General features: G+C 43.3%; 6 protein-coding genes across 17 annotated transcripts; 2 read left to right on the plus strand and 4 right to left on the minus strand.

The window, feature by feature from the left end:
* Positions 1–17,407: 17,407 nt before the first annotated feature.
* TIRAP (TIR domain containing adaptor protein) lies at positions 17,408–56,195 on the minus strand. Of its 3 annotated transcripts, none has more exons than XM_089652106.1 (3): positions 55,911–56,195; positions 26,278–26,816; positions 17,408–25,121 (listed from the first exon to the last, which is right to left on the minus strand). In XM_089652106.1, exons 1-3 carry the CDS (start codon positions 55,955–55,957, stop codon positions 23,227–23,229), a joined length of 2,481 nt encoding a protein of 826 aa, XP_089508232.1. In that variant the 5' UTR covers positions 55,958–56,195; the 3' UTR covers positions 17,408–23,226. The 3 variants fall into 3 exon arrangements, with proteins under 3 accessions (XP_089508232.1, XP_089508234.1, XP_089508233.1); XM_089652108.1 differs by lacking the exon at positions 55,911–56,195 and adding an exon at positions 51,265–51,817; XM_089652107.1 differs by lacking the exon at positions 55,911–56,195 and adding an exon at positions 36,259–36,391.
* An 8,398-nt stretch (positions 56,196–64,593) lies between these two features.
* Positions 64,594–90,541, plus strand: LOC149447756 (cryptochrome-1-like). Of its 2 annotated transcripts, XM_089652109.1 has the most exons (11): positions 64,595–64,735; positions 68,342–68,573; positions 69,763–69,957; positions 73,728–73,846; positions 74,536–74,690; positions 78,653–78,793; positions 81,262–81,429; positions 82,792–82,932; positions 85,210–85,361; positions 86,724–86,953; positions 89,169–90,541. In XM_089652109.1, exons 2-11 carry the CDS (start codon positions 68,359–68,361, stop codon positions 89,222–89,224), a joined length of 1,572 nt encoding a protein of 523 aa, XP_089508235.1. In that variant the 5' UTR covers positions 64,595–64,735; positions 68,342–68,358; the 3' UTR covers positions 89,225–90,541. The 2 variants fall into 2 exon arrangements, with proteins under 2 accessions (XP_089508236.1, XP_089508235.1); XM_089652110.1 differs by lacking the exon at positions 81,262–81,429 and having other exon boundaries at positions 64,594–64,735.
* FOXRED1 (FAD dependent oxidoreductase domain containing 1) lies at positions 89,377–125,121 on the minus strand. The gene is made up of 12 exons (XM_089652112.1): positions 124,941–125,121; positions 121,447–121,673; positions 119,219–119,329; positions 118,562–118,680; positions 115,516–115,610; positions 111,173–111,274; positions 111,016–111,092; positions 107,015–107,175; positions 104,259–104,388; positions 101,115–101,219; positions 94,866–95,121; positions 89,377–90,970 (listed from the first exon to the last, which is right to left on the minus strand). Exons 1-11 carry the CDS (start codon positions 125,074–125,076, stop codon positions 94,867–94,869), a joined length of 1,518 nt encoding a protein of 505 aa, XP_089508238.1. The 5' UTR covers positions 125,077–125,121; the 3' UTR covers positions 89,377–90,970; position 94,866.
* Positions 125,122–125,342: 221 nt separating this feature from the next.
* Positions 125,343–159,487, plus strand: SRPRA (SRP receptor subunit alpha). The gene is made up of 14 exons (XM_089652113.1): positions 125,343–125,542; positions 128,030–128,113; positions 131,225–131,388; positions 137,712–137,866; positions 138,933–139,089; positions 139,430–139,592; positions 141,238–141,356; positions 141,436–141,554; positions 144,908–144,994; positions 147,540–147,712; positions 147,856–148,069; positions 151,329–151,492; positions 154,209–154,307; positions 156,701–159,487. Exons 1-14 carry the CDS (start codon positions 125,426–125,428, stop codon positions 156,827–156,829), a joined length of 1,944 nt encoding a protein of 647 aa, XP_089508239.1. The 5' UTR covers positions 125,343–125,425; the 3' UTR covers positions 156,830–159,487.
* An 11,577-nt stretch (positions 159,488–171,064) lies between these two features.
* Positions 171,065–233,220, minus strand: SIRAL1 (SIR2 antiphage like 1). 8 transcript variants are annotated; one of them, XM_089652116.1, is made up of 11 exons: positions 233,136–233,220; positions 220,465–220,603; positions 217,093–217,140; positions 198,162–198,218; positions 197,026–197,115; positions 187,822–188,095; positions 187,310–187,537; positions 185,878–186,006; positions 183,070–183,355; positions 176,604–176,663; positions 171,065–171,940 (listed from the first exon to the last, which is right to left on the minus strand). In XM_089652116.1, exons 5-11 carry the CDS (start codon positions 197,100–197,102, stop codon positions 171,192–171,194), a joined length of 1,803 nt encoding a protein of 600 aa, XP_089508242.1. In that variant the 5' UTR covers positions 197,103–197,115; positions 198,162–198,218; positions 217,093–217,140; positions 220,465–220,603; positions 233,136–233,220; the 3' UTR covers positions 171,065–171,191. The 8 variants fall into 8 exon arrangements, with proteins under 8 accessions (XP_089508242.1, XP_089508241.1, XP_089508246.1 ...); XM_089652115.1 differs by lacking the exon at positions 217,093–217,140; XM_089652120.1 differs by lacking the exon at positions 217,093–217,140 and having other exon boundaries at positions 187,822–188,074; positions 198,162–198,221.
* Positions 233,221–246,851: 13,631 nt separating this feature from the next.
* LOC149447760 (surfactant protein C-like) lies at positions 246,852–268,212 on the minus strand. Of its 2 annotated transcripts, none has more exons than XM_089652083.1 (6): positions 268,103–268,212; positions 256,432–256,569; positions 252,934–253,071; positions 249,742–249,858; positions 247,852–247,974; positions 246,852–247,429 (listed from the first exon to the last, which is right to left on the minus strand). In XM_089652083.1, the coding sequence occupies exons 1-6, from the start codon at positions 268,112–268,114 to the stop codon at positions 247,346–247,348; spliced, it is 612 nt and encodes a 203-aa protein (XP_089508209.1). In that variant the 5' UTR covers positions 268,115–268,212; the 3' UTR covers positions 246,852–247,345. The 2 variants fall into 2 exon arrangements, with proteins under 2 accessions (XP_089508209.1, XP_089508208.1); XM_089652082.1 differs by having other exon boundaries at positions 268,002–268,124.
* Positions 268,213–287,745: the final 19,533 nt, after the last annotated feature.

A 287,745-nucleotide genomic window follows, 5' to 3' on the forward strand; every position in this document is an offset into this window, starting at 1 on the left:
TGACTTTACATAGCTACTGCTACCAGTATTATTAAAATGCCCGTGTGCATGGAGCCTAATAATGCTTATTATGATGATTACCGCTGTTAGGCCCCATTCACACCTGAGCATTTTGTAGCACAAAGCTTGAAGCCTCGAAATGCTCAGGGGGGGGGGAATCAATATTACTCCATGGAGATGGTTCATATCTCCACTCCAAGTCACCTAAAGCAGAACGCCTTTGGCGTTTATTTATTAATATAGAAAAGAATAGAAACGTGATTGGCATGTTTTGCGCAATTTTCTGCTCAAATAAAAAAAAATAATAATATATGAATAAATAAATGTAAAATAAATACACATATAAATAAACAAATCCCAATAAATCATAAATAAATAATAATTAACTCCTAACCTTAAAACAAATTAATAACGTATTATTATTAATATAATAATAAACACCCGAACAAAAAATACATTATTCATAATAATAAATTATTGGTATTATTATTTTATTACTTTTTTAGGTTTTAGGGGTTAAGGTTATGAGTTTATTATTTCAAGTATTTATGATTATTTTTATTTGTGTATTTAATTTACATTTATTTTCTATTATCACCCTAACCCCTAACAAAACAATAAATAAATAATAAGAAAATAATAAATAAAATACTATATATATATATATATATATATATATATATAAAATAAGAAAATACTAACCCCAACCCAAACCCCTAATTCTAACCCTAACCTTAACCTTTTCTCTAACCCCTTACCCTAAGAAAAACCAAAATAATAATAAATGAATAGTAATAAAAAAACCGAAGGCTGATGGAAAACTAAAAAAAACAGAAAAACCTAGCAACAAATGATGCAACAGATGATATTTTTCTCTATTGGCTAATAAAAAAACTGCAAACTCCAAAATGGATAAAAACTATATGAAAATGAGCAAAAATTGCTGTAAAATATGAGCAGAAAATCACACAAAAAATGCTATGTTCAGATGTGAATGGAGCGTAAAAGTGGTAGTAAACCGCAGGAAAGAAATAGAAAATCCCCTGCAAGGTAATGTCATAAAGTGTTAGTATGCATTGCAAACTAGCACATTATGTAAAACTTACCTTAAAATGAAGCCCTTTAGCGGCGCACTGTTACCGCTGCAGAGGCTTCCATCTTCACTCTGTCTTCCTTCTGGGTTCACGAGCTCCAAATGTGTGACAGGCCGGGCCACGATGACGTCGTAGTATGCTGTTCCTTTAGAGTGCATGCACCAGCTTAAAAAGCATATCTCCTAAACGGTGCAGGTTCAGGAGATCATCATTTTACCTACAGGTAAACTTTATTATAAGCTTACCTGTAGGTAAAATAAACAAAAAATAAAAAACAGTTTACTACTACATTAATATTTTTATTTTTTTATTTCAGGTACTTATATAGCGCCTTCAATTTACACAGCGCTTTACATATATATATTGTACATTCACATCAGTCCCTAACCCTCAAGGGGCGTACAATCTAAGGTCCCTAACTCACATTCATACATACACATACTAGGGCCAATTTAGACAGGAGCCAATTAACCTACCAGCATGTCTTTGGAGTGTGGGAGGAAACCTGAGTACCCAAAGGAAACCTACGCAGGCACAGGGAGAACATGCAAACTCCAGGCAGGTGGTGCCATGGTTGGGATTCGAACCAACAACCTGAATACTGCCAGGCGGAAGTGTTAAACATTTAGCCACTGTGCTGCCCACAATCATTATTATTTTTATTATTATTATTAATAATAATAAATAGATGTATAGGAGCCCCAAAAGTAGAGTTAAAGCCTAAACTTTTTATTATTTTTAATTTGGATAAAACATTTAGAAACAAAAATGATGGACATTTTTCAGGTGTTCCCATAATGAAAGTCTAAGGGGTCAACAGCGCATGATCCTGCGACATAGCTCCCATATGGCACATAGTCATAAAGTGGGCAGAGAAACAAGCAGGGAAATCACACAAAAATCCCTTGTAAAATCTCCTGAATACGATACACTCAGTGTAAATGTAGCTTTAGAAATGGTTGTGTATTTGTTCCTATAGAATTCAATGGGAACAACTGAAAATGTGCATTTTTCTTCTGGTAATTAGCTTTCCACTGGTGAAAACAAAAACACTTTAGTCTGAAAACACCCAATAAATGTGTACGGACATACGTAAACAACGCAACAAAAAAGCTCAAAGAATTCAGGCTGAATCTAGCCATAGTTTTGTGGAACTATTATGTTATACAGCAATTTTGAATGTAAATGTTATTTTTGCAGAAACACACTACAGTCCATTCAACATGGTTTCCTATGGAACATGTTCACATCCGTGCATTTTTGATCTGCGTTTTTGGAAAGGGTCAAGGACTTTTTTAAAAGCAAAAAGCAGCCTTTTTGCTACAATGCATGTCTTTTTGCTGAAATGCATGGTAGTGCGTTTTTGCCGCATTTTGCATTTTTATTCTGCCGAGCAACAAAAAAAATTCCACTTTAACAAAAAAAAAAAGCTGAAAAAAAAGCAAAATGCGATAAAAATGTGTCAAAAACGCATGTAGAAATAAGCAAAACAAACTGCAAAAAAGCACTAGAGGAAGCATCAAACGCAAATTGCTTAAATGTGAACCAAGCCTAAGGGAGATTTACCTTCTCTGTTTTTACCATTTTTACCATCATCGCTGAGAGTGAAAGTAAAAGAAAATCCATCATTTTGGTTTGTCACCAGCACAAAAATGCACGGAAAATCTTCCAGTGGGGGAGACCAGCTCTGGTGACCTGGATAAGGATCAGGGATTCCCTCACTTCTACCTATCTAATAGGATACAGATGGCAAATAAAACAACAATTACCAGAGGTTATAACCCTTGCTTACTCTAATCTAAAATTAAAAAAAAAGATTTTGCCTTTAGTGCTACTTAAAGCAGAGCTCTGCCCAAGGGGAAGTTTCGCTTTAAGTAATGGTACCCTGCTCCCCATGAGGAATTGGCACCTTTGGGGAGTGGGGAGGGAGCAGGTACCCGATTTTGACAGGCAGCCTAGGTGATTGGAAGCAGAAGTTGTCCCCCCTCCCTCCTCATAGTCTTTTGGGACACATGACGGGTCCAAGAAGACTATGGGACCACAGTCTTCACAAAGCGCAGTGCTACTCGTGCAATCGGCACCCGGCTGTGAAGCCGCAAGCTGTCACAGCCGGGTGCCTACACTTAAGATGCTGGTGCCGGGGAGCATGGGCGGCCTGTGAAACTGGCTGCAGTGAGTACACCTACTTCTAAAAAATCAAAAATATATATCCCAGCGCCAAAAAGAAAATACTAAGTGATTATGCAGCTGTGCAACAGTGAAAAACACCAATAATAAACAAAAAAAAAAACAGCGCAAAATCTACAAACAAAATTACAGAAGTGAACAAAAATAACAATAAGGGGTTTATTTACTAAACCTGGTTGACTCAGAATCTTGGGCACCTGTGCATGGTAGCCAATCAGCTTCTAACCTCAGCATGTTCAGTTAAGCTTCAGCAATAAAACCTGGAAGCTGATTGGTTTTTATGCAGAAGTGGACAAGATTCTGAGTCAACCAGGTTTAGTAAATAAACCCCTAAGTGTCCATGTGAAAATAAGTCCTTATTCCCATCAAAACCAATAGTAAATTATTCAAAATGTGCTTCCACCTGTCCACCACGTGAAAAATAATATTGACCGCACTCACCAGATAGAGGTGAGTAATGAGCCTTATAGGAAATAAGGGATCCTATAACCCCTCCAAAAGAGATCGTGGGACAGGAGAGTGTCTGCTTTTTAAAAGTTAGTAGCTGCTTACTTTGATTTTTTTTTTTTTACCTTTGGAGCTCCGCTTTAAGTTGGTCACATCCACTATTTGTAGTGGCGTACATTTCTCTACTCAGTGTGCCCAGAGGTCCTAAACTTTTACAATCCTAGCAGCATCTCTGAGCGTTACACTATGGACATAGTTACAAGAACAGGGCTGCTTCTTAACAATTTTACTTGGTGCAAATTCTTCCAGCTAGTAGAAAAAAGCCACTAGAGGAAGTAATGTCATCGCTGTCACTTTTTTTTTCTGTTCTTGATTTTGGTTGGTAAAATAAAAAGCTTAAAGTGTGAGTTTAGAGAAGTGGATTTCATTTTTACAGTCATATGACAAAACTTCCTCTCGAGCCGAGATTGTGAGGGCATGACTGGCCAACAGAGCTTGAAATAGAATCTGATCTTCAAAGAAGAAGAAAGTTGACCTATATTCAGACAGATATGACGTACATTCCCTAGTGTGTTTTATCCTGATTTGAAAGCTTTCTTTTGATATACAGCTCAGAATACAATAAAAGCCAGCGAACCTGTAATTGGCACCACCAGGAACACCCCACACTCCAAGGCCACATTCACACCAAAGCATCTTGCTTTTGTGCATTTTTCACACGTTTTGTGTTTAAGTGTGTTTGTGTGTCTTTTGTTACAGTGTATGAGCTTCATATCATATTCATATCAACTTAAAACCACACATAAATGTGTGACAAAATGTGCATCTTGTGTGTTTTTGTGCACACCAACACAATTCCTTGGGACTCAAACCAATCTGCCTAAATTGAGATACAAAAGAAGGTTCAAAACTTTTCTGAGCTTCAGGCATTTTGGAGAGGAGATGTGAACCACCACCATAGAGATGTATTGATTTTTGTTTTCTCACTGAGTGTGTTGGTGCTTGAAGCTTCACGCTACAAAATGCTCAGGTGCGAATAGGGCCTAATGTAGTTTTTTTTATTTTATATATAAATACACTGTATAATTTATTATATTGCTAGTATTTGTAATATGGCTAATGAGCGTTTTGTCTGTTGAAGTTTGAAAAGAAAGAAAAAAATGAGAGAGCATGTAAAGACCCCTCATCTAGGGGCCAGTAAACTGCAGTATATTAATTTTGTTTTCTTGGGTTTAGATCAAGTTTAAATTCATCAGGAAATGCTAAATATTGTCATAGTGGCCATTCCTGTTGAGGAGACCAGTCTCTTCTTTACCTCTGGGGGGAAGGGGAGTTGGGGAGACCAGTGGGACAACAGTCAAGCCCAGGGGCGGACTGACCATTTGGAAACTCGGGCACTGCCTGAGGGCCCGGGGTCAGTATGGGGCCCCATGAGATGCCCCTGGTACCTTTTTTCATAGGCTTTTTGAGTTTGGGCAAGGACACAGGGGCCCCATGATCCCCTATTGCCCGGGGGCCCCATGAGTTGTCAGTCCGCCCCTGGTCAAGCCTCATTGGTTCACAGTGTATTTGGGTTAGGGGGGAATGTTGTTAAATTCATTCATGCAGTGAGTCCCCAACCATGCCACACTCCCCCCAGCATTGCATAGGTTAAATGCTTGTTTCACAAGAGAGTAAAAGAGTAAGCACCAGTACTTACCTTGTTCCTTGCTCCCCCTGGGAGCAGGCGATCTCCACTGTCTTACGCCCGTCCATCACAGGCCTCCTACTAGTTCTCTATTGAACTAAATGATGGAGAGCTGCGTCCGGCTGTGGGCTTTTTGGGGTTTATTTACTAAAGCTGGTTCACTCAGAATTTTGTGCACTTGTACATTGTAGCCAATCAGCTTCTAACCTCAGCTTGTTCCCTGGTCTCCTCCTCCCATGCCCGCCTCCAGGACTTCTCCAGGGTGTCACCCATCCTCTGGAACTCCCTGCCCCAATCCATCAGATTATCACCTACTCTCCTCTCCTTTAGGCGCACCCTGAAAACCCACCTCTTCAGGGAAGCCTACCCCACCCCCTGCTAACTTGCCAACCTCCTCTACTCTTCCTACCACCCCATCCCCCACAGCTATCTCCTCCTGTGCCACCATCCCCTCCCTTCTAGATTGTAAGCTCGAAAGAGCAGGGCCCTCAATCCCCCCATGTTTTGCATTGTATTGTTGTTGTTCTGTCACATGTTCTGTCCCCCTCTGTAATGTACAGTGCTGAGCGAACTATTGGCGCTTTATAAATACTGTATAATAATAATAATTACGTTTTAGCAATAAAATCTGGAAGCTGATTGGTTCCCATGCAGAAGTGCACATGAGTCTGAGTGAACCAACTTTCGTAAATAAACCCCTGTGTGTTAGTGAGGAGCAATCTGGTTATTTTTAAAGGGAGCATATTTTTGTTTGGTACATACTTTATGTATTTATTATGATCAGGAAATAAATACATTTATCTTTCAGTTACATAAATATGAAATAGTGCATGTGAATATTCTTGCATCTAACCAGCAGGTGGCAATTTAGGCATCTTTTTTATATGTTGTACAGTTTCTTTTTTCTTAATTTCTTCCTTTTTAAATAACCTGTAAACCTTTTAGAGTGAAATTTTGGGATATAGCTAACTAATATTCAAACTGCTCCCAGCCCCCTTCTAACACTAATAACACAAATTACCTGGTATAAGAAAGATGTGTACACCCAGTTACAGACTCTGGATGTGTTAGACAAACCCAAAAAAGTGTCATCTTACACAGGGCATGTGTATTACATCCAGTCTTTCTGCTGGCTTCCAGGACCTACCCTATCACAGTACTCGGCCATTCAGCTCTGATTAATCAAAGCAGCATTGCCCAGTACACAGAGATTAACAAGTTCTGACATGTTCTTTATCAACAACATTGCTCAAAAGAAACAATGTTTCATTTTGTATCTGTTTATTCATCTACAAATCAAAGGGATGAACTTTAATCTGCAGCTGAAGTCAGTTTAAGCAGAACTCACTGAATATGTCCTCCATCTTCTGGTTCACTCAGTAGTTGCTCTGAATTAAGCCGATGATTTTCAAATAAAACCGTTAATCCCCCGTGGTTTTATGTTTGTAAGACCGGTGGCTGCTATTCCCCCAGCCATTGGTCTTGGCACAGCCCCTCTGTAGTTCTTCCTCCAGGAGGAAGTGATGTATTTCCTCCCTGCTCACTGTAGTGGGAGGAGTCAGACTCCTGGTCTGTACCTCCCACCCAGGCAGTGTTCTACGAATGACCGCTCAGGATGATCTGGGTCTGCCCCACCTCCCATAGCTTCAGCTGAGAGTCTCTGCAGCTCCTCCAATAGTAACAGTGTATATACTATACATACTAGGGACACACTCATATATCGGCTACCGAAAATAGTATTATATTACCGATAATGGCCACTGAAAACAGCATTTTACCCATGATTTTGCCACGTTTTTACCCCTGATTTTGCCCGCAATTTTGCCACACTTTTACCTGCGATTTTGCTGCGCTTTTACCACGTTTAGAGTGAGTTTTTCATAGGTCATGTGACTTTAAAAAAAAGCATCAAAAACGTAACACGTGGTGGGGCATGGCCGGATGTGAAGCAGCACAGACGTGTTTGGCAGAGGCTCCCATTATCCGGCGCTATTCTCCTGTTCCTGGGGAGCTTACCTTCTTCATCCTGCTCAGTAAACTTCTCCCTTCACCTGGGGGACTTACTCCCACCCTCCCCATGCCATCAAGGAAGTCCTCCAGGCAACTGGCTGGTCTCTAGTTCTCCGCCGGCTATGCGTAGTTCAGCCATCTTGTCTGCATATGCAGCCTCCGGAACATCTGTCATCTTTTCTGCACACACAGCCTCCGGAACATCTGTAGTAGTGCAGGTAGTGGAGTAGCTCAAGCCCACCATGGCTGTAACAGTTATCCTACTATCCTGTTGGCCATAGAGGCAAGTAAAACTTCCCTCATGTCTAAGATAGATTCTTTGGCCCTGGAGTGTGGTCTTATCCGGCAAGATCTGGATAAAATCCGGGGGCGCCTGGGGTCTGTGGAGTCCCACATTGCTGAAGTGGAGGATAGTACATCTAACCATGCTAGAACCCTATCTGAGCTCCAGCTCCAGATGAACCTCCTGATGTCACGCTCAGAGGATGCTGAGAATAGGCTGCACCGCAACAATGTGCGGGTAGTCGGCCTGCCTGAGGGGGCTGAGGGAGATGACCCTGCGGTGTTCGCTGTGTCCTTCTTTAAACAAGTCCTGAACCTTCAAAGAGTCTCACCAGCCTATCAGGTTGAACGGGCACATAGAGTCCCTACAGGCCCTAAAAAAACAGGTGCTCCTCCACGTTCCTTTTTGGTCCACCTCCTGAATTTCTGTGACCGAAACCTAATTCTAGCTAATTCTAGACCTGCGTTATGAAAACCCCATTCTGCATTTCTTTCCAGACTTCTCACCAGAACTACAAAAACGCAGGAGATCCTTTGTGGAGGTGTAAAAGAGGCTCAGTGAAAAAGTCTTCCAATACAGCATGCTATACCCTAGCAAATTGAGGGTTCAACATAATGGATCCACTCAATATTTGACACCCCCGTCTTAGCATCAGACTGGCTGGACTCCCTGCCTTGACCCAGAGGATGGACTTTCTGTCATATACCCTGGTTTATTGCCTTCCCTGGGTTTGGTGTGACATTCTCCTCTATTTTCCCCATGCTTACATTTAGCCTCTGCCAAATTGGATACAAAATACACGTCATCCAATAATGTTTGAGCGCTCAGTTTTTTTCTAGTTTTGGGCTGTTACTTTGGGTGTTTGTCTGTTGTTTGATCAGGGAAGCAGGGATGTTTATTGCTGGGGCCTTTATCCCCTATTTTCTTTCCCCCCTTTTTTTCTTTTTGTTTTTCATGGGTGTTACTTTATCCCTTTTTTGCCTGCCTGCAATGCCCATGATGGGACCTGTGGAACTGTCTTCGCACCAATCCATGCTTTTCTGCCTCCATATCACTATCTATTGGTATGGCGTCTACTTTAAGAATAGTCTCCTGGAATGTCAGAGGCCTGAACTCTAAGATCAAGAGGTCCTTGGTCCTGAAATACCTGAAGACGTACAATCCACACCTGATGCTCCTGCAGGAAACCCATTTGATGGGCAATGGGATTCTCTCCCTGAGAAAGAACTGGATTCAATGCTCCATTCATGCAACCTTTTCTACATATGCTTGGGGGTTGTTTCCATATTGTTGCATAAATGTCTTAGTTGCATTGTACATCATGTGTTTTCTGACCCTAATGGGAGGTATGTGGCTGTTGTCCTGGAAATCAATTCCCTCAAATTAGCCTTGATAAATGTTTATGTCTCCCCTCCGTTTCATAGCTCAATCGTATACACGGTTATAAGAAATTGGCCTCTCTTATGCTCCTGAAATGATGGGTGACTATAACAGCGTGTTGGACTACTCTCTGGATACCTCCAACCCATCCAGGGCGCCTAACCTAGACCTTTCTGTTTGGGCCGACTCCGCTGGGCTTAGTGAAATATGGAGATGGAAACATCCTGGTACTAAACAATTCTCCTACCTGTCGCATGTGTTTGGTACCTCCTCCAGATTGGACATGGCCTTTGCAAATGCTTCCCTTTTGCCTTGGGTTACTGAAGCCGCATACCTGGCAGGGGGAGTATCAGATCACACACCTCTACAAATTGTTCTGCAGCTGCCTACCACTCCGGGGTCTTGTGCCTGGCGTTTGCGCCCTGCTGGGTGGCGGAGTCCTCGGTTGAACCCCTGTTGGCAGCACATTTATCCGCCTTCTGGCCGATCAATGTAGACTCTACATAGCTCTACAGCAGGCGAGGAGGACGTTATTACTACATTATCATAATCTAACTCGGTGCGCAGGAGTGCTGAAGATATTTTTGAGATGGAGGATAAAAATGGAAAATTGCTTCCTCTACTGACGGCCTATTCTTACATGCCTACAGTAATACTGTGTGTTTACACCCAGGATGGATCCGTTCAGACCTCGGAACAGGGACGCAAGTAGCAATCCACTCATGCATATATTTTGGGATTGTCCAGCTATACAGGAGTTCTGGTCGGAAGTTATCCGGTGCATTCAAGATGTTACCACTATACCGCTCCACCCTTCTGTGAGACATTGCCTACTTACTCTGGCAGACTATTTAGCTCCCACTTCAGCTATACACATACTACTTACCCTACTCTTCTTCCATGCTAGGAAACTGATTGTTCTTTCATGGAATAAAACACATGCTCCTACTATGGGGGGCTTGGAAGTCCCAGGTTAATATGATATTACCCTTTGATAAGACTACGTATCTTAAAAGAGGAGCATTCCTCAAGTTTGGAATGGGTGGGTAGCATCTTCCCTTACGGTCTCTTATTGAGTAATATTCCACCAAGATTTTCTCTTATTGGAATTTCTCTGCAATGATACTTGCTGTGCATTGAAAACGCATCAAAAACACACGCATGCTGCGGTTTTGATGTCTTTTTTGAGACACAACCTATGAAAAACGCACCCTAAACATGGCAAAATTGCGGGTATAATCGCGGCAAACCCATAGGTAAAATTGCAGCACAATCATGGGTAAAATTGTGACAAAATCGTGGGTAAAATCATTGCAAAATCGCTGCAAAACTTTGGGTAAAATCGTGGCAAAATTCCGGGTACATTTGTGGCAAAGTCATGGGTAAAATCGTGGCAAAGTCATGGGTAAAAACATGGCAAAATCACAGTAACAAATGCCCCATATTTTCAGGTACCATTGAAATGAATGGCACCTGAACACGTGAGCGCGCATTTTCACATTTTCCAAGCATGTTTTCAAAGCAATTCTGACCGCGATTTCAAACGCCCTAATGTGAATGGAGCCTTATGTACCGGTGCTTTGTTTCTGTTGTGCTGTGGCCAAGGATGTGATCACATGGCAGCATACGTACAAGCAGTGGCGGATGTTGGAAAAATAGTGAGAAGAATTCTAGTATTTAATTCCAGCAGACAACAGTAGATAAACAATCTAATTCTGGGCATGTGGCCATATTTAATCTGGGATTAACACCAGGATCTCAGGGCAATTAGTTCCTATTGTGTTGTGACTCGAGGGTGAGTGATCACATGTGAGGATAGCAGGACAGCTGGGGAATGTGTGGGTGTGTTTTCTGTTGAAGTGGGCGAGTACACATTCAAATAGTGTACCAGCCCACATTCACTGCAATTTCCAAAGGTTGATGGGAAGTGTAGTTTCCTGAGAGGGGAGGCTATGATGTCATCTCGGATGTTACACCTCCTCCTTGGCAGAGCAGATGCTGTTATTTTTTTAATTACAGAGATGACTTCCTAAAAATTCAGTTAGACTTTTCTCTTCAGTGGTAAGGAATTTCACAAATGTATTTACTGTTTAGCGGTTTGTGTAGGGTGGTGTACTAATAGGTGATTTTTTTGCCTAACCCAAGTTCTTTAAAGTGGAACTTTCAATCTTAATTGACTATTATTAATCCTTATGCTGCTAGCATTCGTAACTAGATAGGAAAGTATATCATATTTACTTGTTTATATCATATTTACTTGTTTTAAACATTTTTTGGACATTTCTTCAGTTACTTCCTGGTTTCCATGCCTGAGCAAAATATGTCATACATCCCAAGAGTCTTCAGGAGGGGAGGGTTCTCAGCTCAGCCAATGCCTGAGCTAAGGCCAGATGGATTCCAGGAAGTAAATGCTACGTGAGTCATCTGCCCTTACTCAAGATGGCCACTGACAGGAATACCAGGGGCTGTTTTTCAAAATGAATTCTCAGGAAAATAAAGCATGAAGACATGAATGGATGGGGGAGTTTGCTTTGAATATTAGAAATGTATTAAATAGTATTTTTGGTTTGAGGTGCTCAGATGGAGTGCAGTTCCACTTTAAAGCAACCTGAGAAGTAAGATAAAAAAAGTTCCTCTGTTTAACCCTTAGTCTACTCTAATCAGCCCATGTTAACTAACAATATTTAATAACTTTTTTTTGTTTTTGTTCATTAATATTTTTACACCTTTAACATATATTTACAAATTTCACATTTAAAAAGAACGCCAAATAGAAAAAACCCACGTTGTTTCATTTGTAAATAACTTTGCAATGCTTTGTACCAGAATCATACTTTTAGTGTCATTTTAAACAGGACAAATTACAAAATAAAATTTGCACTTTTTTTGTGCAGTAACACTATTTTGAAAGTAACATTGCTCAAAAAAAAAAAAACAGTGCGTTTTGTTACGTTTGTTTAAGGATTGCAGGGAAAAAAAAAATCATTGTTGCAAGACAATATTCACAAAAAGAAAGCCTTGTTTGGCCTTAAAAAAAAATATGTATTCCATTTTTATCTTAAAGCGGACCTCAAAAGGGGAAGTTCCGCTTTAAGGCTTTGTCCCCCGCTCTCCATTAAGCATTGGCATCTTTGGGGAGCGGGTACCCGAATTTGACAGGTACCCGCTCCCACTTCTGGTGCGATTGCCTAAGGTGATTGGAAGAGGAAGTTATTGTCCTCCCCCCTCCCTCCCCGTGATCTTCTGGGACATGTGACAGGTCCCAGAAGACTACGGGACCATTCACAAAGGGCAGCGCTGCTCACGAATGCTCAGTGGGCACCCGGATGTGAAGCCACAAGCTGTCACATCTGGGTGCCCACACTGAAGATGCTGGCACGGGGGAGTGAAGACAGCCGGTGAAACCAGCCATGGTGAGGACATCGCTGGACAGAGGGACAGGTAAGTGACTGTATTTTAAAAGTCAGCAGCTACAATTTTTGTAGCTGCAGACTTTTATTTTTATTTTTTTAATTCACCTGGAACTCCGCTTTAAGTAATGACAAAGTTATCACCGAATAAAGAGGCCCATAGCAGAAATGTAAAAATTACTCTGGTCCATAAGGGGTGAACAGGTGTGAGAGACAAAGTTGATATTTACCTATTTTTTTAGGCTCTTCTGGCTCAGTCACATGATCTTCCTTGTATCAGCCAGCCCAGTGCCAGCTACAGGAGAGAGTGCTTTGACAATGTTGAGAATGTGTGAGCAGTGATGTCACCCATAGACTACTATGGGCCATCCGTTGTCGACACTCCCTCCTCTCCCCTGTTGCCAGCACTGGCAGACAAGCAAAGCCAATCACGTGACCAGACCAACCTGAAAATAGGTTCTAAAGGAACGTTTTCAAAGAAAAGGTTCTAAAGGATTTAGATAATATGCCTGTAAAACGGGCGTATGATAATCCCAGTGATAGGCTGGCCATAAAAACTCTCTTGGAGAAGAAAGATCTCGTGATCAGGCCAGCTGACAAGGGTGGTGGGGTGGTGGTTTGGAAGAAGGCCGATTATATGGGTGAGGTCAGCAAGTTGTTGTTGGATGATTCCACCTATAGACCACTCCCTAGCGATCCTCTCAGTGGCTATAAGAAGTCCCTTCTGGCCATCATTCAGAAAGGTTTTGTGGATGGAATTATAAGTAAGAAGGAGAAGGCTTTTCTGTGCCCTGTGGCTCCAAAACTTCCCATATTGTATATTCTCCCAAAAGTACATAAAGACCCGGTACATCCTCCAGGTCGACCGATAATCAGTGGGATAGGATCATTACTTTCCAGGATTGGGGAGTATATTGATTTCCACCTGCAACCATTGGTTACTGAAACTCCCTCATACCTTAGAGACACCAAGCAGGTCCTTAATGAAATTGACGCAATACGTATATCATCGGATATGTTTCTGGTTACAGCTGATGTCAGTTCTTTATATACCAGCATCAATCACATAGATGGCATGGAAGCTACCGACTTCTATCTAACCAATTGCAGTCGTTTATCGGGAATGCAGAGGCGCTTCATTCTGGACCTGTTACATTTCTCTATGTGTCATAATTATTTTTGGTATAATCAATCATATTATCTTCAGATCAAGGGTGTTGCGATGGGGGCGAAGTTTGCCCCTAGCCTAGCCAACCTCTTCATGTCCAGATGGGAGGAGGATGTCATTTATGCCAGAGATTGGCCGGAGCTTGTATTATATAAGCGATACATTGATGACATCCTCCTCCTCTGGAATGGAGAGGAAAGTGCCCTTAATAACTTCTTTACAACGTTGAATAATAACACCCTAAACATTCATCTGACATATACTTATAGTCAACACCAGATTGAGTTTTTGGACCTTACGCTGAAGAAAAATAATGGGAGGATAGTTACTGAGTCCTTTTTTAAGGGATCCGACCGTAACAGCTATATCCCTATAAGTAGCTGTCACCATCCAAATTGGCTGAGAAACATCCCGAAAGGCCAATTCACTCGGATAAGACGTAACTGCACAGATCTTGAGACCTACTGGTCCCAAGCAAATATCCTTAAAAATAGATTTCTTGAAAAAGGATATAAAGAACCCGAACTTGACGAGTCCTTGACTAAGGTTGCTGACCTGGATAGGAGAGGGATGCTTTTACATAAACCACATAAGAAAAATGAAAAGGTGTGTCCCTTTGTAACAACTTTTTCAATACAATATAAACAGGTGCGAAAACTTATAAAGAAGAATTGGGATATTTTGAGAATGGACCCTGTCCTTTCACAAATATTACCCAACAAGCCTGAAATTATGTTTAGGAGAGCTCCGGCTATGAGAAACCGCATTGCACCAAATGTTGTAAACCCCCCTTTGAAAATCTCTTTTTTTGGGGATTTAAAGGGATTCTATCCATGCAACAAATGCATCATATGCAGATGTGACAAATCCCGTTGGGTCTACGAATTGCGTACCCTTTACCCTCATGGACACAATGTGGAGGTAGACATAAACTGTTTCATTGCCAATAGCTAGGACATGAAGACTTTATAACGTAGTATAGCGCTGAGTTTTTATCGTATTTTATTGGTTTATTTTAGTTCGTTCTATATGTGGATGTTTATGATTGTTCAATAGCCCCATTCAAGGTTTTGAGTTATGACTCTGAACTATATGGAAAGTCGGAATTGGTGAGATTAGGTTGACATTGAACCACTCAACCTTTGCGCATTATCTGACTATTATCAATTAAGCCCCTTCAGAATGTGATTGCAATACTGTATGATTTTGGGGCGTTTAGAAGTTTTATAAGTACATAATTTTAGAGTTTAGTTTATCACCATTTCCATCTTTGTATGATGACATATAAGCCCCTATGCCATGGAGTTAGTGATTTTTGAGGGGGCGTTTGTGGCACTTATTTTGTGCACTTATTTTGTGCACTCCCCTATATATGTATATCCCATTTGAATTAATGACTCCAGGTTGGGCCTTTCTAATGTTTCCCTTAAGGGTGGGAAGGCATCCGTATCCATCTTCAGGATAAAAGAGCACCTGAGTATGGGGTTGCTTGCTTGTATCTTCAGCAGCAGCTATTCCTTGCTGCCTATGATCCATGGCAATATGGCGGCGATCGGGTGGCGCATGCGCAGTTTGATACTGCACAGCCGCGATCCACGGCAATATGGCCGCTATTCGCGCATGCGCAGTACCGCTTTTCACGATAGAGCGGGATTTTCGCGCATGCGCGAACGGCTTTTAAATGGAAGTCTGGCTGTCACAATGCTAGTGGCGTCCATCCTCTGAAGAAGTGCTTTTTGCACGAAAGGCCTCAGGAGGAGCCAAGTAGCAAGTGTGACTTCCAGACCACTAAGACCAAGAGGAGGTCTAGTGGTCTTTGTTTTTATGCCATTGCCGGGTTAGTACTATTTTCTTTTTCATACCTACCTGTCCGTTATTGGCTTATGGTGTATGGATATGTGTGTGCATATGACCCAGGCATTATTGCTCCAATAAAGTTTTGATAGTACCACACTATTGGCGTTCCCCTTTTTCTTTGACTCTCCTGTTGGAGGGTGCAGATATACATCTTCCATTCTTGGGGTGTCCGGAACCAAAAAAGGGGGATCTCTGTCTTTCTACCTTTGGATCTGGAGATATTGCTACACCCAAGGCGGATGAGAGTGTGGAAGAGGGAGGATTCGTGTGGTATCTGGAGCTGTATACCTGGCTGGTCTTTTGGAATATATCATACACAGGCGCATTTTAAATGTGCGGTCGGTGAGTGCGCAATCTTGTTATTTTCCAGTCACCTAATGAGGAGAAGACCTGCACATATTTGACTTTATTGTCATGAGAAAGACTTTCACATATATTTTATATTTCTTATTCTATTACATTTTCAGCGCTGCACTATATATATATAATGAAAATAGGTAAGTGTACATAGGCGTTAGAAGGAGGGTGGAAGCAGTTTTATTATTAGTTAGTTGTATCCCCAAATTTCACTTTAGGCTGGCCATACAATAGTAGAATTTCATGCAAAAGTTTAAAAGAAAATTCAGAAAAATAATTTGTTAAAGCATACAGGAGTGCCATTATGGACTAATTTTATACGAAAACCTTGAAAAATGTTGTCTGATTGTCTAATTTTATATTCTATGGTTGTCTTTGTGCAATATGTTCATTGCTATAAGTATGATTTTCTTGAATGAAAATCACATTCACAGTTAGAATTTTATTCATTCAAGAAGAATTTTCCATCCTCCTCCATCCATTTTCCTTTTCATGATGGTCGAAAATGTTTGCTGATTTGACCACAATAACTAATAGAAAATCAAGCAAATGTTCTGAAAACAATTTTTTTTAACAAAATTGTACTGGTGTATGGCTAGCTTTAAATACTTATGCGCATTATATTTTTATTTGTAAAAAAAAAGATTGTATGTTGTGTGTGTTTCATACATATGTTCGCCACTTCACACAGGAACACTTGCATGCATGTGATTCCTGCGCATTTCCATGCACTATGACTTTGCAGCACATTCAAATCGCACTAGAACATGCACTTCTTTTAAAAACACGCTGCAGCAAATTGCATGGTACTGTGATTTGGTGCCCGCACACATACTGGGGTTGATTTACTAAAACTGGAGTGTGCTAAATCTAGTGCAGCTGTGCATGGAAGCCAATCAGCTTCGAAATTCAGGTTATTCAGTTAAAGTTTGACAAAAGTAAAAAGCAAAAAACATTGAAGCTGATTTTGCTCTCTCCAGTTTTAGTAAATCTCCCTTTGCATTTGCAAGCTGCATTTAGGGTGCTGTTAGCATTAGATTGGCACCCACATGCAGATCACAAGAGCAGTGTGTTTAACCTTGGCGCCAGCCGCACACAAATGTGCGACCTCCCGGCGTCTGGTCCTTGACGCCGAGCAGCCGCACATTTACATGCAATTAAGAAAAACATAGGTGCTGAGAGCGTGCGCTCCCAGCATACATGTCCGGTACTCACGGAACGCTCCCGATGTCCTCTTGCAAATTGGTACCATTCCCGATCATGTGACCTCCGTGACAGCGAATTTACGGCGGTCACATGACCCTAAAACCCCTCCCCGCCTCCCGGTTTCTGAAACCCCTAAAGGGCCGGGAGGCGCCGGTGCCAAGGGGTTAAACACACACAGAATGTGACTTTCCCACACTGTGTTCTGGTGTGAACTTGCCATAAAAACATTTTTCGCTTTCTTTTAAAGGCCCTTTATAAACATTAGTCATTCTTTGTATTTACCTGAATTATGTCATGTTTGAAGGTAGAAAAAAAACATCATTTAAACCTTAAAATATTTATTTTAAAACATAAATAAACATAATACTGTAAGAGAACTGTGAATAACAAATTGGTTGGTCCTTCCCCTGACTGCTTTGTATGCTTTTTTTCCACAAAACTCAAATCAATGGTAGAAATCTTTGCACATTTGTAGTGTCTGATGAAAGATCAGATAACAGAGAACATTTATAATATAAACAGTAACCAGCCTGGGAGATTCCGCAGACATTCACACACGTCAGTGTTCAAACAAATGACATAATACTTTTCAACAAAGAACTTTTTAGTGACGTTCAGGCCTCACTTAGATCTTGACAGGCCATTGCAGTGCATTGCATTAAAGCGGAACTTACTTGCTCAGTCAACATTAACTATTTTTAATCCTTATGGAGCTAGTAATAGTAAATAGATAGGAAGGTATATTGTATTTACTGGATTTAAACTTTTTTTTGTTTTTACATTTCTTCAGTTTTTTCCTGGTTTGTTGCCTAGGCCAAAATTATTTCAAACTTCCCAGGAGTCTTCATGGACTTTGTTTTTTTTCCGTTCATCTGGAGGAGAGGTGGGGCTTTCTCAGCTATGCACACCCTCCTGTCTGCATGCCTTGGCTTAGGCTAGATTCACACCTATGCAGGTTGCGCTTTACCCGTTTCTGCATTGAGTTTTGTATTTTTGCACCTGCGTTTTTGACATGTTTTGCTTTTTTCCATTTTTCTTGTTGCTAGGCAGATTTAAAACACATCAAAAACGCAGCAAAAAAACGCAATACATGCTTTTCTACAGTGTTTCTATTGAAGTCTATAGAACCAAAAAAGCAACTTTTTGCATTCAAAAAAGTCCCTGACCCTTTTCAAAAAACACAGAGATGTGAACGTGTCCCCTAGGAAATCATGTTAAATGGAGTGTAGTGCAGTTCTGCAAAACGCTGCAGAAACCACTTAGGTGTGAACTTAGGTTAAGATGGATTCCAGAAAGTGCTACATGAATTGTCAGCCACTATTCAAGGTGGCTGCAGCTAGAAATGCTGGTGGGGGGGGTTTACAAATGGATTTCATAACAGGATAAAGCATGGAGACATGGATTGCTGGGTGAGTTTGCTTTCAATATTAAAAACTGAATAAATAGTATTTTCAGTGTGTGGTACTCAGATACAGTTTAATTCCGCTTTAAGGTAGCATAGCAATAAATTGACCAACGCACCCGAAAAGGTACATAACCATTTTTTAACACATGGCATGTGTGTTGTGGTGCAATGCAGTATGGGTATGTTGCCTACTACTGTGCATTAGGGTGCCATTCCAAATTAATGGCAATGAAACACATAAAATGTGTGTTAACATGTCACAATATATCACAGTATAAAAGTATTCTTTTTCATAAAAGCAGCACCTTTTATCATTAAGAAGCCATCCTTAAGCTCCAGCCAGTGGCCTTGCCTAGGATGAGATAATGTCATCTGTCTTCTGCAGGCAGGAGGAAACATTTCTGCAGTCTCCTCTCAACCTAGTGATCAGACTGTACATTGTAAAACTTGGTAGAAGGTGAAAGGCTGCAGCAGGAGCTGACCGGTGTCAGATATTTGTAACAAAAACTCCACAGGCACCATCATTTACATGACTGGGTCATCTGTGAGCTGGCATCCCAGTCTAGGAAATAGATGGTGACCATGGGATAATGCCTGAACTAAGATGGCGCTGTCCTTCTGAAGAAAAAACAGATGAAGAGGGAAGTACTATGATCTCTCTTGGAGGTATTAAAATACGTTACACTGACACATTACATGTAGAAACATATCTGATGTGCTGATTGTAAGAAAAAGCTACAGTTTAATATGTCATGGTTCACAATGTATCTGTCAGCAATATAGTGTCTTCGGGCAGTTTGTGTTGCTGGTTTCTGTTTAACACATTTAAATATTTGTAAAGCTGCACCAAACTTATCACAAATGTGATCTCAGTTATGTGTGCAGATCAGCTTGTAAACTTTGATCTCAGTCTCCCTTGAATTTGACCTCTTTTGAATCCTGCAAAATACAATGAGGATGGTTTACTAAAAGCAGTTAAACTTTATTGGGTATTTAAATAAATCCTGTCACCAGACCATTCTGTTTGCCATTAACCTGGAGTTGGGTTTTAACCACTTCAATACCGGGCAGGCACTTTCACCCTCTTCCTGCCAGGCAAAATTTTCATCTTTCAGCGCTGTCACACTTTGAATGACAACTGCACGGTCATGCAACATTGTACCCATATGAAATTTTTATCATTTTTTGAGACCAATGGAGCTTTCTTTTGGTGGTATTGTATCACAACTGTGGTTTTTAGTTTTGCTAAACAAATGAAAAAAACAAAACCTTTTCTTTGTTTTGGTCATAAAATTTTGCAAATAAGTAATTTTTCTCCTACACAGATGTGCGTTGATGAGGTTACACTGATGGGCAGCACTGATATACTGCACTGATGGGCATTGATATGCTGCTCTGAAGATCAGAGCCCTGATTATCTGTTTAAATGTCCCGTCACAGGAAAGCCAGTTATCGGCTTTCCTTTCCTCAGACAGTGACAATACTGAGGAAAGGAAATGCAGATAACCGGAATTTGTTTACATGTGACCAGCTGTGATTGGACACAGCTGATCACACAGTAAAGAATCAATGTCTATGGCTCTTTACCCTGATTGGTGATGCGCTGTGTCTGAAGGACACAGCTCACCACTGATTGTCATACTGCATACCCCCGGGGGCGCACATGCATGGCAAGAATAGGAGGGCATCATATGATGTCCTCACAGAACCAGAGCAGTCCCGCCCAGCCGTCATTGTATAATAGGCTGGGCGGTAATTGGTTAAACTATAACTAAGGGCAAAACTTTTTTTTTTTTTACTCTGAATGGTGATGCGTTGTAATTGAGGGACACAGCTTACCCTCGGGGGCCCGTACACACAGCAAGAATGAGAGGGCGTCATGATGTCCTCCCAGAATGAGAGCAGTCCTGCCTATTATACGATGACAGTCAGGTGGGGTTAAAGCATAACTAAGGACAAAACTTTTTTTTTTTTTTTAGTTGTGAATAGAGGGGAGAGGGATTAGAACCCCTATCAGTTTTTACTGCTGTCTGTGCCCGATAGGGAGATTCTCCCTCTCTATTTGTCCTGTCATTGAAAGTGAAAGTGAAAGAAAATCCTAAATTTGGTTTGTCCCCAGAAAAGTAATAGAGGGGAGATGTTCTAATGAGGACACTAGTTCTGGTGAGCTGGGGGTCCCCAAGGAATTCCCTTCATTTGCAGGGATTTCCTCTCACTTCCTGTTTTGGCTTTGGGACAGGAATTGAAGGGAAATCTCTGCAATGGGACACAGATGGTGAAAAAAAAATCTGACAGAGGTTAACACCCTTCCTTACTCTATCCCAAAAATAAAGTCCAATTCTGGAAATATTGTCTGCAAAGGTTAACAACTTGTTTTGTCTAGGGGACAGAATAAACAGTTTATTTACCTGATCCTCCATTCCAGCAGATGGCACACCCCCACACTCTGGCAGTGGACTGTCCACCGGTGTTCTCACAAACACTGCAGAGCTGTGGACCCTGCTTTGGTCTTGATGATGTCAGAACCCTAGACATGGGGAGAAGATGCCACAGGGACAGATCTAGCTGCAGGGAGCAGTGGAGAATCAAGTAAGTAAATCTTTTTTGTTCCCCCACTAGACCAAAACAAATAATTAACCCTTGCAGTGCAGGCACAGTCCCACTGCAAGGTATTAGTTTTTAGATGCTGTATTTTGTTCATGTTATTTACTGTAAAAGCCCTGAGACAGCTGCTGGGTGCTGCCAAATTGAATATGATGTCTGCCAGCCCCAACAGACTCAGAATGGTCACTAAGTGATACTCTATAGTATTTTCCTTTGCTCCTCCCTCAAGTAGCTGGGGAGGAGCTGGGTCAGCATAGACAGTAATTAGCCACTCCATGGACAGGATAGGGCTATAATGTAGAAGGAGGGAGTGGGCTGTGCTGGGGAATTGACTCTCATTGAGAAGTTAAATTTTCTAGAAAGTTCAAAGGCACATTGCAAATGAATAAAATGGAAAATAAAAATGCTGCAAATAATCCTTTAAATTGTATAATTTTTTCTGTGTTTTTTAACCTGCATTTTTTTTTAAGTTGGCAACAGGGTCTCTATAAAGCAAAACAGGCTCGCTGCACCAAGTGAACACTGCTCATTTAGTAAATCAACTAACAATATAGAGTACAGCAACTGTGCAGTTTCTGGGAAACTAAAAGTCTCATCATGTCATTGAGGCTTCTAGTTATCCTATTCATTTATATAGCTCCAAACAATCCAGCGAGATTAATGCTAGCCATATCTATTGGCTGAACAAGATAAATCTGATTCCTCCTTCACTAAATAGCTGTCAGCAATTGTATTCAAGAAACCATGACACCTGCAGCTGTCCAAATACCTGAACAGTGATTGCATCTTCAAGAGCTGGAGTTCAGATTTAATTACTTTTCCTAGCAGCAGATATAAATTGTAGTGTAAAGAGAATTGTATTTATTCTGTTTTCATTTGGGCAACAAAGCCAGCCCAGGTAATAAAATGACTATGGCTACTACTAGTATTACCACCGTTCCATATCCTTAGGACAGCCAAAGTTGACATCAAAGTTTAGGAATGAGCCATTCTTTGGGCAAGTCCCTGGTCACACAGGCTACTCTAGACCTACACATTATTTACTGTATAAGTCTTGGGAAGGGACCCTACTCTGACAAATATTTGAATAAAGAAATATCTCTGTTGCCCCTTAACCATACTTTTCCAGCATAGGGAAGCTTTTTTCAAACCTAATGAAATAGGCTGACTGTTATGCAGAGACACATCAATGATGACTGAGGCTGTGGGGTGATCAGCGTGAACAAGACTGCAGCACTTAAACATTGTCAGACCATGAAAAGGCATAATTATTCTGACAGCATAAGCTGCATTGTCCTCAGAGTGCATGTTACCCATGCGTCCCATTTTAAAGCCTAATCTTAGCTTTAAAAAAATGTAAAAATCAGCACAAGGGATAATACTTTTAGCCAATGTACTTACAGTCAATATAGCTGTAATCCTCTGGTGCAGCAGGGTTAATACACATATATTATGAGTGCCAAGTATGTGTGACCTTTCCATCCTCCTCCTCCATTCATAGAACTGTACTATAGCTTCTATCAATCAAAAGCCATCTAGGAAAGGAGGACAGATGAATGAATGAATGAATGAAAGGTCTGCCTCCTCCTTTTATAGATTTCTTTTAATTCAAGGAAGCTATAGTTTTATGAACGGGGGGGCGGGCATGCAAAAAGGGCAGGTATAGTTGGCACTCTTGGCAATTACCTGTGATAGGTCTGTCTTTTCGTATTAGTCCCGCAATTGTAATCTTCCGATTCCAGTGCTCCCCCTTAGAGGAAAGGGTCAGAGGAATTTGAATTTCAACTAAAACTGTAGCCAACAGCACAAGGGGCGCTTCACGTTAACTGTAAGTACAGCCCCTTGTGCTCATTTTTTCAAAAGAAAAGTTTTGATAGAGCTAATTAGGCTTTAATCCCATGTCCAGGACCCAATGGTCAAACTTAAATTACTGTGCACAGCTGCTCCAGATTCTGTCTGCTCTATTAATTCTGCAGCAAAACCATCACATATTAGACTGCTACTGATCTAATGTATAGTTTCTTGCATGTCTTTTTGTTCTAGCTTCAGATAATCCCAGATACATGCTGTGCATAGGGATTAAACCCTTTTACAGGGATGCAATGGTCAGATATAGCATGATGTTTAGACATCAGGTTTTATCTGCTGCATCACTGGCTGGCCTACTGCTATCATCTCTGTGTGTATGTATGACAGTACTGCAGTTCATGGAAATATTGCTGTTGTATACGCAGGAATCACTGCCAAAAGTCTTGGCACCAGTACAGCTGGCATATAAATTACTACTGGAATTGTCTGAATCCTTATCCTCTGCTTGGGTGACAGTACAATCTGTGCATGCATTGCTTTGTAGAACTGAAAAGTTTTGCTCAATGTTCTGAGCAGAGGTGCCACTTAAGTACAGGTCACTGCAGAGTGCCTGGAGGTTCTTTTTCACAATCTTCCTTCCATCTGAACTGGTGTATATATCACTCTGTAAGCTTTCAGAAATTTTGTTTGTTTGTAGCCCACCAATAATGTTAATTTCACCTTCAGGTTTTTGAGCATTCTTTAACTCTGCTTGTGTCCCCCTATAAATAGTATACAGATCACTCTGGAAGCTACCCGTAGTCTTTTTCTCTCTTTGATTTCCTTTGAAACTAGTGTACATATCATTTTGGACATTTTGCAAGTCCTTGGGTAGTTTCTCATCACAACTAGCGTATATATCACACAGATAGTCCTTATTCTCTGTCTGCATCCCACCACAACTAGCATATAAATCATCTGGGAGAATTTCAGAGTCTCCTTCCTTTGCTTCTGCCTCTCCACACGTAGTGAACCTGTCTTTCTGGAGGCTCTGGACATCTTTACCACTGACAGAACTAGTGTATATATTTCTTGGCTGGCTTAGAGTATCCCTCTTGCCTGCTTGCGATCCACTGTAAGTGCATACATCACTTTTTGTGTCCTTGTTCTCTGTCATGCTGCCAGAACAACTAGTATATATGTTGCTCTGTAAGCTTTGAAATGCCTTGTTGCCTGCTTTTGTCTTACAGCTAGTGTGTATATCTCTCTGAAGGCCTAGAGTGTCCTTCATTTCTGCATTCGGTCCACCACAACTTGTGTATATATCATCTTGGAGAATTTCTGCATCCCTGTTCATGTGGGCGCCACCACAACTAGTGGATATATTACTCTGGCTGGTAGAGTCTTTGGTCCTAGCAGAGATATTACTCTCAAAGCCATGATAATCCATATTAATGTTCTCTTCCTTCATGAAAGAACCATTGTCAGCTTTTTTTGAACTTGCATATTCTTGCAATTCAATCTCGGTAGAGATCCTTGTTGATATGCTGGAATCCATTGTTTTACGGTTTATAGCCAATGTGTTCCTGTAGGGCTTGGGTGACCAAGTTTTGCTAGTGGAGTCTTGTGTTACAGGGCTTCCCATAAATGTGTTACAGATGGACCCTTGTGTAACAGGGCTTGTCGTTGACATATTGCTGGTGAACCCTTGCGTGATGGAAGTTCTCGCTGACTTATTGTAGGTGAATTCCTGGTTCAGGGAACCTGTCCCTGAGGTATTGCTGGTGGATGCCTGTGTGTAGGTGCTTTTCAGTGGTGCCTTACTAATAGTCTCCTGGTTCACTGAGCTTTTCTCAGATATATTGCTGGTGGACATTTGTGTGATAAAGCTTCTCATGGACGTGTTGGTAGCTGACTTTGATGCATTGCTGGTGGGCTCTGGTTTGAGGGAGGTTTCTAATGATGTGTCTCTGGTGACCTCTTGATTTATGTCATTTCTCACTAATGTAATGTTGGTAGCCTCCTGTGTCATGGGGCTTCTTAATGGTGTATCACTAGTGGACCGTTGTGTCCCAGAGCTAATCACTGAGTTATCGCTGGTAGACTCTAGTGTCTGTGAGCTTGTGACTTGACTATTTATTCCAAGCAGGCTGCTGGATGGGCTCCATTCAGAAGTGTTGCTGTTTGTTTCTTCTCCTGAATCTTGAGGAGTTGTAACTGTTGGCAGTTCTGTAAGGTCTATAAAAAAACACTATTAGTAGGTTACCAATTTAAGATATTAAATTGAAGAAATAACTGGTTTGCAACTGGACTTTTTATAACCAAAATTAAAGGAAAATTGTAGATTTTCTACCTTCCAAAAATTATACTTTATAATATAAATAAATTGTATACACAAGATGGATTATATCCAGGAACGTGTTTGTTGTGAATACCTGAAGCCTTCAAGGCAGACCTCCCGCTATGTAGCCCCTGGGATTTCAAGCAGCATTTGCAAACCTTTGGTCGGTATCGCCTATTTGTTTTTATGTGTGCACTCCTCTACATTGTGGATAAGTACTACAATACACATACCATGCAGAGCCACAGCTATGGGTGATGGGACACCATAGCAAAACTAATACAGGATCACCCATTTATCTGTCAGCATCCTTAAAACAATTCATTTAGTCATGCATAATACCAATTGCTTTCACAGCACATATAGAGGTCCCCAAACTATACAATATATATTATTTGTATTCAAATGTATTTGCCAAAATTCTATTGTAAATGCATAAATCATTATGTAGCCAGATAGTTCTACCCCCCTTCTTGTGTTTCAGGGCCCAGTAGCAGTTGCCTGGTCTTCTGTGGCTACAGATTTGTCCTTGGCACCAATGTTTAGGAAACATGGTTTTAAAACTAATAAAATCAGCCTAGAGTGCGCATTGACATCAGAGGGTGGTCTAACACTGCATATTGGCCCTCAGCTTTCTTCATCTTCCAGCAGCTCCATATACATTATTATTATATGGGATTTATATAGCGCCAACAGTTTGCGCAGCGCTTTACCAAATGAAGGCAGACTTTATGGTTACAATACAGTTTTGTACGAAAGGAATCAAAATCAGAGGGTCCTGCTTGTGCACACTCAGCTGAGTTGGGAGTAGGTTTGTGTCATGGGAATGGAAAACAGAAGCAGCTGACAGACACCCATTTCTATAGCCTTTAGTAATAGTCTCTGAGGAATAACATCGCAATCATTTGTGTGTAAATATAAGGGGGCTCTGTAATGAAGGATAACATGCAAACTTTTATTGTGATTGACTTGGAACCCTTATATGATGCTATGATAGTTATCAGGAAGTTCAGGACCTAAAAAGAAGAAATATTCTTTGAATACCATACTTACATGTGACTATGGCTTTCCTTAGTAGTTCAAACACTTTCTGGTCACCTTGACAATCTTTGTAAGCAAACATATGCCTTAGTTCTTTTGGGTACTGTTGAAATGGCAGCTTTACCAAGATCGGAATCAAACGCCCATTGCCATGTGGAGCCAATGACAGAAACTGGTGCATTTGATATTGACACCATGGGTCTGAGATGGAGCTAGAGGTCAGCAGCATTATCCAGCAATGACTGTTTTCCGCACCGTCTGTTATCTCTGTAGGTATGGCTCCACCAGGATTCATGTCCCGCATAGGCAGGAAGCAGCGTAAACTTTCCGGCTGCTTCTGTAGGTACAAGAGCAATGCATTAGCATAAGAAATGTCCTTTTCACTGGAGCAAATGTATACATCATACAGCTTCTGCCAACGGGCACTGTTCTTGGGCCACACAGGGACTCTCTCAGGGGCTGGTATAGTACTTCGAGTTTTCACAGGTCTAGGCGGATTGTAGCTAGGGGTTGGTGTTGGCTTACTTTCATTACCACCCATTTTTAAAACCCTGCAAAAAAAGGAAATTTATGGTATCATAAAAATAAAGCAGTAGTGTATGACAGACTGTGCACATGACCCTATAATTGACCCTGGACCCATATTTCCTGCTTCTTTCCCCTTAATTGCACCAAAGGAGCACCATTGCAATTTTTATAAGCTATAAGATGCTTTTCTGCTCCCAAGTCATATTGGGAACCAAATACTTTTAGCTACACTTTTTAAATATATAACATTGGCAAAGTGCTCTTAAAATTCAATTTGAAAGGCAGTTCAAATAGCAATAGTATTCAGTAATCCTTGGTAACCACATTTTTTTTACATCTTCCCTTTTCCTAGCCTCTAGAGGAACAAACATGCAAGATTTTATTATCCAAATAAATATGTCTACCAGCAATAGTGTGCACAGGACCTGTACAGAGGCGATACACATAACAGATTGGGATGGGGGGGGGGGGTTGCTGTGATTTCTACAGATGCATGCAAAGTTAACAGAAAAAGGTGCCATGTAGCCCAAACATGGACATGCAGGGCACTGTGCTAGGATTCCTTGATTGTCTTGGCTACATTTCCTGATGGTGTGGTACGCCAGTGTTCTGTACATCCTACAATGTGCACAACGCCACTGTTTAAGCTGTGCATTCTATATTTCTATACTGTGAGTAAAGCCCACTACACACTGCATGGGTAATTTCACATGGGCGTTCTGTATGTCCATTTTTCATCTGTCCGTTTACGGATGAAAAACTGACAACCATGTATTCCTATGGACTAGCGGATGTAAACGGATGATCATCTGTTTACATCCGTTAATATCTGCATCCGTTAACATCTGTTTTTTTAATGGAAGAAAACCCTATTTTTCTTCCGTAAAAAAAACCCCGTAACGGACAAAAAAACGGATGTAAAACGGACATACGGTCCGTTTTTGCATTGGAGAAGGATGTAAAAAACGGATTAAAAAAAACTGATCCATTTTTTCTTCCAAAAAAAAATGACTGAACTGATGAAAAAAAATCGGAACGCCCATGTGAAGGACCCCAAGTCTTTTTCATTCAACCCAATGGGGGATGAAGCGGGGGAGCGATATTGATGCAGCAATCTGTCAGTTTATTTCCCCATTCAACCCACTTTACACCTATACTGTGTTAAAAGGGAAACTCAAAAAAGTAGTTTTCAAATAACTAGAATTTCCCAGCACAGAGAAATTGCTGTCTATTTTTATATTCAAATATTTTTTATTGAAAGATTTTAACAAACATATAAGGATATACGAGCATTAGCATAGGAAGGTTCACAGTTGGGAGGTACAGTGTAAGGAGAGAAGAAGAGGAGGGATCCCCACCAGTTGGCTGGGGAACCTGTATATTTATGTTACATTTACATGAGAGGTATACTCAGTGTGTTGTGAACCGTATTGGTAAAGTAGTATGGTGTAGATGGGGGGGGGGGGGGTGGGAGGGGGAGAGAAAGAGGGGAGGCACCAGTTCGATAAAGAAAGATCATACTGTGGCAGTATCCAATAGTAATCAGTTTATTGAGCAATTAGGGTTTCTTAACCATCAAGACCACTGCCACTGAATTTTAAATTTGTGGTAGGAGGAGTTGTGGAAGGCTGTCCTTTTTTCCATCTCACATTGAAGGTTAATGTCAGATATGAGACGTGATAGAGAGGGAGTGTTGATGGATCGCCATAGTTTAGTGATGTTAATTTTTGCGGCTGCTAAAATGTGAATAATAATGGTACGTGAATCTGTGGGAAATTTGTCTATTCCGATATGGAGGAGGGCCAAAGCGGGATTGGGGGTTACTGGTGTTCTTGTAATTGAAGAGATTATCTGGAAAACTTTGTTCAGTAGGATCTGAGGGACTGCTGTCTATTTTTAAACCCTTCGTTCACATTTCATGTGGATTGCAAATGCAACCGACCTGCTAATGACTTTAAAAACCTGTTACATCATCTTTGTGCCGGCTGATTTAAAACCACCAGTAAGGAGGAGTTCAGGAGACTGACTGCTTTATTTTTAGAACAATCATTCAGTCTCTCCAATTAGTCTATGATAAAATTTTAGGCCAATATCCCTACTAAACACAGATCTTAAAATATATGCCAAAATTTGTCTATTAAATATTACCCCTCTTCTCATTCAAGCTCACCAGGTGGGATTTGTAAAAGGCCGACAGGCAGTAGATGGTATCCGTAGGATACTCAACCTGATGCATTTGGTCGAGTCAAGGGGGCTTCAAGCGGTGTTCTTGGCACTGGATGCCGAGAAGGCGTTTGACAGGGTTCACTGGCAATACTTGGATGCTACCCTAACCAAATTTGGTATCAATGGCTTCATAAAGTCGGTCCTTTATGGCGTTTTATATAGTTCCCTCCGCTCAGGTATTCACGTCTAATGCCCTGTCAGCCCCTTTTAATATTACCAATGGTATGAGACAGGGTTGCCGTTTATCTCCCATCATCTTTTCATTGGTGATGGAACCCCTAGCAACCGAGATCAGAAATAATCCACGGATATCAGGCATCCAAGTAGCGTCCACTTCTCATAAAATTGGCCTCTTCGCGGGTGATGTTATTCTTACTGTTACTGATCCAACGAACTCTCTCACAGAAATTTCAGCTTCCTTGCAGTCTTTTAGTGAAGTATCTTGTTATAAACGCAACACCACAAAATCTTGTGCCCTTTGAATTGCAACAACGAAGGGTCCCCTGAGTTCCCTCAAGAATAAATTTCCCTACCAATGGACCAATAAGAAATTGGACTACCTTGTGTAGCAAGCGTACACACCGATGGACGCGGTTCAACCATTTTGCACCAACCCTCCATTTTGTTAAGAATTCTCCATGTTTTCTCATCATCCCCCCTCCCTCTCTGTTCATTCACAGTGACTTGGCCTGAGTGATGAGAAGTGTCACAGGCGGCCAAAGCACAGCAGGAAGCTCCAAGCTATAAAACCTCAGGAGCTGGGTGCCAAGCTGTCTAAGAAACTGTGCAATCTGGCACATCGTAAAAGTATAAACTGAGTCCCTCACTGAACTTCAAAAGACCTTCCAAGGGGTCATAAAAACAGACTTACTTTTAAAAATCACTTTTCATATAAGTTGATATCTTCACGTAGGACATAACTACCTAAACATTAAGCCTATATTCGGAGGGCTCAGTTTGAGGCCATTCTGCTGGTAAGTGACACCCCTTAGCTGTCATACCTAGGAAAGCAGAAAAGTATATCTCTTGAACCATTCAAGTGTATATTTCATATCTAACCGTTCCACAGATGCGTCTGCATATTAATCTACCCACGGGTGGACGGTTACACGTACCTTGGAAAAGTTATGTATCATAATAGCAGCTATGAGAGCTTCAAGTCATAACTTCGGGCTCCACCTACCCTTCCCTCCCCAAATAAGGCAATTGGTTGTAGGGAGACACCCTGCTGAGATTGTAGAAATGGGCTGTTGTGCTGAGAGTTGGGTGTGTGAGAGAAAGCAGAGTCTCCCTGTAACATCGAAACTGAATGAGAGACCAGAAATGATTCTTGAGCTCATAAGACTTGAAACTGCTTAACCCAAGGTTGATTGGCAAGTACTTTAACCCTTTAACCTCCTTTCTGTTATCTCTTTGCTGTGCTATTGATCTCTGTATATTTATATAAATATTGGCTACATTTCTTTTCTGTAAATATTTTTATTGCACCCTTTTGACCTTTTAGTAATAAATCTTACTTTCTGAAAGTGTTGAACTGTTTCTAAAGCTTTTTAATGCAACTTACGAATTCCTGCCGCTGAAGAGCGCTACTATGTGTGTTTAACCCTCTGTATAACCTGTCTGCGGTGACAGTGGTATACAGACGATTATCCAACCATCCTAGTGTATTGCTGATATTGCCGAGTTTCCTCTTTCTCTGTACAAAAAGGAGGTGGTGGCAGTGGGAAGGGTTAATTGCTTAATTAACCTGACCCAGTAACAATCTCGCTCAGGCTGCCGGTATATCAATTTGTGGTCCAGTGAGCTGCAAAATCGTTGTGCAGGGTGCGGCTGGGCGTGACATTGTTGCACACGTGACATTGCGGTTTTAGATTGGCTAGTCCTTTGGTCACGAGTTTGGTGGGAAGTCCAGGGGTCTGACGCCACAATCGTCACACTTTGGTATCTGTATATCTGCTGCATCCTCCCATACTTTCAAAAATAATTTTGAAAAATTGTACCAAGCCACTTTGTTGGAGATGCAACGGCTTGACAAATTTGAAACTTCATGGACAGGTAGATTAGCAGCATTTAAGATGTTAATCTTTCCCAAGATGTATTATTTCAGAACGATCCCAATTTTCATTCCTCGGGCCTATTTCCATAAACTAGAGGTGGCCATAAAATGATTTATCTGGAAAGGGAAAAAAACGTGGATTCCCTTACTAAACATAAATCGAAGGGAGGAATAGGTCTGCCTGTACTATGTATTATTACGCTACAATCTTAGACCAACTTCTGGCGTGGTTTGTCCCATCAGACAAATTATGGGTACAAATAGAACAGAATGTGATTCCTAATAAAGACTTACGGGTCCTACTTTTGGCTAGATTGGTTACACCTAAGATTTTAACTACAGTTCTACCGTCTATTACCACAACAATGGAAGCTTGGATAATAGGTTTAAATACACTACCTAATTCCTCTCCCAAACTTCAAATTTACAGTCAGGTCCATAAATATTGGGACATCGACACAATTCTAACATTTTTGGCTCTATACACCACCACAATGGATTTGAAATGAAATGAACAAGATGTGCTTTAACTGCAGACTGTCAGCTTTAATTTGAGGGTATTTACATAAAAATCAGGTGAACGGTGTAGGAATTGCAACAGTTTGCATATGTGCCTCCCACTTATTAAGGGACCAAAAGTAATGGGACAGAATATTAATCATAAATCAAACTTTCACTTTTTAATACTTGGTTGCAAATCCTTTGCAGTCAATTACAGCCTGAAGTCTGGAACGCATAGACATCACCAGATGCTGGGTTTCATCCCTGGTGATGCTCTGCCAGGCCTCTCCTGCAACTGTCTTCAGTTCCTGCTTGTTCTTGGGGCATTTTCCCTTCAGTTTTGTCTTCAGCAAGTGAAATGCATGCTCAAAGGGATTCAGATAAGGTGATTGACTTGGCCATTGCATAACATTCCACTTCTTTCCCTTAAAAAACTCTTTGGTTGCTTTTGCAGTATGCTTTGGGTCATTGTCCATCTGCACTGTGAAGCAGCGTCCAATGAGTTGTGAAGCAGTTGGCTGAATATGAGCAGATAATATTGCCCGAAACACTTCAGAATTCATCCTGCTGCTTTTGTCAGCAGTCACATCATTAATAAATTCAAGAGAACCAGTTCCATTGGCAGCCATACATGCCCACGCCATGACACTACCACCACCATGCTTCACTGATGAGGTGGTATGCTTAGGATCATGAGCAGTTCCTTTCCTTCTCCATATTCTTCTCTTTCCATCACTCTGGTACAAGTTGATGTTGGTCTCATCTGTCCATAGGATGTTGTTCCAGAACTGTGAAGGCTTTTTTAGATGTCGTTTGGCAAACTCTAATCTGGCCTTCCTGTTTTTGAGGCTCACCAATGGTTTACATCTTGTGGTGAACCCTCTGTATTCACTCTGGTGAAGTGTTCTCTTGATTGTTGACTTTGACACACATACACCTACCTCCTGGAGAGTGTTCTTGATCTGGCCAACTGTTGTGAAGGGTGTTTTTCTTCACCAGGGAAAGAATTCTTCAGTCATCCACCACAGTTGTTTTCCGTTGTCTTTCGGGTCTTTTGGTGTTGCTGAGCTCACCGGTGCGTTCGTTCTTTTTAAGAATGTTCCAAACAGTTGTTTTGGCCACGCCTAATGTTTTTGCTATCTCTCTGATGGGTTTGTTTTGTTTTTTCAGCCTAATGATAGCTTGCTTCACTGATAGTGACAGCTCTTTGGATCTCATCTTGAGAGTTGACAGCAACAGATTCCAAATGCAAATAGCACACTTGAAATGAACTCTGGACCTTTTATCTGCTCATTGTAATTGGGATAATGAGGGAATAACACACCTGGCCATGGAACAGTTGAGAAGCCAATTGTCCCATTACTTTTGGTCCCTTAATAAGTGGGAGGCACATATGCAAACTGTTGTAATTCCTACACCGTTCACCTGATTTGGATGTAAATACCCTCAAATTAAAGCTGACAGTCTGCAGTTAAAGCACATCTTGTTCGTTTCATTTCAAATCCATTGTGGTGGTGTATAGAGCCAAAAATGTTAGAATTGTGTCGATGTCCCAATATTTATGGACCTGACTGTATATCCCACTCTCTGCATATGAACACTTCATCCCAAATCTTAATACTAAACCATTAAGGGACCTTGGGTACAGTACATTTGTTGACATAGGAGAACCCGTCCCGAGTAAAGGTTTGCTTCCTTTCCTGCAGATTAGGGGATTTCATGGTACTATTCTGGAAACATGGCTGGAGATAGACTCTAAATCAGTGGTTCTCAACCTTTCTAATGCCGCGACCCCTTAATACAGTTCCTCATGTTGTGGTGACCCCCAACCATAAAATTATTTTCGTTGCTACTTCATAACTGTAATTTTGCAGTAGGAGGAATAGTGCCACGTCATTGGTGTCATTGGGAGGAATAGTGCCCCATCATTGGTATCAGTGGGAGGAATAGTGCCCCGTCATTGGTGTCAGTGGGAGGAATAGTGCCCCCTTCATTGGTGTCAGTGGGAGGAATAGTGCCCCCTTCATTGGTGTCAGTGGGAGGAATAGTGCCCCATCATTGGTGTCAGTGGGAGGAATAGTGCCCCGTCATTGGTGTCAGTGGGAGGAATAGTGCCCCGTCATTGGTGTCAGTGGGAGGAATAGTGCCCCGTCATTGGTGTCAGTGGGAGGAATAGTGCCCCCTTCATTGGTGTCAGTGGGAGGAATAGTGCCCCCTTCATTGGTGTCAGTGGGAGGAATAGTGCCCCATCATTGGTGTCAGTGGGAGGAATAGTGCCCCATCATTGGTGTCAGTGGGAGGAATAGTGCCCCGTCATTGGTGTCAGTGGGAGGAATAGTGCCCCGTCATTGGTGTCAGTGGGAGGAATAGTGCCCCGTCATTGGTGTCAGTGGGAGGAATAGTGCCCCGTCATTGGTGTCAGTGGGAGGAATAGTGCCCCGTCATTGGTGTCAGTGGGAGGAATAGTGCTTCGTCATTGGTGTCAGTGTGAGGAATAGTGCCCCGTCATTGGTATCAGTGGGAGGAATAGTGCCCCATCATTGGTGTCAGTGTGAGGAATAGTGCCCCATCATCGGTGTCAGTGGGAGGAATAGTGCCTCATCATTGGTATCAGTGGGAGGAATAGTGCCCCATCATTGGTGTCAGTGGGGGGGAATAGTGCCCCATCATTGGTATCAGTGGGAGGAATAGTGCCCCGTCATTGGTATCAGTGGGAAGAATAGTGCCCGTCATTGGTATCAGTGGGAGGAATAGTGCCCCGTCGTTGGTGTCAGTGGGAGGAATAGTGCCTCGTCATCGGTGTCAGTGGGAGGAATAGTGCCCCGTCATCGGTATCAGTGTGAGGAATAGTGCCCCGTCATTGGTATCAGTGGGAGGAATAGTGCCCCGTCATCGGTGTCAGTGGGAGGAATAGTGCCCCATCATCGGTGTCAGTGGGAGGAATAGTGCCCCATCATCGGTATCAGTGGGAGGAATAGTGCCCCATCGTTGGTGTCAGTGGGAGGAATAGTGTCCCATCGTTGGTGTCAGTGGGAGGAATAGTGCCCCATCATTGGTATTAGTGACACCAATGATGGGGCACTATTCCCACTGACACCAATGATACTTACCTTGCAGACCCCTGCTCCAGCCTGGGCTCACTCGCTCCCTCCCTCTCCCATGGTACCGACACTTACCTGTCAGATGTCTTCCTTCTCCGGCCGCTCTCCTCCTCTTCACTCGCTCGATCTTCGCGGTGCCGCTCGGCTCCTCCTCTCCAAGCTCCACCTCCTTGCCGGTGATTGGCCGCCTGTGTGCCTCTCCTGAGCTACAGTGCCGGCGGCCAATCACAGGCGAGGATTGATCTCGAGGTGTGTCCAGATGACAGGGGCGGCATGTCATCCCGCCCACACCTGGAGACGGCGGAGGCGGCGGCGGCGGCGAGGAGCGGTGTCTCGGTTCCTAAGACCATCGGAAATATGTGTTTTCCAATGGTCTTAGGCGACCCCTGTGGAAGCGTCGTTCGACCCCCAGGTTGAGAACCGCTGCTCTAAACTATGGCACACTATAACGAACCCTATTAGACTGAATAAAGGAATCTCCAAGTTTTATAAACTTTTACATTATGATCATGATCTCTCTACGTTAAACAGTGTGGGACGGTGGGAAAGGGATCTACAAAGATCCTTTACAAGAGATGAGTGGGAGACTGCCATGAGCAATATTATTATTATTATTATACAGTATTTATATAGCGCCAACCGTTTGCTCAGCACTGTACATTATAATGGGAGACCGTACACGAGACAGTACAGTAACAATACAAGTCAATACAGGAGGGGTTCGAGGGCCCTGCTCATTGGAGCTTACAATCTAGGAGGGAGGGGATAGTGGTACAGGAGGAAATAGCTGTGGGGGATGGAGTGGTAGGAAGAGTGGAGGAGTTCAGTAATCAGCCGAGGGCGGGGTAGGCTTAACTCCTAGTAGTTTTAGTATTACCAAATGTACCAACCATTGGGATTGTTCCCTGAAAATATTGCACTGTAGCTATCTTACCCCATACAAATGATCTAAAATGTACCCTAATATATCATCCCTATGTTGGAGGAACTGTGGCGGAGAGGGGAACATACTTCACATTTTGTGGAAGTGTCCTTGCTTGCAATTATTCTGGCAGGAAATCTTTGCACTTATTTCGATGGTGTCAGGTATAATATCTACTTCGGCACCATATTTGGCCTTACTCAATCTTACTTTAAACCTTTTCCCTGGAAAATATAGAACAATAATAGGCCATATCCTTATTGCTGCTAGACTGGCTATTACCAGTAGATGGAAATCAACAAATACTCCTTCCATTTCAGAAGTAATTCAAAGAGTACAGACACATTGGGGTTTATTTACTAAAGCTGGAGAGTCCAAAATCAGACTCCCTTCTGCATAGAAACCAATCAGCTTCCAGGTTTCATTGCCAAAGCTTCATTGAACAAGCTGAGGTTAGAAGCTGATTGGTTTCTAGGCAGAAGGGAGTCTGATTTTGGACTCTCCAGCTTTAGTAAATAAACCCCATTATGTTTGTGAGAGGGCCCTGGCGGTTAGTCATCAGTCTATGGAGAAATTTGAAGCGAATTCTACTGTATAGAATTGAGTGCGAGGTGGTCTTTAATAATAACATGAAAGCTCTGTTCTCTTCTTGCTCTTACGTTTGCTTTTTCTTTAATACTTCTTTTCTTCTTCTTTATCTTCCATTCTTCCTTGGTTTTGTTTCCTTCCTTCTTTTTCTCTTGTCCATTATGTGTATATTTTCTGGTGGTCGGGTTCAGGTGGGCCCGTATCTCTGGGTTTAATGTGAGTACAAATATTAAAGCACTATGCAAATACAGTATGTTTTATTTATAACCATTTGGATTGGAAACATAACCTATATCTGCTGCATTTTATAGATTATACATATATCTTTCATGGCCGATGGGCCAATTTTGTTTGTCATTGCAACTTTACGACTTTATGTATGTCGTGGTGCTAAGAAAAAAATGTATCTATTTTCTACTCTGAACCTGCATTGTTGTAATTGTTCACAAAAATTCGAATAAAAACGATTTGGAAAGAAAAACTGAAGGGGTCCATTTATAAATAAAATTCATGCAGCCATTCATCCAGGGAATTTAAATGTACATTCGGTTGCAACTGTTATTAGGCTATTTTCACTTTTATTATGGCCAGTAGTAAAATACTGCATTGTGGTCACTAGATGGAGCGAAGGAGCATAAAAATGCATACCTTTTGTAACAGGAGATGTTCTGTCCCACTTATATCTATTTTTCGGTTTTGTATTGAACTTCATTAGGTTATTATTGTTCTGCAGTATATTCACATCTGGTGGCGGTTTAGAGCCACTGCAATTTGTTTACTTTGTTATTTGGTTTCTCCCTCTGTCCTCTCCTCCTGTTCTATGCTAGTTAATTCAGCCCTATCTAGACCCTCCATGTTTTTTCCATGTTCACTGTTAGTACTTCACAGAGGTAGGGCAAAGGAAAATCACTGCCTTCTGTCAGCCTGGAAAAAAGTCTTCTGCAATTACGTATATAAACTAAAATTGGATTGGATTCAATTTCTGTTTCTTATTGAAGACTAGAGCTTTATGCGGATGGTGCAAAGTCCAGACCCCAAAGAAGCTTACAATCTAAAATCCCTATCTCAAATAAACACACTAGAACCAATTTAGGCTGGAGCCATTAACCTACCAGTCTTTAGCGGATGGAGGAAACCAGAGTACCTGATAGAAACCAACACAAGAAGGGGGAACATGCAAACTCCATGCAGATAGCATGTTGGCTAGGATGTGAATTGAAGACTCCAGTGCCACATATCAGAATTGCCAACTGCTAAGCCACTGTGCTCAAATAATAAATGTGTGAATTGTAAATTTGTTGCTTGGTCAGTGATCATCTGAAAAATTAGTCACAAATTACAAGTAAAGTAAAGTGGGTGGAGGTGGATTTGGTGGTTTTGTTAGTTTCCTTGTTCTTCTTTTCAGCTGGTCTATTGTGCTATTTGATCTGCTGGTCTCCTCTGTGTAGGAGATGGAGGGTGAGATGAATTGTAACCTAGAAAAGCAGTTAAGGTGTATGCCTGGGATATTAAAAAAAAAAAAAAAAAGTACTATTTGGTACATCTGTGTAATACAGGCACATTCTTCTTTTCCCCTTTAGGTAAAGAAGAATACATCCGCCCAGATCTTTTTGCTGGAATACAGAATACCCCCTCTCCTTATCTCCATAACATAAGGGGGAGGTGTAATTTAGTACAGAAGAGGAAAAATAGGTAAAGCAGCTTGTGATTAAAAGTATGACTAAAGGCAGAACCTTTTTCAAGTTTTGGATATAGTGGAGAGGGATTATTACTGTCTGTGTCCCCTTTAGGGAGATTCACCCTCTCTATTTGTCCTGTTTACTGTCAACAAAAATTAAACAAAAAATCCCAAATTTTAGGTTGTCACAGAACAGGTATAGAGGAGAAATCTTCCAATGGGGACAGCTAGGTATTCTCTCACTTTGGAGAGATTTCCTCTCACTTCCTGTTCTGACAATGGGACAGGACGTAAAAGCAAATCTCCCCAATGGGACACAGATGGCAAAAAAATACTGATAGGAGTTCTAACCCTCCATTAAGCAACCCATAAATTATGCAATTTTCTTTCCTTCCACCACGGGTAGAAGGATAGAAGATTGCTTGATACCCCACCAACAGAGTCAGTGTTGATGGGAGAATCCCTCGCACAGCGTTATTGTGTTCTGCCAGCGGAGAGAACAGGGATCCTTCCCCACCAGCAGAATGCAATGATCACTGATGGTTGGCTATAGCTGCCGGCAGTGATCACATGAAAAAAAATCTGCCAGGCTGGTTGGACTGAAGTCGTCGATGGATCGACTTCAGTACAATCAGCCTGCCCATATATGGAGTGAATCTCCCTGCTGAACCAGACGAGATTTGATCCACCTATGGTGGACTTAAAGAAAGTTTTTGGTTCTATACCTGTCAGTAGCTGTGTAACTGGTGATTTGAGCCTTTGGCCTAAAATATACCTCCAAAACATTGCAGCACTTCTTCTTGGACCTCCTTCTCAACGGTTTCCTAAACTTTGGGGTGAATTATTCCTTGATCTGCAGTACTTGCCCACCAGTTACAAAAACAAGAAAATATTTATTTTATAGAGCTACAATAAAAGTATATCCAAATAGAGGCAGAGATAGCCAAGTGTCATAAAAAGTGGTCCATCACTGACAGCATCCAATAGGATTCTTCTTCTTTTTTTTTCCCTTACACTGTGCTAGATTGTCACCCTGCAGACGTAGGCAGCAGAATTCTAGCTAGCACCTACAGGGTTAAAAGGTATTAATTACGCCTCATTATACATGCAAATAAGATCGGTGATGCGCTACCTCACGCACTGGCTCTCCCTCTCCTTATGACTCATGTGTTGCTCTAGTTTTTCACAAGCAGCACGCAGGTTCCATATGTAAAGAAGGGCTCCACTCCAAACACATTTCCAATTCTAAGAGCTGTTGGGATCTCACAGTATAACTTGGATTGAGTGGGGAGGGGTCAGAACCCCCATTAGGTCTTCATTACTGTCTGTGACCCTGCTGGGAGGATTCACCCTCTCTGTTTGTACTGGTGACATTGTCACCTGGGATTAAAATTGAAGGAAACCGCAAACGTTGTCAACAGAACAGGAATTAGGGGGGTGGTCTAAATGATGTGTAGCAGTACTATGAGCCTAGGACGACATGATGACACATGTCCTGCGCCAGATTCTTTTCATTTTTTTGGCTGCCAATAACTCAGCTATTATCAAAAAACATAATTGCCCAGAGGGGGCTATAAGCAGAAGGTGAAAATTACACTATTAGTTGCTGCTGTTTATTGTCCCAAGAGGAGAAAATTATTATTATTATACAGTATTTATATAGCGCCAACAGTTTGCTCAGCGCTGTACATTATTATGGGAGACAGTACATGAGACAGTACAGTAACAATACAATACAATACACGAGGGGTTCGAGGGCCCTGCTCCTTGGAGCTTACAATCTAGGAGGGAGGGGATAGTGGTACAGGAGGAAATAGCTGTGGGGGATGGAGTATTAGGAGGAGCGGAGGAGATCGGCTGTTAGGTGAGGGCGGGGTAGGCTTCCCTGAACAGATGGGTTTTCAGGGTGCGCCTAAAGGTGAGGAGGGTAGGTGACAGTCTGATGGTTTGGGGTAGTGATTTCCAGAGGATGGGGGAAGCCCTGGAGAAGTCCTGGAGACGGGCATGGGAGGAAGAGACCAGGGAACTAGAGAGTAGGAGGTCTTGTGAGGAGTGGAGAGTGCGTTTTGGGTGGTATATGGATAACAGGTCGGTGATGTAGTTTGGGGCAGTGTTATGGACAGCTTTGTACGTCAATGTTAGTAATTTGAATTTTATCCGTTGGGCAATCGGAAGCCAGCAGAGGGGGGTGGCGGATACGGAGTGGTTAGTAAGGTGGATGAGTCTGGCCGCAGAATTCAGGATAGACCGAAGTGGGGATAGCCTGTGATGAGGTAGGCCGGCGAGGAGGGAATTACAGTAGTCAAGTCGTGATATAATAAGGGAGTGAATGAGTTGCTTAGTAGTTTCCGGGGTTAGGAACGGACGTATTTTGGAGATGTTGCGGAGGTGAAGTCTACATGAATTTGTCAGCGATTGGACCTGGGGCTGGAAGGACAGATTGGAGTCTAGAATGACACCTAGGACTCTGGCTTGCTGGTTGGGACTGATGGAGGAAATAAAGGAAAGCTTATCAAAAACTTCAGCTTTAAAGCATGCACAGTTGGCACCCATCTGTGAAGCAGCAAGCTGTTACAGCCGGGTGCCCGCACTTAAGATGCCGGTGCCAGGGACTGCGGACGATCAGTGAACCTGGCTGTATTGAGCACACCGCTGGATCGAGGGACAAGTGAATGGCTGCTTTTGTAGCTGCTGACTTATTTTTTTAACAGGAGACTGGAGCTCCGCTTTAAGCACTTTTGTAAGTCATTTTCAGTATTTTCAAATCGGCAGCCTTATAATAAATAGTGATCCTGCCATGAAGATCTTTGTTCAGGCACTTCCTGTTGTAGGATGACAACCTGTCCCTGTCATCTACTTGTGCTTCTGTGTTGTCAACCTGTCATATGGGCTTCTGATGGAGAGTTCAAGGAGCTGTTTCAACAACCATCAGGAAACCTGCCCTGAGAAACGCCATGCAGCCATTGCAGGAATGCATGTACACAGGAAGTGGTTGCAAAGATGCACAGGTGATCAGCAGAACTATGGCCCATTCATTATCCATTTTTTTCATTCAATCTGTGGGTTGAACAAAAAAAAAAAGACCCCATTCCCTCATCCACACATTTGAGGTGGATGGGGGAATCAATCCCGCTGAGTTATTGTGTTCTGATGGCAGGGAAGTCGCTAGCAGCGCTGATCGTGCGAAAATTTTCCAACAGGCTGGTGGTACAAAATTGATCAGTAAATTGACTTCTGTACAAATAGCCTGTCCATACATGGATTGAAATTCGGCCGGTGCCTGCTAAATTGGCCAAATTTCAATCCATGTATGGCTGGCTTTAGATGCAGCAAAGCTGGTAAACAGGTTAAAACAATGAGTTTATTTAAAACAAAGTGGTGATACGCAGTACAGAGCTAACAAATGTAATCCGGTTAGGGTTTACTATTACTTAGGTCTTGTAGTGCTGAATGGAACTATATCCTATTTCACGGCTTTCAACGTGACCATGTAAACAAGTGATTATAAAAACTTCAATTTTGTTTTCTTTAAAATAACAAACATATCATACTTACCTTCTCTGTGCATTTGTTTTGCACAGAGCAGCCGCCATCCTCTTCTTCTCGAGTCCCCACTGGCGCTCCTGGCCCCTCCTTCCTGCTTGTGTATGCTTGCACCTGTGCTGGATCTGTGTGTTGACACACAGAGTGCTGCAGGGCCCTGCCCCTCTCGCTATCCTTCCTGGCTGTGATTGACAGTGACAGGAGCCAATGGCTCCCGCTGCTGTCTTTCTGTCCACTCAGGAGGGAGAGAGCTGAGAGCTGCTGCTCTTGTGCACAGTGCGGGATCAAGATCAGGCTCAGAGAAGTATTTAGGGGGGAGCTGCATACAGAAGGCTTTTTTACCTGAATTCAGAGAATTCAGGTATGAAAAAACCTTCTGTCTTGGGAAACACTTTAACATTTGTTACTGTTTGCATTTTTTTTTTAAATGGGGACATTTGTCATTCTATGAACTTTTACATTGTAGTCATAATTTAAATATAATATTAATTTCATTTTTTAAATATAAAACATTCAAGCTATAGTTATATGATGGATATGGGCTGAAAGTGCACACTCTCAAGTTTAATTTAAGGGTATCTACATTCAAATTGGAGGAAGGGTTTAGGAATTACATCTTATAAGAGTAGCCATCCCCCCTTTTTCAAGGGATCAAAAGTAATTGGACAATTGAATCAAAAGCTGTTTCATGGCCAGGTGTGGGCTACTCCTTCGTTATTTCTTCATCAATTAAGCAGGTAAAAGGTCTGGAGTTGATTCTAAGTGTGGTATTTGCATTTGGAATCTGTTGCTGTGAACCTACATGATGTGTTCAAAGGAACTGTCCATGCAAGTGAAACAGTCCATTGTAAGGCTTCAAAAACTAAACAAATCCATTAGAGAGATAGCAGCAACATTAGAAGTGGCCAAATCAACAGTCTGGTACATTCTGAGGAAAGAAGAACGCACTGGTGAGCTCAGCAACATAAAAACGGCATGGACGGCCACTACGGTGGTGGATGATCGCAGGATCCTCTCTATGGTAAAGAAAAACCCATTCACAACATCCAGACAAGTGAAGGACACTCTCCAGGAGGTCGGCGTATGATTGTCAAAGTCTACAATCGAGAGAAGACTTCACGAGAGCAAATACAGAGGGTTCACCACAAGGTGCAAACCATTCATAAGCCTGAAGAATAGAAAAGCCAGATTAGACTTTGTCAAAAAACATCTAAAAAGCCAGACCAGCTCTGGAAAAGCATTCTTTGGACAGATGAAACTAACATCAATCTGTACCAGAATGACGGGAAGAAAAAAGTGTGAAGAAGGCTTGGAACAGCTCATGATCCAAAGCACACAACATCATCTGTAAAACATGGTGGAGGCAGTGTGATGGCAATGGCATGCATAGCTTCCAGTGGCACTGGGTCATTGGTGTTTATGGATGATGTGACAGAAGACAGAAGCAGCCAGATGAATTCTGCAGTGTTTAGAGATATAGGGGTTTATTTACTAAAGCTGGAGAGTCCAAAATCAGACTCCCTTCTGCATAGAAACCAATCAGCTTCTAACCTCAGCTTGTTCAATGAAGCTTTGGCAATGAAACCTGGAAGCTGACTGGTTTCTATGCAGAAGGGAGTCTGATTTTGGACTCTCCAGCTTTAGTAAATAAACCCCATACTGTCAGCCCAGATTCAGCCAAATGCAGCAAAGTTGACTGGACGGCACTTCACAGACCAGATGAGCAATGATACAAAACACACTGCAAAAGCAACCCAGGAGCTTTTGAAGGAAAAGAAGTGGAATATTCTGCAATGGCCGAGTCAATCACCTGATCTCAACCCAATTGAGTATGCATTTCACTTGCTGAAGGCAAAACTAAAGGCAGAAAGACCCACAAACAAAGAACAACTGAAGGCAGCTGCAGTTAGAGCCTGGCAAAGCATCAGAAAGGAAGAAACCCAGTCTTTGGTAATGTCCATGGGTTCCAGACTTCAGGCAGTCATTGCCAGTAAAGGATTCTCATCAAAATATTAAAAATTAGCATTTTATTTATGATTATATTCAATTGTCCAATTACTTTTGGTCCCTTGAAAAAGGGGGGATGGCTACTCTTAAGAGCTGTAATTCCTACACCCTTCCTCCAATTTAGATGTACATACCCTCAAATTAAACCTGAGTGTGCACTTTCAGCCCATATCCATTATACAACTGTAGCTTGAATATATTTTGGTAAATACCTGAAAAAAAATAAAATTGTGCCTGTGTCCATACATATATGGACCTATCTGTACAGTATATAAAGAAAACTATAACAGTGAAAAAGTAAATGGTCTATAAAATTGTGTAAACAAAACTACCTACAAAACGCTGACTATTGTGTATGACACATGGTGCCAGAAAACTCATGTAGATTGACGTCATTAGTGAAGCTGGACCTATTGCACAATACTGAACATTATCTAACCATGTGAATCAACCAGTGTATATTGTATCCCACTTTCATATAGCACTTGGATATGGAATTTCTCTGTCTGATAGTACATGGTAAGATAGGGATTGAACTGCATTTATTGGACAGACTGGTTGTACAGATGGCAATCTTCTGTACAGCCACTGTCCCCATACATGGATTGAAATTTGCCTGCTCCATTCAGAACCAGCTAAATATCGATCCATATATGGCTGGCTTAACCTCCCTGGCAGTCTGAGTATGTCAATATTTTTGAATGTCAAAGCGGTACATTGTTTTGCATGGAAATGTGTTGTTTTATATTATAGGCCTGTAATTCTTAGGAATAACTCACTTAAATCTGTCCAAACAAGAGTCTAGTAAACATCCCGGGTATGATAAAGTTTGAAACATGAAATCATAAATTATAATAAATAATTCTAAAAAAAAATAATAATACATTTAATTCAATAATGTAATCAAACCAAAAACACTGAAATTTGAAATAGAGCACCAAGTTCGCACATCACTGAGCTCAGTCACGGAATCATCGCTGTCGTCACTTTCAGTGTCTGATGACTAATTTCCCCACGAATCCCTATTGCTCATTTCTGCAAGTGATTCTAATTTACTATCGCTGTTCTCTAGCTGGTATAAAACCGCTTTTGACCTAAAGGGACGCTTTTTGGATGCCATGGACGTTCTCAAGTTTCCAGGCAGAAAGGACAGTAAAAGTGCAGGCAGGGCACAGGACAAAGCACTCGGGACAAAACTGAGATGAAATGATTTGATACAGTAATGTAATACTAACAGATTATAATGTATTGTGTGTATATCATGTTATTACTTTTTTGAATCTCCCGCCGGTTCTGCCCCCTGCGTCGCGACGTTCGCAGGGAATGGAACCCGAAGACTGATGCAGGCATCTGCCGGAGGACACAGCGGGAGGACTTCGGGGATCGCAGGACAAGGTAAATTACACTACAGAGTAATCCCGAGTGTGGCTTGGGGTTACCACTTTTGGTACTGAAAATTAAGCCACACTCGGGATTACCACCAGGGAGGTTAAGGCCCCTTTTCACATGTTGGAGCATGTTGGTGCGGTGAGTCCATGCGGTAGAAAAAAGGGATGTTAGCTGCCTGTCGGAACCCAGCAATTGCAGCTAGATGACCCCATCAACATTGTTGCGGCCATGAGACTGTACTTTGCTGTGCAGTCAAAGAAAAAAAAAACCTAGGGTGTGTCATGTTTGATGATCCTATCTGCCAACCTGCTCAATAGAAGCGGATGTGGCTGCGCTGCAGCTGCATTTAATAGATGCTGTTGCAGGCAAGCTGAAGTGGGATATTAGTGTGAATCCCCTCTTCTAACAGGAGTGGGATGGCATATATTCTCCCGATTGTCTGCTAGCTGCCACACATAGTGAGATTCGGCTGGTTCATCAGGAACCAGCTGAAGCTTGCATAGTGTATGGCCAATTTTAGGAAAAAGGAGACATATACAGTGGTATAGAAAAAAAATCACGCCCCCTTTAAAATAATCTAATTTTGTTGGTTTGCAGCCTGAAATGAAGACAGACAGTTTTTGTTTTATCTAGCTGTATTTACTTAACTTATAATACCCAAGTGAAAGATAGAACACCAATATGTCAGAAAAAAAATCAAAAACAGAATCACTGAGTTAAAAAAAGGATCACCCCTCTCCCTAAAACGACTTGTAAACTCAGTCAGATGTAGCTAATCACCTTCTAAATGGCACACAAAGCTCATTATGAAAAAGAGCTTTCCTGGAGCATTTCAGTCCCTGGTAGTGCAACTGAAGCAAACAATCAACTATGGGTGGCAAGGCACTGTCAAAAGATCTCTGGGATAAAGTTGTGGAGAGGCACATGTCAGGAGATGGATAACAAAAATGTAAAGACTTTATCAATGCCTAGAAGCACAGTGAAGTCTATTATTAAGAAGTGGAAAGTATTTGGTACAACACAGACCCTCCCTGGATCAGGATGTCTCTCCAAACTGGATGAAAGAGAAAGGAGGAAACTGGTCAGATGGGCTACCAAGAGGTCTACATCAAGTCTTAAGCAGTTGCAGGAATTAGGAAAGAGTGGTTATTGTGTGCAACAATATCACAAAGTCACCACAAATGTGGCTTGTATGGGAGGGTTTCAAAAAATAAGCAAGTCCTGAAGAAAGGCCACATGCAGTCACCACTGAGCTTTGCCAAAACACACCTTGAAGGTTCTGAGGCTGCATGGAAAACTGTGTTCTGGTCAGATGAGTCTAAAATTGAATTATTTGGCCTCCATACTAAATATGTCTGGCAGAAATCCAATACAGCTCACCATCCAAATACCACCATTCCTACAGTAAAGCATGGAGGTGGTAATGTCCTGTTATGGGGGGGTTTCTCTGCAGCAAAGACTGGAGCACTTGTCAGGATAGAAGGAAAAATGGATGTTGCAAAATACCACAAAATTCTTGAGGAAAATCTTCTGCCCTCCTCCAGAAAGTTGTCAATGGGAAGAAGGCTTACCTTCCAACATGTCAATGACCCAAAGCAGACAGCAAAAATGACCACACAGTAGTTGGAGAAAAAGGTGAATGTCCTTGCATGGCCTAGTCAGAGCCCAGACTTAAACCCCATTGAAAATCTGTGGAGTGACTTGGAGATTGCAGGCCACAAACGGTCATCATCAAATGTAACTGAACTTTAGCAGTTCTGCAAAGAAGAGCGGGCAAATATTGCAAAGTCTAGATGTGCAAAGTTAGTAGAGACATATCCCAACCGACTACAGGCTGTAACTAAAGCAAAAGGTGATTCAACAAAATACTAACACAAGGGGGTGATCCTTTTTCCAACTTATTGATTCTGTTATTGAATTTTTTTTTTCTACCATGTTGCTGTTGTATCTTTCGCTTGGATGTTATACATTGAATAAAACAAAAACTGTGTCTGTCTTCATTTTAGGCTGCAAAGCAACAAAATGTAATTCATTTAAAGGGGGTGATTCTTTTTTATACCCACTGTAAGGAGAATAGAAAGAAATATTGGTAAAGTATAGTGTATTAATTGGAATAAAACTGACCAAAAGGAAGAGGTGGAAGATCAGAACAGAAGAGTAATATTAATGCCTATAGCAGTGATGCACAACCCCTATTATAGCCGACACTATCCGCTATTCCGCTATTACTGGAGTATAAGAAAAAATAACATTAAGTAATAAATATAAAAATAGTTTTAATGGTTGAAAATAAACATAGTTTATTATTCAGTGGTAAGATATGTCATGCCTTCTGCTAGAGAAGATAAATCCCAGTAGAGTGTATGATGAGAACATGCTGGTTTATCCCTGTGCCTGCAGTGGTACCCCCCACCCACTCCTAGTCACAGATGTGCAAATTCACCTGGTGCACACTTGCATGTTTGTACAACAATCATTCTCAAGAGTGATCATGCATGGAAGTTTGCTGAGTGTATCTTTGTTCTATGTAAACTCCACAGTCCCATTGCTTCCGCTTGCCTTTGTTTAGATTTTTTTCATTAGAAATATGTACAAAATATAAAAAAGTTACAGATAAATAAACATACAATCACGATTACAGCAATTAAAAAAAAAATACAAGGATACAGTCAAACCAAAAACATATTACAATACTTAAAGAAGAAAAATTCTGGTATAGTATAACACCCTAACTAAATAAATCTGAAATAAAAAATTAATAAACACCCAAACAAAAAAATACATTAATAAATTGTTATTTTTTACTTTTTTAGTTTTTAGGGGGTTAAGGTTATGGGTTAATTATTACAAGCATTTTATGATTATTTTATTTATTTTACATTTAATTTTGTTTTTTGTTCTGGTTTGTTTATTTTTCATAAATAATAATAATAAAAAATACATTTGTTTAATATATTTTTTAAGGGTTAAGGGGTTAAGGTTAATAATGTATTATTACATGGTATTTATTTATGATTATTTTTATTTACTTGTGCATTTATTTTACATTTATTCAATTATTATAATTATTATCACCCTTTACAAAAAAATAAATAATAAATAAAATAAATAGAATACTAACCCCAACCCAAACTCTAACCCCCAATCCTAACCTTAACTCTTACACCTTACCCTAACAAAAAACAAAATAATAATAAAAGAAATAAAAACTGATGGAAAAGGTGAAGCAGAAAAACCTAGTAACAAATGATGCAACAGATGATATCTTTCTCTATTGGTTAATAAAAAACCGCCAACGCTCAAAAATGGCTAAAAACGCTGTATGAAAAACGTGCAAAAATCATGGTAAAATATGCGCACAAAAATCACGCAAAAAATGCTATGCTCAGATGTGAAAGGAGCCTAATTGGCAATAACATTCAGGCTCCATGCATACTAGCGTTTTTTTTAAGCTCCTAGATTTGAATAGAAACCACCGCAAGGAATACATATCAGCATTTTCAGACTTGTTAGCAGGGGCGGACTGACCATTGGGGAACTCGGGCACTGCCCGAGGGCCCAGGTTCAGTAGGTGCCCCATGAGATGTCCCTGGTACCTTTCATAGGCTTTTTTGGGTGTGGTTTGAGTGTGGGCAAGGACACAGGGGCCCCATGATCCCCTATTGCCCGGGGGCCCCATGAGTTGTCAGTCCACCCCTGCTTGTTAGTACACACCATACCAGCATATTAAGCCTTAACCCTTGTCTCTCTGCTACAACAGGCACTGCATGGAAACAAGTCATTCACATACTATACAGGGTATCACATAGTCTGCCTGAAAAAAAAGCAAAAGTCCATCCAGTTCAACCATTAAAAAAAAAAAAAAGTTAGAAGCCTATACCCACAGTTAATCCAGAGGAAGGCAAAAAACCCAGCAAAGCATGATCCAATTTTCTCCTTTTTCTCATTATGATATATACTTCTTAAGGAAAAAAATTCCTTCCTGATCCCCCGAGAGGCAATCTGATATTCCCTGGATCAACTTTACCAATAAATGTTATATCCAGTTATATTCTGTGTATCCAAGAAATAATCCAGGACTTTTTAAAGCAATCCACTGAGCTGGCCAGAATCAACTCTTGAGGAAGTCTGTTCCACATTTTCACAGCTCTTACTGTGAAGAAACCTTTCCATGTTTGGAGATTAAATTTCTTTTCCCCCAGACGTAAAGAGTGCCCCCTTGTCCTCTGTGATGACCTCAGGGTGACTAGCTCTACAATGAGTTCACTATATGAACCACTGATGTACTTATACATGGTGATCATATCCCCCCTTATGTATTATACATGGAGATCATATCCCCCCTTATGTATTATACATGGAGATCATATCCCCCCTTATGTATTATACATGGTGATCATATCCCCCCTTATGTATTATACATGGAGATCATATCCCCCCTTATGTATTATACATGGTGATCATATCCCCCTTATGTATTATACATGGTGATCATATCCCCCCTTATGTATTATACATGGAGATCATATCCCCCCTTATGTATTATACATGGAGCTCATATCCCCCCTTATGTATTATACATGGTGATCATATCCCCCCTTATGTATTATACATGGAGCTCATATCCCCCTTATGTATTATACATGGAGATAATATCCCCCCCTTATGTATTATACATGGAGATCATATCCCTCCTTATGTATTATACATGGAGATCATATCCCCCCTTATGTATTATACATGATGATCATATCCCCCCTTATGTATTATACATGATGATCATATCCACCGTTATGTATTACACATGGTGATCATATCCCCCATTATGTATTACACATGGTGATCATATCCCCCCCTTATGTATTATACATGGAGATCATATCCCCCCTTATGTATTATACATGGTGATCATATCCCTCCTTATGTATTATACATGGAGATCACATCCCCCTTATTATACATGGTGATCATATCCTCCTTATGTATTATACATGGAGATCATATCCCCCTTATGTATTATACATGGTGATCATATCCCCCCTTATGTATTATACATGGTGATCATATCCCCCCTTATGTATTATACATGGTGATCATATCCCCCCTTATGTATTATACATGGAGATCATATCCCCCTTATGTATTATACATGGTGATCATATCTCCCCTTATGTATTATACATGGTGATCATATCCCCCCTTATGTATTACACATGGAGATCATATTCCCCCTTATGTATTATACATGGAGATCATATCCCCCTTATGTATTATACATGGTGATCATATCCCCCCTTATGTATTATACATGGTGATCATATCCCCCCTTATGTATTATACATGGAGATCATATCCCCTTATGTATTATACATGGTGATGATATCCCCCCTTATGTATTATACATGGTGATCATATCCCCCCTTATGTATTATACATGGTGATCATATCCCCCCTTATGTATTATACATGGAGATCATATCCCCCCTTATGTATTATACATGGTGATCATATCCCCCCTTATGTATTATACATGGTGATCATATCCCCCCTTATGTATTATACATGGAGATCATATCCCCCCTTATGTATTATACATGGAGATCATATCCCCCCTTATGTATTATACATGGAGATCATATCCGTCCTTATGTATTATACATGGTGATCATATCCCCCCTTATGTATTATACATGGAGATCATATCCCCCTTATGTATTATACATGGTGATCATATCCCCCCTTATGTATTATACATGGTGATCATATCCCCCATGATGTATTTATACAAGGTGATCATATCCGCCCTTATGTATTATACATGGTGATCATATCCCCCTTATGTATTATACATGGAGTTCATATCCCCCCTTATGTATTATACATGGAGATCATATCCCCCCCTTATGTATTATACATGGAGATCATATCCCCCCTTATGTATTATACATGGTGATCATATCCCCCTTATGTATTATACATGGAGATCATATCCCCCCTTATGTATTATACATGGAGATCATATCCCCCCCTTATGTATTATACATGGAGATCATATCCCCCCTTATGTATTATACATGGAGATCATATCCCCCCTTATGTATTATACATGGAGATCATATCCCCCCTTATGTATTATACATGGTGATCATATCCCCCCTTATGTATTATACATGGAGATCATATCCCCTCTTATGTATTATACATGGAGATCATATCCCCCCTTATGTATTATACATGGAGATCATATCCCCTCTTATGTATTATACATGGAGATTATATCCCCCCTTAATCTCCTCTTCTAATGAGAGAATAAATTCAGTTCCTCTAATCTTTCCTCATAGCTGAGCTCCTCCATGCCTCTTATCAGTTTGGTTTCCCTTCTCTGTACTTTCTCCAGTTCCCCAATGTTCTCACCTTGCAGCAAGTTTCTTTTACCCATTAGTAACAGCAACAGTCTTACCATTCCACTTCGCAGGTGTTGCAAGCTTCATTTGAGGGCGTTGTCTATTCTTGGCTGCGATCTCGCAAGCTAATGTTCCCACATGGCCATGGTGCAAGATTGCAACCTTTTTAAACTTTCTAACAACCCCTGCAGATGCTTTTTTGCACCAACACCATGGCAGGTGATCCTAGACTTTTGCTCCTCTGGATCATCAGGTGCAGCATCTCGAGACCTGGGACACTCGGCAACAGCATGCCCCATTCACGAAACCACGCTTGACACCATTCCTTGTCAGAACTCTCCATGTGGTAATTTCTTGTTCCTGAGACTTTCCCACCTGATCTCTTCTCTATGCACAATCTGCACCTTGTACTTGCCATAGTTATCCCAGCCTTGGCCCATCAAACTGTAAACCACCATGAACTCCATCTAGGCCAGGCCTGCCATGCAGCAACTCTCTCAAACTTAGTAAGAAAGTTTTTAATGTCTTCGGAAGGCAACATGGACTGGATTAAGTCTGCTTCTCCCGTTTCAGCATTGCTGCTACAGGTAACAGCAGCTGTCTCATTCTTTGGCAAACTCTGTTCAGGTATATATGGGGCTTGCCCTGGCGGTAACAACCCCTCCAGCCACAGAGTTCGATCTCATCTCCTGGAAGTACAGGTTTTTTTTTATTCTAAATTCCTCATCTTCATAGTCACTCCACTGCACAGCTACAGCATTCTTGCATAGTTCCCCTGGAGCACTGTCTTTTTATGGCCAAGACACACACAATGCTTTCCTTGAGCCCTGGTTTACACATGTGAGGTCGTGCAGGCCGCAATTTGCGTGGACACGAGCCCATTCATTTGAATGGACTCCAGTGCCCCGGGACTCGCAGGGAAGAAGTCCCTGCACTACCTTGGAAATCGCAGCCTGCACGAGAACTGAGGTTCCCAGTACGGTTGCGATTTCCAGTGCGGGCGGCGTTCCATTAGAATTAATGGCACCCACCTACCGGTCTCACATTCCTCTGTGTGGGTGATGCGGCTGCAGGTATTTGTGCGGGTCCCGCAGCTGCACCACCCGCACAGGTGTGAACCAGGGGAGATGCACACCACCTGCTGCAGACACTGCAGAGCACAACAGATTCTGGTGTTCGAGGATCTGGAACTCCACCACCTTGCCTGCATACGACCACCAATTGTGGTCTTGGGGAGACTAAACTCAAGCGGTAGGTGCATTTACAATGAGTTGGGCCAGTTCATAACTGTATTTTAGGGCATGGCAGCCTACTTCTATAAAAAAAAAGGACAATTCACATTAGATGCCTGCGCAGGGGTTTCTTCCACACAAAAATCGAAACAATGAAGATGCCAAGCCACCTAGCTCGCTTGTTGGCAGCACCGCTGCTCCTCTTACCAGTCCCTATGACTTTGTTGTCCAGCTGTCCTGGATACTTGGCTTTCTAGCCTTTAGTCACAGCGCCCTGCCTGCATGGCTCGCCTATGGATTAGGGATCTCCTGGAACAAGACCTTCTGGCTGGGGTACCTCTGACCCCCGGGTGAGACCCTCTTGTCCAATGGCTTCTGACAGTGGCCCCCCTGACCACTGGGTGAGACCTTCTGTCTCCCACCCTGGGAGCAGTCTCCCAACTAGAAGCTCTGAGCTTACATCCATGCACACCTGTGTCAGACAGTGTCAGACAGGTGGCAGGCATCTGATAAAATCTAGACACAGGATTGAAAGTTCTGACCCAGAACTACAGAATCCAGAAAAAGCCAAAAACACAGCTTTCTCTGGTCAGAAACAATCGTCTGGACCATCGTATTAACCCTTAATGCAAATCCTGTGTTACACTTTCCTATATTCTCACAATGACAGGGCCTCTCACTGTCACAATACTTGCCTATTTTAAGTCTGCGCCGAACTGGTCACATGATCCAAGTCCCCTGTGTCAGTCAGCGGCAGCTGCAGGGGAGGGGAGGGAGTGTTGACAAATGCTGGGACTTGTAAATACAAACCCATTCAGACTAACCCCTTCACGCCTAAGGGTAAAACAAATCTAAATGCCTAAGCACAGTTTTGCAAAGTTGACGTGTTAGTAAAACCGTCCATATCATCACAACTACTTTGTACATCCAGGTGAATTATATCTTGTTTTTTTCAGGACAAATTGGGCTTTCATTTGGTGGCAAATGGTAATGGATATCTCCTGATTTTTTTTTTATTATTAAAGGAAACCTGGCCCAAAATAGTAAAAAAAAATCTTTTTTTTTAATTTAGCTGTGTGTTTCTTGTTACCACCATAACCTACCACCAAAGAACAACCCAAAATAAATTCTCCAGCTCTTGATAATTGCAGTGATACCATATATGTGTATGTTATTTGTTGTTTGTACCCGTAGTACAGTCCAGAGACAATAGTGCACATTTTGTTTTCGTTTTAATTTTACCTAAAACACACTGAAACTAGCACCAATTTTTTTTTAATCCTAACCTTTGACCCTGACCTTTTGACCCTGACCTTTAACCCTGATCTTGATCTAAACACTAACCCTGGCACTGAACTAGATCAAACCTCGATCAAGGTATTTTTTCTTTATTTTTTATTTCATTTTTTAATATTTATTTATCTTCTTTTTTTTAACAAACATTTTTCCCCTCTATGCCAGGAGTTAGAGAGATACAATGTATCTCTCTCCCCCATTCATAGAAAGAAAAGAAAACAAGGGGGCCGGGCTGTACAGCGACTGATCACTGTCATAGCCAATCAGAGGCTATCCACAGCGATCATGTGACCCGGAATCGGGAGTCCCGGGTCCCGATCGTTAGAACGGGACCCGGTGCTCTCAGTGACACCACGGTCTTTGTGCTGGGAGAGCGCCATGTGGCGCACTCACAGCAGAAAGACAGGTACGCAAATATGCGGCCCCACGGAAAAAAGCCCAGTTCTGTGAGGTCGCATATTTGTGTTACACGGCGTCAAGGAGTTGAAATAGAGACAGAAGGTAAAACAGTGAATGGCTGTGCAGAGGGGCATGTCAGCACAACTCTGACCATTGGAGGACAGCTAGAATACTGATCATGCTGACATGGATGTACTGCCATGCTTGGCGCGGTCAGTTTGAAATAGGAAAGCAGGGAGAGTGGCAGGATCACCAGATATTTCACACAAAGGAAGAAGTACAAAGAGAACAGGATACGTTTAACACTTGTACATGGCACAACAGACACATATCAAGATTATGAAATGCTGGAGTAACATACACTTTAAAGCCCAACTCTGGCAAACTTGAAAATGATTCCTAGCAGTGTGGCTGCGCCTGCACTGCAAGGATTGATTATTCACCTAGCTCTAGGGGGCTTGTTAAAGTAGATTTACTTACGCAACGTTCCACTGCTGCACACTGCTAGAACGGTCCCTGCAATGCATGTGCTCCAGATGGCATCAAGACCAATGCAAGGTCCATAGGGCTACATTGGATGTGATGATGGTGAGGGAGAATTCATCGCCAGAGCACCGGGAGTGCCACCTGCTGGCTGGGCGGAGTAGCAAGTAAAAAGCTTACTCTCCCCTAGACTAATCAAGTAATTACCACTGCAGTTTGGGAGAGGCGGCTTTCAAATTTCCTAGAGTTGGGCTTTAAAGCTGAACTCCAGATAAATGTGCCAATGTAAATATGCCAATGCCGTACCTGGGGGGATTACTGTGTAAAGTGACAATACCTGTAAGCCGACCAGAGATGGATCAAATCTTGGATGGTTCAGCAGGGACTGGCTGTGATTCGATCCATCAACTTGGGTACAACGAGTCTGTTGGATTTTTAGCATGTGATTACTATAGCCGCTAGCAGTAATCATTGTGTTCTCCTGGGTGGGATAGGCTCCCCACACCCCTCAGTCAGCAGAACACTCAAGCTCAAGCAGGGGCAGACTGACAACTCATGGGGCCCCCGGGCAATAGGGGATCATGGGGCCCCTGTGTCCTTGCCCAAACTCAAAAAAGCCTATTAAAAAGGTACCAGGGGCATCTCATGGGGCCCCCTACTGACCCTGGCCCCTCGGGCAGTGCCCAAGTTTCCAAATGGTCAGTCCACCCCTGTGCTCAAGGCATTCTCCCATCAACTCTGACTGTGTTGATGGGGGAATCAAGGAATTTTATTTCCTTTCACCTGTGGTGGATGGAAAGAAAATCAATTTGTCTATGACTTGCCTAACAGACAATACTACTAGAGTGACCGTAGTTACAATCCGAGTCACCAGCTTATCAGCTGCTCTTCTGCATTGGGAACTAATTATTCCCTGATTGGACGAGGTGGAGAGGTGCAGAGGTAATATCTCATTGTCCAATCACAGAATGATTTGATGCATTGAGAAAAACGCAAGGCATCCTGTGTATGGTGCCCATGCTGAGCAAGCAACCCCCTGTGGTTACTATGCAGCAGGTAAACAGGCCGCAAAAGTCAGCGGAGATCTCTGCAGTAGTCACGGCTTTCACAGCGGTCTCATGGGTATGGGATTGTTCCACACTGGACCAATATAACTGCACAATAAAATCTATACCCGGAATTCAGCCTTAATCAAGTTAAAAGAAGACTGTAGCAGTACACAATCATAGCTAAATGAATGCTGGCTTTGCAGTAAAGGGAATCAAAATCTAAAGGAGACCCCGGGTACTGACCTCCTGCTCTGGGCTCCTCTGCCATCACAGATCGTTGTCCAGTTCATGTTTGCCGGTCAGAGTCATTTTTCTCCAGCAGCCATTATTCCAGCATCAGATGTCAGAGGCGGCCCAGGGCTGCCTTGGGCACTTCTGAGAGTTACTTTGCAGATGTTATCCTGTCCAGGCGACAGACGCAACGCTTTATCCCAAAATAAACACCTGAGCGTGAGCTACCGTTGTTCAGGCAGGTTGCAGTATGATGTAGTAGTAGGTAAGAGGCTCAGGAGGAGGAAGTCTGATGGGTATTCCTCCTCACTATGAAGGCCTGCCCACATTACAAGAGTCTTTCACTTCTCCATGACCCTCCCCTTCCAGTCCTGTGTCATCTATCATTACCAAACCCTCTGCTAGGCTCCGTGTGTTTAGGAAGGCAGATGATGGAAAAGTAATGCCAGGGGACAAGACAGAATCCCGCAACATTGAAACAAACATACATCTGAATTGTTTAGGATGTTTTGTGGCAGACTAATGGGCTCATTAACCACTTCCAGTCCGGACACCATTACCCCCTTCCAGTCCAGGCCAATTTTCAGCTTTCAGCGCTAACACACTTTCAATGACAATTGCGCGATCATGCAACACTGTACCCATATGAATTTTTTTGCATTCTTTTGAGACAGATAAAGCTTTATTTTTGTGGTATTTATTCACCACTGGGATTTTTATTTTTGTTGCTATGTAAATGAAAAAGTCCAAAAATTTTGAAAAAAAGTGTTTTTCTTATAAACTTTTGCAAATAAATAATATTTCATCATAAATCTTGGCCAAAATGTATTCCGTTATCTTATTAGTAAAAAAAAATAACCCATATTAGTTTATAACCAAAAATGATAATTTTTAAACATTTTTTTTTTACATTCTTATTTTATTTATTTTTTTATTTATAATTTTTTTTACATACTGTCACCCTAGCAGTATAGTGTCACCATGGTGACACTGTACTACTTGTGGGGGGTGATGACAATTTTTTTTTTTTTTTACACTGATTGCTTTTACACCCTTAAAGGCTGTAAAAGCAATAATTTCTCTTTCTCTCTGGCTGCATTCTTGCAGCCATTGAGAACTACTGTGTGAGCTGTGATTGGTCACAGCTTGTCACATGGTACAAGGCTGTTGTGAATAGCCTTGTACCATGTGACCTCTGTGATCATTCACAGATTTCACACGTAGTAAGCAATAATGTCAGAAGTGACATCTTGCTTACTACTCTGCATGTGATCACTGATTGGCCAATCAGTGATGTCATGATCAGGACCTCGCACAGAGGTCCCGTACGACAATCGGTGTTCCACTAAGTCCAGAGGACACAGCGGGCACCGGATTGCGGTGCTGCGTGCTCCCAGGGAGTGTGCACAAGCAGGGGGCGGGGAGGCCGTTTATAAACGGCCACCCCACCCTGCACTGCCACCGTCCGGCCATTTATAAATGGCTGATTTAGGTGCAAACTTAGCAGCAGTAATATCCTTGGGGTTACAGACAGCAATCAAAACTGACGGGTTCTAATCCTTCTTCGTTCTATTTAAAACTAAAAAAAAGTTTTTGCCTTTAAGCTATACGTTGAAGTAAACCTGTATTTTTCCTGGATGAAGCAAAGTTCATGTTCTCGTAATTGCATTCTTTTATTTTCTTATATTTGATTTTTCAATAGAAGGATGCCAAATGTCTCCTGATCTGTGTGCCGAACCTGTACCAATGCTCCTATCTTCCTCTTAGGTACCTGTACCAAAGCTCCTATCTTCCTCTTAGGTACCTGTACCAATGCTCCTATCTTCCTCTTAGGTACCTGTACCAATGCTCCTATCCTCCTCTTAGGTAACTGTACCAATGCTCCTATCCTCCTCTTAGGTACCTGTACCAATGCTCCTATCCTCCTCTTAGGTACCTGTACCAATGCTCCTATCCTCCTCTTAGGTAACTGTACCAATGCTCCTGTCCTCCTCTTAGGTACCTGTACCAATGCTCCTATCCTCCTCTTAGGTACCTGTACCAATGCTCCTATCCTCCTCTTAGGTACCTGTACCAATGCTCCTGTCCTCCTCTTAGGTACCTGTACCAATGCTCCTATCCTCCTCTTAGGTACCTGTACCAATGCTCCTGTCCTCCTCTTAGGTACCTGTACCAATGCTCCTATCCTCCTCTAAGGTACTTGTACCAATGCTCCTATCTTCCTCTTAGGTACCTGTACCAATGCTCCTATCTTCCTCTTAGGTACCTGTACCAATGCTCCTATCTTCCTCTTAGGTACCTGTACCAATGCTCCTATCCTCCTCTTAGGTACCTGTACCAATGCTCCTATCCTCCTCTTAGGTACCTGTACCAACGCTCCTATCCTCCTCTTAGGTACCTGTACCAATGCTCCTGTCCTCCTCTTAGGTACCTGTACCAACGCTCCTATCCTCCTCTTAGGTACCTGTACCAATGCTCCTATCCTCCTCTTAGGTACCTGTACCAATGCTCCTATCCTCCTCTTAGGTACCTGTACCAACGCTCCTATCCTCCTCTTAGGTACCTGTACCAATGCTCCTATCCTCCTCTTAGGTACCTGTACCAACGCTCCTATCCTCCTCTTAGGTACCTGTACCAATGCTCCTATCCTCCTCTTAGGTACCTGTACCAACGCTCCTATCCTCCTCTTAGGTACCTGTACCAATGCTCCTATCCTCCTCTTAGGTACCTGTACCAATGCTCCTATCCTCCTCTTAGGTACCTGTACCAACGCTCCTATCCTCCTCTTAGGTACCTGTACCAATGCTCCTATCCTCCTCTTAGGTACCTGTACCAATGCTCCTATCCTCCTCTTAGGTACCTGTACCAATGCTCCTATCCTCCTCTTAGGTTTTATAGAGTTGTTCAAGTCTTGCCCGTCCTGTCCAACTGGTTCACCTTTTAGTGTCAGGCTTAATTACAGCCTTCAGTGTTTCATCCAAACAGATGCCTTACCGTTCATGACAAACTTTCAGGCACACTGTCAGTGGCTGGCCCATAGCATACATAGTGACGTGTGTTTTGCCTCATCATCATCAAGTGAATAAATCACAGATACACCCTGGTCACATCGGGTGTGACGTGGCATGCGATTTGGATGCCAGACAATTTGCAAATCAAATGCTAAGTCACACCCTATTGTCACTCTTAGGGCGGTCCTATCGGTGCGGTTCTGACTTGGTTAGAGCTGCACAGATTTCTAAAGTATTCACTACTTTTGTTGTGATTTTCATAGACATCTGTGTGAGATGTCTTGCAAATCGCAACTGAAATCGGCAGGTCACCCGTATTTGAAATCGTGCGACTTCACTGTAAGTCGCATGATTTCAAAATTGGCTTTGATGTGACCGGGGGCTAAAGATGGCCACACATTATACAATGTCTGTACAATGTCCTTTAGCTCTACCAAGACTATGTAATATGAGAACAAACCTGAACATTACAATCAATTAGTACTGAATCAGGCAGGCCCTTGTACTACATAGTTGATGACAGGGCTAAAGAAGATTCAACTCAATACAATCAGATTGTAGAGTGTATAGCCAGCCTAGGGATACTGATCATACAATCTAAAGTGGGCCTTAGATAAATCGAATCTCCACTGGTTCAATAGGGACCGGCTAAGATTTGACCCATCTATGGGCAGGCTGATTGTACCCAAGTCAATCAATAGATCGACTTGGGTACAACCAGCCTGTCGGATGTTTAGAATTCGATTATTGCTATAGCTGCTAGCAATAATCAGTGTTCTCCTGGCAGGGACTGCTTCCAGTGCCCCCCTGCTGGCAGAACATAACAGCGCCATGGGAGGGATTCCCCCATCTACACTGACTGTGTTGATGGGGGAATCAGGGGATTCACGGGTTGCAGGAAAGAAAATCTCATAATCTATGGCCTGCCTTAGTACAATCAATTGTAGATGTACCAAAAAAAATCTAATATGAGGACCTACCTAATCTATCCAATCCATCTGTATCCAGTCAGACAGGATCATGCACTAGATAGTGGTTGGTGATCTAAAGGAGACTGCACAATAGGATTGTATGTGTGTGGCTGATTCAATACAAATTAAATGGATTCTTTAGGTTTGCCCTCATATGACACAGTTTTTTTAAAACTAAAGTAATCAGATTGTATAGTGTATGACCAGTTTTAGATGCAATCATGTGTGTACACTATACAATCTGATTGTATAATCTCTGTAGAATTTGCTTTAGATTTACCAAAACTGTGTAACATGAGCACGAGCCTAAACAATCTGTTCAGCATTGAATCAGGCCAGCCCTTCTCCTGCATAGTTGTTGGTGGATCTAAAGGAGATTGTACATTGAAACTGCATAGAGTGTGTTTAGTTTCTGTAAAAGAAAAAATTTTTGGTGGGTTAGAAGGGTCAGAGTCAGGATTCAATCACTGTCCTGTTATTCTCTGTCTATTTGATGGATGTCAGACAGAACAGGAAGGGGAAATCTCCCCAACGGGGACACAGATCATAAAACCCCACAGATGTTCTAAGTCACAGCTGTCAAACAAAAGACCCGCGGGCCGAATCCGACCCTCCAGGCCATTTCATGTGGCCCTTGCACCTCTCCTGCAGGCACCCTCTTGTCTTCACCCCCACCTTGTCTCAGCAGAGAGGAAGACAAAAATCCTCCACCAGATCCTGCACCACACAGTGCAGCTGCAGCACCCCCTTATCTCTGCCTCCCCTGGTCTCAGCATTCAGCAGACTATGGTAACTGACTCCACTCCTCCTCTGGTCCTCCTCCAGACCCTGCACTTTCTGCTTTCCAACTCTGCCCCCAAAGGGGGTGCATGGTGATGTTAGGGAGGGTGTGGGATTCTTGACATCTTATGTAATGGGGGGGGTGGGGTGCTCTGGATATCTAGTCTTACAAATACAACCAACCAGGGGCGGACTAACCATTTGGAAACTCGGGCACTGCCCAAGGGCTCGGGGTCAGTGGGGGCCCCATGAGATGTACCTTTTTCATAGGCTTTTTTGAGTTTGGGCAAGGACACAGGGGCCCCATGATCCCCTATTGCCCGGGGGCCCCATGAGTTGTCAGTCCGCCCCTGCAACCGGCCCTTTGAGGGCAACCATAATGCTGATACGGCCTGAGATGAAATGGAGTTTGACACCCCTGTTCTAAGCCATCCCCAATTTATCCACAGCTAAAAGAACAGTTTAGGCTGGAGTTGGGCTTGAAGATAAGTTGTAACAAATCACATCCCCTGGAGACCCTAATCATAGATAGTTTGTGTCTCTGCCCCTCCCACAGGTAAGATGGCCTTCTATTACAGCTAACAAATGGACTTTTGTTTATTGTGTATTGTGGAGAATTTGCTGGAGGAGGGTGACACCACCATGGGACTTTGTTACAGCTATAGCAGAGAATGTGGTGGGGCCTCTCCCCTTTTCACCACCGGGGGGCCCCAAGAGATAAAACATCTGTCAGCCTGCCAGTAACTGGAGAGAAATCCAAGTCTCCCAAATAAGGAGGGGGGCAGAATGAACTGATCTGCTGCAACTGATTGAAAGTGTCTTTGCTGTAAACTGAAAATTAAAGTTTATGTAACTCCTAACAACTTACTTATTGTATTTGTTCCCTTTTGGGCTCCTAAGTAATCCATTCAAAATGTTTTGTTATATCTGTTTGATAATGATAAAAATGACCTGTTCATCCTGTCAAACATCTTGTGGGCTGGCAACATCCTGTGCTTTCTGCCTGTCCATAGGTCGATTCACACTGTAGATACACAGGCCACATGTGTTCCTGATGCGTTTCTGTATGCGTGGTTTTGACATGTTTTTTGTGTGTTCCGTGCGCTTTTGACACGTTCCGGTGCATTTTTGATGCATCCTGTTTATTTTTTCCCCTCTCTTTTTCTACAATTCAAATAGGAACATGTGCATTCCAATGCGGTTGTGGTGTGTTCCAGTGCGTTTGTAATGCGTTTTACTGCGTTCCAGTACAGTTCTGTGCAGGAAAAATGCAGCCTGTTCTACTTTATTTTTTTCTGCACCTGGAACGCACTGAAACTGCAAGCACTGATGGGAACTATGACACTGACAACCATATAACCTACTTGTTGTGCGTTTTGGATGCGGAAAAAAAGCAACTGAAACGCTTGTAGTGTGAACTGGCTCTAAGGAGATAAGAAGGAGACAACGGGGGAACAGATGAGGAGAGATCTGTGCTGATTGTAATGTTTGAAGAACAGAAATGAAGTAGGCAGGGCTGACACCACGGGATTAGACATTCAGAGCAGTGTTGTCATGTCAGTGAGGAAGGTAGGAGCACTCTATGTTACTGACATCAACACTTATTTTTCTATACTTGCAGTATGTTTGAAATGTGAATGTACAGTATTCCAGAAATTTACGATTTTTTAATTTTTTTTTAATTTTGCCTTGACACCTTAATTTCTGCCTGACGCTACAGAGGTCAGTAAGGGGCCATACATGCTACAAGGTCCATTTAAGCTAGCCATACATAATACAATCTGATTGTACAATCTTAAAGTGGACCTAAAGTCCGCAGTATTGCAGTATTACGTCTCCTTCGACAGATTGAGGTCCCTTTCTGACATCTTCTACCCAACTTCTTCCTAGTGCCTTGATGTGGTCTTCATAGCCACCATGGAATGGCGTCACTTCTGCGCATGCATGGGGGGTGCAATCATCCAGGCACACATGATCTTTGCCGGAATATAAACTAAGCATCGCATTCACAGCTCAGAGTACAGTCTAAAGAAGACTGCAAGCAGGCAGGTATGTTTATTGTACTGCAGAATAGTCATTGCATGTCATGTAGTACAAGGGCCCACGTGACTTAATACTGATGCCATGAATTATTTAGGTTTGCCCACATATTACATAGTTTTGGTAAATTCAAAGGCGATTGTACAATCTGATTGTATAGTGTATTATTATTATACAGGATTTATATAGCGCCAACAGTTTGCTCAGCGCTTTACAATATAACATGAGACAATACAGCAACAATACAGTTCAATACAAGAGGGTTAGGAGGGCCCTGATCCTGGGAGCTTACAATCTAATGTATGACCATCTATATGTGTTATATTATTATTATACAGTATTTATAAAGCGCCAATAGTTTGCCCAGCGCTGTACATTACAAAGGGGGACAGAACATGTGACAGAACAATACCAATACAATGCAAAACATGAGGGGATTGAGGGCCCTGCTCTTTCGAGTTTACAATCTAGGAGGGAGTGGATGGTGGCACAGGAGGAGATAGCTGTGGGGGATGGGGTGGTAGGAAGAGTGGAGGAGGTCAGCAAGTTAGCAGGGGGTGGGGTAGGCTTCCCTGAAGAGATGGGTTTTCAGGGTGCGCCTAAAGGCGAGGAGAGTAGGTGATAATCTGATGGGTTGGGGCAGGGAGTTCCAGAGGATGGGTGACACCCTGGAGAAGTCATGGAGGCGGGCATGGGAGGAGGAGACCAGGGAACTAGAGAGAAGGAGGTCTTGTGAGGAGCGGAGTGTGCATGCTGGGCGGTACTTGGATATTAGGTCAATGATGTAGTTCGGGGCAGTATGGTGGACAGCTTTGTACGTCAACGTTAGGATTTTGAATTTGATCCGTTGCGCATTTGGAAGCCAGTGGAGGGATTGGCAGAGGGGGGTGGCGGAAACGGAGCTGTTGGAAAGGTGAATGAGTCTGGCAGCCGTATTCAGGATCGACTGAAGCGGGGATAGCCAGCAATCACCCAATCACAGTATGGAAGAAAACTGAGAAGCATTCATCTGGGTTGTCGCTCATGAACCCCCAGACCTCCCTAAAGCTTGCCATAGACTATACAAGCTGATTGATAGATTTGATAGAACGTTGATAGTGATTTGATAGAAATTGATTGGAATGTATAGGCTTGTTCTCATATTCCCTAGTTACCTGGTAAATTTAAATTAGATTGTACAGGAAATGTACAATCAGATTGTAGTATGTATGGCCAAACTAAGGCTAATTGCCCATTCCCTGAAAAGTGATCTGCAGTGAATCACTTTACAGAGTCTGGATAAGCAGCTGCTGTCAGGGGTTCACTGCTGCCTCCTGAATACCAAGTTAATTGTTTAGCCAAACGGTAATTTTATATGGGGCTAATGAACGGCAACTGCAAGCCAAGTGTATTGGCGCAGCCTCATTGACTTGAATTGAGGAGCTTGAGAGGCGATGCCTGCTATGCAGAGCATGGCAGCTGTGGCATGTGAACAGGGCCTCCGGCTGTATGGGTGGCATTAGGTGGGCACTTGGGGGGGGGGGGGGGGGCAACTCAATCGCCAGTTCCTGTGGTAAAGACTGGTAAACTGCAATATATTACATATGTGTCCTCGGGTTTAGACACGCCTTAACAATTCTATGTACATTATGATAGACAGGTTAAAAGTCAGAAAATGTTACTAATTCTATGTGTAGGTTTGTAAATCCTGACAATGTTATATTGTATAAAAGAACATTTCCATTAGTGTGTTTTGTTTATTGGACTTTTAGGCAATTGTTTTGCTGCGGCTGCAGATGCTGCGTGACCACGGATGATGACCCCGGATGACACCATTGTGGTCAGCCTTGTCTGCTTAGATACACACAGCATGACGGGAAAAGATTCTGGCTTCTGCCTCTTCGCCAGCGTGAAAGGGGTTAATGGGCTGGAGGTGTGACCAGCACGCTCTGCTCTCATTGGACAGCAGACAGGAAGCTGAATGTTGTGTAACTCTTTGTTGGTGATGTAACAAGTTTGTGTTCAGCTTTGAGTCTCTGAATCTCCATCATTGCCGGTAATACTCCTAATATTCCTATCATTCCACTCCGGGATCAGATTCCGCGACACCTCTGTGTGTGTCTGTCTTCATTTCTGAATGCTGCTGTCTTTGTTTTGTTCTACTCTAAACTTCATCCTCCAGCATGCCTCTCTTCCTTGGCTAGGTTTACAGTTGTGCATTGCAGGAGCGCACAAACAAACGCACAGAACTTTTTGCAGGCATGTGGTGGTCACACCTTGCTAACACACTGCAAAAAAAACATTGTAACAAAGTACCATTCATTTTGTTGCGGCAAAATTAAAAAAAAAATGAGGGTCATGCACTTTTTTTGTGCATTTGAAATGAATGGGCTGCTCTAAATTGTTATTATTATTATACAGGATGTATATAGCGCCAACAGTTTGCTCAGCGCTTTACAATATAACGGGAGACAATACAGCAACAATACAGATCAATACAAGAGGGTTAGGAGGGCCCTGATCCTGGGAGCTTACAATCTGAGAGGGAGGGGCTGGTGGTACAAAAGGTAGTAACTGTGGGGGATGAACTGGTAGAAGGAATAGAAGATTACAGCATTAGCTGAGGGCAGGATAGGCTTCCCTGAAGAGATATGATTTCAGAGATAGCCTAAAAGTGAGCAGAGTAGGCAATAGTCTGATAAATTGGGGTAGAGAGTTCCAAAGGATGGAGGAAGCTCTGGAGAAGTCCTGGAGTCGAGCATGGGAGGAGGAGACAAGGGAGCTAGAGAGCAGGTGGCCGTGCGAGGAGTGAAGAGTATGGTTTGGGTAATATTTGGAGACAAGATTGGTGATGTAATTTGGGGCAGAGTTATGAATGGCTTTATATGTTATTGTTAACGTTTTGAATTTTATCCGTTGGGCAATGGGAAGCCAGTGGAGGGATTGGCAGAGAGGGGGGGCAGATACAGAACGGTTAGTAAGGTGGATGATAAATGTAGTATGTGAAATCACCTGCATCAATCTGCCAATCAATTTGTGTTTTATACAAGTAGGAGCGATTGCAACAAGCAATTTATCATCATATCAATTGAAAATGCAAAAAAAAAAAAAAATTGATCTGTATAATGATCAGTTGTTTGAAACTCGTGAAGATAATAATTTGATTTATCAGAAACAGTGGAAGGAGGGGGAAGGGCAGGCCTTCCCCCTCTCTGTCTCTGAACATAGTTTCTTGATTCCCAGGTAGCAGAGGTATCACCTTGATTGGACATCCTATGATGTCTGGTCACTATAAGGAACCTGCCAGCTGCTATTTTAAAGCAAAACCCAAATCTCATATAAGCTTTAATGTGTTAAAAGATATGTTCACCTTTGGGAACATGTTACATGTTCCACCTGTTCTTAGGGTGGAACATGTAACATGTTCCCATAGCCGCCCCCCTCCCTCTGACAGATAGTATGGGGAAACCTCTTCCCATACTATCTGTCAGATTTGAAAACAGCACGACTGTGTGGTGATTGAACTGCAAGTCCTGGCAGCCTTAGAGGCTGTTGGCTTGTGATTTTCAATGAACTACCACGGTGCTGTGGGACGCTGTGGAGTGCCGTGATAGTTCATTGAAGCTTCCCATTGCTACCACGGTGCTGTGGGACGCTGTGGAGCACCGTGGTAGTTCATTGAAGCTTCCCATTGCTACCACGGTGCTGTGGAGCGCCATGGTAGTTCATTGAAGCTTCCCATTGCTACCACGGTGCTGTGGGACGCTGTGGAGTGCCGTGGTAGTTCATTGAAGCTTCCCATTGCTACCATGGTGCTGTGGGGCGCTGTGGTAGTTCATTGAAGCTTCCCATTGCTACCACGGTGCTGTGGAATGCCTTGGTGGTTCATTGAAGCTTCCCATTGCTACCACGGTGCTGTGGAGTGCCGTGATAGTTCATTGAAGCTTCCCATTGCTACCACGGTGCTGTGGGGCGCTGTGGAGCACCGTGATAGTTCATTGAAGCTTCCTATCAGAATATCTGCTTGGCTGTACATCCCGTACGGTAGGCAGATAATCTGACAGGTCTGCAGGAGACCTGCATGGGATGAGCGATCTACTGATCAATGGTGCAATACTCTCCAGGCTCCTTTGGACAAAAATATCAAATACACATTATTTTTACCTGCAAAAAAATGTGCGTTTATTATTTTTGTGCAAAAGGTGAATTTATAATTTAATGCCTTTTCAGTCTTTTTAAATCTGCAGCTTTCATTGTAATAATCCCTGGTGGCCCTGCCATGAAGGTCTCTGTTCCAGCACTTCCTGTTATCGGGTGAGATAATCCTGTCTCCCAGTTCTGTGTTGTCACTGGGGCTTCCGTTGGAGACTTCATGTGACTGTTTCAACACACTGTTGTCACCATCAGGAAAACCGCCTCGGGAAATGACATGCAGCCATTGCTGGAGTGCATGCAGACCGGAGTAGATCCGCAGCACTGAGCTGTAACAAAGGATAAAAAGGTGAAAGCAAGAAAAATTGTTCGTGATAAAATTTCAGGAAGCTGTTTCTGTTGCTCTGGTATAAGACTCATCTCAGTTTGTGATTCTTGTCATATTGTAGGGAAACGTATAAAATCACCTCTGGTTTATTGTTTGAAAGACAAGGCTGAAAAACTGAGAAGAAAGCTAGGGAAAAGAATTGTATTTGTAAAATTTTGCAGCTTCCATCATGCTTAAGGCGATTGTAGCCATATCAGAGCACTTATAATGACACATATAATAAGTGTTGTCCTTGGTACTTTTTTTCATATTTACTGCAGTGTAACTGCCTGCTTTTATCGCCCCATGTGAATGAGCCCTAACATTTATATTTTTAACACAAGCTTTCAGGGTCTTCCCCCTTCTTCTCAGTCCTAGCAGTATTTGTATTTTTTTTTTTTTACCAAGAAGAAGGCGATACACCCTAAAAGCATGCCCTAAAAATGAACTAATTGTGCAAATAAAAGAAAAAAAAAAGGATTAATGAGAGTACTCAACAGAGAGGGTTGCAGGAGAGTGCGGAGGAGACGGGAGATTAGCGATCCTATGGTGGCAGGCACCTGCACATTTGTTACCAGAGTCTTTGTTTTTTTATTTTATTATGTAAACCTTAAAGTGTAGTACAGCAAAGCAAGCATTCCTTTATTGATAAAAGGTGATATCTGATACCGTGTGATTAAAGTCTGTAGATGTCTTTGTGTGGCTTTAGCATGTAGCCTTCTAAATACCGTGTGAATAAAGTCTGTAGATGTCTTTGTGTGGCTTTAGCATGTAGCCTTCTAAATACCGTGTGAATAAAGTCTTTAGATGTCTTTGTGTGGCTTTAGCATGTAGCCTTCTAAATACCGTGTGAATAAAGTCTTTAGATGTCTTTGTGTGGCTTTAGCATGTAGCCTTCTAAATACCGTGTGATTAAAGTCTGTAGATGTCATTGTGTGGCTTTAGCATGTAACCTTCTAAATATCGTAAGATTAAAGTCTGTAGATGTCTTTGTGTGGCTTTAGCATGTAACCTTCTAAATACTGTGTGAATAAAGTCTGTAGATGTCATTGTGTGGCTTTACCATGTAACCTTCTAAATACCGTGTGAATAAAGTCTGTAGATGTCTTTGTGTGGCTTTAACATGTAACCTTCTAAATACAGCTCAGAGTCCAGGCACCATGACCCACCGCTCAATCCACTGGTTCAGGAAGGGACTCCGCCTTCACGACAACCCTGCCCTGCTGGCGGCCATGAAAGACTGCATTGAACTGCACCCAATTTTCATCTTGGATCCCTGGTTCCCCAGGAACATGAGAGTTAGTGTCAACCGCTGGAGATTTCTCATTGAGGCGTTGAAGGATTTGGATGAAAACCTGAAAAAGATCAATTCCAGGTATCAGAAATCGGAGCAGATCAGACTATGAGGGAATATTTATTGACCCTCCTAAGTAAGGCTACACTACGTACACTACTCCTCCCCCTGACCAGTGCCCCCATAGCAAGCCACTTGCTATGGGGGCACTGGAGTGTGTTTGCTCCCTAGACCTGCTTTATGCATCCATAAGGCATGTAGAGCCGCAGCTTGGCCCCGCCCCGTTGCTCACTGCTGCGTCTCAGCCACTGAGGAGAAATAAACCCGGGACAGCCGAGGCTCCCGTGCACATTGCTGGATCGGGATGGGGCTCAGGTGAGTAAAAGGAGGAGCTGTGAGGGAAGCAGCACACAGAAGGTTTTTTTTTTTTTTTAACCTTCAAGCATAGAATACCTGAAGGTAAAAAGCCTTCAGCCTTTACAACCACTTTAAAACAAGTCAAATTTTAAGTGAGAAGTTATAATGTTCCCAATAGGGGATGGGGAGCTATTCCCCCACCTCCTGTCCCTGTGATACTTGTCAACAAGATCCTGACTACTAAGTTCCAATCCTAACACTGTAAAGCTAGGTTCACATATGTGCAGGTGGTGCCACTGTGGATCCGCACAAAAATCCGTGCAGCTAAACCACCCACACAGAAGAAAGCGGACCCGCGGGCGGGTGCCATTAATTCTAATGGCGCGTCGCCCGCACTGGAAATTGCAACCACACTGGGAACTGAGGTTCTCACCTGCGTGTCCCAGGACACAGGAGTCCACTCAAATGAATGGGCTCTTGTGCCCGCAGAAAACGTGGCCCGCGTAAACGCACATATGTGAACCAGGGCTAACCCTAGACCCAAGGTGAGGGTTAGCTTCCATGGACAGAAGTTTTAACCTTTCCTCACTCTTCTAAAAATATATTTTTTCTCTCCACTGAAGAGATCATATGTTCCCTCACTTCCTTTCTTTACAGTAAGTGAAGGGAAATTTGCCCAACAGGGACACAGACAACCAGAAAGAATCTGTCTAGATCTCTAACCTATCTCTTTTCTTTCTGAAACAAAAAGTTTTCGGTGGAGTTGGGATTTACCACATGGGTGAATGCTCTCCCAACAATAGAATGGATGGGTTAGTTTTCATACTGAACTACACAAGATTTATCGTTTGTTTGATCAGTGCTCTGTGTGGTCACTTCTCTTCCTGCATTTGGCTGATTCTCTTCCTCTCAGGCTCTTTGTGGTAAGGGGGAAACCTGCTGAGGTCTTCCCTGTGCTTTTCAAAAAGTGGAAAGTGACCCGACTGACCTTTGAAGTGGACACTGAGCCGTACTCCAAGCAGCGAGATGCGGAAGTGGAGAGGCTGGCAGCTGAACACAACGTGGAGGTCATACAGAGGGTCTCAAACACCCTCTATGATGTAGAAAGGTGAGTGACTGTGAACTACAGAACAGAGAGGATGAAGGCGTCCTCTAATTGTGTGTGTGTTTGCTGAAGGTTAACATTGACATTTATTATATACTTTTCCAATGGTTACTTTACAATTTATCATAGACATAAACACCTGGTAATAAAAATACCAGTTTAACTTCCTCTCTTAGTGCTATCCCTTTGTTTACCCTCTCCGGCACACAATCGCTCTTCAAGGCTGTTGCAAAAACAAACAAAGCCTGTGTAGGTCTCATTTATCCACGTCATGGTATAGCATGTTCTAATAACTAAGGAAACCACTTGGACGATTGACGAAACATCCTATTGGTATGGCTTTGTGGTTGGAACATCTACCTCATAGCCAGAGGCGTCCCTAGGGTTGGTGTCACCCGGTGCAGTAACACGTGGTGTCATCCCTCCAGAGGTGGGCGGTCCCTGTCGTACACACACAGGCTGGCTGGGCTCTTGCCCTCCTTGTGTCCTCGTCGCACCTCCCGGAGTCCCGGAACGGTAGAAGAGAGAGAGGGGAGGGAAGAAGAGAGAGAGAAAAGGGGGAAGAAGAGGGGGGGGGAGAGAGAGACGGAGGCTCTATTTGACAAGTAATGGAGCACTTATCTGGGGTCCGTGGTGTCTGTTGCTGCACTGATACCTGACATGCAGTGATGGTCTCCTCTCCTTCATGGTCAGCTGACCTCTAGGCTCTGCCCTCTGGCCCTATACAGTGAATGGAATAGGCGGCCGGCTGGCTGCAGAGAGGGCAGGTGGGCGGAGCATAGCTGCGATAGTCAGTCCGGGTCTGGGCTTCCTGCCAGATCCTAATGATATCAGTGGGTGCAATCAGTGTTCTGGGAAGGCACGGAGAGGGTAATACAGCTGGCTTGTCATTAATTCAGGATGGCATAAGCTGAGCCCACCTTCCCTGCTCAAGACTTGCTGAGCCTGTCCCCCTGCCTCCCACCCGAGCCATGCCAAGCTCTCCCGACCCGCCAAGCACTGGTCCCTTGTCCCTTTTGCCTGGGGGCGATGCCGCTCGCCTGAAAACTGCCGCCCTAGGCAAACACCTTGTTTGCCTCGTGCCAGATATGCCCCTGGGTGTCATCCCGTGCGATTGGTGTCACCCGGTGCGGCTTGCACCCCCCGCACCAACCTAGGGACGCCACTGCTCATAGCACTGGGGTTCTCAGTTTAAATCCTGGCCAGGATATTATCTGCATAGGGTTTGCATGTTTTCCCTGTGATTGTGTGGATTTCCTTCTGATGCTCTGGTTTCTCACCATACTTCATAGACATGCTGGTAGGATTATTGGCTCCTGTCTAAATTGGTCTTAGTGTGTGTATGTATGAATGTGAGATAGAGACCTTAGATCGTGAGCTTCTTGGGGACAGGGAGTGATGCAGAAGTACAGTATGTAAAGCGCTGTGTAAATTGTGTGCGCTTTATAAATACCTGTAAATATTAATATAACACAATAACTTGGGTTAACTGTGACTTAATCTCCCTTGCGGTAATCCCGAGTGTGGCTCGGGGTTAATTTACAGTACCAAAAGCGGTAAGCCACACTCGGGATTACACTATAGTGCTTGTTCTGCGATCCTGCGATGTCCTCCCGCTGTGTCCTCCGGCCGATGCCGGCATCTGTCTTCTGGATTCTCTTCCCTGCGAGCGTCAGTACACAGGAGGGCGGAATCGGCGGGAGATTAAAAAAATTAAAAACATGACATACACACAATACATTATAATCTGTTAGTATTACATTACTGTATCAAACCATTTCACATACATTTTGTCCCGAGTGCTTTGTCCTGTGCTCTGCCTGCACTTTTACTGTTCTTTCTGCCTGGAAACCTGAGAATGTCTATGGCATCCAAAAAGTGTCCCTTTAGGTCAAAAGCGGTTTTAGACCAGCTATAAAACAGCGATAGTGAATTAGAATCACTTTGCAGAATTGAGTGATAATGATTCGTGGGGGAAATTCGTCATCAAACACTGAAAATTATTCTGCGACTGAGCTCAGTGATGTGTGAACTTGGCGCTCTATTTCATATTTCAGTGTTTTTTGTTTGATTATATTATTGAATTAAATTTGTTATTATTATATTATTTTTTATAATTCTTTATTATATTATAATTTATGATTTCGTGTTTCAAACTTTATCATACCTGGGATGTTTACTAGACTCTTGTAAGGACAGTTATTCCTAAGAATTACAGTCCTACAATATAAAACCACAAATTTCCATGCAAAACAATGTACCGCTTTGACATTCAAAAATATTGATTAGCTAGACTGCCAGGGAGGTTAAGCTGGCCATGCACATGTAGATTTTCGGACGAGGATATTCGTACGAAAAGTTGTACGAAAATTCTTTGAACGTTTGGTGAATGGACGAATGTTGTTCGAAAATTGTCTTTTGCTTTTAACATTCGAGTTTAAAATGAATGTAACTTCTGAAGGATAATCGCATATACTGGCCTAAAACTTGTTTGATCGAGAAGTTTTCCTTCCTGCCCCTTCGAATTTTCCTGTCACTGCTAACGATTAGAAAATCAAACGAATATTCTTGAAACGAAAATTCTCGAACAAAAATCTATACGTGTATGGCCAGCTTTTCACTACTAGCTGTTACCCAAGTCTGTTTACCATCATGTTCTAGCCCAACCACTTTATTCCCACCGGAACATATTGTCACTTTAGGCTGCTGTAAAAGGAAGCAGCAAAAAACTCCCTTGCTGTTTAAATGGATGTGATTAGACCTGCCACAGTCTAAAAGGAGACAACTCAAACATAATGTTAAAGTGTACCTTATCCCAAAAACAAAAAAAAGTGTATTTAATTACTATCATTATATAGGACCAACAGTTTGCGCAGCGCTTTACAACATAAGGGCAGACAGTACAGTTAGAATACAATGCAGGAGGAATCAGAGGGCCCTGATCATTAGAGCTTGCAATATAAAAGGAAGGATCAAGTGACACAAAGAGTTTTGTTATATCTGTTTTAAAAAGAAAAACCGCTAATCCTGCCAAATATATTGTAAGCTGCTAACTTCCTCTATCAATTACTATTGCTCCTGCTATGTTGAGGACTAAAGAACGATGACCCCCTATGTTATGTACAATAAGTGCGGGATGGGGGTTCCGTAGTCCTATCTTGTTTCTGTTTCCTTGATACAGTAAAATGAATAAACGTTGTCACCTTAGGACAGGAACTGACAAAATCTCCAGGTGTAAATAAAGCATTAAAAGCCTTAAAAAAAAAAGAAAAAGAAAACAAATGCAGTCACCACAGCTAAGGACTGGTAAGCTGCAATATATTTTTTTTTTTTTGTTTTGGGGTTTAGATACACTTCGGTATATTTTCACCTAACATCGTCATTCAGTAAAAAAATGTGACTACAAGACATTGTAGCGGAGCTGGAAAACCTCCATAAGGAAAAATGAATAATACAATACAATACAATACCCTAAGCTGCACACTTCATTTTATTATGCCATTTTACATTTCTTATTAGGATGTATACAGTCACCCCACAAATGTAAGCAGAGAACTTTTAACTAGTTAAAATATTTTTACTAATCAATTGTAAACATATTGACTGTATTCCTTTAATAAATGCTACAAGCTACTTGCAGATTTTGATTCTCTGCAGTCTACAATCTCTAGTGGGCTGCATGGTCTCTTTGCTGGGTGTAATTTATGGATTTCTGCTTCTTACGTAAGTAAGATTTTTCTGTGTACAATGTTTAATGTTTGCTGCATATGCAGGGTCATTGCTGAGAACAATGGGAAGCCCCCGCTGACTTATGTCCGGCTGCAGACTGTGCTGGCATCCATAGGACCCCCAAAGCGGCCTTGTAAAGCACCAACAAAGGATGACATAAAAGGTAAGGACTGTATCATTATGGCTTGGTGAAAGTTTTTGTTTATTCCTTCAAAATTTATTTGACTTTATCTACTGTTACTCAAGTGAAACAGGAAAATGACCCGTGGGACACGGTCTCCCATCTGAGTGGCTAACCTTTTCATCCTGGCATTAATCCTCTGCACGTGTATGCATTGGCAGCTAAATGTTTATGGCCTTATGAATGCCCTTTAACTCCTTAAGACCACAGGTAATTGAAGACTAGATACCCAGACTGAATTTTGCAGCATTGTTACCCATCGGTTAACTTGACTATATCGTATAGGTCATTTTCATACCTAAATAGTTTTTACATTTTTCAAAGGACTTAAGGCTTTTATTTGATTAGATTTTTAAAATGCATGTCTTTTTTTTTTTAATTGTACGCTAAATTGACAAAAAATGCATTTTGCATTTAACACTTTCCTTTTCTTAATGTCTGTATTGTGCTCTGACACCTACATCCTGACCGAATAAACTGTCACTGTGTCTGTCTGTGTGAGGCCCCATCACAGCTAGGCCAGCAGATGTTTTTCTAAACAAAAACCTGATCACGATGATGATAACAATGATCACAATTATTCTATGAAATACAGCCAATTTTATCCCTGAGGGGTGGGGAAACATTTTTTTTCCTAGTCAGCTCACCCAATTCTTTTGGTTGTCATTTAGATTGTTGCACTCCGTGGAAGTTGTCTTATAATGAGAAATATGGTGTTCCCACCTTAGAAGAGCTAGGACAAGACCCCTCGCAGCTCGGACCTCACTTGTATCCGGGAGGAGAGACCGAAGCACTGCAGAGGCTGGACCTCCACATGAAGAGAACGGTCAGGACCTCAAAAAACCTATTCAAACAATATTTTGTGTTGGGAAAATTATAGCCAGAATTTGTCTACATTCTATTTTTGTATATTTAGAAAACTTTTCAAGATCAATGAATCAGAAGGCTGTAACCTGTGCTTCATAACAGTTTAAAGGAACACTCCATTCACAATTGAAAATAAAGCCATATGATACATAAGGATCAGCTTACAAAGCTTTACACAAGCCATATGACTGTAACTTTCAAATTATTATCCCCATTTGTTAGCTCAGTGAATTGAGCCTGCAAGGTGAACAGAGCCTGCTGACCCAAGACTTCTGTTTTTCATCCAGGTGTTTGTAAGGCTCCAGTCCACCCAGCCTGTGACGAATGGCTCATCAGTTATCACATGTTCTGTGAAGTTTGTAATCAAATATGATGGTTCTGATCCTGTAGGATAATTATCTACTGTATTTATAACAACCCCAACTGTCATTCTGAACCCTCATGATTAGCAGTTGGAGTTGTTACCATTCATTTTTTTCCCCTGCTGGTTCCTATTGTTGAAATGGTTTTGGCATTTGGAACTTTTAAATAATGTTTGTTATCTTTCTATGAGGTATTAAAGCAGAACTAAAGTGCAAACAAAAATATAAGCAGGCAGGTTTTTTTTTTTTTAAATTGAAGAAGTTGTTTGATCGTATTACTATAGGGCTTTGCCCCCTGGGGACTCCAAGCACTTTTATCTACTGTTGGGACAGACGGTAAAGCAGCCATTTTGAGTGCACTCAGTGGGATATCATCAGTTGTTCCATACATACTCTATGCAGATAGTTTCCTAATGGGGACTCCAACCAGGGACCCCAGTGCTGCAAGGCAGAAGAGCTAACCGCTTAACCCCTGTGCAGCCATGTTATGTCTATTCTGTAATAAAACAAACTTGCCTGCCTGCTCACAAACTTCTTTAGAATGTACAATGAGCTGTACACACACAGCTCAGTGTACATTCTTGGCATACCTTGGTACTGGAATGAATGATCTCCGGCCAGGCAAATAAGCCAAGCGAAGACCTGGCACTTGGGAAAAAGATGTCGGTGTCAACAAGGGACCTTGCAGATTTCAGATTGTTGGGGCAGAGGTAGATCTTGCTGAGTTAGTTTCAATTTAAGAGGAAAATTTAAAGAAGGGATGCCCAGCTTGCCGCCCAAGAGAGTTGAGCATATGGCCCAGGTGTGTCTGGAGGGACTCCGGGGATGCCGCAGTGGCCGGCATGGACATGCCCAGCCTATGCATATCTGGAAGGATGCCAAGGATGATATGTATGCATAGCAGCCAGCACTGACAAACTAGTAACAGGAACATCTGGAGGGATGCCAGCCTGCCACGTTTGCACTAGCACTGGCAGCAGTAGATGCAGGGACTCCCGCTAGTGCCAGAGAAGTAAATGCCACATTGGCCGGATACAGGAGGTGCTGAGGAGGGCTGCCCCCTTCCCCAAATTTCAGTTGCCAAAACAGAGGATTGATAGCTCTGTGTTTCTGTGTATATGCTCATTAAAATCTTCCTTTTATTCAAGTATTCCAAAGAAAAACTCAGCCTTAGATAGCAGTTGTTGCAGAGTTGCGGATCCTCTGTTTTGAACATGCTAAGACAGTGCTGCGGCTGCAGATTGGGCACCCATTTTCCCCGTCATTGTTAGTGTATTTTATGTGTGGGCCAAGACTTCCAATGTGGCCCAGGAAGGTCAAAAGGTTGGACACCCCTGATTTAAAGCGTCTGACAAAAAAAAAATCAGCCTAAAAGAATTTGTTAAATTTGTCTCTCTATATGCCCTTTTTTTTCTTCTATACAGTTATAATACCTATATATTCAAAAACACAGCACAAAAATTCCCAGAAAAGTAATCCACCTCCACCCTTGAAGGTTAATCAAAAAAAATGTATATATAAACTTTTCTTTTTTACAAACCCAGATAAATGTCCAAAATATCAAAACGATCCCCACTAGTGTAACCAAATGTTCAGCAAAGTCATTTTTTTCTTCTTTCAACGACAAATCTTTTTCTCAACACCCGCAAACTCTAATGACAATATACCTCAAAAGAAAAAAACTTAACATAGTGTCATACCTTTTTGATAATAAATACACACGTGCCCCTTACTCTGCAACATGCAATACTGTGAGAAAAAAAAAAAAAAAGTGTTAATCTATATGCGAATATCTACATATACGCATATATTTTTATTTCTCTGTGTAACCAAATTCCTAATCAGTGAAACACTCACACATCGTGTCCACTATATAATCTGTGTAAACAACTCAAAGTGTATCACTGCAAATGTGTAACACCACACTATATATTCATCAGTGATCACCTTAAACCCTGCACACACCCAAAACCAAACAATCTCCAACTCGTGTGCTGATGGATAATTACCCTATATATAAAATTACAGGGCATAACACAAATCTGGGTTGACTTCTTAACTGTAGAATTCCATCCAGTATTAGTTTTTCTTCCATTCTCCTCATAAGAAAATCCGCAATTAAATATGGTAGATTCAATAAAATAACATCCTTTATTTAATAACTCACATTACAGTTTGGATAAAGCAGCTCCTCCTCATAGAGATGCACATGCAGACAGATTAGGGAACACTGGCCACATGTTCCCACTTCCAAGATGGCCGCGATCGCACTTCCTGTCAACGTCGATGCGTCTGACGTCACGTGTCCTGACGCGTTTCGTCACTTCCTATGACTTTTTCAGAAGGGTCAGGGACACGTGACGTCAGACGCATCGATGTTGACAGGAAGTGCGATTGCGGCCATCTTGGAAGTGGGAACATGTGGCCAGTGTTCCCTAGTCTGTCTGCATGTGCATCTCTATGAGGAGGAGCTGCTTTATCCAAACTGTAATGTGAGTTATTAAATAAAGGATGTTATTTTATTGAATCCACCATATTTAATTGCGGATTTTCTTATGAGGAGAATGGAAGAAAAACTGTAATACTGGATGGAATTCTACAGTTAAGAAGTCAACCCAGATTTGTGTTATGCCCTGTCATTTTATATATAGGGTAATTATTTATCAGCACACGAGTTGGAGATTGTTTGTTTGGTTTTGGGTGTGTGTAGGGTTCAGTTATAATACCTGTTGATCCTGCCAATTCTATTTCCTTGTTTCAGGTGGCAATGATCTGCAGGATGATCTACCCTGTGCAGCATTGTCACATGGTCCTTCTTTCTAAAAAAAAAACCCCAAAAAGCCATGTACTGTATACGCATGCTGTGCTTAGCCCCTTCCTCCTTTCAGCAGCCTCATCTCATAGGCATCAGCTTCTGTCAGTGATTCTAACTACATGATTGACAGGGAGCTTCACTGTCATAACAGAGCATGGCAGAAATGTATACCTGATGCCCACAAAAACAATTCCTTGATAAAACGAGCAACTACAAAATGCATTAAAAAACTTTGTTAGCACTCCTAATCATTCTTCCTCCGCTTGACCTGTCGTGATCCACTGACTGGGGTTGTGCAGAGGGGAGGTATATTGATCATGTGATCGACAAAACTGACAGAAAATTAATGTATTTTTGCAATATATGAGTTTCTTTTTAATGCATCGATTGCAGTTTGTGCACCCAACCTGAATAACTTGACAAGGCATGAGGGTTTACACTTTAGTAGGTTTAGGTTATTTTTTTTCATACGTTTTCTCTGTTGATTGCTATTGTTTTGCCCCACAGCTCTTTAGATAAGTGCGTGTTCTCCTCTATAGACCAAACATGCAAATTCGCAATGCTTGTAAAGTCATATTTCACTGCTGGCCACTTTTTGCATGCCAGTAGGTACCTTTACAGACTCCTCTCAGATGAGGACATATGGAACAATAAATAGATGTAGATCAGTTTTTTATCAACAAAAAAAATCTTTTTTTCATTTCATACTCAGTGTTGCTTTATTTTTGCTTTGTTTCTTCTTAGGCATGGGTATGTAATTTCCAGAAGCCGGATACAGAGCCAAACTCTCTGACCCCCAGTACCACTGTGCTGAGCCCATACGTGAAATTTGGCTGTCTGTCGGCTCGAACGTTTTACTGGCGACTGGCGGAGGTTTACCAAGGGGTGAGACCATAGATCAAATGTTAAAGTCGAGGTACAGGAAGGAGTTACAGTATAAACCCCAACTGCATGACATTTAGTTTGCTTTCTGTTTTATAAACGGTACTTTGTTCCCTTTTTTTCATCCTATGTTGCATCCCAATGTTGCTGTTCTCCTGCAGCCTCTGTGTATTCACTTCCTGTCTACTTGCACTCCAGCGATAGCTACATGACATTACTCCAGAGTTTCCTGATGGAGACAACAGTGGACCGTGTCTGTGCAATGCTTGTTGAGATGGCCATTGGGATCTTCATCAGAAGACCATGTGAGAGGGTGACAACACAGAAGCACAGCTGGGAGACAGGGACAGAACGTTGTCACAGTGAGCACACTCTCTGTATGGAAACCTATTTCATCCATAGACAAATAAATGCGGGGTGCAGATGTTAGCCCACTCTTTTTGCAGTTGCACATATGCATTCTGTGGGCAGCAAGAGATTAAAGAGAAACTAAAAAGAAATCTTTTCATTTCAAGGTAAGGGAGGGTTACAACCTCTGGTAGTGTTTTTTATTTGCCTTCTATGTCCCATTGGGGAAATTTACCTTCGCATCCTGCCAAAACAGAAAGTGAGAGAAAATCCCTCTAAAATAAGGGAATCCCTGGTTGTTGCTAGTACTATGATCCCATTGGAAGATTTCCCCTCTAATTCGGTTTTGGTGACAACCCACAATTTGTGATTTTCTTTACTTTCATGGCGATAACAATAATTGGGACAAATAAAGAGGTTGAATCTCTTTAAGGGGGGCACAGATGGCAATAAAAACATGAGCGGTATTCTAAACCCTCTCCACTCTATTCCAAATTAAAAAAAAATGTTTTGCCTTAACAGTAAACAGGATAAACAGATGGGGTGAATCTACCTAACGGGGCACAGACTGCAATAAAAACCTGTCAGGTATTCTAATCCCTGTCCACTCTATCTGAAATTAAAAAAAACAGTTTTGCCTATAGATATACTATAAGATATTTTATTCATGTTATTTACCTGTAAAATCCTCCCTTATGTAGACTTCCAAAAGCCCTGAGACTGCTACATAGTTAGTCTGGCTGAAAAAAAGACAAAAGGTCATCCAGTTCAACCATTTAATAATAAAAAAAAAAAAAGTTATAATCCTACACCCACAGTTGATCCAGAGGAAGGCAAAAAAACCAGCAAAGCATGATCCAATTTGCTCCTGCAGGGGAAAAAAATCCTTCCTGATCACCCGAGAGGCAATTGGATATTCCCTGCATCAACTTTACCTATAAATGCTATATCCAGTTATATTCTGTGTATCTAGGAAAGAATCCAGGCCTTTTTAAAGCAATCCACTGAGCTGGCCAGAACCAACTCTTGAGGGAGTCTATTCCACATTTTCGCAGCTCTCACTGTGAAGAAACCTTTCCACTGTGAAGAAACTTGCTGCTTGTATCCACCATCATGGATGTGATGTCAGCAGCTTCAATGTCATTTCTGTGATGTAGCAGAGGTAGTCCACCTCAGCACTGATGGAATGTGTAGTTTCACTACAGCTGGAATGTCAAGAGATTGCCTACCACTGCTCTATAGTACCCCCCTGGCAGCTATATAAAAACTTATACAGGGAGGGGAGGGCCAGCACAGACAATAACTAGATACTGTTGGAGGAGGAGAGGGCTGGGATGTATAAGGAGGGAGGGGCTGTGATGGAGAATTGACTCTTCCTGGAGAAGTCGCATCTTCTAGCAAGGTCAAAGGCACACTGCAAGTGAGTAAACAAATGTAAAAAGGAAAAAATACCGCTAGCAAGCTTTTAAAATACTTGATTGTTCTGTGCTTTTGCCTGCAAATTGATGAAAGGGTCTTTTAAAAAAAGAACCACAATAAAATATCAGAAAAAGAACAAAATCTGCTGGGCACTCCTCAGATTCGTTCTGCCTGCCCTCCTGCTACTGACATCACAAAGGGGGGTTTCCTGATGGATTTTTAATTTGATGTTATTGATTAATTCAAAAGAAGGAATTGGATCACCCCAACTTTATGACACTTGAAACCCCGAAGATGGCTGCCTGGAGTTATGTCTGGCAGCTCTCAATACAGCAGTCCCCCCGTAAAAAACCAGGCTCACCAGATTTTACCTGTAAGTGTAATTTTGCTTTTGGGTGGAGTACCCTGTAAGACCCCTTGCACACGGGTCCATCCAGTTGCAGCGCGCTCCCCTAGACATTTAGTGTGCCTGGGAGAGAAACTCTGACAGGCTGTAGGTGGATGGGGCTGAAGGCTGTATCGAATGGTACCAGCATTTAAGGTCCTCTGCTTTGAGGGATAAAGGACTCCCTGCAGTTAGATGGCCCCATGTGAAAGGGGTGTTATAGTGGCACTTTGGACACTTCAGAGGCTGTGAAGGTGTTCCAGGGCTGAGCATAGGTCGTAAACTTTGGCACATCATGGTGTCTCTTATGTCTTTCTAGAAGAAACACTCAAGTCCGCCAGTGTCGCTCCATGGCCAGCTGCTGTGGCGGGAATTCTACTACGTTGTAGGGGCTGGAATACCGAACTTTGACAAGATGGTAGGAAATTCTGTGTGTGTGCAGGTAGACTGGGATGAGAACAAGGAGCATCTCAAGGCATGGAGCGAAGTGAGTGCTGAGTGATGGCATGGATGGGGGGGGGGGGGGGAGTCACAGTTCCAGAAGTTAGGACTATATGGGTTATAGCTGTAGCAGCAGCCAATCAAATATTTTATTTGCTATAAGTTTGCACGGTTGCTATAGGTAACGGCTTTACCTTTTTGTATTTTATATTTTTTACTTTATAACATTTTTTGAAAGCTGAACAAGATTTCAATTTGTTTTCTAATCAATTATTTCCTGTATCATCAGCTCTATCTAGTGGCCAAAAAGTAATATATTCTCTTATTGAGGTATTTCAGAAAACTGTATGGCATTTTGGCCACTAGACGGATCTGGTGAGTTAGTAGCTAATCTATTAGAAAACATATGAATTTCCTTGCCTAAATGTTTGACATTCAAGCAAATAATGTTTTATAAATAGACCCCATAGTGTTTGTGTGGACAACATGTCTTTAAAGAAGAAGTGTGGCCAAAGCTCTTTTGTCCATATTTCTCCTGTGGGTCACAGTAGTACACTTAGTTTTGCAGTCCTGTGACCCAGATTCAGCCATTAGCGGCTAAAGCTTCCTGTCAGTTGACATAACAGAGCTGCTCCAGGCTCTATAGGGATCCAGACAATAATGTCAGGATTCACCCGGCAGCTGGCTTATCCTGTCAGTATGCCGCTGAAAGCCTGAGCCAGCCGCTCCTGACCCATCCATAGTCCGACACTCCAGTGAGCACTGGAGCGGCAGAGCACAGTGGTGACTTACAGTCATTCTGGGCTTAGGCTGCTGCCTTTCTGATATTGATAGTCAAATTGCTTAATAGACAAACAAATCCTGGGTGTGTGGTTAGGAGCACCTAGTATAAACATTCATCTTGCTTGAAATTGTTTTGAAACATTTTTTGGGGTACTTCTCTTCTTCAGGGCTTGAACAATGATTTGTAATGAAATCAAGATGAAATATAGAAAGCTGAACTGAGGATTGAGCTAATTGTTGTCCAAGCTCTGAAGGAGTCCTTCCTCAGAAACATGTTGACTGTATTTGGTGCTCTTCATACATAGGAGCTGGTGTGGCTATCACATTAATACTATGATTGGTTCCTGCAGCAGTCACATGATTGGGAGCCAATCCTGCTGGCCCCCCATCAGAAGCCATGATGGAGTGCGGTCCGTGATGGCTTGGTGAGTGTGCCATGAGGACAAATTTAAACAACCAATTCAATTTGTATCTAACTAAGCAAACCCTTGTACTGCATAGCTGATGGTAGATCTAAAGGATCAATCAGACTGTATAGTATTTGGTCAACCTAATTCCAAAGCAGAGAATGAATCGATTGCTTATTTCTGTAATAGTGACCACTATCTGCAACTGCTTTTTCTAGGCCAGAACCGGTTACCCCTTCATAGATGCAATCATGACCCAGCTAAGGACTGAGGGATGGATCCATCACCTGGCCCGCCATGCTGTAGCCTGCTTCTTGACACGAGGGGACCTGTGGATATCGTGGGAAGAAGGACAAAAGGTCAGATTATAAGAGCTAGGAAAAGGGTTTCTGTCTATCCGTGAGCCTTAGTTGAAATAAATATGTTGACTGTAGTGTAAATAATTCAGATAAAGCCACTTTAACATTCAAAACTGATGGTGATGAATCTCTAATTTCATTTGGGTTTTCTACAGTTTATAGAGCAGATTAAAGTTTTCAATATATTATTATTATTATACAGTATTTATAAAGCGCCAATGGTTCGCTCAGCGCTGTACGTTACAAAGGGGGACAGAACATGTGACGGAACAATACCAATACAATGCAAAACATGAGGGGATCGGGGGCCCTGCTCTTTCAAGCTTACAATCTAGGAGGGAGGGGATGGTGGCACAAGAGGAGATAGCTGTGGGGGATGGAGTGGTAGGAAGAGTGGAGGAGGTCGGCAGGTTAGCAGGGGGTGGGGTAGGCTTCCCTGAAGAGATGGGTTTTCAGGGTGCGCCTAAAGGAGAGGAGAGTAGGTGATAATCTGATTGGTTGGGGCAGGGAGTTCCAGAGGATGGGTGACACCCTGGAGAAGTCCTGGAGGCGGGCATGGGAGGAGGAGACCAGGGAACTAGAGAGAAGGAGGTCTTGTGAGGAGCGGAGTGTGCGTGCTGGGTGGTACTTGGATATTAGGTCAGTGATGTAGTTTGGGGCAGTATGGTGGACGGCTTTGTACGTCAGTGTTAGGATTTTGAATTTGATCCATTGCGCAATCGGAAGCCAGTGGAGGGATTGGCAGAGGGGGGTGGCGGAGATGGAGCGGTTGGAAAGGTGAATGAGTCTGGCAGCCGTATTCAGGATCGACTGAAGCGGGGATAGCCAGCGGCGAGACAGGCCAGTGAGGAGGGAGTTGCAGTAGTCGAGTTGTGATATGATGAGGGAGTGGATGAGCTGTTTAGTGGTTTCTGGGGTTAGGAACGCGCGTATTTTGGCGATGTTGCGGAGGTGGAGTCTGCACGAGTTTGTTAAAGATTGGAATTGGGGCTGGAAGGATATATATAGTTTATGAAATTTGATACAGTTCTAGTAAATTTTGTTTGCTGCTCTATTTTTATCCTCTTTTATTTACATTTGGTGGATATATTTATAATAGTATTTATATTTTGTTTTAACTCTTTGTTGTTATGTAATGTAAGAGTGCTGTTAATTTTGTTGTATCTCTGTTACATCTGTCTTTACAAAATATAGTAAACGTATCAATCTAGTATCTTCAGAACTCTTGTTCAAGCTGGTCCCTTGCTTTGGATGTTTAAACAAAGTGCTTCTGTTTTGCAACACTTTCAGTTTCGCCAAGAAATCTCCCTAAGTTCCCCCAGTTCTAAGTGTTGATAAAGGAAGTTGCGATTTCATAGTGACCTGTAAAAAATACAGGTCACTATGAAATCCCAAGACCTTCAGTGTTGAACTTTTGCACAGGGTCCTCTCTTGTACTTAATTTGCTTACTCTGATTTCACTGCACACCATGGGTTTATCACAGTGTGCATTAGAAGCTGTAGCAAGTCAGAGCCCACCTAATGTCCTGGCTGGAGGCTGTAGAGCATCATCTAGCTCTTTGCTCCCCAGTCACTGGATGCTGAGCTTCAATCAGGCTCAATCATGAAAGTTCAGCATCATGCATGGGCATAACCTAGGGTGGTCTGCATGGAAATGCAGTCTGTCTAGGAAGGCTGTTTACAGCACCCTTCCAGCCTTTCCCACTATCCATGATCTGCCTGCATTTCATAGAGAAGCATGGAATCCCAGTGATGACATTACTGGGTCTAAAATAAGGTATGTAATGAAAACCGGTTTTATTTACCATTTTATTAGCATGTCGAAGGAACCAGAGAAGGCATAATATAGGCAGATTAAATTTCAGCTTTATATAAAATCTGATTTGTTAGAAATTAAGCACAACTCCAGAAAACATATTTTTGAGGGTAGGGAAGAGTTAGAGCCTCCATCAGGTTTTTATTACTGTTTCCTTACCCATTCGAGAGACCTGGACATAGGAAGCAAGCAAACTCTCATGATTGGGGGCACAGGTTAGCCATTCCCCCCCCAAAAAAAAAAGTGAGGAAGGTTGAGAACCTTATTCAGGTTTTCATTGAGGAGATCTTCTCCCGTCTTGTTTGGCCACCAGGACAGGTTGTGAGGGGAAATGCCCCCAAGAGCTACTTCTGGCAGCAAAAACCTAACTGATGTTCTCGCCCAGACTGGGAAAAAAATAATAATTAAAAAAAAAAGTGTTTGGCTGGAGGTGGGCTTTAACTGTCATCCTCTGCTCACAGGTATTTGAAGAACTGCTCTTGGATGCTGACTGGGCACTCAACGCTGGAAACTGGCTGTGGCTCTCGGCCAGCGCTTTCTTCCACCAGTTCTTCCGTGTCTACTCTCCAGTGGTATTTGGGAAGAAGACGGACAAGAATGGTGATTACATAAAGTATGTACAAGCAATATATGTGTGTGTCTAAAAATAAAAAAATGATATATTGATATGCGTAACAAGTTATTGCATGTGAAACATCAAATTGTACAGAAGCAGCACAATATTGACCATAGTGTGCTACTTCTGTACAATTTGATGTTTCACATGCAATAGCTTGTTACGCATATCAATATATAATTTTTTTTTAGGCTGGAGAACACAATCTCCAGCCTGCTAATTGGACAGTATAAAAATCAGCAGCATGCTGGGTACATGTGCATTGCAGCAGAGCCTGAGTCGATTAGAGTGCTGTTGTGAAGGAGGCCGGTATCAAGACTAATACAGCCACTTTCACTGGTTGCACTAAAAATACACTTAAAGTAGACTGAAACCTCAACTCGATGACATTTGCTCTGTGTATTCAGTACAATTGTAATTCACTTGTTTCCGTCCTTTGTTACATCTCAGTGCTGCTGATCTTTCTTCTACAATGCATGTCAGCAGTGGCTGCATGGCATATCTATTGGTGGGTTTTCTGATGGTGATAACAGTGGACCACACCTGTGTAATATGTGTTGAAATGGCCACTTGAAGTCTTTGAGAGCTTGGGTGACAATGTCAGAACATTGTCACTGTATAACAGGACGTGTCTGAACAAGAATCTTCATAGCAGGATAACCAGGGATTATTTGAAAGTGGCGTTCCACCCAAAAGGGGAAGTTCCGCTTTAAAGATTGGTCCCCCGCTCCCCATTAAGGATTGGCACCATTGGGGAGCGGTGGGGGAACGGGTACCCGAATTAGACAGGTATCCGCTTCCACTACCGCTGCGATCATCTAGGCGATTGGAAACAGCAGTTGTCCTCCTATCCTCCCTCCCCAAAGTCTTGTGGGACACGTGACAGGTCCCAGAAAACGACGGGGCCATTCAGGAAGTGCAGCGCTACTCATGCATGTGCAGTGGGCACCCGGCTGTGAAGCCGCAAGCTGTGACAGCCGGGTGCCCACACTGAAGATGCCGGCGCCTGGAATACAAGACGGCTGGTGAAACGGGCTGTGGTGGGGGCAATGCGGGATCGTGGGACAGGTGAGTGGCTGTTTTTGAAAAGTCAGCTGCTACAGTTTTTGTAGCTGATAAATTTTATTTTTTACAGAGTGAGTGGAACTCCGCTTTAACAATAGCTTCAGATTTAAAAAGGCTGAACATTCCCTTGATTTGTTATTGCCACAGTAATACTTGTAATTGTTTCTCAATTAATAAATAATTGCATCCATTGATTTTTTTTTTTTTTTAATATCTGCCTTTAGCGCAGATGTAAATGGTAATATATCATCTTTATTGTGCTTTTCTATGAAATGTCTGCTGGGTTTTGCACAGGAAGTACCTGCCCTTTCTGAAGAAGTTTCCTGCTGAGTACATATATGAACCATGGAAGGCTCCACGCAGTATACAGGAGAGGGCAGGATGCATCATCGGGAGAGATTATCCCAAACCCATTGTGGTACATGAAACGGTGAGCAAGAAGAATATTCAGCGCATGAAGGCTGCCTACGCCAGGAGATCCGGGGGCAGCGAGAAGGAGACTGAGGGAAGGAGCGCCAAAAATGGTAAGAAACCAGTTCTGTCCAGAAATACTTTGAAAATCCTGCTGAGATTATTGTACAGCCCAATTCTGGCCATTTTTAAATAGTCCCCAAAACAAAGTTATACTATATTTTTCGCTCCATAAGACGCACTTTTTCCCCCCCAAAAAAGGGGGGAAAATGTTAGTGCGTCTTATGGAGCGGCCGGTCCGGTATTTCCACCGCCGCCGTGTCAGAATACCGGGCCGGCCGCTCAGCTCTGCAGCGGGACCTTATGGAGATGACTGCTGACCTTTGGGGAGGTGGGGAGCGGGTGCCTGAATTTGACAGGTACCCGCTCTTACTTCCGCGGAGTTATTCTTTGACCTTACCTGTTCCGCTATCCAGCGGCGCGCTGTCTTCCCGGCTTCTGTAGTGTGGGCGCTGGGCTTGACAGCCGGGTGCCAAGTGCGCATGCGCAAGAAGCGGTGCTTTTTGTGAATGGTAAGGCGGCATCTGGGACACATGACAGATCCCAGAAGCCGCCGGATCAATCACAAAGCGCAAGTGCTTCTCGCTCATGCGCACTGGGCACCCGGCTGCCATGCCGAGCGCCGACACTACAGAAGCCAGAAAGACAGCGCGCTGCTGGATAGAGGAACAGGTAAGATCAAAGAACAACTCCGCGGAAGTAAGAGCGGGTACCTGTCAAATTCAGGTACCCGCTCCCCCCCCTCCCAAAGGTCAGCAGTCATCTCCTGTACTGCCCGCAGTCTCTGGTCATCCCTGTGCTGTCCACAGTCTCTGGTCATCTCCTGTACTATGTCTGCAGTCCATTAGTTCAGAATTTTTTTTCCTGTTTTCTGCCTCTAAAACCTAGGTGCGTCTTATGGTCAGGTGCGTCTTATGGAGCGAAAAATACGGTGTATATATATATATATATATATATTGGATTTGAAAAAAAAAAAAGATTTGGCTGGACCACATCACTACATTCCAGATTCCTCCCCAGAGCTGCCCCTGCAAGATATTTTTTTTCAACAGTCTACACCAGCAATGGGCAAACTACGGCCCACGGGCCATATACGGCCCGGCGGACCTTTTAATCCGGCCCGCGGAGATAGGCTCCCGCTAGGCTCCTCTCACAGTCCGCCCTGAAGACCAGTGTAGCATGAAAATCTGTCCCCCTCGACGTATCTGCGCATGTGCCGGAGATCGCCGATCGGCTGCTAATGCCTGAAACTGGCACATGCGCAGATACGTCGAGGGGGACAGATCCTCATAGGAGACAGATTTTCATGCTACACCGGAACGGCGCGGGAACACGGCGAGAGGAACGCGCGGAGCAAAGGTAAGTGAATTGACACAGGGGGGACTTAATATGGGGGATGAATTACTATAGGGGGGATGAATTACTATATGGGGGATGAATTAATATGGGGGATGAATTACTATGGGGGGGATGAATTACTATATGGGGGATGAATTACTATGCTTACTATGGGGGAATATTACTATACTTACTATGGATGACACATACACATCATTCATCTACTCTTGGTCCGGCCCCCGGGTCCAATATATGAACCCATTGCGACCCTCAAGTCAAAAAGTTTGCCCACCCCTGGTCTACACCCTGCAATTACCATGTAATGTTTCAGGGAGCTGCGCTGATGTCACCACGTCAGCGTGGCCCTCTCTGCAACACTGCTCATCAACCAGAGAAGATCCGCAGAAGAAAAAGAACCTGTGCGTCATGTGACTGGCCTGAAAACATCTGTATAAGGTAAGTATAAAGGAGCACTGTGGGGCAGAAAGGTGAGCCTGGAGTTGGGCTTTAAAGCCCAGCTCCAGGCACAATACTTACCTAGTTTTAAGTAGTTATACATAGGGATTTATTTACTAAAGCTGGAGAGTGCAAAATCAGGCTCACTTCTGCAGAGAAACCAATCGGCTTCCAGGTTTTATTGCCAAAGCTTAACTGAACAAGTTGAGGTTAGAAGCTGATTGGTTTCTGTGCAAAAGTGAGCCTGATTTTGCACTCTTGAGCTTTAGTAAATAAACCCCATAGTGTTGCCTCAAAAATAACCCCACCCGCCTGAAGTACAATTGAGCGTTGTTTTTATGGCAATGGAATATGTAAATGCTTTAACGCGACAAGGTTATTGTGCCCAGTGTTGCATATTTTGGCATAGTAGAAAGACGATATTGGAGGACGTATACAAAGTATAAAATTAATACACTTATTCTTCATTTGCAGGACAAAAGAGGAAAAACCCCTCTGTAGCTGATCTGTTTAAAAAGAAGAGGAGTTAAAGAGAGCCGAATCGGCAAATGAATGGTTTCATTGTCCGTGCAATCGGTACATGTGACCCCACAAACCAAGAATGGGTGACTGTGACGGGAAATATGAACTTGCTTCTTATCTGATATTTTTCACACCATGTCTGCAACAGAATAGATAAAAGTCTGATTGGAAATGTTTACTTAAGTCTATACATTCAGAAGTTTACAAGGGAAATCTGTTACATTTACTTTTTCAATAGTGGTTGTGCAGAGGGGCATTGCTGTAAAACTGTGCTACATCATGCTTTTCGCATGGCTTAGGTAAATGCAGAAAGGCAATGTGCCACCTGACCTACTTTGCCTGCAATGCAAACCTGCCTCATTGGAACACAAAGAAATGCAACATAAAGCAGGTCAAGCAAAGTCATAGGACTGTCATCCGCACTGTACTTTTTCCAGAAAAACTATAAGGCTAGATTATTGTTACTTGAAAAGTCTTCTTACCTTTTCTTTTATGGTGTGTCCCATTTCTATGACAGTCTAAACAAATCTCTAATCCAGTTACTATGTAATACACAATCCTCATAAAGGAAACAAAGATTTCCTTTACCTTTCCTGGCGGAGTCAAATCCTTCTTCACCTAGTTTCTAATAAGTCTTCACTGCCAATAGAATCAATGGAAGACAGGTATTGGGTGCAGCATGTTATCACACTATTCTCTGTATTGTTAAAGCGAAGCTCCACCAAAAAGTGGAGGTCCCAGAAGACTATGGGACCATTTAGAAGGCCCAGAGCTCCTAACACATGAGCAGTGGGCACCCTGTTGTGAAGCTGCAAGCTGTCACAGCCGAGTGCCCACGCTTAAGATGCCAGCTCCGGGGAGAGACAACAGCTAGTGAACCCGACTGGTGTAAACAACCGCTGTATCGAGGGACAGGTAAATGTCTGTTTTTTAAAAGTCAGCAGCTACAGTTTTTGCAGCTGCTCACTTTTATTTTTTTTAGATCTTGACTTAAATAAATGCTCTAGGGTAGTGCAAGCCCCTACTCCCCTCCCCCAAAATGTCTTGTGGGCCTAAGGATATGGACCCTTCCCCATCCCCACTACCATTACTGTCCATTCCATTTATCAACATCCAGTATACTTTTGCTTTCTGTATGTGCCTTCAGGGATCACACACCCCGACACAGTTGGGGAAATTTGTGTGCACCCCCAAGCCCCTGCTTCCTATTATGGTTTCATTTTGACAATGTCTTACGTCTGCAAAGCTGGATCTCTATCTCCCATTGCTTTAATAAACATTTATTGCTCTTCAAATTTTATAATAAAAAGTCTGCCTTTAATCAATACATTCTTTTTTTGAAAGCCACTTTATATAAAAAAAAAAAGTAAAATGTTGTTCACACATCACTTCCTCCACACATAGAATACTGGTGCATAGATTGGTAAAGTAGCACCTTAAATTACGTGGTTGGCAGACAACCAATTAAAAGCCTTAAAAGTTAGCTGAAAAAAAAGGTTCAGTAATTGTTTTTTGTGTAGGATATTGTGTACCAAGCAGACTACATTCAGACATGATATGACATTCATATATGTATATAAAATGTTTTTGTTTTGCAGGAGGTTTCCATCAGGTGAGGTAATGTATTTTTGCTGAAGATTTGATACAGAATCCATTATGGCTTGTGCAGTGTGTGATTGTTGTGATCATTCAGATGTTTCTGCTGTTGAGTGATGATCCAAATATTGACAAAGATCGCTCTTTGGTTTTGTAACCTGATGGAGAAAAATATCAAAACGTTGATAATGTTTTTATTATATAGATATATATATACACAGCAGATAAAATAAAGATTCAACAAGTCACCATTTTTCTCATTAAATATTTTCTAAAGGTGCTTTTGACATGAAATTCTCACGTCGGTAACAACCCATGCAACTCATACAGACAAAAGAAACCAAAACAAATAAATTCAGAAATGTGTAAAAGTGGAATGACACAGCAAAAGGTATAGAACAAAACTAACTGAAAATTAATTAATACATGGTACAAAATCCTTTGTTGGTAATGACAGCTTCAAGATGGCCCCTGTATGGATAAACTAGTCTCATGCATTGCTCAGGTGTGATTTTGCCCATTCTTCCCCACAAAGAGTCTTTAAATCTTGAAGGTTCTGTGGGTCTCTTCTATGAACTCTGATCTTTAGTTGGCTGGGCCATTCTAGCAGTTTTATTTTCCTTCTTTGAAACTAGTTGAGAGTTTCCTTGGCTTCCTTGTGTTTGAGATCATTGTCTTGCTGAAATGCCCACCCTCATTTCATCTTCATCATCCTGTTAGATGGAGGCAGATTTTTATCAATAATGTCTTAGTACATTTTTCCATTCATCCTTCCTTCAAGGACATGAAGTTTGCCAGTACCGTATGCTGAAAAACAGCCCCACACCATGATGTTTCCACCTCCAGGCTTCACAGTTGGTATGGTGTTTTGGGGTGACGTGCATTGCCATTTGGCCTCCGAACATGGTGTGTATTATGGCTTCCAAAGAGTTCAATTTTTGTCTCATCTGACCAGACTATATTCTCCCAGTATTTCACAGGTTTTTTCTTCAGCAATGGAGTCTTGCATGGTGAGCGTGCTTACAGGCTATGGCAGTTGAGTACATGACTTACTGTTATCTTTGAAACAATTGTACCTGCTAATTCCAGGTCTTTCTGAAGCTCTCCACAAGTGGTCCTTGGCTCTTGGACAAGGCTTCTGATAATTATTTTCACTCCTCTGTCAAAAATATTGCGAGGAGCACCTGGTCATAACCAATTTATAGTGAAATTATGTTTTTCCACTTCTGGATTATAGCCCCAACAGTGCTCACTGGAACATTCAGAAGTTTAGAAATCATTCTGTAAACAATGCCATCAGTATGTTTTGCAACAATAGGATTTCAAAGGTCTTGAGAGAGCTCTTTGCTTTTACCCATCATGAGATGTGACGCCTTTGTAATGAGACTTTCTATAGGCCATCAGTTGAAACTGAACCAGCTGATATTAATTTGCACTGACAAGGGGCAGGATTGCTTTCTAATTACTGATTTCAGCTGGTGTCTTGGCTTTCCATGCCCTTTTTGCACCTTCCTTTCATGTGTTCAATACTTTTTCCCCTATGTCATTTCATTTTATTACACATAACTTAATTTCTGAACTTATTTGTTTTGGTTTATTTGTATGTATGGGTTGGTAGGGACATCTGGTGAAAATTTCATTTCAATAGCACCTTTTGTAAATATATTTACTGATAAAAATGGTAACCCGCTGCATATAGAATTTCTTAAAGGGTAAGCTCACCTTCTCATGAAAAATTAAAAGGTGAACTAACTCCAAAATATCCTGGCTACCCCTCCAGGCCCTGCTGCACATAACTGCTGTGATGCCCCATTCTGCCAATGTAGTAGTCTATACACCACAATACACAGCTTTGGAGTGAGTATCTCATACTGCTCCCAATGGCAAGCGCTCATTAGTCAGCATAGCCACAGGAAGGTGCTGACCAATGAGAAACGCATCTGAGGCTTCTTTTGGTAAGGTGTTCCAGGTGAAATAATAATTTCTTGATCAGTGTGGTCACGCTGACCATTGAGTACCATAGTGCTGTCCCAGTATTAGTAAAATTAATTTTTTTTTTTTTTTTAATTGTCTCACATTGAGGGATCTGGCTACATTTCGGTTTTTCTACACTTGATCCTACCCATTTTCATTGATCACATTCTTGGTGAACAATGCATAAAGGATAAGTTTACCTTCTGGGAAAAAAAACAAATACACGTTTGTAGAAAAAAAAAAAATGTCCATTTATTATTTTTTCCCTAAGGAGCATTCCCACCGTGATCAGGGGTGCAATGCCAGACATCTGCAGACAAGCCCTGCAGCTTTCAGCCCGAACCTTCATACAGGCAGTTTATTAGTCACAGGGCTTGTGAGTGAACTACGAGTGTGCTCATCAGTGCCCTCACAGTTCATTCAGAACTACAAGCTGTCAGCTGCAAAGGTGTATAGTAGTTGTAGTTCATTCATTCACAGGCTTTTGTGAATGGATGATGGGGATACAGCCCCGCACAGCCACAATGTTTCTTGAGTTGTGACAGTGGGAGCAGGCATCTAGTCCCCTGTCACAATTAGAGTGGGATCAGAGTGAGCTGGAACATGTTGTATCCTAAATACTGATGGAACAAGTAATATGTTCCAAAAGGTGAACTTATGCTTTAATAACTTTCTATTTTTACGAGTATTGAGGCACTTGATCTGGCCCAGGTCTGTTAAAGTGTTAGCAAAGCTACCTTTCTACACTTACGGTTTTTGCTGCATCTTTCAACCTTCATCAGTGAAATTATTACAACTGTTAAATATTAGGATAATTGTTGTCCCCACTATCAGTGAGTATGCCATATCAATAATCAACAGGACTATCTAACTTTCATGGTCTGTATTTTTCATTTTTTTTAAATGTGCCCAAGAGCAATCATTGGAGGCTACAGCACACTCACTTCTACACAAAGTGCTTATATTTTCTCCCTATACAGCTAACCATCAAAATTTTGTGAGGAACCCATGCTGTGTAAATTTGATTGAACAGTAGGCAATACAGGCCAAAGATATGTCAAACTCTCGATCAACTTCTACACAGTCAGCATGCTGGAAAATTTTTGCTCAATCAGTGCTGCCGGCTATAGCCAAGAATGCCGATGAGTGTATTCGTATGGAGGAGAAGCCTCGCCATTGTTGGAAAACAATAGCTCCGCGGAAGGTATTCCCCCAGCCACCTCGAATTTGTGGATGGAGAAATCGATTACATTTTTTCTTTTGTTCAAACGACAGACTGAATGAAAGAAAATGAAACATGTATGGCTTGCTTTAAACCTTTTACAGTCTCATAGCACCTTGAAAGTACTCAAATTCTTTCATTGTTTCGGAATGGTTTTTGATTCCCGTAGTCCAAAGGTGCTTAACCTCTGGCTTTCAGAGTCCTCTGATGTGGCCCTCAACCTTAAGGCAGGAGTTTTTGTGCACTTTCAGAAAATGCACCACACCTGCAAAATAGAATAGAAGCCTATGGCAAAGGGCAGCTAACTTGCAGGTAAACCGCAGCACATAAGCGTGAAAGCAGCCTTATAGTGGGGCTCAGCACAGACTTTTACACTTGTAGTTTGGGGAGGGCGGTAAAACCTCATAGTTGAGACGTGTTTTTGCCGCACACCTCCTACCACTGGTTTAGTGTCAAGGGTGTCCAAGGGGAGCATGGGACATGCTTCTGTTTTACACTTGGACAGGAGGGGCAGCATATACAGGAACTGATCCTCTCCATTTTCCTCCTGCAACTGCTGAAAGCCAACCTCTTCTCCTCTCCCTCGTGCCATCATTCAGCAGGTGCAGGAGGAAAACGTCCATTATGCGATTTCAAATAAATTTGAAATTTTGAACCATGTCATTTCATTGGGGCCCACAACTGGTTGCCACTTAAGTGGCCCTCGCTCTTCAATCAGTTGAGCACCCTTGCTTTACTGGATTCTCACTAGATTAATAGTTCTATCTTGCCAATAGAGAAACAAAACAAATACAAACCCAGTTGCTTTTCTGGGTCCCCTATGCAGATAAGTCAGAGCCAAATAACAGTATACTCACGTCATACAATATTCCTTTCTAGGATGGGCTTGTTCGAAATGAAACGCTGGAAGCCAAAGGGTTTTAGGTTCACGGTCTTGAAATCTCCCTCAAGCAATAGCTCTGCCACTGCCCGTCCCACAGCCGGTGCCTGCTGCAAGCCGTGTCCACTGAACCCGCAGGCAAAATACATGTTCTGTATCAGTGGATGCGTTCCAATCACCCCGTTTTGGTCGAATGTGTTATAATCATAAAATCCTGCCCAGGCTGATTTTACCTAGGGAAACACAGCAAAGGTGACTATCACGTCTAAATTGCAAAATTTTGCTGTAAAATAATTTATTGGAAATTAAATACTATAAATACATGTTGAACTGTATAAAATAGGACAACCCCAATAACAAAAAAGTGGGAAAGCTGTGCAAAAACGACATAAAATGATTTGCAAATCTTAAACCCAGATTTTATTCACAAAACAAAAATGAAAGACATATCACATGTATAAACTGAGAACGTACTGTTTTTAAGAAAAAAAAAAAAGAAAATTAATTTCAAAACTGATGGCGGCAGCAACTTGTCTCAAAAAAGCTGGGACAGAGCAACAAACAGCTGGCAAAAGTAAGGGGTACTAACAAGCCCTAGAAGAATGTTTTGCAACTAAATAATGTAATTTGCAACAGGTCAGTAACCTGATTGGGTATAAAAAGAGCATCTTAGAGAGTTGAAATGCCTCAGAAGTAAAGATGAGCAGAGGTTTACCAATCTGTGAAAATCTGCGTCTAAAAATCGTCCAACAATTTCAGAATAATGTTCCTCAACGTAAAACTGCAAAGACTTAAAATATCATCTACCAGTACATAATATCAAAATATTCCAAGAATCCAGAGGAATCTCTGTACGCAAGGGACAAGGCCAAAACACAAACTTGAATACTTGTAATCTTCAAGCCCTCAGATGGCACTGCATTAAAAAAACAGACATGATTCTGTGATGTATATCACTGCATGGGCTCAGGAATACTTCCAAAAATCACTGTCTGTGAACATAGTTCACCTTGCTGTCCAGACATGCAAGGTAAAGCTCTATCATGCAAAGAAGAAGCCATATCTGAACATGAAGCAAAAACGCCACCGTCTTCTCTGGACCAAAGCTCATTTAAAATGGTCTGTTGAAAATTACAAAACTGTTCTGTGGTCAGACAAATCAAAATTTGACATTTTTTTTTTTGCAACCACGGGCGCCATGTCCTTCCTCCAGACCAGTGAGGAAAGGTACCTTCAGGCGTGTTATCAATGCTCAGTTCAAAAGCCTGCATCTATGATGGTATGGGTGTGCATAAGTGCGTATGGAATGGGCAGCTTGCACATCTGGAAAGTTACCTTCAATGCTGAAAGATATATCCAGGTTTTAGAGCAGCATATTTTCCCATCCAGACAACATCTTTTTCAGGAAATGCCTTGCATACTTCAGCAGGACAATGCTAAACTGGATCTATGACAACAGCATGGCTTCATAGTAGAAGAGTCCGGGTGCTTACCTTGCCTGCCTGCAGTCCAGACTTTTCACCAACGGAAAATATTTGGTGCATCTTGAGATGAAAAAGAAAGCCCAGGACTGTTGAGCAGTTAGAAGCCTATGTCAGGCAAAAATGGGACAACATTCCATTTCCAAAACTTTAGCAACTGGTCTCCTTGGCTTCTAGACATTTACAGAGTGTTTTTAAAAGAGGAGGGGATGCTACATACACCATGCTAAATGTGGCCCTGTCCCAACTTTTTTGAGACATGTTGTTGCCATCAATTTCAAAATTACATCATTTTTTCTTAAAATGGTATTTTTTAAATACCGTATTTGCCGGCGTATAAGACGACTTTTCAACCCCTGAAAATCTTCTGAAAAGTCGGGGGTCGTCTTATACGCCGGTATACGGCGAGCCGGTGTGTCAGGGCGGCACTTTTTCCAGGGGCGGTGTCCTCCAACGGACACTAAGTACAGGGGTGGGCAGAGGGGCTGCTGTACCTTACCTGGCTCCGGTCCCGGCCCCACGATGATCCGGTCCAGGAAGCGCGGCTGCTCCTTATTTCAGTTTGGCCGCTCGGCTCCGCCTCCTCACCGGTGATTGGGCGCCAGCGTACACAGGCGACGAATCACCGGCGAGGAGGCGGAGCCGAACGGCCCCACGAAAATCAAGCTGCCGAACTGAAAGAAGGAGCAGCCGCTCCTCTCCCCCACTGACACTAACGATGGGGCACTATTCCTCCTCCACACTGACACCAATGATGGGGCACTATTCTCCCCACTGACACCAACGATGGGGCACTATTCCTCCTCCCCACTGACACCAACGATGGGGCACTATTCCTCCTCCCCACTGACACCAACGATGGGGCACTATTCCTCCTCCCCACTGACACCAACGATGGGGCACTATTCCTCCTCCCCACTGACACCAACGATGGGGCACTATTCCTCCTCCCCACTGACACCAACGATGGGGCACTATTCCTCCCCCACTGACACCAACGATGGGGCACTATTCCTCCCACTGATACCAACGATGGGGCACTATTCCTCCCCCACTGACACCAACGATGGGGCACTATTCCTCCTCCACACTGACACCAACGATGGGGCACTATTCCTCCTCCCCACTGACACCAACGATGGGGCACTATTCCTCCTCCCCACTGACACCAACGATGGGGCACTATTCCTCCTCCCCACTGACACCAACGATGGGGCACTATTCCTCCTCCCCACTGACACCAACGATGGGGCACTATTCCTCCTCCCCACTGACACCAACGATGGGGCACTATTCCTCCTCCCCATTGACACCAACGATGGGGCACTATTCCTCCCCCACTGACACCAACGATGGGGCACTATTCCTCCCCCACTGACACCAACGAGGGGGCACTTTTCTCCCCACTGATACCAACGATGGGGCACTATTCCTCCTCCCCACTGACACCAACGATGGGGCACTATTCCTCCCACTGATACCAACGATGGGGCACTATTCCTCCCCCACTGACACCAACGATGGGGCACTATTCCTCCTCCACACTGACACCAACGATGGGGCACTATTCCTCCTCCCCACTGACACCAACGATGGGGCACTATTCCTCCTCCCCACTGACACCAACGATGGGGCACTATTCCTCCTCCCCACTGACACCAACGATGGGGCACTATTCCTCCTCCCCACTGACACCAACGATGGGGCACTATTCCTCCTCCCCACTGACACCAACGATGGGGCACTATTCCTCCCACTGATACCAACGATGGGGCACTATTCCTCCTCCCCACTGACACCAACGATGGGGCACTATTCCTCCTCCCCACTGACACCAACGATGGGGCACTATTCCTCCTCCCCACTGACACCAACGATGGGGCACTATTCCTCCTCCCCATTGACACCAACGATGGGGCACTATTCCTCCCCCACTGACACCAACGATGGGGCACTATTCCTCCCCCACTGACACCAACGAGGGGGCACTTTTCTCCCCACTGATACCAACGATGGGGCACTATTCCTCCTCCCCACTGACACCAACGATGGGGCACTATTCCTCCCACTGATACCAACGATGGGGCACTATTCCTCCCCCACTGACACCAACGATGGGGCACTATTCCTCCTCCACACTGACACCAACGATGGGGCACTATTCCTCCTCCCCACTGACACCAACGATGGGGCACTATTCCTCCTCCCCACTGACACCAACGATGGGGCACTATTCCTCCTCCCCACTGACACCAACGATGGGGCACTATTCCTCCTCCCCACTGACACCAACGATGGGGCACTATTCCTCCTCCCCACTGACACCAACGATGGGGCACTATTCCTCCCACTGATACCAACGATGGGGCACTATTCCTCCCCCACTGACACCAACGATGGGGCACTATTCCTCCCCCACTGACACCAACGATGGGGCACTATTCCTCCTCCCCACTGACACCAACGATGGGGCACTATTCCTCCCACTGATACCAATGATGGGGTGCTATTCCTCCCACTGACACCAATGATGGGGCATGATTCCTCCCACTGATACAAATGATGAGGCACTATTCCTCCCCCACTGACACCAACGATGGGGCACTATTCCTCCCCCACTGACACCAACGATGGGGCACTTTTCTCCCCACTGATACCAACGATGGGGCACTATTCCTCCCCCACTGACACCAACGATGGGGCACTATTCCTCCCACTCATACCAATGATGGGGTGCTATTCCTCCCACTGACACCAATGATGGGGCATGATTCCTCCCACTGATACAAATGATGAGGCACTATTCCTCCCCCACTGACACCAACGATGGGGCACTATTCCTCCCCCACTGACACCAACGATGGGGCACTATTCCTCCCCCACTGACACCAACGATGGGGCACTTTTCTCCCCACTGATACCAACGATGGGGCACTATTCCTCCCCCACTGACACCAACGATGGGGCACTATTCCTCCCACTCATACCAATGATGGGGTGCTATTCCTCCCACTGACACCAATGATGGGGCATGATTCCTCCCACTGATACAAATGATGAGGCACTATTCCTCCCACTGACACTAATGATGGGGCACTATTTCATCCACTGACACCAATGATGGGGCACTATTCCTCCCACTGACACTAATGATGGGACACTATTCCTCACACACTGACACTACTGATGGGGCACCATTAGTGTCAGTGGGAGGAGTAGTGCCTCATCATTGGTATCAGTGGGAGGAATCATGCCCCATCATTGGTGTCAGTGGGAGGAATAGCACCCCATCATTGGAATACCATACTGAAATACCATACCATATTGAAATCAAATCTGATGTTTTTTCATTTTTATTTGGTGTGCGTTGGAAGAGGGGTAGTCTTATACGGTGAGTATAGCTCAAACATATTTTAACAGGAAAAGTAGGGGGTCGTCTTATACGCCGGCAAATACGGTATCTGTTTTCTATTGTGACTAAATCATGAGTTTGAGATCTGCAATCATTGCATTCTGCTTTTATGTAGATTTTACACAGTGTCCCAACTTTTTTGGAATTGACAGAGGATATTTAACTTTTAGAAATATAATTGAAAGTCCAAAAGATTATAGATGCCTGACCATCGCACCTATAAGAGCTTGATGGATATTCTATTGCAAAACTATGACCACTAATATGGAGTTGCCCTGTTTGTGGCTGTAAAAGACCCCACCCTTGGGGGTAGGCTTTCACAGGATTTTGCAGTGTGTCTGTAGGAATTTGTGTCCATTTCTGAGATCAGGTACTGATGCTGGACAAGAAGACCTGGCTCACATTTAGGGTTTCAATTCATCCTAAGAGTGTTCAGTAGGGTTCAGGTCAGGGCTTTGGGCCAGGAACTTGAGTTTTCCACACCAAACTCGTCAAACTATGTCTTTATGGAATTAGCTTCGTGCTCAGTCACGCCAGAAGGCTCATCCAGATACCACTTGCACAACTGACGCAAGCCCTGATGAAGGGGGATCAGTGTATGCCCCCAAACCACGCTGGCTGATGACTTTTGATAGACTCTTAATTCTGGCAAATAAAAATTTATATCTAGACTGATCCCTACAGCATTGGCCTTCCCATCCTTCAGAATTAATAATAAAAAGTGCAGCGATACAACATATTGTACAAATTATCCCAAATAAAACAAACATGCCTCTCTACAAGTAAATAAACATATAAATTATTCAACTTATGCAATCCCATGTGTATAAATAATGATAAGACTATCAATGTGTGTCCAACCAAGAACAGAACATCTCTGAAAATGGTGCACATGTGAACAGCTGGCCTCTGATTTCTAGTTGGAGTTATTCTTCTGATGATTTGTATACACATTTTATACGTTATAAATTTTACACTATGTATCGACATATATGTTTATATTCAGCTGGGGTACACGCACTGTGGTCCATAATTTACAGCCAAATTAAAAACCGTGGGCAGCAGTGTGGAGCTTGCAGTGCCCCCCATAATTCTCTCTGCTCAACGTAGCAGAGAAAGCTCCTTGTGCTTTCAAGTAAAATTTTTAGGCCAAAAGATAGGATACTTTTCTGCATGTAGCCGACTTCCTGCCATCAAACCTACCCAAGAAGACTTCAGCGTGCAAGGTGCTAGAACATGAAAACAATGACTGTATCTACATTTGACATTTTCAGAGTGCCAGGTTTAAAAGATCCCCCTGTGAGACACTACCTCCTTCTTGTGCAGTACTCACTTTGAGTGACTCAAATGCAGGTACTCTGTGCGCCAGCAGTGGCCACACCTTCTCTTGGAAATAATTGTGGTCAACATCCAAATTGCTGGTGTCTGGTTCCTCTTCCTAAAGAAATCAGTGAACACAAGCCTTGCATTATGTGAAACTTCATTTTAGTCACGTTATGTTATGTGTTAGATACTGCTGGCGTAATTCCTTGCAAAAGTCTTAAAACTGGCTATTTTATTTAATGTTCCCCAGGCACTGATTAAAATAGTAAAGGTAAAGGTAAATGTATTTCTTTATAAAAAAAGATGTTATAATTACCTGCACTGTGCAACAATATTAAACAGAAAGGTCACTTTCCTTCTGTTTCCTCTGGCGCTGTCAGCTACTCCCTCCTTGGGGTGCTCCTACGCCCCACTACCTGTCCTACCTTCCTCCTCTATCCCTAAAGTGGTTATAAAGCCTTTCTTACTTTAATGCATTTCTTGCATCCCCCCCTTCACTGGCTTTGCTGAGTGAATCAATCAAAGCCTGTGACAGAGGCAAGGCCGAGTCACGCAGACAGCAAGGCTTGAGAGTGAGCCCGCACAGAAAGCAGCTTTCTATGCGGGCATGCGGCGGAGGGGAGGAGCCAGGAGTGCCAGCGGGGGACCCAAGAATAGGCGGTTCAGGGCTGCTCTGTGCAATGGAATTGCACAGAGCAGGTAAGTATAAACCTGTTATTTTTAAAAAAAGCCATTTACAATCACTTTAATGCGCAGAATGCATAACAGTAAAAAATGTTTAGATTTTAGTACTTTACCTGTTCTCTGGGAGTTGTCCCCTACTATAATGGCTTTTTCTTTAAGAAATCAAAAACCAATCCAAGCAATCACAAAATAGTGAAAATAGTGCAGCGTTATACCATCATTGGTACAGTATGGAATTTTGTTCTTAAGTATATAAGTTGTACCATGTTTTTGAAAATTTTTATGTATTACACTTTTTAGGGTAATGCCTTTTTTGCCACAAGATCTCCTCAGCCTTATGGTTTGAATAATGGCCAACATCATTCAACCAGAAAAACGGAAGACACCCTGTGAGTAAGAGGAACTATTACATTGCCCCGTGTTTACAATGTAATGATGCAAAGTCCTCTGCATCAATGAGTATTGCCCATCGGTAGGAGAGGATCGCGTGTGTCACAAGATCACCTTGAAGGTCTCAAAAAAAAAAAAAAAAAAAAAAAAAAAGTAAGTGTGTATGTATGTATGTATATATATATATATATATATATATATATATATACACACACACATATATACATACATACATACATACATACATACACTGGTGCAGTGGGTCCTGGGTTCCTCCTAGTGCACCACAATGCCCAGCCTCATGTGCAGAGAGTGTGTAGGCCGTTCCTGGAGGATGAAGGAATTGATATCAATGAATGGCCCCCACGCTCGTCTGACCTAAATCCAATAGAACACCTCTGGGATATTATGTTTCGGTCCATCTGCTGGTGCCAGGTTGCACCTCAGACTGTCCAGGAGCTCAGTGATGACCTGGTCCAGATCTGGGAGGAAATACCCCAGGACACCATCCGTCGTCTCATTAGGAGCATGCCCCGACGTTGTTAGGCATGCATACAAGCACATGGGGGACATACAAACTACTGAGGACAATTTTGAGCTGCTGCAATGACATTTCAGCAAAATGGACTAGCCTGCTGCATAATTTTTTCACTTTGAATTCAGACCTCTGTAGGTTGATAATCTACATTTCCATCAAACGATGGGGAATACTTACATTCCTAACACATTACCCAGTCCATATCAGTATACATATCCAGCATAATATTTTTCCCCATTGAGACCTGATATGTTTTCAAAGTGTTTAATTTGTTTGGAGCAATGTATGTACGTACAGACATACAGTACATACACAAAATAATACTGTGCAAAGGTTTTAGGCAGGTGTGAAGAAATGCTGTGAAATAAGAATGCTTTCAAATATATATATATATATATCGTTTATTTTTATCATTTTATAAAATGCAAAGTAAGCGAACAGAAGAAAAGTCTAAATATTTGGTGCGAGTACCCTTTGGCTTCAAACCAGCATCAATTCTTACACTTGCATAAAGTCAGGGATTTTGTAGGATTAGAGTCAGGGGTATGATTCATAAATTATACCAAGAAGGTGGTAATGAACATCAATTTCATATGTAGGTTGAGTGATACCAAAACGAGTGCCTGCACGCAAGAATGAAGCATGGTAGAGGATCCTTGCATGTTTGGGGCTGCATTTCTGCAAACGAAGTTGGACATGTGGTCAGGATCCATGGTGTCTTCAATGCTGAGAAATACAGGCAGATACATAGCCATCAAGCCATGCCTTTAGGGAGGAGTGTAATTGGCCCTAAATGTAATCTGCAGCAGGACAACAACCCCAAACATACAGCCAATGTCATTAAGAACTATCCTCAGCGTAATGAAGAACAGGGTGTCCTGAAAGTGATGGTTTGGTTCCCATAGAGCCCTGATCATCATGGAGTCTGTATGGGATTACACTAAAAGAGACAGCCTACATCCACGGAAGGTCTATGGTTAGTTCTCCAAGATGTTTGCAACAACCTACCAGCTGAGTGTCTTCAAAACTGTTTGCAAGTGTGCCTAGAAAAATTCATGCAGGTTTGAAAGCAAAGGGTGGTCACACCAATTATTGATTTGGATTTCTCTTCTATTTACTCTCCATTTTGTCATTTGATAAAAATAAACTATTAGCACTTCTAATTTTGAAAGCACTCTTAATTTACAGTATTGTTTTCACACCTGCCTAAAACTTTTGCATATATATATATATATTTCATATACTTCATATACAGGTATATAAAAGCACATACTAATTACTGGTGTGGCCCTCCAGGAATGGAAGAGCATGAAGAAGGAATAGAACACATTTCAGACAACAGGAACTGAAGGTGGAGCAGAGGCATAGATGCATGCTTTCAATTCATTAGTCTTCAGTGTGGTGGGGCCGTTTAAATCACAAGACTGGCCAAATCAGACTTACAAATATTTTTGCAGCTCAGAAACCTCCTTGTGTTTTCAGCTGTCAATATACTTACGTCGACATACGTTAACTCCCAATATACAGTTTGTAGCTGCTCACCTCTGATGGTGAGAGACCTCCGATGTAGTTGCCCCCAAACCCTTCTCTTCGAAAATATGCTCCAGAGATGTCAATCAGCATCGGACAGTCAATCCCAGGGCCATTGGGGCTATTAAACATATAGACATATCTAGAAAAAAAAATAAATACTATTCCCATTAAAGGTTTTCTACACTGGTAAAGGCTATAAAAATCCATTCTGGGGGTTGCCCTTTATTGGCTCCTGAAAATATGCCCCTTTGGATTCATGCTGACCCTTTTACTTCAATACTTTGAATACCTGACCCAGAACACAGTTCAGGAATGTTCTAAGTGCTATTTGGACACTTGTCCCAGGCCACAGGTTCATATTATTGAGGCTGGAGATTAAACATGAGAGCCAGGCAACCAGCATTTGGAATCGGAGAGTTCAGTAATGGCAAATACCATGTTTTGTTATGCTAGATTTTCTTTTAAACAAATCTGTGTATTTCAATGCTGGACAGTACAACAGGTTCACTTTCATTTCCCTTTTCCTTAGCTGCACAAAATCACTTTTTCTTCACCTCTTCACCCCCCAGCCATACCAGGTACTTCTGCCTGTGGAGAACATGTAACACAGTCCCCTTCCTTTCATGTGACCGTGCTGGTGCTTGTTGACTGGTCCAAGTCTGTCAGGCTGGAGCAGGGAGAGCATCTACAGCCCTATACAACTTCTAAGTCTTGACAGGGTGCCTTTTCTCACCCCTGGGCAGATGAATGGGATGGCGGGCAAAAGAAAGGTATGTGCTGCTAAAGGTTAATAACCACAACAATACAGGACACTTCCACCCCCTTCCTGCTCAGACCAGTTTTCAGCGCTGTCACACTTTGGATGACAATTACTTAGTCATGCAACACTGTACCAAAATGACATATTTCTTACTGTCTGTGTGAAAGTTATAGTCTACTAACTCTGGTATGTGATAGATATATACACTATATTGCCAAAGTATTGGGCCAGCCCTCCAAATCATTGGATTCAGGTGCTTCAATCACCTCCATGGACACAGGTGTATACAATCAATCACCTAGGCATGCAGACTGCTTCTACAAACATTTGTGAAAGAATGGGTCGCTCTCAGGAAACTCAGTGACTCCAAGCGTGGTCCCGTGATAGGTTGCCACCTGTGCAATAAATCCATCCGTGACATTTCCTGGCTACTAAATATTAAACAGTCAACTGTTAGTGATATTATAACAAAGTGGAAGTAACTGGGAACAACAGCAACTCAGCCACAAAGTGGTAGACCACGTAAAATGACAAATCGGGGTCAGCGCATGCTGAAGCGCACAGAAGTCGCCAACTGTCTGCAGAGTCAATAGGTAAAGACCTCTAAACTTGGTGTGGCCTTCAGATTAGCACAACAACAGTGCATAGAGAGCTTCATGGAATGGGTTTCCATGGCCGAGCAGCTGCATCCAAGCCTTACATCACCAAGTGCAATGCAAAGTGTCGGATGCAGTGGTGTAAAGCACGCTGCCACTGGACTCTAGAATGAACACACACACCATAATTTTGGGGAAAATGAAACCAAATAAAATGTGTTTTTCTCACAAAGTTGTCATTTTAAGGTTAGGTCTCACACACACCAGAAGCTTACTTATAATTATACCTGAAAACAAATTTTGCGATTCCTCACAAGTATGAGGATACCACATGCATGAGATGTTTTCATAGCCTAGATACATAGAGGGGCCCAAACTCCAAGCAGCACCTATAGGCTTTCAACGAGCATAAATTACACATTAGGTATCTAGTTCCCTGACTACCTATCACATTGTAGGTCCCAGAGCACAAGAACAGTGGAAACACTGACAAAATGACCCCATTCTGGAAAGCAAACACTCCAATGTATTTTCTAAGGTATAATGTGTCTTTTGAAAATGTCAAGTTCTTTTTTTACACAAAGTTGTCAATTAGCCTCTAACACATATCATAGGCATACTTAAAATTACACCCAAAACGCATTCTACTACTGCTCCTGAGTATGGGGTTACCACATGTGAGAATTTTCCACAGCCATAGAGGAGCCCAAAATCTTTCAGGATTTCTAGGGGCATAAATTATTCACCCAATTTCCTGACTACCTATCACATTTTTGGAGGCCTTGGCGTGCCAGGACAATGGAAACACCCACAAAATAACTACATTTTGGAAAGCAAAAACCCCGAGGTATTCTCTAAGAGGCATTGTGGGTCTTTTGATGACTTCATTTTTTTGCCACAAGTTTTTGGAAAATGTGGAAGGAAAATTTTTTTTTTTTCTTTTAAACAAAGTTGTCAGTTTATTAAGATGTTTCTCACATACAGCCCTGAGAAGTAGCATAATGTGTTTTGGGTTGTAATTCCAAGTATGGCGTCATCGCATGTGTGAGACTTTAATGTTTGGACTGACTATGCACCAGACATTGTATCTTGTGTATTACTAAAATCAACTAATTGTTGTACCAAAGCCAGTGTACTATAACGATTGCCTCTATAGGATTGGTCAGGGAATATAGCTTAATGTCAAGCCACCTATAGCAGTCCCTGTTCCTATAAGCCAAGAAAGCCTAGCCTTCTGACATGTGGCTGCCCCCAGGAATGCCATGTTCACTGGCCAGAAAGTACAGGAGTTTGTGCTGCTCTCTCCTGCCTCACCGAACTCATTATGCCCCAGTTCTTGTTTTGCAGTATCATTTGTGTGGACGTGAAACAAGGAATGATTAAAGGGCAACCCCAGCAAAAACCTTCACCTCTTTCTGGGCTCTACAGGAAGTTTTGTTCCGTATATTGTGTTGGGATTACCCAGGCCCACTCCTGCCATCTCTGCCACCTTTGCAGACCAGGCACCAGCAGCATTAATGACCGCAGAGCATTCCACCGGTTGATTCTCCAGACTGTGTGACATCGATACCTGGAATCAGATATTTGTTATGTCTTTGTCCACATTTTTAAGTCTTTAGCAGTAATCATGAGAGACCTAAGTTGGATGACATATTGGACTCAGTATGAAAAGAATGAACTAACACCCTACAACCTCCTTCCAGTGCCCACTGTACTTACCTCTGTGGGTGATGAGCTATCAGTGCCCACGCAGCTGGTGTAGTGGCCCAGGAATTTGAAATCCCTGTTCTCCACTTTCTTTCTGAATCAATCAGAAGTGCTGTAATTCTTCCCAGAAGCCATGCAAAAAAAAAAGGGGGAGAACAGCGTGGATTTCAAAAAACACTATGGTGTCAGTGGGGCACTATTCCTCCCATTGACACCAATGATGGGGCACTATTCCTCTCACTGATACCAATGATGGGGCACTATTCCTCCCACTGACACCAATGATGGGGCTCTATTTCTCCCACTGACACCAATGATGGTGTCCCATCATTAGTGTCAGTGTGTGCAGAATAGTGCCCCATCATTGGTATCAGTGGGAAGAATGGAGCTCCATCATTGGTATCAGTGAGAGGAATAGTGCCCCATCATTGGTGTCAGTGGAATGAATAGTGCCCCATCATTGGTGTCAGTGGAATGAATAGTGCCCCCTCCTAGATTGTAAGCTCGAAAGAGCAGGGCCCTCCATCCCCTCATGTTTTGCATTGTATTGGTATTGTTCTGTCACATGTTCTATCCCCCTTTGTAATGTACAGCGCTGAGCGAACTATTGGCGCTTTATAAATACTGTATAATACTAAATTGGTATCAGTGGGAGGAATAGTGTCCCATCATTGGTATCAGTGGGAGGAATAGTGCCCCATCATTGGTGTCAGTGGGAGGAATAGTGTCCCATCATTGGTATCAGTGGGAGGAATAGTGCCCCATCATTGGTGTCAGTGGGAGAAATAGTGTCCCATCATTAGTGTCAGTGGGAGGAATAGTGCCCCATCATTGGTGTCAGTGGGAGAAATAGTGTCCCATCATTAGTGTCAGTGGGAGGAATAGTGCCCCATCATTGGTGTCAGTGGGAGGAATAGTGCCCCATCATTGGTATCAGTGGGAGGAATAGTGCCCCATCATTGGTGTCAGTGGGAGGAATAGTGCCCCATCATTGGTGTCAGTGGGAGGCCCGGAGGCCCACTTGGGACAAGTGAGGGACAGTGGGAAAGGAGAAGCGCAGAGGGACAGGTAAGGGGCAGTGGGACAGGAGGCACTCAGAGGGACAGGTAGGGGGCAGCGTGACGGGGGCATGGGACAGGAACGGGGCAGCGGGACAGGAGAAGCGCAAGGGGACAGGAGAAGCGCAGAAGGATAGGTGAGGGGCAGTGGGACAGGAGGAGCGCAGAGGGACAGGCGGGGGGCAGCGTGACAGGGGTCATGGAACAGGATCGGGGCAGCGGGACAGGAGGAGCACAGAGGGACAGGATCATGAGGACAGGATCATGAGTGGGACATGAGGAGCGCAAAGGGACAGGTGAGGGGCAGTGGGACAGGAGGAGCGCAGAGGGACAGGTGAGGGGCAGTGGGACAGGAGGAGCACAGAGGGACAGGTGAGGGGCAGTGGGACAGGAGGAGCACAGAGGGACAGGTGAGGGGCAGTGGGACAGGAGGAGCGCAGAGGGACAGGTGAGGGGCAGTGGGACAGGAGGAGCGCAGAGGGACAGATGGGGGGCAGCATAACGGGGGGGGGGGGGGGGCATGGGACAGGATCGGGGCAGCGGGACAGGGGTAGTGCAGTGAGACAGGTGAGGGGCAGTGGGACAGGAGGAGCGCAGAGGGACAGATGGGGGGCAGCATACCGGGGGGCATGGGACAGGATCAGGGCAGCAGGACAGGAGGAGCGCAGAGGGACAGGATCGGGGCAGTGGGACATGAGGAGCGCAAAGAGACAGGTGAGGGGCAGAGGAACAGGAGGAGCACAGAGGGACAGGTGAGGGGCAGTGGGACAGGAGGAGCGTAGAGGGACAGATGGGGGGCAGCGTGACGGGGGGGGGCATGGGACAGGATCGGGCAGCGGGGCAGGTGAGGGGCAGTGGGACAGGAGGAGCGCAGAGGGACAGATGGGGGGCATCATGACGGGGGCATGGGACAGGATCAGGGCACCAGGACAGGAGGAGCACAGAGGGACAGGATCGGGGCAGTGGGACATGAGGAGCGCAAAGGGACAGGTGAAGGGCAGAGGGACAGGTGGGGGGCAGTGAAGACAGATGGGTGGTAGTGGGACAATGTGGGGGACAGGAGGGGGAAGTGGAACAGGTGTGGGGCAGGGTGACATGTGGGGGTAGGGGGCAGTGTGATGGATGGGGGGCAGTGTATCAGGGGACAGTGAGACAGGACAGAGGGAGCACCAGTCCTCCAAACACTTACCTGTCCAGCAGCGGCTCCTCCAGATGGTGTCAGGATCACCAGGCGCCTGTGTCCCTTCTCCCCCAGTATCTCTGGCAGCGGCGGCTGCAAAGGAGCAGGGGGCTCCGCCCCCCTGACCTCGTCCTCTTCTGTTTCCTCCTTCTGGCCTTCCTGCACATCCCGGCACTTACAGGGGGCCTGGCCCCTCATGCGTTCCGAACGCACACCAGGGATCCGCCCACCACTCCGCTCTCCTCTGCAGCCGGTGACATGCGCAGATGCGTCAGGGGGACAGATCTTCATGGGGGGACAGATCTTGCTGCTACACCGGTCCAACAGCCATGGTGGTCCTGCCCCTGTCACTTTCCTATGAAATTGTCCCTTCCGTGGGAAAGGGGGGGCGGCACTGCCGCCGTGCGGCCCCCCTGAAAAGTGCCGCCCTAGGCAAAGGCCTAGTTTGCCTTGGTGTAAATACGCCCCTGGTCACAGGGGGTCGCTCAACACCTGCTCATACAAAGATAGCATTCAAATCTTAAACTTGCTAGACTTGGCAACTTTACCTTTTAATGCTGAACTCCAGGCTTCCCTTCAGTTTTGCTCAGTTGTACCGGCTACACTCCTGTCCTGGAATTGCTTACTCCGATTTCACTAGTAGCTTCTCACAACGTACATTAAATTCTGCAGCAAGTCAGACAGAGCCTGCCTCACTTTCTGGTTGGAAATCGCTCAGCATCATCTAGCACTTTCCTCCACAACCTGACTGTCCCTGTCCTGCCCCTTTCATTTACTGGATTTCAGCTCTTTCAACCAGCATCACATGTGGACATTACCTAGGGTGGACTGAATGCAAATGTAGTCCAGCCGAGGAATGTCCACTTCTCCAGACTGATATCCAACTATCAAGGCATTTTGATATTCGCATAACTCCTCCAAAGAACCAGCCCACTACTTACATCAGGACTGAGGGGAGTACTGAGGCCGGTTGCTGTGATGTTTATACAGCAATCTGCCAGCCCCTCCTACTAGCATGGCATAGGCAAGCGTGGAGACCCAGTATTGACATTACTCTAAAATAAGATATGTAATGAAAACGTCAAGTTTAAACTTCAGATATCAGGTTTGTGATCGCCATCCAGCAACTACAGGTATAGGAACTTTGTTTTGATTTTGTTTTTGTTGTTGTAGCCCTCAGGAAAGGGGAGAGTCAAAGCCACAGAAACATGTTGGCTATTTAGGTTGATCTAAATATGAACTGATTTTTGATCATTGGCATGGTGCTCTTTTTTTTTTTTTTTTTTAATCTTTTGAGCAACAACAACCTTACAAGTAGCCTAACTCTTCCATACTCGTTCTAAAACTAGGAAAAGGTTTGGACTTTACATACACTTAAAAATGTCTCTTGGGGTAAAGCAGAAGGTGGCTTAACAGACATCGTCAGAGCTGTGATGAGTGTTCAGACAAAGACTTTCAGACTTACGATGGCATTTTTGATGGTCGTGAAGGTTACAAGGTCTCCCGATTCTGTCACCATGTCCTGTGTCACAGTATCAAAACCTGCCAAGAAGAATTTTCACTGGACTCTTCTGACAATGGCCATATTCTGTACAGATTCTGGACTCACTTGTGTCACTTACCTGTCACCTCTCCCTGGCAAAATTCCACCCCCATAGAAATTGCCTTTCGTTTGAGGGCAGTGAGGAATGTCCACGGGTCAAACCAGCCCTCATTCTCTAGACCTGATTGAATGCAAAGAGAATCGGATTAAAGTGAAACTACCATTTAAAGCTCAACTCCAGGCTCGCCCCTTCAAATCCCCCCCACGCTCACAACTGTCCATGACACTCTATTGTCTCACCACAGTGAAAAATGTTTGTTAGTTTTGTTATACTTTTATATAACTATGATATATTCTACAGTGATGTACAGAAAACATTGAGCCAGGCAACAGAGGAGCTTACACCACACTACAGTCACGCACTATTAGCATTATACATTTTTTTAGTGTAAATGTTTAGTAATAAATCTAAGTTCCACTAAAACTGGAGAGTTCAAAATTTGGTGCAGCTCTGCAAAGAAACCAGCTTGCAGGTTTAATTGTTCAAGGTTACTTGAACAAGCTGAAGTTAGAAGATGATTGGCTACCATGCACAGCTGCACCAGATTTTGCACTCTCCAGTTTTAGTAAATTAACCCCATATGTAAGAGCATTATTATTATTATACATATATATAGCTCTGGGGTGAGTGAGTATTGAGAAACTCATAGAACAAAAGCTCATTGTCAAGGATTCGTTAAACGATCACCCTGTCACGTGTCCACCACACGCCACGCCCACAGCGACTAGCTAACCGTGACGCACGCATGTGGCTGCGACAGGGTGGTAAAGAAGGGGAATAATAAAGGGATTTACACTTAAATATCTCAAACCGTATATAAGAGCAGCCAACAGTTTATCCGCAGAACGGTCTGTTGGGACACCACACACACACAGATCTCCGTCTGGCAGATCTGTTACCTTTACAATCTGCGTGCAATCTGCCCACTCACAGTGCAGTTGCATACAGATTGGCAATGAGCTTAACCGAGCGTTTTAAAGGCACTAAAATACAATACAATACAACCCAATCTAATCTCTCCGATCTAGTCTCTCCGATCTAGTCTCTCCGAAGATATGAGCACGTGCTTAAATACACAGAAGTTCACTAATTAATTTTAAGATTTAATTTCCCAAAGTGGGCAGTGCATAAATATGTACAAAAGATAAAAAGTTACAAAAATACAAAAGATATAAGAAGACACACAAATGACTAATTACTATAAAATAAAAAGGGAATAAAAAGACAGAATAACACTTTACCCTGCGGCTGGAGCAAGCCAGAAAATCAGCAATCCATTGGTCAATTGAACCAGCTCCGTACGGATCACCCTGTCCAAATGTACGTGTGTTCAATTTATTGCGATTTGGACATGGGCGGGACATTAGTCTTCGGCCAATTGACTCTGGGGGAGGTGGTCCTGACCTGCCCACAAGAGGTACTGTGTATGGACCTGCCCAAGTTCAATTGGGCCGAGACTGGCCTGAACACCAAGTCGGGGATTGGATTTCTGACACCAGCACATCAGCCCGATCGCAACAGTACCAAACACCATCCGACTGTCGCACCCCCGCGTCATCTAACCATTCCATGCATTTCCTTGGCTTCCTCCCCAAGCCACAAATATGATTCTTATATGCAAATGTAGCGCACAGAATGGCCTGCACAAAGGAAGCATGTTCATATCTCTGCAACTAATATTTCATCTTTTATAAGAGATTAAACATACTCCTTTTATGTGAATATTACCTATAGAGCTTTCCACATAAGGCAGACAGTCTGTCTGCTGTCACTGGTTTTCCCAGAAGGTGATAACTTGATTGACACACAAAAGGTGTCACCTCCAGGAACCTGGCTTTAGACTAATTAATGCTAAATGATGATTGGGTCTGTAAGGCCTATGGAGTAATTGTGTATACATACACATCTGATCCCAGACCATTTGTTTGTACCTTCTATTCATTTCCCTACTGCCCAGGGGCTCAGTGTACATCCTTAATTACAAGACTGTTCCTGCACACACCTTTGCAATGAAAGGGCCTGACATAATCTAATCTACTCAACCTGTCATGGCTATGATTCCATATTTCCACTCAAGTCCTACATGTCCGGTACAATCAATTTTACATGTCTGTTACACTCATATTGCTCCAAAGTTTTTTTAAACAAATACAGCCTACACAATAAGGGGGAAGGCCTTTCCCTTTCTTAGGGCTTGATCAATAAAGGCTCATACTCATTTCTCCATCTACACCTCCTCCCTTGGCAAACTGATACACTCCCACGGCTTCAACTATTACCTCTATGCCGACGACACACAAATTTACCTCTCCACCCCCCACCTCACCCCCTCTCTCTCCGCCCGCATCGCCCACCTCCTGAACGACATATCAGACTGGATATCGCTCCATTTCCTCAAGTTAAACCTGTCCAAAACCGAGCTCCTGGTTTTCCCCCCAGCCCGTGCCCCCCCCCCATCCTCTCCATCACGACTAGCAACGCCACCATCAATCCCACCTCACACGCCAAAGTCCTGGGTGTCACCCTGGACTCAAACCTTTCCTTCCAACCTCATGTCCAATCACTATCAAAGTCATGCAGGCTCCACCTCCGCAACATCTCCAAGATACGCACGTTCCTCACCCCAGACACCACTAAACAACTTGTACACTCCCTCATCATCTCACGCCTGGACTACTGCAACTCCCTTCTCACTGGCCTACCCAAACAAACGCTATCCCCACTCCAGTCTATCCTGAACTCAGCGGCTAGACTCATCCACCTCACAAACCGCTCCACATCTGCCACCCCCTCTGCCAATCCCTTCACTGACTCCCGATTGCCCAATGCATTAAATTCAAATGACTAACTGTGACATACAAAGTCATTCACAACTCCGCCCCAAACTACCTAACTGACCTGATACCCAAATACTACCCTATCCGTGCCCTTCGCTCCTCACAGGACCTCCTACTCTCCAGCTCCCTGGTCTCCTCCTCCCACGCCCGACTGCAGGACTTCTCTAGGACTTCCCCCATCTTCTGTAACTCCCTACCCCAATCCATCAGACTGTCACCTACCCTCCCCTCCTTCAGGCGCACCCTAAAAACCCATCTCTTCAGGGAAGCCTACCCCACCCTCACCTAACAACCGATCTCCTCCACTCCTCTTACCACTCCATCCCCCACAGCCACTTCCTCCTGTACTACTATCCCCTCCCTCCTAGATTGTAAGCTCGAAAGAGCAGCACCCTCGATCCCCTCGTGTATTGTATTGTACTGTATTGTCTCATGTTCTGTCCCCCTCGCTAATGTACAGCACTGAGCACTCCCTTCGGCGCTATATAAATACTGTATAATAATAATACTCGTCAAAAAAAAAAAAAAAAAAAAACACTGAGTGATATGAACTTTTGTACAAGGCACTCATCTCAATGCCCACTGCAGAGTTTATCATCTGCTGAGCGCCCTTTTTGTCGCAATTAGAGAGAGGTAGCAGTCTAGAACCATAATAGGGTGCACATGTATTATATCATTATGGATCAGCTCCTTTGAAAGAAGACATGCTCCTCTGTATATCCCTCAGAACCAAGATTCACTTCTATTGGTCCTTCACCATCACATACAGCAGACATTTATATAGCTCTGACATATTCCTCAGTGCTGTACAGAGAACACTGAGCCAGTCACATCAGACTATGCAATAGAGGAGCTCACACTCTATTGTCCCCCCACAGTCACATACTAATAATATTATACATTTATATAGCTATGACATGTACTGTACAGAGAGCACTGAGCCAGTCACATCAGACTATGCAGTAGAGGAGCTCACACTCTATTGTCCCCCCACAGTCACATACTAATAATATTATACAATTATATAGCTATGACATGTACTGTACAGGGAAAAATGAGCCAGTAACCCCAGTCCCTGAACCAGAAGAACTTACAATATAAATGTTCCACCACAGTCACACACTATCATCATACATTTATAGATCTCTAACATATTCTGTAGTGCTGTACAGAGAACTAAGAGCCAGTCACAGCAGTTTTTGCACTAGAGGAGCTTACACGCTAATGTCCCCACTACAGTCACCATATTATTGTTATTATATATTTACGGTACATCCCACGGACAAGTCTGACAACTGAGGAAAATGTGAAAGCTCAGCCATATATAACCCATGTCATATTGTAGTTTGAGTGATCTGGGCATCGCTACTAATAAATAGGTAGCATAAGGTTTAAGAGACGCTCAGATGCATGATGCTTGCTTTATCATTTGTGTACATCACCAGCATGCTGTAAAGTCTTTCAACCCAATTAAGAGTAGAAAGAAACTTTGTGTGCAATGGTGTATGACCCAACATATCTCACCGTAGGAAGCCAGAACCACATCCTGAGTATTAATCCATGGAAACTTCTTCTTCAGCTGCTCTGGAGAATACAGGATCCCTATGGCTCCATGTTCCCTTTGGTGACAAAAAAAACAAAAAACACACACATCAAAATAAAAAGGGGTGCATACTGTTCAGAATCAGACCAAGTTATGAAACTGTTAATAAAATGTGTTCAATGAGGTAAAATTCTATGGTTTTAATTCCCAGTATTATGAATATCCTCAATGTATTAATATGATCATACTTTGGTGATTAGTGATATCAAATATAGAACACATACAGCACAGTGAAGCAATGTGGAGATTAGAATGCACAGCAAGTGCGTGCAATGGCAGGGAAAAATACAAAGCAATACAATACAAAGCATTAAGCTTTCAAGGTAGCTAGCAAAAAAGCCCTAACTAACTAAACTATCTCGACTACTTGAAGCCACACAGCCATGGAAAGGAACCCCTGTACAGTTTGGCCCTAATGGCAAACAATCTGAGTCACCAACTATGGAGACTTGGATAGGTCTGAGTTAGGGACCAAATTCTACATAGTTTGTTTTTTTTGGTCACAGACACACATTTCAAATATTCAGCTACCTTGAAAAGGTGATGTCTGGGCTTCTGTACCTTCAAAGCTGAATTCCAGGTAAGATCTAGGTTCCAGGTATTTATGTAGTTACACTGGATACACAGTCACACTACACACTCCAGCTTCAACCAATGTAAGTATGTATATGCCATACCTGTGGGCACCCCCTGGAAGCTGAACATCACTGTTGTAGGCAATGCTGCTACAGTGAGTCTGACTACTTTCTTGGTCCCACGCTGAATGGCTGAACTTCTACTTACTGAATCCAGGTCATCCATTCAGCATGGGGCCATTCAGAGAACACTTTGCATTTTCTCAATGAATGCAAAGTGTTCTCTGATTGGACGAGGAGTGGCAGCATGATCACCACATTCAGACACAGAATGCTTTGTATTCATTGTGAAAAATGCAAAGTATTCCCTGGATGATACCCATTCCAAGCAAGCAACTGTGTTCACTATGAAGCAGGGAACCTGGAATAATGTAAATATGTAAAAATTACCACACCTAAAATGAAGCTCTAAGGAGGGAAGGGCTGCCTTCAGGTGAGTCTGCTTTTAGTTTGTGCACTGCTTATACACGTGGGGGGGCTTATACAAAGCTGGGGACTTCAATTTCATTGTTTTGAGTTAGGGACCACACCCTACAGAGGTGCATTGGTGCGTGTATAATATATATCTCTATCTATCTATCTATCTATCTATCTAGATCTCTATCTCTCTCTCTCTATATATATATATATATCTATAACACACACAGTATATATGTTTTTCTTTTATAATGCATATAATAAAGCAGTCAATTTTGCTGCATTTAGAGAAAATAGAATTCTGTGCATCCTGAAACCGATTAGAAACTCCAGCATGTAACAAAATGTTTATACTTCTTATACAATTGACATAATAATCACATGACTGGTTTCCAATAGGTAATGGGAACCTAAGCAGTCAATGATGGTGTGGTTTGGCAGTGAGTAGCCACACAGTGTCCACTGATAGCTGTCAAGGTTATACTGCTTATTAACCAATACTCAGCACAAGGTGTTGTAAATTTGAAAAATGTTAGTGACATCTGGGAAGTAATTATGTTAGGGGTCCCTCTTAGTCCCAAGTTATCCCCATACAGGGAACCTCAGTGACAGGTAGTTGGTCTTTACTGATGGGGTAAAATTCTCCCAACCTGGGGGGATAGTGGTTGGAGAATGAGGAACTGAGACAGTTAGAATCGGACAGCTGTCAGATTGCGGAGTGTTCTAGTAGAAGGCAATGATATATGCCATCATGCACAGAAAGGAACAACAATTGTACAACTTAGTACACAAGAGTCCTTAAGGTTGCCTGCCCATGGGGGGCATGGCTAGTCTGGCTGTGCTCCCTTGGGCACACTGTAGTATTCCCACTAAAGGACAGAAGAGGAGGCATTCTATAATGCTGGATTGTTAATGGAAAATATGATTGACAGACAGCGAGAGAGAGAAATGATTTGTGATCGATGTCCTGGATTTCAGACTGGATGTAATAGATGATTGACAGAGATTTGAGCAACTAATGGTTCATACTGCAAAAGTTGGGTCTTTAAAATGACTTATATATTAGTAAAAGTCTTCCATAATTTACTTCACTTAAGCATCTAGAGATCATTTTATTTCATCATTTATAAATCCATAAAGCTATCAATGAGGAGAGGACTAATGAGGGTTTGTGTAGGTATCATGGAGAATAGGGATGAAATAAATAAACAAGACTGACAGTTGTGGATATAAACTCTGGTGACTTGAGGAGTTGTCTAAGGACTGTCCTCTGTGTCCCCTGAACATGACTTGAGGAGCTATTTTGAGATTTTCCTGTGTCTCTGGAAAGAATGTGATTATGACCGAGATGTAAAAGCCAGATATCAAGTGCAATATTTCTATATTTAGTTGAGAACCTATACTAGTTCTGTTTGATCAATGAAAGTAGTTGGGTTACGTTCACACTGGCATACTACAGCGTACACCTGTGCCAGCGCCGTGTTTACCTACAGAGGGATGCACAGGTATCCCCTGCATCCCCGTGCAGGCAGTCCCATTCATGTCAATTGAAGCACAGCAGCTGCATGGAAACATTCACTGCTCCCAATTGGACAGCCATGTGGGTTCATAGCCTCGAACCTACACAGTCTCTATTTGGACCCATGCGCTTGCAAGGCTGTCAAACTGCGAGCTGCGGCTGTGTCAATGCAGCCACTGTGTCCCATCTGACATGAAGGGGACTGCCTGCACAGGGATGCATGGAGCATGTGTACATTCCCATGAAGGCAAGCACAACCCGCGCACAGGTGTATGCTGTAGCATGCAAGGCCTTACTGATAAACGGACTGAACACATAGATTTGCATCAAATGGAGTTACTGTGCCCAAATAGATATGAATGATGGTCAGGCAGCATCACCTTCCTACACCCATACCGCTGAGTTTTGTAATTTTTCTCTAAGATTTCTGCGCCTTTCTCGCTGGACAGGAACAGGTATCCAGATGGGTTGAACTGAATGTCAATGGGGTCTTCATTGACCATGCCAAGATATTCCTAAAACATAGAACAGTGCGTCAGATTCTTTGTACAGCGTATAGATCGTTTGTTGATGTGCAGTGTAAACAATGTTGAAAAAGTCGAATTGCAGCCTCATCAGCCATGGCTGCACTTATGCAAATACAAGACATGACCATAGATGTCAATGGGATTTCAGCATTGAAAACTGTATCCCCAAACCCATTTCTTACCCGACAACAGTTGTAACATGAAAAACACCTAAATAATTCAGTAACATACTACAATTTAAAGTATATATAAAAGCCAAAAAGTGCTTTTTTTTTCAAAAAATTAAGCAGAGAATGTTTGAAACCCCTTTGCTGTGTTCCTGGTCTGTATACCTGCTGAGTCCATTATGATGGGTTCACACCATCCCTGCTGGGTTTTTGTAATAATGACAATGTAAAAAGAGCAGGAACACACAAAAGGTAGCTCAGTACAAATTTAGAAAGTTAAACAAGATCAAATATATAGGAAGCCAATAAGGTAATGAGCTAATCATACTCATACTAAAATGTTCCTTAAAAAGACTTACATTAATCTTCAACAGAAAATGAGCACCAAAGAGGGACATCTGGATGTTTTCTGGCCGGGAGAACTGCTGTCGAATGCCACCCACTGACAGGACTGTGGATGCCTGAGAGTACTAAAGAATGATATAAAAATAGTTAAAAATGAATAAATAAAGCGTATGCCAAGCCAACACTTTTTTTGTTTCTTTTTGTTTAAAGCCCATGAGTCCTATTTGTGAGCCAGTAACGGGGCTGCTAACGTGTCAGGAAAACGCTAACCTGCTTGTACATGGTGCTCCCTCACATGTTGATTCAGCAAGGCGTCCCGTCTTCCCTGATGAAAATGCTTCATAATGTAAGTCACCAAAATGAGAGCGTTACACCTCACTCATCCATGGTGATGAGCTCTCGTAGTGGTGAAATACAATAAATAAATAGTGCAGCGCTAAACCATAAATCTAAAATAAATATATATAAATGAATACAAAATTAATATATATCATATAAAAGTGCAGCCGTGCAAATACAGTATAAATTCAATAAAGTGCAATGCGTGTATTCCGCTCGGGAATATTCAAAGTGACCAAGTGATCAAGACTTAGAAATAAAACCTCAGTTCAATAAAGTGCAATGCGTGTATTCCCAGCGGGAATAATCAAAGTGGCCAAGTGATCACAGCAAACAATCTATTATAATGCACTCTAATATGAATCTCCACTTATTGTAAACATGAGGTTTTATTTCTAAGTCTTGATCACTTGGTCACTTTGATTATTCCCGAGGGGAATACACGTGTTGCACTTTATTGAATTTATACTGTATTTGCACGGCTGCACTTTTATATGATATATATTAATTTTGTATTTATTTATATTTATTTTAGATTTATGGTTTAGCGCTGCACTATTTATTTATTGTATTTTACTCACATTGGTAGGAGGTGTCAGCAGCTATAGGGATAGGGCCTCATTCTGAGCGCAGGAAGTCTTTTTTATATATTCTATTACTGATTTCATAGTGGTGAGCCATCACCGCTGACAGGAGTGCATGCCTGACATGGGCCTTAGGAACGCCTGTCATGTTTTTACTGTTTTCTAGGGTTTCATTAGAGAGATTTCCTCCCATATCCTGTTCTACTTAAAACGGTTTCAACAGAAAGGAAGTGAGAAAAATATACAACAGGGACATGGATAGATATAAAAATTTTAAGGAAGTATATAAAATAGGTGCTGTAATCAAGTTCATTTTTTCGTCTTTATTTTATATTTTTCATAAAAAAAAAAATAGTGGCAGTGTAGATACAGAGAATTTGAATACTGGGCAGGCAGCTTCTGCACACTAAATAATTTCCAAAAACAGAGTGGGTTGTAATAGGGATGGATTGAATCTGGAACTGAAGGGCCACACCATGGTATTCAAGTCCTAATACAAGTTTATTCCAAAAACAGATCTTTCATAAAGCCAACCCATTTCAGAGGCTGCAACTGTGCCTCCTTCATCAGGGCCTATCATGGTAAAACTGTGTTCTTTAGGCCCCTGCACACAGAGCTGTCTAGGAGCAGTGCATGCCTCCCAGTGTTTTAGTACACTTTGGAGGGACAGATGCAGTGTGCAGCCCTGAATCAGGCAGCCTGCCAAAATCCAAGGCCGTTCAGCCCCACCCAGCCACAATCTGCTATGGACAGTGTGCCTGCAGCAGGGCTGGGAGCTGCAACTGTCCCTTCTGGGCACACTAAAACACGGGACACTGCTGCTAGACAGTCACAAGTGCAAGTGGCCTAAGACTACCATGGCCTAAAAACAACACAGTGAAACCATGTAAAATACCTCAAAATGCTGCTAAAACCAGATGCATATACATAGTTTCACTGTGAAGCCCTGATGAAAATGGGGAGTTTAAGCCCCTGAAACAGGTTGGCTTTAAAAAAGATCTGTCTTTGGAATAAAACTTGTATCTGGATCTGAATACCACAGCGTGGCAGTTTAATTTGTGGTTCAATCAAAAATAAAAATGTCAGCCTTATCCTATTCTACTAAAGGGAAATCTCCTTAATAGTACCTTGGATAGCAGTAAAAACCTGACATCGGAATCTAATCTTCCCCCGCCAGATCTAAAAGTAGAAAACAACAAAAAGGTCTGACTATGGATACACATTTTTTTTTTATCTTGGAAAAAAAAAATCAGATTATTTTATATATATGTATAGTTAAAGATATAGAAAGATGTGGGAGAACAGCATATCACATATACCGTAGGGTCCCTCTCTACCACCACGATGCTGTAGGTGCTGGTTTGATCCTGCAACAGCTTTAGCCAGAAGGCAATTGACCAGGCCATCACTCCTCCCCCAACGATGACTAGGTCTGAATGTTCCGGGGGAAGGTGTTTTGTAGACTTTAAAGGGCTCCATTTGCTTTTGGGCAAAGATACTAAAAGCTTTTTCTGGAATTTATCAAATTCCTGCGTCAGGGATGGATCTATGAGAAGGAAGCAAAATAAGAATGAGTAAGCCATTTGACGTACTGAATGCATTTCATGAATGAGATCTATCAACTTTAATATTAATATTGATTCTCACAATGTTAATATCTTGTACTGCGTATGGTGAGGACAAAAAAGGGATATAATAACATTAAAGAGGACCTGTACTATAGAAGCTGTGTTAAAATAAAAGCAGGCAAAAGGGTAAATGACTAGCCACTCGATTACTGCCTTTCCATGGCTATGGATGGGGCCATCTTGGTAGAAAAGCAGGGCTTTGCTTCCTCATGTCAGAGGTACCTATTCCTCCACCCCTTCTCCTCCCCAATGACTGGTGATGTGATGACTACTGGTGGAATTTCCAAGCAGCAGGATAAGTGGAGGAAGAAAAGAAAATCCAAAAAATATGTAAAGCAGATACAGGGAGATCCCTGCACTGCCAATACTTAGGTGCAGCTTCCTCTCCAGCAAGGAGAACAGTGGTCAGTACAGAGTAGAGATATCACCAAACCTCTCTCCAAATCTGGTGAGACTAGCAGTGCCTTAAATGATCCCACACTGCTAATGAGGCTCAAGACACAGGACGTGTGCGGATATTTTTCAGGAAGAATTCAAGCAAAAAAAGGTAGAGCTTTCAGGATACTCCTTATACACAGTTAACATTTTTAGAGGTTACCTATAAAATAAATCTTCACTTCTTGAGTTCAGGTCCACTTTAAATTGTACACAAAGACATAAAATGTGTACCCTGCCTGATAGGAAGAGATCAAATCATCAGGGAGATTTGGCACCAGAACCTGTGCTGGAGATTAAAGTACAACTAGAGGCAAAACCTTTTTTTTTTTTTTTTTAGTTTTGGGCAGAGTGGAAAGGGACTAGAATACCTGTCAAGTTTTCCTTTCAATAATTTTTACTGTACAAAGTACAATTTCAACCGCTTTATAGTAAAAAACAGAATCACAACTATAAACAGCAGTCAACAGCGGTCATATACAAGTGGAACATAAGTAGAATAGGTAACATTCTAAATAACATGTCAAAGTAGAAATAGAACATACATCGTGTGTCGGTTATCTAGTGCACAAGAATACCTGTCAAATCTTACTTCTGTCTGTGCCCCCGTTAGTCCTGTTTTATATTATCACGGAGAATGAAAGAAAATCTCACATTTTGAGTTGTCACCAGAACAGGAAAAGAGCAGAAATCTTCAAACAGGGACACTACTTCTGGTGGCCCTGGTGACAACCAGGGATTCCCTCACTTTGGAGGGATTATCTTTTACTTCATGTTTTGAGAATGGAACAGGAAGTGGAAGGAAATAGCCCCAATAGGAGACAGATGGCAGAAAGAAAAAAAAAAAAAAAAACTTGACAGGAGTTATAATGCTCCCTTTCTCTAACAAAAATGGAAAAAACAAGCTTTGCCTTTAGTTTCCAGAGCATCTCCAGGCAATAGGTAAGGTCAATCAGTTAACTATTAAAGTAGATGTAAAGTCTTGCAATGTCATTTCATCTGTACTGTGTATCATTAACAGCTTTTTTTGTTAAGTGACATACTTGTAACCTTTGTTACATCTCAGTGCGGCTGATTTCCTGCAGTCCCTTTGCAGCCATTTCCTACCTACATGCACTCCACTGATGGCTGCATGGCCTTTCTCAGGGCACGTTTCCTGATGGTCACAACAGCGGACTGTGCCTGTATAGTGTGTGTGTTGAAATGGCCATGTGTGATCTCCATCTAAAGCCCGTTTGAGAGTGTGACAACTCAGGAGCCCGCGTGAAAGACAAAGACAGAATGTTGCCACCCTATAACAGGAAGTGCCTGAAGAAGGACTTTGTGGCAGGATCACCACGGGATATTTTTAATGAAAGCTGCAGATTTTATAAGACTGAAAAGATTTTAAAATGACATTAACCTGATATAAATTATTGGCTCATTAACAAGGTTGAACAAATGCAAGCCTTGCTGTTCTCGGAGACACCAAATGGTAATCATTAAATCCTTACAAAGCATCTGAATCTATTTTTATACCACATTTTGATTATTAATGAAGCTCGGGAGACTGTACATTTGCCAGGTGGATTTTCACCTTAGACCTTGTCACTGTGTAATAAAACATCCAATGTGTTTGGGAAAAGGTCAACGTACATTACAATGGATCGAGCCCCAATCACTGAAATCGAACATAAGCTACAGTATGTGTGTTTACTGTATTTTTTTTTTTTTAAAGCAGAGGCACTAGAGTATAAATTGGTAGGTTTTGAAAATTTTTTATGCAACACAGTATGTGCGCAGCAGTTTTTCAAACACAATTTTTTGGGATAACATTTTTAATGAAAAAAAAAAACAATGCAGTACTAAACCCAATTTTTGGTTAAGTATAAAAGATGATGTTACTCTGAGTAAATAGATACCAAACATGTCACGCCTTAAAATTGCGCACACCCGTGCAGCGGTGCAAACTAGCACTGATCACTGTATTAGTGTCAATGGGGATGTCAGTGACAGTCAGTTCCCCCCAGTGTCAGAATGCCCGCCGCAGTCCCGCTATAAGTCGCTGATTGTCGCCATTACTAGTAAAAAAAAAATAAAATCCCAGTATAATACCACCATTTGTAAATGCTATAATTTTCACGTAACTCAGTTAATTTACACGTATTGGGATTTTTTTTTTTTAGCAGAATAAATTTTGGCCTAAATTTATGAAGAAATTAGATTTTTTTTATTGGATATGTTTTATAGCAAAAAAAAAACAAAAAAAAACAACAAAAAAAAACATATATATATATATATATATATATATATATATATATTTTTTTTTTTAAATTGTCAGTCTTTTTATTGTTTATAGCACAACAAATTAAAAAACAAAAACCGCACAGGTGATCAAATACCACTGAAAGAAAACTCAATTTGTGGGCAAAAAACTGACAAATTTCATTTATGTACAGCGTTGCATGACCGCGCAATTGTCGGTTAAAGTAACGCAGCGCTGTATCGCAAAAAATGGCCTGGTCAGGAGGGGGGCATCATCTGGAGGGCAAGTGGTAAAAGTGAATGAAAAAAAAAATTGCATTTGAAAAACCGCTAAGCATAAACTATGTGACATAAAATTGCAAAACCCGCCATTTTATTCTCTGGGGCCTCTGCTTACAAATATATAATGTTTGGGGGTTCTAAGTAATTTTCTAGTAAAAACAAATCCAGATTTGAGGTGCACTCAGCATCAATAACCTGATATAATAATAAGAGGTGTCACTCACAGTTGGGGGGGTCCTCCCGGCCCCTCAGCAGAGCAGCACCTGTCCTCAGCCCCCTGTGTGTCCATACAAGGGCCCCATGGTGAGGGCTCCCCTTGCACAGGAGCCATGCTCTCCTCCACACACCCATAGCTCTCATCTGTCTGAGCTCTGTACAAGGGAATACAGGACTTTCACATGATGTCATCACCTAGTGACATGTCCCCGCCCAAGCTGGTAGAAGTGTCTCCAATGTTCTCCAGGATTGGCCATTTGTATGAAGCCCATGGAGAAAGATATTGTAGGGGTGGTCTCAGGGAAAATGGCCGCAGAAGCGGAGACAAATCTTCTAGCGGAGGCGGAGCAATGCTGAAGAGTTCAGAGACAGGTGTACAAAGATGGCCGGGGCCGGAAGTCATTGTGCCTCCCCCTGGCACAGACGGAAGTGACGGTTGGCATTGGTTCTCTGACGTGTCTCGGCTGGTGTCGGTGTGTTCTGTGTGGACAACATGTTGGACTTCTTCACTATCTTCAGTAAAGGCGGCATCGTGCTCTGGTGCTTCCAGGGGGTGAAAGGATCCTTCACCGGGCCTGTCAATGCTCTGATTCGCTCTGTCATCCTACAGGTGGCTGTCCACTACTGGGGGAGGGGAGAGCTGTGTGCCCCCGCTGAGGGGGAGGGAAGAGCAGTGTGCCCCCGCTGAGAGGGAGGGGAGAGCTGTGTGCCCACTGGAGGAAGGGGAGAGCTGTGTGCCCACTGGAGGAGGGGAGAGCAGTGTGCCCCTGCTGAGGAGGAGAGCAGAGCAGTGTGCCCACTGGAGGAGGGGAGAGCTGCGTGCCCACTGGAGGAAGGGGAGAGCAGTGTGCCCCCACTGAGGGGGAGAGGAGAGCTGTGTGCCCACTGGAGGAGGGGAGAGCAGAGCAGTGTGCCCCTGCTGAAGGGAGAGCTGTGTGCCCACTTGAGGAAGGGGAGAGCAGCGTGCCTGCTGGAGGAAGGGGAGAGCAGCGTGCCCGCTGGAGGAAGGGGAGAGCAGCGTGCCCGCTGGCGGAAGGGGAGAGCAGCGTGCCCGCTGGCGGAAGGGGAGAGCAGCGTGCCCGCTGGCGGAAGGGGAGAGCAGCGTGCCCGCTGGAGGAAGGGGAGAGCTGTGTGCCTGCTGGAGGTGGGGAGAGCAGTGTGCCCACTGGAGGAAGGGGAGAGCAGTGTGCCCCCACTGAGGGGGAGAGGAGAGCTGTGTGCCCACTGGAGGAGGGGAGAGCAGTGTGCCCCCACTGAGGGGGAGAGGAGAGCTGTGTGCCCACTGGAGGAGGGGAGAGCAGAGCAGTGTGCTCCTGCTGAGGGGAGAGCAGCGTGCCCGCTGGAGGAAGGGGAGAGCAGCGTGCCCGCTGGAGGAAGGGGAGAGCAGCGTGCCCGCTGGAGGAAGGGGAGAGCAGCGTGCCCGCTAGAGGAGGGGAGAGCTGTGTGCCCGCTGGAGGAAGGGAGAGCAGCGTGCCCGCTGGAGGAAGGGGAGAGCAGCGTGCCCGCTGGAGGAAGGGGAGAGCAGCGTGCCCGCTGGAGGAAGGGGAGAGCAGCGTGCCCGCTGGAGGAAGGGGAGAGCAGCGTGCCCGCTGGAGGAAGGGGAGAGCAGCGTGCCCGCTAGAGGAGGGGAGAGCTGTGTGCCCGCTGGAGGAAGGGAGAGCAGCGTGCCCGCTGGAGGAAGGGGAGAGCAGCGTGCCCGCTGGAGGAAGGGGAGAGCAGCGTGCCCGCTGGAGGAAGGGGAGAGCAGCGTGCCCGCTGGAGGAAGGGGAGAGCAGTGTGCCCCCACTGAGGGGGAGAGGAGAGCTGTGTGCCCACTGGAGGAGGGGAGAGCAGTGTACCCCCACTGAGGGGGAGAGGAGAGCTGTGTGCCCACTGGAGGAGGGGAGAGCAGAGCTGTGTGCCCACTGGAGGAAGGGGAGAGCTGTGTGCCCACTGGAGGAAGGGGAGAGCAGTGTGCCCACTGGAGGAAGGGGAGAGCAGTGTGCCCCTGCTGAGGGGAGAGCAGCGTGCCCGCTGGAGGAAGGGGAGAGCAGCGTGCCCACTGGAGGAAGGGGAGAGCAGCGTGCCCACTGGAGGAAGGGGAGAGCAGCGTGCCCGCTGGAGGAAGGGGAGAGCAGCGTGCCCGCTGGAGGTGGGGAGAGCAGCGTGCCCGCTGGAGGTGGGGAGAGCTGTGTGCCCGCTGGAGGTGGGGAGAGCTGTGTGCCCGCTGGAGGTGGGGAGAGCAGTGTGCCCGCTGGAGGTGGGGAGAGCAGTGTGCCCGCTGGAGGTGGGGAGAGCTGCGTGCCCGCTGGAGGAAGGGGAGAGCTGCGTGCCCGCTGGAGGAAGGGGAGAGCTGCGTGCCCGCTGGAGGAAGGGGAGAGCTGCGTGCCCGCTGGAGGAAGGGGAGAGCTGCGTGCCCGCTGGAGGTGGGGAGAGCTGCGTGCCCGCTGGAGGTGGAGAGAGCTGCGTGCCCACTGGAGCAGGGGAGAGCAGTGTGCCCCTGCTGAGGGTGAGAGCAGAGCTGTGTGCCCACTGGAGGAGGGGAGAGCTGTGTGCCCACTGGAGGAAGGGGAGAGCTGTGCAAACAAAAGAGAATGAGAGAAGAACTGTGCCCCCATGGAGGGGGGAGAGAGCAGTGTGCCACTACTGGGGGGGGGGTGGTAGAGCACTCTGCCTACTGGAGAAGGGGAGAGCTTAGCCACCAATGCAGTGTGCCCTCAGGGAGGGAAGAGCTGTGTTCCTGCTGGGGGGGGGAGAGCTGTGTGCCCCTGCTTGTGGGGGAGGGGAGAGATGTGCTACCAAAGGAGGGGAGGAGGGAGGGGAGAGCTGTGCCCCCATGGAAAGGTGGAGGGGAATGCCTTGTGCTACTACTGAGGGGTGGGGTTAGCTGTGCCCCTGGTGGGAGATGAACACATCACCCCCCCCCCCCCACCCGCATGGATTGTAGAATGTCCTGTTGATGATTTCATTACTGGGTGTCACACCAAGTAAGACTCTGCAGATGTGACATGCCTGGACTGGAGTGACAGTAGATGCATTTTTTGTGGACTGATGGGTCCAGCTGATGTCTCCTGGGTGTGACACCACACACACTCACCTGTCATTCTTTGTATTTCAGGAGCGAGGCGGGAACACCTCCTTCACCCATGACTCCCTCACCCTCAAGTACAAGCTGGATAATCAGTTTGAGCTGGTGTTTGTGGTAAGATCCTCATAATGACGTTCCTGTGACATCACACCTGGAAGGGATAGGAATACCTGCTTTCCAGGCTCCTGCAACAAAAAATAATAAATGCACATTTTTTTTTTTTTACCTGCAAAAAAATGTGCATTTACAATTTTTTTACTAAAAGGTGAACTTATCCTTTAAAGCAACCTGACAAGTTTTTTTTGTTTTTTTTTTCCTCTGTTTAACCACTTATTAACCCTTAGTTTACTCTAATTAGCTGTATTTAACTCCTTCATCTCCTTCTCCAGCTATTATTTTCCCGCTGATTTTTTTTTTTTTTTTTTTTTCTATTTTAACTATTAATATTTAAATTTGTTTTGTTTGTTATTTATAGAATATTTTTACACATTCACAGTGGGTATAGAAAAGAATCACCCCCTTTTAAAATAATCACATTTTGTTGCTTTGCAGCCTGAAATGAAGACAGACATGTTTTTTGTTTTATTCAGCTGTATTTACTCAGTGCAACCTATAACATCCAAGTGAAAGATATCAACATGTCAGAAAAATGTTTTAAAAATTCAAAAACAGACTCACTGAGTTAGAAAAAGGATCACCCCCTTGTGTCAGTAATTTGTTGAACCGCTTTTTGCTTTAATTACAGCCTGTAGTCGGTTGGGATATGTCTGCTAACTTTGCACATCTAGACTTGGCAGTATTTGCCCGCTCTTCTTTGCAGAACTGCTCAAGTTCAGTTACATTTGATGATGACGGTTTGTGGCCTGCAGTCTTCAAGTCATTCCACAGATTTTCAATGGGGTTTAAGTCTGGGCTCTGACTAGGTCATTCGCCTTTTTCTCCAACCACCATGTGGTCATTTCTGCTTTTTGTCATTGTCATGTTGGAAGGTAAACCTTGTTCCCATTGACAACTTTTTGGAGGGGGGCAGAAGATTTTCCTCAAGAATTTGATGGTATTTTGCCCCGTCCATTTTCCCTTCTATCCTGACAAGTGCTCCAGTCCTGGCTGCAGAGAAACCCCCCATAACAGGACATTACCACCTTCATGCTTTACTGTAGGAATGGTGGTATTTGGATGGTGAGCTGTATTGGATTTCCACCAGACATCTTTTACTGTTGAGGCCAAATCATTCAGTTTTAGTCTCATCTGACCAGAACACCTTTTTCCATGCAGCCTCAGACTCTTCAAGGTGTGTTTTGGCAAAGTTCAATGGTGACTGCATGTGGCCATTCTGGAGGAGTGGCTTTTTTTTTTTTTTTTTTTTTGCATCCCTCCTATACAAGCCACATTGGAGATTTTGTGATATTATTACACACAATGACCACTCTGTCATAATTCCTGCAACTGCTTCAGAGTTGCTTTAGGCCTCTTGGTAGCCCCTCCTGACCAGTTTCCTCCTAGCTCTTTCATCCTGTTTGGAGAGACATCCTGATCCAGGGAGGGTCTGTGTTGTACCAAATACCTTCCACTTCTTAATACTGATAATACTTAATATTGATAAAAACCATGACTTTTTTTTTTTTTTAGCCATCTCCTGACTTGTGCTTCTCCAAAGCTGTATCCCGGAGATCTTTTGACAGTGCCTTGCCACCCATAGTTGATGGTTTGCTTTAGTTGCACTACAAGGGGCTGAAATGCTCCAGGAAAGCTCTTTTCATTCTGAGCTAATCAAAATGACCACTGCTGATCAGTTTAAAGTAAAATGGCAGGGTGGATTTGATTAAAATCAAGTTGATTTAAATCACTAGTGAAAAGGCTCGATTTAAATCTTAATTTTTTAAGAGCAGCTGTCATCTCTGTCTCACAGTGGCTCCTCCTCTGACCCGCTGTTGACTCACAGACAGTGTCATTCACTTTAATGGGACGTCTGGTGATGCGGCAGGGACACAACAAGGTGAGGGACGTGGCAGCAGCAGGTGAGTGGATGCCTGCTAATAGGCGCTGCCATGATGGATCTAAAATGACAGGTGTTCTTTAACTGTAAGGAATCCGACTCGTTCTTGCTGGTAGTTAGAATATTTAATATTTGCAAATAAAATGAAGGTTTCCTTTGTAGAATAATAATTTGTCAGGTTAGTAAAACCGATATCAGAACTGATTTTAGGTTAATCACACATAGTTGGAAAACGACTCATTCTTTTATTTCATATTTTTTTTCTCATGGTGACTGTGAAATTGTGTGAATGCATCAATGCAGTGCATGTTATCTCCACTTGCAGAGTTTGGAGTCATTGAATGAGTTTACCAAAAATTGTAAATATTGCAGAATATACCGCCTCATGTTACATAACTAAGATCCATTTCATGCTGAATAAACTAAATTATTAATGTGTCTTAAATAGAAAACTATCTTTAGATAAATCTGTACTCCAAAAGCATTTTATTAATATAAATTTGATAAAAATAAAAATGTTTTAATTTATTTTAATATCCACTCTGGCTTTGTTTTTGTCTTTAACAACTTGCCCTCCTGAGGATTTGCCCCCCTTCCTGACCAGGCCATTTTTTGCATTACGGTGCTGCATTACTTTAACTGACAAAAACAGACCTTCTATTGTATGTGTGTACACATACACCCCACAGCAGCGACTCTTCAGGGGTCTTGGACGGGTTCTGCCCTTTAGTTCATCTCGGAAGTGTTGTGTTGGAAGTCATCACTCTTTGGGGCATGTTTATAAAGCAGTGCATATGACATTGAGCAAACCTTCTCTGCAGGAGAATCTTCCAGGATCGCATGTTTTAAAGCGGAACTGAAGTCCTGCTGTAAAAAACAGAGAACAGGCAGGCTTTTATGGCAGAAGAGACATGCACTGTCGTTTCTGTAATAAAATCCCCTACTTGCCTGCTCACCATCTCCACCAGCACTGTAGCCTGGGCTGCGTATGCACAGCTCCGCTTACAGTGCTGGGATGATGCTCTTCTGTGCATGTGCAGGAGTGATGTCATCGCACACCGGCCAATGAAGAGGCTCAAAGACCGGCACAGGACCACTGGACAAGTAAGTATTGAGACTTTAGTTCCACTTTAAATGATTGTGATTGATTCTCCACCAGGGAATCTTTGGTGAAAGTCCTATTCACTGATTTGTAAATATACACTTTTGTATTGTTCATGTCCCTGCAGGTGGGGTACCAGAAGATTTTAACCCTGACCTATGTAGACAAGTTAATAGATGACGTCCACAAAGAGTTTCGGGATAAATATCGTAATCAAATACAGCAGAACGGGGCTCTAGGGCTACTGAATGGCTCCTTTGATTTTGAAGATGACTTCAGCTTCCTTCTCAAGTGAGTACAATTATAATTTATTTATTTATTTCAGGTACTTATATAGCGCCGTCAATTTACACAGCACTTTACATATATATTGTACATTCACATCAGTCCCTAACCCTCAAGGGGCGTACAATCTAAGGTCCCTAACTTACATTCATACATACTAGGGGCAATTTAGACAGGAGCCAATTCACCTAGCAGCATGTCTTTGGAGTGTGGGAGGAAACCGGAGTATCCAGAGGAAACCCACGCAGGCACAGGGAGAACATGCAAACCCCAGACAGGTGGTGCCGTGGCTGGGATTTGAACCAACGACCCTAGTACTGCCAGGCGGAAGTGCTAACCATTTAGCCACTGTGCTGCCCTAATAATAATAATAATTGATTCACTGATTGCATTAAACCTTTTTCCCCAAGCACTTGCCTCCCCTCAACTGCTGTATTAGCACTGGGTATTTTTGTAGTTCTATCTGTGTGTGTTTATACTAAATCATGTTTTATTTTCTGTATACTTATTTTCAGAATAACCACCCTGGTTAATCTCTGTTTTTATCTTTAACCACTTGCCCTCCAGAGGATTTACCCCCCTTCCTGAACAGGCCATTTTTTGCATTACGGTGCTGTTACTTCAACCGCCTCCCTCCCGCCCGCCATATAAGGAAATGATGGGCGCAAGGCGGTTGTCACGTTCTGGGAGGATGTCATAGGGCATCCTGCCACTCTAACTACGTGTGCACGCCCCCAGGGGCGCACAGTGCTGCAGTCAGTGGTGCTCTGTGTCCCTGGGACACAGCGGCTCACCGATCAACGGAAAGAGCCGAAGACGTCAGCTCTGTCATGTGATCAGCTATGTCCAATCATAGCTGATCGCATGTAAATAAGGAAATGCTAGTTTATCAGCATTTCTCTCCTCATGAGCTGTTACGCTGACAGCTTGAGAGGAGAGCAGAGCCGAGGGGACATGTACACTGATCATCAGGGCACTGATAATCAGTGTGCCCTGATGATCCGTGTAGCCCCATCAGTGCCACTGGTCAGTGCCCGTCAATGCCACCTACCAGTGCACATCAATGCCACATATCAGTCCCATCTAAGCTGCCTTTCAGTGCCAGACAGTGCTGCCTTTCAGTGCCCATCATTGTTGCCTGTCATTGCCCATCAGTGCCACCTACCAGTGCCTTCTCATCAGTGCCCATCACTGCAGCCTATCGGTGCCTATCACTGCAGCCTCATTAGCGCACATCAGTGAAGGAGAAAAATCACTTATTTACAACATTTTATAACAGAAACTAAGAAAAAAACTTTTTTATTTTCAAACAGTTTCAGTTTTTGGTTTGTTTAGCAAAAAATAAAAAAACCAGAGATGATTAAATACCAACAAAAGAAAGCTCTATCTGTCTCAAATGATAAAAATTTCATATGGGTACAGTGTTGCATGACTGCGCAATTGTCATTCAAAGTGCAACAGCTGAAAATTAACCTGGTCAGGAAGGGGTGAAAGTGCCCTGTAGGATAGTATTTATTTAACTAGAAAATCTACAATTTCGGGGGAAATTGTGTGAAGTGTTCTTGCATCCAAATCTAACCAAGTGATTGATGAAATGTAAGCAGGCCTGATAGAGTGAGAAATGCATTTCAACTTGGTGACTCGGCTGCCTGTGAGTCATGTTAGGTTGTTATAGCAACTCACTCAGTCAGGAAGCTGACAGGCTTTTCTAAACACACTGCTCCAACTTGCCAACTTCACTAGCGATTGCCATCTTCAAACACTTGTAAAAGTATAAATGCTACTGCAAAGAGCTTGATATTGCAAGAATCACAAGAAACAGACCTACATTTTGATGTATAGTATATCTCTGAAATATTAAAAATGAAGGCACAGTCGCAGTTTAAAAATGTCCCTTAAAATTTCAGGTGGCTGTGAGTGAAGTTTCAATGAAAGTCAATAGGCGGCGTGAGTTGCAAACAAATGGTCATATTGTGAAAGCTATCAGGACTATGGCTTAGTGACAGCAGGGATAGCTGAATGTTTTGATATAAGATATGTGTAGGTGGGCTTGAAAATGAGGGAGTGATGGCAGTTTACAAATCATGTTCTGATTTTTCCTTCCACACTGTAGCTTTGTCAGTTCCCACTGTAGTTGCTCCATTCATTCCTATGGGAAAATTTCACCACAAAAACCGCGATATTTCGTGAACGATTCGGCGAAACGTTCCACAAAGTAATAGCAATCCGATCGAGAACAATCCGCACGTTTTGATATATTACTTGTCTTTGTAGTGTAAAAACTGTGGGAGGAGTAGGCGTGGCAAATTTGGCTATAATAAGAAACGGAATAAGAATATATTTGTGAGAAAACAAGTGTTCTTTGCAAGAACACTTAACTAACAATTGCGCAGTCATGCAATGCTGCTCCCAAATGAAATTTGTCCTTTTTTTTTTTTTTTTTCCCCAAAAATAGAGCTTTCTTTTGGTATTTGATCGCCTGTGCATTTTTTGCGCTATTAAAAATAAAATTAAAAAGACCGACAATTTTGCTATTAAACATGTCCAGTAAAAAAATTTTAAAAATCATATTTCGGCATAAATTTAGACCAAAGTGTATTCTGCTACATGTCTTTGCTAAAACAAATCCCACTACGTGTAAATTAATTGGTTTGTGTGAAAGTTATAGTGGTCACAAATGGCGGTGTGTGTATATATACTGGAATTTAAAAAATTTGTTTTTACAAGTAATGGCATCTATCAGTAACTTATAGCGAGACTGTGGTGGGCATTCTGACACTGGGGGGAACGGACTTGGTGTCACTGACATCCCCAGTGACCCCAATACAGTGATCAGTGTTAATAAAAAGCACCGACAGTGTACTAATGACACTGGGCAGGAAGGGGGTTAATGTGGGGCTATCAAAGGGTTAACTGTGCTGTTTTATATACTGGGCTGTGTTTGTGATTTATGCCTACGTCATCAGCGCTTCACTGCGATTAGTGATCCGCTGTGTCCTAGGGATTGCTGTGCGCCCCCAAGAGGGGATCGCAGCTAGAGTGGGAGGACATCATGACGTCCTCCCAGAACAGGGGAGCTCCCGTCCGTCCGTCATTTCCCTATAGGGTGGGCAGGAGGCAGTTAATGTGTTCATGTGAAATTCATTGTGAAACTTTTAAGTGTATCTAATGTCAAAATATGTTGTTTTGTGGTACAGTAGAGAATGAATATCTCGCCAATCACAAATATTTTCTTTCTTCTTTTGACATTGAGGAGATCTTCCTCAATTTCTTGTCCTGTAGACCAGCCTTTTTCAACCAGGGTGCCTTGAGGTTTTTTTCGGGTGTGGCTTGGCAAAATGTCTTAAAATTGCCCAAAACCTGTATACATGCCAGTGGGTGGATCAAGCCTGCCTTTTAGTTACACAAAGCCACAGGTTTTCATTGTGCACCACTACAACCTAGCCGCTGGCGTCCTCACAACCAATGACATCATCAATTGATAAGGAGGATCTCGGTTGCCTGCATAGCATCCTTGTTTGATCCTCCCCTCAGTGATGGAGAAGAACTGAGGGAGAAGAGAAACATTGGAATGCTAGTCAGTACCAGTGTGTAAAAGTGTATTTGCTTTGGAAGAATAAATCACCTCTAATGTTGGGTGTCCTACAAGTGTGGATGTTGCTGAGTTATAGAAAACTATTAGAATAGTTTTTTACATTTATCCATAATTTTAAAGGGTGCCTTGACTGAAAAAAGTACCTGTTGTAGATATAACAGGAAGTGAGAGGATATCTCTCCAAAGTGAAGGAAATCCCCTCTATATTTTATTTACACTTTAAATGTAAACCTTCGCACTGCATACATACTCATCCCGTCTGCAATGCTGGAAAGCTGGGGGAATTCTTGAGTGCTTGGCTTGCAGTAAATAGAACACTGTGACTGCGGTGGGGATATTGAAGTGTAAGTTCCTCTGGTGTAGAGCATCTTGTAACTAGCTTGGTGTTGTCTGTACAGCACACAGTGAATATGTTGGAGCTATGCAAATAAGTGTTTGACTGCGGGTGGGTTATTGGAGTGTAAGCTCCTCTGACGCTGGGACTGGCTCAGTGTTCTCTGTATAGCACTGCAGAATATGTCAGCACTATATAGATCTATAGTAATAGTGTATGACTGCGGGGGGACATTAGAGTGTAAGCTACTCTGGTGCTGAGACTGATGTGAATGGTTTGGTGTTCTCTGTATAGAACTGTATCTTTTTTTTGTGCTGAACTGCGCTGGGCTGACTGGATCAGTCACTGGTTGTGGTTGGGTAGGTGGTTGTCCTTCCAGTAGGTTGTGTCCAATGGTGGATACTGGCAGTGAACCCTCTTAGGGTTTGGGATGCTGCCTTTCTGGTACAGCTTTAAAGCAGAGCTCAGCCCAAAAGGGGAAGCTCTGCTTGTCTGCCTCCCTCCCCACCGCCACATTTGGAACTTTTTTTGGGGGGGGATAGGGAGCAGGTACCTTGTTTTGACAGGCACCTGTTCCCACCTCTGGCTCAGCTCACTGCGGCAAACTGTTCCAGAAGTTTGGCCAAACTACCTTTCCCCCCCACAGTCTTCTGGGACGCTTAACAGGTACCAGAAGACTGCAAGAGCAATCTCAACATGCAGCGTGACTCACAAAAGTGTCCTTTTTATAGTAAAAGTCAGCAGCTACAGTATTTTTAGCTGCTGACTATTTAAAATTTTTAGGGAGCCTGGACCTCCTGTTTAAGATCGTATCCACGTGTAAACTTGGAATGATAGGAAAGAAGGAGCACCCAATGTCCAAAAGAATGTACCATATTTTTTGCTCCATAAGATGCACTGTTTCCCCCCCCCCTGTCTGTGTGTCTTATGGAGCAGCCAGCCCGGTATTAACCCATCCCCCCCCGTCGCCACCGCCACCACCGTGTTAGAATACCGGGCCGGCTGCTCTTCTCTTCTGTGCAGCAGAACCTGTTCCTCGGTCCTACCTGTTCTTCGGTCCAGCGGTGACCTCACTGTCTTCTCTCCCTGGCGCCGGCATCTTTAGTGTGGGCACCCGGCTGTGACAGCTTGCGGCTTCACAGCCGGGTTCCCGCTGAGCATGCGCGAGAAGCGCTGTGCTTTTGTGAATGGTCCGGGAGTCTTCTGGGACCTGTCACATGCCCTAGAAGAGGGGGAGGGAGCACAAATGCATGGAAGTGGGAGCGGGTACCTGTCAAATTCGGGTACCCGCTCTCTGCCTCCCCTCCGCTCCCCAATGACCACAGTCTCTGGTCATCCTCCTGTACTGTGTCAGCAGTCTCTGGTCATCCTCCTGTACTGTGTCAGCAGTCTCTGGTCATCCTCCTGTACTGTGTCGGCAGTCTCTGGTCATCCTCCTGTACTGTGTCGGCAGTCTCTGGTCGTCATCTCCTGTAGTGTGTCGGCAGTCTCTGGTCGTCATCTCCTGTAGTGTGTCGGCAGTCTCTGGTCGTCATCTCCTGTAGTGTGTCGGCAGTCTCTGGTCGTCATCTCCTGTAGTGTGTCGGCAGTCTCTGGTCGTCATCTCCTGTACTGTGTCGGCAGTCTCTGGTCGTCATCTCCTGTAGTGTGTCGGCAGTCTCTGGTCGTCCTGTAGTGTGTCGGCAGTCTCTGGTCGTCATCTCCTGTAGTGTGTCGGCAGTCTCTGGTCATCCTGTAGTGTGTCGGCAGTCTCTGGTCGTCATCTCCTGTAGTGTGTCGGCAGTCTCTGGTCGTCATCTCCTGTAGTGTGTCGGTAGTCCATTTGGTTCAGAATATTTTTTTCTTTGTTTTCCTCCTCTAAAACCTAGGTGCGTTTTATGGAGCGAAAAATACAGTAAGTCGGATGGTAATTAATAATAATCTACCATCCAACTTGCATTCTTCTGGACATCGGGCGCTCCTTCTGTCCTGTATGGCACTGTGGAATTTGTCCGTTTTATATACATGTATAATAGTGTGTGATTGTGGTGGAAAGCTACTCTGGTACTTCAGTGAAACTAAAAACTGAAAGTAAAAACTAACCAGATGTTTCTGAAAATTGTGACTACAATATTCTTTATTTTTGACCTTTATTGTACAATGTTTATTGGTGGTGGTGACTCACTTGTGATTTACTTTACAATTGGTATAAGAGCTACTGATGACATAGACAGCATAATCCTGTTAAATGTGCCTTTTTTATACATGTTTTTAAAATATTGCATAATTCACTCTAATAAGAATATAAAGTTGTTATCCCAATATTTAATGTGACCAGTGTTCATGGAGAATACATTTCTCAGTGATGTTTGATCAGTGATTATTATATTTGACAAGTGTAACTGTTTGTTTTCTCCACAGGGAAGCAGAGGGGAGCAGAAAAGCTCGGCCCCCTGCCACCATGAAGACATTCGAACAGTCAGAGAAGTCAAAGAAGACGGTGAAATCCATGATTGAGAAGCCAGGGGACAAGACCAAGGAGAACAACAAGAAAAACAAGGCTTCAAGGAAGGAAAGTAAGTAATGAGAGTGAAATGCTTTCTGTAGTAAAATACGATCTCTGTATAAACAGAAAAAAGGAGGGAAGTGCCAATACCTAAGTGTAGCATTGATTAAAACGTATTTGTGAAATGGAAAACAAATATGCACTCATATTTAAAAGGCGTATCGATAAGTCTCCAGCAGGTGGCGATCTTCCAGGTTGTCATTGGTTAGCAAGCTCCTCCGCATGGATGGTGGTGTAAGGTGCTAGGAACCAGGAAGCTGACCAGGGGGAACACCAGGAAAAGCCAGCAGAAGCAGCAGACCGAGTGTGGACATCACATTAATGAGAACCACTGTGGACAGCAGGGAAGTGTTGCAGGCCACAAAATGGCTGTGATGCTTACAACATGTGCGATGTTGATGGCCGTGGTTATGCATTTTGGGGTGTGTCCCGCTTTATCAATCCCCAGGTGGTTTGACAAAGGGGGCCACACCCCAAAATGCATATTCGCACCCATCGACATCACACACGTCGTCAGCACGGACGTTTTGTGGGACTGCAAGTGACAACCTATCACAGTACCACGCTTGGAGTCACTGAGCTCCTGAGAGCGACCCATTCTTTCACAAATGTTTGTAGAAGCAGTCTGCATGTCTAGGTGCTTGATTTTATACACCTGTGGCCATGGAGGTGATTGGAAACTAGACGTCTCTGTGCTAGCCATGAACTCTTTTGATGAAAGACCCAGAAGTCCCAATCCAGCATGGAGATAGATTCCTACCAGTAGTTCTTTATCTGTGAAGGGCCTGTTCCCAATTAGATAGGTCTGGTCCAGCTTTTGGGATGTCCAAGTAAGGTAAGCAAATCACCTTATTATTAGAAGCAAATATCCTACTTCTCCACTCCAGACACTTCTTCCCAGCTCGCTTTGTATCAAGTGCCAGCTCTCATACACTTTGATATTCATGTGGAAATACAGGTAGGAATGGTTTTTGGCAGTCTGGTTGAAAGGAGATCAGTATGTGTGTTAAACTAGCTGTAGATGGGGCATTCCTGGTTTCCATTACCATGTCACGATGAGCTTTCTCTCTTTCCAGACACTGCACCAGAAGTGATCACTCCACCCAATAAAGCAGGTAAAGCTGGCACCCCGGCAGTACCTGCGGAGAAGGAGGAGCTGACCTCGGATGAAGCCATGCAGAGGAAGCGCGAAGCGTTCTTTAAGAAGATGATGAAGGGGGGAGATAAAGCAAGGTGAGGGAACCTGAAAATCTGCTTTATAGCTGCTGTGGAGCAGGCAAATGCATTATCTGTGTTTATATATTCTGGAAGTGCCGTATTTCATGCTGCTACTCCTTGTGCAATCAAGAGACGCACCCTTAAAATGTTCGCTTGTAAACCACCCCTCATTTCCTCATCTTAATTCTGTCTGAGACCCGTCACAAACACCTCACTACATGGAGCAAAGCTTCAGAATGACCTTGTTTCTATTATGCATAGATCTGCACAAAGCTCTTGTCTGTTAGAGGTCCTTGGAATATATTATGTACTATGTATGACTACAGAGCTGACTTTTCATTTCTTTCTCTTGCAGCAAATCCCCAAAGCCCGAATCTCAAAAGGAAAAGGAAAAAGGGAAGAAGCCCCGAGTGTGGGCAGGTGGGCCAGTGAATGCCAAAGAGCTAGACTTCAGCAAACCCACTATCAATGGCAATACAGAGGAGCCAGCAGTCCCTGATGAGGACCTGTCGGCCCTGGTAAGTGGATGTATGCAAGAGGCAGCATTTTATCTTCAGTAGAGAACACAGATGTTGGTGTAACTCCATTACAAGTCCTCTGCATCTCAATGGAGCAGGCCGGAGAGCCCACTCACCTTCCTGCAGAGCGAATTGCACTTCACTCAGTGGGCCTTGTATATAAGCATCAGGGCAAAGACATCTTGACATTTGAAATAGCAGTCAATCACTTTTCCTAGATTCTTTTAACCGCCTCCTGCCCGCCATATAGTACAATGATGGGCGCAAGGTGGTTCTCTCGTTCTGGGAGGACGTCATATGACATCCTCCCATTCTAACCACGCATGGGCAGCTCCGGGAGCATGCGGCGATCGGCCACAGCGGATCACATGTAAATCGGATCGCATGTAAATGGGGAAATGCCGGTTATCGGCATTTCTCTCCTCGCAAGCTGTCGTGCTGACAGAGGAGAGAACAGCCGGTAATCGGCATCCCTCAGAGGGGACATGTACACTGATCATCAGGGCACTGATGATCAGTGTGCCCTGATGATCTGTGTAGCCCCAGCAGTGCCATCTGTCAGTGTCCATCAGTGCCAGCTGTCAGTGCTCATCCATGCCACCTGCCAGTGCCACATCAATGCCACATTTCAGTGCCTACCAGTGCACATCAATGCCACATGCTGTGCCACACTGATGTGCTGCCTTTCAGTGTCCATCAGTGATGCCTGTCAATGCCCATCAGTGCCACCTACCAGTGCCTCCTCATCAGTGCCCATCACTGCAGCCTCATTAGTGCACATCAGTGAAGGAGAAAAATCACTTATTTTACAAAATTTTATAACAAAAACTAAGAAAAAACTTTTTTTTTTCAAAATTTTCAGTGGTTTTTGGTTTAAGAAAAAATAAAAAACCCAGAGGTGATTTAAATACCACCAAAATAAAGCTCTATCTGTCACAAAAATATGATAAAAATTTCATATGGGTACAGTGTTGCATGACCGTGCAATTGTCCTGCAACAGCGCTGAAAGCTGGAAATTGGCCTGGGCAGGAAGGGGGTATAAGTGCCCTGTAGGCTAGTGGTTAAAAGAGAAAACCTAATTGGCTGTTCTGGGCAGCTGCTCCATGTTTGTGTTTGTTTTATTAATTGGCCCAGATTGCTTTTCCCCTGCAGCCGGGGAACTGTCCTATGTTAGGTGACCTCCTGAACCTAGAGGAGCCTTCCTTTTTTGCTGTCCCACCTCCAGTGTGTAGGGAGAAACCTACCTATGTTGAATGACCCTCTTAGCACAAGGGAAACCTTCCTCCACCTCTAGAGCTCCTAAGCCCTTAAGGAGCCTTCCTACCTTCCAGAACTGTGGACAAATGTCCTGTTTGGGGGCAAAACCCTCCTCCATTGGGTGACTCCTCAGCCTTGGGGTATCTTCTTCCCACCTTCAATGTGTGGTAATGAACACGGGAACTTAAAAATAAAAAAAAAAGCTATTGCTGCTTCTTTTGTGTAATGCATTGAAAACACATTAAGTAGAATAATTTTCACTAATAAGAATGCTATTTTTAGCTAGTAACCCTTTTTTATCGGATACAACAATAAATAGCCTTATTAAAAATTGATGTCTGCATGGAATAAATATGATTGTCATGTGCCCTCTGCATGTTCCTCCAGAGATCAGGCCGGATGGTGGGGAACCTCCCTGATGTAGAGTGTGAAAGCAGCAGTGAGGAGGAAGAAGAGGAAGAAGTTCCTGCTGTTAGAACCAACACTACAGCTCCTGCCAAGCCCAGGTACTGTGGACAAGTAATTTTTACAACCAATGTGAGGTGAGGTGATATTAGATGACCTTCATCTCTCTGTTTCTTTTAGCACCAAGAAGAGCAGCTTTGGGGGAATGTTTGGAATGCTGAAAGGCCTAGTAGGGGCAAAGAGCCTGAGTTTAGATGATATGGAGCCTGTTCTGGAGAAGATGAAGGATCATCTCATAGGTGCGTGCAACAGATATGGCCCATAAAATGTATACCTTTTTGATCTTTGGTCATGGATTCATTGCGTTTATATGTTTGTATACTTATAAGATTTTGGTCATTTCAATTGATTTTTTTGCAGCAAACATCTGAGAGGCCATATAACTATAGGACTTAACAAAGGGTAACCGAGTACATGTTCTCCAGTCACATGAGCAGTTTTGTGTCATTGATCATGTGGTCTCCCTTAGTGTGAAAGATCACTTTTCAGCCAGTACTGCATCTCCATCAGAACATCACCTACCTATGATCCTCTGGTAGCATCACCTTAACATTGGTCACATGACTGGGCAGTGAAAACCTGTCATGAGAGAAACACAGATTCTATACATTTCTTCTGAAATGCTACTTGTCATGGCAAAAATATTAGGATAGTTGCATGTTATGGGGTGCCAACATCCCCAATCTAGAAATCCAAAAAGAACCAATTGTGGTTGGGACTTTAAGGGCACCACCCAAAACAATACAAAAGCAAAAAAATTTAAAATTGTATCAAATACTTGCCGTAAGTTTCTTTTCCTGGTACCTATCCATGGCAGCATACCTGTGATAGTGCTCTGCCTTTTAACCACTCCCTCAGGACCAGTGACATGCATAGGTTGGGCATTTATGCTGCCATAGATAGGCACCAGGAAAGGAAAATTACGGTAAGTATTTGAGACAGTTTTCCTGGTGCCCACATGGCAGCATACCTGTGATAAATACCTAGCTGACAGGGTGGGTACTGCTTGACAAAGTGATCTACTTTTACAATGTGACAGAAGACTGTATAGTCCTTCTTTCAAAGTCTACTGTTGACAAGGAACCGGGGTCTATTCTGTAATGTTTTAAGAAAGTATGTTGAGATGACAATGATGCCGCTCTGCATATGGTTTCCATGAATACTCTCAAATGGGCTGCCCAGGAGGCTGCATCCACCCTGGTGGAGTGAGCAGTCACCACTGAAGGAAGCTCAAGGCCCCTCGGTCTATTATTGAGTTTCACAATCCAGCTATCCATGGTTCTGGCAGTGGCTTCCTTCCCTTAATTTTTTCCCAGTCAGAATGACAAAGAGCCTCTTGGAGGACCTAAAATGAACAGTAACAGTGAGATACTTCCAGCTCATGCAATCCTGTGTGATCTTCTGGAAAGTTTGGTAAGGCCCAAACATCCTTCACATGAAAAGATGTTGCCATCTTTAAAACAATAAAAATATTTTCTCCTATATACTTATTATTATTATTATTATTATTATTATTATTATATATGTTTTTGCTCTCTTCCTTTTTTTTAAATGTTTATTTTTTTTTTATGCCCTTGCATAGCTTACCTGAGAGGGGGCGCCAAAGGGAGCTACTTGAAGAGAAAGGCAATCCACTGCAGCAATAGCCAACAGAAAAGAGTGCTAGTGGCTGACGCAAACTCATGCGAACCTTACTCAGCAAGAGAAAGCCACTAATGGGTTTTTAAAAACTGTGGGTGCAAAAACCCCCACCTCCCAGGGAAAAAAACATTTCTTACCTTGTTTCCCAAGTTCTGCTATGTGAATGAGAACATATAACCAAACATAAAGTAGGTGTAATTCCAGTTTGGCAGCAAAGTCATGTTTAGTAAAACAAAATACAGTGGTGCTTACTAAGCTTTCTTACTTTTTATGTATAGGTATAGTCCATTTTAAAGCTATTGTAAACATACATCATTTTTTTTTTATTTTTTTTTAAATGACAAACATGTTATACTTACCTGCTGTGTGCAACGGTTTTGGACAGAGCAGTCCTGATCCTCTTCTAGGGGTCCCTTGCTGGTGCTCCTGGTTCCTCCCCCTTGATATGGGGGCACTCTTTATTTTCCCTTTTACTCCATAAATACTTACAGTAGGGCTCTCTGTTCACAGGCTGTGATTGACAGCAGCAGGAGCCAATTGCTCTGGCTGCTTTCTCCATATCTAGTGAGGAGAGAGAGAGTGGAGAGAACCTCTGCTGTCTGGCACAGCACTGGACTGAGATCAGGCTCAGGTTAGTATACGGGGGCTGAGCCGAGGGTAGCTGCACACAGAAGGTTTTTTTACCTTTTTTATGCACAGACGAAACTTTTACAACCACTTTAAAGTTTAAGCCCAACCATACATTTCTTTACACTTTTTTAGTGTTTGTAAGAGTGGCGATGGGTTAGAACCCCTGCTGGTTTAAATATTATTCAAGGCTTGGTTAGAGAGACTTCTCCTCTATTCCTTTTCTGCGACAATATTTTTCCAGGCAGGAAGTGAGGGAAAATGTCTAATAGTAACACAGACAGAAATAAAAATGTGTTTTTTTTTTTTTTTTTTTTTTATTTTTTTTTTTTTAGAACACCTGTCACAATTGCATTTCTGCCTGTGTCACTGATGGAGATTTTCCCTCACATGGGTGAGACCCTTGTTGCCAGGACAGGAAATAAAGGAAAATCTCTCCAACAGAGTCTTGGATAGCAGTTAAAAACCAACAGGGGTTCTACTCCTTCCCAACTTCATATAAAACGAATAGAACACGTTTTTGGCTGGACATAAACTTTGAAACTGTACTGGATAAAGCAACAGGTCCACTTTAAAGTTGAACCCGGGGGGGGGGCAAAACAAAATCCCTTGCAGTGGGGTGCTCACCCCTCTGCAAGGATTTAAATGCTCCTTTAATCCTGGGGTAGTACCAGGAAAAACAACTTTTACTTGCTTCATTCCTCACTGCCTTGACAGCTGCTGCTCAACTATTCTGCCCAAACACTCCAGCTTATGGGCAGTCCTTTGGTGTCCTCATGTACAATGAAGGACTGCTGGCCCTGTGTTGTACTTGATGACTTCAAAGTGTCTGTGATGGACAGAACGAAGAAGCTTCAGCGGCCTATCATGGCACGGAGGAAGTCTGTGGAAGTGGCATTAAGTAAGTAAAGGTGCTTTCTACCGATACCCTAGGCATTAACGAGCATCGGACCCTTGCTGTGTAGGCAGAGCCCTAGAGTTCAGCGTTCATGCACTCCTTCCTTTTTAATGCAACTATATTCATACCCTAGCCTCTTCAGGCATCAGAATTCAAAAGAAAAAAAAATAGGCCTGTCCATTGAGTTGCAGCTGACATAGGGCTGTGAAGTGCTTGTGACAGCTTTGATTGAATAACTCCAAGCTCACACATGCTCATCCATAATCACAAGTACTCGGTATTCCCTTTTAGTTCCCGGTGATGCTGCAGCAGGGGAGTGAAGAAAAGGAAAGGAGAGCGGTTTAAAACAAGCTGTTGCTTTGCCCAGATGGCACTGTGTTATTGTGTCTTGGTTGTGGTTCTGATCCTGCCGTAATTCCCTTGCAGCCAAGAACGTGGCAGCTGAAATCGCAGTGCAGCTCTGTGAGTCTGTGGCAAAGAAACTGGAAGGAAAAGTGATGGGAACATTCTCCAGTAAGTGTCATCGATTTAACCTATAAAATATCTAAAGTGTGTAGATTTTAGTTGTAACGGAAGTTCCAGATCTTCATGTATACATTTTATAATGCAAAACGTATAATCCTTTCATGCTTTAAAGGTTCCTGGAAAGCTCCCCCACCCACACATTAATGTGTTCAGTATGTAACTTTAAAGCGGTATAAATCCCTAAAGTAAACGTTTATTATATTGCAGCTTACCAATTCCTAGATGCGGTGGCTGCATTCGGTAGAATTTGTTTTTTTTTTTTTACTTTTAGGTTTTCTTTCTATTATATTTACCTAGTGATCCTGCCAGTATGCCTGTTATTTTTCAACAGATCAAGGTCTCCTGCAAATGTATCAGTGTGTTGAGACAAGCCATTTATCAAGAACAGGGGTGCTTACAATGATCAGCTTTTATTTATTCCTGTAAAACCTTTTATTCCCCCCCCCCCCCCCCCTCCCCCCAAAAAAATACAAAATACTTTTGCTGTAACTGCAGTGTGAGCTGTAGTTTGGCTTCAGTTTGTTTCTTCATTTAGTTTATCTAAATCTGCTAGTACATCCAACACTTCCATCCCCGCAGATTGACAATGCTGCTTTCTGCTGTGCTCCCGAAGTGCAGCTCCGGGAGCACGGTGTGTTACTTACCAGATCACCAGGTGGAAACAGAGGAGGAAAAAGCCTAAAAAAGAGAAAACCTGTTGCAGCTTACCAATCATTAGATGTGGTGGCTGCATTTCTTTTATTTTGGATGGAGTGAGGAAGGGTTAGAACATCTGTTGTGTTTTTATTCCTGTTTGTTTCCCCCATTTTTTTTCCCTTTTTGCTTCCTGTTTTAGTGGCCACACAGAAAGCAAGGTAAATTCACACACAATCTGATAACGACTGATTGTGGATTGTGTTGAAGTTGTAGCTGTTCTATTTGTTTCCTGACCCCTTCCATCAAAAACTTAAAAAGAAAAATTTGACTAGAAGTCACTTTAATGTAAAATGATATGGTCCTCTCATATGAGTGTCAATCGTGAAAACTGATTGAAAGAAAATTAAACATGAAAACAAAATCCTTTGAAATCCGTGTATACATCTGTTTTTTGGTTTTTTTCCCATTTTTTTTCATTATTTGTTGAAGAAAATAGTCATAGTTGACAAAAAACTAAACAAAAAATATGCTTTTTAGCTAAAACCAGACATAAATTAAATTGACGTAACTGAATGACATCCATTTGTGTCTGCAAACACAAAAGAACGCAAACCTTTTTTTTCTGTTCTTTTCTTTCTGTGGACATAAACCAACTCAGATGTAAGCGAATGTAGTTGGATGTACGTCCATTTGTCTCCGCCCCCCATAGATGTACATTGCGGTTCAGTTTTTGGATCTGTCACAGTACGATATAGGCTGTGAAAGGTCCCTTAACACACGAGCATTTAGTATGGATGTTTCTGTAAAATTTTCAGATGGATCCAGACTTAAATACAATGTATGTCTACGGGAGGGCATATGAAAATGCATATATCAGGGTCTGTTTATGTCCGCAGAAAAAAAAAAAGGAAAAGGTTTGAGCTTTCTCATGTTTTGCTCACATAAATGGATGTAAACCGATGTCATCCGTTTCTGTCCATTTTAGGCAAGAAACTTTTTTTTTCAGTTTGGATAGTTAGGGTTATAACCCCTGTCAGTTTTTTTCCCATTTAAGGAAACTTCACTTCCTTTCGCATGGAAACAACGGAAAGTGAGGAAATCCCTCCAAAATTACGAAATTCCTGGTTATCCCTGGGATCATGTCCCCATTAGAAGATTTCCCCTCTATTCCTGTTCTGGTGACAACCCAAAATTTTTGGGTTTTCTTTTACTTTCACTCGTAGTGATGATGATAAATAGGATGAATCTCCCTAAGGAAGGCACGGATAGCAGTAAAACCTGACGGGTTCTAATCCCTCTCCACTATATCGAAAACAAAAGAAAAAAAGTTTTGCCTTTTCATTATACTTTCATATTTGCAAGCTGTGGTTGAACTCCAGGCAGTCATCTAAATACACAGATGATACATATTTGGAAGTTGTATTTCTCTCCATCTAGTATAAAGATTTGTACAACTCTGCTATACTGCACAGCCCTGTGTGGCAGGACAGGAGACCTGATTTTCTTCTGCTGCAGTTCAGTATCACATACAGGTCTTGTTCCTCCCCTGGCCATGACTGGAACATGAAAGTTGAAACTGCAAATTGATTAACTCATCTCTTTGTCATTCTGCTCACTCCTCCTACCAGCATGCTCCATCTGCCAACTGATTGGCGCCTTGGGCTGCTTCTCAATCTCAGTCTGAGCTCTGCTGTACAGGGACTACAAGAGGCTGATACCAAGTCACATTTGGGTACTTGCTTTGTTTGTATTAAAACAAAAAACCATGATGTATGAATTAATACAGAGGTGTTAGTTTGTGTATTTTCTATCTGCCAGGGGTTGCGCTGTAAGCGGCATTTATAGTATGACACAAGTAAGCTGACCCATGATGTATTCCCTCTGTGTGTTTGTGTAGCTGTGACCTCAGCTGTCAAGCAGGCCTTGCAGGACTCCCTGGTGCAGATCTTGCAGCCAAAGCGTCGTGTGGATGTCCTGCGTGATGTGATGGAAACGCAGCGCCTGCGACGCCCGTATGTCATCACTTTCTGTGGGGTGAACGGAGTCGGGAAATCTACCAACCTGGCCAAAGTAAGTGAACTTCTCCTAGTGGCTGGTAGTGCATACACTTGGTGGTGTTGCTGATAAAGCGCCGTAGACCATGGTTTAGGCATCTCCTGATCCTTATTGGATGTGACAATCTTCCGCTCTGACATCTCTTCTCCTACCTACAGATCTCCTTTTGGCTGATTGAGAACGGTTTTAGCGTGCTCATAGCAGCTTGTGACACATTCCGAGCCGGGGCGGTGGAGCAACTGCGCACACACACTAGACGCCTTAATTCCTTGCACCCTCCGGAAGAGCACAAGGGGCGCACCATGGTGCAGCTCTATGAGAAGGGGTACGGCAAGGACGCAGCTGGCATTGCCATGGAGGCCATATCTTACGGTAAGCTGTTGATGCTGGTAATGTTTTAGTGTTTATGGAACTCTACAGCCCTTCTTAATTGTAAAGCCTTTATCATGCTGGAAAAATAAATAAAAACAAAGCAGGAGTCATAGAATAATTGTAGAATCATTCTGGCTCTACATACTCCTGTGTTATCCTTTACATTGAATGGGAAATATCAGTACTGCCTTAAGAGGATGCATTGTTATTATTATTAACAATAATAAGTGCCATCAACCCAAGCCTGGGTCTTAGCGACTTGGTGAATAAGAGCTCTAAAAAGAAATCTGCTTTGTGCTAGTCTTGTAGGATCCTCTAGTGCCAACCCACAGCTGTAGTCAATGTGTCCAATCACCTAGTAGTTGGTCTCCCTCTTCGCCTGGTTTCTTTGATCTTCCCAAACATTTATTTCCTTCTCCAGTGATTTGTCCCTTCTGATTGTGTGACCAAAATATGACCGTCGCAGCTTCATCACATGGGCTTCTAGTGACCTAGCCATTTTAACCCCTTCCAAAATCAATCTATTAGTTCTATGGGCTGTCCACGGTACAAATAAGATCCTTCTTCAGCACCGAAGCTCAAATCAGTCTTCATTCTATCTTGTTTCCATAGCGTCCAGCTTTTACAACCGTAATTGTCTACTCAGAACACAGCGCTGCGAGTTCCTTCGTTCCTGTGTGGTGTGTGAAGGGAGGGGTGTTCCTTTCTTCCAATCAGCTCTCATACAGTGTACATGTTCTCTAACTGCAGCTCTCCACCCCCTGCTCTGTGATACTTTCAAAATATGAAGGATTGTATCACAATTCAACCCTTTTGAATGGATGTAGTGAAGACTGCAGATAAATAAGTACAGCTTATGTAGGAGTATTTGTTTCATATCTGTGTATCACGTGAGGCCAGTCACTTCACTAGGTATATGAGAGAGTTTACAATCACTTTAAAGCGGAACTCCACCCAAAAGGGGAAGTTCTGCTTTAAGGGCTGCTCCTCCGCTTTCCATTAAGGATTGGCACCTTTGGGGAGCGGGTACCCGAATTTGACAGGTATCCGCTCCCACTTCCGGTCCGATCACCTAGATGATCGGAAGCGGAAGGTGTCCTTCCTCTCTCCCTCCGTGTAGTCTTTTGGGACACATGACAGGTCCCAGAAGACTACAGGACCATTCAGGAAGCGCAGCGCTACTCGTGGATGCCCACACTGAAGATGCCGGCCTCATGGAATACAGGACGGCCAGTGAAACGAGCTGCGGGGGGACACACCGAGGGACCAAGGGACAGGTAAATGGCTGTTTTCTAAAAGTCAGCAGCTACAGTTTTTGTAGCTGCTTTTATTTTTTGACAGGGTGAGTGGAATTCCACTTTAAGAAAACTATAAAGGGAGACATGGTGCCAAACATTGGTGTTGATTTACAAAAGGAAAGGAATAGATTTTGTTCACTGGCAGAGTAAATGTTCACAGCTGAGGTGAAACTCTTCTCTTGAGTATCTAATCATGTGTCACGGATATGTAAAAAATAAATAAATAAAAAAAAGTAGGATTTGTGCTAGGACTTGATTGGTTAGCTTAACATGAACACACAGCTTCACCTTACTTACAATGCTCAGTGATCATTAGCTATTAAGTGAACTGCTGCTACTTAAAAAAAAATTTGCACTAAAATAGCAAGGTCCACTTATTTAATGTGGGCCCCTTCCCCTTGCTAAAACACTGCATTATACCACAAAAAAGAAAAAAAAACACTTTGGAAGAAAAATGACATACTTTTATCCTTCCCCAGCAATGCCTAGACAAATGTGCCGTCACCAGCCTTTTGCTGAGATTCCTGGCAATGTTTGGCAAGCCAAATATTGTGAGAGGACAATCCTGCACTGTGCTGCAGCATCTTTTTGGAAGATTTGGACTACAGTGCTTCCTGGAATGGAGATACTCCATATTAACCACTTGCCTACCGGGCACTTATACCCCCTTCCTTACCAGGCCAATTTTCAGCTTTCAGTGCCGTTGCACTTTGAATGACAATTGCACGGTCATGCAACATTATACCCATTTGAAATTTTTAGCGCTTTTTTTCTCACAAATAGAGCTTTCTTTTGGGTGGCATTTAATACGCTGCTGGGTGTTTTTACTTTATGCGCTATAAACAAAAAAAAGAGCAAACATTTTGAATAAAAAAAGTTTCTTTGTTTCTATTTTAAAATTTTGCAGACAGGTAATTTTTCTCCTTCACTGATGTGCGTTGATGAAGCTGCACTGATAGGCAGCACTAATGAGGCGGCACGGATAGGCGGCACTGAGGAGCTAGCACTGTTGGTTACTGATGGACGGCACTTGTGGGTGGAACTGCTGGGCACTTGTGGGCGGAACTGGTGGGTGGCACTGCTGGGCACCGATCATCAGTGCCCTGATGATCGGTGTCGATCCCTGCTCTGACAACTGCCGGTTCTCGGCAGTACTTTCCTCACGCTATGACAGCTTGAGGAAAGTGCAGCAAGAACCGGCAATTGCATTTGCCGGTGATCAGCGTGTCATTGGACACGGCTGATCACGTGGTAAAAGGCCGCTGTGATTGGCCTTTTACAACATCACGTGATCAGCTGTGTCCGTAGGATACAGCGATAACGCAGATTGCCGGGGGCGCGCAGGAGAGCACGTTCTGGGAGGACGTCCACCCAGAACTGGCTGGCCGCAGTGCAGCCGTCAATCGGCGGTCGGCAACTAGTTAATGGCCATGGTTTTAGAATGGTATGTCCAACAAGTTCATATAGATGTGATAATATGAACACATCTGTCATAATGTGTCCACAAACTTTTGGCCATTTACTGTAGCTGACCTATGTACAGGTGTTGCTTACAACTTAAACCCAGAGGAAAAGTAATACAAACACACTACCAGTGCTCAAGTGTTGAAGGGTAATGGTAGGACACAGGATTAAATGATCTTCTCATTCACTAATCTAGTCCTATCGATGTCACAAAATCGTTGAAGGCCTTGCACCTTTCCATAGATCTGGCAGATATTGAGGCTGCATTAAACACACAATAGAGAAGGCTTACCATCCTCGTGCACCACATTTGACACCAGTTTATTTTAAAATCCAATAAAATAATCAGATATGTTAAAAATACAGGCATGTAGCCATCCACCACATCCCATAGACAGAAACTCACATCTCCATTTTTAAATAAATCAATGGAAGCACTCTCTTAGCAATATAAATGCCTGTGATAAATAAACAAATCTTTTCTGCTGCGCTTTCAGCTCGGAACCAGAGCTTTGATGTGGTGCTGGTGGACACAGCGGGCCGCATGCAGGACAATGCACCTCTGATGACTGCGCTGGCCAAGCTGATCGCTGTCAATATGCCCGACCTCGTACTGTTCGTTGGGGAGGCCCTGGTTGGCAATGAGGCTGTGGACCAGCTGGTGAGTTCTACAATCTGCATAAACTGAAACTCCTCCTTCCTCTCTGTGTTTTTTGTCTGTTGAAAAAAATTTTACTGCTGTCACTATGGCACAGAAGACCATCGGAGAACACATCCTCCCTAAAGGACAGATGTGAGATCTACCCACACACAAGGAATTGCAGACAATTCCTGAAAATAACTACAGGTTCTGTGGTGATGTCTGGATAAAAGCAATGAACTAGCCACTAGAGAAAACAATGCGCAGGTGTGGAAATCCTCATCTCTCACATTTACAAGGTTAAAAGCCAGTTACAAAATGGCTTATGTAGCAGTTACTGATCTAAAAGTATTTTTAGCAAGTAACTCCAGTAAAAAATATATATTTTATTTAACCATTCCATCCACCACCTTTAATTTGTATTTAAATAAAAAGTAATGCCACCATTTCTTCCTTCAAATGATGGTCATTTCACCTCCTGAGTCCCAGTTCTTCTTTCTTTTGGTCTCTAGTGTGGGAGGGTAGCTTACTCTGTTGCTTCTTGGTGATGTCGACACCATCAAAGGGGTCTGGACCTAGTTTTGTGGGAAGGGCATAATGTGATGGGGCGGCAACAAGACTGGTTGGCTGAACAGAGAGCAGCTTATAGTCGCTGGAAGAGATGTCATGGATGGATATGGGAGATTGATTAGGAGTGGGTGGGGTGAGTGAGAAACAGTGTTGTTTTTTTCCTGGGAGTACAGCTTTAAAGTGGACCTTTTGCCCCAAATTGGACAATTCTTTGTCAGTCATCCTAATGCACCTCTGAGTAGTATATAAAACTGCAACATATAATTCATATTGCACCAGCTTTGATCAGCTTCCTATTTACCGGGTTTTCACTGTAGGCACTGGTGATACACCTCTAGAGGAAGCAGGCAGATCTCAGGAATGTAATCGTGAAATTTCACGAGATTGCACTGTTGGAAAGACATTGCCATCTATAAAATTTCCACTTCTATTGATCAGTGGTTAAAAATTAATAATTGTTGCAGCAGGGAACTGACATAAAAATATACATAGCATCTTTCCAAATATCTGATCTCTTTATGTGACGCATTTGAAATTTTACATTCATATTATAGTTCAATGTTTACGGTAACGAGGGGCCTAACATAGGCAGACTAGTTTCTTATCAGAGTCTAAAAGAATGCAAATACATAATCAAAAAATGATTTGTGTGTGTGCATAATATAAACATACACTATATTGGCAAAAGTCTTGGGATGCCTTTACATGCACAGGAACTTTAATGGCATCCCAGTCTTAGTCTGTAGGGTTCAATATGGAGTTGGCCCCGCCCTGTGCAGCTATAACAGCTTCAACTCTTCTGGGAAGGCCGTCCACAAGGTTTAGGAGGGTGTCTATGGGAAGGTTTGACCATTCTTCCAGAAGCACATTTGTGAGGTCAGGCACTGATGTCGGGGGAGGAGGCCTGGCTCGCAATCTCCGCTCTAATTCATCCCAAAGGTGTTCTATCGGGATGAGGTCAGGACTCATCCCGATAGAACACCTATGCAGGCAAGTCAAGTTCCTCCACCCTAAACTCGCTCATCCATGTCCTTTTATGGACCTTGCTTTGTGCACTGGAGCGCAATCATGTTGGAACAGAAAGGGGCCGTCCCCAAACTGCTCCCACAACGAGTTCCCTTCACTGGAACTAAGGGGCCAAGCCCAACCCCTCCACCAAACTTTACACTTGGCACAATGCAGTCAGGCAGGTACCTTTCTCCTGGCAACTGTTGAACCCAGACATGGCCATCAGATTGCCAGAGAAGTGCTATTCATCACTCCAGAGAACACGTCTCCACTGCTCTAGAGTCCAGTGGTGGCGTGCTTTACACCACTGCATCAGACGCTTTGCATTGCACTTGGTGATGTAAGGCTTGGTTGCAGCTGCTCAGCCATGGAAACCCATTCTATGAAGCTCTCTACACACTGTTGTGCTAATCTGAAGGCCACATGAAGTTTGGAGGTCTTTAGCTATTGACTCTGCAGACAGTTGGTCTGCTCTGACCCCGCTCTATCATTTTTACGTGGCCTAGCACTTGGTGGCTGAGTTGCTGTTGTTCCCAGTTGCTTCCACTTTGTTATAATCCCACTAACAGCTGACTGTGAAATATTTAGCAGCAAGGAAATGTCATGGATGGGTGGCAACCTATCACGGTACCACGCTTGGATTCACTGAGCTCCTGAGAGCGACCCTTTCTTTCACAAATGTTTGTAGAAGCAGTCTGCATGTCTAGGGGCTACACCTGTGGCCATGGAGGTGATTGGAACACCTGAATCACATGATTTGGAGGTATGTGTGTGTACAACTCCTATACATGTACAATCAACATCCTGTGAGATCAGCAAGATTTCATTTCTGAGATCTGCCTGTAGCATCTCTTGATGTAGCTTTCCCAATAGGCTGTGGGTCACCAGTGCCTAAATTGAAGGCCTGAAGAGGGAGCTGATCAAAGTTAGCATTTTATTAAGTAAATGCTGAAGTTTTATTACTTTAATATAACTTTTCATGAAGGGGAATTAGGATGATTTGTCCAACTTGAGGTAAAATCTCTTGGGAACAGGACCTCCTCTTTCTGTTGAGTCCCAGATTGTCAGACTATGCTCCATGACTGGTAGGATACCACTGTCTTTTCTTTGTTTTATGAATGTTTATTAAATATTTTGAGTTGGGTTCTTTTCTCTAAAGGTGAAGTTCAACAAGGCATTGGCTGACCACTCTATGACAGAGAAGCCACGTCTTATTGATGGCATTGTGCTCACCAAATTCGACACCATCGATGATAAGGTAATTTTTTTTTGTTTGTTTACCTTTTTTTAAACTAAAAGTAAAGTGGTAGTAAAGTTTCACTTTTTTTTTTTTTTTTTTTTTAATTAAAAGAGAAGTGTCATAATTGCCTGCTCTGTGCAATGTTTTTCACAGAGCAGACCCTAGCCCCCCCGCATAGTAGACCAAGAGCAAGCTGTTTGCTCTGGGGGCACTCGTGCGGTGTCCCTCCCGAGCTGGCCCTGTATGTCCATGGGACATACAGAGCGCTGCTCGACCCTGCCCCCCACTCCCCCCTCACTGGCTGTGATTGTCAGCAGCAGGAACCAGTGGCTCCCTCTGCTGTGTCTCAGCTAGTGAGGGGAGAGAGACCCCGGAAAGTCAAGGCTCTCATGCACAGCATTGGAATGCGATCAGGCTCCGGTAAGTATAGAGGAGAGCTGAACACTGAAGCTCGCCTAGGAACGCCCTCTCCTCCAGACAGACATCCACCCATCAAGGCATTTTGATAATTGCATAACTCCATTCTAGAGCTGATCCTACTGCTAGCATCAGTGTTGAGGACTCTTGAAAAGGGTCCAGGGCAGGGTGCTATGATGTTTTCAGGAAGCTATGCACAGCACCCTGCTGACCCTGCTCACCAGCCTTGATATTCCGGTGTTGCATAAAGAAGCACAGAGGCCCAGTAATGACCTCTCTGCAGCTAAAATAATGTAATACAAATATTTTTTTTAACTCCATCCTGCCTGGCCTGTTGCACGATGATGGCTATGCGGGAACACCATTATCCTGGGAGGATGTCATATGATCACTGTGACCAATCACAGCAGATCACATGACAGTTGTAAACCATGAATGGCTTCCTTTCATGCCATTCACTGCTTACAACTGTGCTGTGAGCTGTGATTGGCCTAGTCTGTACATGTGACCACTGTGACCAAGCACAGCCCAGCTATGGCCAATAACAGCTGATCACCACAAAACTACTGAAATGAATCTGTTTGATTCAGTGAAAACGCTTGCTTATACCAATATAATTTGTTGGTATAAGCAATTATAATACGTAAAAAAAAAGAAAAAAAAAATCCTGATCACTAGCCCAGAGTAGTACAATGTTACTTTGGTAACATTGTATTGCTCTGGTAACAGAAGTAGAAAACAAAATTGTAAAAAAAATTTTTAAATTTCTTAAATTAGTAAAAAAATTTAAAAAAATGTAATTCTTATTATCATCAGTCAGTGTCCCTAATCACGGTCATGCCAGTTATGATGACTTTGTACTGCATTAATAATAGTATATAAAAAAATAAAGAACATTTTTTTAATTTGTTCATTTTCCACAAAATTATGACACAAAATGACAACTTCAAAAAACTCGCTATGGCTCTTACTAATTACCTCAGACTGTCTACTTTCCGAAAAGCGGTCATTTTGGAGGTATCTGTACTGTTCTGGCATTTTTGGTCCTCAAGAAATTAGATCAGCTGTCAGTACATCAGGATTTATTAATTTTTAGATATATACCATAGTTTGTGGACTCTAACTTTCCTAACAATTTAAATAATAAACACTGATTTGGGTTATTTTCCCCAAAGACATGTAGAAAACATTTTAGCCTAAATTTGTATAGAAAGATTTAGTTGCAAAATGTTATAACAGAAACAAAAATGCATTTTTTTTTCCCAATATTTTCGGTCTTTTTTCATTTTTATAGTGCAAAATGTTATAACAGAAACAAAAATGCATTTTTTTTTTTTCCAAAATTTTCGGTCTTTTTTCGTTTTTATAGTGCAAAAAATTAAAAACTCAGTGCTAATTAAATACCGCCAAAAGAAATCTCTATTTGTGTGAAAAAAATTAAGAATTTCATATGGGTACAATGCTGCATGACTGCACAATTTGTCATTTTTAAAGTGCAACAGCGCTGAAATCTGAAAATTGGCCTGGGCAGGAAGGGGGTAAAAGTGCCCGGTAGGCAAGTGGTTAAATATCATTACATTCCAATCAGGAGCAAAGGAAGAACCGAAAAAGGAAAATACAAGAAGAATAACCTTTTTATCTTTAACTCACAGACCACAAATTATTTCCACATCTTTGAGCAAACCAGATTCTACCATTTAGAAAGTAATGGTATCTGGGTACGGCCGTGGGTAATGGTATCTGGGTACGGCCGTGGGTAATGGTATCTGGGTATTGCTGTGGGTAATGGTATCTGGGTATTGCTGTGGGTAATGGTATCTGGGTATTGCTGTGGGTAATGGTATCTGGGTACGGCCGTGGGTAATGGTATCTGGGTACGGCTGTGGGTAATGGTTCCTAGGTATTGCTGTGGGTAAGACACAATTTATCTGTGTATATTTTCCTCTATGTGGTGTTTGGTGGTTCTGATTGGCCTTGCTTTGTTCCTCTTGCAGGTGGGAGCTGCGATCTCTATGACGTATATCACAGGGCAGCCCATTGTGTTTGTGGGCACAGGGCAGACTTACTGCGATCTGCGCAGCCTGAACGCCAAGGCCGTGGTTGCTGCTCTGATGAAGGCCTAACAACTTTTCCTGCAGAAAATCTTGCCATTAGTGTTAAGAAGTTCTTGGCCCCTCCTCCCCGCAGCGCTGAAATGTTTACGGTAAAGAAAGGAATCTTTGCCTCTGCTGAGCAACTCCTATCCGTCTGCCTGAATTCTGAGATCATTTCCTACAAGTTGTAATGCAGGAACAAGCAAATATGCATCCCCCAGTCACAGAGGATCTAAGAGCCTATTCACACATGTGCTGCATTATTGCACATCAAGGCAGTCTACCTTTTTAATGTGGTTTTTAAAAATAAAAAACTTTTTTTTTTTTTGTAAATGAACTTAGCCCATCACAATGTACACCATTATGTTGTGGTGTAGTGTGGTTTGTGTTGGCACTTTACTGTAAAGCGTCAGTGTAATAGGGTTCTGAAAGTGCCAGCATGTTCTTGCCAGCAGCAGCCTGCAGTGCATGCTTGGACTCAAAGAGCAACAATTGGCTTTGCAAGAACCTTAATATTCCCTAGTCCAAGGAGTGTGCACGGTTCCTTTTTTCTTTCTCATTGCTGGTGCTTGCAGTCCTCCATGCTAGATGATCTCCTCCTTGGAGATAGATTTGTTCTTTTCCACTGCTGACTCTTCTCTAGCTCAGCAGTATAACTGAGGAATGGACGACTGCAAACAACCCCTAGTAAAAAAAAAAAAAAATGCTTAGATTTTTTTCAATCAAAAAAACAAAACAAACTGATGTATGCTTGGCATAGGAGGATTATCTTGGACTGGCCTAGAGATTTATTTTTCCATGGTTGAGGCGGCAGTGTAACCTGACAGCTGTACTGTGTCCCTGTTGTTGGGGAGATCTATCTCTTTGTTCTGTCTGATACCTGTTACATAGACAAGAACACAGAATAAATCTACTCAAGGGGAACATCACTTGGAACCACTGGAAATCTTAATACTCAGTTGCTATCTAACCCTTTCCTGGGCTATCAAGTAAAATTTAGCTGAAGTTGGCCTTTAACTTAGTTGAGATTTGTGGGTTCAACCTGCGATTTGTACTGAAAGCGCCATCTATGAAAATAGCCTCAGATAAAAAATATATTTTAAAACTGACAGGTCCCCTTTAACAAGCCGTGGATGGGAAACAGAATTCTAAATGATCTCTTCAGGCAGAGGAAGGAATATCATGCGTTGTCAGCAGATGGCGTTGATTGTATATGCATCTTTATTTTGCTGCTACAGGAAACTGCAACCCCTGTCCCCCTCCTCCTTGTGGAGCACCTGTCCCCTTCAGGGCCATTTTGTAGGCTAGTAAATAGCAATGCTGCCTAGTCCTGCATTGATTGATGGGCTTAATATAGAATGGTTTAGCCTAGAAAATGGCCGCATTACTCCTATGTGGACAAGTGCATATTTTATTCAGTATATTACTGGCTGTAGAGTTTGTGCTGAGAGCATGTGAAGGGTGTGTTTGGATGGCCTTTATTTCTAGCCTGTTGAGAGACTGGGACTTCTTAGGTACCCAATGGGACTTTAAATGGAGCCTGTCACCACTTGGGTTCTTTTGTAAGAAAACCTCCTACCCACTGATGCGTTCCTTCCGTGTGTTCCTCCTATTGGAGCCATCACCCTGTGTGGGCTACATGTTGGATGGTGTCTGAGGTTAGACCAGTTTGAAGTGGGAGTAAACTCCCATGCATGATTTTCACCTATAGGGAAGGCCTACTATAGTTACAGTAAATATCTCCTAGACATGCACCGTTTAGGAGATTTTACTGTAGATGCAGCTGGTGACGTTCCCGGTGCATGCGCTCTGAAGGAACCGCATACTGTGCCATTCCTGCAGCATGCGTGGGAGTGATGTCATTGCGGCTTTTAGTCATACCGCTGAAGCCTGCAAACCCGGAAGGGAGACTGGGTGAAGATGGTAGCGCCTACAGCAGTGAAAGTGTGCCGCTGGATGGCTTCTTTTTCAGGTAAGTCTGTCATAATGTGGTAGTATGCACTGTGTACTAGCACATTATCACTTAAACTGCCCGGGGGCCCCCCCCTCCCCCCTCTTAGTGAACTGTGGGTCATTCCTGCCCTGCAGCCCACCTCTTTGTTTATGTAAGCAGTGGGGTGGGGGTGACCAAGCCGCAGCTCATGGGGGTAGAAAAAAAAAAGTGAGTTTGTAGGATGCCCAGCCTTATCTATAATCACTAGAAGACTAGTGATTGAGAGGGTGGGGAGTAAGGAATCAGTGCGCATCAGGAGCAGAGAGAAGGTAGGGGACTCCTGGCTGCTGGAGAGGTAAGTATAATCAGCAATTTTAGGAAACTTCAGTTACAGTTTCTGTAGTGAGAGTGTGACTGTTCTGCTGCAGCTAGGCGAGATAAAGGCCAATCAAACAAACTGGGGCCCTTGTCACTCAGCCTGATTGGACAGGGCATCCCCCATGTTCCCAGCATTAGAAGTACTCCTTGCCTGTCTACCAGATCATGTTGTTGCATTTAGCACCGTTGTGTGTACCAGCAGCTGAGAAGTGCCATCCCAGTTTTGGGTGCATGCTGTACGGCTGTTGTACTTCTCCTCTTGTACTTTGTCCAGTGGCACCATGCTAAGCTGATGTGCAATATATGGATCCATGTCCAATCTACAGAGGCAAACCTTAATTTATAAAAAGAATAAATTTCGTAAATAATGCTGGAAATGTGTTGTGTGCTAGTGATTTGTCACTATACTCTGTAGTCCAGGTGTATGAAGACTGGAAATAAGAAGAAAAATGACATAATAATCAGAACTTTTTATTTCATATACAGCAACATATATAGCATGGATTACAGAAAGTTTTAAAAAACTTTACAAAACAGCCAGCCAAGATGACAGGAGTTTAAATCGTCACAAAAAACAGCCAATGAGATCTTCGCATTCATGCTGTAAACTGTTCTGGCCAGATGGCAAGTATTGGTTATGGACTAGGACATGAAAGTGTACCTGTGTCCCAATCAAGCACACTAAACTGCTTGTTCAGAATCTGGAAAATGTTTAAAGTCTGTGAAGATTGCAACTAATAGGCAATCACAAAATATACACTTTACATCATTGAAACCTTTAATACATTGCGACAAAAAAGCCAAATACCTGAAATATTGGTTTAAGCACTTTATTTCCTGTTCTGCTGGGCAGGGGCCAGAAAGATTTGGCTGGTGCCATGATGTAGTGGTATGTACAGTTGTGTTCAAAATAATAGCAGTCAGACATCACTAACCTGATCAATCACTGTTTTTGGTAGAAATATTTCTACATGGCAAATAATTTACTATCAGGTGTAGTAGAGTAATAGAAATCCAACAGACATGACATGCATGCTGCTGATTCTGTGTAATTGAATCACTAATTGAAAGGGGAATGTTCAAAATAATAGCAGTGTGGAGTTCTATTAGTGAGGTCATTCATTCTTTGAAAAACAGGTGGCAATTATTGCCCTTATTTAAGGAAGGAAGGCAGCAAATGTTGTACATGCTGGTTACAATGCATTTCTCTCTGAAATTCTGAGGAAAATGGGTCGTTCCAGACATTGTTCAGAAGAACAGCGTACCTTGATTAAAAAGTTGATTGGAGAGGGGAAAACATAAAGAAGTGCAGAAAATGATCGCAAATGCTTTAAAATGGCAACCAAAACCTGAAAGATGTGGAAGAAAGTGAAAAACTACCATTTGAATGGATAGAAGAATAGCCAAAATGGCGCGGACTCAGCCAACAATCAGCTCCAGGAAGATGAAAGAAGGTGTAAAGTTCCCTGTGAGTACTGTTACAATTAGAAGACGCCTATGTGAAGCCAAGCTATCTGCAAGAAGCCCCCGCAAAGTCCCACTGTTGGAAAAAAGACGTGCTGAAGAGGTTACAATTTGCCAAAGAGCACATTGACTGGCCTAAAGAGAAATGGCGCAACATTTTGTGGACTGATGAAAGTAAGATTGTTCTTTTTGGGTCTAGTGGCCGGAGACAGTTTGTCAGACGACCCCCAAACACTGAGTTCAAGCCATAGTACACTGTGAAGACAGTGAAGCATGGTGGTGCAAGCATCATGATATGGGGATGTTTCTCATACTACAGTGTTGGACCTATTTATCGCATACCAGGGATCATGGATCAGTTTGAATACATCAGAATACTTGAAGAGGTCGTGCTGCCTTATGCTGAAGAGGAAATGCCCTTGAAATGGATGTTCCAACAAGACAACGACCCCAAACACACCAGTATACGTGCAACATCTTGGTTCCAAACCAACAAGATTGATGTTATGGAGTGGCCAGCCCAATCCCCGGATCTTAATCCAATAGAAAACTTGTGGGGTGACATCAAAAATGCCATTTGAGGCAAAACCAAGAAATAGAGAAGAACTGTGGAATGTAGTCCAATCATCCTGGGCTGGAATACCTGTTCACAGGGGCCAGAAGTTGGGTGACTCCATGCAACACAGATGTACAGCAGTTCTCAGAAACAGTGCGACTACAACCAAATATTCATTAAATGATTCAAAGGAAAGCAAAATATTCAAACATTTTTCAGTTTATATAGTGAATGTTTGAGTTTGTAAAGAAGAATACAAACACTGCGATTTTTTTGAACAGTCTAATATTCACTTTTCTTAAATTGTTTTAGAGGAACAACACAAATTTGATATATTTTTCTTCATGTTTTGATTTGGAATAGAATGTGTCGTGTTCCCAATGCATTTGTGTGTATGGAAATAAAAGCTATTAGAAGGATTTTGAGCTTTATTCACTTTTTTTAACACACTGCTAATATTTTGAACACAACTGTACGTTTATTATGAATTCAATGCTCACAGGCTGCCATTGAATGTCCAGAGAGAGAGGAGGTGCTTAAGTGCAATAAGCAAGGTACTTTTATTCTGACACACAAAGATAAAACACATTCACAGAAGCGTGGTGGGAAAAAAAAAACCTCATCAGTCTCCTATGAGGCCACTAAATCCTCCTGTGGGAGATGCAGTCCTCTAGCTGTGCACTGGCCAGTGGGGCTGAACAGACAACGGCCGCCAGGAGCTTCTGGAACCATGCTGAAGTGCAACTGGTGACTAGCTGTGCACCAGCCAGCGGGGCCAAGCAGAGGACTGCATCTCCCAGCGGAGGATTTAGCAGCCTTTTTCCCACCAGGCTTCTGTAAGTGTTTTATCTTTGTGTCAGAATAAAATACTTTCATTATTGCACTTAGGAGAGCGAGGAGGTGCTTCTGTCTTCTATTAGAGCTTTGGCTTCTATCTCATGGAGTGTCGCTGCAAGTACATAACCAACACCTTTACTTCATAGGGATACATAGTCATTTGTATACTACCTATTGGATGCAGATGGTCCCCTATACCAGAGCGCCCTAAACATGCTCTCCATTGGCATTGGATGTCAGCCTGTGATGCACGGGCTGACTACACAATCAGAGGCAGGCCTGTGCATCAGCATTGTGTCCCGTTTGTCCCAGAGAAGAGTAAAGGATGCTTCTAACCACATTAGAACAGGTCTGCTGCTGTGCTTAGTGTGGTCAGCACCAAAGAGTCCTACAATCAGAAGAGATCACTAGCTATTTGTAGTGCTTATAAAAGGAAAAGGTTTACAATTAGGACAAAGGAGTGTAGGAAACAAAAGAAACAGTACAACTCCACTGTGAAGCATTAAAAATTAAATGACAATCAAAAAAGTACATATGTTCAAAGCATGGCATAAAGGTGACTTAGGATCCAGAAGTGTCTGAGGGGCAGCCAGAGAACCACCAGCTGGCGATGAAGCATGTTGAAGATGGAGGAAGCCGCTGTCACTACAACTGGGGTGGACCCAGGATTGGAATCCTCAATGTCACTGTAGACACTGGACACGTCTCAAAGCCGGTCAGCTTCTTAATCAGCCTGTCTAAGCTGGGCTATCCTGTGCTCTAAACACATCTTGGAGGAAGTGGGACTGTAAGGACTCTCCAGGAGTAAAACACACAGATCCCTAACAAGGATAAGATGCAGCTGTGGTGCCACCGGGAGCCTTCCTGAGCAATACAAAAAACGCAAAATCTCACCAAAAACACAATCTAAACATTCAATCGATAGAAGGTAAATATTTACTATTGTGTTCTTGATCAGTCAGAACCGCCTCCTCCAAGGTGTATTTTAAAGCGTAAGGATAGCACAGCATAAGACAAAATCTGCTTTGCAAAGGAAAGAGTTACCAATGTTACAATCAGACAACTTTACTTTGTAGGGAACATTTTGGACGATTATATATATGATGTGGCAGCTGTACAGGTTATTGTTGCCTGGAGCTGCCCTCCAATGTGATGTTACAGTAGGAGAAAAAAAAACTGTATAAAATATATAATCAGACAAGTACTGAATATGCCAAAAAGTAGCATGAGGTGTCTTTTCAGTGTGTATGTTATCCCAAAAATGAAATATCAACACCTTTCTCTGTATAAAAATTCAGTCTCCTACATTGTGGAAACAATTACTAAAACATTTGGAATGATTCATATCCAGCACCCTGGAAGGAGCTGAACTGATTGGCTGATATCAGCTTTGACTTAAGTTTTTTTTTTTTTTTTTTTGTGGAATAATTTCTATTTTTGTAAGAACCAAACACTTCAATATTTTGAGCAACAATGCAGAAACCAATGTACAAGCATTTAACATGGGAATGAGGGGGTAATTAAAATGCTGTAACCCATAGCAACCAGATTTCAGTATCCTGAAGTCAGGATATGAAATGGTTTGGCTGATCTCCACTTCTGTTACTTCTAAGGTCTGCCTGAAGTCACAACAGACATCCTGGGGTTTATTTACTAAAGCTGGAGAGTCCAAAATCAGACTCCCTTCTGCATAGAAACCAATCAGCTTCTAACCTCAGCTTGTTCAATGAAGCTTTGGCAATGAAACCTGGAAGCTGATTGGTTTCTATGCAGAAGGGAGTCTGATTTTGGACTCTCCAGCTTTAGTAAATAAACCCCCATTTGTCCCTATTTTTCTAGATGTCTGACAGGAGGATTAGTTCCAGTCTGGCCGTTGCCTCACATTAGCCACTCAAATTCAGACATAAAATAAAATTTGAATGGGATTTGTGCAGGCAGACCTTTCCTACACGTCATTCATCGAACGCAGAACATGACATCTACGAACCAGCAAGCGGCGTGTAGTCCAGTGTGATTCAAAAAGGATCGCTGATTTATTCATGACAGCATGACCCCAACAGAACTGTAAGTTATACCTCTGCAATACAAATGTTCCATGTGAGCCCCATTTGGTGACACAAAAGATGATTGCCGTTTACCAGTGTTGTCAGACCTCAAGAAAGACAAATTGTCCTTTTGCCATTGTTATTATCATGGTGCAAAAGTTATTGTGTGGTTATTTGCTTGTTCATGGCCTCAGGACCAGAAGTGTAGTGCCTTGTACACAAGATGGTGACATTGAAACAGGAGAAAGCTTTCTGTGTGTTGGAACAGGGGCTATTGCTGTGCAGGAAAGAAAAATACACCAATGTTACTGTGACCAACGCATCACAAAAGTAGTGGAGTCAATATCTGAGGACAAGCTAGCACGAGTCTGGACTGAACAGGAGTACCATTTCCACATTTGTCACCAATGGGGCTCACAATGAACATTTGTAGTGCAGAGGTAACATTTGGACAGGTAATGTGTCTTTTCATATGAACACACTTTGGGTTAGGTTCATTTTATTATGAATAAATCTGTTTTACTTTTGCTCCATTCTTTCTGAATCATGCCGTATAACAGACAGGTCAGTAAGATATACAGTTTGGTTGGTGTGGGTTACCTCTGCCATGTAGTAACAGAGCCCATTTACCTTTTTTATGGTGCATTAAAGTGGTTCTGAAGTTTGTTTTTTACCCTAATGCATTACCTACATCCATCCAAAAAGTGAACCCTTAAGCACCAGCTGATGGCTATAGTAACATCCATCAGTCTGTTCTGGTTTTCCTCAGTGGGCTCCCGGATTGAAAGTGATGCAGTGGCTGTATAGCTTCCAATCACATTCAGTGTCCCTCCATGCTTCCAAGGTTCTTCCCACTCTTACCGGGAGCCCAGGACAACAACTGCAGACTTCAGAATGGAGAGCAGGAGCAGACCAAGGCACATCCATGCTTCAATCTCACCTGTACCAGAAGTGATGATTTCACCACTTCCAGTTCAAGATCCTCCATTTCCTGGCCAGTACAGACAGGGAAGCATTGGAGTGGATCTGTGCTCCATTAGATGAAGAGCAGGAGCCACAATGGGGTCTATGTTTGCATCCCCCCCCTCCCACTTACTTGAGTCTTGTGTTGTTCCAGCACTGTGCCTGTGTGCAGCTCTTTCTCCCTGGTCTCTCAGGCCAGATTGATGGCAGCGTAAGCTATTGACTTCTGCTGTCAATCAAATCCAGTGAGTAGGGGCAGGACTGAGCCAAACAGTGTGTGTCTAGGGACAGTGCCTGGCTTGGAAATGAGCACAGACAACTGACCCCAGAGAAAGCAGCTTGGTATGGGGAGCAGATACTGAAGAGTAGGAGCCAAGATAGTCAGCAGAGGAGGTTTGAGGCCATTCTGTACTTATGTGCTAGCACTTGGGTGGTCTATAATTCAGATCAGGGGAATAGCTGCCAACACTCTGTGTCCCCCACATGTATTAATGTTGTAAAGCAGGGTGGCACTTATTCCAATAAAGATAAAAAGTGAAAAACCATGTACTTATGAAATACAAGTAAAACTGTTTATTTGATTAAAAGAAAAGCACTTGCATTTCATTAACACTCATACACAAGTGCTATTACGCACTAAATATGCCAAAAGCTCACAGTAAGCCAAACTTCTGGTCTCCAGAAGTGATGTCACCTAGCTTCTCCCGACACATTGTGTGACCGATCACGTGACTTCCTCAGGGAGTGCTTTACTTTTATCAAATAAACAGTTTTAGTATCACCCATGAGAGTATTGTCAGTAATTCAGGTGAGCGGCTATATGGCACTGTGGTGGAGCACTGTAAGCCTGGAATGAATTCACATGAAGAGTTGAAAATTTAAGAATTGAACTGATTTCACTGCACTGTCAAATCAAAACTTTTTTTTTCACTTGCAACAATACAGAAGAAACAAAATTTCAACAGGTTTAAAAAAAAAAACAAAAAACAAACTTAATGTTAAAACAAAAAGTGTGATTTGAGCTGTATACCATTCACTGCCTGTTAATTCCAGGAATTAGGCCCCTCAGGGGTGGAGCATAAACTCATGACAACCCACTGGGAAGACTCAATCATTTGGGAGCCAGAAATTTTAAATTTACAGACATACCCTATACCATTCACAGTTGGGTAATACAAAAAGTTTGTCTGGCCCTGGCACAAAGAAGCTAAAACAATAAAATGGAGACAGTGCAGCAACTCAAAACTGGCCTGTCCTGCTTATACCTCCATAGTCTTACATACTGCAAAGTGCCCCAATAAACAAATTGAATGAACCCTGAAAGCAAGAAAAGAAACAGGACTAGCACTCCTCTATGGGAGTTAAAGAAAAGTGCCATACAAGACCGTGTCTCTGATGTACCAGCATGGGAAGCATACATAGCAGGAACTTTCATGCTGCCATTGCTTCAGCTGTGCTCTCCACCATAACTCTACGTGGTGACTGATGGTCAGGTCTCATGTGCTGGAACCTGGGAAAACAAGAGAATAGTTTGTGTTAGTACTTTGGCCATACATGCACTGGAAGTAGCTTCAAAATTCGTGGTCACCATAACCAAACAAAACAAAACAAAACAAAAAACAGAATACTACTACTACAGAGCAGTGGTTGTTAGCCTATGAGGACTAGGGGTCTCAAATTTGGCCCTTGAAAGCACACAAAGGGTCACACATAATATTGTATGTAATGATACAGAAGACTTTAGAAGACTGCTGACTTACTGGAGGAGATGATCAGACACTGCAAACAAATTACAGTAGTTGTTGAGACTGAAAATCTGCAGGAGACAGTCAAAGACAGGGCACATGTTACATGAAACTGCTAGAGATCACTGGTACTACGAGGGATTTGCTGACTGTCCTGCCTTCTAGTATCTCAGAGCAGACAGACAGCTTAACCACTTGCCCTCCTGAGGATTTCCCCTGTTCCTGGACAGGCCATTTTTTGCGTTATGGCACTGCATTACATTAATGGACAATTGGGCGGTCATGCGGGACTGCGGCAGACATTCTGAGACTGGGGGGGAACTGACTAGATTACCGACATCTCCAATGACACCAATACAGTGATCAGTGCTAAAAAAAAAAAAAAAAGAAAAAAAAAAGCACCGACACTGTACTAATGGCACTGGGCAGGAAGGGGTTAACTTGAGGAACGATCAAATGGTTAACGGTGTGCTGGGAGCATTTTACTGTGGGGCTGTGTGTTTGTGCTTCACTATAAGCACACTGCTTTAGATGGCTTTGCTATGCACAACCATCCAAAGCAGTGTGCCTGAGCTGACAGGGAGGAGAACAGTCCATAAACAAAACATTTAAAAAATACTTTGCATAAATCTTTGAATACAGCCATCACTGTACCTCCGGCACTCTGACATTGGACCTTCGGGTCTCAGAATCGATTGCAGCCACTCTGCCTGCCCATCCTCTCCTCTTGCCCAGTCTGTGAATGGACAGTGGTGGGGGGGTGGGAAGTCACACACAAGCCGCCTGTCTCCTGTGAGAGCGCCAGGAGTATAACAAAAGCCATACTTGTAGAATTGTAAATAAAAAATAAATCCATAAGGTAGCTAGGAGAGAACCTTGCTGGACTTAACCAATTGTAAGCCAGCACATTTTAAATAGTGACTGAACTCCTGGATTTTGTTTTTTTTTTCACTAGTTAAGTACATTTCAGGTGTATCAATACAAAATGTGTTAAATGTCTTACAGCTTGTATTCTTGCTAAAGCAGCCACAGCTTGAGACCATAGAAAATCCTGTCCCCTGAAAGCATATTATAGAGAAGGACCCTTGCTCTATGTGTGGAAGCAGCAGTCACTCTGCCGAGGTCTGGAATACTCCCTGCTGAGTCTATCCTATAGCTTTGCAATCAGCAAATCTCATGCTGCATGCTGATTGGGCGGCTCTGACCTCTGCAGAGAGACCACTACTTCCAAACAAAGAGCAAGGGACATTTACTTCAGCATGCTGGCAAGCAACATGCTTTTCTACTCAGGTTGTGGTTGCTTTTTAAAAGGCTGTAGGACTCTGAACCTTTTGTTTTGATGTATCTGGGATGTATTTGATTTAAACTGAAACCATCACTGTGCTTTATAAATGTGTCTTTTTCCCATAAGCAGTAGTAGTGCTATATGCTACTACAAATATGATCATTCTACTGCTATGGGCCCACTAATAGTAATGAAACTACATCAAAGAGGTGCACAGAACAGGCATTTATGGCTCCATTCACACCAATACATTTTTTAGTGCTTTTTGCAGAAATGTACTGCAGTCCATTTAACATGCTTTCCTATGGAACATGTTCACATCTATGCTGCTGCGTTTTTGGAAATGGTTAGCAACTTTTTTTAAAAGCAAAAAGCAGCATTTTTGCTACCATACAGTTCAATGGAGAATCTGCTGAAATGCATGGTAGTGTGTTTTTTGCCACGTTTTCCATTTTTATTCTGCCCAGCAAAAAAAAATTCCACTTTAAAAAAAAAGAAAAAAAGAAAAAGCTGAACAAAAATGCAAACCTCATTAAAAACATGTCAAAAAGGCGTATAGAAAAATGCAAAACGAACTGTGAAAAGTACTGCAAAACGGACAAAAAATGCAAACTGCATAGGTATGAACGGAGCCTTGGGCTAACAAGCATAATAGTAAGCATTCTCTGTTGTTCACCTTTAGGGAGGACCTTTGTATCAGGAGATAACCGGCATGCTCACCATTCCATACATTGATAATGGTTTGGGAACATTGCTTCTATCTATGGATGTCATGGAAGCAGCCACATTTGATGACTACACATGCAGGCAACAGTGTCTTATTAACAAAAAAGAAAATGCATATCTAGTATACTTAAAGGATAAGTTCAGATTTTGGAACATATTACATGCTCCACCTGTATTTAGGGTGGAACATCTAACATGTTCCAGCAGCTGTAGGTTCCCCCCCCCCCTCCTCCTAGTGACAGCAAGTGGGGATCTTCTCCTGGCGACCACTATCACTATTTGAAAAGACACGGCCATGCAGGCTCCGTCCACACTGTCACATCATTTGTACACAGTTTCCTGTGAATGACTTGAACTACAAGTACCATCACCCTTTGCGGCCGACGACTTGTATTTCTGAATGGACTGCGGGGTTGCTGACAAGCGGCCTCATAGTTCATTCACAAGCCCTGCAGCTTGTAAACAGTCAGCCTGTACAAAGGGCATGAGCTGAAAGCTGCAGGGCTTGTCTACAGGAGTCTGCCATTACACCCCTGATCCATTGTTCACGGGTACAATACTTTCCAGGCTCCTTAGGGAAAAGATAATAAATGCACATTTTTTCCTCTACAAAAATATGTGCATTTATTATTTTTGAAAGAAGATTAACTTATTCTTTAAATGCTTTATTAATCAGAAACAAAGAATAAAAGATACAGGTATGATTAATGAAGCATTTTAACGGCATTAGATATGCTCTTCCCTCATCTTCCTTTTTGTTTTGAAAGCTGTGACATTACCTTGTGCTGATGGGAAAGCTGTGGCATTACCCTGTGCTGATAGGAAAACTGCAGGAGAACCTATTGGACCTTATATAGTCCAGGTACATGGATTATCTGGTCATTACACTGCCTTCTGCCTAGTAGTGTAGCACAGTGATTACACTTTACTGCTCCTCTCCTTGTATGCTCAGATTAGATGAAAACATCCTAGTCCTTTTGTTTACCTCCATTCTATCAGAGTTGCTTATTGAAAGTCTCTGATACAGAGACACATCAGAGGGAGAATCTATAAATCTGAGAATGAAACAGAACCCCCAAAATATGAAACGGCAAGGATGTAATAACTTGAAAGGCTTATTAAAAGGTTACTTGAGCAAACCTGGCAATCAACTCAAAATATCCACTTAATGAAAAGACATTATAGGTCGCCTTTAATAGAAATAATCTTGCAGGAAGGTTTTTGAGGAAAACCAAAATCAGAAATGGAAGCATTATCCACCTTTATCCCCCCCCCCCCACCACCCATCCTTTCCCACCCTGCCCAGCTAACAGGTTAATTAATAAAGCAACAAGCAATGTACCTACATCTCTCACGGTTCCATATGCCATGCATAAAACTGAACGCTGTTAGGCTTCTAGGATCATTTCACTGTGAACACCATTATATTAGAAGGACCAATCCACACAAACTGTCATTGTTTGGCGGAGGATGAGCAATTAAACGTCCTGATAGTTCCTTCTATTTGTGCCGTGCCCACCTTCCCAGAGTTCACAGCTCTACACATCTGCTGTGACAATATGCCAGGTCCCAACCATCCCTATGTAGGGTTCTTGGCTCCGCACATCTGCTGCATCTATTATGAGGTTTTCCCACCATCCCTATGCCAGGTTTCAGGTCTGTACACCTGCTGTGCCCTTTACGAGAGGACTCCACCATCGTTATCCTTGGGCCAAGTCCCCAGGTCTGCACACCTTTGGTGCCCATTGCGAGAGGTTCCTAGGTGATACCTGCTGTGCCAATATGAGGGCTTCCCACCATCCTTGCTAGATTTTTCATTTTATAACATTTATAGTGCAGCACATGAGCTGGAACATCACAAGCTTGTTACAACTCCAAGGTGGGCAGGGAAAGAGTAAGGTCATATGGTAATGCCCCACCACAGAAGTTCATAGGCCAACAGGTGTTCCAGCCCACCAGACACCACTTTTCTATTGTTAAAGTATATCTAAAGCCAGAACCCTTTTTTTTTAAGTTTTTGTAGTGAATGGTTTTTTTTAGAAGAGATTTTCCTTTACATCCTGTACCACAAAAACACAAGAAGTAACAGGAAATCTCTCCAAAGTTAGAGAAATATTTCCTGTTTATTCCTGTGACAACTCTAAAATTGGACTTGACATATCTTTCTGCATACACTTTGTGCTTACTTTCCTCCACTGGACTCAAAAATTAAAATATTGCCTTTATAACTAGTTGTGATGTTTAAAACAAGTTAGGAAGTAAAAAAACAAAACAAAACAAAAAAACAAAAACATTAGACCGGTACAATTGTTTACGTGGATTAAAAGAAACACTTGTGCAATATTCAAAACGTTTTAATTCTATAACAAAAACAACGCAGCATTTGAATTTTGTTTCCAATAATACTTTCTATCAAAAAAAAGAAAAAGAAAAAAAAAAAGCTTAACAAAAAGTGAAGGTTTATTTACGCCCTCTCTTTGCAGGATTCTGCCTGGTGTCACTGGAGTAGTTTAATGCTGTAGTGTGTTCTTTTCTGGCTCTGGTGGAGTAGCGATACTGCGTAGGAGGAGGAGACAGAGCGCTGATAGTGGCTACAGATGGACTTCCAAGAGACATATCCTCCACAGATGTTGACAATGATCCCCTATGTATGTCCAAAAGATCACAAAACTCTCTTTGGCTGGCATTTTGTTGAATTGCGAAAATTTGCAAGCTGGTGGCCAGTTTAGCAATGTTGGTGTTCATCTGGTTTAACAACTGGTTTCGGTCGGTTTCCACCTTTTGCATTTTTTGGAACAGGGAATTGTTTCTGTGAATGCTCATCGTTAGCTGACACAAGTCTAGATGCAGTGTGTTCATCTTTGTCATGATCCCCTTCCGTAATCCCTCCTGGATGTCAATAAAACTCCTGAGATGCTCCTCAATGGTCAATGCACTAGGAACAGGTGGTGGCAGACCTTGGTCTTCTTTAGAAGGTGGGATAGTTGGAGACAGGGGTCTCTGGGTACAGTTTGTCCAGTCTGGCTCAATAACCTGGTCACTTATCTCCAGTGATTTGCTGGAAAGGCATGACGTGGTGGCTATGCATGAGTGCTCTGTCTGTGGACAGTCTGTCTTCACCGATTCTGCAAAGGATAATACTGGAATTTCATACTTTGGTTGACAATTCATTTCCTCTTCACTGTGCAACTCTTGACAGCATGAAAACCCTAAAAACAGCAACGCAAAGAAATTAGAACTTTGTTGTTTGGTTTCTGAGGCAAACAATGCAGGGGGTTAGACACACAACGGTCCCGGATTTCGGTGTCATGTTCCAATAAAAACAGGAAAAACCACAATACTAGGCCCAAATGTTCTAAGGCAAGTTCAATTTAATGGAGGACATGAAAACTATAAAAATAGTAGAAAAATAAAAGGATAAGTTCACTTTTGGGATCATGTTACATGTTCCAGCCATTTTCAGGGTGGAAAATTTAACATGTTCCCATAGCCGCAGCTGCCGCCTATCGCCCCCCCCCCCCCCTCTGACAGAAAGTACGGGGAGAAGTTCCCCCGTAATGTCAGATTTGAAAACAGCGCAACCGTGCGGAGCTCCACCGACATGGCTGCATCACTCATTCACGGACTTCCGTGAATGAATGCACTGCAAGTCCCAACAGCCTTAGCGGCTGTCAGATTGTAGTTTTCAATGAACGACCATGGCGCCGCTGAGGAGTGCTGTGGTAGATCATGGATTCTTCCTGTCCGTATATCTGCTTGCTCCTACATCCCATACAGCCAAAGCAGATATTCTGACAGGTCTGCAGGAGACCCGCTTTCCAGGCTCCTGTAGACAAAAATAATAAATGCACTTTTTTTACCTGCAAAAAAAAAAATGTGCATTTATTATTTTTGTCTAAAAAGTGAACTTATCCTTTAAGAAGGGATGAAAAAAAACAAAAAAAAAAAAAAAAAAACACAAAATAACTTTGTCAAGTCAGGACTTTAAGATCTCATTCACACCTGGAAAGTGCAAGGGGTTTTTTTTGTGCACATTTGCACACCACACATACAGGAGGCAGCCTATTCTTTTCAATGGGTGGCCCTACATGAGGCAAAATAGCTCGTGTAGCATTTTGCTGCATTTATGGTGCATTTTCCTACACATCTGCTTGCCACATTTAAGGTGCCATTAACAAAGAATGGCACCACAAACATAACAAGCATTTTTAGCGTGTTTTGAAAATGTGAGCAAAAACGCACAAAAATTTGTGCATGTTTATCAAACAGGCAGGTATGCCTGGAGCCTTACAGTATTTCAATGCTCTCATCTGGTCTGATACAAAAGCGGAACAACCATAATATGATATAATAATATGATAGACTCAAGCTCTTGGTTAGGACAATCATGTATAAATGCACCTTTATTTCTCGACTGAGCTACACTCAATAAACAAAAACCTCAGCATGCCATACACTACTCCAATCCAAATACAGGATCAAAACATGCATCTTTGACCCCCTCCAAAAAACACAGTGTGTTTGAAATGTGTGTATTTAATGACCTGACAATGGTAAGAGATGGAGAAGAGATGGTATTCATGGCACAGAATGGCAGAACTGTGAACACTGGCGGAGAAGTATTAATTCAGTCCCTGAGAGATTTATGGAACTGGCAAGGAATTAAATTTGCCATCAGCAATACAAACCTGAAATATCCCTTTTGATATGGAGAATGCTTTATATTGTAGTGTTGGACACACTGGTACGGTCAACTGTTAACTGTTTTAAATGTGTGGCCTACAACAGAAAACACAGAAGAAAGGACCAGAGTTCAACAATAATATGGAATATTTAACAAGGATTTGATTTAAAAAACCAGCAATGTTCTACAAGCCAAAACATCATGAAGATTCCCCCTGTCTTCGTTCAGCAGTGGACCACTATTATCCATTTCTTCTTTTGGTTAGAACTTCAGTTATTACTTTGTCTGCAGCCTTTTTAGGAAACCAAAAAACTTCTCTTCCAGACTGTAAATGGTAAAATCAGGATTTCTGTGCGTATCCTCACCCCTGTCCATTCTATCTTCAGCTCCTGAAGTTGCATAAGACCTTCTCAGTAGTTTGGAAAACCAGCAAATTACAGCTTTTTTTGGACATCACCGATACGGGATCCATAATTACAATGTAGAAGATGGGGCAAAGAGCATGTTGATCCAAGATTTCCCAGACAATCCCATAGTCTCAAGAACATCTGTGTTAGATGATGTAGCCAATTAAGATCAACATCCTGGTCTGCTCATAAAATGTCATTCCATTTGTCATTCCTTTGTGAATATTAGTTGTGCCCTCAGATTTTAGATAATATTCCACAAATCATAACTGCATTAAAAAAAGAACTGCACATTCCCAGGACAGCTGCAGTGTGTTGTGTAGTAAAAATCCATGGATGATCTAGAAGAGTTTCTGCCACAGTATACACTGCTCTCTGAACATGTAACTAGCTGGAAAACCATAGTCCAGCCTTGAATTAGGAATTATAAAAAAGGAAAGTGTCCAGAATTGCAGATTACAGGCTACTAGCAGCAGCAGTGACCCTGATATAAAACACACCCATCCCTCTACAAACAGTTCTACAGAACTAGTTCTCATTCCAATTACATATTTATCACATTCTGACATTACAAATCATCAGTAATAAAGATGATACGTACACGTAAAGCTTTTGGTAACTTCATAATCCCATATCCTTCTCCACACATCAAATTTTGAAATACAAATTTGAGCTAAAGACTTCCAATATAGACTAATCAACTACCTGCTGATGTTCTCCTCATATACCCGGGAAGGGTTTACATCAACTGAACCCTGTAAAACTGGCAGGTATCTGGACCAACCATAAAGAATACATTGCCATCCTGGGCACATGCACCAAGCTGTAAACCAAGGGTATCTGCATATTGTATGTGACCGCAGGATGTAATTCCACAAAGTAGCAGCATGAGAAGCCAGTTTAATCTGGCCCAACCTGTGATGAACCGGACTGACATTCTGGATTTAGCACAATCTGAATTTGCAGCACTCTCTTGCTCTTCTAAATAACTGATCTCCCTATATCGGGGAGATCAGTTTTTTAGGAAAAAAAAAAAAAAAAAGGGTCAAGGAGAGCCCTTTGCTAGGGAGCGTTGGCACAGAAGTGTGCCCTAACCTGTATTTTTGTTCTGGGAAAACCCTAGTACACACAGGCCGAATTTCGGGGGCGGAATCAGCCAGTTCAATAGCAACCAGCCAACATTCGGCCCGTGTATATGGCAGCCGTTACGATAGACGCTGGCCGTTCAGCCGGCTTCTGTTGAAGGGGCATGACCCAAAAAAAAAGTCCACCAATCAACTCCCGATCAGCACTCTCAAGCTGAGAGGGCTGACCAGAGTGTTCTTGTGGGGGGGGCATCCGCATGGCAAAAAACAATAGCACAGCAGGGGAGATCGCTGTACTAACATCTGATAGGGCAGTTTTTTTGTTTCCATTCAGCCCACTGGGTAGTATTGTGTACCAGGCTTAGGTGTGCTGGGGAATTTGTTTGCATTGTGATATCCTACAAATGGTAAATAGTAATTGTGTTAAAAGAACACAGCGTGCTTTTTATTCTTCAATTATGTGTTCATAAAATTACATTTGTAACAAAATATAGCATCCGTTAGTATGTAAAGTATATGCAAAGACTAATATTGTTAGATGAATATAACATTTGTTATGCGTGCAATATCAAATAAAATGAACTCTGGATTAAAGGCATTACCTAAGTGCATACAATTCTTTACAAACAAATGTTCTTGGAAAATGTTTTATGAGATACACTTTAAAAAATTGTAACAGTGCAGTATAAAGATCCTCAATACAGTCTTAGGAATGCATGCAGCTTTTCCTTTGTACAAGTAAGCAAAATCACTTTATATGGTATAACTAAAAGGAACCAAGAAGAGGATAAAGATAAAGAAGTAGGGATTGGGGGTGGGGGTATAGTGTTCTGTTCTCTCCCGCCATCTTGGTTCAAAGTTGTTTACTCCACATACATATAGCGTCTATGGATAGATGGAAAATCCTGTTACCTGTGCTTCTTCGTTGAGATGGTCTGTTATCAACTTTATTACAATAGCAGCCTTTCCTTAACTGTGTAATGTATAACAATTGTTTGTCTTGGCTCTCAGATTTCATTAGACCTCTTGTCCTCCCTATGTGCAAACTGGAGTCCTGTTACTACTTCCAGTACATTTTATTTCTCAGACCTAATGATAGGCAAGTTCTGAGCTCTGAAATGCGTTTGCTTCTTTTGTCATGTACAATAAAGATCTGCTTGATTTGCTTAGTGGTGCTTGTAACCTTTCTACATCTCCCAGACTATTCTGGGGACCTCTGGGGATTCTGCAATTGACAGACAGCTGCCTCCTGACTTAGAAGCCCTGCCCTTCCTTAAGTCTCCAATTTAGAACAACACATTATGGTGGCTACACACATTATGCTCCACTGCTGCTCAGCAACTGTTGTGAAGTTGTTCCTCCTTGAGGAGAGCTCAATACTAGTTCCAATATATCCCTGATCAAGGGGGAGTGGTAGTGCTCCCAAAATGCATTTGCGTTTTTTATAGGACTCTTTTTTACCAACAATTAACATTATCTACCCCAAGGCCTATGGGAGGGGATCTTTGTACTGTGCCCCCAAATGGCTGTTAATAGCAGGGCACACAATATACTGCACCTGTTTATACATATAGAACTGTGACAACCAGAAGTCTACAGGCAGAGAGGTGACACTGACAATAAGTCTTTACTATGGATAGCAATGCATTGTACAATTGCAAGCAGTCACCTAAGAAGCATCTCCCTCGCTCCCTACCTTTATTTGGACTGTTTGGTAAGCTTGGCCCATTCTTCAGAGGCAGTTCTATCATCGTGCCTGTCATACAGAGCAGAGAAATTGAGAATTATCAGTGTCAGGCAACACCAAATACATAGGTTGAGGTGCAGGAGTGCAAAAAAATAAATAAAAAGAAGACACATGGGGGGAGATTTACTAAAACTGGTGCACCCAGAATCTGGTGCAGTTGTGCATGGCAGCCAATCAGCTTCTAACTTCAGCTTGTTCAGTTAAGCTTTGGCAGTGAAATCTTTTAGCCGATTAGCTCTCAGTCTTGATGCACTGTGTTTGGCTGCATAGTGTTGATGTCACTGGGAGTCACACCTACTGGCTCCTGATAGTCAGTAATTGACCTTAGCTGTCCATGGCACCTTTGTCAAAGTTCTGGAGGAGCCAATGGAGTGCATCCCAGAACAAGACAGTGAGACACACATGCGACAGCTGGGTGCTAAGGCCCACTAGCCCTGCTGTCGTGTGTGTAATTATATATATATATACAGTCATGGCCGAAATTGTTGGCACCCTTGATATTTTTCCTGAAAATCAAGTATTTCACACAAAAAAGGTATTGCATTAACACATGTTTTGCTATACACATGTTTATTCCCTTTGTATGTATTGGAACAAATATAAAACAGAGGCAGAAAAGCAAATATGACATAATGTCACACAAAACCCCAAAAATGGGCTGGACAAAAGTATTGGCACCCTTAACTTAATATTTGGTTGCACACCCTTTGGAAAACATAACTGAAATCAGTCGCTTCCTATAACCATCAATAAGCTTCTGACACCTCTCACCCGGAATTTTGGACCACTCTTCCTTTGCAAACAGCTCCAGGTCTCTCTTATTGGAAGGACACCTTTTCCCAACAGCAATTTTAAGATCTCTCCACAGGTGTTCAATGGGATTTAGATCTGGGCTCATTGCTGGCCACTTCAGAACTCTCCAGCGCTTCTTTGCCATCCATTTCTGAGTGCTTTTTGACGTATGTTTGGGGTCATTGTCCTGCTGGAAGACCCAGGATCTTGGACGCAAACCCAGCTTTCTGACACTGGGCCCTACAGTGCGACCCAAAATCCTTTGGTAATCCTCAGATTTCATGATGCCTTGCACACAGTCAAGGCACCCAGTGCCAGAGGCAGCAAAACAACCCCAAAACATCATTGAACCTCCACCATATTTTACCGTAGGTACTGTGTTTTGTTCTTTGTAGGCCTCATTCCGTTTTCGGTAAACAGTAGAATGATGTGCTTTACCGAAAAGCTCTATCTTGGTCTCATCTGTCCACAAGACGTTTTCCCAGAAGGCTTTTGGCTTACTCAAGTACATTTTGGCAAACTGTAGTCTTGCTTTTTTATGTCTCTGTGTCAGCAGTGGGGTCCTCCTGGGTCTCCTGCCATAGCGTTTCATTTCATTTAAATGTCGACGGATAGTTCGCGCTGACACTGATGCTCCCTGAGCCTGCAGGACAGCTTGAATGTCTTTGGAACATGTTTGGGGCTGCTTATCCACCATCCGGACTATTCTGCGTTGCAATCTTTCATCAATTTTCCTCATCCGTCCACGACCAGGGAGATTAGCTACAGTGCCATGGGTTGCAAACTTCTTGATAATGTTGCGCACTGTGGACAAAGGCAAATCTAGTTCTCTGGAGATGGACTTGTAACCTTGAGATTGTTGATATTTTGCCACAATTTTGGTTCTCAGGTCCTCAGACAGTTCTCGTCTCCTCTTTCTGTTGTCCATGCTTAGTGTGGCACAGACAGACACACAATGCAAAGGTTAAGTGAACGTCTCTCCTTTTTATCTGCTTTCAGGTGTGATTTCTATATTGCCCACACCTGTTACTTGCCCCAGGTGAGTTTACAGGAGCATCACATGCTTGTAACATTCTTATTTATCCGCAGTTGTGAAAGGGTGCCAATACTTTTGTCCAGCCCATTTTTGGAGGTTTGTGTGACATTATGTCGAATTTGCTTTCTTTCCTCCCTTTTTTTGTTTTGTCCCAATACACACAAAGGGAATAAACATGTGTATAGCAAAACATGTGTTAATGCAATACGTTTCGTGAGAAATACATGATTTTCAGGAAAAATATCAAGGGTGCCAACAATTTCGGCCATGACTGTATATCTGATGGGGGGCACAGTCTCTGATGGGGGTGCTGCTTCAGATTGAGTGCGGCTTAGAACGAGTGCATAGAACGAGTGCAGTTAAACGCAGCAGTTGAACTAAAGCAGGAGAACTCAAGCAGCAGGAAGACACAACAACAGCAAGAAGCTCTACTGCATGCTGGAAGACTGCAAGCAAACACCCTGGGAAACCTCTTACATGCCTGAGTCCCACTCTGTGTACCTTTATATAATACGCCCCCTCTTCTCCTTATCATATTACTATCCTCTGTTCCCAAATCTCATTTCTTTACCCCTCTGCTCCACCCCACAACCTGTACATCTCCCCCTCACTGCTATCATCTCCCTACTATTGCTCTCTTCACCTCCCCAAAATGCCTCTTCCACTCCTCCTTCTCATGTTCCTCTCCTCCATTCCCAAAATCCATTCACTATATCCCTCTGCCCCTCCCAAACAATTGTATATCGTGTCCTCGCTGCTTCCTTCGCCCCTCTATGGCACCCACCGCCTCCTCCTATTACTCCGCTCTCCCACTGACCCCAACACCTCCACTAGGAGTTTCTCACGCTCCTGCACATCCCGCTCCCATGCCACCTTTCTCACCCTTCTCCTCCTCCTAACCGTGGGGGACATCTCCCCGAATCCTGGCCCTCCACCTCCCTCACCCGCTCAACACCCTCCCACCTCCACGTCCTACTGCAACCCCCACAACTTAGTATCTGTCCCCCTGCTCCCTAAAATCTCCCCCCCGTTTTCATGTGCACTCCTGAACGCCCGTTCGGTGTGCAACAAGCTTACCGCCATCCACGACCTCTTTGTTTCCCGCTCCCTCAACCTCCTAGCGATCATGGAAACCTGGATCCAGCCCACTGACTCTACCTCCCCTGCTGCACTCTCCTACGGAGGTCTCACCTGGACCCACTCACCCAGGCCTAACGGTCGTAAAGGTGGTGGGGTTGGTCTGCTCCTGTCACTGCAGAGCACCTTCCGAGTCCTCCCTGGCTACCCTTCTTCCTCTCCTCTGAGCTACCCACCATCATCCTTGGGGATTTCAACATCCCTGTCAACCTCGACAACCCAGACACAGCCCGTCTCCTCCACCTAACATTCCTCCTTTGCACTTGCACAGTGCATACAATCCACCACCCACTCCGACGGAAATATCCTGGACCTTGTCTTCTCCAACCGCTGCGCTCCCCACAACCTCACTAACACCCCCTTCCCTCTCTCTGACCACAACCTGATCACCTTCTCTATCTCCTCATCCTCCAACGCCTACCCCTCCAAATGTCACACTACTACCAGCCGTAACCTCCGCAACCTTAACCCTGCCTCCCTCCACTCTGCAGCTGATCAACTCCACGACCGCATCCTCCCCCTGTCCTGCCCCGACTTGGCTTTGACCGCCTACAACAATGCGCTCTCAACAGCCCTTGACTCACTAGCGCCTTTAACCACACGCAACATCAGACCCCGGCCGCTCCAGCCCTGGCAGACTGATCACACCAAAACCCTCAAACGACAAAGTCGTGCCCTGGAGCGACTATGGCGCAAAACCAAATCCCAACAAGCCTTCACCCGCTATAAATCTGCCTTCCGCACCTACACCTCCTCCCTCCATGCTGCCAAACAGGCCTACTTCTTGACCCTCATCAAGGCCCTCTCCTCCAATCCTCGCTGACTCTTCTCCGCCTTCAGCTCTCTACTCTCTCCACCCCCACCTCCACCCAGCACCTCACTCACTGCCCTTGAGATTGCCAATCACTTCAAAAACAAGATTGACACAATTCGCAAGGACATTGCCGCAACTCACACGCCCTCTCAACCTGTCCCCTCTCACACAGCTACCCCCTTATCCCCCCTCCCCCTCGACATAACCCGCAGGGACTTCGTCGCTGCTCAAACTCTCTCCAACCCCCTTCACCCTCACTCAGCTACCCCCTCATCACCCCTCTCCCACGGCCCCACCACTGCTCTGACCTCCTCTTCCACCCCACCCTACATTCCTCATACTGAAGCCCCCCCCCACACTCCGCACCTTTGACCTTACTACCATCGAGGAAGTCTCCAAGATCCTCTCTGATGCCCGCCTCACCACCTGCCCCCTCGACCCTATCCCCTCACAACTCCTACGACCTTCCTCCTCCTCCCTCCTACGCTCCCTCACCCACATCTTCAATCTCTCCCTCTCCTCAGGCACTTTCCCCTCCCCTCTGAAACATGCACACATCACCCCCATACTTAAAAAGCCCTCCCTGGACCCCAATGACCCGAACAACCTCAGACCCATCTCCCTGCTCCCATTTACATCTAAACTCCTCGAGCGCGTAGTCTACACCCGCCTATGCTCTCACCTCAACGACAACAACCTCCTCGATCCCCTACAGTCCAGCTTCCGTCCCCTACACTCCACCGAAACTGCCTTACTCAAACTCTCCAACGACCTGCTAACCGCCAAAGCTAATGGCCACTATTCAGTGCTCCTACTCCTTGACCTCTCTGCGGCCTTCGATACAGTCGACCACCCCCTCCTCCTCAAAAAACTACACTCCCTCGGCCTCAGAGATTCTGCTCTCTCCTGGCTCTTATCCTACCTGTCACAACGCTCCTTTAGCGTTACCTATAATGCTACCACCTCCCCCTCACTCCCCCTCTCTGTTGGGATCCCTCAAGGCTCTGTCCTCGGGCCCCTTCTCTTCTCCATCTATACCTCCTCCCTTGGCCAACTCATACACTCTCACGGCTTCAACTACCACCTCTATGCCGACGACACACAAATCTATCTCTCAACCCCCCACCTCACCCCCTCGGTCTCAGCCCGAATCACACACCTACTGAGCGACATATCAGACTGGATGTCGCTCCACTTCCTTAAATTGAACCTCTCCAAAACCGAGTTTCTTGTCTTCCCCCCAGCCCGGACACCACCCCCCATTGATTTCTCCGTCGCGTCCAACAACGCTACCATCAAACCCGCCCTGCAGGCCAGAGTACTGGGTGTCATTCTGGACTCCAACCTATCCTTCCAGCCCCAAGTCCAATCTTTAACAAACTCGTGCAGACTCCACCTCCGCAACATCGCCAAAATCCGCACGTTCCTAACCCCAGAAACCACTAAACAGCTCATCCACTCCCTCATCATATCACGACTCGACCACTGCAACTCCCTCCTCACTGGCCTGCCTCGCCGCTGGCTATCCCCGCTTCAGTCGATCCTGAATACGGCTGCCAGACTCATTCACCTTTCCAACCGCTCTGTCTCCGCCACCCCCCTCTGCCAATCCCTCCACTGGCTTCCGATTGTGCAACGGATCAAATTCAAAATCCTAACGCTGACGTACAAAGCTGTCCACCATACTGCCCCGAACTACATCACTGACCTAATATCCAAGTACCGCCCAGCACGCACACTCTGCTCCAAACAAGACCTCCTTCTCTCTAGTTCCCTGGTCTCCTCCTCCCATGCCCGCCTCCAGGACTTCTCCAGGGTGTCACCCATCCTCTGGAACTCCCTGCCCCAACCCATCAGATTATCACCTACTCTCCTCTCCTTTAGGCGCACCCTGAAAACCCATCTCTTCAGGGAAGCCTACCCCACCCCCTGCTAACTTGCCGACCTCCTCCACTCTTCCTACCACTCCATCCCCCACAGCTATCTCCTCCTGTGCCACCACCCCCTCCCTCCTAGATTGTAAGCTCGAAAGAGCAGGGCCCTCAATCCCCTCATGTTTTGCATTGTATTGCTATTGTTCTGTCACATGTTCTGTCCCCCTTTTGTAATGTACAGCGCTGAGCGAACTATTGGCGCTTTATAAATACTGTATAATAATAATAATAATTTATATATATATATATATATATATATATATATATATATATATACACACACACACATACATATACACACATACATGCATACATACACACACAACTGCTGTAAGGAGGTTAATGCAAGGCACAGTGGTAGCAGAGCTGGCACTTCTGTTTGTAAATAAACTCACATGACCATCCTGACTGGCTGGCATAGTGATCACGTGATCGTGAAAAATTCAGCATGGTTCCTGATTGTTGTGTGAGACCAGCACTGTCAGTGACCAAGCAGTCTTTGAGCTGGGAGCATGCACATCTGCATATTCCTAGTTCCACAACAGAAAATATATCAACATTCTCCCAGCACAAGGAACTCTGCTGAGGAACGTAAAATTCATGGTCTGCAGTGGTTTTTGTTGGAATTCATTCTATCTGATAAGTACACAAAATGTGTATGTGGAACCAGGGGAGATATCAAGTTAAAAGCTGGCTGTGTACCTGTCCGGCCTTTGTTGGAGATTTCGTTAGCCAGCCTCTCAAAGTACTCAGGCAGGTCAGTATACTCTGTGCCATAGGAGATCACTTTGATGCCCTTGTCCAGCATGTTCTCTCTCAGCTTCTTGAACTCATCTACGTCTTCCCGCCGAACCAACATGAAGTGTTCCAGATCCGACTTGTGCTTCACTGCTTCCAGGAAAAGCGCCTGAAAAGTCGTGTCGTCCACAGTGCGGCCACAGCCCAGGAACAGGAAGGATTTGTTCTCGTATAGCTTCTGGATCTCCCGCTGCAGCAGGAATGAAGATGTTAGAAGAGCTACCTAGACTGGAAGATTTCTCCCCGCTATAAAAGTGACAACACTTTGTTCTGCAGTGAAAAATCGCACAGCGGTTGTAGTAATCCATTAGAAGGGGTCGTCTTCAGCAAGGACAAAATTTTGAACAGTGTGTGGTAGTATCCACTCAACAGAAGTCAACTGTTTGATTAACTTCTGCCAGAGGGACGTTAAGATAACTTTTATCATTCAGCGGCTGCAGCCAATCAGCTGCAGTAGCTGATAAGTGTATTCTGACAGCTGCATGTGCTGCTGTCAAAATACAAGGTCCCAGCATGAGGGATTTCTCCCCTTCATCTCTTTTGTGTGGATGGAGAAATCTGCTATTTTTTTTCATCTGAACTAAGCCCAGTGAACTAAGAGCTTTCCAGCTTTAGATGGACATGTAATGTTAAACAGCAACATCGGTGAGCACATTTTTAAACAGTTAGGGCACAGGCAGCTGGTGTAGCTGTTTTTTTACATCCTTCTGGCCACCCCTCCTGAATGTTAACATCACAGTCCGGTAGAGCTGTGCACAGCCACGGCTGTGATGCTTTGCTGCAGAGTTTAACAGGCAGCAATGCCTTTCAAATTTGGCCAATGAGATCAATTTGACTGCACCACGACTGTGAGCCAAATGTTTGGCTCGCAGTTGCAGCATAGTCATGCAATGTAAAACTGCCACTGCTATACTGCAGATCACTTTTCAGAGAGCAGTAAACACAACCATTTTTTTTTTCCATTTGAAAATAAAAAACAAAAACAAAAAAAACATATACACTATATTGCTAAAATTATTGATACACCCCTCCAAATCATTGGATTCAAGTGTTCCAATCACCTCAATGGCTGCAGGTGTATACAATCAAGCACCTAGGCATGCAGACTACTTCTACAAACATTTGTGAAAGAATGTGTCGCTCTCAGGAGCTCAGTGAATTCAATCGAAGTCCCATGATAGGCTGCCACCTGTGCAATAAGTCCATCCGTGACATTTCCTGGCTACTAAATATTCCACGCTCAACTGTTAGTGGGATTATAACAAAGTGGAAGCAACTGGGAACAACAGCAACTCAGCCACAAAGTGGTAGGCCACGTAAAATGACATAGCGGGGTCAGCGCATGCTGAAGTGCACAGAAGTCGCCAACTGTCTGCAGAGTCAATAGCTAAAGACCTCCAAACTTCATGTGGCCTTCAGATGAGCCCAACAGTGCATAGAGAGCTTCATGGAATGGGGTGGCAGCAGCATCCAAGCCTTACATCACCAAGCAACGGATGCTGTGCTGTAAAGTGGAGACGTGTTCTCTAGAGTGACGAATCATGCTTCTCTGTCTGGCAATCTAATGGACATGTCTGGGTTTGGTGGTTGCCAGGAGAACGGTACTTGCCTGACTGCATTGTGCCAAGTGTAAAGTTTGGTGAAAGGGGGAATATAGTGTGGGGTTGTTTTTCAGGGGTTGGGCTTGGCCCCCTAGTTCCAGTGAAGGGAACTCTTAAGGTGTCAGCATACCAAGACATTTTGGACAATTTCATGCTCTCAGCTTTGTGGGAACAGTTTGGAGATGGCTCCTTCCTGTTCCAGCATGACTGCACACCAATACACAAAGCAAGGTCCATAAAGACATGGATGAGCGAGTTTGGGGTGGAGGAACTTGACTGGCCTGCACAGAGTCCTGACCTAAACCCCATAGAACACCTTTGGGATGAATTAGAGCGGAGACTGTGAGCCAGGCCTTCTCATCCGACATCAGTGCCTGACCTCACAAATGTGCTTCTGGAAGAATGGCCAAACATTCCCATGGACACCCTCCTAAACCTTGTGGACGGCCTTCCCAGAAGAGTTGAAGCTGTTATAGTTGCAAAGGGCGGGGCCAACTCAATATTGAACCCTACGGACTAAGGCTGGGATGCCATTAAAGTTCATGTGTGTGTAAAGGCAGGCCAACCAATACTTTTGGCAATATAGTGTATATGGATAAATACTTTTTATTTTTTGCTATGGTTGGCATTTAGATTAGTCAATAAGGGATATCAATGCAAGTCAAAACTTTGTGCAATGATCAATGACTAAAGCTGGCCATAGCCGGCTGATCCAAAAAACACAGATTTCCCCATCCACACAATCAAGGTGGATGGGGAAAATCCTCCCTGATACACTGTTGTATTCTGACAGCAGAGACACCTCCACTGTCATAATATACTGACTGCAGTGCTAATCCAACAAGAATTTTTCGACATTCCCATGTGAGAGGAGCCGATCGTTAGATTGATTTCTCTAGCAGAAGTGGCCAGAGATGGATCGAAATTTAGCCAATCCCTGCTGTATCTACATGCAACACAACTGGGGCTAATATAAAATAACTGAAAAGTATATGTTACCCCTAATCAGATTACAGATGCTATTCTCCAGTTCAGAGTGGCAATAATCACTAGACACTTCCTTTCTCATGTTTCTTTTTTTCAGATCATCAAATTGAGAGTGTGATCTCACCATGACCTCTGTGTTGCGTAGGACATTCTGGTAGCCGGCCGGGTGAAGGACGATCCCGCTGGGGTTTGTATAAACGCCGTGGATGTGCAAGACGCTAAGTTTCTTCTTCTCTTGAGCCCATTCAAGTACCTGGTGAGAAAAAAATCTTCAATATCTTGGTAATGAGCGATCTGTGCTGCTTCACCAAGCTAGCAATACAGCTGATTCAATAAATGCTTGTGATCTGTGCATGTGACCATGGGGAAATAGGATTGGTTGACACATACCTATAGATGCCCTAGAGCTGTGTCATTTTGGTTGTCAACCAACTGTATAGCAGGCACACGCGATTTAAAGTGTATTTTCACTAGCTCCCTGTCACAACCCCCAGCCAATGACCGGAAGCAACACTTGCGTTCACACCTAACAGGTTAGTGGATTCCCATGGAATCATGGGAAAAGTTTTCTTCTTGGAAACACACTGAATGTGATGTTCGGAACCTGCTTTGATCCCCCCACCAGCATCCTGTAAATTATGCAGAAGAACCCCATGTTGTCACGTGAAAAAAAACAAACAACCACAAGCATTAATTGATCAAAAAGCAAGGCATTAACTGGGAAAGCTTAGAATCATCCACACTGTCTATGGGGAAACAGCAGCCAAGCTTTAGCCTGCATTGACATTAAGTGGGCAGATTGGTGACTCCTTGACAGCTAGTCCAAATTCTTCCTCCATCTCGCACTGGTTCCTGCAATGCCAATGAAACATAACCCTCCCATTGCCCACTGGTGGCTTTTTACAGAGGTAGTGAAACTTCATCCCACCAAACACTGGTGATCTCTGCAATGGCAGTGAAATTCAGCCCTCTCGCACTGGCAGTCAATACATTGGTAGTGAAAGTTAACCCCCTTTACCCCCCACCACACACACACCCACACACACGCACTCCGGCGCAGTATTTTTGTCTCATCCAGGCCAGGATAAAAAAAAGCTACGCCTCAAAAGTACTGTATCTCAGTGCCAGACAGCGTTCAGCACCCACCACCCTGATGCAGCTCTAAAAAAGTCCATAAAAGGTGCCCAAGAGATAATGACCCAGTCCACGGGCTGTACAAAGACAGCTGCTGGGCCACGTGTGTGCCTGTGCTTTGAACACCATGGGTATTTGACCTCATGCCCATGGCTGAGCATTAGGAGCACACAATGAATTCTAAGTGCTGTGTACATGGCTGTATGCCAACATATGCTGGTACTTGTGTAACCCTGTGTATAGGGTATTTCCCAAATACAAAAAATCTGCTATATGCAAGTACCAGAGTACACCCTCATTAACCATTCAGGTCTATAATCAGCTGTACACAGCACCTGGACTTTTTTAAACCGTTTGAGGGATAATCATGTGTACAAGCAGTATCATAATCACACAAGAGGCTTGTTGGTGTCTGGCGTTACCTTCTTTTCGTCAGTGAGATCGATGGACTCCAACTGTTTCCCCTGGTGATAGGCATAGATCTCCAGAAGGTTGTCGAAGTTGGTTGTCAGGACAAGGGCACCATGCTCCATCAGCTGCAGTACGGACTGTAACAGTTGCTTGCCTGAGTCCTCCATCTTGGACTCCAAGTCATCAAACACCTCGTACAGACAGTCCTTGAAGAAGGTAGACCGCACATTACTAGTGCGCTAAAGGAGGAAAGAAGATTGAAAAGGACATATATGTTAAATACCTACATATTTAAAAACAGAAAAGGATCACTCAAATTATGGTAGAGTGTGTAGCACTAAGGTCTTGCAGCACTGGGGTCCTGGGTTTGATTCCCACTACAGACACCATGTATCTGGATATTACCCCCCCCCCCCCCCCAACACTTTAAATAACTGCTGCCAGTGTGGAGGTGCTCCTCACAGTGGCTGGCTGTAGGGATAGACCCTAGTATCAATTAGTAGTATTGTGAGTGGGCACTGACCGGGGACAACTTCTGGATGAGGTCATGGGCCACATGAATCAAGTTCTTGTCCTCATGGAGACACTTCTGGAACTTTCTGCTCTCCTCTTCTTCTAGAAGGTCAAAGTCATTGGCAGCATCCAGCAGGGCCTGGATTAACCCTTTCCAGGACTTCAGTGCAGGAACCTGCGGGGCGACAGCGGCACTGATCCCCGTCCCGATCACCAGAACCAGCTCCTGCGGCTTCTTTGTCTTCAGACTGGGCAGCAGCTTTCTGAAGGGTACAAAATGGCATCTAACCGAATTAGTATACACTATCGACCACGGTGGTAGCTTAAGTTTAAAGCCCAAATACCAGCCAAATTTTTCTTAGGGTTTTCCCTACCCTTCCCCAATGGCGATGCTGATAATTTAATAGTAAAGTGAGCTTTGAACGTCTGACAACGTTTTTATTGTTGCAAGTGCCCTTGCAAGTGCCCTCCTATTTATTGTTCTGGTGTCACCAGAACAGAAATGAAAGAAAATCTCAGCAATGGGGTAAATATTACACCAGATATAAACTGGCAAGGGCAGTCATTCATCCAAGTCCAATCTAAAAACCCTCAAGATATTGGCGCAGGTTTGTAAAATGATCCATAAACCAGTTTGGCTCTGCTGGCATTTACAGGTTATGTCACTGGAGGGGGGAGTGGAATAAAAAATAGAAAGACAGCACTTCAGGAGTGAGACAAGTAATAGGGGTTGGCTCTATAACCTATCCATTCGCTTACCACCTGACTACCTACTGAACAGTGGCCAGCTGGAAGAATTTGGGAGAACCACATGTGAGAAATTATTGAAGATTAGGCAACTTATCTCCTGTTCTTAACCACTTGCCCTCCAGAGGATTTACCCCCTTCCTGACCAGGCCATTTTTTGCGATACAGAGGTGCATTAATTTAACTGACAATTGCGCAGTCATGCAATGTTATACAGAAATTAAATTTATTTCCTTTTTTCTCCTTTACAAATAAAGCTTTCTTTCGGTGGTATTTGATCACCTCTGAGGTTTTTTTTTTAGCGCTATAAGCAAATTTTTTTTAAATATATATAACTTTTTGCTATAAAACATATCCAGTAAAAAAAATTGTAAAAATAACATTTCTTCATAAATTTAGGCCAAAATGTATTCTGCTACATGTCTGCTAAAAAAAAAAAAAAAAAAAAATCAAAATACATGTAAATTAATTGGTTTACGTGAAAGCTATAGCGTTTACAAATGGCGGTATAGATACTGGAATTTTAATTTTAATTTTATTTTTTTACTAGTAATGGTGGCGATCAGCGACTTATTGTGGGACTGTGGCGGGCATTCTGACACTGGTGGGAACTGACTAACTGCCACTGACATCCCCAGTGACACCAACACAGTGATCAGTGTTAATAAAAAGCACTGACACTGTACTAATAACACTGGGTAGGAAGGGGTTAACATCTGGGGGTTAACTGTGTGCTGTGTTTTACATAGTGTGCTTTACTATGTAGACAATCTGCTCTGTATTGCTCTGCTGTGCAGAGCAATACAAAGCAGCCTGTTCGTGCTGACAGGGAAGAGATCTGTGTTTATATACAGACCTCTCCCCTGTCAGCTCTGCTGCTGATCACCGAGCCTGGCTGAGAATCGGTGGCCAGGACTCGGTGATTGACATGCCAAGGAGCCAATAGCGTCTCGCAGGTAGGGAACGTGTGCGTGTGTGTGCCCCCTACCCGGAAATGCAAAATCACATAAACGTGATTTTGAGCATCCCTGCCACCCTGTAGCAGTACTTCTGCTATAGGGCAGTCGAAGTGGTTAATGGGTCAAGTCAGAAACATTTTCTACATTAAAGGATAGCTTCACCTTTTCCAGAAAATAACCTATGTAACCAAGGGTCCCCAGCTGATATTGAACTGTGCTGCTTTTTAAAATGTTCAATAATTTATTGTCATACCTTGAGGCTGTCTGGGCACCCATGGAAGCCTGAATGAGGAATTCCCAGTTAGCAATCTCCACGTCGTGCCTTGCTAGGATGTGACACTAACTCCCATAATGCTGGGAGCGTCCAACAGTTTATGTCCTCTAAAACAATTTTTTGCTTGGAGATAAAAGCTTTTAAGCCAGGCTTCCAGGGGGCCCAAATGGCCTACAGCTATGAAAAAATCGAATGAACATTTAACAAAGCTGCACAATTTTTATATATCTACTGGGGCCCCTTCACTGCATAGGCTATTTTCTGAAAAGGGCAAACTTAGCATTTAAAGTGGAACTTCACTCTCTCAAACAACATGGACTAACTTTTAATCCTTATGCAGCTAGTATTAACAAATAGATAGGCAAGTATATCATTTACTGGTTTTAAACTTTTTTTTTTTTACATTTCTTCCGTTACTTCCTGGTTTCCATTTCTAGGCAAATGATATTATACATCCCAGGAGTCTTCAGGAGGGGAGGGAGGGTTCTCAGCTTAGTCAATGCCTGAGCTAAAGGGCAGATGGATTCCAGGAAGTAAACGCTACCGGAATCATCTGCCCTTACTCAAGATGGCCACTGCCATAAATACCAGGGGGTGTTTTTCAAAATTAATTCTCAGCAAAATAAAGCATGAAAACATGGATGGATGGGGGAGTTTGCTTTGAATATGAATAGTTAAGTAGCATTTTTAGTTTGTGATGCTCAGATGCAGTTCAGTTCCACATTAAGTGTCAATTTAATTCAGACCTCAAATCAATCAGTTCTGATTTCTGGACCTTCAGACCTCAGATCAGCCCCAATTCCTACACATCAGAAATGCAGGGCCTGTTTTACATTCATACCTAGTGGCTCCCCAGGGAGAATCTAGGTGGGAAGGCTTCCTCACACAGTGATGTCCACAGCCGCAGTCAGGCTGGTATTGGGAGAACAACCAACACCTGAATGTCAGGAGGGCCTCTCTGAAACATCATGGAGGTGGGCACAGACTTAGGCGTGGACTCACTTTTGTTGCCAGCGGTTTAGACATTAATGGCTGTGTGTTGAGTTATTTTGAGGGGACAGCAAATTTACATGTTATACAAACTATACACTCACTACGTCACATTGTAGCAAAGTGTCATTTCTTCAGTGTTGACACATGAAAAGATATCAAAATATTTAAAAAATGTGCACTGTCTTTAATTCAAGCCATTATTTTAGATGTAATTATAATAAATCTAGTTTTTACGGATCTTTTGGACCTTTTTGACATACTTTTTGATACAAGCTTTCTTGTTGCTGCATTAATGTCCCAGGGGAGTTGCATTTGTTGTCTTCCTACATTAAAGGTGCTTGCTGTATCAAAATATTGTTTTCCCATTTTGGTATTTATGTTCTTCATTTTTCATCAAATCCAAGTCGGACTGACCAGTAATCAGCGATTAGTTTATTCATTGTTAAACATTTAATTTAAAAAATATTTTGAGATCTGACAGAAAAGAACCATATTGTGTGGGAGAGGAGTATTGAAGTGCGTCTCAGCAGCTGAGAAAACTGCTGGGATTACTTATTAACCAGCGTGTACCTAGCTGTCTGCTCAGGTGGGATAAATTGTACTTGTTAATGGACACAAAAGGCAGCTTTTAAAATGAGTGCTCTAAAAAAAACCTATAAATAATGCACTTAAGGAAAAAAGAATCCCCCAACAGAGTACATTAGGGGGGTACAGGGTAAGCTGGAAATACAGAGGAAAAAGATTTGGGGTGCTCATTTCACATGAATACAAAATGAACAAAAACGATGTGGCCTGGCAGTGGGGAAAGCAAACAGAATTGTGGTGTCTATCATTAGAGGGATCACGGGAGGAAGGAGGTCCTGATTCTCTAGGTAGACCTTTAATTATCACTAGACCAGTGTTTCTCAACCTTTTTTTAGTCAAGGCACCCTTTAAAAATTGTGCACAAATCTCAAGGCACCCATTACAAAATTTAAAAAGTAAATAGTTTTACAGAGCGCAGCAACATTTGTAGGACACCCAATGCTAGAGGCGATTTATTCTTCCAAAGCAAATACACTTTTGCACACTGGTACTGAATAGTATTCCATGGTTTCTCTTCTCACTCAGTTTCTCTCTCTCACATAGCTAGTGTGACCACAGTGCTTATGCAGAGGGGCAGTAAAAGGGCAAGTAAGGATGCTGTGCAGGTGCCCAATGTCCTACTTGTCAGCTGATGACATCATTGGTTGTTAGGTCACCAGCCACTAGAAAGCTGTAATGGTGCACAATGAAAACCTTTGGTTTTGTGTAACTAAAAGGCAGGCTTGATCCACCTGCTGGCTTGTATACCATTTTTGGACAATTTTTAGGCATTTTGTCAAGGCACGCATGAAGGCACCCTGGTTGAAAAAGGCTTCACTAGAGGGATCACCAGCAGGGGGAAGAAGGTCCCGATCCTCTATATAGATCTTTAGTTATCACCAGACGGATCACCAGCAGGAGGTCCTGAATCCTCTATATAGATCTTTAGTTATCACTAAAGGGATCACCAGCAGGAGGAAGGAGGTCCTGATTCCTCTATACAGATCTTTAGTTATCACTAGAGGGGTCACCAGCAGGAGGAAGGAGGTCCTGATTCCTCTATATAGATCTTCAGTTATCACTAAAGTTATCACCAGCTGAAGGAAGAAGGTCCCGATTCTTCTTTACAGACATTTACTTAGACCTCATTTAGAATACTGTGTCTAGTTCCAGAGACAGAGACCTCACTTACATAAAGTAATTGGTAAGACATAACCAGGGTCCAAAGACAGTCAATAAAAATGGTGAAAGGTCTGAGGGATAAAACATATCAGGAGAAATTGAAGAAACTCAATATGTACAGTCTGGAGCAAAGAGGAAAAGGGGGACATGACTGAAACCTTTAAATAAATGAATGGCGTGAATAAGGTTCAGGAGGGCAGGATTTTAAGTACCAAGCTGAAATCAAGGACAGAGGGACAAGACCTCAAACTATCACGAGGAATGGTTAAAAATAACTTTAGAAAAGTATTATATTATCATTTGTAGCCTGTGTGAATACCATTGTTTTTTTTATATCATAACTGGGAGTGCTGATCTCATGGGCTCTCTTGTGAAATCACTCTGTACACTTAATCCCATTTATGAGCCCTGTGACGTTAGCACTCATAGATACCAATGAATGGTCTGGCCCACTGACAATAATAGCTCGTTTTACATTCTATGCACTGAATTTTCATTTAACTAATGCATCCTCTCTTCTAAACCTCTTCCTCCTATTTTTGTATGTATTGTACTTTAATGATTAAACAAAATTTGTTCTATTATGTTGGTCAGATACTAATCACCTTAAATAAAAGCCAAAGTGAAAGAGAAGAGTATTACATTAGCAAAATAATTGTTGATGCTTGGAACAGTAGAGGTAGTGGGTCAGCCTGCAGGAACTGAATTTAAACATGCTTGGGACAAACTCAAACCTATATGCAGGCAAAAATGGCATAAAAAAGTAAAAAAAAAAAAAAAAAAAAAAAAAAAAAAGGATAAACTTAATAGATCACTTGGTCTTTTCTGCCATCACTATGCTAGGTGTCTGTCCTGGCTGGCAACTATAATAGATGCATGGATCCTTACATCCAATTAAAATGTTCAAATTACATCTGACATACTTTTTTAAATCTGATTTTCTATACATGTATTGCTATATCAAGGAACAAATCAGATTTACAGGCATACCTCGGTTTACTAATTTAATTTGTTCTGTGGGACTTTTCGTATAGCGAAAAATTCGTAAACCGAAACAACGTTTCCCATCGGAATGCATTGAATACCATTTAATCCGTTCCGGAGGATAGAAATAAGTAAACGCTACTAAAATACCGCATGAGTTATTTTATCAAGTCATGTGGTATTTTAATAGTGACCATTGACAGCTGAATGTAAAAGATTTGCCAGCAATTAAAAATTGGGGTTTCCCCCTCCCATCCATCCATATCATTTTCTTTTTTTTTTCTAATTTTGGCGTGGGAGTTCCCCTCAAAATCCATACCAGACCCGGATGGGAGGGCGGAGCCCACGCCGTTTTTTTTTTTTTATTATGGTGCCAGTTTTTAAATGTAATTACCGCTTTTTTTTTTTCCTTCACTATAGCTCAGAGATTCAACTGTCACTTTCCCCCTAGCTAAAAGAAAGAAAGTTTCCTTTTAGTTTATTTATTAAGTTAAAAGAAACAAGGTTTCATTTTAGTTTCTTAAAAGAAACAAAGCTTCCTTTAACTCTGGGGAAAGTGACAGCTAATTCTGTGAGCAATTGCATTTAAAAAAAATCGGCACCGACATACACTTCGTATTGCGAAAAAGAAATTTGTAAAAAATTTGCAAACCGAGGCATTATTTTCAATGGATTTTCATTCGTAAACCGAAAATTACATTAACCGAGACGTTTGTAAACCGAGGTACACCTGCACAATCAAGTTACCAGTCAACATTGGAGCAGATTGTTAATAACATAATGCAGATGTAAACTATCCTCTTAACATGACGATTATTAAAGTTTTGTTACAATGCTCCCCAACATTGTGAGAGGAGAACAATGGGCACTTTTCATTACAAAGTATGTAGGCAAGAGATACAACCCCAGTCACAGAGATGAGGAAGAGTTAACTGCATGCCGCCCAGCCACTGTAGATATACGGCGGCAGGGCGGCACTATCAGGCAAAACCACGTTTTAAAACGTGTGTTTTGTAAACAAATAGGGGGCGCGCGCGAGGCGCGCTGCCGCCCTATTTGTCCTGTGGATCACTGCCGCAGATGTCAGTTGCCGGGTCACAGCCGCTCATTAGCGGCTATGTCCCGGCGATCGGCGGTAAACGGTGACAGAGAGCACAGCTGCAGTAGCTGTGCTGTCTGTCACCTCTCTGTCAGCTCGAGGATGAGCTGATCGAGAAAGAATAGTTTCACTTTCTCGATCAGCCTTGTCCCGCCCAGTACACACCCCCGCCCCCTAGTAAAACACTCCCCTCACTCCGATAACCCTTCCCTGCTAAATAAAGTTAACCCCTTCCTCCCCAGTGCCATTAGTACAGTGTCAGTTTTTTTTTTTTGCACTGATCACTGTATTAGTGTTTTTGGGGATGTCAGTGACCCCAAGTCAGTACCCCCCAATGTCAGAATGTCCGCCGCAGTCCTGCCATTAGTCCCTGATCGCTGCCATAATTCGCTGATCGCCGCCATTATTAGTATAAAAAAAACCCTAAAAATTCCAGTATCTTTCCCGCCATTTGTAAACGCTATAACTTTCACGTAAACCAATTAATTTACACGTATTGGGTTTTTTTTTTAGCAAAGACATGTCGCAGAATGCATTTTGGCAGAAATTTATGACCAAATTTGATTTTGGCATTTTTTTTTTACTGGACATGTTTTATAACAAAAAGTCCAAAATATTGTTTTTTTTTCCTCAAAATTGTCAGCCTTTTTTTTTATAGCGCAAAAAATAAAAACAGCACAGGCGATCAAATACCACCGAAAGAAAGCTCAATTTGTGGGGAAAAAAAGGATGTAAATTTCATTTATGTACCATATTGCATGACCGCGCAACTGTCCGTTAAACTAGCGCAGCGCTGTATAGCAGAAAAATGGCGTAAATTGCAGTATCTATACCATAGTTTGTAGACGCTATAACTTCCACAAAAAGCAATCAATATACACTTATTGGGATTTTTTTTTACCAAAAACATGTAGCAGAATACATTTTGGCCAAAATTTATAACCAACTTTGAGTTTACTATATATTTTTTATAGCTGAAAATAAAAAATAGTGTTTTTCTTCAAAATATTTGGCGTTTTTTTGTTTATAGCGTGAAAAATAAAAAGCGCACAGGTGATCAAATTACATGGAAAGAAAGCTCTATTTGTGTGAAAAAAAGGACGTAAATTTCGTTTGGGTGCAGCATTGCATGACCGCGCAATTATCAGTTGAATTAGTGCAGCGCCAAGTAGCAAAAAGAGGCCTGGTCATTAAGGGGGGTAAATCCTCAGGAGCTCAAGTGGTTAATACACCACAAATGACTGGTTAAACTGACAAGTGCTTTTTATCAGTACTTTACTTTATACTGGCTTTTCAAAACAACAAGTGCAAACTTTTAGAGGCTGGATGAAAGGGTCGGTGTACCAAGACACTTTTGGTAGTTAAATAGAACATTGAAATAATGGTCTGTTCATCTGATGAAGTGAACTGAGCTGCAAGGTTCTCTCAGATTACTTGGAGGTGCACACAGTCCATTAATGGCCATTTACACCTCATTTCCCAACATAAAAGAACATTACTCCAGCTGATCTCACCAGGATGAGGGAGTCAGTGGACCGGGAAAGGGCGATGGTCCTAAGCTGGCATAACAATAATGGAGACATCCTACAGCTGTGATGATGGGTGGGACAAGCATTCCTGACACCTACACTAAGGATTAACCCCTGCCTTTCTGCAAGGACTGTTGGCTGTCTGGTTTAAAAATATATGGTAACTCAAAAAATACTTAAGGTTTTGCTCCAGGGTATTCCTTAATGGTTTTGCTCTTCTAAATACAAATTGGGTGCCTTTGGGGACAAATAAAAGGGCTTAAAAATGTTTCGGTTGGAATACCTCTTTTCTTCAATTGGTGGGTTCTGATCAGAACACCTCTGCCTATCAGCAGGAAGGTGGGATTGAACATTTCCACAAACATTGTGGAAGATCAGCTCTCTGCAGAATATTACTATAATAGTCACATAATAACTTTAAGGTCATACAAGTGTGATTTTTGAAAGACGTGAAGGCAATGGCTACTGCCTAAATGCTCTTGTTATATCACAAACCTTCTGTGTGATTTTTTGTTTGCAAAAAATTTTTAAAACCATTTATCATTTTCCTTCCACTTCACAATTATGTGCCACTATGTTTTGCTCTATCATATAAAATCCCAATAAAATAAAATTTACGTTTTTGGTTGTAATATGAAAAATCAGGAAAATTTCAAGGGGTATGAATACTTTTTCAAACGCACTGTAGATTACTGTTGGCAACATGCTTTTCTCTCGCCTGCTTTCCCATTCGGCAAAGCTCCCTCCGACCTTGAGGGAATCCACTTTTCCCTCAGGGAAGATGATTACATTAATCACATAGGGGTGAGACAGGGACATGGGTCGGAGTCTGGGTCACTTCCCCTAGGGCTCCCATTACAAGGGATTAAATTTAAACAACTACCTGGGTTTCTTGGCTGGGGGGATCCCGTCCTCTAGCAGCGGTAATCTCTCCGATTTCAAACTTGGCACAGAAGCCATCTAATTGCAGGGGCTGCAAAATAAACAGAAAATAGAATGAAAAAAAAACTGAAAACTTGTACAATAAATCAACTCTGTCCAGCTTGTTAATGATGGGCCTCACAGTATCTGTGCCCTTTTTGATGCGTCGCAAAGTGTGTGCCCTGTCACGTGTTTCATAGTGCCTACGTCCACTCCAATGTGTCCCATAGTGCTTGTGCCCTCTTCAATGTGCCCCACAGTGCCTGTTCCCTCTCTGCTCTGTCCCATAGTGCTTGTGCCCTCTTCAATGTGCCCCACAGTGCCTGTTCCCTCTCTGCCCTGTCTCATAGTGCTTGTGCCCTCTTCAATGTGCCCCACAGTGTCTGTTCCCTCTCTGCTCTGTCCCATAGTGCTTGTGCCCTCTTCAATGTGTCCCAATGTGCCTGTTCCCTCTCTGCCCTGTCCCATAGTGCTAGTGCCCTCTTCAATGTGCCCCACAGTGTCTGTTCCCTCTCTGCTCTGTCCCATAGTGCTTGTGCCCTCTCTGAGATGCCCCATAGTGCCTGTGGCTCCTCTGATCTACTCTATAGTAAGTGTGTCCTCTCTGGTGTGTCCCAAAGGACCTGTGCCTTCTCCGATCTACCCCATAGTGCTCATACCCTCTCCGATGTGTCCCATAGTGCCTGTGCCCTCTCTGGTGTTCCTGTCACTTTACAGACCTCCTGACAAGCTGTAGGTCCGTTTGGCTCCCTCCAATATCCAGGGGGAAGATCTGACGCCACTCAGTAAGAATAGAAAGGATGTCAGGAAGTGCAGCTATCTCATTGTGTCAAATCCTAGCTCGCCCGCAGAGCAATAAATCCCAAAAAAAAAAAAAAAAAAACCCTTTCTCTGGGATTAAACCTGAAAATTAATGACTCTGGGCTGGACAAGACTGCATTTTTGAGAGAGAGCAGGGAGACTGGCCAGAATGGGCCAGACGTCGCCATGGCAGCACAGACTGGAGTCGGGGAGGCGACAACCCTGAGCTAGGAGGAAAAAGTGCACATAAGTGGCATTCTTGTATCAGCAAGACAGCCAGTCATTGTGAGTGTTTACCTTGCTGTGACCGGTGACTTCCTCTTCCTCCCTGAGCGTCCTCACCACATGTGGTCTCTGCTGGAACACAAAGCTTCACCATAAACTCTGCTTTATCTCCACACTGCATATTTCTAGATGATGTTGTTACAGAGCACTGCAAAGGTCACAAAGTACACATGCAGCAGGTTTTTGTGAAAAATCTTACTTTTAGGTTCTATTTATTCAACTTAATTAACTAACTGGCTAAGCTGAACCCTTCTCACCAGTCCCTGTTCCTATCATGATCTAAAGCTGGCCACACACACATTACAACCTAATTGTACAATTTTTATACAATCCTTTAGATTTACCAGAAATTATGCAAAAAGAAGTCAATCTATTCATATCCAATCAAGCAGGCCCATACACACACAGTGATTTTGCGCACCTGTGCTGCCCTGTAGCAGTACTACTTCTGCTATACTGCGGACGGGAAGCGGTTACACACACACACACACACACACACACACACACACACACACACACACACACACACACACACACACACACACACACACACACACACACACACACACACACACACACACACACACACACACACACGACCAGCTGACTTTCATCATCTATCCAACAGAAGTCTAACAACTGGCTTCTGTCATGCTGGAGAACCAGCATCCAAATACATTAGAACAGCAGAGAGACCCTTGCATCAACATCATTGTGTTGATGCAGGGATTTGTCAGCTTCTTTCCTGTTCAGGTCACATGTATACCCAGCTTAAATTGGTTTTAGGATCAATTTTTTGTTCTTTACAGTAACACACACATCATACTTGCCTGCTCTGTGTAATGGTTTTGCACAGAGCAGCCCTGATCTTCCCCTTCTCAGGTCTCCCGCCGCACTTCTGGACCCTCCCTCCTGCCAAGTGCCCCCATAGCAAGCGGCTTGCTATGGGGGAACTGGTACATGCTCACTCCCTAGCTGGCTGTGTGTGTCTATGGGACACACACAGTGTGGCTCAGTCTTGCCCAGCTCATCACTGTCTCATCACTGTCTGTGAAAGACTGCAGTGGGAGCCAGTGGCTCCTGCTGCTGTGTCTCAGCCAATGAGGAGGGAGAGACCTGGGAGAGCTGCTGCTCTCGTGCACAATGCCGGATCGGGATCAGGTAAGTATTAGGGTTCTGCGGGGGGAACTGAACACTGAAGGTTTTGTTACCTTCATGCATTCTAAACCTTCAGACTTTAGAACCAAGTGTGTATGTGTATATATATATATATATATATATATATATATATATATATATATATATATATATATATATATATATATACACACATACATACATATACATACATACATACACACACACACACACAGTTTAAAGCTGATGTTTTATCGGATTAAATGTTGACACCATATTCCCCCCCTTATTATGCTAATGACATTACAAAAAAAAACAAACAAAAAAACTACTCCAATGCATTTTCTCTCAGGTAAATGCACACTGATGACCTGCAAACACATGTACATTCAAGCACAATTCAAGCAGAAATGCATGGAAATGTGCTTAGGAAACTACACACTGAAAGCGGGGATTGTGGTGTACAATGAGCCAATTTTGAGAAGAAACCAATTATTAGTGCATTAGAGCCTTTGAAGGAAACCCATACAGAAAACATGGCGCTAATGGGAATTGCAGCCAGGACCTCCACATTGTAGGGTATTCACTCTGCCCACATTAATATTAATAATACAGGATGTATATAGCACCTACAGTTGGCGCAGCGCTTTACACACATGAATCCAACTGTCAGATACATATACATAAAAGTATATATATTATATATATATGCATCGAAATGCACTGTAAAATTTCTGCCGAAGTATATGTAAACCCATTCATGAAAATCTCATATCTTTAACCCCTTTTTGACGCACAAACACATATGTGCGATAACAAAAGGTGGGTGTTAATGCCGGCATGTCGCCAGGTGGCGGTTTATGTTCTGAGAATGTGATCTCAGCACACAGACAGAGCTTTACAGGCAGTCCTTGGTCCCTGCTACAGATTGGTAGCTGGTGGAACCCGTTTTGCATCATGTGATCATTGTGACGTAGTCACATGAACGCCTATCATTCCACCTGTGCGTTCCTAACTAGGGATGCTGGTGTAGGCAGGAAGGGGTTAACAAATCACTCCAAGCATAATTTTCAATAATTTTAGATCTGCACCATTTATTAGAATAGTCCCTGGTGTTCCTGCTTGAAGTTCCTTTTATGGAGCGACAACACTTTGTCTCTGTCTCACAATTATATTTATACATGTCACTCTGTCACATGGGCTTCCAATGGAGACAAGTGACCATCTCAATATAGATGAATGGTCCACTCTTCTCAGAAAATCTGCCCTGAGCCATGCAGCCATTGCTGGAGTACATGTAGTCAGGAGGTGGCTGCAAGGGCACTCTACAGGAGATCCGCAGCACTGAGGTGCAATGCAGGATCATAAAATGCAAATAAAATAATAGCAATGGTTTATGGTACACTGAGCACACTAAATGTCATTCAGTTAGGGTTTACATCTCATGGAATGTCAGTACTTTCGATCAAGTCAAGTTTCTCAGCCCAGAATCCAGCTCCTGATTTGTGAAAGTGACAAAGGGTGCAATGAAGTGCAATCATAATTATAGTATTAAAGTGTTACTAAACCCAGGACCCTGCATTCCCTATACCCGGTTCCCCCAGCCCCTGCATTCACTATGTCCGGTCCCCCAGGACCGTGCATTCCCTATACCCGGTCCCCCCAGCCCCTGCATTCACTATGTCCGGTCCCCCAGGACCGTGCATTCCCTATACCCGGTCCCCCCAGCCCCTGCATTCACTATGTCCGGTCCCCCAGGACCGTGCATTCCCTATACCCGGTCCCCCCAGCCCCTGCATTCACTATGTCCGGTCTCCCCGGACCCTGCATTCACTATATCCAGTCTTCCCCAGGACCCTGCATTCACTATATCCAGTTTTCCCCAGGACCCTGCATTCACTATATCCAGTTTTCCCCAGGACCCTGCATTCACTATATCCAGTCCCCCAGGACCCTGCATTCACTATATCCAGTCCCCCAGGACCCTGCATTCACTATATCCAGTCCCCCAGGACCCTGCACTCACTATATCCAGTCCCCCAGGACCCTGCATTCACTATATCCAGTCCCCCAGGACCCTGCATTCACTATATCCAGTCCCCCAGGACCCTGCATTCACTATATCCAGTCCCCCAGAACCCTGCATTCACTATATCCAGTCCCCCAGGACCCTGCATTCACTATATCCGGTCCCCCCAGGACCCTGCATTCACTACATCTGGTCTCCCACAGTACACAGAGCATGGAAATACAATTATTTTAGTAAAAATAAAACCTTTTCTCATCAGCAGTATATACAGTTGTGTTCAAAGTAATAGCAGTCCAACATCACTAACCTGATCAATCACTGTTTTTGGTATAAATTATACTTCTACATGGCAAATCATTTACTAGCAAGTGTAGTAGAGTAATAGAAATCCAACAGACCCAACAGTCATGACATGCATGCTGCTGATTCTGTGTAATTAAATCATTAATTGAAAGGGGCATGTTCAAAATAATAGCAGTGTGGAGTTCAAGTAGTGAGCTCATTCAGTCTGTGAAAAAAACAGATGTCAAAAAGGTAGCCCTTATTAAAGAACAAAGGCGGCAAATGTACATGCTGGGTATAGTGCACTTCTTCTGAATAAATGCCTGGAACGACCTATTTTAATCAGATTTTCAGAGAGAACAGCATACTTTGATTAAAAAGTTGATTGGAGAGGGAAAAACATATAAAAAAGTGCAGAGACTCATAGGCTGCTCAGCTAAAATGATCTCAAATGCTTTAAAATGGCAACCAAAACCTGAAAGATGGGGGGGGGGAAACACATGGAAAAGTACCATTCGAATGGATCGAAGAATAGACTAAATGGCAAAGACTCAGCCAAGGATCAGCTCTAGGGTGATTAAAGGAGGTCTACAAAGTTACCTGTGAATACTGTAACAATTAGAAGACACCTATGGGAAGCCAAGCTATCGGTAAGAAAGCCCCTCAAAGTCCCACTGTTGAAAAAACTAGGTGCTGAAGAGGATACAATTTGTCAAAGAACACATTGGGGTTGATTTACTAAAGGCAAAATAGTCTGTGCACTGCAAGTGCAGTTGCTCTAGATCTGAGGGGAACATGCAATGAAAATTAAAAAAAAAAAAAAAGGATTTTTGCTTGCACATGACTAGAAAAACCAGTAGAGCTTCGCCTCATTTCAGAGCTTCCCCTCAGATATATAGCAACTGCAGGTGCACGGTGTATTTACCTTTAGTAAATCAACCCCATTGTCTGGCCTAAAGAGAGATGGCGCAACATTTTGTGGACTGATGAAAGTAAGATTGTTCTTTTTGGGTCTAGTGGCCGGAGACAGTTTGTCAGACGACCCCCAAACACTGAATTCAAGCCACAGTACACTGTGAAGACAGTGAAGCATGGTGGTGCAAGTATCATGATATGGGGATGTTTCTCATACTACGGTGTTGGGCCTATTTATCACATACCAGGGATCATGGATCAGTTTGAATACATCAGAATACTTGAAGAGGTCATGCTGCCTTATGCTGAAGAGGAAATGCCCTTGAAATGGGTGTTCCAACAAGACAACGACCCCAAACACACCAGTAAACGTGCAACATCTTGGTTCCAGACCAACAAGATTGACGTTATGGAGTGGCCAGCCCAATCCCCTGATCTTAATCCAATAGAAAACTTGTGGGGTGACCTCAAAAATGCAGTTTCTGAGGCAAAACCAAGAAATAGAGAAGAACTGTGGAATGTCGTCCAATCATCCTGGGCTGGAATACCTGATCACAGGTGCCAGAAGTTGGGCGACTCCATGCAACACAGATGTACAGCAGTTCTCAGAAACTGTGCTTATACAACTAAATATTCATTCAGTGATTCAAAGGAAAGCTAAATTTTCAAGAATTGTTCAGTTTATACAGTAAATGTTTTGAGTTTTACCCCTGGTTCACATATATGCGGCTGTGCGGTCCGCGTTTTGCACGGGCACGAGAGCCCATACATTTGAATGGATTCCCGTGCCCGTGACACACTTCTTTGGAAAACGCAGCCCGCATGGGAACCTCGGTTCTCAGTACGGTTGCATTTTCCAGTGCGGGCGGCGTGCCATTAGAATTAATGGCACCCACCCGCGGGTCCGCATTTCTCTGTGTGGGTGGTGCGGCTGCACGGATTTTCGCGCGGATCCGCAGCGGCATCACCTGCACAGATGTGAACCTAGCGATCAAAAAAATAGCAGTGTCTGCATTTTTCTTTAACAGTCTAAATTTTCCTTTTTTGTTCACTTTCTGTAAAGTAATAAAAAATATTTTTGTTTTGATTTGGAATAGAATGTGTAGTGTTTCCAATGCATTTGCGTGTATGGAAATAAAAGCTATTTTAAGAATTTTGAGCTTTACTCACTTTTTTTTTTTTTAAACACACTGCTATTATTTTCAAACACAACTGTAGCAGTCCTGTGACTTTGATCAGTGTCCAGCAGAGCACTGGTTACAGCTTGTAGGAGGAGTTTTCATTCTCCTCTGATTGTCCTATGAGGCTGCATAATCCCTGAACCCCTATCTATACAGTGCCGATTGGCCCTGTGCTGATCACATGCACTCTAGAAACAAAAAAAATCTATCAACACACCAAACTGAGCATGTGAAGTTTGCCCCCAAGGCTCTGTGCTATCAGCAGATGGAATGGGGACTGTGGAAGAAGGGGAGGGTCAGAGGACAGGCTCAAACATCCTTTTTGCACAGCGAGTATAACAAGCATGCTTTACTGCATATACAGACTGATTTTACTGTTGTGGGTTTAGTGACACTTTAAATACAATTCTGTCTTATCTGACACCACAAGGCCAGTGCACACCCACACTACAGAATAAAACCAAACACTTACTCTGGTTTACTATGAAATTAGATCACATGGCAAGTCATTTACCGTCTACAGATTCCTGACAGATGTAACTTTAATGACATTGCACAAGTTCAGTAGTAATGGGAAAGTAAAGGTTAAGTTTACCGGTAAACATAAATGCATATATTTTTGCAGGTTAAAAAAAAAAATTATAAAAATTTATACCTTTAGCTTTGTGCCCGAATCCCATTATGGGCTTTCTGTTGCAAGGCTAGAGGAAGAATAATTGATTATGAGCATGCTGAGCAGTACACTCGCAGCCCTTTCAAACTACAAGTACGTCTGCTGCGGTGGAAGATGGTACTTGTAGTTTTTTCATTCACAGGTCTCTGACTGAATAACGCGATTGTGTGAGCAGAGCCCCGTACAGCTGTGCAGTTTTCAAAAAGTGATAGCGGGTTTGGGGAGAGGATCCCCGCTCACTGTCACAGAGTCAGGTGCATAGAAGCAGGTTACACCCTACAGGTGTAACATACAGCATGCTTCTAAAGGTGAGCGTATCCTTTAAGCTGCAGCTGTCACTTACCTAGCACAAAAAAATGGTAACAAAAAATAATGAATATCTGATTGGCTCTCAAGGTCAAAAAATACATTTTTTAGCCACCAGTTAAACAGTGGATTGAAGTGCAAGTCTAGTGATATTCCAGTTACAGATGGAATGTGGTGGGCTCAGACGGTGGTTGGCTCTTTAAATATTATGGAGAAGACAGCAGAGGTAGTGACCCAGTCAACAGTAATAGCTAAACAGCTTCAAATATGCTTGGGACAAGCATAGATCTATACTCAGACCAAAAAAGTTATAAAAAAAAAAAAACCCCCACAAAAACACAAAAATGAAACACCCCCCCTCAAAAAAAAAAAAAAACAAAAAAAAAAAAAAAGAAAAACCCAACAACGGGCAGACTCGATAGACCACTCGGTCTTTTTCTGCCGTCACTTTTCTATGTTAATCCAGATGAGGAGCTCCAGCCATCGTTCTACAAGAACTTGCAAGTGTTTGTGAAGTTCCAGTTCAATTCTTCACAATATATAACAATTTCCGCAGGAGGAGAGGGATGCCCCTCATAATGGCAGACCCCTTCCCCCTATATGATCAGCAGAACACTCTGCTCTGATCCCTGTTGTCTTTCTGATTCCACTCACCCGGCATGTACAAACCCTTCCCAAGAAATAAATGGCTGAGCGGAGCTAGGAATGACCAGGTCAGGGATTGAAGATCTTGTACCTGCTGGAGTGGCCATATTGGAGTTGATACTGCCTGCAGCAGTTCGCAGTTCTGAGATCTTTATCCACAGATCAATAGTCGAGGGATAGCAGAAAATGGGGTTTTAACCAGGGCCGGGCTGAGGAGAAGGCATAGGAGGCCACCTTGGGTGCTTCAGCAGGAACGGGGTGCTTAAAAAGGGCAGGACATGCAACCTAGGCTGATAAAGTAGTTTATGTAAAGATGGGGGTGATAACTTTGGTCTTTTCACCTTGGATGCTAAAAAGTCCGGTATGATTTTCAGCCCAGTTCATGCACGATTTCCAATGTCACACACTTTAGCGGTGCAGATGCGATTCCAATACAAATTGTTAAATTAAATCACACCGGACTGTTTTACAAATCGCACTGCAAACCGGCCCCGCACATATGTGAGCCCAGCCTTAGCCAGAAAATGAAAAGGATACAGCCAAAGACTGTTCTTACCTCCAGTCCTCAAGTAGCCCAGCAGGTCATGTTTTCTGCACAGGTGGTTTAATCAGCAATTACAACAGCTGGGGGAGAGGAGAGAGAGATCTACAAAACACAATCTGCTGCTAATTGGAGAAGGTCCTATGTACACTGGGAGGTTAGCCCCCGTGCATGAGAATCGTGTGAGCAGAAGACACAAACTAAACCGTCCAACAGCTTGTAAAACTCGATGGGCTCATTTACAGTCGTGTTACCCTCTTAATAGTGAAGAGCGATCCACGCTGGATCATTCTTTAGAGGGAATTCAACAGGCAGTGAGGAAGAGTTATGTTCCCTACATACCTCGTTCAACCCCGAAAAACCTGTACAAATCTGTGCTTAGTTTTATTTCTTTATGCAAGTATATGTGAATGCAGCTCAGACTCAAGTAAGAAAAATGCATTAAACATCAGGTAAAACCATCCATGTACATCATTCCTGGTGGTGCCAAGGAACGCCGCCTGACCCAATGACTAATGGATGGGTCGAATTCCGAACAAATTTTTTAAAAACATTTTGCGCATTTTATAATCTGATGGTGCCACTATTGATTTCAAAATTCCATCAACCAAGCCTTTAATTTCACGTCATGTTGAAAAAGAATTTTCGTGGCCAAGAATCTTTTCTTTCCAGGTCAGCTCATGCTCATTTCTTTTTCGATTACATTTCTCACATGATTCTCCCATCATTGATCAGAAATTCGTTAATTTTTCCAAAAATTTACAACATGCATTGATCACTCAAATTTGATGGTCGCTCGAAAATCAGCCTTTGCTGTGGCCCACTAATGGTGCAAAAATGCTTAGAATAGATTTTCGAAAGAAAATTCCTTTCAGGAGTTTGACCCATGTATGGCCAGCTTAAGGCTACGTTCATACCTGTTTTTTTTAACAAAGGACATGTGACTCAAAAGCTGCATTTTTCAAAAGTCCTCCTTGCTGCATGTTTGGTTCGGTAGAAAGAAAAAAAAAACACCAAAAATGCACCTCCCCATTGAAATCAATCAAAAACAAAATGCAGGTGTGTTTTTGATTGATGTCAATAGGGAGATGCGTTTTTGGTGCAGTTTTTGACTGCGCCAAACATGCAGCAAGCAGGACTTTGAAAAACACACTGGACCCACAATGGATCAGTGTGAAGAGTTTCATAGGAATACATGGTCACATGCAATGACCCAGCAGTACAGGCTGCCAGGACACACAACAGCTGACAGGACACGATTGTGAGAAGCTATTCGTAATACAGCCAAGGGGGTTGATTTAGTAAATCTGAAGAGTGCAAAATCTGGTGCAGCTCTGCATAGAAACCATTCAGCTTCCAGGTGTTTTTTTTTGTCAAAGCTTAGGCTGGCCATACATTATACAATGTTCCTTTAGATTTACCAAAACCATATAATAGGAGGTCAAATCTAAACACTTTCAATTGTATAAATGTATGGCCAGCCTTAATTGAACAAGCTGAAGGTAGATGTTGACTGGCTACCATGCACAGTTTCACCTGATTTTGCACTCTACAGATTTAGTAAATCTACCCCATTGCATGTGAGAGGAGGTAAAAGTATAATACATAAGAGGTGGTAAATGAGTTCTGCATAAATAAGTGAAGGTAAAAGGCATAATACATAAGAGGTGGTAAAGATGTAATGTATAAGTGAAAGCAGAGATAAAACGGATACAAGGAAACAAAAAAGGTATAATAAATAAGAGGGGTTTAATGTGTAAGGTATAGGAGGGGATAAGGGTATTATACATAAAAGTGGGTAGCCGTGTTAGGCATAAAAGAAATAAAAGGCATAACTACGAAAGCCCGCACACAACTGGTAGCGACATGACCCTGCTCACTTGTATGGGACGCGTTCAGCAGTAGTAATGAACGCTGAATGTGATAGGGGATATAATTTTTGCTGTGGCCACAATGCAAAGCATGCCATGGCATGTGTACAGCCCATCAGGCTGCTTTGTAACATTCACCCTAGGTTCACACCTAAGCGGTATCTGCAGCGTTTTGCAGAAACGCAGTACAGTCCACATCTCCGCGTTTTGATCTGGTGTTTTTTGAAACTTTTTTGAATGCAAAAGTTGCATTTTTCAGTTCTATAGACTTCAATGGAAATGCTGCAGAAAAGCATGTAGTGCGTTTTTGTTGCATTTTAAATCTGCCTATCAACAAGAAAAATGAAAACAATTAAAAAAAAAAAACGCAAAAACGCAGGTGAAAAAGGCAAAACGCAGTGCAGAAACAAGTCAAACGCAACCTGCATAGGTGTGAATCTAGCCTAAAGATGGAAAGTGTAAAGTAGGCCTAAAAGTATACCACATATGAAGAAGTACAGGTATAATAAAGAAGAGGGGCAATGATGTAATGTAGAAGTGGAAGTAAAGGTAGAACACAAGAGGTAAAGGTGTAATAAGAGGGGGTAAATGTGTGAATGTATAAGAGGAGGTAAAAGGTATGACAACATAATAGGAGGTGAAGATATAACAACATAATAGGAGGTGAAGATATAACAACATAATAGGAGGTGAAGATATAACAACATAATAGGAGGTGAAGATATAACAACATAATAGGAGGTGAAGATATAACGGATTAGTGGGAGTGAAGGAACAACACATACAAAGATGTTACATGTAACATATAAAAGGTATTGTACATACAGCAGCACAGAGAATGCTCAGGTGGCCGGTCCGGGTGTCTTGCTGTCGGTTTGCTCGGGGTTATATGTACAGGGAGAAGGGCCGCCTCCTCCTGCTCAGGTCCGTCCAGGAAAGTGATGTAACTGCTGACTGTATAATGCAGCTCCACGTGTTCTACCAGCTGTGAGCAGTCTAGTATGATCTGCCCGGCATGACTCTCACCTGCCATCACCGGTCCTACATGATGGTTATCTGATAGTGATGGATTGTGCAGCTCAAGGCAGAGGTGTCACTTGTGAGCCGCCGGCGGATGAAGAATTACTTTTTATGTTCCAACAGTAGAAGCAGCCAAGGCATCTTCAATAGCTATCAATAGGATGATCACAGCAAGAGTCACTTTTGGAGCACTCCGTCCTCCCACAGTGCAGACAGTGGAATTGTTCGGCTGTAAAGTGGCTGCAATAGTCATGTAAAACATGTCCACCTACAAGCTATAGCAATGCCTCAGCTGGTACAAGCCCTCCAGATTTAGTTTCCTACATCCACTGATTTTGCTCCTCCTATGCTTTTCAGCCATGTATTTCTATCCTCCAGCAGAGGCATTTGCAGGCCTTGGATAAGGCAAGACACACAGAATCCTATGCAGGAAGCGTGCTAGTCACATCCCAGCAGTGTGCTCCTTGGGAAATATTTTCAGTCAGGGAGGGTGGATAAAGTTGCTAATAGACAGTATATACCATAGTAACCAGCCGCCACCATAGCCAACATCACCCCAGAGAAATAAGAAGATAGATCAACAAAAACATGTATTGTCAAAGGAGGGAAGAAAAGGCCACACAGGGAAGAAAAGGCTGGGACCATCAGGGGCACAATCCCATGAGAATTTATATAGAGGCTTGTAATACCCTTGTTAAGGGAGTTTCCTTTAAGGGGTTAGTTTACCTTTTCAGAAAAAAGAAAAAGTGAAAAAAGTGAACTGAACACCATACACCCTCCCCATTCCCCCGGTCCCCACTTTACCTGCTTCCATGGGTGATGAGCCAATGCAGCTGGTGCAGCAGTCTGAGGATTTGAAATCCCTGCTTTTCTCTCTGCAGCGCTTTCAGGATGCTCTGGGCCAGCGCTGTAAAATCAGAATCACTCTGATCTGTCCCAGAAGCACTGCAGACAGAAGAAGAAGAGCGGGCATTTCAAATCCTCAGACTGCATGGACACTTGCAGCTCGTCACCCATGAAGGCAAGTACAACAGAGACTGAGGGGGGGGTACAGTGTAAATGCACCTTTTCATTTTTTCAGAAAAGGATGAGCTTACACTTTGAAGCAGTAGTAAACACCAATGGGACACTTGTACCTAGAGGGGCGCTTCTAATAAAGCTGACCTGTAGGCACAAGGAATCGCTCCTAAACATGCAGCATTTCCGAGATATTCACTGTCTCTGCAGCCAGCGCAGTCTGCTGTCCCTTCAGAGTTCTGTGCCTGTGGCTTCCATGTGCATGCACGAATGTGATGTCATCACACCTCGGCCATTCAAACAGCCGGAGCCCACAAATCCAGAAGACCAGATGAAGATGAAAGCTGTTATCGGTAGTATGCGATTCCTATAAGCACATTATGACATTTACCTGTAGGGGCCCAGATTCTTTATTTCTTTGTCTGCATTTACTACCACATTAAGGACCCACTCAAATCTAGTGATTTGGGATCACGGGCAGAATTGCTGCGACTCTGCCCCTGATTGCATATCACACTGCAATGCTGGCAAAATGCACCATGCGGTTGTGTGCCATTTTTAATGCACCTAAAACACAGTGCAGATTTGCTGCGATTGTCGTATAGCAATCTGTATTGCGAAAAGCTTTTTGCCCACAAAGTAGCAGAAGTTTCTTTTGGGCAACAAGCTTGCAGCGATGTGCTTTACATATAAATGCAGCCCCCCCCCCCCCAAGCTGTGAAGGCAGCTGTACAGGGTGTACACATGATGCTAAGCAGTGTAGCAAAAAAGATCTACTCTTGGCATGTTCAGCAGGTAGCACCAAGTGTACTACGTGAATGAGGCTGTGCCACAACCGCCCTGCAACTCCATACATTGCATGGGGTTGCAGCATGGTGGTGATGGCTTTTTGGGGTTTAAGCAACTCAGCAGCAATGAGATGTAACAAAGGGCGAAAAAAGGTGAAATCTATCCGCGCTGTCTGTAAATCCACTCAGACCAGTGTCAGAGCGCTGTATTCCCTGGTACTAGAAGCAGGAGAGAGATCTGCAGCAGCTGTCTGTCACCATGATTGGCAAGGTTCCATTTACACTAGTGCAATTTCAGATGCGACTTGAGTCACACAGAATCACAACAGAAGTCACATTGTTTTCAATGGTGCCCATTCACATCAATGCAACTCAGTACAGTGCCATTTTAAGGCTCCTATACTACTTTGGTGTGGTTCCAGCATGATTTTGGCCCCACAAAATAAACAGACTACATCCAAGATGCACTACATAAAGTCGCACTAAAAGTCCTTAGTGTACACACATGCATGGCAGGAGAGAACAGAGGAGCAATGGCGCCAATCTAGGAGTGATGTGGTGGAGTATGGCGTTCTGATAGATCTGCTCTTATCATTAAAATGCGAGTGCAATTGTTAGTTTAATACATAATCCCAAACCTTATTAAACTTTTGGGAGTTACTTTTGCTTTTCTTGGTCTGGATGACATTGTTCACTGGAAACGATATACAAATACATACATAAAAGGGTGAGAGGAGGACAAGCGTTTTGTGACCTTACTATACATAAGAGGTCATAATTTCTGGTGAGTTAGTTTATTTCTAGAGGACGAAGGATGTGTGGGGATTGATTTACTAAAGCTAGACAGTGCAAAACCTGGTGCCGTTCCGCATAGAAACCAATCAGCTTCCAGGTTCTTGGTCAAAGCTTAAAGTGTTCTAAATAGTGGTGCACCAAAATGAAAATTCTGGTGCCAAAACCGAAGATTCAGGATGCACTTGGCCGAAAACCGAATATATATATATATATATATACACACACACACACACACACACACACACACACACACACACACACACACACATATATACACATACACACATATACATACATACACACACATATACATACATACACAGACACTGTACTTGAATCACCTCCACCAGATCATCCCCCGCAGCTATCACCTTTTGTGTCACCTTGCCCTTCCTTTAGATTGTAAACTCCAGGAGCCGGGCCCCTTACATTCCTTTTGTACTGAAATGTATTGTAATTGTACTGTCTCCCTTATATTGTAAAGCTCTGCGCAAACTGTTGGCGCTATATAAATCCTGTATAATAATAATAATAATATATATATATATATATATATAAATATATATATATATGAAAAAAATACACTTTTATGATTAAAAAAAACACCACAATATATACTCCTATTTTTTTGTAAAATATGAAAGATGATGTTACAGAGAGTAAATAGATACCCAGCAGGTCCTGCTTTAAAATTGCGCACGGTCATGGAATGGCTTCAAACTACGGTACTCAAAAATCTCCATGCGTGACGTTTTAAAAAATGTCTACAGGCTAGCAGTGTAAAGTTACAGAGGAGGTCTAGTGCGAGAATTATTGCTCTTGCTCTGACGTTCGTGGCGATACCTCACATGTGTGGTTCGAACACCGTTTACATATGTGGGCATGGCCTACGTATGCGTTCACCACTACGTGCGAGCTCAGGTGGACTTTAAACTTTTTTTGTTTATTTAAATTTTGAATTTTTTTTTTTTTACACTGTCCCTATTAAAAAAAAATTTAATCACTTTTATTCCTATCACAAGGAATGAATGCAGTCCCTGTGATAGAACTAGTTAGTGACAGGTCTTTATGGAGAGATATGGGGTCAATAAAACCCCACATCTCTCCTCTACAATGTAAAGCATTAGATCAAAAAAAGCATTGATCAAGTGCTTTGAAAAAAAAAAAAACAAAACATTTAAAAAATGGCCTTGTTGACAAGGCGCCGGAACCGGAAGGGACATCGCTCCGGTCCTCCAAGGGCATACAGATGAGTGGAGGCCATCTTTCCTCCACTTATTTCTATGCCCTGTACCAGGATCGTTGCGTGGTTTCTGAGCTAAGGCTGAGAACTACCGAGCGGCAGGTGGTGGCGACAGGGGCGAGGGTCGGCTGTGGGCGGGGTTTTATTTCAGCACCTGTATTGGTGCTTATTTCCATATCGGCTAACAGCCGATAGGGGTGTTTTTGACCGAAACGTTTCAGCCACCGAAGTTTCGGTACACCCCTAGTTCTAAAGGCTTATGGTTTTTTTACCTTCATGTTAGGGCAGCAAAGTGGCTAAATGGTTAGCACTTCCACCTGGCAGTACTAGGGGTCGTTGGTTTGATTCCCAACCACGGCACCACCTGCCTGGAGTTTGCATGTTCTCCCTGTGCCTGCATGGGCTTCCTCCGGGTACTCCGGTTTCCTCCCACACTCCAAAGACATGCTGGTAGGTAAATTGGATCCTGTCTAAATTGGCCCTAGTATGTGTATGTATGTGAGTTAGGGACCTTAGATTGTATGCCCCTTGAGGGTTAGGGACTGATGTGAATGTACAATATATATGTAAAGCGCTGTGTAAATTGACAACGCTATACAAGTACCTGAAATAAATAAATGTATTTTATGTATGAAAGTAAAAAACCTTCTGTGTGCATTGGTCCCCCCAGCCCCTCCCCAATCCTTACCTATGCTCCCTCCAATCAACAGCCTCTTCTGTCTGGGGACTCTTCCTCCACATTGGCTGAGACAGCAACAGGAGCCCATTGGCTCCCGCTGCTGTCAATTACAGCCAGTGAGGGGTGGGGGGGGGGGGTTCAGTCACGGCTCTATGTGTCTTATGGACACAGAGCAGCGGCTCTGGAGCTGCAGGCAGTGGTGCCCCCAGGGCGAGCGACTTTCCCTGCTTGAGGGGTGGGAGCCAGGAGAACCAGAGGTGATGTGAAAAGAAGAGGATCGGGGCTGCTCAATGCAAAATCACTGCACAGCGCAGGTAAGTATAGACATGTTTGTTATTAAAAAAAAAAGTAACAAAAATGAAGCTTTAGTGTCACTTTAATGGAGTTAGCAGCAGATTGTCTACCATGAACAGCTGCACCAGATTCTGCACTCTCCAGTTTTAGCTAATCAACCCCATTGTATGTAACAAGTGGAGTATTCCCAGCAATGGACTGGAGAGAGGAAGAAAAGTTGCAACTGTGTTTCCCTTTTTTCCCCTCGATGGGAGACTTGTTTATGTTTGGACGTCATTCAGAGGAGTTGTTGTATTATTGTATAGCACCATTTCAGCATCACAAACTATTTTAAATATGATTGATCACTACAACACCATTGGACACTGCACTTTTTGGACTTTATTTATATAGATTTAAGTTAATCATATATATTTTTGTATAATTACTTCCTATATAAGTTTACATAGGCATTATTATTATACAGGATTTATATAGCGCCAACAGTTTGCGCAGCGCTTTACAATATAAGGGAGACAGTACAATTACAATACATTTCAGTACAGAAGGAATAGGAGGGCCCGGCTCGTGGAGCTTACAATCTAAAGGAAGGGGAGGTGATACAAAATGTGATAGCTGCGGGGGATGATCTGGCCGAGGTGATTCAAGAACAGTTCTAAGGTGGAGGTGGGGTACGCTTCCCTGAAGAAGTGAGTTTTCAAAGACTGCCTAAAGGCAGACAGGGTGGGGGCTGACCGGACATGCTGTCGTAGGGAGTTCCAGAGGATGGGAGAGGCTCTGGAGAAGTCCTGGAGGTGAGCGTGGGAGGAGGTGATGAGGGAGCTAGAGAGGAGGATATCATGGGAGGAGCGGAGTGGGCGATTTGGGCAGTATCTGTGGATGAGGTCGGTGATGTAGCTAGGGGCAGTGTTGTGGATGGCTTTGTAAGCTGTGGTTAATATTTTGAATTTTATACGTTGGGTTAGTGGAAGCCAGTGGAGGGATTGGCAGAGAGGGGCAGCAGTCGCTGATCGGCTGGTAAGGTGTATGAGTCTAGCAGCAGCATTCATAATAGACTGAAGGAATAATTTTGTGTTCTTCATAAGCGCTGCACTTTCTGTATGTTTCTATTTTAAATACAGTGATTTAGCAACCTAAATAACATACAGTTAGGATTTACTTCCACTTTAAAGTGGAACCAAATGCAAAAATACCTATCTTAGTTCCAACAGCCAACACCAGTGAGGTCCCTCACTGGGATCTTTTACCTTGCTTCTTCCTGGTGCCAGTCTTCAGCCGTCTTGATTGGCTGGAGTGGGTTGCTATCACTCCTGTTCATGCCCAAAAGTGCAGTCATCCTGGCACACAGACAGTGTACTGGAATGGAAAGTGAGCTGTGCTTGCGCAGCTCAGTGTACATCCTATAGGGTATTGCAAACCGGCAGGTAAGTGTATTTCATAGCAGAAGAAACACTGTATATCTCCTCTGCTATAAAGAGACTGCCTGTTCATATTTTTTTCAGCTTTAGTTCCACATTAAAGTTGGTGATGTATACAGGAGGACAGCAGATAAAGCACCTTATTCAGTGCTGGTGCCTTATGTTGAGTATTATGCCAAAACAAGAAAGTGATGGAGTGCAGAAACCCATAGCAATCAGCAGAATGAGCAAACTACTGAAAGCCATCAATTGCTACAATTCCAAATTGAAGAGTGCTGTCAGCAAGGCACAAACATGAAAACATCCTTAACTGGTGGCATAAGGACCGTGTTAGAGGCTCAAGAAGAAGGTACAAAATAAAGTCAGTGTGTATGGTAAACTTTTTCTTTGTGATGATTAAGCGCGAGATTGTGTGAAACGCGTTAACAGGTCCTGTATTCATGTCCTGGTGTTGTGTGTGTCCTATGTATCAATAAATACACACTATATACATCAATCCTCCGGTGTGCGGCTGACCCTTCTTCCTGTTGCACTGTGTGTAGTGGAGAGCCAGAGCCTGCACCCGTCGTGGATTGATCTGGATTGTTTGCCTGAGCGGTATACCTCTGTTCTATGGTAAACTTTGCAAGAGGAATTATTTTTTTTGCCAAAACACCTTCAAGTTCCAAACCTCTGAAATCTATCAATGAAAATATAAAACTATAAACAAAAGAACATAAATAGCACCATATAAAATGTTTAAATGCTCAAAATGAGATCTTAACAAAAAAATACCAGAAACCCCAAGAACAAACTTGAAGCAGGCAGAGGCCTACTAGAGTCAAGTTGGTAAAATAACCTAGTCACCTCAAAGATGTATCTACACATTGTTAATGAGCAACTGAGCTTAGTGGAGCACTCCATCCTCACAGGTCAAAGCACTGACATTGTGAAAGTCTCAGCTCTCCCTACTACCCCCCACGAGTGACACTGAGCTCAGCTTTGCCTGCTACCTCCTGCCAGCAGTGACTAAACAGCTCAGCTCTGTCTGCTACCCCTCCATGCATTGTCTAAGCAGCTCAGCTCACCCTCCCAGCACTGATTTAGCTGCTCAGTGATTAAGAATGCTCAGCCCGCTCTGCCCTCCACAGTGACGCAGCAGCTCAGGTTACCCTGCTACCCTCTCCCAGCAGTGACTTACAGCTCAGCTTACCCTGCTACCCACTCCCAGCAGTGACTTACAGCTCAGGTTACCCTGCTACCCTGTCCCAGCAGTGACTTACAGCTCAGGTTACCCTGCTACCCTGTCCCAGCAGTGACTTACAGCTCAGCTTACCCTGCTACCCTGTCCCAGCAGTGACTTACAGCTCAGGTTACCCTGCTACCCTCTCCCAGCAGTGACTTACAGCTCAGGTTACCCTGCTACCCTCTCCCAGCAGTGACGCAGCAGCTCAGGTTACCCTGCTACCCTCTCCCAGCAGTGACGCAGCAGCTCAGGTTACCCTGCTACCCTCTCCCAGCAGTGACTTACAGCTCAGGTTACCCTGCTACCCTGTCCCAGCAGTGACTTACAGCTCAGGTTACCCTGCTACCCTGTCCCAGCAGTGACTTACAGCTCAGGTTACCCTGCTACCCTGTCCCAGCAGTGACTTACAGCTCAGCTTACCCTGCTACCCTCTCCCAGCAGTGACTTACAGCTCAGGTTACCCTGCTACCCTCTCCCAGCAGTGACTTACAGCTCAGGTTACCCTGCTACCCTCTCCCAGCAGTGACTTACAGCTCAGCTTACCCTGCTACCCTCTCCCAGCAGTGACTTACAGCTCAGGTTACCCTGCTACCCTCTCCCAGCAGTGACTTACAGCTCAGGTTACCCTGCTACCCTCTCCCAGCAGTGACTTACAGCTCAGGTTACCCTGCTACCCTCTCCCAGCAGTGACTTACAGCTCAGGCTACCCTCTCCCAGCAGTGACTTACAGCCAGGTTACCCTGCTACCCTCTCCCAGCAGTGACTTACAGCTCAGGTTACCCTGCTACCCTCTCCCAGCAGTGACTTACAGCTCAGGCTACCCTCTCCCAGCAGTGACGCAGCAGCTCAGCCTACCCTGCTACCCTCTCCCAGCAGTGACTTACAGCTCAGCTGCCACGGTTGAGTCTTTATTAGGACAGGGAGTGGAGCCGCTGAGAAAAAAAAAAAAAAAAACACTTAGGCTACTTTCACACTGCTCATTTGCCTCATTTTTACCGTATTTTTAAAAAATATGACATGCGTCTCAAAAACAGCACCAAAAACGCAATGCAGGTGCGTTTTTTCAGCGTTTTCTGTTGATTTCAATGGGGATGTGCGTTTTTCTTTTACTGCATCAAAACTGCACCAAAAATGCAGCAAGCAAGACTTTGAAAAACGCAATAGACCCACAACTGATCTGTGTGAAGAATTCCATATGAATACATGGTCACACGATTTTTTTCTTCCACTTTTTTCACTCGCAAAAGCAGAAGAAAAATGGATCAGTGTGAAAGCAACCTTAATCACCTTTATTTTGGGGCAGCTGTCATCCATTTCCAATCGGCCCGCCAACTTGCATCCAAACATTAAACCATGCAGAACAACCCATACAACAGAACATGTGCATTGCGTTGTAGTGTGTTAGGGGAGAAAATGGCTATGGCAGTTTATTCTGTTGTGTGGACACATATCAAAGACCCATAAACAAAGACACAGGTACCATACTGCAGGTGGGTGCATCAAGCAATATATGTCAGTAGGTGTTAATGGGCCCTTCTTGTGAGGTGTGGAGGAACTGGAGGTCCACTTTCATCTCATGCTACTTGTCAGTTTAGCCTTCCAGAGTTACATTTTCCCAGGAAATGTTGAAGCCATCATTGGCTTTTTTATGTCATAAACATGTAATCTTTTGCTGAATCATACACAATGAGACTTTGCTCCAAAACTGGCTGGGAGAATTCTGATCTATACAAATCTTTTGTGAGGATTGAAGGCTCACTAAGACACATGCAGTCAGGAAGAGAAATGATCAGGAATGTCCTAGATAGCAGATAGAATTCTGCAGCAGAAAGTACGACAGACCACCAGTTGATCACATGTAGGAAGTGATCACATTGCTCAACAAGGGGTTAAGTCAGATAACCACCCATGTAGTTAATGTTACATTTCTTGGTGTACTTGCATTTTTTCAGATTTGCCATTGCTGGTATTGAATGGTGGCTGCTTGGGTAAGGTACTTACTATTGGCAATGACAGAGGTTTCCCGATTGATGTGCCTGCTAGAATGACGGTAGACAGGAAGCCAATATTAGGTGCACAGGCTGTATCACTGCACTCTTAGTTTCATATCAACTTCTCATGCTTGCCAAGATTATTTCTGTTTTTTGATCTCTTGGTGGAAGGTGACAATAAATCTATAGTGTACAGTTATGATGATTGGGGAAGTGGGGATTGTCAGTTGACCATGAATAATAATAAAACACTGGGAGGGCTATTAAAGCCCACCTCCACCCAAGTGTGGCTGGAGAGTGGTGAATAGGTATAACCTCCATCAGGTTCTTATTGTTGAGTCCCTATTGGGGAGGGAGTGTTTGTGTGTGTGTGCTAGGAAGTGTTATAGGCCCTCCCAGGTGTCAATGTCACTGAGCACAATTAAACAAAACAAAAAGAAAAAAAAAAAAAAAAAAACACACAACAAAAAACACACAATCATTGCCAGTAAATCAGTATGTCAACCCCTACCCCCAACCAGAACATAAACATAACTGTGGCTGAATATCACTGTCTACCAAGAGGTTAAAATACAGAAAATAAAAAAATAAAAAAAGAACACACAAACTTGAGATCACATAAAATTAGCAGTACTGGTACAGAAAAGTCAGCAGCTAATGTAATTCCCGCCTAGGCGAGTATTTCCAAGTGGGAGCAGGTTCCCGTCACAAAAAGATACCTACTTCCCCCAGAAAAAGAAAACAATTGTTAAGAGTATGGGTGGGGGTGCAGGGATGAGCAGTAATGTCATTTTAGAGTGAAGGTCGGCTTTGACGAGGTCATTTCCTACACGTGGGCAATGTTCGGTCAGTCGTGTTTCTGCTACAGAATTTGAACCGCTAATTACTGGTGAGGCCCTTTAAAAACACAATTCAGATGTACATTTTTTTTATGTGAGATCACTTTTTGCCACTCTGCATACTGGCACCCCAGATTAAAGCTGGGTTCATATTTTTTTCGGGAAATCCATTTATTTGAATAGGCTGCCTAACACACCCAAAAAGTCTTTTTGGTAAGGCAGTGTACCACAAGGCATGACAGTGCATTCCTCTGTGTTGTGGTGCAATGCAACACATGTCTGTTGGCAAGGAACCTTGGGGGGCCATTAAAAATGAACACAGAAAGACACAAAAATGCAAAATGTACATTTTCACAACAGTGCAAATCCAGTTTTAATATTTACTGCATCTCACAAAAGGAGCTTTATCTTCCCTTCTTGTCCTGTTTGCCCCTCCACATTACCTTGACAAGCAGTGATGGCAAATCTCCCTCATGGGATCACAAACAGAAATGTTTCACCCTTTGCCTCTGGGTTAGAAAACATGTTTTTTTTGAAAATTGGTGAGATTTCCGCTCACTTCCTGTTCTACTGGACACATGTCAAATAGACAGGAAGTTAGCAAAGTGCTCTCGAATGGGGACACAGGCAGATTTGGCTTTAGATATACCGGTACTTTAACCAGCATTAGATGCAGACTACAAATTCACATCATGACAACTTCAATCACAGCACAAAAAACTCAAACATGTCCATATGATATTGAATATTTCAGGCCGCATGAATATTAGCAGACCCATGTTAAAAAAATAACACTTAAATGAAGTTAAAAAACCCCCAAAAAACACAACTGTAGGATAAGGAATTCAAGCATCACTCCACGTATGAGTCCAGGGTAAGATTTTATTTAAATCTGTCAAGGAAAAACTATGCATTTGGAGGATTGTGGGAGTCCCCATCCTCAGGGCTGAAGAGGATCAATTTGGTAGCCAACATGAAGCAGGACACAAAGCCAAACACACTGGCATTTCTTTGGGGATTTCAAATGAAATATTTCTGTGGATCCTTCTACATGGAGTTGCATTTCAACGCTTATACTACAGTAATTTTTCCTAGGAAACACTCATTGATGTCCTAGGATGAACAGAAATGGTGTCTGCACTTTGTTTGTGCAGGTCTACTGAAGTTAATGGGCTGCCCTTAATGCAATCAACCTAAACATGCAAAAAACACACATTCACACTTGCATAGGTGTGAGTGGACACAGGAATCCGGCACTCCTCATTCCCTAAAGAAATTTAAAAAAAAAGAAAAAAAAAACCTTTATAGTTCCCACACAGTCTGGTGACCACACTACAAGACCTTCACATGCAGGTGTGGCTTCCTGACCAAACTCCAGCATGGAATATATGTTAGTTGTGTAATAGGTGCTCCAGCAGGTCGTTACCTTTCCTTTAGGCCGATTTCCACTTCTACCGAGTGCACTCCACTCCCACGTCACAAGATATTCATAGAATCCAGTCCTGTTTTTGCTGGTGACAATAACAAGATCAACGCTGAGGACAGAGGGGCTCCAGACCCCGAGTCTGAAATAAAATAAATACTTACATTAACTAATTATCTTTTGTTTAATCTGAACTCCAGGCGGGTAAAAAGACAAATTCATGCAGATCCCTTTCTTTACAACGTAGTGCACTACAATGCACAGTATATGCATTGTGGTGCACCGGGATACATTGTGTATTGAGCTTTACTGTACAATGTGTTTGGATGCCATTCACTATGAATGGAACCACAACACACTGCACACAGAACAGGTGTATTGCCATGCGCTGGGGTAACACGTGCCCCTAATGCAGTGTTTCTCAACTCCAGTCCTCATGGACCCCCAACAGGTCATGTTTTCAGGATTTCCATTATTTTGCACAGGTGATTTGATCAGTTTCACTGCCTTAGTAATTATCACAGCTGTTTCATCTGAGGGAAATCCTGAAAACATGACCTGTTGGGGGTCCATGAGGACTGGAGTTGAGAAACACTGCCCTAATGTATTTAATGAAATGCAAGCAGTATCCAGACCTGGTATCAGCCTCTTGTAATCTCTGTACAGCAGAGCTCAGACTGGCAGAGACTTCTTATCTGAACACTTGACAAAGATTTGCCCCAGAGACAGATTTAAACCCTGTACTTCACAGGTGTCAAACTGGCGGCCCTGCAGCAGTTGCCAAACTACAAGTCCCATAAGACATTGCAAGATTGATAGTTACAAGCATGACTCCCAAAGGCAGAGGCATGATGGGACTTGTAGTTTCGCAGCAGCTGGAGGGCCGCTGGTTTGACTCCCCTGCTGTACTTCTTTCTTGTGCCACCAACCAGCCCATATGGAGCCCCCCAGCACAGAGCAGTGTTTGCACCAAAACTGGTACAGCATAGCAAGCAGCCTGTACACTCAAACTCCTCCTGCACACTTGTGGCTCTCTTGCCTTGCAGATGGTTTTTCTTTAGTTCAATCACAATGAATGGATTCACAATAATTCTCCTAGATTATACAGCAGTATTTAATATAAGCGCTCATGGTTATTCTCAGGGGCCTGTAGTCTGCACCCCACCCCAAACCAACTAGTTGTTTGTGATAGAATTAAAAGAAACCCGACTGGACGGTGCTGGCACATGACCGCTTTGAACAATTGGAATTGCTGGGATTTGTCATGAAAACCCTAAAGAAAAGAAGGGGAAGAAGTGTGAAGATGTTAAATCACCGGGCAGCAACACTGGCTGCATGGGCACTGACAACTTATCACCCACGGAGGTAAGTACAGTGATTACAAAGAGTGGGGAGGATGTAGGATGTTGGATGTGATTGGCCACTATGGCCTTACACTAATATTGGGCTGATTCAGTGAGCCCTTTTGCCTAATCTGTTGATAATCCATATGTGCTGCTCATTAATAGTGGAGGCCTCCCCTTAGGATCTAGATGTGCCAGAACAAGCAGGAGCTGAAGGGTGGTGATAAGGCTGTGAGCTGCTGGAAGAAAAAGTCCAGGAAGTGACGAAACGCGTCAGGACCGTGTGACGTTTTCTGGAAGTGTAGCCGCGGCCATCTTGGAAGTGGGAACATGCGGTAGTTCCCTTATGTGATGTGATTTGTGTCTCTGGGAAGCCGATATCTACAATTTTAAATGTAAGTTGCCAAACAAATTTCTATACTCTATGGTGCCTTCTCTAATTGCCAATTTATTTATGAGGAGAGTGGAGGAGGAATCCCAGGATTGATCTGGACCCAGGAGTCTGATGCCATCTCTCATGTTGTTTGATAAGCTTTATTGAAACAGTATTGGGGTAATTATTCACTACTACACGAGTTGGAGTGTTGTTTGGTTTGGTGCAGTGGGTTGAAATAATATTATTAACCACTTGAGTGGATCACGATTGTTTATTGCAGTGTTCACATATAGAGTGTTTTTTTTTTTTTTCTCTTTCACATGCACAGTTTTAGTGTGTGATGTAATTCACAATGAATGGCACTAATTTCTTTTTTGTATAAGGATAATACACTATGTTGAGTTTTTTTGGTTTTTGAGGTTCATGAATATTTGGACATTACACGAAGAGTGAAAATAAGAGAGATAATTTTTTGGAAGAAATAATTGGAAGAAAAAAAAGAGGACAATAGTCTTTTGGAATCACACTTGGGGATATATATACTTTTATGAATTTTATTTAATTTGGAAAAGAAAAGATTTGATACATTTTTTGGATCCTGCTTTGCTGCCCTAATGTGGTTATGCCACTGTACGAGACTCTGGTTATAATTGACTCACAATTAATGTTCATCCAAGACGGAAGGTAGTTGTATTATGTCTATACTCATAGTATGTGTGGCCCGGGTCATGTTAAAGTGATAGTTATCCACTTTATTCATGTGAATAGAGGATCTTCTGGCCTAGTAGGTCTATTACCATTTTTGTGAAATATAATAAAGCTGTTGGTTTTATTTACACCGCTGTTCCTTTCCTTTCGGGGAATTTCTTTAACCCTCTAGTGCCTATTACGATGTTCTTGGTTTTGAGGACCCCACCATAATCATTGGTGAGTCGGTGATGACCATAGCAATCCGCCTTTGGGCTCCTTAATTGGGGAGAGGTAAGAATAATATAAAAATATGCAGATTTTATTAATGGATTATTCTATGATGTAGGGTGTTCGTTCACCCCTTCATTTTTTCTGAAAACTTGAACACATTATCATTCATGGCAGGGTTGTTTAACAACATCTGGACAAAGGCAAAAGTGTTGTCCGGCTGTGGCCAAAGCTCCAGATAAGAGCAGAAAGCCCAAGTTCAGACCTGTGCAGCCGCAGCCTGCCATAGACATTGACAAGCTGTAGGCAACATGGCTACACAAATGTCGGGGAAGACAGGGGAGAGATGGGGAGCACTAGAATACAGTCCCAGGTGGATATATAAGATGTATGTAAACCAAATAAAAATATAAATATATGGCAAGTGAATTAAGTAGAACTTTTGGAATTCCAAAGGGGACACTGGTGGCGATATATAAAACTTAATCTTCCAACAAGACAATGTAGTTCATGGTTCATAAATCAACGTCTATATACAAGTCCATGAGGGCTGTATAGCTGCCAGCTGTTAGAGATGAAGCTTCTCTGTAGAAAGGGATGCAAATGGAGACAAAGCAACGCTTATCCGAGTGTAGTATTAAAAATATAGATTTAATCATATGGTAAAACAGCTCACAAGAGACGAATAAAAGGCTCGCAAATAACATGAACTGGCTCCTCCAGACTCCATCTGCTCTTGGCCTGAGGAAGGAGCGCGCATGCTTCGAACGCGTGCCAATCAGTGCGCCTGCCTATGCCTCTCTGCTTCCAGTGACATCGCAGCTGACGGCTTCAGATCCCCTGGAGTCCCGGACACCACCAGTGCGGCCAAGCGGCCTGCAGACAACAATGCCTACAGTGCCTGCAGCAGATTGACTCTGGAGAAGCCAATTCATGTTATTTGTGAGCCTTTTATTCACCTCTTGTGAGTTGTTTTTAACCATATTGATTAAATATACAGTGAAGGAAATAAGTATTTGATCCCCCGCTGATTTTGAATATTTGCCCACTCACAACTTCCTAGACACCACAGTATACATCAGGGATGATACGCTTCACACCTCAATATACAGGAAACCCACCGACAGATGCAACTACCTCCACAGTTCCAGCTTCCACCCCCAACACACGAAACGTGCCATCATACACAGGCCATTAGATACCACCGAATATGTTCTGACCCAAGAGACAGAGATAAACATCTCGGGACACTAGCAGACGCCTTCCATAAGAAAGGTTACAAGGACAAAACTATCAACACCAGCATAAACACAGCCTTGAGAACACGAAGAGAAAATCTACTTCAGTACAAAGAGAAAAAAAACAAACAACCGTGTACCTCTAGTAACCACATACAACCCAGCACTAGAAGGGATAAGAAAAATAATCAAAGATTTACAACCCATCATAACAGAGGATGGAACTCTGAAAGAAATATTCCAGCAACCCCCAATACTGGCCTTCAGACAACCCCCCAACCTCAAAAATAAACTAGTCAGTAGGAAACTTCATTCTGATTATGATGTCACAAATAATGGAAGCAAACCCTGCAATAAGAAACGCTGCAAACTGTGCAACCAAATCAATCCATCAAAAAGTGTCAGACACGCAAAAGGGATCTTTAATATCTCCGGATCATTCAGCTGCACCTCCAGTAATGTTGTGTACCTTATAGAGTGCAGAAAATGTAACAAAGGATCTTATGTTGGCGAAACAGGACAGAAGTTGCAAACAAGGATGAATTTACACAGACATACCATCAAGGAACATAAAGAAGATGACTTTTGCACACCTGTGGGACACCATTTCGCACAACCAGGCCACACTATGGGAGACCTCAATGTTTTAGTTCTGAAAGGAAAATTCAAATCCATTCAGGAAAGAAAAACTTTTGAACTAAGAATGATAATTCTATTTGACACAAGAGATAACGGCCTGAATTTGGACATTGGATTTCTCACTTATTATCCAAGTTTTATGACTATTAGCTAGCTTGACTCCCTCTGTGTGAGTGCAGTATCCCCCCCCCCTCCTTTTGCTGTATCTTATCTGTAGCCTTTTTTTTTTTCATCCCTTCTAACATTCTGCTTAAACTTTGTGATTTGTAATAGTACTGCTTGGACTTTGAAGAAGGGGACATACCCTGAAAGCTTGTCCTCAAAATTGTATGTTAGTGCAAATAAAAAAAGTATCATGGACAGTACTCAATTGTTTCGCCCACTCACAAAGAAATGATCAGTCTAAAAATCAAATGGTAGGTGTACTGTAACACTGAGAGACAGAATAGCAACACAAAATTCAAAGAACATGCATGTCTAACAAATGATGCATCGATTTGCATGTTCATGAGGGAAATAAATATTTGATCCCCTTCACAAAACATGACTTAGTACTTGGTGGCAAATCCCTTGTTGGCAATCACAGAGGTCAGACGTTTCCTGTAGTTGGCCACCAGGTTTGCACACATCTCAGGAGGGACTTTGGCCCACTCTTGGCAGATCCTCTCCAAGTCATTAAGGTTTGGTGGCTGACGTTTGGCAACTCTAACCTGTCCCTCCACACTAAAATGCCGGGAATGACACACTCCCCATGTGCAAGGGGGCCTTACTGATCATGCAAATGTCTTAAGAGCTATATATATCATTATTATTATGACACAAAAGTTATTTTAAAGTGGTAGTAAAGCCTACCTTGTTTACTTGTACCTACAGTTAAGCCTAAAATCAGGCATACCTGTAGGTACAGTAAATATCTGAGAAACGTGCACAGTTTAGAACATATTTACTATAGTAGCAGCTGATGAAGTCACTGGCGCATGTGCATCGCACTCTGAATGGATAGCGTGCCATCCATTGAGAGAGTCGTGCCGCAGCCGTGACTCCCAAGAGCATGAGCAGGAGCGACGTCATCGTGGCCCGGCCAGTCAAACAGCCAAAGCCCGCAAACCCAGAAGGAAGACCGGATGAAGATGGAGGCTCTGTCAGCAGAGACAGCGTACCACTGGAGGGCTTCTTTCTAAGGCAAGTCTTACACTTTATGCCATTTTACAGGGGACATTTTTTTGAGAATATTTTTTGGTGGTTTACTACCGCTTTAAGGGTCTATCCACGTTAGGTTGAGGAAGAGTACGTTCTAGGGGAAAAAAAAAAAAAAAAAAAGTACAGCAGCCTTGGTGCTAACATCCCATCTTTACAGCTTTCAGTTTTCCCATCTGCTGTTTGGAAGACAAAGTGCATATTTGCACTGGAGTATAGAGCCCGATTCACACACACAGGTTAGACAATATGGTCTGGAATTAGGAGAAATCCTGGGTGGTGGAGGAAGCTAGAGACGGCACGTATGGTCCACAGACCAAGACAGATAAACATGTGAAGGTCCCATTAAGACACACAAAGATAACAAGCATCACTCGGGGTGACAGGGCGGCCAACCTTACTTACATTGTGCAGAGAGAACCACTGAGAAGGAGCTCATAAAATCTGATATTTCCATATTAGGAAACCATTGTGTGCTTCCAGCCAGTGCCAGCTTCATGTCACGGGAGGAGGAGGTCAGCTGACATCTGGATAAATACAAGAGGTGACTCACAGACATAAGACAGGACAGGGTCAGCCTACCCAAAAATTACTCATCACAAGCCTTAGATCAGAGGCGTAACTAGAACCTTCAGGGCCCTAGTGCAAGAAACCAAAAAGGCCCCCCGACGGGGCCATTCCCACTGATCCCAGTGCCCTTTACCCTCATTGTGGGACACTTTATTACAGTCACCCAGTGGGCCCCATTCCTGTTGTCTTGGGGTCCCCCCACAGTGGTGGAACGCGACCTTTGTGACCCCAGCAGTTCCACCGCTGGTTTCAGTAATTTTTTAGTTTTGTCTTTTAACCATTTTATTTTAATTTGATTTTTTTTTTTTAGGATCCCCATTGGGAGGCTTTGAGAAATATCAGGGGTCTAAACAGATCTTGAATGTTTCATCTTTGAGACAGAGAAAGGAGATTGAGGGCTGTGTCCTCAATCTACATCTCTGCAGCCCCAGCAGCACAGAATGAATGGATAGTAATAGCTCTGTACAGAGCTTCCTGTTCATTCATAAACTGAAAAATAGTAAATACGGTTTGCTTAAAAAAAAAAAAAAAAATATCCGGAGTCAGTCCTTGTTTACACTGATGCGATACAGGAAGCACAGCGAATCCTGTGCATTTCTCACACCGCATTGCAATCGCACACCATCTATGTGATCTCCTGCGGTTGTCAGTTAAATTAACAACAACCCGAAACAAATTGCAAAAGCTCTGAAGTGGCATGCATTACATCACTGAGAGGGGAGGGAGACCAGTGAAAGGCCATTTGCTGATCTCCTCTATCTAGCAAAAGCTCTGAAGTGGCGTGCATTACATCACTGAGAGGGAAGGGAGACCAGTGAAAGGCCATTTGCTGATCTCCTCTATCTAGCAAAAGCTCTGAAGTGGCGTGCATTACATCACTGAGAGGGGAGGGAGACCAGTGAAAGGCCATTTGCTGATCTCCTCTATCTAGCAAAAGCTCTGAAGTGGCGTGCATTACATCACTGCTGGATCTGGCAGTCACTTTCCTCCAGCTGCTGTGACCAAGTAAGAAACCAATGGAACATTAGCTTCAATCGAGGGCAGGGGAGACATCTGACCCCTGATGTCTCAATAAAGAGAACCCATTACAACAAAATAGTATCACATGGGAGGGACTTTTTTAATATGTGACAAAAACAAAGTTTAGTTAAAAAAAAGTGAAAAATAAATAAAATGTTGAGCCCCCCCCCCCATACAAACGGAACACATGCTGCTGATTACACTACACGTGTTACATATCGCCAAGCATGCCAACGTCAGCGCAATAATTCTAGGCCCAATATTCACAGTTATCTCAAAAGTGAGGACCTGTAGGGGATTTTAAAGCTCCACTTACGTAACATTTAGGGTACCGAAGCTTGGTGCCATTTCACGGGCACACACAATTTTAAGACTTAACATGTTTGGTATAGGTTTATTCAGCATAACCTCATTTTTACCAATAACTGAATATATTGTGTTTTTGTGTCTTAAAACTCACTTTAGTGAGTTTTGTTGCTGAAATTTTGCACTTGATAAATTGTTGTGCCAATATCATGTGACAAGAAACACTCAAACCACCATTTTATACTCCAGGGTCTCTCCTTGAAAATATGTAACATTTTGGGGGGTTTAAGTAATCTTCAGGCACAAAATGATTTTTTTTTTAATGTTTACAAAAAAAAAAAAAGCAGAAACAGCTCTGGCAGCAAAATGATTACATTGAAGTATCTGTTGGATTTGGGTATGTCAAATATGAAAGTCTAAAATGACTTTCAGGTTAGCACAGTAACAATCACAACAGCATAGAATGGATTCCCTCTACATTGGATACACCCTGTAGTAATCCCTGCCATTGTGTAACACCCTGTACGGTATTGTGGTGTTGGTGCCATGTACGGCATTATTTGGCATCCTGAAGGAGGGAAGAGTGACAGGACAGGCTTCTCCCTGGTGGGTGTCACTGATATTTTATAGGCAGGACTGTGTCACTGCCATTTCTGTTTCCTGTCCACTGTCAGGACTTAAAAGGACTTTTTGTACAGCAACACACACAGCACTCCTGATGTGTACAGTGCCATACCCTACAGCAAACAGACTTCACCTTTTTATAGATTAAAGAAGTCAGTCCAATGACAGGTGACTGCCGAATGTCGGGCAGGAGTCACCACCGACTCGCCTACTAAATGAACAAAAGACACAGCGGAAAATATCACATCCTATTGGAAGTCACTTCTAGAGGTCTGACTCAATACCAAGGAGATGTGGGGGTCCCAGACCTGGGAAGTACCAATGACTGGGGGACAGAGGGGGCCAAGAACAAGGAGGCACCAATGACCGGGAGGGCAAGAATTGTGTGGCACCAATCACTAGTGGGGAGGGGGCTAGAATGGTTGGGAGTAGAAAGTCCCAGAACAAGTAGACTGGTGAAAAATCCAGAAAAAAGGTTCTCCCTAAGCACAACAGCACTGACATCTGGGGTCACAGAGTGCTACAAAAGCAACATTGGGAGTCCCACACTTCAAAACCAACATTTGGGGTCCAAGAACACCAAGGTGCCAACAGTTAAGTTCCCAAGACATTGCAGAGCCGACATTTGGGGTCCCAAAACAAAAGGCACTGACAGTGCCAATGATATTTGTGGGTTCCAGAACACTACAGAATGAACATTTGGGGTCCCACAACACTGCCAAGCCAATGTTTGAACATTAGAACAGGCTGGCATTGACATTTGGGGTTCCAGAACATGGAAGCGCTGACATTTGGGATCCAATAACACTGCAGTGCAACATTTGGATTCCCAGAATGGTGGGAACAACATCTGAGATCCTAGTCTGGGAACATCAGCAATTTTTATTTTTTTTAAACGTTTACAAAAAAAAAAGAAAAAGAAAAGCAGAAACAGTTCTGGCAGCAAAAGGGTTAAATTGAAGAATCTGGATCTGTAGACTTCACCTCCACAACATCTCCAAGATACGCCATTCTTAACCTCGGAAACCACTAAGCAACTTATCCACTCCCTGGTTATCTCTCGCCTTGACTATTGTAACTCCTCATTGGCCGACCTCATCGCAGGCTATCCCCTCTTCAGTCTATCATGAATGCTGCTGCAAGACTCATTGACTTTACTAACTGTTCCATATCTGCCACCCTCTCTGCCAATCCCTCCACTGGCTTCCCATTGCTCAACGGATAAAATTCAAAACATTAACAATAACATATAAAGCCATTTATAAGTCTGCCCCAAATTACATCACCAATCTTGTCTCCAAATATCACCCAAACCGTACTCTCCGCTCCTCCCACGACCTCCTACTCTCTAGCTCCCTTGCCTCCTCCTCCCATGCTCATCTCCAGGACTTCGCCAGAGCCTCCCCCATCCTCTGGAACTCTCTACCCCAATCTATCCGACTATTGCCTGATCTGCCTACTTTTAGGCGATCTCTGAAATCCTATCTCTTCGGGGAAGCCTATCCTGCCCTCAGCTAATAACCGAATATTCTATTCCTCTGATCAGTCCATCCCCCACAGTTATTACCTTTTGTACCACTAGCCCCTCCCTCTTAGATTGTAAGCTCCAAGGATCAGGCCCTCCTAACCCTCTTGTATTGAACTGTATTGTTGCTGTATTGTCTCCCGTTATATTGTAAAGCACTGAGCAAACTGTTGGCACTATATAAATCCTGTATAATAATAATCTGTTGGATTTGGGTATGTCAAATATGAAAGTCTAAAATTACATTCAGGTTAGCACAGTAACAATCACAACAGCATAGTATGGATTCCCTCTACATCGGTATGGATTCCCTCTACATCAAACACCTGGGGGAATCCCATCACAATACAAGTTTCATCTTACTGTTATGACTCCCCCTCCCCCAGGATCTGATAGATTCATCGGGAATAGAAGTGCCCGCAGTGTGTCAGTGTACATGGCGCTGCAGTGCTTGCAGTGTGCCAGTGTATACAGTTCCTGCAGTGTGTCAGTATATATGGCGCTGCAGTGCCCGCAGTGTGTCAGTATACATGGCTCTGCAGTGCCCACAGTGTGTCAGTATACATAGCTCTGCAGTGCCCACAGTGTGTCAGTATATATGACGCTGCAGTGCCCGCAGTGTGTCCATATACATGGCGCTGCAGTGCCCGCAGTGTGTCCGTATACATGGCGCTGCAGTGCTGTGAATGGTGCAGAATGATGGTGGCTGGCAGAACCCTCTTATAACAGTCAGCATGTGTCGCAGTGTATGGTGTCCATGTGTGCTAGACCCGCAATGCTGTGTGAGAAGTGACAACTGAGGGGGGATTTACTAAAACCAGAGTGCAGAATCTGGTGCAGCTGTGCATGGCAGCCAATCAGCTTCTAACATCAGCTTGTTCAATTAAGCTTTGACAATAAAACCTGGAAGGTGATTGGTTTCTATGCAGAGCTGCACCAGCTTTGCACTCTCCAGTTTTAGTAAATCCCCTCCTCAGTGCTGTGTTCCTGTGTGCTGCACTGTGCAGCAAACTCTGCGGCGAGGTGTACTGTACTGCATTGTGTAGGATTCTGTAGACCATGTCTCAGTGTGCATTATGGCGGCTTCTGAGTACAGCAGGTCATCAGGAGGGAACATTCGAGTTGTGTGCAGTGTGTCAGTACTACAGTCAAGATACTTCCCCACTGAGCAGCTCCGACAATAAAACCTGGAAGCTGATTGGTTTCCATGCAGAGCTGCACCGGATTGTACATCCGGCAGTTTTAGTAAATCTCCTCCATAGACAGTGTACCACGCACAGTGCACAATACAACATATATACAGAGTGCCGTGTGTCAGTGTGTACAGAGAGGACCGCAGTGTGTCAGTGTGTACAGAGAGGACCGCAGTGTGTCAGTGTGTACAGAGAGGACCGCAGTGTGTCAGTGTGTACAGAGAGGACCGCAGTGTGCCAGTGAGTACAGAGAGGACCGCAGTGTGCCAGTGCGTACAGAGAGGACCGCAGTGTGCCAGTGCGTACAGAGAGGACCGCAGTGTGCAGCAACATACGCCATGTAGTGTACAACAGAATGTATAACTGATGGTGTGCAGTATAGTGTTGCTGCCCATTGACCGTACATTGACTGCAATGTGATGTATGGAATATATACAGAGGTCTGCAGTGTGTCAGTGTACAGCACAGGGTATATGATGTACATCCATATTGTATAGTGCATACCAAGTGCAGTGTACAGCACAGGGTATATATGATGTACAGTACACATTATGTGTGGAGAGGTGCGCAGTGTACATTGTGATGTACAGGTTATATGGGGAATATATAGTACACATTGTGATATACTATATATAGAGAGGTGTACAGTGCAGGTTATACTATGTATGGAGAGGTGTACAGCGTGTATGGTGTATACAGTGTACAGTGTAGCACATGCTGTGGTGTACAGTACATGGGGTATATACAGTACACAAAGTTATATATGGTGTACAGTGCACAATGTGAATAGAAAGGTGTGCAAGTGAGCGGTGTAGAGTGTATTTAGTGTACAGTGCAGTGTACACTGTGTATGTGATGCGTAGTACAGGGTATATAAAGTACACATTGTGATACACTGTATATAGAGAAAGGTATGTTGTGTACAGTGCCAGGTATATGGGGTATATACAATGTGGTATATATGGTGTACAGAGAGGTGTGCGGTGTATATAGTGTACAGTGCCGGGTATATACAATGTGATACATATGGTGTACAGTGCAGTGTATATAGTGCAGAGAGGTGTGCAGTGTATACAGTGTACAGTGCCGGGTATATGGGGTATATACAATGTGATACATATGGTGTACAGTGCCGGGTATATGGTGTAGAGAGGTGTGCAGTGTATACAGTGCAGGGTATAATATGGTGTACAGTGCCATGTATATGGTGTAGAGAGGTGTGCAGTGTATACAGTGCAGGGTATATGGTGTACAGTGCCAGGTATATGGTGTAGAGAGGTGTGCGGTGTATATAGTGTACAGTGCCGGGTATATACAATGTGATACATATGGTGTACAGTGCAGTGTATATAGTGCAGAGAGGTGTGCAGTGTATACAGTGTACAGTGCCGGGTATATGGTGTAGAGAGGTGTGCAGTGTATACAGTGTACAGTGCCGGGTATATGGTGTAGAGAGGTGTGCAGTGTATACAGTGCAGGGTATAATATGGTGTACAGTGCCATGTATATGGTGTAGAGAGGTGTGCAGTGTATACAGTGTACAGTGCCGGGTATATGGTGTACAGTGCCGGGTATATGGTGTAGAGAGGTGTGTAGAATGTACAGCACAGTGTATACGATGTACAGGGTGTACATTATGGTGAATGGTACACATGTAGAATGTTTCATGTACAGTGCAGTGTATGTTGTGGTGTGCACAGTGTTGGGGACACCGGACACAATTACCTGCAGGGTGTCACAGCGGCTCCCTCCCCCTCTCTCTCCTCACAGCCGCATCCTCTACGGTGGGCGGCGCGGCTCAGACGTCTTATACTGCGCAATAGCCGGCTGTGGAGCTCTGTTGCCATCTAGTGTCCGTTTTTCGGTAGTGCGATCTGCCTGTGCACTGGTAGGGGGCTCATTCCAACAGACTTCTCTAAGGAGTTTTCAGAATACCCCCTTCTCCGCACCCAATGCTGCATGAATCCTTTATTCCATTTTTTGTTGGTTTATCTTTGTGTTTGTTTTATTTAACCAATCCGTCTTTTTAAAATGTATTATTAATCTCAATGTTTTATAAGGGTGCGTAATATTTTATCTCATTTTCACACATCCATTGACTGATAAAACAGCTGAGATCTGTTCAACACTGTGGGGGGAGATTTACTAAGACCAGTCATACACGGGTCAAATTCCGAAAGAATTTTCTTTTGAAAATCTTTTCTAAGAATATTCGTTTGAATTACGCACCATTAGTGGGCCACAGCAGCGGCTGATTTTCGAGAAACCATCGAACTTGACTGATCGGGTATGTTGAAAATTTTTTGAAAAACAAATTTCTAATCAATGATGGGAGAATCGAGTGAGAAAAGTAATAACAAAAAAGAAATGAGCTGTGACCTGGAAAAAAAGGAAAATGATTGTCCACGAAAAAAATTTTCTGTAGCAACATGGCATGAAGTTTAAGGCTTGGTTGGTCAAATTTCAAAATCAAGGGTGGCACCAACGAATTACAAAATGCACAAAATTTCTGATTTTCTAAAGGAAATTAGTTTGGAATTTGACCCATGTATGGCCCACATAATCTGCTTCCAGGTGATTGTCAAAACCTAACTCAACAAGCTGAAGTTAGAAGCTAATTGGCTGCCATGCACAGCTGCACCAGATTCTGAGTGCTCCAGACTTAGTAAATCCCCTCCTTTTTGTGAATGGGGGATAAACAGATCAATAGAGAAACACCCTGGACCTGAAATAACAAAGAAGGTAGGAGGGGGAATAATGAGAAGGACCCTAAACTCAAACAATATATTTCAATGGAAAAAAAATGTATAAATCTTATTGATAGTAATAGAAGATAGTATGTGTATATATATATATATATATATATATATATATATATATATATATATATATATATATATAGTCATGGCCAAAAATCTTGTCCCCCTCTGCATTCCTGTCAGATAATGCACCACTTTGCCTAGAAAAATGTTGCAATTACAAATGTTTCGGCATTCTCATGTTTATTTCTTTTGTTTGTATAGGTATGACACAAAAAAGTGGAGAAACAAAAAGCCGATTGCTGGTTTATAATATAACTAGCAATCAGGGGCGGACTGACAACTCATGGGGCCCTAGGGCAATAGGGGATCCTAGGGCCCCTGTATCCTTGCTCAAACTCAAAAAAGCCTATGAAAAAGGTAGCAGGGGCATCTCATGGGGCCCCCTACTGACCCCGGGCCCTCGGGCAGTGCCCGAGTTTCCAAATGGTCAGTCCGCCCCTGCTAGCAATATGTTCTGGCAAGTTTATTTATCTCTACTGGTGGTGGATTGGCACACTTGTGTTGGTGATGGACGTTTTTCAGAGTTGAAAGAAAATTCAGAGGCACTTTGCTTTGCTTCTTATATGTATTTATCTCACAATATAAGTTGTATATTCATTTTTAAATAGCACTTTTTTTTTATTTATCACTGTAACCTTTATTTTAAGGGTAAGGTTTAGCAGCTTTTTATAATTTGGTTTATTTTTGGTGCTGTTTCCACATATACGTTATTTTAAAAAGCCAAATCTAACATATTCCACACAAAACTCCCAAATATGGACTGGAAAAAATTATTGGTACCTTCTCAAAATTGTAAGAAATAATTGCATTCCAAGTTTGTGATGCTCCTGTAATAAGTAATTAAACTCACCTGTATCAATTATAAACTCACCTGTATCAATTAACAATGCTGACAATATAGAAATTATACTGGAAACCAGTTAAAATGGATAAAAATTGACTCAACCGTTCTGTTGTGTTTCTCTGTGTGCCACATGGAGCATGGAGAAGAGAAAGAGCAGCAAAGAATTGTCTGAGGAATTGAGAGTAAAAATAGTGGAAAAGCATGGACAAGTCCATCTCTAGAGATCTTAATGTTCCTGTGTCCATTGTGTGCATCATTGTCAAGAAGTTTACAGCCCATGGCACTGTAGCTAATCTCCCTGGATGTGGATGAAAGAGAAAAATTGATCAAAGATTGCAACAAAGGATTGTCCGAATGGTGGCTAAAGAACCTCGATCAACCTCCAAATTCAAGCTGGCACAGGGTACAACTGTGTCAGCTCTCACTATACGTCACAATTTGAATGAAAAGGGACACAATGGTAGGAGACCCAGGAGGACCCCACTGCTGATACAGAAACATAAAGAAGCCAGATTGGAGTTTGCCAAAACATACCTGAGGAAGATGTGGCTTTTTGTTTCTCCATTTTTTGTGTCATACCAATACAAATATAAATATAAACATAAATATAAGAATGCCTAAACATTTGTAATTGCAACAATTTTCTGGGTGAAGTGGTGTATTGATGTATATAGGTCATGTAATAACCTATATTATACTCATTGCTGGTCATTGTTGTGTATATCGCTCGTTCTGGCCGGAAGGGCGTGGCTACAAGGTCACACGCACACCGCATCACTTCCACTTGTACAGAAGACATCAACATTACATATTGCCCCAAGCTTAGGAGAAAGTTGTGAGCGCTATGAATGAAATAAAGCAGCCAAGCATCAAAAAAGTATACCAAAAACCTTGCAAACAGATAAAATATAAAAGATGCGGCGCTATATCACAACTATGATTATGCAGAAATATCCAAGGTATATGTGGTGATTAGGTGACTAATAAAAAAACACAAATATTCTGTCACAAGCAGAGTGGCATGCAGTGCAAAATAGTCTTAGTGACAATCCCTCTCCTTCAAAAGGTGCTTCTTCAAAAGGTGATAGTGAAAAGGTAAAGCTGTGCACTCACCAGATGCACAGTTTAACTGCGCATTTAAAGATGAACTCTTTTCGGGATCCACTGGTTATTTCTTAAAGGTCAGGTCAGGCCAGATATTCCTCCCCCTGCTGTGTTGCTGACAATCCACGGTCTCCCCTTTAGGTGGCTCTATAGGTGATAAGTGACTCACCAAGGTCCACAAAGAAAGGAGACCAATAGCGTGATACCGTTTCAAAAAGGTTTGGATTTTTATTTCCATACAGTATACAGGTAAAGGGATAAAAACACACTGACCATGAGGTGAATTTAAAAGATGGCCGCCGGGACCTCCATGGTGCCGGCGGCAGAGAGATAATGACGCTGTAGCTCCTTCACTGACGCGTTTCGTGCTAATCGCACATCATCAAAGGGGAAAGCTTCAGCGTCTGCTTCTGACAGCGTCCATTAAGTATCGTAAATGGCGCATGCGCATTACGAATGCGCCATTTTTCATTAGAAATATGTCCCCATATCAGGCGCCATTTTGTCAAAGACCAATCGCATCTCACATGCGCGGGCGCCATTTTTAAGTTATAAGTGAGTGTCACTGAATCACCAGGGAAACTAAATATAAATATACAAAAAACGCATCAACAAATGCAAAAAATTATTTGATAAGGAGCACCCAGGACCAAATAAGTAATAAACCCACTAGTTTAAATTGGGTTTTATAAATACCGCCGCAGACCAACCACTGCGCATGTGCGGGATCCCATTATGAGAATGTGAAGATTTATGTAAGTGATAACTCCACATAAACGCATAAAAAACTCATTAATGGTGAATTTGATGATAATAGTGGCACCCACATTATTACAAGATAAAATTAATTATAAATTGATAAATAAATAAATTCAATACTATCCATAAAAACGCATGTCAGAATAAATATCCATTCATAAAACATGTCATATTATACATAATAAAATATACAAATCTTTAATACAAAATATACTAAATGTCATAAAACATATTTTTAAAACCATATTCTCAAATTGTTTTTTTAAAAAAATATATATTCATAAAAATCGCAATGACCAAAACGCATCCAAACAATATTAAAAAATAATAATAATATATATATATTTTTAAATATTGAAAAGGTATATCTAGAAGTGGGGACAAGTTATAAACGGCACAAAAAGTAAAATCTGTAAAGTCTAAAAATATTGCATCTAAATGAGGAAGTAACAGTGAGAATAAAAACGGAGATAAAACTGGAGATAAAAATCAGGATCCAGAATATCAACTATTTTCTATGAAGCAGTTGATATCTATATCAACGTTCAATCCTCTGGGATACATAGATCCCATCTCAAATATCCACTTTGTCTCAAGTTGAGAGACCGCCTTTTTCTTATTAATGCCTCTCCAGTGCTGGTGTACAACGTCTATGGCCGTAAATTTAAGGGATGACGGATCTCTATTATGACAAAGCCTATAATGTTTTGAAAGAGAATGCTCTTTAAATCCACGTTTAATATTGTACACGTGTTCCCGTAGGCGGTCCCTCAGCCTCCTTGTGGTACGGCCTATATACTGTTTAGAACACGGGCATTGGAGTAAATATACCACGTATCTAGTATTACATGATATAAAACTTTTAATATCATATTGTTTATTAGTGGAAGTAGAGACAAATTGATCAATTCTCCTCTTTCTATAATCACTACAAGTACAGATAACACATTTGTTACATGGAAAAAAGCCCACTAGACTATTAAAAAACTGGATCTTAGGGGGAGGGTTAACCACATTTGGAGCTATTTTATTCCTCAAAGGAATAGCTCTTCTAAATGTGATTTCCGGTCTACTTGGTAAAATTTTAGTAAGTGTTGGATCTGCCATAAGAATTTTCCAATTGTTCTTAATAATCTTTGTAACACTTTTGTATTGGGATGAAAAAGTCGTGACAAAAGGACAAATCTTAGAAGATTTTGGTTCTGTATTATTATTAAGCATCTTATCCCTGTCCATATTGGCAATTGATGTTAAAGTGCACAAAAGTGAAGGTTCATCATAGCCTTTTTCGATGAATCTCTCCTTTAGTATATCAGCTTGGGCATAATATGTATCCAGATCTGTGCAATTACGACGGATCCTTAAAAACTGGCCTTTTGGGATATTTGAAAGCCATGCCGGATGGTGGCAGCTGTTGACCGGAATATAACCATTACGATCCGTTTCCTTAAAAAAGGATTTGGTGGTAATGGTCCCCTCGTAATTCATTAGTGTTAAATCTAAAAAATTAATACTCACTGTACTATATTCATACATCAATGAGATATTTTGGGTATTATTATTCAGAGTGATAAAAAAATTAATAAGTGTCTGCTCTTCCCCTTTCCAAATCAATAAAATATCATCAATATACCTTTTATAAAAATACAGTTCGGGCCAGTCACGAGAATAAATGATGTCTTCCTCCCACCTGGCCATGAACAAATTGGCCAGGCTGGGAGCGAACTTTGCTCCCATTGCGACACCCATGGTTTGCAGATAAAGTTTACCGTCAAACCAAAAGTAATTTCTGGTCATTGCGAATTGTAAAAGATCCAAGATAAAAACTTTCTGTGAGGCAGGCATTTCATTATGGTCATTCAAATAAAATTCAACTGCTTGTATACCATCATCATGCTTGATATTCGTATATAATGATGCTACATCCGCCGTCACTAAAAATGTGGAAGGCTCTACGGTTAGATTCTTGATATCCTGAAGAACCTGCTTAGTGTCCCTAAGGTAGGAAGGGGTTTTAATGACTAGAGGCTGTAAAAAATAGTCTATATACTGTCCTACCTTAGAGCATAAAGAACCTATCCCACTAATGATAGGTCTCCCAGGAGGATGAGTGGGATTTTTATGTATCTTGGGAAGTATATACATAATTGGCAGTCTCGGGCTAGTGGGGCATAAAAAATCTCTCTCTTTCTTATTTAAAATATGGTCATCATAACCTCGTTTGATGAGAGATTTAAGCGATTTTTTTATATTGTTGTAAAGGATCACTCTGTAGTGGATGATAAGTGTTCTTATCATTTAGTATGTTATATACCTCTTGTATATAATCCTTTTTATTCAATATTACTACGCCTCCTCCCTTATCAGCTGGACGTATGACTAAATCCTTTTTCTTCAAAAGGGAATTAATAGCCATTCTTGTGTTGTCATACTTATGGTTATCCTTAATTTTAATTGCATATTGCCCGACGAACGATTTTTTTTAGATTGGCTATTGTGGGCCACGATTTCGACCAACGAACGAACGCCTCTCGGTTGTCGGATGACCGATCGGTCGATTTTCTAATCGTGTATTCCGACCTAAAGCATACTCAGAATGGTATCAAAGACTCAATCATTAACAAACCAAACAACATAATAAGAAAAACCTTCCAGTGCAAACAATTAGATAAGAAATCTAGGAGTTGCTGCAACAGTAGAAAGATAACATATTACAATGCAATTAAATGACATGGCAATTGTTTCACATACAGGACAGTAGGAGTATCCACCCAACAGTAGATCCAGAGGAAACAGGCAGCACCCCGCCCCCCACTAGGGAATGCAGAAGAGGCGCAGATTAGTTTTGAGAAAGTGATAATCAAATTACAATTAAAAGCAATTACAACAGCCTATGCATTATTACATCAAAAGGGGCCAAACCTGGAGTGGCCAACCATGCATCCCAAAGTTTCTCAAATTTACCCGAACATCCTCTATGCTGGTAAACTAAACGATCATATCGCAAAATAATTCCTATATTGTGCTTCCAGTCAGCAACAGTGCGAGTAGTATCCGAGGTCCAGCGCACCAGAAGTGCCTTGCGCGCCTGGAACAAGGCCTTGAAAAGGGCCTCTAATATCTAAAAATCTCCTAGATTGTAAGCTCCAAGGAACAGGGCCCTCGTACCCCTCGTGTATCGCATTGTATTGTTACTGTACTGTCGCATGTTCTGTCTCTCTTTGTAATGTACAGCGCTGAGTGAACTGTTGGCGCTTTATAAATACTGTACAATAATAATAATATAAAGGTATCCTGCGTTACTGAATCTAAAATACACAAAAAGGAATGTTTAGGATCCAGAATTAAGTTAATTTTATACACCACATTAAGGGTAGTTACCACCTCCTCCCAATACCTGCGAAGTTTTGGACATCTCCACAGTATAGGTATCAGATCCCCGTGGTCCTGCTTGCATCTGCCACATAGGGGGTTCTGACGTAGCCCCATCTTATACAATTTTGAAGGAGTGTAGTCAGGGGTGGACTGACAACTCATGGGGCCCCCGGGCAATAGGGGATCATGGGGCCCCTGTGTCCTTGCCCACATTCAAACCACACCCAAAAAAGCCTATGAAACATACCAGGGGTATCTCAAGGGGCCCCCTTCTGACCCCGGGCCCTCAGGCAGTGCCCGAGTTCCCAGATGGTCAGTCCACCCCTGAGTGTAATGAACCCTAAGAAGGATATACAGTTGAGAAATGCGATGGGAAAGATGTACAGAATGCAAGGTAGCCTCCCACTGGTCATCCTCCAAAATCCCAACATCTTGTTCCCATTGCGCAGCGGCCCTACTCGGGTGTTTTTCCAGATAGTCCATCAAAAGCATGCTATAGTAATGAGAAATGAGCCCCCGGTCACCGTAGCAGATTCTAAATAATTAAAAATAGGGGCAGGAGAGGAGTGCCAAATGGCCGGTGGGCCCTGAACAGTAACTGCAAATAATAAAATGGCATCGTGGATGGTAGTCTATACCCAGACTGTAAAACATCAAAGGAGAGAAGCTGACCATTGCTAAATACATGCTGCAATCGAGTGATGCCATAAGCTTTCCATTTAGAAACATTTTGTAATTTGGCCAATTCTGGTATTGTCGCGTTGTTCCATATGGGACTATAAATTGTATGACCCGTAATCTGCTACAATTGCTTAACCATAAGCCAAATATTTTTGCATTAGCGATATGTAGGGGAGGATTTATTAGGTTTACATAAAGATTGAGCCTCAAGGCCCTCAGGAAAGAAGCCAGAGGCCGTGCAATCCAACATCACTTTCAGAGTAGAATCAGCAACCAGAGCCGGGTCAATACCTCCCTGCACTATACCCTTCTGAAAATGCTGCAGCTGGCTAGCAAGGTAATACAACCATGGGTTAGGCAAAGCAATCCCCCCCTCTATCCTTGGGACGCTGCAATTGTTCCAGGCAAAGCCGAGGTGAATGCCCCCCCTTCTCAAGCAATGAGTGAAATATGGTATTTATAATTGCAAAAGTTTTCAATGGAATTATAACTGGGGAGCTGTGCAGGAGGTATAACAACTGGGGCATACATATCATTTTTATAAGATTAGCTCCACCTGCCAGAGATAACAAGAATTTGGACCATATCTTGACCTTATCTCTAAATGATTTACAAGGGAACTATATTAATGCAGGCCATAGACGGGTCATTTATCGGCCGAATTGTCGTCCGAACGAAAAATCGTCCGATATTCAGACCGTTAGTGGGGCAATGCTGTCGGCTGTTTTTCGCGGATCTTCTCGTTTCTTTTTATCGGTCATGCTGGAAAATCCACAAAAAACGGCCGTTTTTCGTAAGCATTAGTGGCTGCCATCCATGGCAGCAACAACCGATTTTTCATTTTTTGTCCGACATGTCAGCCGATGAACAGCCTGTCTATGGCCAGCCTAAGGCGACAGTAATCTAGTAAATCAGCACTAATGAGGATACCTAAATATTTGAAGGAGGATGTAATCACCATCGGACAGAAAGTAGGCACCGGGAGATCCATGACCCCGGGAATTCAATGAGATTAAACGCATTGTTACCTGTTATCTTCCTGTCCTATGTGAGGACCAGATATGTGCAAACATATTCAAGGACAGCATCAATGTAGTTTCAAAAAGAGCCCCCACTCTAAGTAACTCTTTCTCTCCCAGTTTCTACAGTCCCACACAAGCTCAATCCACAACGTGGATGCATTTTAAAGGCAACTATCATTGTGGTGCGCTCTCCTGCCCATGTTGCACACATATTTTGAAGGGCAATAAATTTCAGTCTACTGTTAACAATAAAGAATCCAGTATTTCTTCCTTCTTTAACCACTTGCCTACCGGGCACTTACCCCCCTTCCTGCCCAGGCCAATTTTCAGCTTTCAGCACTGTTGCACTTTGAATGACAATTGCGCAGTCATGCAACATTGTACTCATGAATTTTTTTTTTCCTCACAAATAGAGCTTTCTTATGGTGGTATTTACTCACTGCTGGGTGTTTTATTTTTCTGCTCTATAAACAAAAAAGAGCAAAACATTTGAAAAAAAAAAGTTTCTTTGTTTCTATTATAAAATTTTGCAAACAGGTAATTTTTCTCCTTCACTGATGTGCGTTGATGAGGCTGCACTGATAGGCAGCACTGATGGGCACTGAAAAGCGACACTGATGGGCACTAATAGGCGGCACTGATGGGCACTTATAGGCGGCACTGATAGGCAGCTCTAATGAGGTGGCACTGATAGCTGGCACTAATAGGTGGCACTGTGGAGCTGGCAGTGATGATGGGTACTGATAGTCGGCACTGATAGGCAGCACTGATGAGCTGGCATTGATGATGAGTACTGATAGTTGGCACTGATAGGCGGCACTGACTGGAACCACTGCTAGGCACTGACTGGCGGCACTGCTGGGCACTGACTGGTGGCACTGCTGGGCTGCACTGATGGGCAGTGGTAGGTGGCACTGGTGGGCACTGATGGGCACAGGTGGGTGGGACTGCTGAGCACTTGTGGGCGGAACTGGTGGGTGGCACTGCTGGGCCCTGATGATCAGTGCCAATCCCTGATAACTAGCGGTAATCGGCAGTACTTTCCTCACGCTCTGACAGCGTGAGGAAAGTGCCGCCGAGAACCGTAAATTGCATTTCCCGGTGATCAGCGTGTCATTGGACACGGCTAAACATGTGATAAAAGGCCGCTGTGATTGGCCTTATACCACATCACGTGATCAGCTGTGTCCGTAGGACACAGAGATCACGGAGATAGCCGGGTGCGAGCCCCCTGGGGCGCGCAGGAGAGCACGTTCTGGGAGGACATCATATGACAGGCTCACAGAACTGGCCGGCCGCAGTGCAGCTGTCATTCGGCTACCTGCGGTCGGCAACTGGTTGATTTTAATACCACCTACGCAGGGGTGGACTGACCATTCGAGAACTCGGGCACTGCCCGAGGGCCCTGGGTCAGTAGGGGGCCCCATGAAATGCCCATGGTACCTTTTTTATAGGCTTTTTTTGAGTGTGGGCAAGGACAAAGGAACCCCATGATCCCCTATTGCCCGGGGGCCCCATGAGTTGTCAGTCCGCCCCTGCACCTACGTGATTTATTTGATCACTTGTAAACTTTGCCACGTTCAGTATGTGGGACGTACAACTAGACACTTAAGGCACCGCTTTTATGAACATCTATATAGCATAGAAAGACATCTCTCTACAGGCGTTGCCCGTCATTTCAATAATTGTCATGCAGGAGATATTAAAGCAGTACAGGTGCAGGTCATTGAAAAAATCTGACCTCAAAAAAGAGGTGGTGGCACATTTTTGCGAGGTATTCTGGATCCCACAGAGTTTGAACCATGAATGGGATATTACATATTTGTAGGACTGACAGAGAGCATTTGTAGGGTGTTCCCTTTACTTTTGCATTTAGGTACATATGTGCACATATGGTAGATCACAAGCTTAATAATGGCATGCAATGCCAAGCTGCAGTTTCTAAAGCGAGCAAAATCCTCTCTTGTATTAAAAGAGGTATAGACTCCAGAGAGAGAGATATAATTTCAACCCAGTTCAAATCATTAGTAAGACCTCATCTGGAATATGCAGTTCAGTTTTGGGCACCAATTCACAAGGAGAACATTGGGGAACTGGAGAAAGTACAGAGAAGGGCAACCAAACTGATAAGAGGCCTGGAGGAGCTCAGTTATGAGGAAAGATTAGAGGAACTGAATTTATTCTCTCTTGGGAAGAGGAGATTAAGGGGGGATATGATCACCATGTATAATACATAAGGGGGGATATGATCAACATGTATAATACATAAGGGGGGATATGATCTCCATGTATAATACATAAGGGGGGATATGATCACCATGTATAATACATAAGGGGGGATATGATCTCCATGTATAATACATAAGGGGGATATGATCACCATGTATAATACATAAGGGGGGATATGATCTCCATGTATAATACATAAGGGGGGATATGATCTCCATGTATAATACATAAGGGGGGATATGATCACCATGTATAATACATAAGGGGGATATGATCTCCATGTATAATACATAAGGGGGATATGATCTCCATGTATAATACATAAGGGGGGATATGATCTCCATGTATAATACATAAGGGGGGATATGATCACCATGTATAATACATAATGGGGGATATGATCTCCATGTATAATACATAAGGGGGGATATGATCACCATGTATAATACATAAGGGGGGATATGATCACCATGTATAATACATAAGGGGGATATGATCTCCATGTATAAATACATCAGTGATTCATATAGTGAACTCGGTGTAGAGTTATTCACCCTGAAGTCATCACAGAGGACAAGGGGGCACTCTTTACGTCTGCAGGAAAAGAAATGTAATCTCCAAATACGGAAAGGTTTCTTCACAGTAAGAGCTGTGAAAATGTGAAATAGACTCCCTCAAGAGTTGGTTCTGGCCCACAGCCACAGTTACTACCTTTTGTACCACTAGCCCCTCCCTCTTAGATTGTAAGCTCCGAGGAGCAGGGTCCTCCTAACCCTCTTGTATTGAACTGTATTGTTGCTGTATTGTCTCATGTTATATTGTAAAGCGTTGAGCAAACTGTTGGCGCTATATAAATCCTGTATAATAATATTAATATATACATGCACGTGCATCCACACTTTTACTATATTCATTAAATTATCTTACATATATATTCGTTTATACCTCATTACTTAGTCTATATATTGGATGCATTGCATGGGTAGTTGGGTGCATTATGCTCCTATTTATGTGAAATATATACATATATATTTTCTTATTCCATTTTTTTTGCCATAATATGTTTTTCTCTCTTTCTCTATTTTTTTGATGTTCTATTTTTGATGGAGCTTCTTGATATACTTCTGTCTGAATATGTATGGTTTATGTTTTTATCCCAAATAGACATGTATTTTTCATACATATCATTATTTGTATTTTGATTATTTACACATGTGATTTTTATGCTTATATGTATGTTTTTTGGGGGATATTCATTTCACCCATTTGTTTATGTTTGTATTTTTCGTATTTTCAATTTTTAATCCTCTTTCTTTTTTTCTCCATTTTTTGTTTCTGTTCTTCTCTTCTTCTCCCCTCCTTTTTTTTTTTGTTAATATTATTATTTTTTCCTGACACAATGGTTCTATATATATGTTTGTTACATTGTATCAGTAGGAGTATCCTCAGGATTCGAGAGCGCTGATTAGGACAGGTGTTTTTCACTTACTAATGCCTATATAAGACAGCATTCTCGATGTTTTGTCATGATTAAGCATGTGATTGTGTGAAACGCGCTAACAAGTTCTGTACACATATCCTGGTGTTTTGTGTGTCCTATGGATCAATAAATATTTGTTACTATTCATCAATCCTCCGGTATGCATCTTACCCTTCTTCCTATTGCATCACGTGTGGTGGCGAGCCAGAGCCTACACCTGCCTTGGTTTGATTTGGATCATTTACTGGAGCGGTAATACCTTTGCTTCTTGGGTTTAATAGCACAGAGCCCTAGGAGGCACTCTGTACATGCTCAGTTTGGTGTGTATTGCTAGAGCGTTTTTTTTTTTCCGGGAGGGTGCATTTGATCAGCACAGGGCTACCCAGCACTATCCAGACATTGGGTCAGGGGTTATGCAGTCTCATAGGACAATCAGTGAGAACACCTCCTACAAGCTTTAACCAGAGCTCTGCTAGACACTAATACACTTCATAAAACTGCTGTATACTGCTGATGAGAAAAGGTATTTAGCAGTTTATATTTACTAAAGTAATTGCATTTCCATGTAGTGTGTACTGTGGGGAACCAGATATAGTGAATGCAGGGTTCCGGGGAGACCAGATATAGTGAATGCAGGGTCCGGGGAGACCAGATATAGTGAATGCAGGGTCTGGGGAGACCAGATATAGTGAATGCAGGGTCCGGTGGAGACCAGATATAGTGAACGCAGGGTCCGGGGAGACCAGATATAGTGAATGCAGGGTCCGGGGAGACCAGATATAGTGAATGCAGGGTCCGGGGAGACCAGATATAGTGAATGCAGGGTCCGGTGGAGACCAGATATAGTGAACGCAGGGTCCAGGGAGACCAGATATAGTGAATGCAGGGTCCTGGGTTTAGTAACACTTTAAGGGTTCATTTTTTATATATTCAACATGAACACAACACTTACACTTTTTGCAAAGTGTCTTCTGTCTTCCACAACAGTAGCAGGATTCCCGCAAAGTGTAACAATCTTAATTGACAAGTGAACGTATTTCTGTCCTACTGACCAAATTATCATAAAAGTCAAGAAACACATACCTTCTTTGTCATTGGAACATAATGCCTTTTAAACAATTTTTTGTGCGATTTTCTTTATTTTATGAGATGCTTAAAGGCAAAGCTGTAAAAATAATTTATGATTCTAAAAGACATTTTCAGGCCCTGTAATTTTTCTAGTTCAAAGAATCGTCCTCTGACACGGCATTGTAGGTGATGACACAAAACACAAGCTATGACACAAAGGCCTACCTAAATCATACAACATACACCACTTTATAACATATTTTTCAGGCCTGGCACTGAGGTTGCTTGTTGCCTGCTGGAGATGTGGCATGGTGTGCCATCACTCTGACATGTTTTGCCTGATTATTCACAATTTTGTCATTCAGTTCTATTGGTTTTTGTATCCTGAAGGCTGGGGTGGATATAGTATCAGTTCAATTCCAGAGGGCCCTGAAGACGTTAAAGGGAATATTTGGAAGGACTTGGTAAGCCCAGGAGACCAGCTCTTGAGCTCCGGCTCTGGAAATACAGCCAACCTCCAACGATATGATCCCGAAATGAGAGTGGAATGATCAAGACTCAAAGTTGAAGGTCACATCAATGCCAAAGATGCTGAACCTGAGTGAAAACTTCCAGCGCAGGTGTGGGTCGTCAGTCTAGAGAAAGAAAAATATACAAATACAATCATTCAATGGTTCATAGGCAAAAGAGAACACACCCAGAAAACATTCCACCCACAAGGGTTGTCATGCTGTCACAACAGCAGTCCCTGCGACTTCTGGAAAATACACGCCTGGTCATGTTTGATGATTTATTAACCTCACATGGCTTCAGGTGTGAGAAACAAGTTTCATGAAAAGCACAGCATGGAAAATCAACAACAATGGTTTATATATAAAACAAAGGCTCTGCATGGCTGTGGAGAACCTAGAGGTGTGAACACATGTAATCGGCTTTCATAGCCCTGAAAGGGCCCCAAAGACTGCAGCATGTCATTACCATGATAGCAATAGGAACCTAAAGCTTCCCGTCCTGACTATCTGGAACTGACGCATGATTGACCAGCGGCATAACTCACCAGTGTGGCCCAATAGGTGGGGATGTCACTACACAGAATGTTGATGGGGACACCCAGTTTTGTCCTGTCGGCCTCTGCACCTGGCACAAGGTCGTATAATAAATCACCGCTGCTTGTTGTGTTCTGTTTGAGGAAGAAAGACCAAAAAGGGATCATTTTATTAAACTTGCTTAACCTCCCTGGCGGTATGATTATTTCCGATTTTTTGGTGCTGAAAGCGGTACCATTTTTTTGCATGGAAATATGTAGTTTTTTATTGTAGGCTGTAATTTTTAGGAATAACTCACTGAAATCTGTACGAACAAGAGTCTAGTAAACATCACGGGGAGGATAAAATTTGAAACATGAAATCATAAATTATAATTTAATAAATAATGATAAAAAATAATAATATAATAATAAATTTAATTCAATAATATAATCAAACCAAAAACACTGAAATTTGAAATACAGAGGCTGAGCAAAGTCGCAAAATCATTTTCAGTGTCTGATGACGAATTTCCCCACAGATCATTATCACTCAATTCTGCAAGTGGTTATGATTTACTATCGCTGTTCTCTAGCCGGTCTAAAACCGCTTTTGACGTAAAGGGACGCTTTTTGGACGCCATGCACTTTTCTAAGTTTCCAGGCAGAAAGAACAGTCAAAATGCAGGCAGGGCGCAGGACAAAGCATGTATGTGAAATGCATTGAAATAGCAATGTAATAATCATTTTAAAAAAAATGACATTTTTAAAAAATTTCAAATGTGCCGCCGGTTCCGGCGCCCGTACGTTCGACGTCACAGGGACCGGAACACAGAAGCCGGATGCCGGCATCAGCCGGAGGAGATGGCCGGGGACGCTGCAGGGGACACATCGTGGGAGCGAAGGACAAGGTAAGTGCTGCAGGGACTCCCTTAGCAATGCCGCATGGTAAGCCCGAGTGTAGCTCGGTGTTACCACTCTTGGTACTCAAATTTTACCCCGAGCTACACTCGGGAATACCGCTGAGGAGGTTAATAACACGTTAAGACATTAAACATTAAAGTGTTACTAAACCCACAACAGTAAAATCAGTCTGTATATACAGTAAAAAATCATGCTTGTTATACTCACTGTGGAAGTTAAGGGGTTATTCCTTCGCATTGTGTAAAAAGGCTGTTAGATCCTATCTTCTCTGATCCTCCCCTTCTAACACAGTCCCAAATCCATCTGCTGATAGTACAGAACACTCTGCACATGCTCAGTTTGGTGCATATTGCTAGTGAGTTTTTTTTTGGGGGGTGGGAAGGTGCATGTGATCGGCACAGGGCCAATCAGCACTGTCCAGACAGAGGGTCAGGAATCATGCAGCCTCATAGGACAATCAGAGGAGAATGAAAACTCCTCCTACAAGATTAGCCAGTGCTCAGCCGCACATTGATAAAAGTCACAAGACTGCTATATACTGCTGATGAGAAAAGGTATTTAGCAGTTTATATTTACTAAAATAATTCCATGTCCATGTTCTGTGTAGTGTGGCAGACCAGATATTGTGAATGCAGGGTTCGGGGTTTAGCTGGAAATGATTGCTTAGCAGATTGTAGGGTCAATCCAATTAAAATTTATTATAGGTGGAGCCACCTGCTGGCTATTTTATTTACTACCAGAGCTCCTGGCTCTGCATCTTAAGATGTTCATCATTTTGACACACGCAGATCCAACTCTTCAACCTCCTCTGGTGCATGAAACATGAGACTATCAGAGCTGCTGCACATGAAACATTCAGGTAAAATGCAGAGGTTTGATTGTGTAAAATCTGCTCTCTGGTGTCTATTCTCAGCAGCCAGCACCAGCACTCCCACTGCCCATCTGATAGGAAACCTAAACTTGTGTGCACTTAGCACTTGCATAGATAATGGTTCCTACCATGTGCTGGAACTGTTTGATGCTCTTCAGAATATCTGACATTGTTGGCACATTAACATCTCCCATCTTTACGATGTAACAATTCTTTCCACTGGTGCGCCTGAAGCCGATGAAACCCTGAGATAAGACAGAGGATCTTATTGGAAAATGTTGCAGATACATTAGAAGAAAGTGCTTCCATTTATTCTATAAAGCTAGGTTCACACCTAAGATTTTTGCAGTGCATTTTGTGTTATGAAGAAACTCATTACAGACCATTTTACATGATTTCCTATGGGTGAAGTTCACATCTCTGCAACCGGTGTATTTTTGGAAAGGGTCAGGGGCTTTTTTTAAATGCAAAGCAGTCCGTTTTAGTTCAATAGAGATACTGCAGAAATGCATTTAGTGTATTTTTACTTGTTTTGATGCATTTTGCATTTCTAATTGTCCCAGCAACAAGTTTAAAAAAACCCCTTTTAAAAAGCAAAACGCATGAAAAAGGCATAAGAAACGCACTGCAAAAAGCACTGCACAAACGTATCAAACACAAACTACATAGGTGTGAACCCAGCCTAATCCAGTTCAATTTTTGGTAGCAGCTTGTATAGCTCTAATCTCATTTGGTATTATCAAGATGCTTTTATGGAGGGGCACAAGCAGGACCAAGGCTGGACATAAAAGGATGATCCTCTACCTGATCTGTTAGCCCAGTATGGTTGTGGTTGGGAAGAGGGGCGGACTGACAACTCATGGGGCCCCCGGGCAATCGGGGATCATGGGGCCCCTGTGTCCTTGACCAAACTCAAAAAAGCCTATGAAAAAGGTACCAGGGGCATCTCATGGGGCCCCCTACTGACCCCGTGCCCTTGGGCAGTGCCCGAGTTTCCAAATGGTCAGTCCTCCCCTGGTTGGGAATGATTAGAGGATTTTGCCTTCAAAACAACTATTTTTGGGGTTTGTGAAACTGAAATTAGCCTCCAGCTATAACATGCAGATCTATGGAATAAAATCAACTTAATAAAAAACAAAGTTCCCCTTTAAAACTAGTAGTGTGGACCTCATTGCTGTGTGAATAGGAATCAGTGAAGTTGGGCATTTTCATGTCCCTGAAATTTTGCCAGAAATCAGGACACCTCAGTGAAATTTTGCCATTTTGGCAATATGTATGGGTTATTGGGCAAAGGCAAAAGAAGGGTGCTTTTTTTCTAAATACTTTTTTAACTTTTTTGTGTGACACCATTCTGTATGCTAGAAGACAGAAATCAGTTCTCTGAACTGTGGGAGTGAAAATGTATGAGTCAAAAATGGAGTCCCAGTTTTAAAAAATGTAGGCGTTAGGGTGTATTTTTGTTGAATATCATTGAGTTTGTCCATTACCATTAATTTATATGTAGGGTTTGTCCTAGTTGTGTTACCGTCAGTAATTGAGCTTGTATCTAGTGAGTCATCAATATTTTTTGTATCTGCTATTTCAGTGTTTTTCCAAAGGGTTACATAATTTTCATTTACCTGTCATGGACCCAGGGCCGGATCTAGCCTATCTGATCTGGGGGTGCAGTAAAAAAAAGTCAGGGGCCATAATGTCAAAAGTGTGACAGAGATGCATAGAACCTGTATTCCCTGTTCACTTGGCACGCTTCTGTACCATAGAGTCACAACCCGAAAGTAACATCTGACAGATAGGTGGAAATGGGGTAAATAGAGAGCACTAGAATGTATTAAGATGATTAAACAGAACCTGTGCTCCCTATATCAGGTGTCCCTATCAGAGTCCCTCCTTACATCAGGAATTCTCCTCAAAGTTTCCTCTTTACACCAAGGTACCTATAAGAGTCCCCCCTTACATTAGGTGTCCTCATCAGAGTACTCCTTACATTAATTGCCCCTCTCAGACTGCTCCTTACATCAATTGCTTCAACTGGAGTGCTTTCTTACATCAATTGTCCCAATCAAAGTTCCCCCTTACATCAACTATTCCTATCAAAGTTCCCTTTTACATGAACTATTCCTATCAGAGTTCCCCCTTACATCAACTATTCCTATCAGAGTTCCCCCTTACATCAACTATCCCTATCAGAGTTCCCCCTTACATCAACTATTCCTATCAGAGTTCCCCCTTACATCAACTATTCCTATCAGAGTTCCCCCTTACATCAACTGTCCCAATCAAAGTTCCCCCTTACATCAACTATTCCTATCAAAGTTCCCTTTTACATGAACTATTCCTATCAGAGTTCCCCCTTACATCAACTATTCCTATCAGAGTTCCCCCTTACATCAACTATCCCTATCAGAGTTCCCCCTTACATTAACTATTCCTATCAGAGTTCCCCCTTACATCAACTATTCCTATCAGAGTTCCCCCTTACATCAACTATTCCTATCAAAGTTCCTCTTTACATCAACTATTCCTATCAGAGTTCCCCCTTACATCAACTGTCCCAATCAAAGTTCCCCCTTACATTAACTATTCCTATCAGAGTTCCCCCTTACATCAACTATTCCTATCAGAGTTCCCCCTTACATCAATTATCACCATCAGGTTTCATGGATCAGTTGGATGCACTTTTAAGACATTTGGGGGCACAACTAAAATCTGGAGGTGCATAGCCCACCCCAGCACCCCTTTAAATCCGGGCCTGCATGGATCTCCAAAAAAAGAAAAGCGCTCATTATTTCATTTTTTTCAAAATAGACAGTGAAAAAAAGTAAACAAAATGAAAGTGATAGTACACTAATAAAGATCAAATACACAAGAAAGGGAATAAACCCTGTAAATTTACATGAATCAAATATATAGGGCCTCCCTTAAAAAAAACACATTCTGTAAATTAAGAATAAAGCTTTTTGTTCAGTTTGTTGAGTGACAAAAAATATTTTATAAATAATCTTGAAATTGGCGATTTTCCTGACCCTGTGACACCTATACAAGAAATAGCATGCAGTAGTCCACACAAAGGCATAGAGAAAAATTAAATAACTTTACTAAACCTGTCTGGACAGGAAGTAAGTAAAAATCTCCCTAATGGGAGTCACGAGCAAAAATAAAAATGTGACAGTAATTCCAAGTCATCCCCACTCTCAAATCCCAAAAAATAAAACAAAATGTCAGCTACAGTTAGACATTAGGCCACAATCTAAGTGTAAAATTGAATGATTTCCATACAGTCATGATTTTCCCTTTTATCTGAGAACACGGGTATTACTCACATGGTCGTAGTCATACAGGATGGTGGATGACACATTGTTGGTGTTCACATAAAAAGCCGCCACCTTCTCTTTATTATTGAACATGACCGTCTGCTGGACCATCTCACCGGTCTTGGCATGGAATGCCATCTCTACCACCTGCAAAACCACCACCGACATTATGAGTGTTTCCATTATTCTGTCAGTCAGCTTCATTTACTTACGTTGTGCTACTAAGGGACAAATGCGTTAGGTAACTGAGTTGCTGTTCAGGGAAATGCATTGGAGTTGATGGAGATGGTGAATTTGAAACAGATTTTGGTGGTTTTTAATGGTACAGTGGACTTTAAATGGCTCCTCAGGGATATGGAAGATCTATTCAGCTATCCAAAGGTGTCAAAAGGTGCCGTATGAGCTAAGAACATAATGTTAAATATTGAGAAACCTTGATGATACTGAGAACCCAACCTCTATCTCTAATGCTACCACTAACCCTAATTCACTATCCAGTGCTAACTGTAATCCTGACTATAACACTAATGTTAGCAATAATCCTAATGCTATTACTAATGCTAACATTAACTCTAATCCCAACACTAACCCTCGCTCTAACCCCAGCACTAACCCTGACTTCAACCCCAACACTAACCCTGACTCCGACCCCAACACTAACCCTGACTCCGACCCCAACACTAACCCTGACTTCGACCCCAACACTAACCCTGACTCCGACCCCAGCACTAACCCTGACTCCGACCCCAACACTAACCCTGACTCCGACCCCAGCACTAACCCTGACTCCGACCCCAGCACTAAGTCTGACTCCAACCCCAGCACTAACCCTGACTCCAACCCCAGCACTAACCCTGACTCCAACCCCAACACTAACCCTGACTCCAACCCCAACACTAACCCTGACTCCAACCCCAACACTAATCCTGACTCCAACCCCAGCACTAACCCTGACTCCAACCCAACACTAATCCTGACTCCAACCCCCGCACTAACCCTGACTTCAACCCCAGCACTAACCCTGACTCCGACCCCAGCACTAACCCTGACTCCGACCCCCGCACTAACCCTGACTCCGACCCCAGCACTAACCCTGACTCCAACCCCCACACTAACCCTGATTCCGACCCCAGCACTAACCCTGACTTCAACCCCCGCACTAACCCTGACTTCAACCCCAACACTATCCCTGACTCCAACCACAGCACTAACCCTGACTCCAACCACAGCACTAACCCTGACTCCAACCCCAACCCTGGCTCCGACCCCAGCACTAACCCTGACTCCGACCCCAACATTAACCCTGACTTCAACCCCCGCATTAACCCTGACTCCGACCCCAGCACTAACCCTGACTCTGACCCCAACACTAACCCTGACTTCAACCCCCGCACTAACCCTGACTCCGACCCCAGCACTAACCCTGACTCCAACCCCAGCACTAACCCTGACTTCAACCCCCGCACTAACCCTGGCTTCAACCCCAGCACTAACCCTGACTTCAACCCCAACACTAACCCTAACTCCAACCCCAGCACTAACCCTGACTCCAACCCCAGCACTAACCCTGACTCCGACCCCAGCACTAACCCTGACTCTGACCCCAACACTAACCCTGACTCCGACCCCAGCACTAACCCTGACTCCGACCCCAGCACTAACCCTGACTCTGACCCCAACACTAACCCTGACTTCAACCCCCGCACTAACCCTGACTCCGACCTCTGCACTAACCCTGACTCCAACCCCAGCACTAACCCTGACTCCAACCCCAGCACTAACCCTGACTTCAACCCCCGCACTAACCCTGACTTCAACCCCAGCACTAACCCTGACTTCAACCCCAACACTAACCCTAACTCCAACCCCAGCACTAACCCTGACTCCAACCCCAACACTAACCCTGACTCCAACCCCAGCACTAACCCTGACTCCAACCCCAGCACTAACCCTACCTCAACCCTAACTCTATTTCTAACTCTATCCCTAACACTAACTATAAGTCTGTCTCTAATGCTAACACTTAACCTAATTGTATCCCAAATGCTAATACTGACCCTAAGGCCTAGTTCACACTGGCTTTGAAAGCAGGTGTTTGAGGAGTGTATTTAATGCTCCTCAAATGCCTATGGAAATGATACTATAGGCAGCACACAGTGCTGTTCACATTAGCAAAACATGAAGGGTTAGTACCACATCGCTTCAAAATTGAAGCCTCATGTTGAGTCAGGAGGAGTTGAAGCCTTTCAACGCCTCCCATTCAAGTCTATGGTGACGCTCTTCAAATGCCTTGGCGGGAGCTTGCGGGGCATTAATACCATTAGAGTTTATTATAGTTGTTTGTGGTGCGGTTTTAACGCTTGTAAAACACCTATAAAATGCCTCCAAACTGCGCATAGGGCATTTGGGGAGCATTTTTAACGCTTGAAAAATGCCCAGACTAAAGCTCATTAACGCTTGTCTAATGACCATACTAACACTATAGGGGCGTTTTGAAGAGTTAGAAATGTAGTCAAGTGTGAATAAGCCCTAACTGTACCCTGAAAGTGATTGTAAAGCTTAAAGTAGAACTAAAGGGAATTTTCTCCATTTTGGATAGAGTAATGGAGGGTTATAACCCCTATCATTTTACCTTCTGTGTCCCATTGGGATTTCCCTTCACTTCCTTTCCCATAGCCAAAACAGGAAGTGGGAAGAAATCCCTTCGAGTGGGGGAATCCCTGATTGTCACCACAGTCACTGGTTCTATTGTCCCCATTGGAAGATTTCCCCTCTAGTATTTTTCTGGGGACAACCCAAAATGTGGGATTTTTTATTTTTACTTTCACTTTTGATGATAATGAAAAACAGGAGAAATAAAGAGGGTGAATCTCCCCATTGGGGGCACAGACAGCAATACAAATCTGACAGGTTCTGGCCAGCTCAGTGGATTGCTTTAAAAAAGTCCTGGATTCTTTCCTAGATACACAGAATATAACTGGATACTAACATTTATAGGTAAAGTTTCCCCACAGGAGCAAATTGGATCATGCATTGCTGGGTTTTTTGCCTTCCTCTGGGACAACTGTGGGTATAGGATTATAACTTTTTTTTTTTTAATGGTTAAACTTGGACTTTTGTCTTTTTTCAGCCAGACTAACTATGTAACTATGTAGGTGTCCTAACCCCTTTCCACTCTATTCAAAACAAAACAAAAAATAACAATATAGACTGTGCACTTTGCAAGTACAGTTGCTCCAGAGCTTGGTAAATGACGTAAAGCTTCACTTTGCAAAGAATGCTGAACCACATGCAAGGGAAAAAAACCCCCAGCGTTTACTTGCACATGATTGGATGAAGGAAGTCAGCAGAGCGTCATGTCATTTACTAAGCTCTGGAGCAAATGTACCTGCAAAATGCCCAATCTATTTGCCTTTAGCAAATCCACCCCAATGAATGTGAAGATACGTTTGGCAGTAGTTTGGGGTTCCTGGGTTTACTTCCAGGAAGGTGATTGGATCAACATACCGCCTCTGTGTGCTTCTGCGTCATGTACACCCCGATCAATGTGGCTCCTACTACGATAATGGCTAGGAGGAACAGCACAATGATTCCCCACGCCCAGGTCTTCCGCTTCTCATTCATGGCGGTGGAAGTGGCAGGTGGCTGGAATATGAAGGATAAAAATTCATATCAATGTGTGCCAAAGCCAGTCAGTTTCATTCCCATAGCAACCAAGTAAAATTGTAATAATCTTACAATATACTCTGTTACACCGTTAACCATTGCCACATCATAGCATGCATGGAGACAAAACAATGATTACCTGCAGGGCTGCTGTTAGAACCCATACAGCCAACCGGACAGGCCTCCCCCAAAAACACAGTTTACTATGCTTCAGTAATGAGTGAACACAGTGCGTGATCATTACCGATCACTCGTTGAGTTCATTCAAGAAAAGAAGGGGCAGGTAAATGCAACATATTTACCGGACCCATCCTGAAGGATCCTATAGCGTGCTTGCAGCTGGGAAGCTGGCAGCACTGCAGGGGTAGGGGCACTGGGCAGCATATGGTGCACAGAGAGGGTGATGGGTGCTACAGAGAGGCAATTACTGGACAGTTCCGGAGGTGGTGAGAGCACCATGCGGTATCTGCATGACACTAGGATCCATTATTTGGGCTTGTTGATGTTTTTAATGTTGTAAGTGCATTACTTGGAGCAAATAAAGTCATTTATCTTGGGTAATATACTATTGGAGCGGATATTTTTCTTCTCTTTTCATGATATGGTGGAGTGGAGTTTTTCAATTATCCTGGCAATCAATCTTGGAAGGGTTATTCTTGGAGGAACCTCCTGGTCTAATTAATGGATATCCTCTTGATTATGATTTAATAAAGGCTATTTCTGGTGAGTGCACATCTGAGTGGGGGTGCCCGGTGGGCATAGCACGGAGTTTCAACACTTTAATGGTTTTTTACATTACATGAATTCATTTTAACACTGGACTTAATTTCTTCTTCAAGAATTCATTTTAACACTGGACTTAATTTCTTCTCTATCACGGGACCTTTTTTGAGTTTATATACTGGTATATTTTTAAGTCACGGGAACTGTGGACTGTCACAATTTTGTGTCATATTCATTAAGTTGTTTTTTAATTATATTTTTATTTGTTTAAGTATTTTTTGTTACAGCAATAATGGTGAAGACAAAGAATGACACAATATATGAATTATGTTTTATAAAATGTATGAGCCCCTTGTATTCACTAAAATAGGGGTGATACTAATATTTTTGAATTACTGGAACCGATCCCCTGTATGGCTCTCTACAGCAGATGAAAGCCAGCAGGAGGGAGAGGAGAGGAATCCAGCTTTCAGCTGCTGCAGAAAGAGCTATATAGGGGATCGATTCCAGTAATTGCCCCCACCATCGTACCGATCACCCTCCCTGCCCATACCCGGTTCACCCACTTGCCTGGGCCCCCCTGCTGGCCTGGGCCCTGTAAAGAAGGACTGGTGGTACCCCCTTAGCCAGAGCCCTGATTACCTGTTTATTCACCAAGTTACAATGTTACTCACAGCAAACGGCTTATATACTACCTCTAAATTTTCAGTGAATCTGTCCCTGGAGAAAAAAGATGGCAGGCTGACTACAGAAAATTTGGAAGAAAAGTAGAAATCTGTTTTACTTTTCATATTCAGGCTGCTGTTGCAAGCAGTTAGCAATGGAAAAGCTGCACTTCTGATATATTTTATTTAAAATATGTGATATATATATATATATTTAATTATTTAAAATGTTTGACTTTATAGCAATGAGCCTTTTAGAGTCAGGCAATCCTGATGTAGCTTGAACGCTGCAGATCATATTCAGAACGGCATTTGGTTTTACATTTTAAAATTAATTTAGACACTCATAAGAAACTTTTTTTTTTTTATTTGAAAAAGTTGCAAATTGTATTACTAGGGAACGTAATATTAGGAGTGAGGAACCATGACACGATCACTAACCCTTACCCTACCTCCAATGCTAACACCAGCCCTAACTGCATCTCTACTGCTAACACTCATTCTTAAGACCGGGTCCTCACGAATGCAGTGCAGGAAATGCTGCGAATATGTTTCCTGCACTGTATTGCAGTTGCATGGCATTCATGTGATCTGGTGTGGGTGTCAATGTAAATTTAATGACACCCCAAAACAGATGGGTGAGAACACCTATGTGTCACAGGTGTGTATAAAAGGGTCCTACACCTTTTTGGTGCAGATGCAATGCGATTTTGAGCCATACAAAATGTGGTGCGATTCCTGTGTGAATTACATGCAGTGTCCTGCACCAGTGTCTAGCCCTAAGTGTTTTCCACAGCGTTTTGCATTTTGCAGAAACACACTACAGTCCATTTAACATGATTTCCTATGGGACACGTTCACATCTCCGCGTTTTCACCCGGTGCGTTTTTTGAAAAGGGACAGAGACTTTTTTTGAACGAAAAAGTTGCATTTCTGGTTCTATAGACTTCAATGGAAATGCTGCAGAAAAGCATGTAGTGTATTTTTTCTACGTTTTTGATGCATTTTAAATCTTCCTAACAACAAGAAATTTTTTTTAAAAATGCAAAATGCATCAAAAACACAACAGAAATGCGTCAAACCCGCAAGTGCAAAAACACAACATGCAATGCAGGAATGGATAAAATCCAAACTGCATAGGTGTGAACCTAGCCCTAGGCCTGTGCCAGTCACATGCGATTTGTGTGCGGTGCGATTGCAGCCATACATTATGTATGGCTCTAATCACACCACACCAGCATCAAAAAGGTGCAGAACCCTTTTTTTGGGTCCGCACTAGAATCGGATCGCATGGGTATTCACACCTATGCGACTCGATTCTGCGCATCGCACCGCGTTTTGCGGACCGATTTCGGGGTGTTGTTACATACACACCTGCAGCGGTTCGCATGAATGGGGTGTGATTCTCATGAGGTGTGGAATTCACACAGAAAACGCTGCAAATTTCGCATCGCATCAGTGTGAACCCAGCCTTAAGGAGCTAATTTGCTAAAACTGGAGAGTGAAATTCTGGTTCAGCTGTGCATGATCGTTAATCAGCTTCAAAATTCAGCTTGTTTAATTAGGTTCTGACAAAAAAACCTGGAAGTTGCCTTCTATTCAGAGCTGCACCAAATTTTGCACTCTCCAGTTTTAGTAAATCAACATCAAAGTATAACTCTGTATGCCATATATATATTTAAGTTCTGAATAGAATAGGTGAGGATGAAAACTCATGATAGTTTTGTTGTGACCTGTGTGATTTTCCTTCACTTCGCATCCCAAATCAATTTTATGATCACATGTGACTTATTATTGGAGGTGTCAGCCACCCGCACATGTTTCTGGGTGCGTCCACCTAACACCCTTTTACCATCAATATTAGTTTTGCAATGTTCTGTTGCTTAACAAACTGTTACAATCTTTATAATTACAACACACTGTTCTTTTTTTGTTACAGGAAATAATTTAGAACCTTTATTATCTCCTAATGTCGTGTGCAGAGACTTTCAAATGGAACACATCCAGCTGGCTTCACGTGGGAGGTTGGGGCGAGGTGCTGTACGGATTATGATAATAACCAAGATTATGTAAATGAGAATAAACTTTGTAAAGCTGCCAATCCAATTATCTCACCCTCATTGTCCTCTGCTGTCCTGTGCTCCCTTGCCTTCAACCGAAGGCAAATTCCATTGAAAACATAGATTTCAGTTTTGAGTGGTTGGTGGTGAATTGTATGATGTCCTAGCTTCTTATAAAACCTCTTACTACATTTCCCAGGATGCTTACTTATGGTGAGTGATGGCATGAAAAGCAGCATTCTACTTCAGTTGATTTTCAAGGGATTTGTCAAGGGATTAAAGGAAACCTGAACTGATGGATGAAGGCTGCTGTTGAAAATTTCATCTTCTAGCTATGCTAGTTACCTGCCAGTCATGCTGATCCAAGGATTTAAGTGTTTCTGAAATGAATGCCCCAGAGCAAGCATGCAGATTAGCAGATCTGACTTTGCTCTGACTTTGCAATCTGTTTGGTCTGGCAAAGTGATTCAGGAAGTAGTGAAACCAAAGAAAGCCAAGCACCATGCTTAATCAAATAGACTTTTTGTAATATCTCACATTACAGGTTCTCTTTAGGTGATATAGTGTTTAGTCTGGAACTCAACCAGCTTCCCGTCTGCTAATCCCCCAGAAACTGCCAACTGTCAAATTTTGTTTGAATGTTTGGAGGAGAAATTTAAAAAAAATGCTGGTCCAAACATTCGATGGTGCCTTCATGGACCTAATTATGAACTCATTTTGAGTGCCTTTCCATTTGAGTACCATGCCAATATCTTGGTTTCTGTAGAATGAAAATTCTACTTCCGGATTAACTTTGATAAGTGCATGTGCATAAGACTGGTTTTGATTCTTCTCGAGGGGGAGTGAAGTCAACTATTAGAAATTTGTTTGTTCACTTTTAGAGTTGGCAAAAAATGTCCACCCTTTTTCTTCAGTTGTACAGGTTGTACCCTTTAATCCTTAGATAATCAAATGAACATGCCACAAAATACAATTTGCTCATGAAACTTTACAGCTTTTAGGCCAGCTCTACTTCACAGCCTTCCTTAGCCCTCATGCACACGGGGCATTTTTACAGCGGCTGATTTTGGCTTTTGACAGTTTTTTCTACAGCCAGTAATCCCCCAGCATGTTATCCTTTGTGTCCATGCACACATAGACTGTAATCAGCGTATTTTGGCTGGGACGTTTTTTGGCTGGAAAACACCCGGGACTAGTGGGCTTCTAGGGGAGTTTTTTAGCTGTAAAAATGCTCTAACGCTGAACAACGTGGCAAAATGCGGTAAATCACGACAAACCAGCGTTTTTGGAATTTTTTTGGTCAAATAAAACTAAAAAAACACAAACGTGAAAAACATGGCAAAACGCTGCTGATCACAAATACAAAAACGCAAAAAAATCTCATGTTTTTAACGTGGCTTTACACAGCTAATGATACCAGTGTTATTAAAATGCCCCGTGTGCATGGAGGCTAAAAAAAAAAGTGAGTAAAGCTCAAAATTCTTATTTATTTCCATACACGCAAATGCATTGGAAACACTGCAGTCTATTCTTAGATTGTAAGCTCCTAACCCTCTTGTATTGAACTGTATTGTTGCTGTATTGTCTCCCTTTATATTGTAAAGCGCTGAGCAAACTGTTGGTTCTATATAAATCCTGTATAATATTAATAATATAGTATTCCAAATCAAAACATGAAGAAAAATGTTTCAAATTTGTTTTACAGGAAGTGAAGAAAAAGGAAAATTAGACTGTTCAAAAAAATAACAATGTCTGCATTTTTCTTTAAAACTCAAACATTTATTGTATAAACTGAACAATGCTTGAAGATTTAGCTTTCCTGTGAATCACTGAACTAATATTTTCTAATGCGGAAAAAGGTGGTAAAACATGGTAAACCGCCGCAAACCGGCATTTTTGGACTTTTTAAATCAAAAAATTATTTTTGTAAAAAAAAAAAAAACGTTAAAAACGCAAACGGGGGGAAATGCTGCTAACCGCAGCAAAACGCAGCTAAATGCTAATGCAAAAACACTAAAAAAGCTGAAAAACTCACGTTTTTAACATGACTTTACACAGCTAACGTTACCAGCGTTACCAAAACGCCCCGTGTGAATGGAGCCTTACCCTCAAATAGCAGTTACCAAATAGGGATAAGCAAAATTAAGAGTTTTAAAGGAGTAGTAAACGTTACACAAAGAAAAAAAAAAAGGGTCCATCTGCAGGTTAAAGATATAACGTGCTATTATGCACCACATATTAGCACATTATGTCAGACTTAACTATAGACCAGATCCCTCCAGTGGCGCCTCTTCACCTGGTCTTCCTTTTGGGTTCACCGGCTCCAGCCGGTTGATTGGCGGGACCGTGATGACGTCAGTCCCACGCATGCACATGGGAGTCACAGCCGCGGCACAGAGCTCCAAAGGGACGGCAGTCCAAAATCAAGATTATTGACTGTTAATGAAGGACTCGAGTGAATTTCTTTCAGGACAGAAAATGAAATCACCATTTTCCGGCTTAAGTGTGAACATAGAGGGGTTGTAATAACATCATTATTATATCGTACACAAATTAAATCATCTAAAAAGGAGAATTGGTCCAAAAAATCTTCAAAAATGAACAGACAGCCCTTACCACAGTAAATCTTATAAAGCTTTAAAACCTGGTATGTAGAAAAGAAAGGTGGGTATCAGGGGCGGACTGACAACTCATGGGGCCCCCGAGCAATAGGGGATCATGGGGCCCCTGTGTCCTTGCCCAAACTCAAAAAAGCCTATGAAAAAGGTACCAAGGGCATCTCATGGGGCCCCCTACTGACCCCGGGCCCTCGGGCAGTGCCTGAGTTTCCAAATGGTCAGTCCGCCCCTGGTGGGTATTGATGGTATACAAGTACTCAATTCTAACACATGAATAAAGCGCATTTGAATTTTGTATTTTTCCATGTAAAAGAAGGTCTGCTGACATTTACAAAGTGTATGTGTTATGAAGGAACCTATTTCAACATTGTCATACACTATGGGGTTGAGAGAGTGCAAAATCTGGTGCAGCTGTGCATGGTAGCCAATCAGCTTCAGCCTTGGTTCACATATATGTGGTGCGGTATATCGCATGTGAACCGCACTGCATTCCTGTGCAAATCACATGCAATTTGAGTGTGGTGCGATTGGAGCTGTACATTTTGTATAGCTCTATTTGCCCTGCACCAAAAAAGGTGCAGGACCCATTTTTTTGGTCAGCACTAGAATCGGATCGCATGGGTATTCATACCTACGCGATCTGATTCTGCACATCGCACCGCGTTTTGTGGACCGATTTCGGGGTGTTGTAAACTTAACATACACATGTTGTAAACTTAACATAACATTCGCATGAATGGGGTGCAATTCTGATGTGGTGTGAATTCTTACTGAAAACGCTGCGAATTCCGCACCGCATCAATGTGAACCCAGCCTAAAGGGTTTTTTTTATCAATGCTTAACTGAGTAAGCTGATGTTAGAAGCTGATTGGCTACCATGCACAGCTGCACCAGATTTTGCACTCTCCAGTTTTAGGCTGGCCATACATGGGTTGATTTGAAAACGATTTTTTTGTTCGAAAATCAGACCTAAGAATAATCAGCTGATTTTCACTCTGTTAGTGGGGCAATGGCACTGGACAATTTTGGTGGTTCCTCCCCATTTCATTTATCAGGCATGCTGGAGAACTTGTGAAAAACGACCAATTTTTGAAATCATTGGTGGGACCATCGGATTACAGAATGAAAGCTGTTTTCGATTTTTGATCGAAAAATCATTCAGAATTTGTCCCCTGTGTGGCCTGCTTTAGTAAATCAACCCCTATACATCACATATAATCTTGCACATGAAGCATTTCCTGGAACAAAGGCTACTTTTTCATGGTTGCACATGCAGTTCAATTTGAGAGAACAATCTGGAAGAAAGATAAATATGTCATATCCAGGGGAGGACTGACAACTCATGGGGCCCCCGGGCAATAGGGGATCATGGGGCCCCTGTGTCCTCACCCATACCCAAAAAAGCAAATGAAAGGTACCAGGGGCATCTCATGGGGCCCCCTACTGACCCCGGGCTGTCGGGCAGTGCCCCAGTGCTCGAATGGTCAGTCCTCCTAGTCATATCAATATGTAAATTAGGCTCCTTTCACATGGGCAGCCAGAGGGTAGTAAAAACAGGTCCTCAGCTTCTACTACCCCTCGGTTGATCCTTGGTTTTACAGCCTCCTAATCTTCACCTATAAGCAGATATGGGGCCACTCAGGTGAGCATACGTCACCACAGCAATTTTGACCTGACATACTGAGTTTGACAGATGACGCTGCCTATCAAACTTCCTTATGTATGTGAATGGGACCAGCTTGCAGTTGTGGCACTGTTCCATGGTGCAAAATTGTCATTTGGCAGTAAAAAAAATAAGTCGAACCCCCCCCACAGCCATAAGGACGCAGCAGTATCACCTACTGAACACCAGAAAATCTCACTTTTCAGAGGGATGGTAAACACTGTTGCTAGTGTGAAAGGAGCCTTACATATATTATCTTCTTACATGTACTTTTCAAAATATCCATTACAATCCCCATACAATGGATACTTGGAGATTTATCTTTAGCTATTCATGTGTAGTGTCCACTATTATTATAGACATTGCATGTGAATGGCTAAAGATACATCTTACAAAACGGTTTGCTAAGATCCGTTATATGAAGTCTATATGGGGTATTTTGTAATGTACATGTAAGATGAGGATTCTCACCATCTGAACTGTAGGCGCATGCTTGAAAAAGTGGTCATTGTTCCAAGAAACATGTTGTATGAAGATCAGCATGTGCAGATTATTTGTGATGTATTGTATAGTGTATAACAACAATGTTGCATTGGGTTTCTTCACAGTGTTACCAAAGTGAATTTGTAAATGTCAAAGATCTTTCATTTACCTAAAAAATGTAAATGCTTCTGTTTGAGTGTTAGAACTGAGTATCTGCATACAGTTAATATCCCCCTTCTATTCTCCTATTTCTATTCATCAGACTTCTCAGCATTTGTTGTAAGGGGATATAAAAATGAATGATCCCCTCTGATCTCCCACTGCTCTATGAACTTTTCCTAAATTTAATAAGGCTTATTCTATATTATTTACTAGTTAGGTTTGTTCTGTTTCCTATTTATAGAACCTATTCAAAATTCAAAAGTGCAAAATGAAGCCTCACTAGAAGCGCTTCAACGCTCGACACTAGAAATTCCATTCTATTCAATGGTGCCTGTTCACACCGGAGTGTAGTGTCGCCTGAAGCCTTGTTGTTCATGAAAGGACATGAGCTTCTATTAGGGCAAAGTTGTGTGTTTTAGCCCCAGTGGAGTTCAGTGGAGTAATTAACTTGTGAATACACGAGGCATGAAGACCTAAAGAGGACCTGTCAGTACAACAAACACCTGGATACAGTGCTGGACACTACCACTGCCTGCCCCCCCACAGCCCTCTGCATGGTGGCATACAATCTAGGGACTAGCGCTTCTCACAGGAGTCAGATGGTGTTGCCCCCCCTCCAGCTTTGGAAAGGAGACTCAGCTGTGACCTGTGAAAGGTGCTCTTTCTGACCAGTTCACACGGGTTGTCCTATTCACTGAATGCATCACACTTCATACTGGGATGTCTCTCCAGGCATCAGAAAGTGTGTGAGGCGTGCGAAGCATCTGTCAGCTTTATATGTGTTTATTGGGATCTGTATATAGCGCAGCTTGTGGAGCCAATAAAACATAACGACACATGTGAAGGATGAGGACCAGGAAAGGCCTTCAGGGTCAGCCAGGAAATTTACAGGTAGACACAACATTGAATTACAGATTCATTTTCAGATACAGATAGAATATTCTCCAATGTATGCCCCCTTGGTACAAACAATTGGCAAATACCCCAACCTATAACTGTCCTTTGCAGCAAGGAGCACATGAAAGGGAAACGCATGTCAAACAACAACAAAGAAAAATTCTCAGCTCAACTTACCAACCAGCCTGCAACCAACCAAATTGTCCTGTCTAACAGTTCACAATAAAAACAGGGGTTTAGTTTGCGCACATTTGCAAACACATGCGTAAGCTGCAGAGCCTCTTCACGGCACCCCAGTATTCTGCAGTCCTAATGCTATACAATTTTGAGAACCTCCATAGTAGAAGCACATGTATAATGATGGATAGATTGAGGGCAGGTAAGCCTGGAGGGAGCCCACTCCTCTGTAAAGGCACAGGGGTTCACTGGACACCCACCTTATGGCATGTATGTAAATGTGTGCTAACTAAACCCCTGTTTTTAATGTGAACTGTTAGACAGGAAAATTCAGTTGGTTGGTAAGTTGAGTTGGGAGTTTTTTTGTTGTAGTTGTTTGATATTCCTCCCAGTATCTGTATAGAGTGGTCCCTAATCGTGTCCTACTATTTGTTTCAATGTATGATAGTCCCTGGTATAGGCTGATCTGTAACTCTATTTGGCAATCCCTGACATAGTCCTACCTTTATCAATGTCCCTGGCTGCCATAGTCCTACTACTCCTAGATTGTAAGCTCCAAGGAGCAGGGTCCTCGAACCCCTCGTGTATTGTATTGTTACTGTACTATCTCATGTACTGTCTCCCATTATAATGTACAGCGCTGAGCAAACCGTTGGCGCTATATAAATACTGTATAATAATAATAATACTTGTAGCTATATGTTGCAGCTCCTGGTATATTATTATTACAGATACTTATATAACACCATCAATTTATGTAGCGCTTTACAAATATATTATACATTCACATTGGTCCCTGCACTCAAGGAGCTTACAATCTAAGGTCCCTAACTCACATACAAAGGCCAATTTAGACAGGAGCCAATTAACCTACCAGCATGTCTTCAGAGTGTGGGACAAAACCAGAATACCCGGAGGAAACCCATGCAGGCACAGGGAGAACATGCAAACTCCAGGCAGGGGATTTGAGCCGACAACCCTAGTGGTGCTGGACAGAAGTGCTAACACTAAGCCACTGTGCTACCTTATATGTTTGAATGAACACATAACAGTTTCTGGCGCAGTCCTATTGGTATATGTATGCAATAGTCTCTGGTATAGTTCTGTCTAAATATGCAAAGAACAGTTATTGGTAAAGTCCTGTCTATATATAAACAGAACAGTCCTTGTTACAGTCCCGCCTAAATTTGTATAAAAAAGACCCAGGTATAGTCCAACATTTCTATGTACAGAAGAGTCCCTAGAATAGCCCAGCGTGTATATATACAGAACAGTCCCTAGCATAGCCCAGCCTGTATATATACAGAACAGTCCCTGAAATAGTCCAGCATATATATATATACAGAACAGTCCCTAGCATAGCCCAGCCTGTATATATACAGAACAGTCCCTAGCATAGCCCAGCCTGTATATATACAGAACAGTCCCTAGCATAGCCCAGCCTGTATATATACAGAACAGTCCCTGAAATAGTCCAGCATATATATATATATATATATATATAGCGAACAATTTGTAAACTGAAACGTGGTTTCCCATAGGATTGCATTGAAACCCAATTAATCTGTTCCGGAGGTCAGAAAAAAGTAAAAAAAAAGTATTTTATCTGTTCAAAACTCTTTATAAAGTGCACTTTAAAGGCATAAATACTGTACAGGGACATGATTAAAAATTAATTCATAAATGCATTGAAAACCAAGTAATCCATTCGTATTGCGAACAAAATTTGTAAACCGAGGTATTGTTTTCAATGGATTTTCATTCGGAAAGCGAAAATTATGTTAACCGTGGAACGCCTGTGTATAAACACACACACACACACACACACACACACACACATACATATATATATATATATATATATATATATATATATATATATATATAGTCCTAGGCACAGTCCATATTTTCTCTGTATAAAAAATTATTGTTGTCTTTTATAACAGTGCTTGGTATATCCTACCTGTTCCTGCAAAGAAAGGTTCCTAGCACAATCCAAGCCATATGCTGGTAACACAGTCGCTGGCACATTTCTGCATTTGTCAGAGCCTGGCATGGTCCTACCTTGATCTGCATGTGCTGGTCTGGTGTAGGTCTGCGTGGCGATGGCTGTGTCTCTCTTGTATGGTTTTACGGCTTGGTGTGCTCCTGACACACTCTGGGTGGAGAGGTGCTGCACCTATGTGATGGAAGCTGTAAATATACGCCGGGTGACATCGCCCACCTGAGCAGGCCCAAGCCTGCTGGAGATAATTAGGGAGGTTATTAGGACTGTAGTGACAAAGGTTCATCACCTATTGCTAGCAGGATTGCCACGTGCGCCTGGCTTATATCTGTCCATCAGTGAAGATCCAGAATTGACACTATGATCACTTAGGAGTCTCCTGCAAATCTGCATGTAGATCTGTCAGATCTGCAGATAACTGTACATTTCACGAAGCAAGGCAATCATTGTTTAATGAATTGTATTAATCGGTGGCTTAGGAATTCTCATTATAAAAAAAACAACCAATATAGTGGCGCCTCCCTATTCATGAAAAATTTGTGACAAACAAAATTGTGTAAATTTGTGCAAAATTTGTGAACTATTAAATGTGCCGCTGCCCCTTTACGTGCAAAGGCTTATTATGGATAAAGATATGGTGCTTGCACAGTACATTATGGTAACCAAAAACAGAAACCATCAATCAAGTGTTAAAAAATCAACAGAAAACAAACTATAAAAGTTCAATCACACCACGTTATACCAAATGAAATCTTCCAATTCTCCCTGCCTTGCATATTTCCCCCTTGTACATATTATCAGTGGTGTATTTAGGTTTTGTGCTGCCCTAGGCAACACAAAAATTGGTGCGCAAACCCCCCCTCCTGCAAAAAGAGCCAGACATTGACCAAGAGCACCCTGCCCTCCACCTGAGCCTTCCACTACCACTGCCACCCATACACAAGCCACCATCCCTCATGGCAAGAGAGAGACACTTACCTTCACAGCTCCGGATATCCCCGGGAATGAGAGTCGGGCTGTGCATACACCGTCATGAAACCCACAGCATCTCACGGAACCCACCAGGTCTCCATGCAGCGTGTGTCCCTTCTTCCATCCCTTCTTCCAAGGGGCAGTGCTGCCCCCCCCCCTGAAAAATGCCGCCCTAGGCAAATGCCTTGTTTGCCTTGTGGTAAATACACCCCTGCATATTATTATATTTAGGTAGTCGTAAATGTTTTGCATTTTGGTTGTTCAATTTAGATTTTCATGTGTTTTCATGTTTATTGCTGTTGGTGTGTGTTTATGGTACACTGTAAATAAAACTCACTTTAACCACTTGCCCTCCAGAGGATTTCCCCCCCTTCCTGACCAGGCCATTTTTTGCATTATGGCACTGTATTACTTTAACTGACAATTGCGCGGTCATGCAATGAAATTTACATCTTTTTTTCCCCACGAATTGAGCTTTCTTTTGGTCATATTTGATCGCCAGTGCGTTTTGAATTTTTTGCTCTATAAAAAAATAAGACCGACAATTTTGAGGAAAAAACAATATATTTGACTTTTTGCTATTAAACATGTCCAGTAAAAAAATTTTAAAAATCTAATTTCATCATAAATTTAGACCAAAATGTATTCTGCTACATATCTTTGCTAAGAACAAATCCCAATACGTGTAAATTAATTGGTTTACGTAAAAGTTATAGCGTTTACAAATGGCGGTATAGATACTAGCAATAGATAAGTGAAGTGAACTTCTGCGCCTACTATACAATATAAATAAACAAACGAATAGGTGCTGCTGCTGACATCAATTGTGTTCCCACAGTATCAACTAAATACATTAATTAATTAAAGGTGATGTAGCGCTGCTAATGAACATCAATCAGTACTAATAAATGATACAGGTGGATAAATTGTGCTCATAATCATAATGTGAATAAATGACCAAGAACATAGACCATAAATATAAATTAATGAATAGTGTGAATAAAGATACTAAAGTGCTTTCAATAAATTAGTTCATAAGTTTCCAAATATCACATAATCCGAAATAAAATAATGAATAATGTGAATAAAGATAATAAAGTGCTTTCAATAAATGAGAGAAACCCAAACTGCATGCACTATATGTCTACATCCCAGCAAATCATGTACAATTATGAACAAAATATGTAGTTATGGACTTTGTGTGGACATAGTGTAAAGATGAGAAACTGAGCAATGCGAAAACAATTTTATTATGTACCATTAAAAATCTATTACACAACAAAAAATTACTCTCCACATAGGGGTTCACAACATGCAAAGATTCCGATTACAATTCACAAGTGGAATCAACACGTTTCGGGAATCCTTCTTCAGGAAACGTGTGATAGATTGCTAGGTCGGTCCTAGCCAGGGGTCGACTGACAATTCATGGGGCCCCCGGGCAATAGGGGATCATGAGGCCCCTGTGTCCTTGCCCAAACTCAAAAAAGCCTATGAAAAAGGTACCAGGGGCATCTCATGGGGCCCCCTACTGACCCCGGGCCCTCGGGCAGTGCCCGAGTTTCCAAATGGTCAGTCCGCCCCTGGTCCTAGCAACCAATTACCAGCTTGTTAATATGAAAAGTTAATTTGGCCAGCTCCTCCTCCCGTCCTCTGTCCTGAGCTGTGCTGTCTTCTGCTCTCTGCTGTGTATTGAGGATGACAGCAGCAGTGGAGGAGGCTGGGGGAAGGGGACCTGTTTGCAGTCTACCTGTCACCTGCCTGCGGTCGACAGGTAGACCACGATCAACCCCATTCTAAATGTTGCATGTGTTATTTTAAAACGCCGGCATAAAGGAAAAGTAGTGACAAACCAAAAACACTTGTAGGTTTAACCAATCATTTTCAAATTCTCACTTTTTTGCCATTTGTGTCCAATTGGGGAGATTTCCCTTCACTTCACATAACCATATCATCGTGTCCCATCAGGGCTCTCTGAACGTACTTAATGGTCATGTATACACTTTTTATAAATGTCCCCTGCTGTTTTATTATAGCATGACGTTTAAGATGCCAGTTTACCATACACTTATTTTAATTTCATTTCTATTTCAGTTTTCAATTCTATTCAATTTTATTTTTTATCCTTATTTAGATTTTTATTTTCATCATTGTTTTGTATTAATACTCGTTAGTATCATCAAATTTTATATACGAGGGGCATTCATGTCAAACCGTTTATATAATAAAAGAACAAATTTCAAGGAGCGAAAATTGCATTTATTTTTCAACATACTCCTCTGCTACATTTATACACTCAGCATTTAACTAAAGCCTGGAAAGCTTCAGCATAGAAAAATTTGTCAGTACGCCTGAATCATCCGAGGACATCCTGCTTCACTTCGTCATCATTGTGTTCACCGTTCACACAGAAAGATTTGTCTCTTGTGCAATGTCACGACAGGTTATGTGCCGATTGTCAAGGTTGAGGTGTTCCATGCACTGAATGTTCACAGGAATGACTGCTGTGGGCTGGGAACCACCATGGCCGGGATCACCACTGATGGACATACGGCAATCTTTGAAACTTTTACACATTCAGATTGCAGCTAAACGTCTCATCACTGTACTGTGCTTGAAGTCTTCTGTAGATATCCGTGGGTTTTACGCGTTCATTCATAAGAAACGTCATCATCACACGCTGTTCCATGCACGCACTAGCACTGTTGTTTGCCACCCTGATTAACGGTCTCTGGACTGGCCCGCAACATGTTCCCCGCCTATCAGTAAAATTAAAAGTCCCGGTTTGACTTCAACACCCCTTGTATATATATACACGTTAATAGCATTTATTTCACATGATCTTTTATACAATGCTTGTTTCACATAATTATCTATATGATGTTTTTAGCTGCCATTTTTTACATTTACATATCTTTATATTCCTGTGTATCTATTTTTTTACACCTTTGTGTTTGTTTGATAGCCTGAAGAAGGGGGAGTCTCTGTTCCTCCGAAACGCATTGGAATGATGTACTTTTTGCTACTTTCAATAAACGCCTTCTAACACATCTTTCAGCTTGTATCTTATTGGACACCGGGCACTCCTTTTCACTCGCCTTTCAAATTCATAGCCAAAATAGGAAGCGAGAGGAAATCCCTCCAAAGTGAGGGAATGCCTGGTTGTCACCAGAACTAGTGTCCTCATTGAAAGATTTCCCCTCTACTCCTGTTCTGGTGACAAGCCAAAATTTGGGATTTTCTTTCACGTTCGGTGATAATGGTAAACAGGTCAAATAGAGAGGTTGAATCTCTCTAACGGGGCCACAGACAGCAATAAGAACGATAGAACAGGGGTTCTAATCCATCTCCACTGTCTCCAAAACTAAAAAAGAAAACATTTTGGCTTTACTTTTACTACTTTTACATTACTCACTGCAAGCTATACATTGATCTGGATAAAAGGGAGGCTTTAGGCAACAGTATTAAAATTTTGATTTTTTTTCTTTAATTCTTCGTTGAATCTCCGAAGCGTCTCAAATTGCAGTTGACTCTAAAAATTCTGAATGAGCCCTCTGCTCACTGTTATATACGCTTACATTTTTCTAGCAAACTTTGCATAAAAACTGGGATTTTTGGTTCACATGCTTTCCAATGCATATATAAAAGTAGTGCAGCGCTAAGAGATATATAGGAATAAGGAATATACCAGATGAAATCCTATAAGAGAACGCACAGAGGTTGTAGGTGCATTTAAACCATAGATAATACTCATAAACAAAGCGAATATCCCAACATATAAAATAGTTTCTAGTAGAAATGCACATACATTAAAAATGTGTTTGTGTCATAAAATGTCAATATTATCTCCATAAAATTCTTCAAAGTGATTGCCAGGTGAGTGTGCTGATAAATAGATAAAATGCGTACTCACCAGATGCGCATATATAAAGTGCGTTGTATGGTATAATGGTGGTCGGTCAAGGATCCCTTCTTAGGGTGGTCCGGGATGTAGCCTGGGGGTGGGTGGCCTTCCTTTAGGTTATAGGATAGTGGCGAGCCAGGATATATGGATCAACCTCTTCCAGGCACTGGGGTGGTCACCAGGGATCGCTGGGGAATTAAAGTGCTCAGTGCGGAGCAAAGAAAAGGGATATTCCTATAGTGTAGTATTTTTTAAAAAGATACTTTATTGGTACTGATTAATAAAAGAGTAAAATCCAGGACATACACTTAGTGCAGTGCAAAAATGAAGCAATGTAATGAAAATTGCATGAATTCAAACTGATCAGCTGGTAAACAAGATGACCTCCGTGATCTGGCGACGTGATGTCACAGCGTGCAGGGCTCCTCCTTGATGCGTTTCGTACTACAGGTACGTTATCAAAGGGGTGTGTCATTTTCCAATGCATGTTTAAGCTGGCCAACTACAGCAAAGTAATCCCTTTCTGGCCAGTCCCTACTCTACAAAATGCAAATAACGTATGCTCACATGTGTTGTGATTGGCTGAGGTATTCTGCCAATATGTAGGCCATATCTATGCCTAGAAGTAAATCTGCTGTTTATTTGGCCATTTCATAAGTATTTTGTTTTATTTTAGAAGTGGGGAGTCACGTGTAAGTTTAGATGTTCTCTAATAGTCATCTAACATTCGCAATATCATCTTTTGTTCCTCAATGTTCTCTGAACCCAGCCTGAGCTTCAGGTAGCTCTCACTCAAAGTATTTATTTATTACAGGTACTTACTGTATATAGCACCATAAGTTACACAGCACTTTACATATATATTGTACTCTCACATCAGTCCCTGAACTCAAGGAGCTTATTATCTAAGGTCATTGATACATATACTAAGGCCAATTTAGACAGGAACCAATTAACCTACCAGCATGTATTTGGAGTGTGGGAGGAAACTGGAGTACCCGGATTAAACCCACACAGGCACAACATGCAAACTCCATGCAGGTAGTGCCATGGTTGAGATTCAAACCAACGGACTTAATGCTGCTAGGCAGAAGTGCTAACCACTTAGCCACTGTGCTGCCCATAATGTACGATTGTATTCGGCGTTGTTTTTTTTTCAGCAATTCTTTGCTAGCATGTGGAATTAATGCAATCATTCTGTAGTTGTTACAATCTCTAGCATCGTCCTCCTTCAGTATGGGAATGAATATCTGGCTTGTCTTAGGAGTCACTTCAGTTTCTACAATGTCATCCTTACTGCTGTTTTTATATAAAGGAGGTATACTCTTTCCATCTTTTTTATAATATTCTCTAGATCGTTCAGTCTCTGGATCCATTAGAGTCTTTAAGCATCTCCAATCTAGGTTGGAATTTCTGTCGCAATCTCTTAATGTCCTGAAAAACTAGTCCGGTTTTTCCTTTTATGGGCTCAGCTTAAATTTTCTTACACATATCCTTGAGATATTGTTCTTTATCTATCCCTACTTTGCATTGAAACATTTGATTCATTTGAGATACTTTTACTATCACCAGAAATGTTGGCTTGTCTCCTTTGTTCCGACATTTTTTTAGTTTCTTCTGATATCCAAGATGACTTTTCTGTAATATTCTTTCAGCTTCTTCACTAATTATGGTTTTGATGTCATTCCATAACTCTTCTTACTCCTGTACCCAGATCTGCAAATCTGTTGGTTAGTTTAATCCAGTAATCTTGTGGAATATTCTCATTATCATATCTTGGAGGTCCTCCTAACGATCTTCTTCTTGCAAAGCTTTACCTTGATCTTGCAGGTCAAAAGCTCCTGGTCAATGCCACAATCAGCTTGAGGCTTAGTCTTTGTTGTCAGATTTCCAGCTCTGTCCTATGCAGAAGTAGTAAATTTGATTACGATGCATGCCATTTGGAGAGGTCCATGTGTATCGCCGACGCATGTGTTGCTGGAATCATCTATACATGAAGGACGGTTGGTTAATTTTGTAAAACTGTACGAAGTTATCATATTCTTAATTTCATCTTCAGATGCACAGTCTATATTTGCATTGAAGTCCCCCATGATGATCAATAGATCTTGATTTGCTGTTTCATCTATTGCACTTTGAAGTTGTTTGTGAAACAACTCTAAATCCTCATCTTCAGTGTTTGTTGTTGGGGTGACATTGATTGGTCTTCCCTATAGAAGGATTGAGATGCCTCTGTCACTAAGAGTATTGTACTTTAGTACCATCTTTGAGAGCTTACTGTTGAGGATAAATGCCACACCGTTTTCTGTTTAGTTATGTTTTGTTACTCCACCAATATGTTGGCCGCATCTGAGAAGAGATAGAAGGAGAGGGTGAATAATGGGGGAGAGGGAAGAAGGAGGGTAGAAAGAGATAAGGGGGGACCATGGGGGGGGGAAGGGAGAGGTTGAAAGGAAAGAAGAGGAGGAAGAAGGAGATGGTGGATGATGGTGAAGGGGAAAGAAGGAGGGTAGGGGGGAGAAGGAGAGGAGTGGGGATTACATGGGGAGAGAGAAGGGTGAGTTTGAGAGGAAAGAAGAAAAAGAGGGAGAAGGAGATGGTGGTAGATTGGGAAGAGGGAAGGAGGGTGGGGGGTGAGAAGGGGAAGGGGAGGAGGGGGGACTATGGGGTGGGAAGAAGAGAGTGGATCAGAGGGAAACCATAGAAGAAGCAGAGGCAGATGGAGAGGGTGGACCCTGGGGGAGAGGGAAGGAGTGGGGAGAGAGGGGAGTGGGTGGGGCTATGGGGGGAAGGGAAGGAGGGTGGAGGAGGGTAGAGGGTAAGAAGGAGGAGGCGAAGGGGTTGAGGGAAGAATCAAGTAAGGTTGAAGATTGGGTGGGGAGACTATGGGGGGGGGGAGAGAAGGGAGAGGCTGAGTGGTAGGAAGAAAGAGAGGGTGGACGGAAAGTGGAAGGGGAGGAGAGGAGACTATCGGGGGGAGAGATGATAGAGGATGGGATGGAAACCGAGGGAATAGAAGAGATAGAAGTAGGAGAGGCTGGTCGTGAATTGCAAGGGGAGGAGAGGAGACTTTCGGGGAGGGAGAAGATAGAGGATGGGATAGAAACAGAAGGAATAGAAGTGATAGATGAAGGAAAGGCTGGTTGTGAATTGCATGGGGAGGAGAGGAGACTTTTGGGGGGGGGGGGAGATAGAGAATGGGATGGAAACAGAGGGATAGAAGAAGGAGAGGCTGCACGTAAATTGCAAGAGGATGAGAGGAGACTTTTAGGGGAGGAGAAGATAGAAGATGGGATGGAAACAGAAGAGAAAGCAGGAGAGGCTGGTTGTGAATTGCAAGGGGAGAAGAGACTTTCGGGGGGGAGAAGATAGAGGATGGGATGGAAACAGATGGGATAGAACAGATATAAAAAGGAGAGGCTGGACATGAATTGCAAGGTGAGGAGAGGAGACTTTTGGAGGAGAAGATAGAGGATGGGATGGAAGCAGAGGGAATAGAAGAGATAGAAGAAGAGGAAGAAGGAGAGGCTGGATGAAGAGGGAGAGGGAAGGAAGGAAGTGAAAGAGGCAGAGGTGGGCCTATAGGGGCTAGGAAAGGGGGAGGTTGGAAGAGGGCAAAGGGGGATGGAAAGGAGAGCGAAGGAGGTAGAAGGGGGGGAGGTGTGGAGGGGGGAAGGGGGGTGGAAAGGAGAGCAAAAGAGGTAAAAGGGGGGTAGGGGGGAGGGGGGGAGAAGTGGGGGATGGAAAGGAGAGCGAAGGAGGTAGAAGGCTGGGAGGGGTGAGGGGGGGGAGAAGTGGGGGTGGGAGCAAGTGGGGAGCAGGTGGGGAGGAACGAAGGCATGTCAGAGAGGAGAATGATGGTGAAGGGGTTGGTGAAATGGAGTCGAGAAATCAGACTGGGAGGCAAGAAGAAGTGAATGAGGGGAGAAGGGGGACAGGGCGGATTATGCAAGGAGAAGGGCAGGTGAGGGAAGTAGGACAAGAGGGTGGATGATGGGGGGAAGGAAGAGTGACAGGGGGAGAAGGTGAGGGGGGTGGAGGGGAGGACGAAGGTGTGGAGGGAGGAGGAGTGGAGTGAAGGGGAAGATGAAGGGGTGGAGGGAGGAGGAGGAGCAGAGGGGGTAGGGGGGAGGAATAAAGGGTGAAGGGTGGAAGAGGGGGGGGAAAGAATGAGGGGAGGAGAGGGTGGAGGGCGGGAAGGGTAGAAGGGGCGGGCATAGGGGTTAACAATAAAAGGAGGGGAACTAGGGGGGGGGAGGAAGAATGAGCAGGGAAGAAAAGGGGGATATGGGGGGAGGGAAGAATGAGGGTGGGAGAAAGTGGAGGGGGTGGAGGGAAGGAAGAATGGGTGGGGAGATGGGCGGATGGGAAGAAGGCGGCTGCTAAGGGTTTAAGAGAGAAAGAATGGGTGGACGGGCGATGAAGGAGGGAAAAGAGGGGAGAACTTGTGTCTTCCTCCTGTGACATAGTGACATCCACCGTCATTCCCGGTGTGCATCCTTCATGTGGTAGAGTAACGGTGTGAGGGACCGCCGAGCGGCACCACTAGCACTCCACTGGTCAGGCATGCCCAGAGTGCGGAGTCTAAGCCCCAGGGTACTTGTTCACCAGGGCCCCTGATGGTGGGGATGGACTTGTAGTACCCCGAGACCAGGTCGCCTCTACTGAGCACACCTGTCAGTGGTAGTGGTGTTCGCCAGGGGCTCCAACCAGGGAGAGCCAGATGTGAGGAGGTCGGGTGACCCCGATGGGATGGATGGATGGATGGCTGAGCAAGTGCGTAGTCAGACAGGCCGAGTCGGTATTGTAGAGGACGGTAAGGTACAAGGGAGCAGGCAGAGAATCGTCGGGTCACACACCAGGTCAGCAGCAGGAGGTCAGATCTAATAAGGGGCATCCAGGGAGAGAGGTCAGGCAAGCAAGGGTCTGGGCAGGAGAAATCAGCAAGGTCAAAGGCAATCCGGGTCAATAACTTACTAGGCACAGGTACAGGAACACAGGAAGCAGGTAAGACCAGAAGGCAACGAAATGGGACCTTTAAATATCCCGCCCTGCGCTGCCATTGGTGCCCAGCGGGCGGCCGCGGCTTCTACTGCGCATGCGCGAACTCGAACGCCGCGGCCGGCCCGGACCTAGTGCCCGTGCGCTGGGTGGAGCAGTGCGCCTGCGCCGAGCCCATCGCGGCGGGGATCGAGGAGATCCCTGACATTGCCCCCCCCCTACGGGCAACCTCCGGATGCCCACCCGATCTCTCCACCACGGGTGATCACGAAGAAACCCCCGGACAAGCCTAGGTGCATGGACATTATGGGCTGGCTCCCACGAATTGTCCTCAGGGCCGTAGCCCTTCCACTTGATGAGAAATTGGGTCTGGCCCCCCCTTCGTCGGCACTTCAGGATTGCCTCCACCTCGAATTCTTCTTCCTCTTCAACCGTTACGGCCTCCGGGGGCCTGGATTCCCGTTCTGGGAAGGCATCAGGGACTACTGGTTTCAACAGGGACACGTGGAAGACAGGGTGGATCTTGAGTGTCTCAGGGAGAACAAGTTCATAGGCCACCTCATTGACCATCCGTTTGATGCAAAAAGGGCCAATAAATTTAGGTCCCAACTTCTTTGACGGGCAGAGCAACCTCAAGTTCGACGTAGCCAGCCAAACCTTCTCTCCGGGCTGCAACACCAGATCCCCTCTTCGCTTCCTATTAAAAGCCCTCTTGTAGTCCTCTTGGGCTTGACGGATGGCTTCCTGTAGTTTCCTATTGTTGGAGGTGAAGAAGGTCAGTGCATCCTGTGTCGCTGGAATCGGGCATTCCGGGACCAAGTCCGGGAGGAAGACAGGATGAAACCCATAGTTGGCGAAGAACGGGGACTGTCCAGTTGCTGAATGGCAAGCGTTGTTGTACGCGAATTCTGCCAAAGGGAGGAGTGGCACCCAGTCGTCCTGAGAGAATGATGTGTAGCATCGAAGGTATTGCTCCAGGGTCTGATTGGTCCTTTCGGTCTGGCCATTGGTCTGAGGGTGAAAAGCCGAGGAAAGGGACAGCTTGATATCCAGGGCTTTGCACAATGCCCTCCAAAACCGCGAGGTAAACTGCACCCCACGGTCCGAGACGATGTCTTCGGGAACCCCATGCAGTCTAACGATCTCTCGAATGAAGACTTGCGCCGTCTCGGCTGCTGATGGGGTTTTCCGTAAAGGGATGAAATGGGCCATCTTGGACAAGCGGTCCACGACCACGAGAATTGCTGTGTGGTTCAGTGAAGGTGGAAGCTCGACTATGAAGTCCATGGAGATTTTCTGCCAGGGTCGTTCAGGGATGGGCAATGGACGTAGCAGGCCCCACGCCTTATTCCTTGAAGGCTTGTTCCGCTGGCAGATGGCACAGGAGCCCACGTAGTTCTTACAATCCTTGGCCATGTCCGGCCACCAGAAGGAACGTCGGAGAAGTTCCAGGGTCTTGACCGGCCCAAAATGTCCTGCCAGTGGATGGTCATGGCAATGTCCCAAGACTAAGGTTCGGGCATCCTCTGGCACCACAATCCGGTCCTCCCTCCATAGGAGTCCCTCCTTGTTCTGGAGGGGGGCCCCATCGGAGGTGGACATTGCTGTGGACGCTCTCAGGATCTCGGAGTGAAGGTTTGTCTGAAGGGCCAAGAAATTTCCTGCAGGAAGAATAGTGTCGGGCACTGGAATCTCCTTGGTGTCCTCGTACATGCGTGACAACGCGTCAGGCTTCGTGTTTTTCGAGCCGGGCCTGTATGTGATGTGGAACTGGAACCTCGAGAAAAACAATGCCCATCTTGCTTGTCGTGGGCGTAGACGTTTGGCCGTCCTCAGATATTCCAGGTTCTTGTGGTCCGTGAATATCAGGATGGGGTGGGAGGCACCTTCCAGCAGGTACCTCCATTCTTCTAAAGCGGTTTTGATAGCCAGTAGCTCGCGATCCCCAATGTCGTAGTTCCTCTCCGCAGGGGTAAGTTTCCGTGAAAAGAATGCTACTGGGTGGAGTAATTCCTTGGCGCCCTTCCGCTGGGAAAGGATGGAGCCAACCGCGTTTTCAGATGCATCTACTTCTAAGATGTAGGGCAGGGAGGCGTCGGGATGGCCCAGAATGGGTGCCGAGGTAAATAACCTTTTTAATGCTTCAAAAGCTTCCTGTGCCTCGGGCGTCCATCTGAATCGCGTCCCAAGCTTGGTTAACTGAGTGATGGGGGAGACCAGACCCGAGAAGTTCTTGATGAACTTCCGGTAAAAATTTGCGAACCCAATAAAACGTTGGACACTTTTCCTGTCCGTGGGTTCAGGCCAATCTAGGATCGCTGAGACCTTCTGAGGGTCCATTGCGACCCCCGTGGTGGAGATGATCAGACCCAGAAATGTAACGCTAGCCTGTTCAAAGCAGCATTTCTCTGCTTTAGCGTACAACCCGTGCTGCCGCAACCGCCCCAACACCTTTGATACATGTACCCTGTGCTCCCCCAGGGAGGATGAAAAAATTAAAATGTCGTCTAAGTAGACGATGACAAAGATGTCCAGGAAGTCCCTAAAGATGTCGTTCACAAAGTGTTGGAAGGTGGCTGGCGCATTGCACAACCCGAAAGGCATGACCAGGTACTCAAAATGGCCGAAACGGGTGCGGAAGGCCGTCTTCCACTCATCCCCCTCCCTTATGCGAACCAAATTGTAGGCTCCCCTTAAGTCCAACTTGGTAAACACTACTGCAGTTTTTAGGCTCTGGAATAATTCAGGTACCAGTGGTAATGGGTAACGATTTTTAATGGTGACCCTATTCAGCTCCCGATAGTCAATGCATGGCCTCAAAGTCTTGTCCTTCTTTTCTACAAAGAAGATCCCTGCACCTGCTGGGGAAGTGGAGGGACGGATAAATCCCTTTCGGAGGCTATCCTCAATATAGTCCTTCAGGGCCCCTAATTCTAGCTCAGAAAGGGGAAAAATTCGCCCGAACGGAATTTCCGAACCGGGCAACAGATCAATAGGACAGTCATATGGGCGGTGGGGGGGTAGAGCATCTGCTCCCCGCTCACTGAACACATCAAGAAACTCATGGTAGGCTGCAGGGATCACTTGTTTTAGGCTGTCATCCGCTTCAGAGCACAGGAGGACCTGGGGGACCTCCGGGCCCGAAGTTCGACACAGTTCCCGACAATATGGGGAAGGGAACGAGACAACCCCAGTCTCCCAGTCAATTTGGGGGTTATGGGCCCGCAACCAAGGGAGCCCCAGAATGACTGGGAAAAGGGGTGATGCAATAGCATCCAGGCGGAGGAGTTCCCGGTGCTGACCGGCAATGGAAGTCACAATGGAAGGGGTCTCCTGGTTAACCACCCCTGACTTTATCCGGGAACCATCAGCCAAAAAGATGTGAAACCCCTTCTCCTTTGGGCGGAGGGGAATACCCTGCTGGTGAGCAAAATTGATATCCACAAAACAGCTGCATGCCCCCGAATCAACTATGGCCGTCACCTCCACGGTCCTTTCTGAAAGCTGAAAGGAGAGGGGAACAACTAAGTACTGGGACGGGTTCATATTGCCAACAGATAAAGAAGATGAGGTGAACTTACTCAGTTTCTGCGGGCAGGAACGCACCATGTGACCAGCTTCGCCGCAGTACAGGCACAGATTCTGGGAGCGTCTGCGCTGGCGTTCCTCAGGTGATAGTTTAGGCCGAGCCAGGCCTAGCTGCATGGGTTCGGGAGCATCTTCAAACGGCAGGTTCTGGGTGCTTGGCCTAGTATGTTGACTGGATCCCTGAAATGACCCCCAGGGATTTCCGCGACCCTGACCAGACCTCTCCAATCTGCGCTCCCGTAGTCTACGGTCAATTTTGATGGTGAGTGCAATCAGGTCCTCTAATGTCTCGGGCACCTCCACCCGGGCGAGCTCGTCTTTCAGAGCCTCTGATAGGCCCATACGAAACTGGTGCAAGAGTGCGAACTCGTTCCAACGAGTGTCACCCATCCAGCGCCTAAAGTCAGAGGCGTATTCCTCAGCCGCCCGCCGACCTTGTCGGAGTGCGTATAATGTGGCCTCGGCCGAGGCTGCCCGTTGTGGGTCATCATATAAGATGGCCATAGCGTTAAAGAAGCTGTCGACCGTAACCAGGTGAGGGTCATTGTTTCCCCTTAGTCGGTGGGCCCAGTCTTGGGGTTCACCCTGCAACAGGGAGACAACAAACCCCACTTTCACTGATTCCGTCAAAAAGGTCCGTGGCTGCAGTTCAAAATAGAGCAGACAGGAGTCACGGAATGACCGAAAGCGTGTGCGATCCCCATGGAAGCGCTCGGGTAAGGGTACTCGGGGTTCCGCCATAGGGAGTGATGTGGGAGGCCCAGGAGCCGGCTCATGGACTGCTGCGACCGGTGGTGCAGGAGCCGGGGCCTGTGAAACAGGAACAGATATGGTGCAGGCCTGAAACCGATTCTCGATCTGCAGACATCTGTCCTGTAATGTGTTTACAGCTTGCGTCAGGGTAGCCAGGTGCCTGCAAACCTCGTCCAACGGGGAGAGTCCTCCTCGAGGCTCAGTCGTGGCCTTCTGGTACTGTGAGGGACCGCCGAGCGGCACCACTAGCACTCCACTGGTCAGGCGTGCCCAGAGTGCGGAGTCTAAGCCCCAGGGTACTTGTTCACCAGGGCCCCTGATGGTGGGGATGGACTTGTAGTACCCCGAGACCAGGTCGCCTCTACTGAGCACACCTGTCAGTGGTAGTGGTGTTCGCCAGGGGCTCCAACCAGGGAGAGCCAGATGTGAGGAGGTCGGGTGACCCCGATGGGATGGATGGCTGAGCAAGTGCGTAGTCAGACAGGCCGAGTCGGTATTGTAGAGGACGGTAAGGTACAAGGGAGCAGGCAGAGAATCGTCGGGTCACACGCCAGGTCAGCAGCAGGAGGTCAGATCTAATAAGGGGCATCCAGGGAGAGAGGTCAGGCAAGCAAGGGTCTGGGCAGGAGAAATCAGCAAGGTCAAAGGCAATCCGGGTCAATAACTTACTAGGCACAGGTACAGGAACACAGGAAGCAGGTAAGACCAGAAGGCAACGAAATGACAGCTCAGGGACCTTTAAATATCCCGCCCTGCGCTGCCATTGGTGCCCAGCGGGCGGCCGCGGCTTCTACTGCGCATGCGCGAACTCGAACGCCGCGGCCGGCCCGGACCTAGTGCCCGTGCGCTGGGTGGAGCAGTGCGCCTGCGCCGAGCCCATCGCGGCGGGGATCGAGGAGATCCCTGACAAACGGCATGCGTCATTCAAGGTTTGCATCCTTCATGTGGTAGAGTAACGACATGCGTCATTCAAGGTTTGCATCCTTCATGTGGAATAGTGACATCCTCAGGCGTTCCAGGTGTGCATCCTTCATGTTGTATAGTGGCGTCCTGCGCCAATCCAAGTGTGTTTTCTTCAAGTGGTATAATGACATCCTCTGTCATCCCAGGTGCGTATCCTTCGTGTGGCACAGTTACTACCTTTTGTACCACTAGCCCCTCCCTCTTAGATTGTAAGCTCCCAGGATCAGGCCTTCCTAACCCTCTTGTATTGAACTGTATTGTTGCTGTATTTTCTTATATTGTAAAGCGCTGAGCAAACTGTTGGCACTATAAAAATCCTGTATAATAATAATAATAATAGTGGCGTCCTGCAGCATCTCAGGTGCGCATCCTTCATGTGGTATGGTGGTGTCTCGCGTCATCTCAGGTGAACATCCTTCATGTGGTGTAGCGGCATCTCGCGTCATCTCAGGTGCGCATCCTTCATGTGGTATAGTGGTGTCTCGCGTCATCTCAGGTGCGCATCCTTCATGTGGTATAGTGGTGTCTCGCGTCATCTCAGGTGCGCATCCTTCATGTGGTATAGTGGTGTCTCGCGTCATCTCAGGTGCGCATCCTTCATGTGGTATAGTGGTGTCTCGCATCATCTCAGGTGCACATCCTTCATGTGGTGTAGCGGTGTCTCGCGTCATCTCAGGTGTGCATCCTTCATGTGGTATAGTGGCGTCTTGCGTCATCTCAGGTGCCCATCCTTCATGTGGTGTAGCGGCGTCTCGCGTCATCTCAGGTGTGCATCCTTCATGTGGTGTAGCGGCGTCTCGCGTCATCTCAGGTGCGCATCCTTCATGTGGTGTAGCGACGTCTCGCACCATCGTAGGTGCGCATCCTTCATGTGGTATAGTGGCGTCTCGCACCATCGTGGGTGCTCATCCTTCATGTGGTATAGTGGTGTCTTGCGTAATCTCAGGTGCGCATCCTTCATGTGGTATAGTGGCGTCTCGCGTCATCTCAGGTGCACATCCTTCATGTGGTATAGTGGCATCTCGCGTCATCTCAGGTGCGCATCCTTCATGTGGTGTAGTGGCGTCTTGCACCATTGTAGGTGCGCATCCTTCATGTGGTATAGTGGCGTCTTGCGTTATCTCAGGTGCGCATACTTTATATGGTATAGCGGCGTCTTGTGTCATCTCAGATGTGCATCCTTCATGTGGTGTAGCGGCGTCTCGCATTATCTCAGATGTGCATCCTTCATGTGGTATAGTGGCGTGTTGCGTCATCTCAGATGTGCATCCTTCATGTGGTATAGTGACGTCCTTCGCTATCCCAGGTGCACAAATCCTCATCATCTCTGCAGATAGATCTTTAAACACGCGCTTCAGCTGGCAGTATTGAATCCTATAGGATATATAAAGGTCATGTAAATAGTATGTTCAGAAATTAATCAAAATGTCTGAAATAACAAGCAAGGGCTAAATCTATGTAAACTAATGTTCACTGTTGGGTAACTGATGGGGACCTAATTATTGATCAATGTACTCGTGTGACAATCGCATTTGGGGTTGTAATAAGGGAACTCAGCAAAACTGTGAATCTTAGTAAGGTATTATCATTTGGTGATCCAAAAAGATAGGAAACCCAGCTTGGAAATGAACTCACCAGTACCCAATCCATACAAAGGATGGTACAATAATTCTAACGCATAAAACGTTATTTTCCAGCAGTAAAAAGTTGTTAGGTGACCCTTTACAATTTTGGAGTCGCAACATCAACAGCGGACCAGGGAGACATACAGGATGAACAAATATTGGGGGCTCAGAAACAGTAAATGATGACATGAAAACCTGTATCCTGCACAATGTGTCACATTTATATTTTCAATTTAGAGAATGAAATGGGAATAGAATTTGTGTACCTGTGATGTAGGAAGCCATGTAAGTGGACTACAGAGCCCTGCCTAGGCAATATATAAGAAAAGTGTAAAATACTGTTGGTCCAAGAAACAGTAGAATCAGCATGAGAACGATGATTGACAGCAGGTTATTGTCAGAATCCATTGCGTCAGAATTCATCATGTCAGGATCAGGGGCGGACTGACAACTCATGGGGCCCCCGGGCAATAGGGGATCATGGGGCCCCTGTGTCCTTGCCCAAACTCAAAAAAGCCTAAGAAAAAGGTACGAGGGGCATCTCATGGGGCCCCTTACTGACCCCGGGCCCTTGGGCAGTGCCCGAGTTTCCAAATGGTCAGTCCGCCCCTGGTCAGGATCAATGTGTCCACAGGTTTGGTTCTCACTGGGAAGAACAAACCGTATTGGAGGTGATACTGTGAGGAAAACATCATCATTGATCCGTAATGAAGTCCCATTTGGTCGATTGGTGGAAAAGCCAAATCCGTCCGGAGATAAATCTGTATGGAAGAGATCAGAAAAGTTACATTTACAATCATCATCTGGAACATGAGTACAAGAGCTCAGCAAAAAATATATACTGAAATCTAAATCATCCTGGGCGGGGGGTACAAGCATGCATACTTCACTGGCTGCATGCTTGTTCTAGGTCACTCACTAGGTAGTGAGACTATAAAGAGGATATCTACCCCAGGGCCGGCACCTGCAAAAACAGGTTCAGTAATAGCAGTGCCGATATTACTATAGGGACAAATATTTTTTAAAGTAGAACTGCGCTCTCTCAATCAACATGGACTATTTGTAATCCTTGTGCTGCTAGCATCAGTAAATAGATACAAAAGTATATTGTATTTACTTGTTTTATACTTTTGTTTTTAACATTTATTCAGTTACTTCCTGGTTTCCATGCCTATGCAAATGACATGATACATCCCAGCAGCCTTCAGGAGGCGAGGGTTCTCCGCTCAGGTTATGCCTGAGCTAAGAGCAGATGGATTCCAAGACGTAAATGATACATGAATCATCTGCCCTTACTCAAGATGGCCATTGCCAGAAATGCTAGGGGGAGGGGTGTTTTTCAAAATTATTTCTCAGCAACATAAAGCATGGAGTCATGGAAGGAAGGGGAGGTTGGTCTGAATATTAAAATTGAATGAAATAACATTTTGGTTTGTGGGGCTCAGATGCAGTGCAGTTCTGCTTTAAATGGTTAGTGTGCTTGGCAAACCATTCATGAACTGGTAACTTTCATTACGTGAAAGAGGGAGATTTTAGTTCACCAAAATGTTCATGAATTCCAGGACCTTTCTGTGAAATGCGTTGTATAAAAATAATGCTGGCGGATCTATTGTTGCTGGATGGCTGCGGAGGGATCTATTGTCACTGGGGTGGGGTTTATTGTTCCTGACTGTTGGGGGACGTATTGCTACTGGGGTGATCTACTATTGTGTGGGGGCTCTATTGCTGCTGATGAGGGATTTATTGTTGCTGGGGGGTCTACTGCTGGGTGGTTTATTGTTGTTTGCTGCTGTGGGATCTATTGTTGCTGATTGGCTGCTGGAGGACCTAATGTTACTGGGGTGGGGTCTATTGTTGATAACTGCTGGGGGATCTTATTGCTACTGGGGTGATCTACTGTTGCATGGGGGGGTATATTGCTCCTGGCTGTTCGGGAATCTCTTGTTGTTGGATGGGGGAGTCTGTTCTTGCTGATGGGAAATCTGTTGTTGCTGGGGGTGGTTCTACTGTTGAGTGGGGGTCTAATGATGCTGGCTGCTGTGGAGGGTCAATTCATGCCAGGAGTGGGTAACCTACAGAGTGTAGTGGGTAACACATAGAGTGTACGGATCATGAGCGGAAAGCATACAGAGTGCAGCGTTCAGGAGTGGGAGTGTCAAACACCATCTGAAGAGAGATCTAAGCATGGATCACTCTTCATATGGCACCACATATGTGGATGAGCCCTAAGGCTGTATCATCCATCAGGTTTGTTCTGCCAGTTCAGCAGCAAAGGCCTGGGGACAGAAAGGGGACTGTTCACTTTAGGGCACTGTGGTCTACAGTCACTACAAAAACCATCCCTGATCCCCATTGATTCAGCCGGGACCAGTGACAGAAATGGGACTATTTAGTTTCAGGCGGAGTAACCCTGTTGTCGTGCTTCGACAATTACAATAAAGTCCCGGGCCTGCTCTTTTGTTTCAAGCCACTGGGGCAGGCCAGAACTGTAATTGCCGGGAACGGAAACACAAGGATTATGCTACCCGGGACTATTTAATGGTATTTTGCGCATGCTCAGTAATCCTTGTTCCACGCAGGGGCGGACTAACAACTCATGGGGCCCCCGGGCAATAGGGGATCATGGGGCCCCTGTGTCCTTGCCCACACTCAAAAAAGCCTATAAAAAAGGTACCAGGGGCATTTCATGGGGCCCCCTACTGACCCCGGGCCCTCCGGCAGTGCTTGAATGGTCAGTCCGCCCCTGGTTCCGTGCGTTTCTGACCGTTAGCTTTATGTCCCGGCCTGCTGTTCTATCTCAGTCCACTAGGGCAGGGGTAGGCAACCTTTGAGAGGTGGAGATCTACCTGAACAACATGAATAATATCAAAGATCACCGAGGTTCAGCATCATTTAA

The sequence above is a fragment of the Staurois parvus genome, unplaced genomic scaffold (assembly GCF_062004578.1).
Source record: "Staurois parvus isolate SC_StPar_1 unplaced genomic scaffold, SC_StPar_1.0 ptg000671l, whole genome shotgun sequence".
NCBI lineage: Eukaryota > Metazoa > Chordata > Amphibia > Anura > Ranidae > Staurois > Staurois parvus.

Coding starts and splice junctions, on each gene's coding strand:
- SRPRA (XM_089652113.1), top strand. CDS start 125,426: ATGTTGGACTTCTTCACTATCTTCAGTAAAGGCGGCATCGTGCTCTGG. Junction 131,389..137,711: donor GACTTCAGCTTCCTTCTCAA/GTGAGTACAATT, acceptor TTTTCTCCACAG/GGAAGCAGAGGGGAGCAGAA. Junction 141,555..144,907: donor GATGAAGGATCATCTCATAG/GTGCGTGCAACA, acceptor ATTCCCTTGCAG/CCAAGAACGTGGCAGCTGAA.
- TIRAP (XM_089652106.1), bottom strand. CDS start 55,957: ATGAACTGGACAACGATCTGTGATGGCAGAGGAGCCCAGAGCAGGAG. Junction 26,817..55,910: donor AGAGGAGCCCAGAGCAGGAG/GTCAGTACCCGG, acceptor CTTTTTTTGCAG/GGTTTTAAAAATGGGTGGTA. Junction 25,122..26,277: donor AAGGAAAGCCATAGTCACAT/GTAAGTATGGTA, acceptor GTTTTTTTATAG/ACCTTACAGAACTGCCAACA.
- LOC149447760 (XM_089652082.1), bottom strand. CDS start 268,094: ATGCCAGGCTCTGACAAATGCAGAAATGTGCCAGCGACTGTGTTACCA. Junction 253,072..256,431: donor CGCAGAAGCACACAGAGGCG/GTATGTTGATCC, acceptor GTGGTTTTGCAG/GTGGTAGAGATGGCATTCCA. Junction 247,975..249,741: donor TCAAACAGTTCCAGCACATG/GTAGGAACCATT, acceptor TTCCTCAAACAG/AACACAACAAGCAGCGGTGA.
- LOC149447756 (XM_089652109.1), top strand. CDS start 68,359: ATGACCCACCGCTCAATCCACTGGTTCAGGAAGGGACTCCGCCTTCAC. Junction 85,362..86,723: donor AAGAATGGTGATTACATAAA/GTATGTACAAGC, acceptor GGTTTTGCACAG/GAAGTACCTGCCCTTTCTGA. Junction 86,954..89,168: donor GGGAAGGAGCGCCAAAAATG/GTAAGAAACCAG, acceptor CTTCATTTGCAG/GACAAAAGAGGAAAAACCCC.
- SIRAL1 (XM_089652117.1), bottom strand. CDS start 197,102: ATGGCTTCTGTGCCAAGTTTGAAATCGGAGAGATTACCGCTGCTAGAG. Junction 186,007..187,309: donor ATCTCACTGACGAAAAGAAG/GTAACGCCAGAC, acceptor TTTTCTCACCAG/GTACTTGAATGGGCTCAAGA. Junction 171,941..176,603: donor ACCAAACAGTCCAAATAAAG/GTAGGGAGCGAG, acceptor TGCTGTTTTTAG/GGTTTTCATGCTGTCAAGAG.
- FOXRED1 (XM_089652112.1), bottom strand. CDS start 125,076: ATGAGAGCTATGGGTGTGTGGAGGAGAGCATGGCTCCTGTGCAAGGGG. Junction 111,275..115,515: donor TGTGGTTCTGGCTTCCTACG/GTGAGATATGTT, acceptor GCATTCAATCAG/GTCTAGAGAATGAGGGCTGG. Junction 95,122..101,114: donor CTGCATTTGAGTCACTCAAA/GTGAGTACTGCA, acceptor GTGTTTCCCTAG/GTAAAATCAGCCTGGGCAGG.